Source organism: Psittacula echo, assembly GCF_963264785.1.
Source record: "Psittacula echo genome assembly, chromosome: 3".
Taxonomy (NCBI): Eukaryota; Metazoa; Chordata; class Aves; order Psittaciformes; family Psittacidae; genus Psittacula; species Psittacula echo.
Window position 1 is genome coordinate 108,110,362 of NC_137736.1, and position 288,358 is coordinate 108,398,719.

At 39.5% G+C, this 288,358-nt stretch overlaps 4 protein-coding genes across 5 annotated transcripts; 3 read left to right on the top strand and 1 right to left on the bottom strand.

The window, feature by feature from the left end:
• Positions 1-72,351: 72,351 nt before the first annotated feature.
• On the top strand, positions 72,352-89,383 carry SPATA13 (spermatogenesis associated 13; the record flags this gene model as incomplete). 2 transcript variants are annotated; one of them, XM_080612636.1, is made up of 10 exons in its annotated part: positions 72,352-72,406; positions 74,802-74,938; positions 75,331-75,510; positions 76,375-76,560; positions 79,215-79,394; positions 80,027-80,259; positions 82,695-82,824; positions 83,365-83,737; positions 87,896-87,970; positions 89,202-89,383. In XM_080612636.1, the coding sequence occupies 10 exons, from the start codon at positions 72,352-72,354 to the stop codon at positions 89,381-89,383; spliced, it is 1,731 nt and encodes a 576-aa protein (XP_080468762.1). The 2 variants fall into 2 exon arrangements, with proteins under 2 accessions (XP_080468762.1, XP_080468763.1); XM_080612637.1 differs by lacking the exon at positions 76,375-76,560.
• Positions 89,384-99,219: 9,836 nt separating this feature from the next.
• On the top strand, positions 99,220-102,189 carry LOC308219023 (uncharacterized protein; the record flags this gene model as incomplete). The annotated part of the gene is made up of 3 exons (XM_080613561.1): positions 99,220-99,385; positions 100,705-100,767; positions 101,384-102,189. 3 exons carry the CDS (start codon positions 99,220-99,222, stop codon positions 102,187-102,189), a joined length of 1,035 nt encoding a protein of 344 aa, XP_080469687.1.
• Positions 102,190-104,234: 2,045 nt separating this feature from the next.
• Positions 104,235-178,491, top strand: MIPEP (mitochondrial intermediate peptidase; the record flags this gene model as incomplete). The annotated part of the gene is made up of 19 exons (XM_080614072.1): positions 104,235-104,402; positions 107,188-107,361; positions 109,028-109,116; positions 111,220-111,306; positions 112,203-112,266; positions 114,068-114,250; positions 116,831-116,987; positions 117,389-117,437; positions 118,091-118,151; positions 118,782-118,834; positions 135,233-135,386; positions 136,351-136,428; positions 137,404-137,608; positions 140,316-140,425; positions 148,474-148,548; positions 153,943-154,062; positions 169,279-169,400; positions 170,166-170,239; positions 178,397-178,491. The coding sequence occupies 19 exons, from the start codon at positions 104,235-104,237 to the stop codon at positions 178,489-178,491; spliced, it is 2,118 nt and encodes a 705-aa protein (XP_080470198.1).
• Positions 178,492-206,702: 28,211 nt separating this feature from the next.
• Positions 206,703-251,389, bottom strand: TNFRSF19 (TNF receptor superfamily member 19; the record flags this gene model as incomplete). The annotated part of the gene is made up of 8 exons (XM_080613640.1): positions 250,179-251,389; positions 248,700-248,810; positions 238,192-238,370; positions 235,605-235,690; positions 211,701-211,865; positions 210,330-210,455; positions 209,062-209,164; positions 206,703-207,099 (listed from the first exon to the last, which is right to left on the bottom strand). Exons 1-8 carry the CDS (start codon positions 250,242-250,244, stop codon positions 206,703-206,705), a joined length of 1,233 nt encoding a protein of 410 aa, XP_080469766.1. The 5' UTR covers positions 250,245-251,389.
• Between the last annotated feature and the right edge of the window lie 36,969 nt (positions 251,390-288,358).

Consider the following 288,358-nt stretch of genomic DNA (forward strand, 5'->3'; position numbering starts at 1 on the left):
CACCAAGTACTCTTCTAAGTTGTATCACACAAATTTGAAACAGCACCTTCTATTTGGACCTCAAGAAGCTTAAACCTCCAGCCTGGGGTTAGAGTAGTCATCAAGGAAAGGAGGCCCAGGGCAGAATGAAGGTATTCAAAGCCACACCTCAACATCCTAGCACATGGCCTGAGATCAGATAGGAATTACTCTTCAGAACTTCTGCCCAGTCTTGAAGCCATTGTGTAGCAAAGACTGAAAACTTCAAAACCCCACAGAAATGGAAAGAACAGTGGGGAGCCTGTCGCTGTGACTCTTTTCCATTCTGTTTCTTGCAGCAGGAACAAATTATGAATTTTGCATAGAAAAATCATGGTGTAAAATGTATTAGTGGTACTAAGAGCAAAGACTTGTAAGCTGTAGGGTCATTAAGAGGTACAGCCAGGCTCCTTCCTTTGCTCTCTCTCTGTGGCCGCGTGAATCTTTTCATCAATTCACCTCAGTACAACGGCCAAGCTAGGGAGAAAGGTAGCAAAACACCATAAGGGTTAGTCGGTTAGTGTTTGCAAAAAGGCTTTGGAAAAAGAGGAGGTCTAGTTAATGTCTTACTCACTGCTGTGTACCAGAAATGTGTTATTAGTCATGTCTATTGTGAGATTGATGAAACTGTAAACTTGAAGGATTGTTGTTGTTCTAGGCACTGTACAAATTAAGAATGGCAGACAGCCCTGCTTAGCCTCATGGATTTAGAAGAGAAATAGACATTAAAGATAGGATTCATCTGGCCAAAGGCAGATAGATGTCTGCTAGACATCATAAAAATTAATTCCATCCTAGAAATATCTTTTCTCACTGGTGACAGGGGACATATTGACGTATGAAATTAAGCTCATGCCATGAGAAAAAGAGGCAATACTAAAGGGTAGAGCTCACAATGATTTTGCAGCAAAAACCATCCACGTTGCGTCACTTAGAGCGGGTGAAACAAATAGAGAGGTTAAGTGAAAGAAGGAATAACATGGAGGGGGACAGTACAGAGGAAAGAGAAGCTCTAGGAGGTGTAAAAAGAGGAAAGTTGTGGTGGTGGGTTGAGAGAGGAGAGGCAGAAAGGGTCAATGAAAGACATACAGATCTCCTGGGTGTCCAAAGATTGCTGCTTTGGGATCTTCGGAGGCTGTCACTTCTGCCTTTCAGCTTCAAAGGCAAAGCTTCCCAGCAGGGTGTGATCTTGGCCAGAGGGCATTGCTCCAGCTCCCAGTGCAGCCCAGTGGGCCCCTCTATGTGCATAGTTCTTGGACATGTGACAGTATCTTTGGCTGGGTCCATTCCTTTTCTCTGTTGCCTTGGCTGGTCCTACAGCTGCCTCTGCCAGCTGCTACGTTATGCTTCTGTTTAGCACCTGTGGCTCCATCAGATACCTGCTGTCAAGTTTTTTCCTTCCACTGTGTTTTGATAACAGCCAGCCTTCTGTGAGAAAAGGACAGGGGCATCTCTTTAGGTTTAGATGTTGCTCTCACATCTAGGTGATGTAGTGCTGGCAGCATGTGGGATTTCTCCCCTTACATCTATTATATCTCCAGCCAGGTAGACTTCAGACAGGGATATCTAGTTTGCCCAGTACTGAAGTATCATTAAATGACTCCTTGTTCAATGCACACATGACTTAAGGTGATAGGATGTTTTGCTTCAAGACAAAACAGCAATTGCTTTGAGCTGCCTGAAGGTGCACTCTGTTTCTAAACTAACATTTAAATCTTACCCAAGGAGGGAATCTAAAATCACATGTCAGTACAGTGCATTTTAAATGAATCCCTGTGGAAGAAACACTTTAAGCACAGAGCTCAGTATTTAACCCCTGATATGTCAGGCTTACAATGCCTCAATAAGCCAGAAAAATTTTCTAAAGACACAAAGATTCACACAATTCTGACTAAATGTAGTTTGTAGGAAAGGAGCAGGAGGCTAAATGGCTATGCTGCAGATGCAATGGGGCATCACTGCAGATGATGGAGAACTGAGGTTCACCAGGGCTGAAGTAGCCCCTGGTTAGCCCTGGATCAAGAGGACATCATGGTTACTTTAGAGCTCCTTGGCTTTCTGAGCTCTTCAGATATCCCAGGGGTAAAGCTAGCGCAGCTGTGTATCACACAATCACAAAGAGGGATCTGGGCTACCTGTTCATCAGTGTCTACTCCCTAGAGGATCTCTCCAGGGTCTCAAAAAAGATCATAAGTACGTTAAAGTTAGCCTGGAGAATTCCTACAGTATGAATGTACATACTGTCTGAAAAGAACAAATTGAATGTTTCTTATGGCCAAATATGCACTTGGTGTCATGGTTTTTTTTAGAAAGGTGAATTTGAGAATGCTGGATTTTATGGTTTTTTTCTCTGAGAATCTGACAGTTCACTGTAAGCTTTAAAGTCTGCTTCACACAACCATGCCATGACTCCACAAATGCCAGCTAATTTAACGTTTAACACTTTCTTCTTGACTTTTGTGCCATGGTTTGTGTTTCTTACAGATGGCCAGACTGCACTTACTCTGCATTGGTGTTCAGAAGGGTGGGTTTCCCTTCCACATCCATGTTATTCCAGTTCTGCTCAAGCATGCGATTTCAGAGTTGCAGTCCTGGTCTCTTGGTATGTTTTTTGTCAGTCAATTTGCATAACACGTTTTACCATCACTTTTTTTCTATTGTGCCACTTACTATGGACTTACAGGACTATAAACCACCTCGGAGGATTTGCTGAATCTAATGTGCTTAGTGTGAGGCTCATGTAGTTTTCTCTGGTTTCCTACTGTGCTGCATCCATGCATTTGTAGCTACACCACAGACTCTCCTGTCCCATGGTCCTGCAGGTTCATGCCAGATGCAGATGATATGTGGTCCAGCAACCTGCAACCTGCTGCCTCTTGCCACACTTTGGGATCTGGTCCTGAGTAAGGTGCCATAGTTAATGGACAGCAGGTTGGAGACCCAGCCTGCAGGCTCTGTGCTGCTGTCGTGCTTCCACCTTCACAGCTGTAGCAGGGACCTAATGTTGATGTGTTCTGGCTCTCTTAGGAATCACTTGAGAAAAAGACAAATAACTTTGGTGAAGCTGAGCAACAGTAGGCTACAAGCTTTACAGGATTTATTTGCCACTTTGTTTTCTTTTGTAATTGTAGTAATTACATTGTCCATGGCACTTTGTCGTCTCAGAGACAATTCAGAAGACCTGAACTGCAGAGCTGTCTGCATTTGAAATACTGCTGGAACAGATTGCCTCCTGAAACGCACTTCCAACCATAGAGCTATTTATACATAGTCCATAAGGGGAAGATGTTTGCAGGATGCTAATCTCTTCTCCCTCCCAGCTTGTTCTGAGCAGGGCTAGAGCACAGGGGTGGAAAGCACTTGTTATTGTTTATTACCTGATGTTCAGCATGCAAGTGGGAAATCTGCTCCTCTGTAATCAAGATCAAATGAAAAGCTGCCTGACCTGCAGATGTCTGAAAGAGCAGTTTGTTCTCATTCCTCATTGTACCTTGCAGGCAGCTGTAATGATTTGCCCAGAAGTGTACTGCTGCACTGTGTATAATCAGGTAACTTCACCGAGCTTGAAATTAGACATTTAGAATATCATCCTCCCTGAGCAGAGGCAGGATCTCTATTACTTTTAATAGCTGGGTTACTGTGTCTAACCAAAGTATCTTTAATTGATTATTTGATTTAAGTCATCTTCAATTCAGGGAATGAAAGCCAGGTCTCCATGTTAGCTTTTCACAATCCCTGCAGGACTTCGATGTGTTTCTTTGTAGCCACTTCCCCTCTGGAAACATGGGATGTAACATAAAGTGTTTTAACAAGAAGGTGTATTTGTAGTTTCTCATATACCTTCACATCTCACAGGTTCAGCAGTTCTGAAGCAGTTACTGAGAGCCAAAGTGGTTATGGAGAGTCAAAACCAGCTGGGGGACATTATCATTAGGTGTCAATATTATATCAGATCATGGTTTGCCAGTAGATACGAGGAATGCAAGTATTTGGCTACTGTGGAGATGCTTGGTTTGTATCTATCCGTGCCCTGGAAAGGCTGTTCCTCCTATGGTTGCTTTCTGCCTGGTTTGACATGATGCTGGTCTGTTCAGCTGGAGCTTTCAGTCTCCTCTGGCAGCACTTAGCTCAATTCTAGAGCCAGAGTGCAGCTTGCTCTGCCTGAGACACTGCGGGTGTTCCCCAAAGTTTGCAGCTCCAGGGGCTGAGAATCAGACAGACTGTATTACAGAGCCATGTACCCTTTCCTCAGCATTTCCTACATCAGTGGGAGTAATAAGAACATAAAATCTAAACCAATCCACAAAGAGCTGGATAATTAAAATAATCCACTGCTGCAGGACTGGCTGGCTCAAGCCACTGTTCTGAACAAAAGCCAGCACTCCAAGTGACAACCCTTCTCACTATTTTGCCTGGCTCCAGGGCAAAGGAAAAGACAAGGGAATACCTTTCAGCCCTTTAATTTTTTTCCAGTTGCTACTGGGTTTTGTGTGGGTTTCTTGGAGCATTTTCTTGAGATGATTTACAACAAAAATCGCATCCGTGGGATGTAGGCCTGCTGTATGCAATGACCGACTGCACTTCAGCAGATGAAGCGGAAGTGTCATTGGTCACTGCAGAAAGATGTCCACTCATCAGAGTGACAGGCAAGTGACTGTATCAGTGCATCACCTCAGTGTCACTGAGCACAGAGATGGCCTTTCCAAGCCTGGGAGCAGGGGTGTATTCGAGCTGCCACTACTGATATTATCTTTGCTTTCTAGATAAGATGAGAATTTGATTCTCTGACACAGTTAAGTCTGATACTTCTCTCAAGCGCTAAATTCATTCATTATTTATTGTTGTTCCTTATTATTTGTGAAAAGCTGGCTTCATGCTCAGTATTTTAATGAATTTGGACTCCTGTTTCCATTCAGTCTATCAGAAATATCACAAAATGGAAAGCAGTTTTTTCTGTTAGTGAGAATTAAAAGATGCTGTGGAGCAAAGACGAAAGGACTGTTGTCACCCACCTTTTCCATTTAAAACATGAGCTGTTTGGATTTATAATGTGATGCCAAAGAAGCGTTCCATTATTATGCATAATCATGTGGGGGCAGTACCAACTGTGCTACTTGGCAAGAAGGACCCAGTGAGCCAGTCACAGGTGTTTTGGAAATTTCTGATCACCTGACTCAGGGCAGGCAGATGAATTTCGAGGGACAAATACCATGCAGCCCATTGCTCAAGTTGCCAGTCAGGTTCTGTTTCCCACTTATCTTACCGCCTACTTTCCATTTCTTGATTGTCAAAGATGGCCAGGTCAATGAAGAGCGTCTTTCTGTGAATGTAGTGTCAGCATCACTTAAATTCCTCAGCAGCCATGTTGCATCTTCTGCCTTTCTTGGCTTATGGCATCTGGTTTTGCCATTTTATGAAAACATAAACATTTCCCCAACAGAGTACCTTAACTATATGAAGAGAGAAGATTCCATAGTGTATGTTTCCTTCAGCTATATTAATGTCTTGTGGTATAGAAAATAATACGGAAATTGCCAATGAGACTGTAATTAATTATATACTCATTTTACTAATGCTGAGACTAGTTTCTGCCTCACTTCAGACTCTGGAGAAAGTAGCAAGGTGACTGTTGATTTTGATTCTGATCTCCCAGAAGTCTTCAAGCTCAAAGCCCTCTTTTGAGTCAGCTATGGTCTTTTGGCACATCACCATTTAGATGCAGGGTTTGCATCTTTAATCCCTGTAAGCATAATTAAGCAGGCCTGGATTTACCAGCAATGCTGAGGGCATGTTAATCCCTACCCACTTGACCCTGCTCTTTCTGACTCCCTTCCCAGAGCCTGTGCTGAGGGCAAGAATGACAACCAGGTGGGAAAGGGTGGGATCTAAATGCTCCTGAGAAAGCCCAAAGCCTCCCCTCATGGCTAAGGCAGTCTTGAGCAGCTCTTCTATCGCCAGGACTGTAGCACAAACTAGAAACCACAGACTCAAAGACAAGTGAGGTGTTTCTCCTGGCCCTGTGCTTGAAGTGGCTCAGTGCCCTGTGGTTTGGGATTTTGCTGGATTGCAAAGGAAAACCGGGATTCAGCTAATGGAGTCCCTGTCACATCTGGATCTTGTATGTGCTTTGTCACCATCCTAGTATCTAGCAGATTCAGGCCTACATCTGATGCTGCCCATTGACCTGGCTGCTTTTCCTTTGTCTTCAGTAGATTCTCAGGTTCTGCCTCATTACACATTAAAAGATCTATATCCTCCTTTCACTGACCCAGGCTTGACCTCATTTGTGAAGGGGCCCTTTCCCAGAGTTTGGAGAAGGAAACCTGTGCTTGGGAGCTGATGTCTCCCTGTGGCTGAGGGTGGCATTGGCATATGTGTCTGTCTGTGGTATAAGCCTTGTTTATCTTTCATATCACTTTCTTTCTCTCCAGCTTAGTTAGCGCAATTTTGAGGATACTTTTTACCTAAATGTGACTATATGCATGCACATAAAACAAAGTGAAAGAGAGCAGAGCTGTCCTGTGAACTTCAACAGCTCCCTTGCTCAACACGCAAATGGTGTCTGCAGCACTGGTGGATGGTCCCCCTCCATCTGCTTGTGGCACTACGGAGGGAATACACTAAGGATATCATGGGACAGGTTAGGGTAGGTAGAAAGAACAAGGTTTCAGTGTTTTGGCTGTTATATCTTAGAGAACTGCTGCTGAAGCCTAGTTTCCAGAGAGGTGGCTGTGTTTGCAAAAGTGTATTCCAAGGTCTGTCACTGTTGCTGTCATTTGGATGACTGTATTGTTAGTGTACATAAACAGAGCTGAAGCATATATCTATGCACTGATACAAAAAAGTGGGGAAGAGTCCTAAACTAAATAATTTGCAAAAGGAAATAGCTCCATGACTGTTCTTCCTTTGGGTTGCTGTGTTTCCCCTGTTTTCACAAAGTACACTGACCTGCAGGGTAGGTGGGGAAGAACATTTCAAGAATAGGTTACTCTGTGCCCGAGAAATGTTTGCATGGATCTGAAATGGTGGTGGTGTCAGAAATCCTTCATCCCATGGAAAGGCCTAGAGGTTGAGCCCAGCTCAGAGGCCTGGGTTTTGTACAAACAAGAAAGAGGTTAGCTGGCGAACCCCACGTCCTTTCTTGTTCATGTAGAACCAAGTGTCATTTTATCTGAAATCAGCAAATATCAGCAAGAAATTCAGACTATTTGTGTCCAAAGTAATAAAATTTTGTTTTGAAATGTGCCATTTGGCCTAGTTCAAAAGAAGCAGAGGTATTTCTATTTTAAAAATGAATATATTATCTATACTGTAGTTATTTAAGTTGGAAACTATGGTATCTCAGAGGATGATAATTTAGTCCTCAAAAACTGGCCTTTTTAGAGGAATCCTAAGCATATATAATGTTTTCTATATATAACAGATCTGTGTACTTTTACCTGAGTCATCATCCTCCTACTTGTATTGCTATTTGTTTGCTTAAAAGCAAAACACAAGTCTCTGGGGAAACCATTGCCGCAAGCAAACCACCGGTGTTTTGATCTACATCGCGGTCACTTCTCTGAGGGGCCTGAGCAGTTTAAGTTCTCATCCCTGCTGGTAAACACCCCGGGGTGTGCTGAGAAAGCCAAAGTAAATGGCACTAAGTTTAGGGGTTTAAAAAAATCTTTTAAAACAAAGATGCTTTTTCTCCCTCTGTCAGTAACATGGTTCCCTACAAAAACACTGTTTTCTCTGCAGTTTTCTGTGAATTCATAAAAAACATGTGTTGAGCTGTTTGTTCAGGAGACCTGTCCCCTGCAAATCAAGAAAATGATATTTTTAGAAGGCCGAAATCAATTGAAATTTGTAGGTGCTGGATTTAACACCAGCTTGATTATAATCTGACAGCCACTGTACTTGACTCACCAGCAACTAAACGTGCAGCCTGATGAGACAAACTGCAGCAGCTGTCACCTAGTGAAACAGGGTGAAAATGTCACTGAGGTGCCTGTGGCTCAGAATGATCCCAGCAAAAATCAGGAGTGAACTTTGTGAAGGCTGAGCTGAGCCATGGTTATTGTGAGCAGGGATAAGCAGGCAGTGTCAGCCACTCGCAGAAGCGCAGAAGGTAAAACCCTGATGGGATACGCTCCACAGATCACAAGTGGGAGGATGCACTGTGTTTGCTGACCTTACAGAGCTACAGAGGGAGAGTTTCCAGGGGACCAACAGGACAGCAGCACTGTTTTCACACTGGTGATGTTATCGAGCTCTGCAGGGGTCATCCCCTTTACTAAACTTTTATGATCTGTAAATGGTTCCGCTTCACCTTCCTTAACAGAGTAACATTTCCACAGGACTCATCAGCAGAGTAATCAAGTACCTTCATGTAGGAGTAAATGTCTTCTAAATAACAGAGTTGATTAAATTTGATTTTAGACTTGCTGAGTGCACTCACACAGCAGGATGCCAGTACAGGTATGAATGGTAAATACAACACCCACAGCATTTCACCAGTGTCAAAGTAAACAGGTTTCTGTTCTGAACTAGAGACCACTTTGTTCCCCCTGTCCTCAAGTGCCAGTGGATACAACAGCTCTGCTCTGGGTTGTTGTCTGACCTGACGTTGCCAGGGTCCAGTGGCAGACTGTTTGAAAGGCCAGCTCCTCACCCCCAAATGACAGCAGTAAACTCCAAAATAGTCATCAGCAAGCAAGATAGGTTCATAATAATATGCTCCCGGCAATCCAGACAAAAAATCTGTCCTGATTTTCTTGGCATCCTGGCAGCGTTGTGGATGGAGTGGATGGCTGCAGTTCACTGCTGTTGTACTGAAGTTTTCCTGAAGCCCTGAGTTTCAGAGACTTCTCAGGTTAGGTCTAAACCACTCTTCTTTGGTCCTAATAGGCCTCCAACCATCTGGGCTGCAGATCAGTGTATGAAGTACCATGCCAAAAGCTCTGTGTTTCCTGCACTGGTGAATAGATAATAGCAAAGGTCGACAAACTGAAAGCTGAAGCAAGGAAGAGAGAATTCCAGTGTCAAGGACTCTCCACTTGGTGTCTTGGCTCCAGCTGCCAGGCATTTAAACCTACAGGCTGCGAGCAAGAGATGGCATGTAAAATATGAGAAGTGGCCAAGTTTATTTAATATGTTGGCTTTTCCACTGCTCTCAGCACTGTTATCAGAACACTTAATTTAGTTACATGGCGCAACATGGAAAAACACTGGTGAGCATAAAATGAAAAAGCTACTTCTAAGTAGCTTCCAGATTAACTATTAGTCTCTTTGCATTGCCGGAAATCTAATAAGACACTGATTACATATAGGACTGATGAGTTTTAAAATACGCTCAACTTCAGCTTTTATATACATATTACTCAAAAAAGCCTTGGGGCAAGAAAATACAAAGTCATCTTGTCAGGGCCTGAGTGCAGATACCTCTAGGTCTTTTGAGCTGGCTGCTCTAAGGCTTTCTTTCTGTTCCTACATGGCAGCCAAGAAATGGCCAATCTGGGGAGTTGCTTTTCTCAGTCATTCTTTTGGGATGGGACCACTGTAGCTGGAAGACGAGCTCATCAGCTCTCCAGTATGGGATAACCCAGGTAATGGGAAATCCCAAACAAGGCAGGTCATGTGGAAACCCTGGGGTCATAGAGCTCACCAGAGGCTGCAGGCTCTGAGAGGGTCTGCTCTCCTGACCAGTGTTCCCAGGGGCCTGGGGAGCCGTTCTTGTCCATGTATAGGGGACAGAGCTTATTTAATAGGTACTTAAATGAACAAACTAGATGTGCTTCTCACAGCTACACACTACCTCTTCCTCCTGTGGTTGCTTGAATAGTCAGTGCAGCATGACTGGAAAGTGCTGGGGATCTGTTGCTAAGACAAAACTACTTAGAACATGAGCATTACATTCTTTGCTCCCATCTTGGCTTGATCTTACATATAACTAGGGTGGTAAAACAGGTACTCATTGATAGCACCTCAGACTGTAGCCGTCCGTACAGATACAGACACAGCATGATTTGCTACCTTCAGTGTATCTATAGCTTTTAGACCCTTTTTGCCCTGCTCTGCATTCTAGCTCACAGTTAGTCTGCAGTTTTGCATTCATGTTTGAACATTGGCAAAAGAGTGAAATCCAGCTTCTTCATCTATTCTTCCTCCCACTTTTCTCCACCATGCAACCTTGCTGCCTGCCTTGCTGCCAGGTCTGGCACTGCTCCAATCACAGAATAAGCTGATGCAACTCACTAGAACAGCAGAAAATGAAGTTAGGAAAACAAGTGAATTGGGAGAGGGAGGAACACGCAGCTGGAAATGGAGGTGGGAGGGAAGGAGAATTGGGGAAGGAGGATAGCAAAGACCTTCTTTCTGTGGCAGCCATATTTTAACTTGATTCAGCAGTCACGTGAAATCACAGCTTCCCCCTGAAGAGCAGCAGTGGTTATCATGTTAGTCTTTTCAGGAGGACTGTCCAGCAAGAGTAAACTTAGCAGATGCTGTCACAATGCTTTCCAGAGGCTACAGGTGGAGTTGGTATCACAGCTTGGGCTATATGCAGATATATCCCATGTTTAAAGAACAATGTTCTGGGTCTGATCGATTAATTGATTAACCGATTGACTGATGCTATGCCACAAGAAGGCCGTGCTTGGGAGCATCCAGCTTGCAAATGCTACCTCTCTCAGTACTTTTCATCCAGAAGATTCATAGCTAGGGGAGGAAATTAAAAACAGGCAAGGCAGGAGGCAAACTGGTCTTTCAACTTGCTGGGCCAGCTGAGCAAGAGACATGAACAATGATATTAGGAGACCTTTGAATGGATTTTCCTTTTCAGAAAGCAAACTATCTGTTTAAAATATTATGTCTTCCTGCAAGCAGGGCATTTAGAGAGTAATTTGAAATCACCCCCACAAGCGTTCATTCCTCTTTGAAGCATGACTGGCTACAGCAACCTGTGCAGCACAAAAAACAGCAAAGGAGGAGGCACAATGTCAGCCTACAAGTATTTGCTATAAAATATGACACGGAGAGAAGAGACATTCCCCAAATCCTTCTGAAGCAAAGCCAGGGGTGACTGCACCAGCCTGCTATGGTACGCTGGCACTCAGACTGCTATTTGATGCGCCCTGAGTCTCCTTCCTCCTCTGTGCAGGTGTACTTCATCCACAGTGAGTGCCACCCTGGAGGAGGAAGATGATGTCAGCATACCAGGGTAGGGGTGGGAGCTGGTGCAGGCTTGCAGGAAGAGCAGTCAGGAATCACAAGGTCACTTGGTAAATCAGGAGGCAGACCAGAGTCCTCCAACAGTGCGCCCAGGTACAAATATTGCATCATCTGAATGGACTCATTGGTGGCTCAGAGCTGTCAGGGCCCTGAAGGGCAAAGGAGCTGCACAGTAGCTTTAAACAAATTAACACTTTCATGGTATTTGCTCCTGTCTATGTCAAGAAATAGCTTTTCCTTGAAAGCAAATGAAAATTCTCCAGACCTGTGCAAACCATCCATCTGTACTCACCATGGCTTGTAAAGTATGTGCTGGGACAGATCTGAGGCTCAACTAGTAAACAGCAGTAACAGCTATTGCTAATGTGATGCTGTGGCTAACCCATGTTGAGATGTTTTTGTACACTGAGCACTTCCCCTTTTTTCCCATCAGGATGCATTCCAATCCAAGCATAGTCCTGGCTCACGACTGCATGTTGTGAACGCTCTGGCATGTGTGTGTGAGCTGGTTCATCTCACTGGCTGTAGTAAAAATAGAAAAGAAAAAGAAATGACCAATTTTCCGTCAGTTGAGTGAACTAAATTTACTTAGCAAATCAGCAGAGGGACAACAGAGCTGGCATTAGGTGCAGGTGAAGACCATTGGCCAGATGGGAAAGAGGAAACTCACTCAAGTGGTAGCAAGCCATTAACTAAGGCGTGCACCTTGTGAAACCTTACCCACTGATGTAATTGCTCCTTTTGTCTCTTCCTGGCACAGTTTTGTGAAAATGATCTATGCAAGTCTCAGTGGTTTTTACTGATTTTTTTTCCTGACCATTCTGAGACTGAGAAGAGGAGGGACAAAATGTGCCACCATGTTGGCAGTTATGAGGAGACAGTAATCCTCAGGGAAGTGTTCATCAGTGGCCTGAACAACATCTCTGGCTGTGGCCTAAGGGTACAGCCAGACAGTATATTTAAACAGGGCTAAAAGATAACTACTGTCAAAAAGTGCCTGGCAGCCCCCCTCACTTCCCACTTGGGTGCACTCCTGCCCTTTCCCTTGGAGCAGCACTGATGCTTATCTTGATTCTGTGGTCAGAGAGTTAATACAGGGAAAACAATCCAACAGGAAGCAAATGAAGACTTTTCTGCTCACTAAGATAAATCAGCTAAAGAAAAGAGTCAGACAAATGTCAGCTCCAGCATAAAGAGCTGAGCAGAGGACAACCCTCTCAGCTGCTGTTAAATGGCACAGTTTCATCATCAAGAGCTATAGGCAGCAAAAACATTGCACTTGCACTCTAGTTTGAATAAAGAGCACCTGCCTCTTCAGGCATGGTGCATCTATTTGCTGTAGCTGACATATCTGCCACTGTGTTCTTTAGGACTCAGATTCAGTAAATTTCAATAAGTTGATGCTAAGGTACCTCCCAAAACACCACACTGAACAGGGGTACATGTACAAAGTTTGGAAAGCTTGATCGACTGAAACAGCTTGGATTCTTGATCTGCTTTGGGTAAGGGGCATCCCTTCAAGGTGAACGGGACTTTCACCTTTAGCTTTTGAAAGAGTGGCTCATAAAGCTTCTTGTTTTGTTTGCTGTGTGCTTTTATCCTGGGGTTTGCCTTCTAAGTTTGCCTCAGTTTTTTGTGGTCTTTTATGGACTGCATCCTGCTGGACTGAGTAGGATCCTAAGGAAATGATTCTGTAAAACTCAAGTTACAGTCAGAAAGTCAAGGAGATAAGCCCTGAAATGGAAAGGAGTTCTCAGTCCCAGCTCTAACAATCTGCTAATCCCTCCAGGCAGTTTCGAAATGATATTGAGACTCCTATTGAAAGATGTAAATCAATATTATATTCCATAAGCTAGTTCAAGGATGCCTATAGAAATTTCATGACTTGCATAAAGAGCTCTGTAGGTTCCTAGGAGTGTTCTCCCTGCTTTGTTTTGCTCCCTATGGCTAAGACCGTACTCAGACTTCCCCACCCCATTGTGCTGCCGTCAGCAAATAGGTCCTTGGTGCCCATAGCAATGTAAATAGATGCTGAATACTGGCCTGAATAATTAAGCTTTAAAAATGTAACTGAAAATCCATTGTCACACAAAAAGGAGCACACAGATAAGAAGCAGGTAATTGACAACAGTCTTTTATAGTCTGTACTTAAACCATAAATGCTGGCCAGAATTCAGGAAGGATTAAGTGTTTCTACAGGAACCAGAACATTTGAAAACATAGCACTAAGCAGCTGCTAATGCTTCGTGCTTGCAGCTGTGGGCCAGAGCCCATTTCTTGTGTTCCTTCACTCCTTTGCTTTCTAAAACACCATTACAAAAGGTTACAGGACTCTTCTGCTATATCATCAGTACAGTGGTTCATCTTCACTTGCAGGCCTAGTAAGTGTGCTTGTGCAACTTTCTGTTATCTCTTGAAATCCTGTGGCTGATGTTGTCAAATTGCTACAATTCTAAGTTATCTATGTATGATAAACCAGTCTAATTATGATGCAAGTTCTAAGTAATTAGTGCAAGCAGGGTATCTTCACAATTTGATCTAAAACAGATTTAGGAAAACAAAGCTAAGCAATCTTAGCACCAACTGTGCTGTGTATATTTTCCAGCAAAGGTGTTTCTAGAGTCCTGCTAAAAATAAGTTATAGAACATATAATACTCTGGCTTTGTGTTGTGTTTGGCTCTTGTTTGCTTGATTGGGTTTTTTCCAGTTACTAGCTTATTATTTCATGGAAACTGGGCTCCCTTTACAAAAAGCAAAGTCACTTTAGTACTTATATTCTTGTTAACAGCAGAGTATTCATTTGGTATTCACAGTGCAACGAAATACAACTGATTTACTTCTTATCTATTTTATAATTTTTGAGAGATGATAATACATTATTCAAAGTTGAGGGTTTGAGTTTGTGAACATTCTGATTTTATGTACCGTGTGTGGAAAATCTCAGGTACTGTACCTCGGTCACCTGAAACACTTTCTGAGCTCAGCCAGCTGATATTCCTCAAGTACCTGCATGGCTGCAGTGCAATAGCATTTCAGCGGCTTACAGTCTGTATTTGACTCAGAAAACACAGACACAAAAAAGCTCAGATGGGAATTTGGTATTACGTATAATCTAGTGTAAGTGGGGCTGCTATTGTGCATTCCCACTGCACTGCCACCCACCTGCCTGCACCGCCTGACTCTGCATCTGGCAATTGAACAACTGGAGCTACGTCAGCTTAACCAGCTGATGAAATGGAAGATTATGACTTTTGTGTGGGTTGGTTTTCAAGCGGATCAGTTGCTGAAACCACTGCCCCAGTGGCCCCAGCACTGGTGAGGCACAAGACAAACACAGATTGTGGCAGGGGATGCAAGGAAAGGATGAGAGTGACATTCCCCTTGAGCCAGCAGTTCATGGTTACCAGCTCATCAGGTGCAGTGTCAAACTGACCTCAGTAGCAAGTCCAAAGAAGACCTGTCCAGAAGTGTAGCTCCTGTGCCCTGCCCCAGTGCCACCAGAGCTACAAATGCATTTTTCCTTGGTCTCACTTGGAGGCAGGGCAGAGGCCCAGCAGTGCACCCTTTGGAGTTACTTTAAAATATTCTAAAAACTTAACCAAACCTTGTCTGCTGAGAAGGCTTTGTCTTCACATACCCAGCAAGTGTAAATTGCACAGCAGAGCATTTTTGTGCTATAGCTTTACAAGCTTTATTTCCTCCAAACATTTACAACATTTAAAAGAATACTTGTATTTTTGCTATTGGGTCAGGATAGTGGCTGATGATAGTCTGAGAAATACGTACTGATGCTGGACCTGTATTTCAGAATCTGTCCTTGAAAAAGTTCAATGAAACCTTCCCAAAGGGTAAGACTTCCAAAATCATGAGTTGTGAATGTACATTTAGACCTCATTTCTTTCTATCTTCTCAAGAAGATTTTAAGGTCTTCTCCAACCCTAACCGTTCCATGATTCTATGATTCTATGAATTTTCCCACTTAAATGACTGTTCAGGAAGTAACAAATGATTCTCAGCTAAACTCCTGGAAAAACATATGGATGAAGGACTGATCTGTTTTGGTTTGGGGGTGTTTCTGTGGACAAGGGTGAAGAAGCAGGACTATAGTGCGAAGGAGATGATGATGCCTGGGTGTTGAGGGAAGGTTATGATCACTTGTGATGAATCTCAAGGTTCGAGAAAAAGAGGTTATAGCTTCCAAAATGCTAGATCTCTCACTGTTTATGCTGCTCTGTTGTTTCCAAGCTTAAGCACATATTTAACCTGGCTCAAAGGCAAGTTTTCCATAGAAAATAATGCACAATTAAGCCCTTAAAGGCATTCATAAATAAGGCAGTTTTTATAGGGCAACATTGAGTTAAACCACTGAAATGTTTCTTGGAAAACTCTTTTCAACTCCAAGTACCTAGGTTTGGGTTTTATTACTTTTCCCTCCACCCTCATCCTTTTGCAGCTGGGGTCAAAAAAGCCCTGCAAGGCAGCATGGTTGTGCCCCTGCTGCCGGGCTGCTTCCACAGCCTGAATTACCAGTAAAAGGGTTAGAATCTGAATGCAGATCTGTGTAGGGTGGCAGCAGTTTGGACAAGGGGATGCCTTAAAACCCATTAAACCCCACGTGATCCCTGCAGCACAATTCTCTTTTCTCTCTCTCCCCTCAACCTCCCGGAGACTAAAGAGCTCATCTCCATAAGGCTCATCTCCATAGGACTGGGGAAGCAAAGCCTTACTCAGGCTTAACTTGTTTTTGACCCCCTGCTATTTCTTCTGGCTTTATAAACTTTATTGGGAACTTTGAAGATGTTTCAACCGTCTTTGGAGGAATACAATACACATATGTGAAGAAATTAGAGAAAAGTATAAAATTTCGGAACCTCCTTAAAAGTTCTGAATGCTTTACTTCACTTAGAAATGAGCCACGTATCTGACTAATGGATTTTTCCCTTTTACTTGGTAATACACTTCCTTCAAAGAGTTGTGGAAGCCCTTAATATTAACCACTGTAATGAAACAACCCCTTAGTCTGGGTGTGAATTCTCTAGTGTATAAACATTCACTCTCTTTATTTCTTCCTTAGACAAATAAAACCACATAAATCAGCCTGCTGCAGGCTGGATAAATCTTTCTCATAATGACTTGCTTTATGCAGATGGCTTCTTAGGGGGTCAAAAACTCAAATGTGGTTACTATGTCAACAAAGGACAGGATTTAGGCATTTTTCTCAAAGACTTACGTCTGCAGAAGGCTGAGGGGAAATTTATGGAGCGTGTTGTGCTGACACTCTTCCAGCTGTTCCTCCCCCTGAGCGCAGAGGAGGCACAGGAACGGCTCCAGGGTGCAGCGGCTGCTCCAGAGGCCCCCCAGCACTCAGAGGAGCTGTGGAAGGCTGGGGCTTCTCACGGAGGGTGATCTGGGCTGCTCAGAGGGGGCTTGGGACATTGCAGGGGAGAAAAAGAGCACCCCTGCTTTTCTGTGTGCTGAGATCCTTACCTGGGGTTGGGGAAGGATTTGTACATGAGGACGTCTGCTGTGCGTGTTGAGGAGTTGGCAGAGAGGTAAGACAGATCTTTTCTCTAACAAGTTTCCTTTCCTGCTCTTTTCCCCTTCCCACCCTAACTTACAAGCATCCCAGTCCTGTTACATCCAGAAGCCTCTGAGCGTAGCTATGTGACTGCTGCTGCTGTGTTCTAAGGGTGGCTGTGCTTCTGCGGCTTAAGAGACATCCTGGCCAGGGAGATGATGGCTCTACAGGCAGGCAGAGTCCCCTTTCTAAACCTGAACTTTGGTTGTAGAGACAGCAGTGTTCAGCTCTGGAGTCCTGGATGCCTATGGCCCTCAGAAAACTGAGAAACATAATCCACAGTCAAGCAATGCTATCCCTAGTTCGGGGTTATTTTGGGGTCATGAGTGCTTGTGTGTTTTGTTATTGCATGAGACAGGTTTTTTATCTACATGAGGTCATTCCTGTTCATGTCTGATCTGGCAAAATTAGTTAGGATGGGTGAGGAATGGTAGAAATTGCTGAGGGGAATTCAGTGCTGGCTGGGACATGGACATAAGGAGATGTGCTGAGGGCTGAATGTGCCCAGTGTAGCTGGAGTTGTTCTGTGCAGATGCTCTGCTGCCCTTCTGTGCAACTGCCCATGTCTCAGCCCTCCTTTTCCAGCACAGATCTCTCTCAATTCCATCCCCCCATCTTTATGTATCACAGCTAGTTTGGGCTAGTTTGCTCATGGGATTTTGGAATTCATCACACAAGCACATTTTTACAGTGAAAGTGAAGCCAGTGTGTAGCATTTTCTGCTTCCTTTACACCCACAAACTCTGAGTCTTAAAAAGCTGCTGCCTCGTCAAGTCCTGTTACTACATCAGCAGACCCACTTTAACAGAGATGCACGGGGCCTCACGTATCAGACCACAGAAAATCCATTCCAGTGCTCCTTCAGGAAAAGAACAGCTGTGTGGAAAGATCAATAAACATGACCAGTTGCTCCAAGAGTCATAAAATGGAAAGACTCCACAAAACAAAACGTGTGGCAGGGGACCCTAGCTCCAGACACTGCAGGACAAGTCCTGGGAAACACAGTAATTAATGGGAAGACTCAAATTTGTTTTCTTTGGGTGGTTCCACACACAAAAATATTTGGTTTAGGAGATGAAATCACAGAGGTAGGAAGAAATACTTACCTATGCAAAAAGAAGCCTTGTTTATGCTTAATGCATTGGAGAAATTGTTCATGAATGGTTTAGCTATATGAAAATAAAACACAGTGCTACCAAGGACAGAGAGACCTCAGGTGAGCTGCATATTTGCTAGCTCACCCTGTGAGCTTAAAGTGTCTGGTGCTGCTTTGCTTGGTTTTATTATTTCTAAAAAAAACCCGTGATAAACTGCATGAAAACTGTCTCATTTCAGTGACATTTCTATCTTCCTACCTGGATTTTCCATGTTACTCTAGCTCTTTGCTCCCTTGTTGGATCTCTGTTTTTGCCAAGTTTTCCTTCAGCGCTGAAGAGAGAGGAATGCCTTGGGAACACATGGTTTCCCCTTTCTGGCTTGCTGCCTCCTCTCCATCATGACCCAGAGGCCCCTTTGCCCTCTTTGCAGCTCTCTCATCCCATCCCTTGCTCTCCCCAACCTCTCTGGTGTGAAAGTCCTTCTCCATTGCTCTCACATCTCCCCCAGCCTGGTCTACTCCTGCTCTCCCACCTGTATCCCTCTGCTGCTTTCATGCCTGCTCATGCTCACCAGCCTGCATCACCACCCTCCTTGCTCTGCCACCACTCTGAGAACCTGTGAGCACTCAGTCATGACAAGTTTCCCGAGGAATGCTGCAGGCTCCACAGTGATGTCATGTGAAGGAAAAAGAGCAAAGAGCTGCCCGGGGTTGTATCTTTGCTTCAGGGAAGGGTATCAGGACTTATGCAGAGCTCTGAGTCCATCTCTTCCATGCAAGCAGCTGCAGTGGTTCCCCTGCCTGTATAAAGCTTAACATCAGGAGGCTTGCTTTTTTCCCCTTTCCTTTGACATTTCTTCTTGAAGCATTTGACAGCTGTGTGCGCATGAACTCAGATCTTAAGGTGTGATTGATGGGCAAATTAAGATTGCTAAATGGTTTCAATTCTAAATCCTAAAATTAGAATAATTTGTGTTGCATAGGGTTTTGTATCCATGTGAAAAACTATTGGTAAAACTATGGCAGTAACTTATACCTCTTCAACTCCAGTAGGGGTTTGGAAGAGGGTTGGAGGCAGTGGGTGAGAGCCTGTGGCCCCTTTTATGCTTGTGCCAGGGTCATTAGCCCTTCCTGCCATTTCCTTTCCCAGCTGAGTGTTTGTGTTCAGGCCTCTAATTCATCACATGGAAACCTGCAGTTCAATAAAGACGTTCAAGTAGTGCTTTGTGTTACTACAACTGTATTAGCAATAGAATGATCCTGTCTAACTTTCCTATACAGGCAAAGGCCAGTGGTCTGCTTTGAGTCTCCTTCTGCTGCCTTTAGATCATATGGGATAGAATTCAAAGCCCACTGAATTCCCACTCCTCTTGATGGGCTTCCACTCTGCCTCATTGCGGCTAATCTCACAGATAGGTGCTCCAGGAGCAGGTTCTTTGATTCTACCTCAAATGAGTATTAAATTTGCCTAAGGTAAACCTTACCTAGGTATTTATCTAGGCAGTATCTTCACTATTGGATTCACTTTGGGGCTGAGTCAATCTTGGATATACACCTTCATGATTAGATTCTTCCACTTCTGCAGTAAGACTGTCCCCCACCACAATGGGGGTGTTGCAATGACACACTTCAGGGCACCGTATCAGGTATATGGGCTTGACTGAATCCAAGGCTCTTTTATACCTGTGTGCTGCAAACTGTTTTTCTATAGAGTGGTCAAAAGGGAAAGGTTATCTGAGCCCCATGTGCTTTGATCCCCAAATGTCTCTTTCCAGCAACACTTTGCACTGTACTCACATGTGGTTTCCTAAGAGACTGGTCGGTTAGGACCAGCATTTCTGTTCCCTGTTTGTACTAGTTTTACCCTGAGAGAGCCTAGAAGCAGAGGAATCACATGGAGTTGTTGATTAAGAATTGCTGCCACTGATGTCATTCATGGGTGAAGACTCTGGTTTTCTTTTTAATCAAATGTGGTTACAAACAATGCAGAAATGGTCACTTTCAGTTGCAAATTGTTTTAAATTTTCTAAAGGGATTAGAGAAACCATGTTGCTGTTCAACTGGGATTTGCAGCTCCTGCACAAGGCCTCCTACTCTGAACAGGGGTGTGACAGTCTGTGAATCTGGGGTTAAGCAGAAGTTAATTGAGTACACAAATTAATCTGGAGGTCCTCAAACTCCAAAACCCCTGCTGCATCTGGGAATGGTTCTGAAACTACTCAGGATCAGTTCTGTAAAGCCCATGGATAGACCCCAAACCAGACTCGAGAGCCAAAATTCTCTCTCTGATTGAAAGAAGCAAAGTATTGTCAATAAAAGTCCCATTTTTTGACATGGGACTATCATGATCACTTATCAGAAAGCCACAGACAGAAAGCCCTTGCCTCCATTCCATGGACAGCCAAGTTACACCCGTCTCTTTTGGTATGTAGACAAGACTCTTCTGATGTCAGACATAAAGGAGACAAACATTCCCCAGGCTAGGGTATCTGACATTGAGACAACTTTTAGATCACAGATGAGAGTAGTTCATGTGTAGCCATGATTAGAATTTTACAGTGGTCTTCCTGGACCCAACCTTAAAAAAGATGTAAAGATGAAGGTACTGATTTTTAGATGGAGGCACAACTGTATTTTAATTCATTGACTGTAATTACAAAGCACCACACTGCCATTTCATAGGAACAGGAACATGTCTGTCCAGCACATGTAACTAAATGTGGCAGTCTGGGATACTGTCCTCTAGACCACTGTTAGAACCCAGATCAGTGATGGAGACATCCAGACCTAACTGGAAAGATCACAGAACCATAGAATCAGGAGATTCTATGTTTCTCCAAGAGAACGCTGTCATAGACATAAAACCATGGTTGCACTGTGTGGTGTGGACACTTTACCTAATTTTCTGATTGGAGATATAGGAATCCAGGGAAGCTGTAGGAGAGCCATGTGATTCTGCCCACAGACAGGGATTTTGTCTCATGCATATGATGGGCTACACTCCCTAAAACTTGGGACTTGCTGTGTGTCTATGCTGTATCTCATGTGCAGGATGTGCACATGCATGGCAGCAGCATGTCTGAGGGTCTTGTTGGCTCATTGCAGCCTCTGATGGGCTCAGTCACCTGTCATCTAGAAATTCTTGGCAAATTAACTAATTCCTTCTTTTCCAATCAGACTACATTTCTGGATGGAAGAATGTACTCTTTGAACAGGTAAGGCTAATAAGGGAACTTAAAATCAAGTTAGTTTTTCCTTACTAGCATAGATTAAGCAAATTAGTGGGCATAATTCCTGAAGACACAGTGCATCAGTGAGATGCACTTCTCAGGGAGAGCTGGAAATTAAGATTTCCTTGTAGACTTCGTAAATCCTTTCCAAAACCCTCTGTCTTTTGGTGGATTAGTACAATCAGCAAGCAAATCTCAAATGAATTAAGAGCAATGAAACATGCTGAAGTCGTGCATGACTAATTTGTACTTGTTGCCTTTCTTCCAATTTGCAGTATCACTCCTGCTAATGGCATTAAGTGTCATCTGTTCTCTGAGGGGCCACAAATCTTTTTGGAGAATCTCACATTTAATTACATAATTTTGTTTCTCCTCTTATGAGAATGCTAACATGTTGTCCTATGAGGTTTGAAAAGAACATTGCTTGTTTACTGTATCTGTTAGCAGTTCCAGGTTTTTCTGCATTTTTGTCATCTAGATATAACTGTCTTTTAGATTCCAACACACAAAGAACAGTGTGGTTTGCCAGTCCTTGATGCCACTCTCTGCATATTCCATTTCCAGAACCCTGGAAGGACATAAGCAGAATTAATTTCCAAGAGTTTATGAAGGAGCTCTGATAAACCGTCAGTTATTCAGATACAAAGCTGGTGGCACTTAATGGCATGAATACTTAAAGGGAAGGGAATAAGGAGAAATGATTTATGCTTATTAGAACCATTTGTGATTCTTTTAAGATTGTTATTGTAAACAAATGGGGACGCATGATTTTTATTTTTTCTCTGTTCAGTTAATTGCAATCTTGGAATTTCTACTTTTTTAAAACACCAGTGATGCAATTCTGGCTCAGCAGATAGGTGATCTGGAAGTTTTTTATTTCATGAAATAGTGTCATTGTAGTCTATTTATATGAATCAAAAATAAGCATCAAAGACATAAGTATTTGTGGCAAGAGGAAGGCTCTAGAAGATGACTGCTGTGATACGGAAGACAGCCACATCCACATGTGTCCCAGCTGAGGGGAAAAGGTCAAGGGCTGTGAGATGGGCTTGAATAAGGCCATAGAGGTTTTTAATTAGAAGTTTTAACAAGCTTACCAACTAGATGAGAATTACAGCTATGAGTGAGCTCCTGTGGCAGTGTAGGGGAGCAGCAGTTATCTTCATATGCTTCATATGCTCCGCGGAGCATGGACAGCTTTTGAATGCAGCTGTGTAATGAATTGATTTAGCAGGTGCAGGCTCAAGACCTTTTTTTGCAACTTGCAAAAGCAACCTCATCTTTAAGGAAATCAGTCTGTAGTTTGCAGTGTTGAGGCAGCAGACAGTCTCCTCATAGAGAGATCTCTAGGCCAATACAGTCAAAGCTTAGCCAAGACAACGTGAATCTCCACCCTGTAAAACTAGTAGCCCAAACTCAACTATACAAATGTTATTTTCTGTCTTCTTGGTCTGATTTAGATTTAAGCAAAATGCCTGGCAAAACCAACCAATTAATAAAGTGAAGCAAAAAGAAAAATCACCGCAGTTTGAATCTGCTTATTCAGATATCTTATTTCTAGACGTGACAGGTTTGTGGCTCTGTAGAACTTAAGTAACTAGCACCACTTATTAAGACAATATAGATTTTTTTTTTTGCTGAAGAAAATTGAAACAGTTCTCACCTAGAATACTGTTGAATTGCAAAATACTGATATAAGCTTGGAGTCACTGAGTGAACCTGGCTCATGTTATGCATGTTTAGGTCTTACACTGTAATAGTCTCAGAATGCTGTGATGGATAATTATACACACACAAGAGCAAGCATACATATATGATTTTAATGATGAACACCGGGTAGATGTACTAGGGAGGTAACAAGAATGTGAAGGGTGTTGTGGTGTATTGGTTGTAAGTCTTGCTTATATGAATTTCCCAAAGGCAGAGTTTTAATAACTCCTACATGTTAAGCCCTGTAAGTGTAGGAGAGATGTTACTATAGAACTCCGGCACTAGGAGTGCACAGTTGAGTGGCTCTGTGCAGAACAAGGCAGAGGCTGGAACAGCAGAAGCTTTTCTGCCCTTCCTATTACATTCATAAAAACTGTCACATCATGTTTTCCCTGATTGATCCCTGAAATTGCATAACCTTCTTCTTGTCACTGCGCACAAGGTACCACTCCTGTCTCATGTCATATACTTCTTTATGGTACAAGATTCTTCTCTATTTGAGGCAAAGCTCCCCATCTTTCTCTCAACCAATCTTGCCTTCAGATTTGACTGTAAAATCTTACCAAGTTCAGAATCAGACTGAAGAGTCAGTTAATTTCCCTAGCAACCCTCCTCCTCTTTTTTAAATAGAAGCATCACATTTTCTATTCTTCAGTCACACAGTATTTGAAACAGTCGTTAAACATCCTTGCACATGAAATGTCTTTTGGTTAATACTGGGGTGTGAGAGAGAGACAGTCCCTTGTATTATTTGCTCTTTTTTGAAACTTTGGGTTTACTGGTGTTCTCAAGGTATTAACACTATATGTAGGTATGTGGTCCTGGAGGAGTTGTTCCACTCATGCTAATTGCATTATTTTAAAGAGAAGGAAAATAGTTTACAGGACTGAACCCCAATTCATATCAGTCAAATACAACGGTGGTTCACTAGGAACACAAAACATGGCTTACTTTTCCTCCCAAAATTTTCATTACATGAAGCCATGCTTACAGATAATAATGTGTTATTGTGATACAAAGAGTTACTTAGCACAATTTTGATCTAGCTCCAAGCAATACTGAAATGCAGTTTCACCAGCCAGACTGTTGAACAAAGTCTCCTAAATCTGTATATACTTATACTGCTGGCACACTTTGCCAAATTAACAAGGAAAACACCTACATCATTAAAAAGAATTATATGTCTGAGAGATTATATCATTTAACATTCTCCTGTCTCTTTCCCTTCTTTGTCTCCTTGGTATGAAACTGGAAGGGAAGGAGAATGTCGTAACTTTTGCTGACGTAAAACAGAAAAAAATTCTGAAAATTCAGCTTGTCTTGTATTTCCACCCAGGACACTTAACATTTGAACCAGTAAAGTTTCTCAGCATTGATCTCACCACAGATTCCACAGCAATCTTTGATTTTGAATTGCAATAAATTTTGAGTATGTTTTATGAGAATATTTTTAATCTGAGTGGTGTGACCATAAATGGAGACACAACCGTACTGAAAAGTTTGGTTTGATTAGTCATTGGGTCTAGCAGTCTTACATTTGAAGGCAATGAAAAGTTATTTCCATTGACTGTTGTGATGGGACAAGGGGTAACAGGTTCAAACTCAAACAGGGGAAGTTTAGATTGGATATAAGGAAGAAATTCTTTACTGTAAGGGTGGTGAGGCACTGGATTGGGTTGCCCAGGGAAGTTGTGAATGCTCCTTCCCTGGCAGTGTTCAAGGTCAGGTTGGACAGAGCCTTGGCTGACACTGTTTAGTGTGAAGTGTCCCTGTCCATGGCAGGGGGGTTGAAACTAGATGATCTGAAGGTCCTTTCCGACTCTAATTGTTCTATGATTCTCTGATTCTATATACAGGAAGTAGGAATCCAGAGTATGCTTTGTTTTCTGTGCAGACCACGATGCGCCATTATGAAAATGGCAGCAAGAGACAACTTTCTATCAGAGTGGGATATGTGAAGGTCAAGTTTGGCAAGATAAATGAATAGTTGTAGAAGACAACGAAATCCCAGGAAGGGCAAAGACATGACTATTGAGAGCTAAATGGATAGGCTGCAAATGGAAACTGTCCAAAAACCACAAGTGATATAGAATCATAGAATATGACAGGGAACAGCTGAGCTTTTAACCTTTCCTGGAAGCTATTGCCACATTTTCAAGTTCTCCAAACTGTTTTATCAATGCCCTGTGACATAGTGTATTTAATGCTCTCTATAATTTACAGAGAAATAATTATTATTTATGATGCAATAATTATTAGGTCATTAGTTAAATTAGACCCAGAATGTAAAGAGTTACTAATAAAAAAGAGATTAAAGTTTTTTTTTTCTTTCTCCTGGAGACACATCCCTGTCAAAGTATCATTAAACAGAGAACCATTTTTTGCACATTTGCACAGCATTAAGGAAGTCACCAGAGAACTGGAGACTATCCCACTCTCATAAGCATGCACAGAAATGTGCATTTGGGAAGTAGAAAGTGAATTGAACAGTGAAAATGCACAAATTCACTCACGTGCTTGACAGATATTTGGTATATTATGGCATTGACCTTGCAAGAGGTTAGCCCTTATGCACAGTATCTTGCACATATATATTCTAATGGCTCTAACATCTGCATAGATTCTATAGTAAAATTTGCTGAAGCAATTGAGTCTGGGTTTCAGAAGTAGAGACAAGGGGCACACAGCACAAAAGAACTCCAGGAAAAGGCTGGTATCTACTGTGCCAGTGGCTCATTTATCCTGGATCCAACCAGGATAAGTGCAAATTCAGAACCTTTTAATACGTACAGCCTGTTCATTCTGAGCAGGAGGAGATGAGAGAGATTAACACTCAGAGAGTATCACTTGTGTCTGAGATGTCTGTGCTACATCTTTGCTGCCTATCTGAGAGTCAGCTGGAAAGTGTGCAACCTGCAGTTGTAATGGAGTCTGTGGTACTTAAGCCACTGCCTTCAAGGCAAGACTCATCCTTGATCTCATACAGGATTTTTCATAGACAATCAGAATGTCATATTTCACATTTCTGTATTTTTTTCACATTCATTTCTGTTGTGCAAATCCTTTATGCTTCCTGAAAACATATCAGATTTCATTAATTATGTTAAACATATCAAGACCACTTTAATTACACTTAACCTAGCTTTGCTTTTACACAGGGCTGCCCTTACACACGTTGCCGGCAACAACCGTTGCTTTTTGGAGACCAGCTTTCCCGCTGCTGTATGCACAGGTAGCATCAAGTAAGAGTTACTTTGGTGTGCAAGAACCAGCAGTCTCATAAATCCAACTCATTTCTTTCATTCACCCAAACCATCCTACTGGAGTAGGGCATTGAGCTCCAGCTAAAATGACCTTGATTTGCCTACTAGGCACCAGCTGCATCCTGCTAGATTTAATAAGTAAGTAATTAATTCTTTATCTTGGTCAGCTTTCTTCATTTGTTTTCCTGATTAAATTATAGAGTAGAGATTTTCATAAATTTATCATCCTTGTGGTTTCTATTTCACTTGTATTTTACACACCTAGATTAAACTTCCCAGCACTGCTTACATATTCAGAAGTTCTTTTCTTTCATGTGTCCTCCATTCCCTAGGATGAGAAAATAAAGGAGGCTTTTATGCAGTTGGGCCAGTAGAAAATAAAAGTCTGTTGTAATATTCAAAGTTCAGATGTTCAACAGCTCACCCAGCTACCCACCCGAGACAGGACAGGTACACTTCAGCAGCTACTGAGCTTAAGCCACATATTTTGTTGGATGTTTCCTTATTTCTAATAAAGGAAACTTCTTTACAAAAGCTCCTGAATTAATTTTTACTATGCTTAGCATTTCTATGATGAGGAGTGTACTTCCTTATTCTCTTGTATTTTTTGTCTAGCTCTTAATTATGGTAATCTCATGTTCTACTTGCATATGGAAGAACTGAAGCTAAGAACTTCAGATGAAGCCAGAATCTGTCCCTGTCCTTGTTGCAGAGACTGAATTGCAACCAGAATGTTTTTTCTAAGAAGCAGATAGCACTGTCTCTGGGCAAACCACATGAGTATAATGGTTCAGCCAGTTAACAGACTAAATAACCTTAATAATGATAATGATGATGATGATTATGAGAATACTAACAATAATAATTATGACAATAATAGTAATAATGATATATTAGGTTGCACCAACCAGAAAAATAAAGTAAATGCAAAAGTTTTAAAGACAAATCTTGTAGCAAAACCTTGTTTAAAATTAAGTTGCTGAATGATACCAGCAATTTGGGAAGTGGATGACTATTAGGAAGAGTTTGGCTGCTTATGATACTATAAAATAAATGTCTGAAAGTTGGCTAGTCTAGATTACTGGGTTCCTGCAAAGTCCTGTCTTAGGACTTCAAAATCACCCAGAGCTGAAGCAATTTTCTTTTCGTCTTTGTCACTTGCCTATGACAAAGGTCAGCATTTTTAAGTAAAGTGATTTGGAACTGTTTGAAGTAAGCTGTTGCCTTGTTCCAGTGTGTTAATCAGGACCTTGTAATTAAAAGTAACCTCCCAGCAATGGACTAAGGGCTCCATGGCTCTTCGGTATGCTTGGTGGCTTGTGTCTGTGTCGTTGAAACACTTTTATGTTTCTGATAGAACAGCTTAGCTATCCAGGAAGAAAATAGCCAAGTTGGCTAAATACCTCACAGTTATATGCTTGTGTAACACACTAGAGAAAAGGTTAACATGGAACATGATACTTCCTGATGCACTGGCTGCTGAGAGAGGAACGATGGATTTCGGGAAACTGGTGGCATTCATCAGCAGGGCTCTGAATTTCCAGCTTGTAAAAAAGTTGAATGAGTTAAATATGTTACTTAAAATCTGAATGACAACATAAAACATGAGTAGCATGTGGAGAAGCTAGATCAAGAGCAGCATGCTTTTAAGGAATTATTTATTATGTATTACAGTCATTGGGATTGTTAAAAAAACAAGAATCCCCTCTTAGTGGTAAAGTAGCAAGTATGACCATCATTAAAATACTTGGGCAATAGTCCAGAAACCTAATTTGCAAACCTGCCTATATATCTTCCTGCCAAATGCCCTCCCCTTTCTTATTGTCTCCTGGAAACCCATCCTTCCTGTTTGTTACTTCACCTCTTTCATCACCTATGTCTGAGAGGCTGGAAGCACCCAGCTCTCAGCACCCTCCGGCAGGACTGGCTTTTCAAACCTAGACACAGCATCACCTGGGCAGGAGATTAAAATCAAACCAAAGGGAATACACTTCAGCCAAGGTACAGATTAATAATGGGAATTCAGTGAAATACAAGGATGTATGATTTGGAAACAAAAGAATTAGTGAAAATAGAAAGGAACCAGGAAAATTCATGGAAAAGTGCCTTAACAGAACCACAAAATAGTGTATACTACATGCAGCCTCTAAGAAGGCTAAATTTTAGATTACCAGAAGAAGAGAAAGTAAAATAGAGGGGGAAATTTTATGTATTTGTCTTGTTCCTTGTTCCTCCTAAAGCCACTTGAAGACGAGAGTTGCTTAGATGGCTTTTTGGTTCAATCTAAATGAAGTAGGTCCTACCTAACAACTTTCTTTTGAAAATGATATTCAGAAATCTAGCTCAAAATCTTGTCCTGGATTTTGCACTGTTCATCTCCAGTGTATCTGGTTATAATTTAAATATTGACATCTCATCTGGTAACTTTTAAAATAGATACATTTCTTGTATTTTATCAGCTGTACTTTAACATCAGTGTTAGAAACTCCCTTACCACTGATAGTACTGAAGAGATACTGTCCTTGATGAAAGTTTTACAGTCTTCCTTATGAAACAGGGTCGTACTGTTGAAGAATACACATAAGCAGGTTTTGCTTTTATGGATGTAATCTGTTGCATGTTTTCTGTGTGATAGTATGAGAAAGAGAGAGAGAGAAAATTTTAGGAACCTTTTCACCTTGTTGCAAAGAAATCAGACTTTCAGGGCAAAGGACAGTGGTGCTTTTGTGTACTGACAACAGCAGTATCAAATCAGTGTTACTCCCAAGTCCTACAGAGAATGCTCCTGTGCTGAGGACCCAGTACATTGGTTTACCTTAGCAGCAGTGAGGTACTCAGCTCTTGGGCTGAGGAATTAATCTTCTCAAAGGCTTTAAAATATTGTTAAAAATAAACCAGGATCGCTGAAAACATCTTTTCAGGTGGCAGCTGTTAATCTGCTCGCCTCTGCATCGCGTGTCCGGGCCTGATTGCCTTGTATGACCTGGTGATGAAGTGGTCTTATGAATGGTGCTGTGCCTGGATTACTTTGCAGTTGCTAACCGAAATAGTTGCAGGGAGGATTGCCCTTCTTACAGGGCCTGTTTTGTATTGTGTGAAGTTGTTAAGACTGAGAAGCCTTAATGTAACTGATACAGCAGCATGCAGATGTGCTTACTTTTTTCCTTTTCTGTTCAGTTTCTTTCTTTGTTGTTTTTCTGTGTTCTGACTATAGTAAAAGTTTTGACATGAAATGGTGGCAAGTGAACTGTTACTCTATTTTTCTGTATTTTCAAATGAATTTTGAGCTAATTAAAAGTAGTCTGAACATTCTTGAAAGCCACATCTTTTATTTACAGAACATAGACAGCATGGGAAACATGCTTTGTTTTATTAACGTGCTTAAACTCAGGTTACCAGTGTGGACATATTACTCCTAGCAGTGTGTTTAGTGTCCAAGCCCTCTTAAGCCTTCTTTGTATTGGTTGAGACTGCTGGTAGTGGTTGTAAAAAGCAATAGTAGTTTCCAGAGAGACAGTGGTCCTCTGGAAATGTAACAGATTTCCAACTAGTAGTAATCAAGGGCAGAAATTCTGCAGCTGCCATGGATTTTACCAGATACAAAACCATCACAGGACTGAAAGCCTGCTTGTCAAAGGGGACTTGAACCATTTCTGTATCTGCCAGAGGGACAGCACAGCAGGGCACAAGCAATCCAGGAAGTTTCCGGAGTGCATAGAGGATAACTTGCTAACACTGGTGACCGAGAAGGCAATGAGGAGTGACACTCTGCTGGACCTCCTTATGCTTCCAGAAAAGATCTGGTTGGGGATATGAAGGCTGGGAGAAGCTTTGGCTGCAGTGACAAATAATGACGGAGTACAAGATGCTGAGAGGAGGAAAGCAGACAAGTAGCAGGATCACAGCCGTCAAAAGAGCAGACTCTCTGCAAGACAGCAGACTTAGGCCTCTTCAGAAATCTGCTTGGAAGAATCCCATGGGAGAACATCCTGGAGAGAAGAGAGCGGATTGACTTTCAAGAATCACCTCTTTCTCCAAGCTCAAGAATGGTCCAGTCCAACAAGCAGGAAATCAAGCAAAGATGGCAGGAGGCCTGCATGCATGAACAAGGAGCTCCTGATGAGCTCAAATATCAAATGGAAGCACACAAGACTGTATTCGGTTTACATTGCAGGGTTTTGGCACTGGAGCAGGTATCCACACTGCCATGTGGAAAGGACCATCCTGGAGCGAGTGGGTATTTCCTGAAGTAGCTGCAGTCCTTTGAGAGCCCACACAGGAGCAGATTCTGCTAAGAGGAGCTGCAGCCCATGGAGGAACCATGCAGGAGCATGCTGATTCTGGAGAAATGAAGCCTATGAAGATGACCCATGCTAGAACAGTTCTCAAAGGACTGCAGCCCATGGAAAAGACCCACGCTGGAGCAGGGGAAAAGCGTGAGGAGGAAGGAGCAGCAGAGACCAGCTACAACGGACTGTACAGAACTAACCACAGTCCCCCATTCACCTGCATTACTGGGGTAGGGTCTGGCAGAAAAGTGTGGAATGAAGCTGAGCCCGGGAAAACGGGATGGGTGGTGGAAAGGTGTTGTTTTAATTTGTCTTTGTTTCTCACTATCCAAACCTATTTTAATTGGAGCAAATTAAATTAATTTTCCCCAAGTAGAGTCTGTTTTGCTCATGAAAGGAATTGGTAAGTGATATCCCTGTTTTTATCTTGACCTATGAGCTTTTCTATCTTGTTTTCTCCTTTTGTCCTTTTAAGGAGAGGTAGTGAGAGAGTGGCTGGATGGGCATCCAGCCGCCAGCCAAGGTCAACCCATCGCCAAGAGGTTGAAGCAGGGGCAGGTGACCTGGCAGGAATGCAGAGACACTGTCCAAGCATGCAGAAATGGGGTTAGAAAAAGCAAAACCCACAGGGAATTGAGATCGGTGAGGGACCAAAAGGACAACAAACAAGGCTTCAACAGGTGTATCAGTGGTAAAAGGAAGACAGGAGAAAATGTGGGCCTACTGCTGAATGTGGCAGGCAACCTGAAGGCAAAGGCTATGGAGAAGGCTGAGGAACGTTTTCTTCAGTTTGGTCTTTGGTAATACCAACCTTCAGGAATCCCAAGCTCTGAGTGGGAACACATGGAGAAAGGAAGACTTTTTTTTAATAAGGATCAGCTCAGGGAAGATTTAAATGACTCTGAATGTACAAGTCCATGGGACTTGATAGGATGCACCCATGAGGGCTGAGGGAGCTGGCTGATGCCATCGCAAGACAAGTCATGATGATCTTTGAGAAGTTGTAGTAACATGGGGAGGTTTCTGAGGACTGGAAGAGAGTAGTCACTCCTGTCTTCAAGAAGGGCAACAAGAAGGATCTGGAGAAGTACAGGCTAATCATCCTCAGCCTGGTCCACAGGAAGGAGGTGGAGCACATCTTCCTGAACTAGATGGTATCCAGAGGTACCTTACAACCTCAACACAACCTGCTATTCTGTGAATAGGTACTCAAATCTAACATAATTTTGCTAGGCTCTATGCAATTGGACATTTGTTCAGTTTCTGTGGTAAGCCATATATTTGTATGTCTCAGTAGTGATTTAAAACCTCTTAGTCACAATTTCAGACAGTAAAAATTATTTTGGGACAAGGAAGTTATTTTCCATTGAGATGTATTTGCCCTATTTCTGCTTTGACTTGTGTAGGTAGCATAACATAAGCCCCTAAATCTCACTGAATTTGGAAAAATACCCTTTCACACTTTATAGTAAAAACCTGGATAAATCAGCATAGAATGGAGGTGGTACTGTGCAGTATTCCACTTCTAAAAATGAGGTCATTAGGCCTGGATAGTTCTGATTTCCTGGTAATTTTGAAGCAGATTATTCTGCAGTTTATTCTGGCCTTCTGTAGGTTTCTCTTGCGGTTTTGGCTGCTTCTGCCCTGATCAACTCTTAAGATTTGCATTGCATAATTTTTTTTTTTTATAAAAGTTTGCTCTGCTGATTGTTCTGGGTTCTGGAGATTGCTCTCCATAACATTTTTCACCAAAACCTGAACATTGCTTTTACATTTTGACTACTTCACACCTTGGATGCCAACATTTCAGCTCATCAGATCAAAATCTGAAATGCTCAAAATGTAAGGAAAAGTCTGAAAAAAATTTGAAAATATTGTAACAGGCTTCATACACAGGAAAAGTTTAACTCACTCCAGTTTGTAAAGTACTCGGAGATTCTGAGATTGCAGCTACAATTCAGGTACAAATATAATGGTCTATTGTCCTCCAAGCAGGAACCTCATCAAGATATTTCAGTTACTGAGTTGCCAAAACTGGACTGGACTGTGCTGCTACTCTTGCCAGGAAGCTAAGGGTCATAAAGCTCTCCAAACTTAGGTCTGTCTTCTACAACAGCATCTGATATACTAAGCATAAGCACAGTTTCATGGGCAGGAATCCCAGAAACTGCGAGAAAAGGCATTTATCACATTTGTGTCTTTGTTGCTATTTTTCCTTTGCGATCTGAATCCTGAGCCTTCTCTTTGCACTTGTGAAGTGTCTGGAGATTGTCTCATGCCAAGTAGTATTATTTGATTTTCAGTTTCTTCTAAAATTTAAAGGCACCAAGCAAGATGGGGTATTTCTTCACTTCCTCCCTCTCAGGACCATGGTCAAATTCGACATTCACATGGCAGCATCCTAGGTGAGCATCCGTGGTAAGTGACTTGAGACCAAGAAAATTACTTGGATTTAGCCTTTAAGATAATCTTTACTTAAAGATTTATAGAAGCGGAGGAAAGTCCCCTTAGCTTTACTGGACTTTGTATCTGACTCAGAAGGCTCAAAACGTTAAAAGCCCAGCCTTGCATGAGAAGAGTATGGCTGTGAGGATCTTGCTTCTTCCTTTTCACTGAAGACTTTGAGAGTAAATCAAACATTGTGGAGTTGTGATTCTCTCTTTATACTCTCATATAGTTAATTTTCTTGGTACTGAGATTCCAGCAGAGCTTTCAGCTAAAATGAATGTAATTAATAATTGGGAATTCAATAGTATCTGAATTTCAAATTATTGCATGAGACATATGAAGCCTTGTACTTCTTTATAAATGATTAATTAGGTTTTGAAAATTATCTTGGCTATGTAAATCTATTATTAAGGAAACTGGTTGGCATTTCTACTTTTCAGAAATGAATGTAATATTGCCATTAAAAATTCTCCTTGTGATTATTCACAGAATAACTCCAAGAAATGTAAGACAGAAATTAATTTCTCTTTGAACTAGTGTTCTCTTGCATTCACAACTGCAGTTATTCTCCACATCTTGCTACTCTCATTCAGAAAAAAATACAATTGGAAGTTGCTATTTCTTCTGGGGAGGAAAAGAGTTATTCAAATCATATTCTAGCAGATCTTCAGTACATATTACATTGTCTTCTGTCTAGGGATATATAGAAGGGAGCTGCACAGGTCCTTTTGACTGGAGAGCACAAAGCCAGGGGCATTCTACATTTCTGTATGTGATGCCAAGCTCTCAGTATAAATGTGAGTCTCCAGTTGAATGTGTTTCTCCTCCTGTACACCACGCAGCAAAACCAAGGGAGCTTAGGTCCCATTTTTCTGGCAGGCATGTACCTGGTTTTCTGCACTGTGTTCTGCCACTGGGATAACTCAGCTCCCCAACTGCAGCGCCTTCTGCTCACCCGATTACTTTCCTATGGCACTTTGCAGCTCTCAAAGACATAATTATACCTTTGACTTCTTCCTCTTTCATCTGTTACAGTAAATGACCAGGTATGGCCAGGTATGATTTTGACATTTAGTTCTGCTGCTGCCACCTGCAAATACTAGAGCTGGCTGGTAGAGTTTTAAGGTTTGTTGTTGTTTTCATTTTTGTGGATATGCATTTAGCATGTGCCATTCTGGATCACCCATTTTGTCCAGGTGCAGCTTGCTCAGGGTAGATTCCAGCTGATAATAACCAACTCACGGTTTGCACAATATTTATCTAGAAGTCTTTGATAACAACTTTACGTTATTTCTTCCTTGACTGCTTAATTATACTTTCACCAGACGCTCCAAATCTTTTCTTTCATATGGTAAATATATAGGAATGCTGCATATGAGACTATTCAGCACAAAGATTTTAATAAAACACTCCTGTAAACATGCTTGCTTTTCTGTTACAGTTATTCTAAGTGTATGTTTAACTTGCTGATTTCACACACCACTGTGCAGCCATTTGTTATATATTAACTTAAGACTCAATCCCGCAAGATACTGACTGCTTCTGGATCATGCCGAGTCCCTTTTCCTCCCATCAGCATTAAAGGGTTTACAGGGCACTCACCACCTCGCAGGACTGAGCCCTGAATCTGAGCAACAACAGCCTCTTTTAAAAGCCAAGCAGATTTTCTGGAACCAGGTTCGTATGGTAACTGGCAATATTTTGTGCAACGGATTTTTATACGTTTAGATTAAATCTTATCCAGAACACCAGATCTTGTAGTTAATGGCTGCTGGAAGACATAACCATATAGATATATAAGATGGTAGTTAATTACATTTTACAATTATGGCTTTATTAGTTGTTTCAGTTAAGTGCAATACCATACTAATCTTTTGTGTGCTGGCAGCAGTGTGCTTTGCCCCTCTGTTGAAGTGTGTCTGGTTTTTAGAGTTGCAGATAATTTGTTTGGTTCATGTAGCAAAGCCATTTGGGCAGTATTTGTCGCTGAGCTTATGCACTGGACAATGGGTGCTTTGTGTACTGCTACTTCAAGGGGATCCCACTGGCAGTGGCATTGGGGGGCAGATTCCCTAGCATTATCCCAGATTTCTGGAACCCCCTTGGGCTTACATTTTGGAAAACCAGGCGAAATATTTAGTGGCCAAATGTATCTTAATAAGACCAAGACATGGTGTAGCCTGTGTATACTACAGTATTAATTACTTCTCTTTCTCTGGAACTTGGTTTGGGAGAAGACTGTGGTGTTAGTCTGCATTGTAAATTTAGATGCATTTGGCACAGGAAAAGTGTTGTAACATACTGTTTCTAAAAAGTTATTCTCACTGGTGTGTATGCAGATGAAGAGCATAACCTTCCATTGTTTGCAATGAAAAAGTAATGGGGTTTAATTCCATCCACAAGCAAGGAAAATTACTTCCAAAAAGGCAGCCCCTACCTTTCCTGTTCAGCACCCTGCCATGCTACGCAAGCAAGGAGGTGCTCTTTGATTTTGATCCTGGTATCACCTGCAAATGGTAGTAATTAGGAACTGAAAACTAAACCTGAATTTTGCTTTCAGACTTACACTTCAGGTTGGGCAAAGACCAAGACACAGTTCTGCTCTAGGGACTGATGGAGGAATCTCTCTTTAATTCAAATACACATGTGGGTTAATAACTGTAGCTTTTCAAAACAAGCAATGACACTGTTGGCCTTTGCCCTCACTCCCACAACTTAATTATCAGTTGTGCACATAATTATGTGTGGATTATCTCTTGAGATTGGTGTTATTTTAAATATGCAATAGTAGAGGATCACATACTTGAATTGTCTGCAAGATCACGGCTCTGGCGATATGCTCTAACTGAAATCAGGTTATGAAATTGGTATGCAAATAGACTCAGGATTAAGCAACTTGCTGACTGTCAAGTTGGCTGCTGTGTTTTTCTGGACAATAAGCAAAAAACCCAAACAAAACTGAGCTTTTAGGAGTCTTTAGTAAATTAGACAGTTTTCTGTGTAACTCTAAGCACAATTAGCTAAGCTAGCAATACTAAGAAGTTAAGAGTTTTTTACCCATTAAAAGAGAGTCAGGAAGTAGGTAAAAGTTTATGGGAACAAAAGTGGACTGCTGATGCCAGTGAAGCATTTTCCAAAACTTTCAGCACAGGATGAAGGCACCACATGATCCCATATAAGAATATTGCAGCAGAAAGTAGTCACAAGTACTCAATATTCTCGCTGGGAAAGCAGCTCCTGGTTTAGGGGAAATGAGCCTCGGGCTGGTTGTATGCTAATTGCTTTTCATTGCTGTGTGTTAACAAAGCTGTTTAATACTTGCTGTAAAGCCTGGATTTCACTCTCCTCTTACTTAATACCAGGTTAAATCTGGACTAATAAGCTCTCAAAAGCTTAGAGGTTCCAGTAAAATGAGATTTGGTTAAAAATTACAAGTTGGTTTCTACTAGTAAATGTTGTAGCTTTAGTGCTGTAAGCAATGAGAGAGGTAATACTGGTGAGAAAAGAGAATATGGGTCATTGGGATATTGAATGATTTAATAGAAGGTGTTGTGTCTTACTGCAAACCTTAGGACAGGTTTCTTTCTCCAGAGAGCCTGAACTCCCTTTGTCCCTCTTTTCTTAGACTTCAGTACAATGAAAAATGTAATGGTCAATTTTGAATCATTTCCAAGTGTTTGTAGGATGTATCGTGGCCTGTGTCAGAATAGTGTGTCCAGCAGGGCCAGGGCAGTGATCATCCCCCTGTATTTGGCACTGGTGAGGCTGCACCTCAAATCCTGTGTTCAGTTCTGGGACCCTCACTACAAGAGAGACACTGAGTTGCTGGAGTGGGTCCAGAGAAGGGCAACGAAGCTGGTGACGGGTATGGAGCACAATTGTGATGAAGGAGCGGCTGAGGGACCAGGGCGTGTTTAGTCTGCAGAAGAGAAGGGTCAGGGGGACCTTATCAGTCTCTACAGCGACTTGGAAGGAGGATGGAGTGAAGAGGTGGCTGGTCTCTTCTCCCAAGTAACAAGTGATAGAACAAGAGCTAACGGCTTCAAGCTGTGACAGGGGAGGTTTAGACTGGATAGTAGGAAAAATTTCTTCACCGAGAGGGTGCTCAGGCATTGGAACAGGCTGCCCAGGACAATGGTGGAATCACGGTCCCTGGACATGTTCAAAAACCATGTAGATGAGATGCCTAGTGACATAGTTCAGTAATGGTCTTGGCAGTCCTGCAGTAAAGGTTGGACTTGATGATCTTACAGGTCTTTTCCAACTCGGCTGATTCTATGGCTCTCTGATTTTGCTTAAGTGTTGAAAAATCGAGATGTAGAACATTGTGCAAGGAGCAGGATGGCTGTTATTTCAGTGTTTCCCAGGCAGCAATATCCGTGGCTCTGAGGGCTCAACACTGAACAGGAGCTGTTTGTCAGCAGAATGATAGCAGGATTTCTGATAAGTTAAGCATCTTCTCTTGACCTGGCACATTGAAGTATAAAGCTGATCCTGCAGTCAGCTGGAATTGGCTTGTTATAAAGGTACACCCATGGCTCTGGTTAAAACAATTATTCTGGAATGTATTTGTCTGTGGCTCTTCAGGACTTTCAGAGTTAAAGCTTCCATGTAAACCTTGTCACTGCTAGGAAAATTACCAGATTTTGACAGGGGGTGTCACCAGTGGCTCAGCTGAACATATGCCGCTTATGGCTTGGCTACAAGCGCTGGACAGGGAGGTTCCCTGCTGCTGCTGAGACTGCTGAAAACAGGTTTTAAACCAACTGATTTCAGCACAACACTAAACGTCAGCCTCTATGCAGTGTCCATCCTACCAGTGAGACTGAACAAGTGTAGATTGGCCTGCCAAAATTTTGCTGCATCAAAAAAGTGTTAGGTGGCATCTTTACTATTACACAAATGGTAGTTTTTAAGTACTTAGCAATCCCAATATTCTTGCATTGAGATTACATTTGTACTATTTTGTGGTGAGGCTGGAATAGAAACTGAATCAGAGATTGAATGCAATTCACCTAATGATTGATTTTGATCTCTGAATTTGACACAACAGCCCTCCCTGAAAAATTCAATTAATGAATTTCTGGAGAAAGTATTTTCTTGCTTTTCCAGAGAATACACTTTAAAGTATTTGCTGCCTGGGATGTTGCCACAGAATTTGGGGTTTCTTTTTGTGCCTTTTGCAAACCCGCTACAGGCACCCATCTCATACTCACCTCACACCCACACATCCTGGCACCCTACAGGTTTGAAACACAACACATGGAATAGGCTGAGGGCAAGTGCATGTTCCTTTAGCCCTTTCCAATTCACAGCCCTCCTGGGCAGCTCCTGAGACAAATTTCAAGTCTGGAACCATTTCAGGAGTCCCATTGCTTGCGGAAGGAATTTCCATTCGCCTCCCAGCACTTGGATACTTACTTCCACCTTCTGCTCTGCAACAGCTTGGGTGCAGACGGGGGAGCTGGTTCAACTCACAGCCTGGCAGGAAAAAGCAGAAGGCATGTCCAGCATCTCTCACTTTAGGTGGTGGAAGCTCTTAGATTGGCTGGAGCCACCAGTTCTACTTTCGTCCATATAGACCAGGTAGATCAAAGGAAATGACGTGAAGAGGAGCAAGTGATCTCTGGGGCATCTCTGGGTCAGTGTGGGTAACAGGAGACAGCAAAGCAGCCATTCTTCTCCTGGAACAGAAGGAGAAAGTTTGCTGAATTACATCATGAAAAGTCAGATATGGGAAGAGATCTGACTGAGGTATTTTAGTATTGCTTAGACAAAAGACAACCCTGTTGAAATTGGTGCAAACTGCCTCACTTTCGTATTGGAGCAGGAAACATGGCTCACATCTCCAGCTTAGTATTTTAAGTATGTACCCCAGCATGTTGAGGGAATGGCTTGTAAGGTCTTTCTTGTTATATCTTCTTAACCTGAAGTTTAATATGGTCTTTTTAAAAAGGCCGGTGTCACTGACAGGAACTGAAATGTCCATTTTGCTGTTTACATTGTGTAGGCAAAGACAGCCCACCATTGTAAATTAACTTTCATAGTAAAGAAATGTGTAATCTTTCCTGTTCAGAGCCATCCTGTGCTCTTACAAGACATAAATTATTAGGCAGATCTGCAAATATGCAAGATTTAGAAGATTAATGGACCATCATCAAAATAGGCAACTGAGTCTTGAAATTGGCACTTTAATCTGAACTCCTTTCAAAAGACTGGAATGTAGGGTTTGTCCTCTGCATGGGTAGGTAATGGATTGTTTTCACCATGTGTACACTTTTTATAGCTCTCATCACTGTATTCATCAAAGTGCCAGAGGAGCATTGATGGATTTGTCCTTGCAGGCCCATAGGTTATAAGGTACTACTCCTATCATCACTTATTTTACACATATGGCACTTAAGCTGAGAAAAGTATGCTGAACTGCCAAGGTCCGAGAGAAACAAACTCCAGAATATCTCTTCCCTGCCTCAGTCATGAAGGCATCTTTGCTGCCTGAGATGGGGGTTTCATTTGTTCAGATAATTTACTATTACCTGGGCGTCTGGTAGAATCCAGAGTTGTTTAACCTCTGCTCTTTGGAATATGGGTGTCTGAGGCAATGGCCACAAAGGACTCTTGGGGCACTGGTTCCAGCCCCCTCTGTTTCAGACCATTTGGTAACTTAGGTATACATAACTAACTCACCTCAGGCTACTAAAGTTAGGTTTTCTTCCACACCATTCTAATAGGAAGACTGTTGCACAATTCTGATGTTCTGACCTTAAAGAAATTTGATTTCCCGCCAAATCTGACTTGTGCAGCTGCAATATCTTACAGAGGCAGTCTGTAGGTATTATTTGTATTGATTCCTAGAAACAATTACTATATTACAAATAACATCAGGTTGTAAGAGATTTCCTTGACTATACTACTGATAAAAGATCTAATTGAATACGTATGGTTGTTTCTAACAGGACCAGTAAGCTAGCACAAAACTTATAAACGTGCATGTGTCTGATTCCATGTGCAGACAAATAAGTTTTTGAATGAGCAGCACTGTGTGTTCTTTTTGTCTTTAAAATCAGGCAATTTCCTTTCCTGACAAAGTAAATAGACAGTTTACTTAAGTTTCATCATCCATGTTTAAAAAAAACCCTCTTGATTTTAGTATTAATAAAGAAGAAGATAATTAGTTACTACAACACTGGAGAAACAGAGGGATGACTACTAACGGAAGGCTTATTCTTGCTTTAAAGTTTTCAGCAGGCTAAATGTAGAGCACAAATTTTATTGAAAAGGCCTAGCATGTAAATGTTGTTGTAGCACTTCATTGTTCAAATTGGGTTTTTCTAGTTTTTCCATTCCATGGGATTCTTGATAAGAGTATATTAAAACAAAAAAGTAGAAGCTATTGACAAACTAGAGGTAGAATTAGTGAGAAAGAGAAACATGGTGGAGATGGTAATTCAACCTTCTGGCACAAGAAACATGACCATGAATGTTAATGTACTTCAGAGTGTTTGTCCTTGTTAAAAGAGACTAGACAAAGGGAAGTATTGGTACTAATTGAACCCACTCCCTCCCCCGCCATCCTGTAGCTCTTAAAGCGCATGCATCAGGACTGCCTAGAAGCCTACACCAAGCCTCAGTGCTTTCCCCTCAAATGCTGCCTGTTTCTCCTTTTCTTAAACTTACTGAGATACTCTTCTGACCCCATGAACATACCAAAAGCTGTGATTGTTCAGGGCTTTTTGACCTGGCCAGCACCGAGTTAACGAAGGTGTACGGCTGCACTCTAACCAGTTGGGTATTTCTGTTGCATCACACTGGGCCAATTATTCTACTGAGACCTATTATTTTATTGTAATAAGCATCAGAAGTAAGATGATCTTATATAACTTTGCATAATCTCTACTGATGCGGCATCTTCCTAATGAAGTCCACTACCTGCTTCTCTTGTAAAGTATTTCCATCTTTTCTAACATCTGATGGTCACTGTACCTCTGCAGTGTTGCTGCATCCCTGCTCCCTTCAGCACAACCGAACGATTTAAATGACGGTTGGGTGCTGCCTGTGCTTCCTCGCTGACCCCAGGGAGAAGCACCATTGCTCAGAAATCAAATAAACCCACATACAACCCCTCGCTATGGCTCATACACAAAAATGCATGAAATGAACCGTCTCCTCCCTGTCACCCCAGCCCCTGGTCTGAGCGGTGCAAATATCCGCTGCAGGTGGCCCTCAGCCCTCAAACTCCTCAAGATCCTTTACGTATATATCCTTCCACTGATATATTTTGGCCTCCTGGTTGTATAACAGGGCACCTTCATGTCCTCAGGTGATTTTGGAAGGGCAGTTTTGAATAGAGAGGACGGAATGGCAGGCTAATTAAGTGGGTGGGGAAGAAAGTTAATAAAGAGCTCCTAATAGTAGTCACTTTTACATGTTATTATTTCGAGCAAGGAAAATAAATACAGAATGGCTGTAGGGCCATCAGACGCCACAGTGAGAGGTATGACACTGGTAAGAATGGCAGGTGGAGCAGAGAAAGAAGAGAAAGCAAATGGCTGCAGAGTGGGACAATTCCAACTCTTTGAAATCTTACCCTTTCCTCCCAAGTAGTCCATATCACTTTAATGTACATCCATCTAACAGAAAATCTGGTAACTTTTTTCAAGACAATTAAAAAAAAAAAAGTATGGTGTAGAAAAAAGATTTAAAAATCCCATTTTTGACTAATTTCTTCTTCCTATTTCTGTCTACTTTACATCTCCATCGTCCTTTTCCTTCCTACATCTTACACTTTGTAAGGCACAAAATAAAGGTGGAATTCAGCCTTCCTAATTGGTAGTTGGAAGTCTTCTTTATGTTTAAACACAATGATCTGTTTATTGGAAACTGTTCTTCTGTAGTACCAGCCATCTCTTCATGTCATGCTGTCTGAATAATGCCTCTTGAGGATGGGGAGAAATAATAGCATCACAGTCAGACCCCTTGGGGTTATAAATAGCATTCTAGCAGCCTGAAAGGCTGAAGCCATCATTAAGTTGCATGCAGCTGTAGTGGTGTAGGTGGGTGAGTAAGAGCAACTCGGAGATGGGATAATGGTAACCTGGTACACAAGGGTCATTTTTCATTGGTGGCGTCACTCCATTGGGCTATTGTGTTCTCCCTAAATTAGGTCTCTGTTTAACAGAGCTGAGCAAGCTCAGCAGAACAACCTTGGCAAAGTACATTTAAAAGAAGATTACAGGGAAAGAGAGATTGTTGTGTGTTGTGTTTTAGACAAATTGTGACAAACTTTCCTCACTGTGGTCATTAATTGCCTTTATCAGCAGCAAAGTAAATGCAAGAGGAAGGGGCATTTTGGAAGTGGCATACCGTCTTCCTGCATGGGGCAATGATGACTTTCACCAGGCAAATTAAGAAGTTAATATAGCAATTTAACCTTTGAGAGTTTTCCTTAGCAACCTGATTCATTTTCTGGAATGTTTTTTTTCAGTGCCAAGATGACAAAGGTCTTGAATTTGGAAAATCCCTTTCAATCTATTATTACTAGTTTTGTTGCAGATAAATGGAAATGGAAAAATCCTACATAAATTTCACACAGTTTATATATAAAACAGATGAAAATAATTAGCAGCCTATGTTAGTTTGATCTTGAATACACAAACATATTACTCTTGCCTCATCTCTGAACTGAACAGATCAAGATCTTGATCCTGCTCCCAATCAAGTCAGTGGGGGAGCTGCTTTTAATGTCAATAGATATATGACTCAGCTTAATTCCCCCTGTGGGACCTGTCAGTGTGTAAAGATTCCTTGGAGGTTAATTGCTTGCAGGAGAGTCTCTGCCTGCAATGTGAAAGGAAGGTGCAAATTGCAGAACTGAAGCATTAGCCATGTATTGCAGCCTGGAGAAGACACTGTCATTTAGAGCAAAGGGATCCCTTATTTCAGTGATTCTGCATTCTAATAGTTAAATCTGGTCACTCATGAATTTATACTATGTCTTAGAGAGTCACTTCCTTTGCCATCTTGCCCAATAGCTATTAAAGTAGAACAAATGTTTTTATGTTTTCCTGAAATTATTCCTTTTGGCTCTTTTGTATTCTCTTTACAGTACTTTAAAACAAAAACAACAACAACAACAAAAAAACCAAAAAAAACAGAAAAAAAAAAAATCACTACTTTAAAATAGACTTCTGAAAAGTATTTGTACAGAACCATGAAAGAAATAATAGAGCTGTTGGAGTGGAATTTCTAAATTACATAGAAAGAATAATTCTCATTTAGACTTTTCAGATTTAAGTGAGTGATTTTATTACGTAAATGTGTCCTTCACTATTCTGAGAAAGCAAAGAGATGTACCACTACCCATTAAAAGTTGAGAGAAATGTTTTCCTTCATCATTAAAACTCTATATTCCTTCTTTCATGTCACATTTTTTGTAATCCTTTCTTACCTCTATTACACTTGGAATAATCCTTCTCATTCCTTGTCACATGTGCATTAAACCTCCTCTAAATTACAGACTTAGAGCTTCTAGAACAAGCATTCCATTTTTGTTGCAGTAAGTGTGATAACCATTGTCATACCATTTGTCGTGGTTTAAGCCAGTCGGCAAGTCAGCCATGCAGTTTCTGCTCCCCCCACCCCACCCCCTGGAGGGAGAATCAAAAGAATGTAACTCCCACGGGTTGAGATAAGAACAGTCCAGTAACTCAGGTATAACACAAATCACTACTGCTGCCACCAATAATAATAATGATAAAGGAAATAACAAGGGAAGAGAATACGATACCGCCCGCCAAAAATGAGCCCGACAGAGCAGAGAGCGTGCCCTTCTGGGTAACTCCCAGTTACATCCCCGGGCATGACGTGCTGTGGTATGGAATACCTCTTTGGCTAGTTTGGGTCAGGCATCCTGTCCCTGCTTGCTCCCGGCTTCCCCTCCTCCCTGGCAGAGCATGAGACTCACAAAGTCCTTGGTCAGGGTAAACATTCTGACCAGCAACTGAAAACATTGGTTTTATCAGTACTGTCCCCTGGCCGAAAGTCAAAACCACAGCACTGCACCAGCTACTAAGAAGGAGAAAAAGTGACTGCTGCTGCTGCTGAACCCAGGACACCATTATTAAAAATTCCATGCATGTACCAATCTGAAATTTATTCTTGGGGCTTTTTTCATCACATATTACTGTATTGGGTCAACCATAACACGAAATGGTGGCACTGCCTCCAAGTTCACTGCAGCCTTTGTTACTCACCTAGAGTCAAACTACTAGCCTGTAAGTAATAGAGAAACATACGAAAGTGCTATGAATTTGTTCTTATTACACTTTTTCAATCATTCTCAGTGGCAAATAACCTTAATCCTCTCAAGAAACTAAAAAGCTGAAGAAACTGCCAGTTCAAAAGTGCCTTTTTAAAATCATAAATGACATTTTGCTTTTTTAAGATTGTAGAAAAACCTTCATATAGGCAGGACTAATCTACTGAAAGTTTGTTTTGTAACTTTAAAGAATCACTGTGGCTCATTTTTCTTCAAATATTGTAAAAAATTGGAAAGTGTTCAAGTTGATAGTGAGAAGAGTGATTTGCCTTCTGTCTTATGGCAGTGCTGTTGATAAATTTTGTTTTGCATCATTTTACTAAACCTTGGTGTAACAGCACTTGAATACCATATACACTACCTAGCCACTAAAAGCATAATATTCAGATTAAGAAAATAATTCGGGTAATTATGGGTCTCCAGAAGAGAAAGTGAATCCTGTTCTCAGGCACACTCTTTGGTGTGCTGCATCTGTGCTTTGCTAAATAGTATGTGGAAGGACAGTCTCTGACTCAACAAAGCTGCAAGAGTTAGAAGAGGGGTTTAGCATACTACCAGTGTGCTAACAAGTCTGGAAGATTAAAACTGTAATATTTACTTTTAGAAACTTGACAAATGTCTAATTGACTGAATACTGTTATCTCTAATTGCAATTTTCTGGGTATTTCCTTTATTAAATGACATTTAAAGAATAAAACATACAATACATTTTACCTAACTATCTAAAGTGAGGTTTTTAGCAGGGCTTTCCATGGCAGTGGGGTTGGAGCTAGATGATCTTAAGGTCCTTTCCAACCCTAACTATTCTATGATTCCATGATTCCATGAAATTAAGTTCTTGCGAGCATATTTTTAGCCTGTTGGTACCTTCTTTCATAATTTCTATCTCTTTAAGACATTTTTAACCTGCTGATGAGCTTCAAATACATTTAAAAGAAAGGTTCAGATCTCAAAGTTACCAGAATTTCTGAAGTTTCAGCAACACTGTTGGCTGGATAAAGGAGACACCCAAATTAGTGCTTCAGTTCAGCTCAATAGTTTTTGACACAGGAGGATCTGGGGGTTCCCTTCTCTGGGGGCTTGTGGATTTAAAAGGATGCGCAATGGATGAGTGCAATGTATCTGGATATATCTGGGATATTGATGGAAAGGAACGTACAGGAACATAGAAACACAAATTCATTGAAATTCAGGTTTGAATAGTGCTGTCAGAAGTTTAAAGTGACCAGCACAAACCCCTAGAGATACCAGGAAGCCTGTGAAACAGGTTTACAAGACCCATTACACGTGTTTTTAAAGTTAACTTCTGATACATTTCTTGTCTCTTATAAATGAAATAATATTTTCTTTGGCCATTTTAGTGCCTTCACTGAGGCCCCCTTCCGAGACTCCCCTTTCTCAAAGTCTGAAACAGATATTTCTCGTGATGAGGCACTGGAATGGGTTGCCCAGGGAGGTTGTGAATGCTCCATCCCTGGTGGTGTTCAAGGCCAGGTTGGACGAAGCCTTGGGTGACATGGTTTAGTGTGGGGTGTCCCTGCCCATGGCAGGGGGGTTGGAACTGGATGATCTTAAGGTCCTTTCCAACCCTAACTATTCTATGATTCTATGCACTGACTTGAGAACTTCCCCTCAAGCTAACACAGGCATGGTCCGTAATGGACCCTCTCCACACAGTATCAGTGTTTCCCATTTTAATCTCTGTTTATTTCTCCTCTGCTTCCCATGCTCAGCACCATAAAGCAACCACTTTGCCTGCTCATTTGACTCATTCTTTGAGACTTACTGCTTCCATGGGGTGTACCATAAAGCTGATGCCAGCAGGACCTGGGCTGGTGGCAGACTGTGCCTGTTGCTGCTGACAGCAGGAGCAGCCTGAGGTCACTTGCATAGTTATTTGCTACCTCATTTGACCTACATCTCTTAAGCCCATTTGTTTGCCTCATCACCTAACTACACCTGGCCTTCCAGAGCAGGCCTACACTGCTCTCCAGAGAAGTAATTACAGCATGTACAGTCACACTGGTCTCACAGGAGAGGCAGTGGGGCTGATGGCCTTTGTTACTTCTTCAGCGTGTCTGTGCCGTGCACTCTGTGTTGCTCATTTTAATTTTGCCTCTTACCTGAGCTACATTGAAACAGTTCTAATTCTGTCTATAGCTCCAGTCCGCTTGTAGAACTATTCTTCGACAATAAACTATTTCAGCAAGGGTTAGCAGTTGTTATGGGTCATGACATGGGGCTGTAAGACCTTGTCTCAAAAAATTTGCCTCATAATATATGAACACTGTTCAGATTGTGCATAAAATGTTGTTCTGAATATACTTTGCTGCGGTGAAAAAAGAATGACACATGGTCAGAGGCTTTTTTTCAAATACCTTAGGTTTACTAGGAGGAGTAGTTATAGTGAGTAAGGAAATGGACTATTTAACCTGCAGTTTATAGTTGGGAAAATAAACTCACAAAATCATAGAATAGGTTGGAAAAGACCTTTAAGATTATCAAGTCTAGCCATTACCGCAGAGCTGCCAAGTCCACCACTAAACCATGTCACTTAAGGGCCGTATCTATGCATTTTCTGAACGTTTCAAGGGATGGTGATTCTGCCATTTTCCTGGGCAGCCTGTTCCAATGCCTGACCCCCATTTCGGTGAGATGCAGCCTAATCATCCGCTGGTGCATGCTTGAGCGCGGGTAAGAACGAGCTGATGTGTTGGCCAGTGCTACATGGCAGGACTACAGTGTGAAGCCTGTGCCATGACAAAAAGAAGAGTGAGCGGAGCCCGCGTCCTTAGCAATGCACGGTGAGAGGTGAGGTGGCAGCACCCATGAAACTGTGAAGGTTCTAAACGCGATGACCCTTGGGTGGCCGGATGCCTTCAGCTGGGGCACCGCCGCCGCACACAGGGCTGACTCTCCTTCCCGCAGCCCTGGCTGCGGCACGGCGGGAATCCCTTCGGAGCGGGAGGAGCGGAGCGGACCCTGATCGGGGTACCCGGGGGTTCCCGCCCCGCCTCTCCCCGCCCCGCCGGGCAGGCGCTGCCCGCCCTCCGCTGCCATAGCGATGCGGGAGGCGGCGGGGACGGGCTGCGGCGGCGGCGTGCGCCAGCTCCCCCCAGGTAAGGCGCTGCTCCGGCAGCGGCAGCACCGCGGGGAAGTTGCTGTAGGCTCCGCGCTGCGAGCCGAGTCCTTCATTTCGCTGGATTGTACTGCCTCTCCCGCTCCCTTTCTCCCAAAGCCGCTTCTTCTGAGAACTTCTCTGCCGAGAGCAGTGTCTCGCTCTCATTATTGCTATTTACTCTTTTATATTTTTCCGCGTGGAAATTCGCCAGCGGTCCAAGAGCACAAGGATAGGCTCTTGCAGTTTCCGTGCCCTGCTGGCTTTTGTCCGGCCCCGGTGCCGAGGTGGCGGAGACAGGCTTTTCGCGGCTCGGCTCTGTTCCGCCTTGCAGCCCCGTGGACTCCCGCCGCGAACCCGTGAATAAGGGAGATTAAAAACAGCACAGAGGGAGACTGCAGGCGTCTCGCTGGAACACAAGAAAATCCTTTTATCCCAGAGGGACGGAGGCTCGCAAAACTTGCTGAAGTGCACTCAGGAGGAGCAGCTTTAAAATCAGCGGGTTCCGAACTCAGCGTTTCACGTGGTGGTCGGGGTTTGCTGTGCGGGGTCTGCTGCACCCCGGCCCGCTTGATACAGCCCGGCCGCGGTGGAAGCCCCGGCAGGTTAACGCACCTCATTTGGGGGCTCTGCCGTCGCCCCCACGCTTTCCGAGGGCCACCCACCACCCCCCGCTGTACCTCGCAGCCCCTGTGGCCACTTGGGTGAAAAGAGACAAAGAAGGGCCAGGGCTGCCTCTCTTCGTCAAGCAGAGCTGTGCGTTTTCCTCGTTTCGGGGTGAGGAGACATCCCTCGCCTCCTTCCCCCGGCGGTGGCAGGTTTGTGAGGATCCCACTGGCACTTGCAGAGATAACCTTCATTTTTAACATGGTGCCAGCTTTGGACTGAGCATCCCTGTGTGTTGGACTGAGTGGTTTCTGTGCGCTGGGCAGCATGGGGATGAAAGCACCTGCCTGCCTGGCAGAGACTCTTGGCCAGGGCAGGAGTCACATGGCTGGTGGTCCCCACACACCGGAGTGTGGTTTGGGCTGCTGGATCTCCCAGGCTCAGCCTCAGGGGGAGGGAGATCCCTTATGCAGCATGTCCCAGTCACAGAGACTGGTCAATTCCAAATTTGTTTTCATTGTGCTATCATGACAGCATAGCCCGGCTTCTGGCTTAATGTACTTCTGAATCTTGTTTTCTTTGGCTGGGAGAAACACTTTCTGTGCACTTGATGTAACTTTTAGGTTTACCTGCTAGGGCACAGACAAGACAGTTGAGCATCACACAGCCTTCTGACAGCAGCAAGTGTAGGAAAAAAATACTTAGGTTTTCCTCTTTGCCTGCTCTTTGAGGATTAAGTGGCACTTGATGGTCATGCTCAGTTCTTTGGGTGAAAACTCGTCTTAGGGCGCAGTGCTGAGCGCAATGAGGAGGGAGACTGGATTGCTGTCGTTGTGGGTTTCTCTGTCTTAAGTGTGTCTGTGAATTGTATTTAGTGCTGTAAGGTAGGTGTGGTAGTCATACTGAATTTATTAGCTTATTAAGCATTATTGAGGACAAGTACATATTGAAATTATTCTGGTCTCTTAAATTGCTAATGAATGCAATAATACTTTGAGGGCGTTATGAATGCCTTCTCTCCACTGCAACACACCTTTGTTCAGTAAGAAAGAACTCCTTTATTTCCTGTTTGCCTTTATTTCCTACAATAGGGCTCAAACTGCTTTTAGTTGGGGACTCTGTAAGGAGATTTCTCTAACGGTTGCTTTTGTTTTCCTGGTGCAGGCAGTGCAGCCTGAGGGGCTCAGCTCACCCAGCCGATGGGCAAGCAAGACAAACCAAGGTGCAGCAGATGAAGGAGAGGCAGCAAGGTCAACTGGTGGAGATGACAGTGTCATTGCTTTGAGCTACCCCAGCCCCCATCTCCACGCATACAGCGTCGAGAGCATGACAACTTTTCCAAATGGCTGTGGAAATGGCACCACCGTTACCTGTATAGTTATGGAGAATAAAGAGCCCCACAACCAAACTACCTGTGTCAGTCATAATGGGCGGTACAGCACCAGCAACAGTCATGAGGAGGAAATTCAAGAGGATAAACTCAGTCCTTCCAAAATCATGCGCTTTTTCACCACCCCTCGGAAACGGGCGAACTCCAGTTCTGACAGGCCTCGCTCTCTGGTTTTGATGGGCAACACAGCCACATGGAATGCTTTGTCTTCCATCAGAAAAATGGGATCTTTCAAGAAGCTGAAATCTTCAGTTTTCCAAGGAATTCAAACAAGGGAATGCTCAGACATTTTAAATGAGAATGGCATTGGCAAACAGGGTTCAAATGGGGCAGTGGTGCGAGTTCAGACTAACAGGTATTCCTATTCGGGGCCTCTACAGGATTTCCAGAACGAGGTGGACGGTTTAGGCTCTGACTGCTCTGATGCAGAGGAGTGTGATGAGTCTTTCCTAAGGAACACTCACCGCTCACGCAGCATTCGGCGGGCTTATGGTGCTGGCCGCATAAACTTGCTAGACACGGATAAAGTTCAGAGTCATCACAACTGTATAAGGCCAATGTCACCTGTCATTGCAGAGCCAAAGATCTGTGAAATCTTGGTGAAAGACTCTGAAAACAACAGGGTCATTTATCGGAGAAGCAAAAGTTCGGATAACTTGAACTTCCTGAAAAAAAGCTCATTCAAGCAGAAGTCCACCTCAAACCTTACCGACCTCAAGGTACCAAATGACAAACAGATGCCAACCAGGACTGTGAGTGATACTTCTGCTGACTTGGACAAAACCGGTGGGAACCCCGAGAGGAGATCCAAGCGGTGGAAGAGCCCTATCAGGGCAAAGGATTTTGACCGAGTTTTGAAACTGGTCAGTAACGTTACAGATGTTGCATGGAAGAAAGATGGCCCTAGGAGCACAGCTCCTTCTCCCACCGAGCAGTCCCAGAGAACAAGGTCAAACAGCAGACTGCATGATGACTACTCCCGCAGGGTTTCCAGCAGCACGGATCATGACAGAAAGAGATGCACCTCCCCGGTATCTAGTCCAGACACTTCCTTGCCAGGAACACCTTGTCTGCAAAGCCCTGCAGTTGCTCAGGATAAAAAGGTTGAAATGAATGTAGCTGTTTCTGAAGACAAAAGCCTCGGGACGTCATCAGGTATCCCAGACTCCGACAGCTTATCACCCACGCTGAATGACATTAGTCCATTTCCCAATGAAGTGTTCTATTCAGACTCAGATGAACCAAAAGCTACCCAGCAGTTTACATACGAAGCGGAAAACACTCATGTTCCGGTCAGGCCGACTACTCCAAAGCCTCAAAGTCCTACTGCAGAGAAGGTCAAGTGCAATATGAATTTACAGTGCCCAAACCATCACAGCACGTTGTCACTGAGCTCATCTGAGAGCGAGGAGAGAGTTGAAGTACCTGGGCTGAAGCTGAGCAGGAACCCTGTTTGCTTCCAGGACTCGGTGCAAACTGTGTACTATGATGATGGAAATGAAGACAGTGGTATAAGCAGCCACTCTCAGCTAAGCCTCAATTTAACCTCTGGTGCTGAAGAGAAAAAGGAAGAGGTAAGAAAGAATGCAAAATCCTTTAGAAGCTGTATATGTATCTATCAGGTTTTGTCTTTATTAATGCAAAACAATGCAAACAATGCAATATAACCTGACTACTAATACCTATTGCAGGTTGTTATTGCTAAAATATGCTGACAGCAATTATTTCCTTTAATATATTCTTTTTGGATGCTAACGTCAAATTATTTTTTCTTTGTGCATTAATATCAAAGAAAGTTTTGGCAGCAAAGCCATTCCTGTTTGTTTTCAAGGGCAGCTTATTGCACCCTGCAGATACACCACCTTGTCATGTGGTCTTGTTGGATTTTACCAGCCTGAGCAGGGGCTGGCTGTGTTTCCTTCCAAGCTGAAAGGTCTCTGAAGTGTCTGAATGTTTTGAAGTAGCATTGATTCAGTGCAAATAATTGGCTATGGAAGTCTTGAAGAACATGGTAATATTTGTAGAGCAGTGCGGCATGAAACATACAGTAGAAAGGTTTAAGCATGGAGGTGTATCCAGTGTTTTTATTGGGCAGTGATGGCTATGCTGAGGGTGAGCTGTTTGGTTATTTATTTGCCTGTAAGTTTCAAATGGCAATTAGATGCTGGGCAGAGTGTGTTGCTGCTATGTTTTGGTGAAGATACCAGCATTTCATTGCACCTAATGCATCATTTTATAGTCTCAGTAGATGGGTAGGAAGAGGTTGCAGCACCTCTGAGGTAAGGGCATGTAATAACCTTACCTAAAGCACAGTGTGAGCTGGCGCTAGAAGAGGTTGCAGCACCTCTGAGGTAAGGGCATGTAATAACCTTACCTAAAGCACAGTGTGAGCTGGCGCTAGAGCAGTTGCAATGGTTTGGCAGTGTAGGTAACGAGCTGTCAGATGTATCCTGCGCCCATCCGAAACAGTGCAGTTACTGAGCCCCAGCGATGTGCAGTAATGTGGGTTTTGGGATGAGGCAGCAGAGAAATGTTTGCTACTCACTGGGAAAAATGCACTGGGGCAAAAATCCCTCTGGATCTGTATGAGTATGGAAACCATTCATAGAATAAAGCTGGCATCTTTTAGGTCACCTCAGTTTGACTGAAAGTATCTGACACCTTAGGAATGGGGTAGACAAAGGCAATTGTTGCAGCTGTACAAACTTCACCATTTCATGCTGTAAAGTCTTACAATGTCTGTGAAACTGTCTAACTTTTAAAAGCTTCTCATGTTTTTTGCAGTCCAACTGTAAATGGTTACAGAGCTTATAAATATTGCCCTACTGGAGAAAAGCGAGTTTGTTTACTGTAGTGCTTGCAGCTATGGTAAGATCGGAAAAATAAACCCAGTGTGTATAAATGTTGAGGCTTTTAGGTTATTCCTCTTCTGGAGTCCCAGAATTGCCCCAGCCATCCATCTGTTTCAAAACTCACTTAAGAGTGTGTGCAAGGACATGCTTTCACACTGCTGGAAGATGTGAGAGCACCAGTGTGGACGTGTATCAGTTGTATTTCTCAGGAACAAAATGGGAGGTAAGAATTAATGCTACTCATCTACCATCTAGTGGTGATCTGCGATCATGACTCAAGGGGAATTCAGCTCGTCCCTCCCCTTGGCTTCAACAAACCAGTACAGTTTTTAAATGAATGTGTACAGTGGGTGGATAAAAGTTACTGCAGTTCAGTTTTAACACCACATTGTGTTATTATCTAACATGCAATTTAAACATCTCTTTATATTATAAAGTATTTTAGGTTAATTGTGAGTGCCTTCTAGTGCTCACTTCTGTTGTCTAAAACATGGAGTGTGCACTGGTGGCAGTCTGCGTGGTGAGCAGGAGCTGGTGTGGGATGGAGCCCTGCAGGAAGTGAAGGAAATGGTGGCCAGGTGATGGACCCCTTGGCTGTTGGGGCAGCAGTGAGGGACCGGTAGCCCCATCCCTCTGCTGTGAGCAGTGCATGGAGCCCCTGTGTATGGAAAAACAACTGCAGTCACCCAAGTGGTGCAGCTGCATTCAGATGTCTCTTCAGATCCAAAACTCTGAAGTTTTGGAGGTGTTAGCTGTGGATTGGAAGCAGGAGCTGTGCAGGACAAGCTTTACTTCTGTCTTATTATGCAAGAGATGTGAATTCTGTCCTCTGTTTTTCCACTCCTGCTTCTCATCCTATATGCAACCCTAAAGCTGTGGAACTCAAGAGTGACTACGAAACAGGAAGAATGTTTCTCCCTGCCATTTCTTTGTGAGGTTGCTTGTTTCCTCCTCCTTTACAGCATGCTTCCTCCAGTGTGGAGGTAGCTTGGTATCAAAGATACTTATGCCAGGTTATTTTTTATGTGGAGCTTATGCAGCCCGCAGGCACTTTATGAACGCCACATACTCACACAATGAGGTCACTGGGGTTTGAACTTTTGACTACAATTCATTTTCAACTCTACCTTATACCTCCACATTACAGAACTGTACCCACCCAGCAAGTTGTTCCTTTGACAGTCAAGTGCTTGGTTCATTTTCAACAAGCATTTGAGATGCCATGCTGAGTCATTTGTATCACAGATTTTAAAGACTTTGTCTGCACCTTAAATACACCATGTCGACAGACAAATCTGCACTGTTTCCATGCTTCATGCATCTTTTTTTCTGTATGGTTTTCCTGTAAAAGCCAGTACATATTCTTGTACAGCCACTAAAATCTCTGTGGCTTGCAGACATGTCTCAGTACAAAGCTTACAATGTGCTAAGTGGTCAGGCTCAAATGTATTCTCCTTTCAGGACTGGCTGCTGTAGCTGGAAGCAAATCTAGTTTATTCCCTTGCCCACTCATCTAGTAGACTAGTCGGCAAATGAAGCCTGTGGAACTTGGCCCACCTCTATACTTTCCCAAATGTGGAAACTAAACATTTCTATCGTGTGTTCCCCCGATGCTGTAGCGATGACTTTGCAGTATGCACACACGGGTGTCTATCACTTTACCTGAGTCAATATTTTGGAGATTTTTTTCCCTATGTGATTCAGTCTGGAGATCCTGTCACTTTGTCACTTTGTGGGTTTCACCAGAAGGCAAGATTTGGACTGGAGCAGGGGTGGTGTTTGACCTTCTCTGTTGTTGGTCCTGCGAGAGGTGGCTTCCAGGGAAGAGCTAATGAAGTTTAGCCTGGATCCATGCCTCAGCACTTCTTAAGCTGCAGAGGTGTGAGTCACCAAAGCTCGTCTGTAACAGCCCATGCTTTTCCAGTCTCTATGCTACTGTCACATTCAATATGTTGCTTTTAAATACATCAGGAAATGATTAAGTACAAGTTTGTATTTGGCCTGTTTCACATGGTCTTTACTTCCTTGAAGAGCCTCATGTCACTGTAAATAATGAAAGCTTGAACTCTTTGCTTTGGACTGGCATGTGTCAGCCACTAAGGCTGCCTGAACAAAACACTGCTGAATTTGCTGTAAAAAAGACAAGTCAAGCTGTTTGACATTTCACCTAGTCTTTCACAAGCTCTTGGAGCAGCTGCTGTTTAAGTTGCCTTGCTGGCATCTGGCTTTCCAGTACACCAGACTTGTTGTTACTTAAATACCTTATCTGCATGACTATAAGTGAATGATAAGTTATGGTGTAATGAATAAGCCAGTTTATGGAAAAGAGGAATAAGAGCTGTACGGGTGGGAATATGAAGAGGATTCAGCTCTGTCCTCACTGTTCGTCCTCCCTATTTCTTGCTTCAGAAAGTGTCCTTACAGTGAAGGAACAGAGGGTGGCGGCTGCATGTGGTCATGCTCAATACCCACAGGAAGCATGCAGCAGCCAGGAGCTGAGAATGAGCATCCTTGGTACCCTACCACAAGCTCCCAAGTGCTGTGGGGCTGGGCATGAGCACACCTGCTGGGAGCAAGCTGGTTTCAGCTCTCCAATACTTCTCTTTAGATTTATTCTCCTCTGGTTCATCCACATGCAATTTGGAGCGTGGCTTAATCTGTATAACTGAAAATGTGCTAAACGGCGAAGGATAATTAGGTAAAGTAAATAAGAAGAGAGCTTCTTAAACTGGGTTCACTCCTATGCGGCTTATAATTTGGAACAAGGGCTCAGCACCCTGGTTCTACTGGAACAGAGCAGCAGAGCGCTGTAACAGGCTCTCAACAGCATCTCTGACAGTAAACTGGGGTTTCATTTAACCAGAGTGACACTGGATTTACACTGAAACTCTCTGAGCTGCTCTGCACAAGTCAGGATACATTTACAGAAGGTCTCCACAGTTGCTCAAAAACAAACTTCCAGGAGCACTTGCCCAGAGCTAAACCAGAAACCACTGCGCAGTGCTGCAAACCCAAGCTGTGGAACTTATCACTGAAATAATGCAGAAGGGAGCCCCCAAAGGACACAAATATTTTCCTGTCTCAGCAAAAAACTCTTCCAACTCACTGCAGCAGAGCCTTCTGCTGTTCAGTACATCCTGTAAGCATTTGTTGCTGTATCCTCTATTAGGAAGAAGAAAAAACAAGGCAGTAGTGGCAGTAATCTGAATTTTGCATCAGGTTAAGTAGTTGACCAAGTAATTCTGCAGTGCTGAATAAAATTGGCCATTCCTGAAAACCATAGAATAAAAGAGGAGTTACCGTCGTCCATGCAAAAGGATCTGTGGATGCTAGAAGGCGGAGCTCAGATGGACTCCCGCTGCAGTTAGCCTGGGGCAAGCTGCTCCCTTTCCTTACTGCATTTGTGCTCCTCTGCCTTTCCAGAGTGACTGATACTTGACTCTGCTGTAGCTTTCCTCTGACACTTCAGTAATACCCAGGTGTTGCTTACCCTGGGATCAGGATAATAGTACCCAAGAGAGTGGAATGGTACTTCTGGCCATGTAATTTGTTTTTTACATTGAGCACGGTGTTGAGATGTTAGCACTGAAAATCCATCTCAATGATAGGAGGTTGCAATATCCAAATTGAGCAGAGGCAGCTGCAGTTTCCTCTGAGCCGCCTGTGTTTCCCCTTTCTGGCATCCGGAGGCAGCTGTGTTGCTTCTGGTACTAGGATGCTGAGCAGGATGCTATGGGAGGCTGGAAGACCAGCTGGGTGCTGGAGGAGACCAAGCACAGCAGTCTTGACTCTTCCTACTCCAAGATCAACCACAGCAGCCTCACCCTTACTCCATGTTCTAGGAAGTAATAGTTTATAGAAGTACAGCTGCCTGAGGCAGTTCCAACCCACACAAGCTGCAGTTTGTGACTGCTGCTAGGGCATGACAGTGGCTGGGCTTGGGCAGAGACAATGAGGTTTCGCTCTGGAAGGGTGGAGAGAGAGGGGAACCAGAGTACCTCTGCCTGCAGAGACATTGAAGAGATGTAAAGGCCTATGCCTTTTTATGTTTTGCTTTGTTAGCATAAAGTTCCACTTTCAACCTGTGGTTATCATCTGGCTTTTGAGGTCTGCCAGCGGATATTACAAAGATAGCCTGGAAAAAGTTGCTTGTTTTGCCAAATAAAAGGAAACAGGATTCTTTTTTTAGACCTGTTACTTGATCTGGGGTGTTCTGAGTCAATTTAGAAATTCCTCACAGGTTTTAATGCATATACATTTCCTAAAAAGAGGTGAGGGCATGCACACTCCTTTACTATATGCTAAAGGCTTGCTGTTCTAGTTCAATACTGAAGTGAACAGGGACAGCACCAGAGCATCACCCGGCCATCCCCAAGTATCAGTCATGGGAAAACTAGTGGAAACAGTCTCCTGGTTTTAGCAGGCTTGCATTTTTATATGACTGATGAGATTATTTCTGCAAAGCAAATACATTTCCCTGCAAACTCCCATATGTCAGTCGGAAATATGTTAACTGATTTGGTTTTAGAAATGAGTTAGAGGAGAGGATGGAGGAAATACTTGAGGCTGAAGAACAGATTTGATAGTCAGGAGATCCGCTTGTCATTTCCAGTTCAGCCTTATGCTTCCTCTGTGACTTAACGTGACTTAACTGCTTTGTGTCTGCTCCTTATCTGTGCACTGTGGATATCATGAAGGTGAACTGGCTAATCATGGTAAAAACATTATGCTTGTCGATTATGATAAGCAGGCTTTCAAGGATCAGGTTAAATGAAGCAAACCTGCATTAAAAACGCCTTAGAAAAAGTATGGCTAAATTTTGGTTAGGTTTGTTATCTATATAGCCTGATCTTTTAATGTGGTTTTATAGGTACAATCTGTTAGAATACCACAATTACTTTGGTGTCAACAAATCCCAAGAGTAGAATTATATAAATCTTTTTCCAATTTCTAAAACTTTCAAAATGAGTGTGTGTTACCACAGTAGTTTGTGTTGTTAATGGGGATTGATTTTACCCTGTTACAAGGCACAGTAATGTAATTTTACTTTATTACAATGTGTAGCAATTCCCACATCATTTCTAGGAGCACTAGTATAGTGCAGGGGTATTCCTTTGGGAGTCCCCCTTTGAAGCAGTGCTCTGCAAATGTTTAAACTGTAGGTCTGCCCAATTTTGGGTGAGGAGAAGAAAAGGCAGATTGTCCTGCCATAAATGTTTATAACTTCCAAGCAACTAAAACATATGTTGTATTACTTTGATTTCTTCTGCTTTGCTTGTTTGTATGGGTGTAACTGTGTATGTTCTTAAACAGGTTTTTATTTGCAGTTGTTTCACAGATCATATTCTGTCTTGCAGTCCACTGATTGAATAGCACTGTGTATTCTAGGGATAGATAATGCATTTATTTCAGGTCTTCTCAAAGGCTAATTAAAAAGAAAAGATGCTAATGGCAGAGGGGGCAGAAGGATGTAAAATAGGAAAGAAGTTAGTGCAATCTGCATTTAATTAAAAAGGAATAGGCAAGTGAATTGGACTGCTTTAATAATTCTGGTTATTATTCTGACAGGATGAATGCTTTCTTCTACAGTAAAAGCAATCACTTCCAGGGTAACTATTGCTGTGATAGTACTGCTGGAAATTGTCAGCCTGTTGGATCAACAGTGAATCACCAGGCTCTCATGATACTGTAGGACCTTTATATAAAATCTGGAAAGAAAGCAGTAAATGTATTTTCTCTGGGAGGCTGTATTGTCTTTGGAGTCCCCTAATCTCTGTGTCTGTCATAACAGTTTGCAAATAAAAATATTGATCATGTCCATGAAACATAAGCCAAGCTTTTGACCTCAGTTAGTAGTGATGATAAATGAGCTTCAACTAATGCTTCCCCACGGCTATTTAGCAACAAGAAAAAGTGCAAAGGTTGCCTTCTATCATGTACCTGGGTGGAGACATGTTGTCTGGACTTTTACTCTGTTAAGTGAAGGTGATAAAATAATTTATAACCACTAGGTCATGATCACTTAGTCCTTTACATTTTTGGTTGCTTGTATGAACTGAAAAGTCAATCCTAACATTACTTATTGAGTTCCTAGCATTTGGCAATTACTGTATCCTACGATTTAGCTATTTAGTAGTCACCAATTATAATATTGGCATATAGCTAACATTCTTAGCATAAGAAATTTCTACATATTTATATAGGCCCCTAAATGTACACACACATCTGTACTCGTGATCAAAATACAGAGATACTTATATGACATAGCACAAATATTGTGAAGCTTTTAAGCCTTGTCATTTGAAGAAGAACACAACTGATTACCCATCACATCTTTTCACTGAGAATTGTAGTAATTGGGTTCTGAAACTTCTCAGCCTTGTAATTTATTCTCAGCCAGAATTATCATCTGTTTAATTTCTCACACCTTTTTATAAATTGCATCTGGAAATTAATATTAATCTCTCGTAAAAACATTACTAGATTTTTATTATCGCCTTTCTCTGCATTAGAGAAAGGCAGCTGTAGTGAGCAAGGCAGAATTTCAGCCAGGCAGCTGTTATGAAGCATTAATTGTCTCAGTACATTTAGAACATAAAAATAAAATATAAAAAAATCCGAATGGGTAATGGTAGGGGTTGAAATGCAGATTAGTGGGCAGGGAGCCTCAGCAATGTACGCAGGCATCAACCCATTTATGGAGTGTTGATTTCATTTTCATTAGGGCATCTGTTGTCATAAACACATTAAAAAATCACGCAGGGATTGTTTTTCCTTTGCTGTTGTGGTGGCAGCAGTATGTCAGTCCTCACAAGCATGACAACTGCAAGTTGACAACCAATAAGCTGTGTTGGGTCATACTTGTAGTTTGGGTATTTTTGCTACAGTGAAGAGCATGGTCAGGTATATGGTGAAGTTATTCATGTTGGAGTAACTGTGCCAGCAGAAGTCCTGCTGTGCAGTTTCAGGTACTGATAATTTTCTGTCGTTTCACTGGTAAAAGTTGCAGCCATATAAGAAAGACTTTATCAGCACTCAACAGGTCAGATCTCAGGCTCCTTGGGCAGCAGTCTCTCTGAGGACGATTTTGGGTGCTGAATTTATTAAATACGCACTGTAGTCTGAGTAGTAGTTGCAGAACCTGGCTCTCATCTCAAAGGCTAAGCTAAGTCTCCAAAGGCTAAGCTAAGATTTCAATGGTTAAACACCTGATGCTTATGTTGCTTGCCTTGGTAATAAATAACAGGGAATGCCAGCAGCAGTCATGTGCCATTAAATGCAACAGGGTTGTACTAGTGCCAGATCCTGTTGAGTGAGGTCATGATAAAGACCTTGAAGCTGCTGTGCCAGGGTTGGGAAATCAGCCTGTACCTGGGCAAAGAAGTGATTTGGTCTGGCTGGGCTCAGACTCCATGGTGTAGTTATCTACCTGGGAGCAGCCTAGGAAAGTTCCTGCCATAGCCTGGTTGGTGTGGTCAGGGGGCCCTGGGGAGCACACCCTAAACAACACACCTGAAAGTGGCACCTAGAGCTGAGCTGAGTTACCCAAAAGTAGTGGTCAAGTGCAATGAGGAGCAGGTATCCAAGACAGCTGCGCACAGCTGTAAAGAACCTCGTGGGGAAGCTGCACCTTGCTGGAGCAGGAGATGGGAACCAAGCAGGGCTCCCACAGTGTTGAGGAACATGGTTGTAATGCTACATCTGCCTGCAAAAATCTGCGGCTGAACTCAATTATCTGAACATGAGCTGCTGGAGGTGCCCTGACTGGTTCCCCTTTGTCTCCAGGGGCTGCTTCTGGATGGCACTGGCCTTTGTAAGTCTGGTGTCATACTTGCATGATGTGTGGTACATGGAGATATTTTAGATTCCTTTGTACATTTGAGATGGCCCTGAGTGCCTATGTTCAGGCAACAAAATTTCACCCCAGATTTTTGCAGATAATGATGGCAGCTTTAATGCCTGGCTCGCATACAGACACCTCCATTGCAGACATCAAAGTTCGGGTGTGGGAATCTGGAGCTGAATCCTGCCCTAAGAGTGACATATTGCATGAGAACAATAGCAAATAAAAGCATAGCCTGGATTGAAGTAAATGTTTAGTTTAAATGGTTGGATTTGTAGATATGCAGCTGTTGAAAATCAAAATACAGAGTTTTAACTGATACTCTGTTGTAGGAATTTAGCTGTCCAGATGAAATGGATTCATTTGCATCAGTATAAGTAAGTAGAGCCGTTTGTGCTTGTAGTTTCAGAGGAAACCTGAGGACGAAGCCTAAAAGACACAATGACTAATCTTGATTGCTAGCATTGGTGATCCTCTGTGTGAATTTCAGAAAATCCAGTGTGGATACAGCTTAGAGCTTTACTTCTCAGAAATCTTTAAATTCCTTGAGATTTCTGACCAACGCTTACAATGCATGAGTCAGTGCATGACATTTTCAGTTTCATCCTATATGAAGTGCCATGTATAACTCTACTCCTGTCTGTAGATGTTACCAGTAATAAACCTGATTTCATTTATAAAGAATTAATCAAGGGAAGGTCATTTGAGGTCAGTGGTGCTGCACCAGTATAAAGCCAGTGATGGGTGGTACAAAATTGTTTCCTCAGAATTTTGTCATTGATGTCAAGAATCATACTTATGCTCAAGTGACTGCAATACTGGCGCCTGTGGGTTGTGTGCTTGATATTTTACTCCTACTAGTAAGTAGTCACTTGATCAGGTCCTGCCTGAGTAGGTCACTTAGTGGAGTGTGAGGTTATCAACCTGGTTTCCTCTGATTTTTGCTAAGAGAGGATTATTAGTTTTCTAATAGAGGTTTATTAGTTAGTTTTGCTAAGAGAGGTTTATTAGTATTCTTCAGTGCAGTTTGTAGACCTAAGCCTAAAAGTACATGTCCTTCAGTATTGTTTATTGCACAGCAGAGATTAATCCAGCTGTCATGTAGATCACTACAGTAGGTGGAGTGCTGCAGAAGGAAAGCAGTCCTCTCTTTGCAAATGTTATTGCTCAAGATAAGCATGTAAAAAGCAGATTAGGAGATGACACGTGACGTGTTCTTTCCTCAGTCTAAAAGTACAGGATCATGAGATGAACTTTGCCTGACTGGTTATGCAGAGAGTGTGCTCACATTTGTAGCTCTTATGGACAAGACTTTGTGCAACAAAAGCGTAAAATGACTCTCATGAGCTCCTTTCTCAGTCACTGCATATGTGGAGACCCTTTACCTGTGTCCGATTCTGAGGTAAGCACCTTGTTTAACCTGTAGTTTCGCTGCTCTGACCTCAGAGGAGCTGTGTTTAAGGGACAGCTTTGCTGAAGCTTCATCAGTACCAGCCAGGGAGTCTCTTTCTTTACTGAATTGCTTATACTACTAAAATTGATCCTGAGCTAAAATCTGCAGAGAAGCTGAAGCATGTCTGAGTGACAGGTGTGACACCATAGAAATTGGAATTTACACAAGTGCTCTATTTAGAACAGATTTCATGCTGTAAGTGAAATAAGTGAATGTAGAGCAATATATGACATTGCTCATTTTTCATACCTTAATTGCAGTAATCATCTGTTAAAATGCTGACGGTTTAATAACTACCTACTAGCTAAAGTGCTTTCAAACAGTGAAATTTATCTTCAGCTGTCTTTCAAACAAAAAGTGAAATCTGCTCACTCCATCAGGTGAGCTTCTAAAGAAGGGTTATCAGAGTTGTACTGGCCTGGTTGAAAATGGTAGGTGGAGAAGAAGGTGACAGAACTTAAGTCGTGTTTCACAGGCATCACTGTTAAATGCAGATTCTGGGATGCATGCTTTCTTTGAATATGAAACACCTGAAATGCCTTCATCTGGTTTGAAACAGATGAACAAAGTATAGCCAGAAACAGACAAAATTATGCTTCTCTTTTTTGGAATACTTATTAGCTTTGAACATCATCAAAAATGTACTTCGGTAGTCTAAAGATATCCTAATAAAGAAGTAGGCTGGCTTTTTTTTTTAATCAACCAAACCAACAAAACCCCAACAGAAAACCAAGCTCAGAATTAGTTCATAATTTGTATGGGAACTTGGGGCAGGGTTCACTTGCTCAGCAATGCTTTGGAGTTTTCATTCATTCCATCAGGCATTTGTGCAAGCTGACACCCAACCCAGAAACACCCATCTTCCTTTCTCAGTTTCTTTTCTGTTCTTTATAGAGGAGCGAGGGAAAGCCAAGGAAACACTGGGAACTGGAAATTTAAGGAAAATGTGTATAAAAATTTTTATGTGCGGTATGTTGTTCTCAAAAACCGCAGAGGTTTTGCTATAGAGGTTTACAGCCAAATGCATTGAAAACCCTAAAAATGTTCCCTGTAACAAGTATTTCAGTTGAGGCTATTTTATTTCCAAACCTGTTGGACCAGTGCAATTATGATACCTGTGGGCACTAACCTATGTGAGCCAGATGTGCTGTTACATAGGAAAGACATGATAATTTTCCAAGCTTCCTCTCTAAAACATAGTTTTTTTCCTGTATTTGTGTCAATGTATCTCTAGTCCCAGTTCGTATGAGTGTAACCTGCCACAGCATAATGAGCTGTCCCTTTCCAAGTGGATGAGCTCTCTTGGCCAATTGGCATATGGCTGCTCAATCTCTACGCCTGACCCAAGTGAGTGTGGGAGTGCGCGGTAGGAGGGAGCATGACTGCCTGTTTGGTATCGGCTTACAGCTATGTGGGATCAGCAAGCAGTCACACTGCAGCCGTTCTGTTTGTTTTCATCACTGAGTAGAGGTTAAGCAGAGGAAGAGCACAAAATGGTTTGGGTTGGAAGGGTCCTTAAAGCTTATCCAGTTCCAACTCCCTGCCATGGGCAGGGACACCTTCCACTAGATCAGATTGCTCTAAACCCTGTCCAACCTGGCCTTGAACACTGCCAGGGATGGGGTAGCCACAGCTTTTCTGAGGAAATCTACTGCCTCATCACCTTCATAATGAGGAATTTTTTCTAATATCTGATGTAAATCTACCCTCTTTCAATTTAAAATTGTTGCCCCATGTCCTGTCACTACAGGTGCTGGTAAAAAGTCCAGAAACAAAGTGTGCTGGTTGAATTATTTTTGTTGATGTTATGTGTAATATCACAGTTGTGCGCAGGAACAAGTCCTTTAACACCAGAGCTGTCTTTCCAAGACACCATTTGCGAATTCAGTGTTTATGTTAGGGCCTGTACGTGCTGCTGAGGTAACAGGTGAGTTTTTAGTCCTACTAGTCACGTTTGCCTAAGAGGTGATGCTGGTTAAGTGTTAACTTTACTCAGCAGAAGCATCACGATGTCTTCCCTTTGGAAAGTTACTCTCTTTCTGCATTTGTTGTGTTTAAGGTAACTGTTTCTTTTTAGCAATGTTAAGTTGATCTGCCATATGAGAAACTCAGAAATTATTAACTGTCAATGATTAGCTTATTTGACTTGTTCACATTTAAAAAGGTTGTTTCTGATGAACCCTGGAAGAGGTCCCCATCCCAGGATGAAGAAAAGGCAGACACACAAAAGGTCACACCCAGGAGATGGGGCTCTGGAAAAAGATCTCGGCCCAGGCCTCTCTCGGACTACGGCCAAATGTCGATCAGAAGTTTCTCTATACCAGAAGATGCAGTTGCAGTGGAGTCTCAGATGACAGACTGTACAGATGGAGAAAATCAGCCAGGACTGGCTCCCATCGGGTCTGCGATCCAAAGCAATACAGTAGGCTACCACAGAGGGAGAAAAAGAAGACCCATCTCTGTAATAGGTGGGGTCAATTTCTATGGAAGCGATCCGGCAGAAGAGATAGAAGGTCTGCTGACACAAGTAAGATAAGAGATGTGCTCTCTGCAAACTGCAGAAGATCCTTTCACTTCCTTGTCTCTATCTTCAGCCTAGAAAATAGAACGGATGCTTCCTCTCTTCCTTCCCTTTTGTCAAGCTGACATCATGTACTTACTGTTTTCCTGGTCACTAATTACTTTGTCTTGTTGTTAAACAACAAGCCAGCATGGAATAAAACTGATACTGACTTTGGGATAATCTTTTCTGTATTGTAAATTAACCTTATTCCTTTCTTGGAATGGTCATTCTGTCTCATAGTGGTATATAAGAGCTCATTTGTATATAATACAGCTGTGTATTTAGTCTCCTTACAGGATGTAGGGCACAAGGAATAGAGGAGTATAAACTGATATGATAATAATACACTGTTTATTGATCATTTCAGATTTTCCAAAATAAGGCCTGCTCAAAACCTGTGGCCTTAGCTGTTGTGTTCAAAATCTTGGTAGCGGCATAGCAATAAGGACATTGCTTAGGAAAACTGGTGATAAATGAGAAATTAATGAAATAAAGAATCTTAAGAAAACTGGCAATATGAATAAAATGTCTGTTTATGTACTACTAAATTGACCTGATGGAATGAATGGAAGCCTGTAAGAAAATAGCATGTGGTGGAGTTAGCACTTGAGCAGTTCCTATATATTAACCTTCTATCTCTTTTGGCTTAGGTGAGAGAGTGATTTTTTTCCCCCCCCAAATCTTTGAAAACTCATGGGAATATTTGAAAAGTGTAATGCTAATTCCTTCTTTGTTGTGTTTTGTTTTGGTCGGATAGCTTAGGTGTGAGGGAAACATTTTCAAACAATATGAAATCACTGGTTTTATAATATAGTGTCGAGACATAGTTCATGAAAGAACCATCCCTGATGTTTCTGATTACTTAATAGAAGGCCTATGAACAGCAACAACTGAAAGATAAGGTTCTCTGCCATTCATGTGCTGAGGTCTGCTGTTTAATGTTGAATGTTTATGCGAGGTCATTCAGCCTGGCTAATGTGGAGTTGTTCAGGGTTGACATAAAATTGAACTCAATTTGCAAATAAAGCAGGGATAGGTTCTCTGATCATAATTAAGCAAATGAATCTAAAGAAAATGTCTTCTAGATAAAGTTACAAGTAAACTTAATATTACCTCTTCTTATTGAGGTTCTTGAGAACTCGGGAGCAGAGGATCATTTAGACAATTATTTTTGTCTTGTAAAATTATGTTTATTTTACTTAAAAGCAATACATTTATTTTAAGTCAGCAAGTGTCCCAGGAAATGAACACAACTTCCAACCATAGTGTTTCTGGCTGTTCTTTCACCTGAGACATGTGTTTACAATGCCAGCAGGCATTACACAGGCTGTTCTCAAAGCAGTTAGAATCCAGAGTGTTTGGTCACAGAGTATTTTCACCTTGTAATAAAAATTATAGAGCATGTCTGATCATAACAGAAGTCTAAGGAGTTTTAATACAACAGACCTGTAATGTAATAAAATATTTTCTGTGATGTTGGTAGATACTGTATGCAGTGTTTAAGCAATGTCACTTCAAAGTAGGGGACTTGGCTGCCCCTGTAATTACCTGGACTATCTGAAGAAACCTTACTTCATACCTGAGTTTTCCTCGGTTGAAGTTCCTGGTAGCTTTACTAATACTGGCTTTTCCTGTGTTCTCTGTAGCCTGTAACACGGCCACCCGTTCCAGCGCACCAGGTACCCCCTTACAAAGCTGTTTCAGCAAGGTTCCGGCCGCTCACCTTTTCACAAAGTACCCCAATTGGCCTGGACCGGGTTGGGCGGAGGCGGCAGATGAGAACATCTAATGGTAAGATGGGCAAGTCTTTTTAACTTTCTAGATCTCAACTTCATGCCCCAGCTTGGTCAGGAAGTGCATTAGAGTGTGGAACACAAAAGGGTGCAAACCAAATTGGTGACAAAGTAGCACCCAGCTAAGTTTTGTGAATTTCTCATTAGAAGCTGCTATGTTCATGTAAAACCTGTTTTTCGCACCTGTTTGACATTACTGTGGTTTATTCTTCTGTGCCACTTATACGCTCATATTTTCCACTCTCTATTCACATACTTGCCTGAACATAATATAATATGAAGGAAGGAAGGTCTAATATGCTTGAGTTCATACCCACAGTCACACCACACATGTATTTCTAATTTTCTGTTTGCCATGCGTTCAGCTTAACTACCTTGATAGTCAAGCCTTCAGTAATTAAGCAACTTGTTTCAGAGAACTCTATGCAGGGAGTCCAGCCAGTGTTCTGGTACATGACAGACAGGTTCTTGGAAATCACTGCTTTTTTTAGAAGCACTACCCTTTATCAGACTCTCTGAGGTGCACTGTGTATTTTTGCTCCAATTGTTTACCATTGGAGTACAAGGCTATCTTCAGTTAATAGAAAGTGTTATGTAGTGTTAGTGGAATGTTTCTTGGACCAGAAGAACCTAGGTTAATACCATTTGTGTTTTTTCATACTGCTGTAAACATAACCTGGCAAGGGTTGGAAATAAAAGCAAAATTTTCACTTTATATACTTCACTGTTAATAGTAAATAAAACAATACTGGGAATCTTCACTCTGCCTCTCTGTGGAAAGAATAAGTAAAGGTGTCTGGATTGGGGCTTGCCATGACTGAAGTAGGAAACAACAAATAGCATTTTCAACGTTTTGTTATTAAAACTATACATATGGTTGTCCATATACATATACCAATATACACACAAGTCAGTATTGGCTTTTATAGTTGTAAGCTAAGTTTAAGCTGCAATGATATCCGACTTCTGCTCAAAAAAATCCCTCAACTACAAATTACTTTATGTAAGAACGTGTTAAAACTGCATTTTCCAATCTTCAGTACAGCATGAAAGTTTTCTTCAGAAGATGCTCTGCAAGGAACAGACTTGAGAACTTTGAACTACAGCAGTGAGATATATATACTATATTAGTATTTTCCTTTAATTTATATTGTAGTAAAATATTGGGAACTACTTTGAAAACCATGGCTAGAGTGTGTCCTTGCTGTACGTATCTCAGTATGCTTAATGATCCAGACTAGACATCAAGGTAAATTAACATCTAATGCTGTGACCCTGAGATGTAATGACTGAGATTACATACTACCTCAGTCCCTGATTCCAGAAGAGAATAACACTCAAAGAATAACAGGTATGTCATGAGCTAGTTTTGGAAAAAAGAGACTCTTTAAGTATCACAGAGAAGGATGTATTTTTCTATATTTAGTTCTCCTTTCCATTTCATGTTTGGAAACCACATGAAATACTACTAGTTACCTAGACAACTGCCTGAGAGCATTCCAGGCATTTAGCTTTCGAATAATCGGCCTTCTAAACATAAGCATCAGGATGACAAATACAAAAAGCAAGATTCTGGCCACTTTTGAAGACAATGAAGCCAAAGCAATATTGGTTATTCTAGATGTCACTTTTATGACTCATTGCAATAAATATAAAAGTTGAGCAGAAAAAGCTTCTGAAATCAAAGCCTTGAGGACAAGTGGGGAATAGCATCGACTTCGCAGTTTGAAAGCAGTTGCAAATATCTGTTAGGTAGCTCCAGCAAAAAATAATGACGTATTACTGTCACACATTCTGATTGCTTTCCTTTTTCTCTTAAATTCACAAGGCATCTCCTTGTCTTTGAACATGTGAGAGTTTTTTGTTTGCTCATGTACAGTGAAATTTGATAGCACAAAAGCCCTTTATTATAGAAAGAAATTCTAAACACAAGCACTGCAAACCAGTGATGTCTTTTTTTAGTTGCTTGCTAAAGCCTAATACGTAGCATGTCTACTTTTTTTCCTACTATTTTTAGAAAAACAACAGTTACAGGACAGTAAATTGTCATACTGTAGGAGACAGCGTAACAACCAGCCAAAATGTAAGGGAAGCTGCCCTTGGGACTTACGTTGCTACTCTTCTTCTACAACAATTTTTATAATATCTTAAAAACAAACCCATTTTTTTGCATATTGTGGTGTGCAACTTGAATTTGGCTAATTTAATTGAGCTCCTTTAGATGGGCTCAGGTCTGAGTAGATGGGGTGGGATTCAGCTCAAGTCTAAGTCACCTAAATTTAGTCTAAGTGTAGGTATCTACATAAGAGCTAAACATTAGAACACCCATTAGAGGCACTAGAGGACTAGGGCTTGATTAAGTTACCCACCCCAGGGTCCAGTGCTGTGTGGGGTACCTCAGCATCTGCCTGCAGCTGGCAGAAATGACAGAGGACCTATGGGAGAACTATTCCTTTCTTCAGTGGCAGCTGGAGGCAAGCAGGATATCCAAAATACTTTAAATGGCACTAAACATCTACATTTAAACAACTGATCTGGGGCTCCAGCCATTGCAGTCAATGAAAGAGTAGGAACTGCCTTTGGATGCAGCGTATTGCTCTCTAAGCTGGAGCATAAACAGTATATAACCATTGCGCAAGCTGTATAGAAATAAGAGAAAATATTGTACCAGTAAAAGAGGGTATCTAATGTATTAAAGAAAAGAAAATAAGAACCAAATCAGATAAGCAAATTGATTGTATCATCAAGTGTCACAGGATCCATGAACTGGAACGCCATGCCTAAACGAGAAACGATATAGTGACAATTACATTATGAACCACTTGAGATCACCAGGACAGTGACAGCAAATGTGACAAACCAAGGAACCAGAGAAGTTTCAAAGGCAGCAAGCACAGTCATAATAGAAGATTTAAATTGCTGCGGTGTGCGTTAAGCATTGTTCTTGAATCGTTCCTGAGCTGTGTGCAGGATCACACATAAGAGCTACTCTTACAGAGTGGTATGTGTCTCTATGGATTTCCCAGCTAATCTAGGTGACCTTGGCTGGAAGAAACAGATAATTTAGGGTGCTGCTCATTGACCAAATACAGACAGATAATGAATCTTAGCTGCTGTGTTCATAATGCACTCTGAGCAAATATCCTGCAGGAGTGAGAACAGTAAAAAAAACTTAAATGGTGTGTGTTTTAATTTAAAAAAGGGAAAGTGAATAAAAGTGAGAAGTCATTTATGTAACAAAGGAGTTTAAAGGAGCAGAAAAAGGTGTTGAATGCTTGCAGGCAGCATGCAGAGTATTCAAGGACAGCACAGGAGATGCTTAGAGCAAATTCATGTCACCTGTCAAAACAGAATTTGGAAACACCAGGAAAGGGTTCTGTCATTAAACACATGGAAAAGGAATCTATCAGAAGAAAAAAAGGCATCCTTCAGATTGTTGAATTGCATCCAAATAGAAAAAAAAAACCAAACCTGTAGAAATTTTGATGCAAAGCTACAGGAATGTAGAAACAGTTTGCTAAAGATATAAGAAAGAAGATCCTCCCATGCTTTAAGAAGTGAGTAGGTACTAAGCAAAGGAAAGGACAAAAGTGGTTGCTTTCCGTAAGAAGAGAGCTCAAGAGTGGGGTCAGATGTTCACTGTCTTCACAAATAATGCAGGAAGGGAGGTACAGAATGAAATTATAATTCTTGCTTGTGTGTAAATTATTCATAGTAGTAGAAGCACAAGCTGCTTGAACAGAGTTGCAGGAGGATTTCACAATGCCGAAGCACAATGCACTGCACTGGCAGCATGTGAATTCAGTGTTGATAAAGGCAAGGTAGTGCACATGGAGGAACATGAACCTGGTATGCTTGCAGAGGAATGGACTTTGAGCTGGATATTGTCATTCACAAAGAGATCTTGCAATCCTAACAGATAATTAAAGTGTCAGTTCGGTGCATAGTAACAGTCAAAACAGTAAATAAAAGGGCAAGAATTTGTAGGAAGGGAATAGAGAACAAAACAGGAAGCCCAATTGTGCCACTGGTGTGGCATGTGGGGGCCATCTCTCTGTTGTTCCTTTCCACCTCAAAAGGCATCTTTTACAGGGAACAATGTAGAGAAAGACAAAAGGACAAGAAAACCTACTCAGTGTCTCTGTGTGAGGAATGATTATGCAGCTAGGGCTCTACAGCTTGGCAAAAAGGGCAGTAGGGGAATAAAAGTCTGATTGACATTGGAAAAGTGAACAGATAATAGTTACTGTTTTCAATAATGTAATAACTGAAGGGCATCAAATGAAATAATGAGATAGCAAGTTCAAAATAAAAAGCAGTTTTCACACTCTAAAAAATGAAACAATGAAAGTAATTGCTACACATGATATTTCACATCCCAAAAGTTTACAGAAATTCCAAAAGGGGTTTGAAAAATTTGGTTCATTAAACACAAGGATATCACTTCTGTCCCAGGAGGGATGTGACTCTGATCTGCAGATAGCTGAAGCATAGGGAAGTACATCAGAGAAAGGCCATTACATGCCTCATCTATTTTTATGTTCTTCCCTGGACATCTCCTACTGGCTGCTGTCAGAGCAGTGGGTGGGGGCACCTTTGGTTGCGCCAGGGTGGAGGGTCCTGTGGTGCCAGAGGGGTATCTAGACCTGGATGTTCTTGAGGTGGGTAAACTAGCTGTTAGTGTTAGTATGTGCTACCCATAGCCTTTTCAGAGTGCCCTGGGCAGTGGGCAAGTGAGCTCAGCATGCACTTGGACAGGGTCTCTGTGGGCTGCCACTACAAAGGACAGCCTGCGCCGCCTCCTATCCCTGCCTGATCCCTTGAGGAAACGAAGCCGCCACCAGCTCAGCCCAAACGAATACTTTTGTGGTGGTTCAGTTGGTGGCTGCACAGTTGGTAGATGAACAGCAGCATCCCACGGTGGCACTGGGTTAGTCACCACGCAAAAGCACACAGGCCGTTATGTTCTGCAGAATTCAAACCAAATGACTGTTCTTCAAAGATCATTTTTAATGCATCTTCAAGAACAGCTGTGTGGGATTTGAGCTCATTTTCCTTTGGCAGTTCAGCTGGTTTTCCCTTGTGGGTAGGGGTTTGACATGGCTTGTGCTCTGGCTCATTAAAAGTGTGAAGCCTTCACTTGCAGGTCCCATGATCATAGAATCATGGTTTGAGTTGGAAGGGACCTTAAAGATCATCAGCACTTCAATGTTACTTCTGTTTGCTGTGTTGTTCGGGTGTTTTTTTTTTTACTGATTTGTGCTCAGAAAACTGTGTATAAACATAATATGTAGTAGCTTCTTTTTACTGTGCTATCCAACAAGTGCTCTTGCAGCAAGAAAAAATAGGGGTAATCAGAAGAGGATTCCTATCAGCCTCCTGTAGTGCAGCCCAGCCTGGACTTTTGTAGGAAGATGGCATTAACATTGCAGGGCGATGTTTGGCCTTTCCTTCTCGGTCGAGGCAGCGCTAGGGGAACCCATGTGATTTCAGTGGGTGTTGAGAGGTCACTGTGTGCAGAAATGCCTCCAGGGTTTTGTGAACACATCCCTGGGGAGGCAGTCCCCTGTTACAGGGCAGGCTCAGCTGAGCGATGCAGTTTGCAGGTAAAGAGTGAGCCATAAAGATTATGGAGCTTTCCAAGACGTAAATGCAGTGCTGTGTACAAGCACAGATTGCAGCAGGCTTTGTACTCTGCTGATAGGAGCAGCTCCTGTCTTTGCTTCCAGTGCATGAACTGATCCAGCTTCACTGCAGAGCACCACAGGCGTGAGGGTGGTAAATGCTGGCCCATGGTGAATGAATGAGGTTGTGCTCTGGCTGGGTCAGTCCCAGTGAAAGCTGGACTATTTGAGTGCTTTCCTGCTTCATTCCCTGTTTTCTGGAGCAGCTGAATTAAGTTTGTAGTTTCAGGAAGAAAATGTCTCTGTCCGCCCCTCTGTTTCTGGGAGCAGCCTGCTGCAGCCTTAACACTTTAGCTGCTTGTGCCCTAAATAATGGTACAGCGTTTGCCTGTGAAGCAAGAGAAGTTTTAATAACTACGCAAAAAGTACCTTCATTGTTTACTTCTGCTGGAATTTTAACCGGTATAACATAACACAGAGAGACCGATACTCCTAACAGTGTTGTAACACAAGGAACTCCCAGCTCCCATCCAAATAGTCCTTCCCTTTGAATTGCAGTCATTTGAATATAGATTGAAATCACATTAAGCTGCTGTAATGAAAAACAAATGCACTCCTTGGCTGGCTGCATTCGAGACGCTGGGGCTCTCTGGGAGCGGCAGAGGCGGCTGCAGGCACAGCGCCGGGGCCCAGCAACCAGGTTTTTGTTTCTTTTCTGGAACTTCCTCCCTACGGGCACCCCATGATTTCAGAGTGCTCGCGGCCAGCCCGAGCGCGCCGCTGGCAGTTCCCGGCTGGGCTCGGCCGCGCAGGCAGGTCCGCCGCACCGCACTGTGCCTGCCCGCTGCGGGTAGCTGCGAGCCTTTTGTCATCCTCCGCCAGCCCTCCAGGACCCAGCATCACCTGTTAGAGGTCAGACCCTTGCCTGGGGTTCAGCCTGACTGCAGCATGGTAGCGCGGGGGGGAATGGCCCGGTTTTGGAGTCTGGAGAGCCTTCAGATGGGTACGTATGAGGATAACATGCTCTCTCGCGTGCTGATTTTTCAGTGTTTTTAGAATGAACTGGCAAACTGTGGCGGGCAGGGGGCCTGATTCTGATCGTGCTTGTGCCGTGTCACCCGCAGGAGCCTGCAGCCTTACGGTGGTGACAAAGCCGCTGGGAGATCAGAATCAGTCCCAGGCTGTTAAGTTTTTGCATCCTGTTGGTGTGATCAGAAAGCCCACCCCTACCTCTGATATTTCTGACTGTAAACAATAGAGGACTAGATGCAAAATGCAAGCGACTGATTTTTACTGGAGTCTAACTATGAAGACAGTGTAAGCTTGTTGGTTTGGTACAGAATAATGAACAGTTATCAGTCCCTGGATTGCACTCATTTTTCACCTGGAGCCAAGTGAATTAGGTTATTTTGGTGTGCTCTTGTTACTGGAACAAACCATCAGGCAGTACTGATAGTACAGCAGAGATGTATAAATGATCACTGGGATTAATTTTTTGGTGTTGCTTTATAGGCTGAAAATTGATGTAATGAATTATTTATTTGCAGGTTGTTTTTTTTTTATAAAGCAGTTTCAGAAGATGTATTTTAAAAGTTTGTCAGCACTCACATTTACAAGTCTGTAGGGAAAAAAAAATCTTATTTTTTAAATAGAGATCCTGCATCCTTTCTTGTTAGGCAGATTATACCATTAGTATGAGTTTATATTTAAAATGCTAGGGAGTAGAACAGAACAGTCAAATAGATATGTTCTGTTACATTGAGGCTATGCTGTATTTTTCCACTTTTAAAGGAAAGAAAAATCTTACAAGTCTTTTACTTGAATCTGTGCAGTAATCAGTTTTGATGTCTCTTATGGATTAATACCCGAATGACCAAAGATGGTAATGATGGTATAAGTGCCCGTAAGGAGGGGGTTAAGGTGTTTCTCCCTGTAAGGTAAATAATGGATAGGCAGTGGTGTGCCTGTTCATTATGTAGGTGTGTGGAGTAAAGCCAGGAGACATCTCTCTGACTCACCCACCCGAAGCCCAGAGCTCAGCAGGCAGGTGGTACTCAGTCTTGAAGCAGGGCAGAGAAGAGGCAGATCAGGGCACTGCTGCTCAGCCTTGCTGCTAGGTGCGGGTGACAGATTTGATAACTCCACTTAAAGGCCCCTTACCGCGCACTGTGTAGCAAGAAAGATGCTCTGCAGGCTATGTGGCAACCTACCTGGGACACGCTAACAATTAGAAAAGGAGCTCAGTGCTACCAGCCCACTCTGATATTATTATTATTATTATTATTATTACTTTTTTAATCTGTTTTTTGAGCATAGTATGATTTTCAGCCCTTCTAGTTATTCACTGCTTGAGACTGCCTTAGAAATAAATCCTTAGGGATAAATGAACAAGGGCCAGAGGGTGCACTCAAGCATTGGACCACTGGTCATGAACACTTCTTGGTTACCAGCTCATCCCCTGCTCTGTTTGACATTACAGCTGGCTTTGAAAGGCAAACCTACTCTGAAAGAGCCTAGCACTGAGCAGTGTGGGCATGAGTCAGTCAGTATTACTTGGTCCTGAGGTCAAACCCCAGTCCTCTTCATCTGCCAGAACAGAGATGGTCACCAAAAGGATCTACCACCCAGTGATGTACCCCAAACGGGTTTTACAGTTTTATATAGTAACTGCAGATTTACACGTGCATAGTGACAGTCACATGACATTTCTCTTGGTTTATGTGGCTGTATAATAAGATGAAGCCCATCTTAGTTCTGGCCTCTGTTTCCTTACAAAGCTGCCTCTTTGGTCAGAAGATGCACCACTGTCGAACCAAGACTGTCTTTGTGATTTGAGGCAATTAGAACAAGTGTTTTCTCAGGCAGTCCAGGCTCTTTGTTCCGCTGGGGATACCCTGCAGATACCTTGGTGCTGCCAGAGCCTCCCCCAGCATGTGAGAGAGGTGGTGGCAGCCAGCTTAGAGGAGCATAGAGATTTTGGGTTCTTGCAGGGATGTGATGATGTGACAGAACCCAGCCTGAGACTGACAGTAGCCCCCTCTGCCTGCCCACTGGAGCTCTCTCATATGCCACATGAGAAATGGCATTGAGACCTCTCAGCTGATTCATGTCATTTGAGATTTCCTCTGGGTAAAAAAATTAACAAATAATGGTTGTAGTTCTGGTTTTTGCACACAAAAAGATGAATTTCTAAGTTTCATCAGAGAAAATTCCAAAGAAGAGTGAAAAGTATTCAGTGGTGGAAAAGTGTTTTTCCTGAGAGCTCTGTTGTCCTTTGCTTGTGCTGTTATTGTTATATTATGACAACAAAAGCAACCTCTCAGCGATTCCTCCTGCATTGTTTTTTTGGAGGAATCATAAAAATGATGGAGCAAACAGCTGTTGCATCTTTGTTTTAGTTGCTGCAGATGGTGGGACTGAATCTTCAGCCTTAGTGGATGACAATGGCAGTGAGGAAGATTACAGTTATGAGGAGCTCTGCCAAGCCACTCCCAGGTACCTGCAGCCCGGAGGGGAACAGCTAGCAATTAATGAGGTAACATCCTGGGCTTTGCATTGCTGTAATGATGGGGCTGGGGGTGTTTTCCAAAGATCTGATGTTTCATATTAATAAAAACTGGAATGGCAATAGCCAGTGTAGCGAAGAATGCAGCAGCCATGGTGTCCCATCTCTGCCAGGGGAGGAGCACAGTGACTAGTACTTCACTGGGAGCGTAACTTGTTAGCCTATGTACCTGCTCTGGATTAGGACTCTTAATTGTTCCCCCTAATAAATATATGCCTGGATTTCTGAAAATCCAGAAATTTAGTTTTATCCTGTAGCAGGAGTAACCATGGGCACTCTATGGAAGTGGTTTCATCTTTTAGTAGTTCACAAACAGTTGTTTATCACTTGTCCTTCACAACCTTATTTTCTTCCCATCTCAGCTGATAAGCGATGGCAGCATTGTCTATGCAGAAGCTCTCTGGGACCATGTGACTATGGATGATCAAGAGCTGGGCTTCAAAGCTGGAGATGTCATTAGAGTTCTAGAAGCTTCCAACAAAGACTGGTGGTGGGGAAGAAATGAGGATAAGGAAGCCTGGTTTCCAGCGAGCTTTGTCAGGGTGAGTAATTGTCTTACACAAGTGATTCTCTGCATCTTTGTATCTGAACATCAGTGGTGTAACTTCTAATGACTTCACAAGGAAAAAAGCCATAGAGAATCACACCCCAAGATTCCTTAGCTCCTTTCACACCTTTTAATCTGGCTTCTTCCTTTGTGTGGTCCTTTTGTAACCAAAGGGATTTCTCAAGCAGAAATGAGGGCAGCAGGAAGCTCAACCGGGAGCAATCAGTCTATACAAGAAAGGGCACATCATCTTTCACATGCGAGTGGCGAAAGCTATGCTGCAGGGATTTCTTGGTAAAATAGGGCTTAATTTATTATCACAACATTGTGTAGGAATCTGGTTCACGGTCTGAACTCCCCAGTTAGAACTCAGCCAGATTAATGACAGTGTAACTCTTGAGTTTCATAAAATTGAACCATGTTTTAGAGATTAATGTAAAATACTTTTTGAGAGCCTGTAATGAAGCTTGAGCCACGCTGGATAAAGTTCTACATAAAGCACAAGAGATGTTTCCTGCCTTTGCTTTTCCTTGCTCTCCAGCCAACATGGGCAATCAGACAAAGTCGAAAAAGGAGGTGCTGTTATCCATACCATGTAGGTGGGGAATTGGGGCAGAGAGAGACTAGTTAAGAGTGTTTGAGTTGCCTACTTTTGTAATTTTTACTCGCATGCTGGCTTGGCTAAAATAACACATAAACTATGAATAAGGGTCAGAAATAAGGTCAAGTCTGAAAAATAGCAGGCAACACATTTCCAAAGCAGGTCCTCTCTTGACTGTAAGAAGCTTGTAACTGTTTTATCACCTTTTGTAAAAGTTTGCTGCTTTACTGTAGTTCGCTTTGTTTGTTTTGGCCACAGCTGCGAGTTAATCAGGAAGAAGTGCCAGAAAATGGTAGTAGTATCCAGGATGAAGAACAAGATGCAGATACTAGCAAGCATCGCCAGAAAGCAGCTGAAAACAAGGATCAGATGAGAACCAATGTTATACAGGAAATTATGAACACAGAACGAGTCTATATCAAGCATCTCAAGGACATCTGTGAGGTACATGGTTTTACCTAAGGGCATTCTGCCCTAGTGTGAATAAAACATTCCACATAAGTTGAGAACCGGAGTGGTTTCTTATATGAGAATATTCCCAGTTGCTCTTCTGAGGCTGTCAGTCAGACCCTTCTTGTGCCCTCTTACAGATTTCCTCCTTGCTGACTGCCAAAAGGCACCGCTTCCTTTAAAAAACCCCAAACATTCCACTTTTGGCATGGAAAAAGTGCTTTGCTTGCCTGACCACTATTTCCAGAATAATGAGAGAAGGAAGTCGAGTTTATTTAGAACTTTTTGCCACTTGGTTTAGGTAGAAAATTTTCAGTAACTTTAATAAAATCAATTACAGTTCAACTTTTTGAAAGTAACTTTTTGTTGGAGGCCCACACTTGGACAAAAAGCTACTTGATACTTTTCACTGAAGTTTGCCTCTTCTTGTGTGGACTGTGATGTATTTGACCTGTATTTGACTTATATTTGTGGTTAGCATCTGGAAGGGTGCTAAGCAACCTACCAAAATATTCTTTGTACCCTTAGTTTGTGAAGTCTCTCTGCATTTGACCTGTAGTCATCCTTTAGTCCATCACTCACTGTTAGATTCTTTCACAGACAACAAAACCAACAAGACAGCAGTGGGTTTTGGTTTTGTTTTGGTGTTAGATCAGGCTTTTTTCACGTATTTTGAAGAAAGAAAAAAGGGAAAACAAAAAGACAAAAATTGGTTGCCAATGGGCTAATTTTAAAATATTAAATACAGGTTTTGTCATTTAGATCTGCTGTTTACCTAAGCTAGTGAGCTTGACTGTGTACCTGAAAGATCAGGGAGAAATTTTTACATGCAGCTGTGTTGCTGCCATATTTCTTTGACATGGTTCATTGACAGCATGAGTTCTAGGACATGACTTTTCATATTTTACTGACCTATTAATTCTTATACTGATATTATTAATTATCTTTTTCTAATACACACATTCCATACCTCTTTTTTAAAATCTGGCATGCCTCTGAGTTTAGTCCAAGAGAGAAAACACGCATTTTCCAAGTAGGAAAGTGATGCTCCATGTTCAACAGCTGGAGTAGAGATGGTCTGCTTTCCTCAGAGTGAATCTGTAAGGTGATGTAAGTAGGACATAAAGCTGAAAATAAGTAAGACTAAGCTAGAAAAGCTACTACAGATGGTAATCCAAATTTGCAAACTTCACTACAATGAGTCACTATGGCTGGTGTAGTCAGGGTCATTTAGCTGGAGCATACCCAGAAAAGTATATTACATACAGTAAGTGTCTGCAGTCCACATTACAAGAGCTGCACAGGGATTAGGTTTCCTTGTTGGAGTTATCCTCCTAACAGTAGTAAATGTAGTAGCTGGCTTGCAACGTAGCCACTGCACACGTCTCAGAGCAGATGGCTGTGGGGGAGACAGGAATATTCGTAACAGTGCCAGCAGTATTCAGGGTTGTTTCCTGGTAAACCTCACCGGAGCAATTGCAAGGCTTTTTACAGCTGTCTGCTCCCAAAGCGATTCTGGGGAAACCTCCCTGAAAGCCACCAAACATAGGACCCTGTCAGATAACCCGCATTACACCAGTTACCCTTCACACTCATCTGCACCCTGGCGCCATAGCTGATATGAAAGTATGAGCAAAGCAGCTAATCCTGGATATTCCTGGTCTAGAGAAAGGTGTCCCTGCCCATGGCAGGGGGTTGGAGCTATATAATCTTTAAGGTCCCTTCCAGCACAAACTGGTCTATGATATTCAGCCGCTGCACTGTATTCTCCTTGCCAGGCTAAGCTTTGTGGAACAGGTACCTAAGGATGTGCTGGCTGTGTGTGGCAGCTGCTGCTGAATATTTAAGTCCTGAGAGGCCTCTGATCTATATTTGTTTCTTAGTTATGCAAATGCCAATGTGATCTAATGTCCATTACTGATGGCAGAGGACTCAGTTGTGTATCTACTTAACACTGCATACAAACCAGGTGAACTGGACCCCTGAGATGTTCTTACAAGTAAAGGAAAAAGAGCTACAAAATCAGCTGCATTTTTATGTGCAGTCTTGCCAGTACCTCTTGCCAATTGCCTCCTGCCAGTACCACGCAGATTTTACCAAACAGCAGCATTCTGAATGCCTCATAGTATGTTCTTCATTTTGTTTCTCTGGCAAAACTTAGACTGTGCCCTACTTAACTAGTGGTTAAGGAACTAGTACTTTAACCCTGGTAGAAACCGTCTTTTAATGAACTATTTTAGGGTTTGTTCTCACCTGCATAGAGAAGAATTGTTATGGCACAAGAGAAATTGCTACCAAAAAGCACAGCAGCTGAAGTAGGAGCATGCATGGAGCCTTACACCGGGCTTGCCTTCAGCTTGGCAGGTGGTCATAACAAGGAGATGCAAATGGGCGTTACACACTCTGCAGGTTTCTGGTTCTCTGATTCATTTATGGCACTGTGGGACAGAAGCTGGACTGCAAGAGTCAATGTGTAAGCATTTCAGATGCAGATGGGAAATTGCATGGCTGTGTGTGTGTGTTTAGGGCTGGGAAACCACTCACCTGCATGTTGATCACAGGGGTTTTGCCAGCTCAAATGGGCTTGTTCAGGGTAGAACCTGTTTTCGTATCTTCAAACTGAAGAGTGTTTTTAATTTCATTTGCAGGGTTATATTCGTCAGTGTCGCAAACATACAGGAATGTTCACCACAGCTCAGCTAAGCACCATTTTTGGAAATATTGAAGATATTTACAAGTTCCAAAGGAAGTTTCTGAAGGATCTTGAGAAACAGTACAACAAAGAGGAACCTCATCTAAGCAGAATAGGGTCATGTTTTCTTCAACATGTAAGTTGCAAAAGTCAATTTTATTTATGAAATTAGCAAAATATGATAAGAAAATGCTAAGTTACCATGTTAGGAAGGGATCTTAGTAACAAGTGCTTATCAAATATGAAATTGTGTGTATTATTTTAGAATGTAAAATAATTTGCAATTAAAGAATTATTTAAATGTTTTAGATTTCTCCTTATCTTTAGCAAGCATGTAACTTTGTGTACAATTCTGTTTCCTTATCAAAACTGTAATGATCACAGATGAGCTGTACTATTTGCAGTGATCTTACACGGGGCATGCAAAAACTTCCTAAAGAAAATAAGGAAAGAAGGTGGTGGGGAAAGAGGCTGTGAGTTCACGATAGGCACTTGCTAAGCCTATAGCTGTCTTCCCCAAAGTACTTAAAGTGGGTTTGGTTATCCTCAGTCAATGGGGGCATCTATTTCTGTGTTCTGACAAAGAAGATACATAGTTTTGACAGTTACAAAGTAGATTTCTGCCTAGTTCAAAGGTTGATCAGCCTGGGAACAATATAAGGAATGGGTTAATTAATCAGATATAATCGATGTTACAAAAATATCTTTCCCCTTTATAGACAAATACTTTAGTTAAAGCTTTGATGTTTATTTTTTTTTTTTTAATAGCAAGAAGGCTTTGCAATTTATTCGGAGTACTGTAACAATCATCCCAGTGCCTGCATTGAACTTTCCAACCTAATGAAACAAGGCAAATACCGTCACTTCTTTGAGGCTTGTCGCTTGCTTCAGCAGATGATTGACATTGCCATTGACGGTTTTCTTCTCACGCCTGTTCAGAAAATATGCAAATACCCCCTGCAGCTTGCAGAATTGCTCAAATACACCACACAGGAGCACAGGTGAGAGAATGAATACAAGTAAATATTATAAGATTTGTATAACGGTAATAACACCTAATTACTCAAGCCTTCTGGGTGACACAATACAGAAGATTTTGAGATCAGGGACAAAGCTCCCATTGACTGCTACAGACATGAGCTTAGTACTAAAACGGGCATCTTGAGACCATCACAAATATTAACAAAAACAGTACCTGGAAATGCAGCACAGGGAACTGGCAGGATTCAGGACAAAATGAGGAATAAGTGAAAGAGGGAAAAGGAAAAGAAGAAGGTGCTAAAATAGTATTCAGAGAGGGATGTGTAAATCAGAGTGGAAGAAAAAGCACCAATGTGTCAAAGAAATGAAGGAGAAGGAAACCCACAGAAGAAAGGAGGAGGCTGCATAAATATTGTGGACACAAGAAAAGGTAAAGAAGGCCTTAGAAAAAAAACAAACACAATCTAAGCAAGCTTGGAGGTAATATTTTAGGAAATTATTAGTAACAAACATTGCCTTCATTTGCAATAACATCCAGATATTAGAGTTCCAGCTGGGGTAGATAAGAATTGAAGTTGCAGATTATTACCCTCCCTAGTATATCCCTGGCCTGATTAAATATTTGACTAAATTAAGATTTTATCTTTAAATGTCTGCCTTTTTACCTTGTACACTGCAAGAAAATTGTTCCATTGTGATCCTTGTGCTCAAAGTCCAAGTGCAGCCTGAGGCAATGCTTCCTTGGCCAAAGTCTGCACTTCTTTAACCTTGAAAAAACTCCCCTTGGAGACCAGGTTGGTCTTTTTTTGTCAGGGGCAAAATGTGAAGTATTGTATTGAAAAATGTATTGGAAAATGTGAAGTATTGCATTGAAGGGGATGTGAAATACTGATGTTCAGGTGTGAAATGTCCCCATTCAATTCAGTGGCTACCCGGGAAGTCCTGCAATAACAATTACTAACATGGGTATTTCTTTCACTACTACTGATCTAGATACATTATCCTGTGAGCTATTAAACCTACAGATGAAGTGACAGCAAGGCCTTGCCACCTTCCACCCATAGTACCTGTTTTCCTCATCTGTGGCACAGCATCCAGAGATGCCTGCAAGCAGACAGGCACCTGGTGTACAGAGATGCTCACAAATAGGCAGACCTACACCCACATGGAGCCTTGATAAAGCTCCAGCCAACTGGGTTTTTTTGGCAGCTTTTTGGTTTGTTTTCATAAGAAGTTGGAAGATCCAGTGTGCGCAGCCTGCCATGAAGGCCATGGGTTATGCAGCAAGTGTGGAATAACGTATTCGCCAACAGAGAAAGAAGGAACTGAGATAAGGAAGGGCAAGAGTAGCAGTGTGGATATCATGCAGTCACCCTGTGGGCCACCTCCCTGATGTTAGTAGGATCCTGTTATTGTTAATCTCACTTTTTGTATACAGTGTGGCAGAAAAGAGTTTCTATGGATATAAATAGAGGACAGTAATACACAGATGTAAAAGAGAAGCTCATCCATCAGCAGCAGCTGATGGAAATAGGAACTGAGACAGAAACAGATAAAAAGGACAGTGAGGCCAACCTCTTTGCAGGATTATTTCTGGCTCATGCTGTTTTCTACTTCTGGCTTCCTTTTCTGCAAAAGGCATTCTGATAAAGGAGGGAAGGCAGCTGCTTTGCTGAGACTCTAAGGCAAGATATATATGTCTCTTTCCTTCTCTCATCTCAGAGACTCCATTTGAGGAAGGTAAAGGAGTGATGGAGGCTATTCATGGGGGAACGAAAACCTGGGGAGATTCATAAGCGAGGGGAGCAGAGCAATGAAAGGACAGGAGGCTTGCATTTGAACTGGAACAGGAAGGGGAAGGTGGCTGTCTTGGCTCTCATGCACTTGTTCCATGAAAACAGGTCATTTTGTGAGCATTGTCTCCTTTAATTCCTCTCTCTGGTGCCCATGTCCTTGAGTCCCTCACTCACCCCATTTGAGGTTGCTTTCAGTATTTTATTTGCTCATATAGCATTCTTCATTTGTATTCATTGACCCAGTGGGAACATGAAGGAGAAAATACTGTTGTTAAACACAATTAAAGGAATGCCCTTCCCAATAAAATCCCACTAAAATCATGCTTAAAAAAAAATTCCTTTAGTGAAATGTGGATATCACTGAGATCAGTGGGAGTTCTATCACTGTTTTCAGTAGAGACAGTATTGAATCATTAATCTACCTCCTCTGCTTCCTGCCACAAGTTTAATAATTTGCTTAGCAATACAGCAGCACAGAATTGTATATACCACGATGTGAGGTTCAGGGTAGCTGAAAATCACGTTTCTCTTCTTTAAGTACTCTGAGTTAGAGGTATACATGGGCAATGTGGGCTAATAATTCAAGCACCGTGTCACATTTTGTGATTGCATCATATCCATTGCATAAGTGATCTTTGAAACGTGCTTACATTTCACAGTGATTATAACAACATAAAAGCTGCATATGAGGCTATGAAGAATGTAGCGTGCCTGATCAATGAGCGAAAACGCAGACTAGAAAGCATAGACAAGATTGCATGTTGGCAGGTCTCTATCGTAGGCTGGGAGGTAAGTGTCAGCCTGTCCCTTTCCTGAGCAAAGGTACTGTGTACAGTACTTCATGTCCTCTGCAGGATATATTTTTCTGCATAGTAGGTTGTTTATGGTCACTGCTCAGTTAAAAGTCCAGTTGCTTCATTTGCACTGGTTCTGCTACTGATTACCTGTTTATAAATCAGGAAGGCCAGCTTGTATTAACATAGACACTTGTCTTTGAGATGACACTGGACTGAGATGACAAAACAGATTTTTTAGAAGTGCTAGACCTATTGAATCTCCTTTGGATTTTTGGTGGTTCTGTCAGAACTTGAACCTGCTTTACTGACTGCCATGAGTTTCCTCCTGATTGATGCAGAAAAACAGTAGAGCAGAACCACATTCATTGAGTTTGCCTGCATGAGATTAACTACATCCTATGACATTTTCAAATCTACTAATAAAAATGCAAGAAAAATTAATGAACTTAAGACCTGATTATAAGATAAGACCGGTTAGGCACACAGTAAGATCTTAATGTACTATTTACTTCATGCATATATATCTTCTCAGGGACCAGATGTGTTAGCCAGAAGCTCAGAACTGATCCACTCGGGAGAACTGACCAAAATATCAAAGCAAGGCAAAAGCCAGCAGAGGACTTTCTTCCTTTTTGACCATCAGCTTGTGTTCTGTAAGAAGGACTTACTGAGAAGGGACATCTTGTATTATAAGGATCGTATTGACATGGACGAGATGGAAATTGTGGACACTGAAGATGGCAGAGACAAAGACTTTAACGTTAATGTCAAGAATGCTTTTAAGATAATAAACAGAGCAACAGAAGAAATCCATTTGTTCTGTGCGAAAAAACAGGAGGATAAAAAGAAATGGATGGAGGCCTGCAAGAATGAAAGGAGAAGGGTTCAGGAAGACAAGGAAATGGGTGAGTGGAAGGATTTCCTCTCTAAAAGGTGGTAAAACCAAAGGGGAATGTTCTTGCTTTTACACTTCATGCATTGTGCAGATGTGTACTCTGCCTTCTGGAACTGGTGTCTCTTTCTTAACCAACATGACCTTTAGCTGTGTAAGTGAAGCCTCTTCAGGTGTGTTTGATGTGCCATTGTGGGCCGGAGACCCAGAGCAGTTAGCTATGACATCCGTATCACAGTGTCATTCTGGTGCATTAGGGAGCAGAATGAGATATGAGATATGACAAGATGCAATTCACCAAGACCAATCAATAATAAAAATCCATCCAAAATCCTGGCACTTTTGTATGAATCATTAGCCCAAAACATCTGTTTATAAAGGACACTTTGTTATAAAGCCACGCAGCAATAATTGTAGATTTATACTGTCCATGTTATAAAATCGCACCTCCTGTATCCAGGAGATCTGTGTAGTTGCATGGTATCATTAGTTACAAACCCAACAATAGCGCCACTGGGCAGTTTATAGAGAAATGAAGCCTAACTTTCAGTGAGAAGGAGCAAAGGTAGAAATTCCTAGGATCAGCTCTAGACGGTGCCTGTGGGACACTAAAGACAGTGTCTTCCATGTGAATATATATTTAGGATTGGATTTTTTTGGTGGTCTTTTTTTTTGAGAGGGGAGGCCAGAAGGGGCTGGTGAGGGAGCGTGTGTCATATTTTCATGCTTCCTTTAAGATCAGTGACACTAGCTCCAGCAAAATTTCATTGGCAAAACACATACAAAGAAGAAAGCAATGCTAATAAGGGAACTAATTCTCTCTCTAATATTCCTAAAGAAGTAAGAAAAATGTTAATGCATCTGTGTGTTGATTGCAGGAGAGCTAACCCTTTTTATAACACTCTTCAGGCTTAGGCTGTGGATGACAGCAGGTTAGAACTGGAAGTGGAGTGTAGTGGATGATGTAACTCAAAAATTATTAAAATATAAACAAGATGCCAAATCTCATATTGCATGTTCACTGAAAACACCTGGTCAGAAGAAGAGAAAGACAAAAATAACCCGTGGATTACAAATTTAAACCTTTTGATCTTAGTGGCTTTTTCGTTTGGTACTGTTTTAAATACAACAAAATAAGACCTCCTCCATGTGTTGTAGATAGCCTGTAAGCTGAAGAAAATACTTTCAAGTTTACCAATTCATACTCTAAAATCAGTTTTAACTCTTCTCCATGGCACCAACTGTTGCAATTAAACCAAATTATCTCCAGTCTAGAGCAAAATGAAGCAGCCACAGCTAAACTTTCATGAAAGTTTTCCAAACCCAGCTCTTCTGTGCTGAACATCATGGTGTGACATTATGATCCTGTTGGGCACATCACTGATGGCTTTCACAAGTTGCTCTATGTGGAGTTTGTTCTGTCACCTTTTGCTCATGGGGATGGCTCGTGGCTGCCTTTCCTAATTCACCTAAACAGAACTGTAAACCAAAGTGGATATTGCAAAAGAGTGAAGGTGATCAGCAAGTAATAAAGCAGTGCAGACGCTCTGATGATGAGCATCCCAACAATCCCTCTTACAACAAAGTTACTGAAAGCCTCCATTCCAGCGTATGAGAAGAGTATTACAGTCATGTGGAAGGACGATATGGAATAAGTCACAGCTCCTGCGCTTCTGTGAGCAGGACTGAGCAAAAGAAGATAAAATGTGAGCATTTTAGGTTCCAATCCTTTCTGAGGAGCATTCCTGAGCTCTTCAAATCTGTATCTACACCTCTCCTGCAGTGGGTGCTTTATGGAGCACCAGAAGAGTGTGTTGAGTGGGCTAAATGCTGTATGTCAGGATGCTTCTGAGGCTCACACTAGGGCTTGCCTTGGGCAGCAGCAGGTCTGTCTTTTGCAGGCAGTGGAGTGTTACCATTCCTCCTAAGTGACACTGCAGCAGAAATCCTCAAGCATGAGGAAACTGCAAAGCAGTAGCAGCTGTAGCCCTAAATGTCATTATTTATTCTAGCAGGACCTCATGAAAACCAACATAGAATCATAGAATAGATAGGGTTGGAAAGGACCTTAAGATCACCTAGCTCCCACACCCCTGCCGTGAACACCACACACTAAGCCATGTCGCCCAAGGCTCTGTCCAACCCAGCCTTGAACACCGCCAGGGATGGAGCATTGACAACTTCCTTGGGCAACCCATTCCAGTGCCTCACCACCCTTACAGTAAAGAACTTCTTCCTTACATCTAACCTGAACTTCCCCTGTTTAACATACGATATTCAAAAGGGTACTCATTCAACAGCAGTGGCAGTGGCACTGGTTAACAATGAGATTTGTAATAATGGCACTAACCCTTAGGGCTGGGTCACAGATTCCTATCGTGCTGAGCGTGAGGATTGCAAGGGAGGGTCCATTGTGCTTGCTGCTCCTCTGGCACTGTGCAATTGAAGAAAATTCAGTATAAAGAGAAACTGTATTTTTCATAATGTCACATAGGCACGCGCAGTCTTTTTTGCCCATGTAATGTCCAGCCTTCTGGAAATTTTCTTTTCAAATGTCGCAACTCATTCTTCTGATGTACCTGTTTTGGGACATGTATCACGCTTCAGAGGAAAGAAAGCTGAGTTGTAATAGCTGATGTCCATCTGGTCTTGTGAGTCACAGTGGCTTGTTTTCTTCATTGCTTAGAAGACTGCTTCTTTTCTAAAATTTCTTCTTTTTCTTTCCTCTACATAATTGAACATTTCCTTTAGCCAAAACCAGTGGAAAGGCGCCAGTATTCTCAACCTCAGGTTTAAATTTATCGTTGATTTTGTAAGCTATCTTGTTGGTCTTCACACAAAGCCTCTGATCTAACCACTCAGAGAACAAATGCATACTCTTCCAATTCAGAACTGCAAATGGCATTTTACTTCTATTTCCAAAGACACTTTGGTGCTAGTCACTGTCTCCCAAACCATATCTAGCTTTTCTTAGCTTTATGAATATATGGGAAGAGAAGGCCACAGCCAGAAAATCCTTCTCCAAACCACTAATAGTAACCCTAAGAAAGCGGTCTGATCTCTTTTGATGAAATTGCTTTCTTTTTTTCAAATGTTTCCATGTTTCTATAAAGGGAAAAAAACCCTCCAGGATAAAATAAACTTCTGCTAGCCCGAAATTGTGGCTCACTGCTGTTTTATTGTTAGTTAATAGGCTGATTCGTAATAACTTAGTCATAAGTTGAAGCTAGAAAAAGTAGAGGAATTTTAAAAGTGTAGGGAAGTATGGGAAGATGGAAAACAGAACCAAACCAGATGCTTCTGACTTTGAATCACAACTGCTGTGCTCTTTATGTGCATTTGAATGAAATGAATGACAGTGTGTGCACCCTGTTGTCTCTTTGTGCAAACGTAACATATCCATGTGTCTCAGCTGTCTTGTACACAGGGAAACTGGAGTGCCTGTACACGGGCTCAGATGGCACCAGTCACTGGTGTCACTTTTCATAGCAGATGTCTGGCATCCCTGTACTCAGCACAGATTAGTCATACACCTATCACATGATAGCATAGGGTTGGCCACATACTATAGCATCATGTAAGATATACAAGTATGCAAACAAGTACATGAGAAACCAGAGTGAGACATCCAGCTCCAGTCTGATGCAGCCACAACCACATCACAACCTGCTTTGGTGTCTGTAAGATTATGTGATGCTTTCTCCTCTGGGTGGAGGCAAAGATGCCCACATTTGTACTACTATAATACCAGTGACTTCAATTTGTTACCCCAAGTTAGCTCGGAGTGGGTGAAAAAAGAAACAGATTCTGCATTTGTGATCTACTACTTGGTGCCTTGTAGAAGTGTTAATTTACACTTTCATTTTTAAATCTCTTGTTATCTGGACTTGGCTATAAAAAGAACTTTTTAATGTGGTGAGTTCCCTAGTGATTGCCATTTGCAGGAACTAGAAAGCAGCTTTTCCCAGTAATTAGCAGCCACATGAATGTTCTTATTGTTACCCCAGTGAAAAAACTAAATTTATATGACGTACTTCTAAAAATTTCATGTATATTACTATTGAGATTTAGTAAAAATTATTTAAAATATAGTTTACTTATTTGTTTTAAATTAATCAAGTATTAGATATAGCCTTTTTATACCAGTGCCTTAATTTACACTCTGACATAGGAATGGAAATCTCAGAAAACCAGAAGGTACAAGCTATGCAGAACGCCCGTAAGTCAAGACATGGAAAGATTAAAGGTGGGTTTTCAGAGTTCATTTACATACTTACTCAGTTTTCTTCATGTTAGGAAATAGCTCAGCCTGGCTATGGTAGAGTTCTTCAATCTTTTAAAAAATGTTCATGGTTTATATGGAATTACATTGTTATTAAATAATTTCCATTAAGCTGTATTTTAATATCAAATTCCAATGCCTGTGTAAACTGTCTACTAGGTATTCCTCAGACAGGCAAGTCGGTATTCTCTTTACTAGAGAAGAACTCAAGAGGTAACGAAAGCAGTTTATTGAAGCATGTAAGAAAGCAGATGCAGAAATTAAATAAGAAATGGGGGTTACTTATTCCTTCCTTTGCTTTTACTCAAACAGCTTGTTCTTCTTTGGCAATTGTGTGCTTTGTTAGAAATTTCTTCTGCACTCCACGCGTTGCTGTATTTGTGATAACACACTCAAAAGGGTTTCCTTGTCTCCTAGACTAGGATGAACTAGAAATGTGTTACTTTGGAAACAGCTTTTTTATTTCTTTTCTCTCTCAGAAAGAAATATGTTGTGATTTTGTCCTTTTCCATCTTAAAGTCAAATATGGGTAAATCTTTAGTGTGTTGAGAAAATAAATTGAGGAATTTGGACCAGATTAAGCCTGAATTTAAGAGTGATGGAGTTGATGTTAAGCGGTCCTCTGCTCCCTGGCAGTAATATTATTAAAGAATTTTCTCTTTATCAATCACTAGATACCTATCAAACCTGACTATATTTTCAGGAAGTGGCTGAAAATCATGATCAGGAGATTCTGTTCAGAATGTACAAAGGTCAAAGTCTGAGAATATTGCCATGGAAAAACATTCTCAAAATGGAATAAATAACAATATTTTTGGTAGCAATATTTTACCCACCCGTATTCTGATAGTTGACTGAAATACAAGTATCTACTGTGTTAAGTTATTCCTTTTAAAAAAACAGAATTTACTTGTATAAACAATACAGCCAAGCTACGTGAAGATGCAGCTTATTTTTGGTAGTTCTGTAATGTTATTTTTAGTGGTGTTATTCTCTTCTTCAGCCAATCAATGCAGCAGTTAAAAAGTCTAACATCAGAAAAAGTTAACCATTACTAGTGCTTCCATTCAAGATCACGGCAAAATTTATACTGGCTTTATTGACCACTGAATTTGTCCCATGGTCCTGTGCAATTTTCCCAGTATTGGAAGCTCTGCTAGCTGTCTCATGCTTTCTGAAACTGTTCCTTTTGCAGGTGTAAGCTATAATGGCTGTCCTGTGCCTCCTCCACACCAAAGCCTGCATCCTATTCATCAGCGTCACATCACTGTGCCTACCAGCATCCCGCAACAGCAGGTTTTTGCCCTGGCGGAACCCAAGCGGAAGCCGTCCCTCTTCTGGCATACCTTCAACAAACTCACCCCCTTTAAAAAGTGAGAGGCCAAGGATGTGGAAAGGACATCAGCATGGTGGGAGACTTACTCCAGAGAAGGACCTTGGAGACATGGTGGAGCTTATTTGAGCTCAGTGAATCTCCACATATTATGGAGCAAAACCTTGACCTCCCTTGAGCCAGAAATGCAGCCTTTGGCTAGAAGAAGAATGAAGTTTCTTAAGATAGCTCTGAAGTCAATGTTGCCAAGTGCCAGCATTGCTGATGAAGAGCAGTCTCCCTTCTGACAGAGACAACTTGCTGTCACTCTGAAGCAGCAGCATTTGACCTTTGTTTCTTAGTTATGTTGAAGTAGCAATGGAATCATTCAGGTCTTTGTAACATTTCATTTTTCTTAACCTTGTATTGATGGCCAAGTTTAGGACAGGGAGGAATTTTTCCTTAGTGATGTATAAACGAGGAATCTTAGGAGAGTTTTCTCCTTTCTTTTGGAGCACTGAGGTGAGATTACCTATTAAAATCAGGTGGAGACATCCCATGCAATTAACCAACTGTTGCAGAATTCAGTGCACCCTAATCTTTGCTGTCTTTTTCTATTAAATTGCCAGATGGCAGGAGAACATCCCACAAGGCCTTACCATATTCCAGATTGGAACAGGGAAATTTTATTCTGTCATATAGAAACATGAACAGAGTGTGAAATGAACTATAAGAATATGTGCATTTATTGAACAGATTGTGAAATGAACTATAAAGATATGTGCATTTATTGCACAGAAGTGGAAACAAGAGGAGCCCAGGGCATCTCAGAATGATTAATTTCAGTCACAGCAATATACTACATGCATGTAAGCTCTTCAGAATGGAGCTTTTATATCACTTTTTGTGCACTTCTTTGCCTGGGAGATGCTTCTTTATATTTCCAACACACTTATTTCTCTGTGTAAAAAGTATTTTTTTATTTTCTAACAAAGATAATGTGAATGTACAAAGTCAAGACTTGAGACAGTATGTGCTGACTGCTGGCTATGTTACATGGTTCTCACACTTTATATTCGTATAGCTTGACTTAGAAAGTGGATAAGTAGTAATGTAAATATATTGAAGCAGTCTGGATTCATGCTGTTTATACACAGTCAGTTGGCAATGGGTTTTGACCAATTCTCTTCACAAAGAAAGAGAAATCCTTACTGGAGGAGACAGAGAAACTCTGTGGACCAGACACAGATTTTTGTCTCAGAGTCTCTATTGGAAGGGGAGAACCTGACTAAGGTTGATTAAGGTCAGCTCTGGCCAACATATGCAATACATGATTTGCATGGCTATGATTTGCCTATGACAGGAAGTTGATTTGGGAGAAGAACGTCTAAAAAGCCACCAGGAAGAAACAGGATCTTGGTATTTGCAGCACTGCTCATTTCTGCTTTGATAGCTCTCATTAAGAATGACAAGACTGCTGCTGATATGGAAGGAAAGAAAGGCTTTGTATGTTTCAGAACTGATTTGCTATGAATGCTTTACAATGCTTTATCCTATGCTGCTGATTAAGGGCATTATGTGATGATAAGGATAGATCCAAGGGTATTCTTTGACAATGGACACAATCAGCTTTGTCATGAATCTGTAATATATGAAGAACAAACAAGGGGCTAGAGGCCAGGCATCTTAACAGCAATGTAAAAAGGCCTTATTTTAAACATGTATTTGTTCCTACTACTATTGTTACCTCTATTTCTTTTTTTATTGTCAGTGTTGTGAAGCCCACTAGTCGTTAGATTTTGTGATTTAATAACTTTGTGGCAACTTCTGCAAAGCCTAGGTTTGTGGTTTTGATTTTAAAATACATCTTTTGACAACTGTACATTTCAAATGCCTTGTGTACATAGGTCAGCAATAATGCAAAGTCTGGATTGCTCAGCCGGATTGTTCACTGCATAATGAACTTCCTTGCTTGTGCTTTCCCATAGCGATGAAAGATGACCTGAAACAGTTAAGAACAAGCTATTTCTGTTCAGACATTTTGTTTTTTTAAGATAATTCGAAAAGTTCAATTTAAACATACGGAGCAGACTCCAAATGCAGGCATGGATGCATGCCCTTTCCCTTAAATGAGTGACCCTTTTGTGTTTCTTGCATAGCCATTTTTGTGGCTGTTTACCACATTCAGGCCTGCAAACCAAAGTGATGCATGTATTGTGGAAGTGGAGATTATGTTTTTCATAACCACACTTCAAAAGACTTTTTCTAGATGCAAAAAATAAGTGTCTGAAGTTGGATTGCAGTGCTCACCCAGAAACTTTCCTAGCCGGACATGAAGATGTTAGGAGATCCACACTTACTTACATGTGTCCTTGCTAAAACCTACTTCCTTCCACGCTGTGGGTCTGTGGAGTGCTGGAGAAAAAAGGAGGTATTGGGATGTATCTTCTGACACGTCAGTGCCCACTGAGGCTCTTCCCACGTACTAGTGCTGGTGCCTTAGCCCGAAAAATGAACAGAAATGTTTGCATATGGTTTTGGATGCAGCAGTTTCTTTATCAAGAATCAAACGTCAGAAATATAAAAAGCAAATGTTTCATGGTGCAGATTACTCAGGAAAGTTTTACATATAGTGCCCCACGTAAAGGCATGGTGGTTTTATAATACTCTGTATCTGTCTTTGCAATCTGACCTTGCAACAGATTAAGATAAAATATAACAAGACAGACTGAATTCAGACCACAGCATAATCTTTTAAACAAATTATAGTTACAGGAAAAAACACAATTACATTATCCAACAATTAAGACAAACATTTACTTGGGGTTCAGTCTCACTTTAGAGTCTGCGGGAAAAAGAGCTGCAACGACTAAAATGTAAAAGTTCGTATTCTGGCAGCTCTTGTCCTGATTCTCCTTCTAATGACAAAACTTATATATGATCAGAAAGGTATGACAGCAACTTCTGCTCTTTTGCTCGCTCTTTTGCATGCTTTAAGTTACCATAAAGAGTTCTAGGGCAACTACTAAGCATATTTGTGCCTCATTTAGACAAAGCACGGCCAGAGCCTTCCTGACGGCCTGCTGAGCAGATAACCTCAGACTTTGTGCATAAGATGCAGTAAAATGTAATTGTCCTCAAATGTGTTCCCACTGAGTTAGGAAAATGCCAAACCATAATTGCACCTAACTCAGAGCATTTGATGTATAAAATAATAAGATTGTTTTACAAGTGGCTCTTGCCATGCTAAATTTCACATTGAGTTTTAGTGGTCAGTGTAATAATGGAGTTCAAAGACTACTGAAATGTTCCACAGTTTAGTTGTCTTTTGAAAATAATTATAACAGAGTTTTGGAGCCAAAGGTCCTCATCCATAGCTAACACAGTACCTTTCTTTGACTGCCTTTCTGCTTTCTTTTCTATACTTCTGTCATTTGTATGCAGGAGATGCCTTCTGAATGACCTCTAATTTAAAATTGTTTGTTGTAAATACTAGGGATGACATTCACATATATTTTATTTTTGACAAGTGTTTTGTAACATTTTATCTTGCATACATTGCTTTGTGCATCTTACCATCTGTGTGCTGTTACGCATGTTGTAAGTGAATTGTCCTGGCTACAGAGCAGATGAATTGGCTGTTGACAGCTGAAGTACAATGTGTAGGACTCCAGTAGTTTGATGTACATTTGTTTAGAAGTAATTGCATTACAAGGTTTATTTACTCTTGGAATTTGTCAAATGAATCTATTTTCTGGAAATAAGTACAAACTTACATTCCCATTATTTTTCTCTTGTTGTACATGTTTGAATTAAATAATGTACAAGGCTGAAATTCCTCAGCTGTGTCTTATAAAACTTTATTGTCCAGTTTTAAAATGGTTGTGGAGTTTTTCTATTGTCTACAAAATATTCCCTGTGATGCAAAAATGTATCAACTGTTGTATTTATTATTTTAAAGCAAAAAACCAGTTAGTTTTCCAGTAACAGCTACAGTACTTCCCAGCACAAGTTCATTTTAACAACTACTAAACCTGATTCTGGGGTTGAATCATTGTTCAGACAAAAGCCATCCTTGTTATTGCCCAGCCGTGTGCATCCAAGATCACTCTGCTTTACCTTGTCCTGTCAGACAGCTCCCACAGCATCCCTTGAAAGTAAATGCAAATGCAGCTTCTGTATTAATAAAGCTCCTGCTGATGGAGCACGGTGACAAGTACTGTAGTTCAGGTGGGGAAGGATAAATGCTCATTTTCTTTGAAACAAAAGCAAAACCTTTTGAAAGCGTTCACCCAAAAGATACGTTCTATAACTGTGTGTGAAGAGGCTTACCTGCCTGCTTGTTAGACCAATGGGCAACACTGCTGGAGATTCAGCTTACTGCTCTGATTCCGGGAAGTTATTCCTTTCTCACTATTCTGACAGAGCAAGGGACAACATCTGAAAGGCACACGTGTGTCGTTCCTGCTCAAGGCTGTGTCAAAAACTGTTTCATGGAGACACACTTTGCTGAAATCTTCTCATCAAAAATGCTTTGGCGAGATCAAATGCTGGTAGAATAGTTGGGTTTACCAGTTCTCTCCTCCTCCTTCCGCTGTCCAAGCTCTTATCTCTGTTTCTTGGTTTGCCTCAAAGCTGAGAGTTTCCCAGGCCTCCTGAGTGCTGCTGCTGCAGCGGGATGTGTGCTGGGTGCTCCCAGATCAAAGTGAAAGGCACAGTCAAGCACTTAGGTAGGTTGGATGACTGAAAAACATACTTTGAGCAAACACTTGTGCAGGACATTGTGCTCAATAGGCTTTCTAAGGAACCTGCAATTCATCTGGCCATGGTGAGCTCATTTTACTTTATGCTTTTGTAGTCAGGCTGAATCCTGAAAACTGCACATCATGTAAGGGAAGCATGCAAACATTTAGTGTGTTTCTAAATGTTTTTCAAAATTCACTTGTTCTAACTAGCTAGAGAACATGTAATCGTGAGAATATGTCAAAACTGTATAAACCATCAGCATATGGGGGATTTTTAATCTTAGGTCTGTGTTAGGTTCAGTTCACTGCAGTCAGAACTGACTTCTGGTTTCCAGGTGAGTACTGAGGGCTGAAACTATTAGGTATTTAGGCTCTGGTTTCAAAAAAAGAAAGACTTGTGTGTGTATGTGTGTTTATATATATATACATGTATGTATTTAAACCCCCTTTATAGACTCCATATGGCACCCCCAGACAACGTCTCTGCTGGCACCTACAGCAGGTTGCACCAGACAAGTGATCCACACCCATTGCACTCTCCCTCTGTTTATGTTACATCTTGCATTTCTGTTGTGCATCTTGCTGTGGGGCAGAGGGGATGGGACAGGGGACAATGGGGTGATGATACCTGGCAAAGTTTTACCCAAGGAATTTTAATGTTTTAAACATTCAGGGTGGGCCACCAGCAGTGACAGACAAACCACTCCAAACAGGTGAAGGCTGAAAGCTGTCCACACCCCTGGGGTCTGGTGTCAGCCAAATGCAGAAGGGCAAATCTGAGAGGGCAGAGGTTAGCAGAGCAAGGACTGCCACTGCCCTTCCAGGGCTCAGTTTTGCTCAGGTGAGAAACACAAGATGATGTAGGATTTATCGACTGTTTGATTTTTGGAAAGCTGAAAACTGCTTCAGGGAAAAGGAGGATCGCGATGTGCTCCTGAGGGACTTTGCTGGCAGAACAAGGTACACACCAAATTCCTCCTTGCTTCTTGCACATTGGAAATAAGAAGGCAGATGGCCCAGTACATGCACTGAAGTGAACTGTCAGTAGTCATATTGGCTAAGTACAGTTAACCTTGGCCTTTAACTATAAGCATACCCAGACTTTGAGATAGCGACTCATGAAGGACTGAAAAGGTATCTAGAAGGTGCTCTGTTAATAAGGTTGGGTATATCTTCTTTAAATAACCATCTATCTCATGGGCATTACCACCATATTCAGCTCGTAACAAAGGCAATTAGCACAGCAGTCAACCTAAAAATCCCTGTATCTTCTGCCATTCAGATGCAATGTTTTTTTAAGAGCAAATAGTGAACTTTTGCTACTATGAAACTATCTCTAAGGCATTATTCTGTGATGATACAAGGCACACAAGAAAGCACCTGATATTAATGTTTGCCTTTAAGGACATTCTTACAACAGTTTTCTTGGTTCTCTGCTAAGAAAGCATCAAACCAGACTAATTGCAGAGTACATCAGGGTAGATGTAACTAATGAACTATGTCATTCCACCTCAGGATTGGGACAGACAGACTGTGACTGTTGTCACTGTAAAATTCACAGCCTCTTCTGGGCCAGTGTGAGGACCCTGCCACCCCAGGACTGCTGCTGCGCATGCCATGTCCCCAGAGGCCCCCAGTGCTATCCCCCCAGAGCCACCAGCTCTCCCATCATGGCTTTCATTTCTTCTTCTCAATTAGCACAGCAGCGAGGCTAATTTGGCTACAGAAGTTCATTCAAGTAGAGCAGCTAATTGCTGCACATTGTCCTTCCTCTTCCTCAGAGCACGGTAGAGGCAATGTCCCAGATACAAAATAGGGCACTATAACGCTTGCAGTATTTCCTTACTACCACAGGGTGGTGGTGAAGACCTTAGTAAACACAATTCATTGCTGAGCGGTGCAGCAACGCATCCTCACATTTGATACTTGACCACACACGTCATATCTTTGCAGCGTGGGAACCCCTTCAGACAGTTTTCAGTCACTTGTACCAACAGGGGTGAATTGAGGCCACTTTCTGTAACACATTAACTCCCGTTACTATTGGTTTTATCCTTCACTGTTCACAAGCATCATTTAAGGAGTTGATACACTCAGTTGCTCCACTTCAGCAGTCTTTAGACAGCAGAAGTTGCAGTAGTTTCAAGAAGACATTGTTAAGTATCAATTTATGGCTTCTTCAAATTTAGTTACCAATAGTAGATAACTTAGTAGCACAATAGCTTTGACTGATGCTTGAATGGCTAGATGGGGAGCCTGCTAATTGCACATGAAAAGCTTTCTTTGGCATTCAGTTCATTTAATTCAACTTGGTTACTTCTTTTTCATAATCACCTAACATTTGCAATGATATGTTCACAGCATTGTTATTTTTAATTTCTAAAGTCTTTTTGTCAGTAATTCTGTTGTAAATTGCTTGATACCTAAAATTTATTACATGTTTTTGCAGCACAGTAATAATAAAAGACATGCCTTCCATCCTACAAACCAGCCAAGCTAACATTTGTGTAATGTATATGTATAATGGAACAGGCAAATCAAAGCCTGACTAATCCACTTAAACAATATTCTTTCACGTAACAGTGACAAAAGCCAAAGTACAGCGCACTTCAGCTTAATATTGGAATAAATAGGAAGATTCCACTTTAAACCTCTGTTTTAATTATTGAACAGCTCTCAAAATTGAATCACTGACCTTTGAGAATTTAGTGACCAAACAAACGCTTGTTGTCAAGGCATGTATTTGGAGCGCACCTTCCTTTACATGAAGCTTTTATGTTCTGCTTAAAGATGCCCAAGAACACTGAAAGTACAAAGTGAATGAGGTAAGACCAAAGATCCTATATATGTGATGCGGTAGAGATGATAATGTTGATGTTGTCAGCTTGAGGAGAGGAGTGCATGTGTGGGGGTCAAACTATCTATTCCTTAGGCAAGAAACACTCCCTTCTTGGACAACTGGGAATGGCGTTTTTTGTCAGTGGACGAGGACTGTCAGGCTTCTCCATGGGGTGCGCATCATATCCTAACATCATATGTAGCACTTTTTCCTTTTACACTCCTCTGGAATCCTCTGACTGAGTCAATAAATGAACTCAGAAGTAGCAAACATTTATTCTATTTTCAAGTTTACTTAGTTCTAGTCAGCAGCAGCAGACAAAGTGGGATTTTGCTGGTGGGTGATCAGCATCTCTTTCTTTAGATCACTGGCAAACACACCGTAATCACATTTCCAACAATGGTGGCAAAATAGGGAACTTTTCTAAAGACAGAATAAAAAGATTAAGAAATGTGTACCAAAATTAAGGTCTTCCTCTATAAATTAAGTTCAAAGAATATTTAGATCAAATATTACTAACAGGGTGTCATTATTCTTATTGACAACATACTAGTCTCTCTCTACATGGTATTTTGCTGAAAATGGTGGTGAAGAGATTAAACAAAAGACATTATTTTTTTGAGTCAATACTAGTTCATATTTCAAAAAGAATACTGATCTTAGTATAAAGTTCTCATTAATGATAGAACCAATTCAAAAGCAAATTAGGTAAAATCTACTCATTCTATCACTTTAATGTGTATAAGTACTTAACCTGTATAGCTAAAGCTTCTGTGCATTAGGGTTTTATGAATATTAATTCAAATAAAATGTGGCTATTTGATTTTTTGTTCCTTAGTCTAATCTCTTCCCATTAATTGCTCTTACACTCACTTAAATCAGTTGTGTCCAGAATTAAGTACTAATTTGCTTTGGTGGGCCTACATTAAAAGACATTATATAGGAGAGACACTAATGAAAAGACAAGTATAAGATAGACTTTAAGTAGCATAGTTACATGAAGGGGGAGAACCAGATTAAAAACTTGTTCTTGCCAAAAACTCTCTTACTTGATCCCTCACATCTTTGCCCTCATCTCACCCTGCTCCAGCTCTGACCCCCTCTAAGATCATTCAACCTATTAACCCAGTAGATGACTAACTCCAACTTAAAAAAAAAAACAGAGAGGAAAAAGATGATTTCTTTGTGCTGAATTAGGAGGTTGAACTGCCCTAGCTACTCCTCCAGCACCTAGGAGATAAGAGGTACAACTCTGCAGTCACAAAGAGGTACAGGGAAAAGTGTGGATGGAGAAGTGAGCACTAAGACCTCTGCTGTTTCTTGGTTATGTTCAACTAGCTCAATTATTATTCCTTTAAGAAGCTGTTAGACAGATACTGGTTCTAACTGGCTAACAGATAAAAGTTTGGAGCTCAGAGAGAAGGGTTTCCTTACAGACTCCAAATGCATAAGGTGCCATTTGATAGGAAGTCTTTGAAATAGGAAAGAGGAAGCTGGGAGATGTAGACAGGCTTCTGTATGGTTCTGAAAGTCAGCAATGGCCATGAAATAGCTCCTCTCTGGGCACTGCTCCGGCTATAGGAATGTACAAAGAGATTTATGCCTATATATTATGTAAGCAAACCTACAGCTCAGAGAAACAGCGCATTGTATGAATCCTTGTGTATGAATGTGGGATTGCTGATCCTACCAATTCACACCCCAAGACTTGATATTTTGACTGTCAATTTGGGCTTAGGACAGCAACAACATTAATATTAGTATACTTCCTTGTAGACTTGCCAGGCATTGGGGGTCTTAGAGCGTTGGTTGGAGTAAGACAGGTCAATGGAAGCTCTTTAGCAAATAGCCGCTGCAATTGTATATTCTTTGCTGTAATTGCTGGGGATGGGGGTAGGTGGGGACAGATGATCACTTTTGCCCAAGCTGCCTTTTTATTATGACCTTGAGATTTGGGTTAAATTCAGCCAAATCCATGAAATCTAGTCTTTATCAAGGCACTTATGTTTTAAATATAACAAGAATAAGGAATATTTTAAATTGTGTAAAGCTGAGTTAATATTTCAAATGAATAATGATGCCATGGCTGACATTCCCATTAAATTATTATTTGAAATAATACTCAGAAATCTCCAGGACTGTACTTAATGCTATATAGAGACCTATAAATAATCCAAAACAAAACAACAGACATAGTGAAAAGCCATTTCCTTTTGTTCCTCCCTCCACCACGCTGCACCTCTTTATATGGTAGACTTAGGCAGATGTACTTTTCTCTCTTAAATTTTCAGCCAAAATCATATAGCCCATCTAAAGAATGAAAAGCTGGATTATACTGCTGGCTGTTGTAGTCAGCACAGCAGAAACACAAAAACAGGACGTCTGCACCCAAGGGTATCCTGGCATCCCTGGCAATCCTGGGCACAATGGCATACCTGGTCGTGATGGACGTGATGGTTCAAAAGGCGACAAGGGAGATAGAGGTACTGTCTTCAGAATAAATGATTTCATGTATCAAATGCAATGTCATTCATTTCTGAAGCTTTTGGTAGTCGCTCTGCATTAATGGGATTATTCTGCCTAGGCTTCACAAAACATTTCAGACATTTGTCTTTCACTTGTTTGAAGAAGGAAATATAAAGAAAGACCTAATAGTGAAAGCAAGAGGGCTAATACTATGGAAAGGCCAGGTCAATTGGATAAAAACAAAAGAAAAAAGACTTTACCTTCCACTTTGGGAAAATTTTAAAGCCTGTAAACCTACTCCTACATCTCTCATAGCAATTATATTTCTGTGAAGAGCTTCAAGCCCAGTAAAAAAAACCTCAACAACTGATACCTTATTCAGCGTAATAAGAAGTATGTAGTGGTAAGAAGATTTCTCTTTCTTATCTATATTTTACATTTGTAGGACTTGCTTCTGAGTGTGCCTACTTGATGTAACTCAAGAGCCACTACAGGAAGTTCAGGGATAGAGACTATCAAGAAGCAGTATAGGATTCATGTCTACTCTAACAGGCTTTAATAAAGATTTGTGTGTGATACTGAAGGCAGAGTTAATCTTCTCAGCATCCTAAAGCTAATAATTTCCATAGTACTTTAAGCCTTAGCTTAATAATGGCCCTTGCATTCATGCTGAAATATCAAGACCAGGATTGCACGAAGCGGTAAATCTGTGGGCATGTGGAGATGTAACACTTCATCTGAAGTGTCACAACTCCAGAAAAACACACGACAAAACAAAACACACGACAACTGCAAATCTGCTGCTTCAAATCTGTTCACAAAATTTTGGGGGAGAACTTTTCCTCAACAAGCTTTATGTTAGGTCAGCTATTGTATGGCATCATAGAGGTGGCATTCTGGCTTAATGCATAAACCAGACACTGTCATCATGGGCCTGGTTAACTCAGCTGCACAAATCAATCTGGATTACACTTGTCCTTATCTGATAAACCCTTCCACCTTTTCCTGCTGGTATCTTCCATGGATCACAGCAACAACAGGACAAGAGGTTTTTATATTGGTGGTCTGACCAGGGTGTAGCTCCTCTCCATACTTCAATAACCTTAGGATTTCCTCTGTCTCAAAAAAGCACTATCCTCAAGCAGAGTTTCTGTGCTGTCAATCTCTCCATATGATAGAAGTACCAACAGTGGCACCCACTAAAAATCAGGAACAAGACTAATCTTTACGTTACTGCTTAGCCAGGCTTGAAGAGGAAGTATTAGAGAAGGATTTATGCAAAGTTTTCTAGTAATGTAATTGTTTAATGGAAATCTGTTTTTCTCTTTTGTACTAGGTGAAGCAGGTCTTTCTGGCAGTCCAGGAAAAGATGGTGCAAATGGCGAGAAAGGCGAACGAGGTCAGAGCAGAAGTGTTTCAATTTATTACTTGTCTACCACCTGCTGCCCTTGTGCTTGTGAGCACTATACATTCTAGCTGTAGTGAAAGTACCATAAAGGTTAAAAAACCTTTTCCCGGGAGTAACAGAGGCTGCACAGAGATGTTGACAATACAAGAGGAATTTGCCACCACTAATTATCCTGCTGCCTCTGATGCCCTACAGCTTGCTCACTCAGGCTGTTATCCTGCCTTCCTCATCTCTGATCCTCTTGCCAGCTGCTGAGGAAGACACTGCATCTGCAGTTACCTCAAGAAAGTGGGGATCCTGCAGCTAAGTATTCAGCTTCAGGGAAATGGACTTTAAAGAGAAACTGTAGAAGTTGAAATTATGCATCTAAGTTAAAATTATGCACCTAAAAATAGATGCTGTATATATACTTCACCTGTTTAGCCAAACTATGTGTATGCAGCACATCTCCTTGTCAGATGGATATATATGAGCAGAGCAATTTGTGCATAAATGCAGGGAGTCAGTCATTGAGCAAGTGGCATCACATCATTTCTGCACAAATTCAGTCACCTGGGTGATGGACTTGCACATCTTTAGAGTAATTCTCTCTTTTTTTTCCATTTAGGAGCAAATGGGACTGTTGAAGAGAAGGGGAACAAAGGAGATAAAGGAGAAAGAGGACGACCTGGGAAACTGGGCCCAAAAGGAATTATGGGGTCAGTGGGTTACAAAGGTCAGAAGGGAGAGCTGGGACTGCAAGGGCAAAAGGGATTAAAAGGAGACATTGGGCCCATAGGTCCAAAAGGGACAAAGGGTGACATTGGCCATCCTGGAAGAGTTGGCTTCCCAGGGCCAATTGGCCCAACTGGTAATCCAGGTCCTAAAGGTAATACCGGAGATCTGGGGCCACAGGGTAATCCAGGAGTTCAGGGGGAAAGAGGCTTGAAAGGAGACAGAGGAGATAAGGGGAATGTAGGTGCCCCAGCAGTCCTGCCAAGAAGTGCTTTTAGTGTTGGCCTTACAATAACCACCAAATTTCCCCCTCCAAATCGCCCGATCAAGTTTGACAAGGTACTGTATAATAGCCTAAATGACTACAACTCAGCTACTGGCAAATTCACCTGCAAATACCCTGGTGTTTACTATTTCACCTACCACATCACTGTCTACTCAAGGAACGTCCGAGTAGCTCTAGTTAAAAATGGCATCAAGATGCTGAACACCATGGACAGGTACCAGAGTGGAGAGGACCAGGCTTCAGGAGCTGCCATCCTTGAGCTACAGGGAGGAGACGAGGTATGGCTGCAGGCTCACCAAGGAGAGACTTTCAATGGGCTGTTTGCAGATGCTGATGATGATACCACCTTCTCTGGGTTCCTCCTGTTCAGCACCTCTGACCCGCTGGAGCCGCTGCCATCGCCCGCCACATAACTCTATGTTACTTGGGAATACCATGGGTCTGTGTCTTTCAGCCCTCCCTAATAAAGTTATCTGCTGGCCAATTGGCAGCAGGATAATTAGTGGTGGCAAATTCCTCTTGTATTGTTGTGCTGGCCAATTTCTGCTGGATTCCGCAGAAAACAGAAATCAGTACGCTGAGAGCCGAAACGGAGACATAGGAGTGTGGGACAGGTTGGGACCAGCTAGACATCTCCCTAAAAGTCCTAAAAGTTGATTATTTTTTGTTTGGTTTTGTTTTCTTTTGTTTTCCTTTTTTACTGAAGTCATCACATTGGGAGGGTATAGGATCACACTACTTGTATCTGTAGGAATCCAGGCACACGACTGCTCATTGCATAATTTACTGTGCTGAAGTTCTCATGACCAGCTGCTGAAACAAAGCTTAGGGCTCAAAACTCAGAGGAGTTTGAGATAAACACTTTCTTGTCCCAGTCATAAGGTACCAGGTGTTTATTTATTAAACTCTCCTAATCTGCTGTTGTTAGCTTTGTTGTTTAAAACTAAAACAAACAAACAAAAAGTCCTAATGTGCATAAATTGTTTCTATCGCTACAGTTCCAGGACAGCTGTTTCCAGGAACAGCTTCTGTGCAAGAGAGCACAACTCTTAAGAATCTACAGTGCTGGGCTTGACACATGACTGGTTTGGTGACTTGCTGTAGTTATACAGGGTGCATACATCAGTTCTGAAGGACTACTGTTTTAAAAGAAAGGGGGCCTAAACAGAAGATAAAATTTCAAGTTCTGGAATTATGAGGTGTGGGTCCCTAGTATCTTGTATATACATTAGGCAGCAGTTACCTCCAAGCCAGTTGATATCTTTCTAGGTGGCATGTGTAGATGGACTTGAAACTTGACTGGTTTAGATCCAAGCATTTCAAAATGATTTCTAAACTTGGGTTAGTGCAGTTGGAGATCTTCATAGGGGCTGCTTGCTCTGTTTCACAGTTTGATACCACCACAGGGGCTGCTTGTTCTGTGGCACAGGTGAGTTTTGTTGCAGCTGGGTGGATTTTACAGCTTTTAAACGTGGTTCTTTGCCCTCTGTGTAACAAAAGGTCTGAAATCAAGCAAAACGGAGTGACAGAAGGAACTGCCATGTGAATTCTCTGACATGGGCAGATATTCAATGCTGGCGCAAAAATACAGCATAATGCTGTCATACTTCAGTTAGCCAGTGCAAAACAAATTCTTCCAAATGAAAGATAACCTTTAATCAACACGTAGGCAGACATACTGGCGAACTCATCGAGACATATGTCATGTGCCATGAAACCTTAATTTTTGTGAATTTTGTTGGAATCCTTTTTTTCCCTTTTCCCCTAAAACAAACAAACAAATTATAAAAATCCCAAAAGATGCTGGTAAGTCTCACTCCCTCCCTTAAAAGAGAGTAAAGCAGAGATTCCAACTGACACAGGTCAGCATCGTGAACTTCAGCACGAATGCAATGTAGGAGCATGAGGTCAAGGTTCCTGTCACCCCTGGTGCTGCTGGGGAAGCAAGGGAACATGGACACATCCTCCCAGCTGTCAAACCGCGAGTGTGGACCATAAACCCAAAACGGTCATGGTGGGATGGGTTTCCTTCATGAAAAGCAGCTGCACTTCCCATGTCGGCTGGGTTACAGGGAGGGAGATACTAGACACTAAGACGGAAAAAAGGGGTTTGTGCTTTTTCAGTAAGACGAGATGTCTTCCCTGTAAAACAAGGCTGTACATGAAGCATCTTGACCACGAAACACTATAAAACGTATTTAACTGGAAAGCACGTAGGAGAAGCTTCCGCCGGCAGAGGTCCCTCCCCTTCCTTGCAACACCGGGACAAGCCTGTGGCAGAGGGCGCCTCCTCGCCGGAACGGCCGGGGAAAGAGCGCGGCCGCCGGGCGGGCGGGCTGAGAGGAGGCGGGGGCAGCGAGCTCCTCCTCCTCTGGGCCCGGACGCGCGGAGGTCGTGGTTGAGCGCGGAGCTGGGTGCGCCTGGGTCTTTCCCCGGGCCCGAGCCGTGCCGCTCAGCCATGCTGGCCGGCTGCCGGCGGGCGCTGCCCGCGGCGCTGAGCCGCGCGCTGCAGGGCCGGGCCGCGGGGCCGGGCCGCCGGACCGTCAGCACCAGTTGGTGCCCGGTGGGCGCCGCCTTCGATGCGAAGCAGCAGCAGCTGCGCGGCAGCTCGGCGGGCAGGGAGACGGTGAGAGGCGGGAGGGGAAGGGCAGGGTCTGTTGCGAGCAGAAGGCGGCCTGGCTGCCGGCAGCCTTGCGCTTTGCATTCCTTGTGTGTAATTCTGGCTTCTAAAGCTAAACTCGTGGTGGCAGGGACAGCCGGGCTGTTACCAGAGACCCTTACAGCCTCGTGAGGGTTTGTTTTGGTGCTAATGAACCGAAACATTCTCTCTTCTGGACACATCAGCATTTGAAAATCACGGCCTTGTTTATTGAAACATTTGCTTAGAGTCTCAATAGAGACTACACATACATTATCCCTTCCACGTCCAGCGCTTACCTTTCTGTGTCTTTAATCTGTCAGTGTCGTGTCTGTGCACTTGCACAATGGCAGTGCTTTAAAGTCACTTCGGCTGCTGACAGCCTGTTGTGTGGGTGTCATTCTTGACATCCAGTTGCGTGTGGCAAAAAAAGCAGTTACTTGCTGGGTTGGTGAAAACCCTCGGGCTTTTTGGTTTATTTCTTTTGGGGTGAGTTGCATATATTTGTTAATGAGAGTGCCGGGAATCTAAACCAGTTCCTGCACAACGTAGGATGGGTCCTTTCAATGGCAGAGTGTGTGTGGAATACTTACACCTGTAAAATCCCAGTGTTAGGATGCTGACTCAACTATGGTGCCCGAGCTGGTGAAGCTGTTGCACTCTGGCACTAAGGGGTTTAGTGAGGACAAATTTCGCCGCTGTTTACAATCCAGTACTTGTTTAGGAAACTTTTCTTCAGGCTGTCCTGCCTCTGCAAACCCAGTGGTGTAAGTTTTTCTCCAGGGAAATGATTCATTTAAATATTGTGCATATACTGGTCTAGGAATGAGTTCTGGATTTGCTTGGTGTGCGGAGAGGATATTCAGTTCTTTGGGAATAGAGATACATATTTTAGGCTTGCAAAGAGGCTAGGACAAGTAGGGTGTAAAGGCTGATGCCAAGCAAAGAGAATAATGCTGCAGCCATGCAGCCACAGTGTTAAAGATACAGAAATCTGCACCAGGCTTAATTTTTTTTTTTTTTTTTGTAATTTTTAAATTTTCATGTCAAGCTTGGTGTCATATGGAAGAGTTGCTCTGTGGCTAATTAATCTCTGAGAGAAGATACCTCCTGTACACAGAAGACTACATGTGCAGGAGGAGCTCACCTGGGAGGGTGTGTGGTGATACAGGGCAGCAGGAAGGCCAGGACCTCACTGGGAAATTGCAGGACCCTGCGTCAGCTGACTGGGGAGCTTAGTGAAAGAGTAGTCTTGAGACTCTTATACAGCAAGCACTATTGAAGAGTGATGTGTGTATTTATGTTTACATTTGAGTGCACTTGTTTATATACATGTATATATATATAAACAAACGTCTTTTTCAATGTTCCTTTTGCTTGCAGAGATGCTGTTTTAAGTTTTTTTTTTTTTTTTTTACTATTGTAGGTGTATATCGTGGAACTTCTTTAGCAGGTGTGTTAGCAATTTTGTTTGATTTGCGGCAGGACCTCTTTAATTCCCTTCCACAAATGAAGAAAATAACTGTTGTGTGTGTCTACCCTGCACAAGTCAGTGTGTTTACCTTGCCCTGTTGGACAGAGGCAGGCTTTGTAAGAACTTCAGGAATAAAACTGTTCATATCATAACATTTTTGAGTTGTTGCTGATCATTCCTTTGAAATCGGTTTCCAGTATTTAGGCTTATTTAATGACCCTGAGACTACTAACTGTCCTATTGCTTGATATCTAGGGCAGCTGGCCAGCACATTAATTGTTCTGACACTCCTGATTAGTCCTCACATTCATTGATAAGTCTCTTTTGCTTCAGAGGGATGACTTTACTTCATTTCAGAATGTAGATGGGCTTTCTAGAATTTTTCTCGTGCCCATGCTTTTGAAGCAAGATAAAAAATGCACTGGGAAACGAGGCAGATTTGTGAGGGTTTGATGTTGAAGTCTTAAGGTTTGCCGAGAACAATCCTGAGAGCCTCAGGGAGGTCTTGCTCTGGGAAATGAAGATGTTTTCATGTGATACCAGTGTCTGTGATTTGTTTTGTGACTATTCTTTCTACAGAGACACTGATGTGGGAATATCTTAGTGAAGTGTCTCAATATGGTGGCTGGCGTTGTTTTGGTGAAATTCTGTGGTGTCATGGTTTATGCCCATCCGGCAGCCCAGAACCACACAGCCGCTTGCTCACTCCCCCCCTTCCTCCCTGCGCTCCCGGAGGGATGGGGAGGAGAATCGAAAGAATGTAACTCCCATGGGTTGAGATAAGAGCAGTCCAGTAACTAAGGTATAACACAAATCACTACTGCTGCTACCAATAATAATAATGATAAGGGAAATAACAAGGGAAGAGAATACAACCGCTCATCATCTACTGACTGATACCCAGCCCAGCCGAGCAGTGATCTAGCCCTTCTGGGTAACTGCCCCCAGTTTATATACTGGGCATGATGTGCTGTGGTATGTAATACCTCTTTGGCTAGTTTAGGTCAGGTGCCCTGTTTGTGCTTCCTCCTGGCTTCCTCTCCTCCCTGGCAGAGCATGAGACTCAGGAAGGCCTTGGTCAGACTAAACACTACTGAGCAGCAACTAAAAACATCAGTGTTATCAGCGTTGTTCCCAGGCTGAAAATCAAAACTGCAGCACTGCACCAGCTACTAAGAAGTAGAAGAATGATTGCTGCTGCTGAACCCAGGACACATGATGATAATTACATCCTGAAGCAAAGGGGTGGAAATGGAAGATGGTAATATTCAGGTTTTTTCATTGTGTTTTGCATTGCAGGGTCTGTTTGGTGTTCCAGAACTGAGCTGTCCAGAAGGGTTTCAAGAAGCACAGGACAAAGCATTGCAAGAATCGGAACAGCTAGTGCAGAAGGCATGTTCAACACCACCTGGGCCAGAGACCATAATGATCTTTGATCAGCTTTCAGATAGCTTGTGCAGAGTAGCAGACCTGGTAAGTTACTTTTTTTTTATTATTACCTGAAGCAGTTTCTTTTAAATTCTTTTAGTAAGCTTACACCATGTTACTCCATTTCATCATTTTTCTGCACTACAGTAAATAGAAGGTCAGCTCTGTGAAATCTTGTACTAAGACAGAAAATTACATTGATTGAAAGTTAATTACAAAGGCTTTTACTGAATGATAGGTAACTACAAATCCTGTCAGGCTGTCTGGTTAATTTTTATACAGAAGTAAAAATAATGTAAAGGCCACAAGAAAAATACCAGTGAAATCAGAATTGTGTTTCTGATGTAATATCACTAGGTAAGCTTTCCAGTGTAACTTACATTAGGTAAAGCAGGAGATTGCTTTCAAAGCTGCAATACACGTTTTAAATTATGAAAGTTTATAGGTCAGGGTCTATAAAGAACTTGCAGATTAAAAGCAGCAGATGAAACTGAACAGACCTGCCTTTTATTAACACAAGAAAAAATGCAGGTATTTCCTAGATTGCAGTTTCTGTTGTCCAAACAATTAGAGTACTTGTTCTGACATTCTATATCAGAAAATGTTAAGTTTAACAAAACACTTTGGGCAAACAGTTTCTAGAGAGCAATACAAAGTATATCTTTTATTGTATCATCACTCTTCCCTTGAAGGAAGCAGATCCAACCTTCATACTGAAATCAGTTCAGCACCTCCCGTATGGAGACGGGCTGAGAAAGTTGGGGCTGTTCAGCCTGGAGAAGAGAAGGCTGCATGGAGACCTCATAGCAGCCTTCTAGTATCTGAAAGGGGCCTGAAAGGGTGTTGGAGAGGGAGTCTTCATTAGGGACTATAGTGATAGGACAAGGGGTAATGGGTTGAAACTTAAACAGGGGAAGTTTAGATTGGATATAAGGAAGAAATTCTTTACTGTGAGGGAACTAGAATGATCTTAAGTTGGAACTAGATTATCTTAAGGTCCTTTCCAACCCTAACTATTGTATGATTCTAAGTAAAAATCTCAAGTGTGTTAACATTTATAAGGTTGCCTGTTCAATCAAATTGCAATCATACTGTTAAACAAAGTCAAGCCAGCCCTTTTAGTATCTTTGTAGCCTTCTGAACTCCCTTAAGTATTTGAAGACTTACTTAAATTAGTAAGTCAAATGAAAACCCTGTTCTGAATCCAGAAGAACTTTGGGGTTTTCTCTTTGAATATATTTGTTCCCACTAGGTAATGATGTGAAAGCATAACTTGATGGTCCATTCATAAGAGTAAAAAGGGTTTGGAAAAAACCAAACCCTGGGCTTGTTTGGTGGTGTGCTTCTTACCTGTGATTTTTGATTAAAAAAAGCTGTTTTGTAATAACATTTAAATACATTGGAGTATCTCTATGTTGTAAAGACTCTTAAGATACCCAGCATACTAAAAATCTTCTTAAGAAGTGGATGGCTTAAATATACTCTTTGGAAAGACACATTCACTGTCTGGTGTAATAGTTGTCAGCACAGTTTTCCAATAAGGTTGATTTTTTTTTTTTTTTTTTAAAAAAGCAAATTCCGCGAATAGATTGCACAGAACTTTAGAAATAAATGTTAATGTCAGTAAAACTTCTTGAGTGCAACTTTGTTTAAAATAGAAGACTTTTTTAATTTGTCTTTTTGCCTCACTGTTTTTTTTTCCTTCTGTCAGGCGGATTTTGTGAAAATTGCCCATCCTGACTTTGCATTCAGAGAAGCTGCTGAAGAAGCTTGCAGGAATATTGGTACTATGGTAGAAAAGTAGGTTTTCTGCTTTTTTGTGTACTATTTCCATATGCGTCTTTAAAAATTCGTGAATGATCATCTATGACAGCAGCGATCAACAAAAAAGAAGGATTTACATATGAGAATAAAGCTGCAGTGTTGTTGTTACAGATACTTAAAGGATTTAGCTTTGTTACAGTATCTCATGAAAGTCTGTTCTATTTTAGTTTCAATTTATATTCTGAACAGTTTTTAAGTTATCATCTGCCTCCATGTCACTGAAACCCGTAAGACTCAAAGCCACATTTTTCTAGGACTTGTGACAGTTAACTGGCTGTTGTAAAATCTATGTACAAAACACTAATCTGTTTTTAAGATTTGAGCTTTTATATTTTACAGCCCTTTGTCTTCTGATTTGCTGGTCCCTTGACTTTCAGCCACTGAGTGGGATATGTGAAAGAGGACAGTTTCCCATTAAATAAGAGTTTGAGGATGTGTCTGTTTAGGGCTGTGGTATATGCCTGATCTACTCTGGCATGCCTATGCTTTATTTAAAACCCCGTTTCTTAGAACATGTTCCTAAAGACTTCTGTTTCTGAAGTTTGGCTCTTCTACAGGTCTTTTTTTTTTTTTTTTTTTTTAAATATTTTAAGACTTAAATCCTGAAAGTTACTTCTGTGGTCCTTGACCACACTGAATTGATTTGCTTCTCTTCTGCTCTTGCTGTGGAGAAAGTGAAAAGGGAAGATCTTTAATCTGCAAATAGTGTCGTTTCAGTATCTTCCCTTCCTGTGGCATTCAAGAGTAGCTTTCTTAAGTGAAAGTTTAATCAAGCAGTACTGTGAAAGTGACCCAGTCTGCTGCTTTGCTCTTGTAACAGTGGAGGCAGTGACTAGTGGACTTGCTGTCCCATGGTAAGTTGTAGAGGCAGTGAAGTCTTTTATACTTTGGGGAGTACAGCAGTGCATCAGTTCATTTAGTAAGCCTTGTGAGTAACATGGGTAGCTAAAAAGAGAAATATAAGATTAAATTTGGTCTTGCCAGTGTGCTTGGGAAGCCTTTCACTTGCAACTGGGTTTTTCAAAACTTTGAAATATATGATTTGATTGAGCACACCATAATCTGCAACTGCAGGACTTTAATACCTGAATGCCGCTTCAGATTTAAAATATGTAGAAAGAAGAAAATATTCACAAAATAACTCAGTAGGCTCATAAACTACTGTAAATGATCAAAACTATTGTTCAGTGTTCATTTTCATGAACAAAAGGTATCCCTCAGGAGCTACTACAATACATAGCTGCTTTTAGGCACTTTTTGACAGTGCTGGGCTTCTTATTTATCATCTGTGCAGAGCCTTTTCTGAAGTACAGGCATGATGCAACATTGTCTTCTGGCTCTGAATCAGTTATTGATAATTATTAAGTTCATTTTACCAATGGGGCTGCAGAGGCTTCCTGCATGTCAGCTGATTGAAGAAGTTAGTGCTTAGGACTATACAGGCTGAGGACTGCTGCCTACTGCAGTTCTGCCGATCTATGCATGTATGTATGTTTCATTCTGCACTGTGATTCCCACCTAGTGATCCAGGTCAACATACATGCCTGTAGTTAACATGACCCCAGGTCGGATAGACATGGCATTGTCGGGCCCAGGTACAGTGATGAGCATCAGGAAATGTTCTGAGGATATTAAGCTATTAGTCTACTTTAGTGGCAGCCAGCAGCATGTTTATCTGATGGCAAACTGGAGCACAGATTTTTCTTTAATGGAGTCCTTTCAAAATAAGAATGAGGAAACAATTCTCACACCCTTATGCTCTTGCCATGACTTTGTGCATAAGAAATAAACTGCCAGTCTTAGACTTGCTCATATTTGCCACAAAATGCCATCCAGAAGTATTTTCCTATTGGATGCACAAGACCTGTTTCCATGCCAGTTTTTTGGCACATCCTTTGTGTACAAATTTTGTAGATTTTAAGTGTGGTTGTGAACCAGAAAGCATTTTGAAAATACAGTCCTCGGTTTTTAATGTTATTTCAGTAAACTTTAAGCTCTGCCTTTGAATGACTAATACCAAGAGACTCAAATATTAGTGTTTGTTGTTAATGTGTGATTCTTTTATTCTGTTCTTTCCAGATTAAATACAGATGTTGAGTTGTGTCAGAGTTTGAGACGTCTGCTAGCTGATGAAGTTGTTATGAATTCCCTAGATCCAGAAACCAGGTACTTAGTAATGCTTATAAATTTTGATATTTAGATGGAATATATCATTCCTTAATGTTCTTATATTGTATTCCCTTAAATTAATTACTACAACTGGAAAACATACTACATCTCTGTTACTAACCTAATCATCACTGTTAAATTATCTGGAGAGGAGTTAGGAAGCCTGCAGTTGTGTATTCTTGGAGGATGTCTCTCTGACTGTACAGCATAAGATGAATAACTGAGATCTGTAAAAACAGAAAATGAGAACTTAAGATTTTCTTTGATAACACCATTTTGATTAAAATGAGGTGCTGCACTGTGGTGTATATATCAGTGTTTTAGCAGTAAAAACAGGGAACAGACTATATAACTTGATTTCAGTTTATAGTCTTACATCTTTTAAACCAGATTATCAGTATATTTATTTAAAGCTTACCTTATACTTGCTGTAAAATGTTTTATTAGCTGCTTATTCAGTTATAGCTTTGAATTGTTTCATCGCTGCCATGGTTAGATAAGCTTAATATTTGAGTAAGTTTGTTTCTTCTTTCCCCACTGTGAAGGATAGTGAATTTGAAGAGGTCTTTTCCTAACTTGTTAGAATAAATGGAGTGTCAGATTAAAATGGTAATTCGCTCAAATTGTTTTAACGTCTAGATTAATGTAATGAAATTATTTTGAAGTATATCTTCAATGCAGACAACTAAAATAACAACAATGGAAAAATCCTGCTTCACTGAGTAAACTGGACCTAAAACATAGGAAGTTTGTGTCCATAATAACAGTACTCATATGTTGTTACTCTCTGTAAAAGACATGAAACTTAAATAACTACTAAGGACAAAATCTGTTAAGAAATTATGCTTATTGTCAAATGAGGCTGTTTTAACAGGGATTTACTGTATTTTTAGGCGAGTGGCAGAACTTTTTATGTTTGATTTTGAAATCAGTGGCATTCATTTGGATGAAGAAAAGGTAACTTTTGACTACAATATATGAACAGAAATTTGTCTTGCTACCGAAGACCAGATAATAAAACATGTGAGACATGAATCATGTGATTCTAGGCCAGTTTGTCTTCCAAGATTCCCATTGTCCTCTGTGGAATTTTGTCTTCTCAGCAATGATTAATTTTGTCTATTTTAAATCACTTGTTTTTTAATGTGTTTTTTAATGGTCTTTTAGATATTAGCTGACTGTTCTTTCTAGTTTGTCTCTTATTGTTCCTTTGTTCTGAAGAGTTGTAAGCAAGACCTGGGGTTCTGCTTTCTTTGACTGGTGTCTGCATCAGATACTTAAAATAGTAGCTTAGCTGTCTGAACAACCTGTTTACACAGGAGGGAAACCAGCACCCCGTGCACTATGGTGACAGATTAATCAAGAATAGTGTTTTAGAAGGGATCAGGTATATGGCCAGGCTTTCCTTTAGTGCTCATGTAATCAGAAGTTGTAAATCTTGTTCAAAATTGAATGTCTGGGCATGGTCTGACTACTTCTCTTGGAGCTTTTATATGCTTTCATGGTAGCTGGAATCAGATTTGCCAGAACAGTGAGCTTTCACCATGCTTTGTGGTATGGATGCTCTGTTGTTTATAGCTCATGTCCCTGTATAAAGTTAATACCTTGTTTGTTTGAGTCATCCCCTCCAAAAAGATCTCTACGAAGGCTTTTTTACCAGATTTATGTGACAAAGTTACCCTGGAGATCATGGTTGTGGTTGTGTTTTGTTACCTGGAAAGTGCTTCTAGAATATATTTTTAGAATTTTCTTCGTGCGAAGAACAACTCTGAAACCTGGACTCTGGGTTTTGTTTCTTTCTGGTTTGACTGTTGGTTCTACAGTGCTTTGTTCCCTTTCAGTTAAAATTTTATTTGCACCTTATTTTTGCACATTTTCCTCTTCCTCCCCTACTTATTTCACTTTTTTTCTATCCTTGCTGCTCAGTGTTTCTTTTCAGTTCTCATTTCAGACTTCAGAAATCCTTCACTGTTGTTGAGATTTACTTCTGCTACAGAGAATTCCTGCTTTCTGAAATGAAACTCAAAAGATGTGTTTTTAAGAGTAAGGATGGAATGGGAGGACAGATCTTCAGGTTTTGTCAATTTTTTGGGCTTTACGAGCATGTTGTATCTATACCCTCCGCCTTTTCTTTTGAGCTGTGAACCCACAGGCAATAGAAAGCATACTCTACTAACATGAGCAAGTTCACTGAAGCAGATCTTACAGTAAGGTTAAACGTGTGAAATACTGTAATGTATGGTGATAACACCCTAAATCGCAAACTCCTCAGGGGAAGGTTTTAATACCACAAATGCTTTTTGGTCTACAGGAAGTAGTGCAATACAAGCAGTAACAAGTGAATTGTAATTCCACATGTATTTCAGGACACTAGTAAGATTTATCCATCTCAATGATCCTTCCTTTTTTTCTCCACTGTATTTTACATAGCAGTCATGCTAAGCATAATTTTATAAATGCTTGCCAAGCAGCTAGCAAAGCTTAGGTAAATTATTCTAAAACTCCACTGTACATTTTCTTACAGCAGAAACACAGGCATTTGCTTTCAAATTTCAATCCTGTATGAAATTATAGATCTGTATGAGCATCTGATCCTGTTGACTTTAGCCCTATGTTAGGATTTTGCTGATGCTGTAAGTCTAATCTTAAATGTTGTATTTTCTGCTTCATTTCTGGAAAAGTCCTTTAAGGTTTTAGAACCTTTGAGTTCTGCTTGTACTGAAGATGCTATGTGTTTTGTACTTTATTTTTCTTGCAGCGTAAAAAGGCAGTCAACCTCAACGTCAAAATACTGGATTTATGTAATGAATTCCTGACAGGAGCTCACCTTCCCAACAAGATTGACAAACATATTTTACCAGAGCATATTTGGTGTAATTTTTCAGCTGAAGGCAATTACTTACAAATTGCTGGTCTGCATGCTGATTGTCCTGATGATCTGGTGTGTATTCCCTGAGTTTGCTTTGGTGTACTCTATAACAAAATTTTATTATTTTACTTGTTACTGAGGCAAATGCATATGATTTATGATTATAACATTATGACAAACAAGGAAGAACTGATTTAGAACATAATAATAAATGTCAGCCTTGGCTGTAGCAGCTATGAAATAATGGAGGTGATGATCCTGAATGGATTGAGGAGGAAGAGGGGCAGAATACAGTCCCTGGAGTTCAGGGAAGCAGACTTCAGCTTATTCAATAGCACAGGGGTACTAAGATATTCAGTATAAGTGCATCATGATCTTTAGAAAGCCAAGCAGATATATTGGGAACCAGGCTTGGTAGGCAGGGAACTCCTGATAAAGCTTCATGTTCAAAAGGTAGCAGGCATGAGGTGGAAGCAGGTACAGATACAGGGCAGGAATTTAGAAATATTGCCTGTACATATAGGGATGTTGTCAGAAATGCCAAAGCTCAAGTGCAGTTGATACTCGCAATTGACATCAAAGGCAAGAAAAAGAGCAATTAGTACTAAAAGGCTGGACAACGACAAGGTGAGTGACTTAGTGGCAGCAGATGCAGATAAGGCCGAGATGCTGATTGCTTTCTTTGCCTCAGTGTTCGCCAGTGACTTCTCCCAGCTCACTGCGCTTAGGGAAGGGGTTCAAAGAGAAGTACAACCAGCAGTTGATCAAGGTATAGTTTAGAATTACTTGAGAGCACTCAACCTGTACAAGTCCTTGTGAGTAGATGGGATGCATCCAGGGGTCCAGAGAGAATTGGCTATTGTCCTTGAAAGGCTTGCAGTCTTTGGTAGGCAATGAAGATCAAGGAAGAACCACAATGACTGGTGTGAATAATGTATTCCATCCACCTTCAGAAAGGTCAGAAAAACCATATGGGGAACTACAGACAGCTTTACTTTGATTCCTAGGAAGGTTATGGAGCAATCCAAGGTAGGAGATTAGAGTCTGCAATGGTGGACAACCAGATAGGTGAAAAAAATCTCATTTAATGAATTACAGAATGCAGTCCTCTGAGCCAGATCTTTGGAGAAGCTCTTTGGAAATCATACAGTTTACTTTGGAAGTGACTTTTGGAGCTTGTCAGTTTGAGTCTGATCCTGTACAGAGTAGATCAGGTTTCTCAGTGACATGTCCAGTTGAGTTTTGAACACTTTCCATTCCATGGATGGACATTCCATTACTGCTCTGGGCAGCGTGTTTGCCCATCTTCACTTTTATTTTAATTTCCTGATATCAAATGGGAGTTTTTAATCTTCTAGTTTGTGTCCATTACGTCTCCTCCTTTTGCTCTCCAGCTCCAATAACAGTCTGGCTGCATGTTCACTGCTGTACTGCATGCTGTACTACTGTGTAGATGAGGATTAAGATCTTTGATCTTTTTCTCCTTTAGACTGAACAAACTCAGCACTTTCAGCCTCCATTCTGTTACATGCTTCAGGCCTTAAACATTTTGGTGGTCCTATTCTGGATTCCCTCCAGTATGTCAGTGTCTTCCTTGTCCTGCATAACCCAAATTTAGTCTGTACAAATGTAGTCTGGACAATACCAAATAGAGGGAAGCAATCACATCTATGAACCAGATGGCTCTTTGTAGAACAGCTTATTATGCTGTTGGCCTTTGCTGCAAAGGCACACTGCTGAAGTTTGTTCAAGGAAGCGGAATCACCTCCCTTACTTTATTTGCCTTTTTGAAAAAAATAAAAGCCAGCTGGAACAGAGCAGGTATGAAATGACTTGTGAATTATTATAGTCATGTTTTTTTATAAACCCAGGACCTGCATTCTTGTTGGAATATATTCTCCAAAGAGAGAAGCTTATTTCAAATGGAGAAAGCAGAAGTTGTTGCTGTATTTCTTCAGCCTATTTCATATTTACAAAATAAAGATCATCTGTAATTGGTTTGTGAAACATTAAAAGCATTCTACCAAACTTTCTGGGGCTTGAGGTGATTTTTTTTTTTTTTTTTTTTTTTTTTTTTTTTTTTTACATTTTATTTGAGACTTATAAATGTTACCAAACAAACCAGAAATAGGAGAAAGACTTGATTGTCCATGCTCAGATGGGCAGACTAATAGCTTGCTACTTCAAAAGAAATAAGGCTTTTCTCTTCTTCTTTTTTATCTCTCCCCTGACCCTCTCTGGTTCTTATCAGATCTTTCCATAAGCCAGCTTAAGTGACGTGCAGAGAACAATTTGGCTTTCTTTTGAGTTTATTTTCAAAAGTTTTAGTGAGTTAAGAGCCCACAGAGTGGACTGAGAAGCACAGATGTTGGCAGAAGGAAGGAGGCAATGAATGGGACCCTTATTGGCAGTCCTGATCTGTTAAGTTGTCTTGCTGCATTTCCTCAGTCCATCTTTAATGGCTATTGAGAGTTGTAATTGTCAGGCAGTCAGAATTAATATTGTTAAAAGGCTTTAGGCCTTTTCCCAACAATATCGGTGAAATATAGCTGTAATGCCGAATCAGAGAATTGTAAAACTTCAATTTCATCACTTGTGTCCCTTAAAAATTGCAATGTAGTAATGTGACCTTTTAATTTCTTTCTTTATTAGGTGAGAGAAGCTGCTTACAAGATTTTTCTTCACCCAAATACTGAGCAGTTGAGCCGTTTAGAAGAATTGCTTGCTAGCCGGAACAGTCTGGCACAGTTGGTTGGGTACGACACCTTTGCCCACAGGGCTCTTCAGGGAACAATGGCCAAAAATCCAGGTATAAGGCATGTGTGGAAAGGCATGCTGGGAAATCAAGTGCACTGTGTTAGGTCTGAGATCAAAAGTTGTTAGTTTCTTTTGCTAAGTTTGCACATGGTACTTCAGTGCTGTTACTTTTTGCTGTATGCAATATGCCTTATGTAAAAGGCAGCACACACTGAGTAAGAACAAGTGTTTCTGTCAGAATCAGTGCTCACTCCTTCGATTATAAAATTGCGATTATCCCAGCATGTAACAAAGTAAATGTGGTACTAAATTCTTTTGAAATGATGGCACAGTGGTCAAAGGAGTAGTTTGTTCTAAGGGAGCTTGTTTTGCTTGGAATGTTTTGATGTAAACTTACCATCTTTTAAGGGAAGAAATCACATTCTTATTTTTTTTCCCCTGTTTTACTTCTAGAGACAGTAAGAGAGTTTCTAGAGAAGCTTTCTGACCAGTTGTCTAAAAGGTATGTCTTTGTCACTAAGGCATTTTTCTAACCATAATCTTTATTTCAAGAATAGAGGGACTTGTAAGCTAATAAGTCAGTGCTGCTTATTATAGGCTCTGATGAAGCACAAAGCAAGAAGCAAGACTTTCTCAGAGTTTTGAGGGGAGCTGTTGACTTAGAATAAATTTTGCATCTATGATGAGAGAACACCCAGCACTGAATGCAATGGATGATATGCTAGGTAATATAGGCAACAGCAAACAAGACAATCGAGTTTTAAGTGTTGAAGAATGTCTGTTCTGGTCTTCTCCCCATATGCGCCACCATATATTTTAAGCTATAAGGAAATTTCCCCCTTCGTCTTTCTTGCATCTTTTAGTTCTACACAGCACAAAACGGTTTCATCACTGTGTATAAATAAGGTGTATTTTAAGAAAGAAAATGCTTTGGAGGTGTACAACAGAGTAAGAGAAGTTTGATTTGAAGGTACTTGAATGACAGAAACAGAATGGAAAAGTTCTTTTACTGTAGTATATATGGGCCTGCCATTCTATAGAGTACTATCAATATCCGATGATGGGCATTTTCGTAAGACAGAGTATTATTATGTACTGTATTCAATTGCCCAAAAAAATCTTCTATTAACACTTTCTCATAAAAATATTTTTCAGAACTCAGAAAGATTTTGAAATTATGACGAAGATGAAAATGAAGCTCAACTCCCAGAATTCAGTAAGTTAAATTTTATGTGTTGTTTTCTGTTTTATTTCTTTTTAAAAATATACTATAAGCTAACCTTGTTCTACAAGAAACAATAACTATTTCAGTGAAGTGCACCCAGTGTAGTTAGAAGCTTCTGTCTTCCAATGCTTTTTGACTGCTTAGCTGCTGTTTGTATTAAAACCAAGCACTGGATGCAAGATAGCTATTGGTTTATGCAAAATGATACTGAGATACCAAAACATAAACTGGTGAAAGTGAATATTACTTTATTTTGAATTAATTGACTTATTTGAAAAATAAAGGCTGTAATTCAGGTTTGATGCACGTCCAGTTTGCATACTGTATTGTATGTATTCATATTCTGCACATAGCTAGTTTTATCTTTCTATTTGAATTAAGTGTGTTTCTTGAAATCTAGTATGAAGTCCCATTATATATTGGAACAAGTACCATCTTCAAGCAAATGTGAAAAAAAAATTATGGTGCTATTTCTGATTAGGTTTTTAGCACTGAATGTTTCCCATTATGTTTTAAAGTTTTGTGACTTGCTGAAACTGCAGAAATATTCAGTGGAAGCAAAACTATTACTTTGGGTTCACTTGTCCATTATTGCACTTATAAGCTGGAATTCTCTTTCAGAAGCTGATGCCGTGGGATCACCCTTACTACAGTGGCCTCCTTCGTGCTGAGAGGTAAGCTCCTTATGTTCGTGATTCTAATGTAAATGAGTGTCTTTATTTCGTTCCTTGCAGTAAGGATAAAGAAAGTCCTCAATGTAAATGGGATTTCCTTCTTTGAAGATGTACTTCAGTTTGAAAAAATAAAGGATATCTGGTGGGGCAGTTGTTTGTGGTATTTCTCAGTTACCGCTGGAATGCCTTTAGAAGGTTTTGGCTCCTTTGTTGTTTTACAGTGGAGTATGGGCCCTCTTTGAAGATGTAAGAGGATCAAATGGTTTCAAAACAGCTAGCAAATCCTTATACTTGTTTTGCTTTTACCTCTTAGCTGAGATGAAGTAATGTTTAAAAATAAATTTTGATCACTAAACACAATCCACCTCTTCATATTTTAACCATAACGTACTTATTACTGAACATGTAACTGTCATCCCCTTCTACAGACTTGAAATAGCAACTTCTTGAGTAGATCTTCACTGTTTATGGATAGCATTCATTCTCATCTCTTCTGGAAAGACTGGGAAATAAATCCTCTACACAGACTTAAACAGTGCACAAGACCTTTGCACATAATGAGGTGCCAGCTCTGAAAGATATGAGCCCTGCATGTTGCCTTTATTAGATCAGCAGCAGTGACCTTTTAGGTTTGTGTTGGAAAGGATCGTTTAAAGTTGTGCTTTCTCACAAGAGGGGGAGGAAAAATCTTCCTTCGCTGCAGAGTTGTAGGCTTTTGTGTTTGTTTGCTTTTTTGTTTTTTTTTTTTAAACAAAGTTAGACTGGATGTATCTGGTGAAAGTGGTAGTTTCTGTCAGAAAGCTATGGCAGTATAGACACAGCGTGGAAGGCCTGCCAGCAGTTGGCCTGGCTGTTCTGATGCTTTCTTGTACTTTGTTGCTGAGGCAGTAGTTTTATGAGCAGTAGATCTAATATTGGCCTCATCTTAAGCTACTGTGTGCTCAGGTGGAAACTGACCTATGTATGTGCAGCAGTGTTTGTGTCCTGGGTGCACAGAAGTTGCCGTGCAGGGGAGGGAGAGCGATGTCCAGCTGCTGGGTCTGCTTCTGGTAGCCAGTGCCGGAACATGCAACAGTCAGTGTATGTATGGATTGCTTGTTTGTGGCATGGCCTGGGAGTGGCTGCTTTCGTTTCAAACTGAATAGGTAGCAGGCACCCTTCTGTGAAAGTGGGAGCAAAGTAGTGGCTATACTGGAGGAAAGTCAAGGTCCATCTAGCTCCAAATTCCATCCTAAAAGTGGTCACTAGCAGTCTGTGGAAGAGCACTGTCATACTCATTCAAGATAATAATCTTGTAGTTTACAGATTTCCTATACTTTGCCTGTATAGTGTCTTCAGAACAGCAATAATTAAACTCTGATACATTGTACTTAATTACTGTAAAATGATGAAATTTATTGTCTATGTATCCTATTTACTTTCCGTAATTCCTGTGATGTCTACTTTCCCTGTTTTCAGAATTAATGTGTCCCTTAAGGGTTAGAGCATTAGGTGTAGAAGGGTCTGTGTTTGTTTCTTTCTCCTACTGGAGGAGTATCTTCTGATACTGTCTTACTGTCCTTAGACCATCTCATGAAGCTAACCATATTGTAATTGAGTTGCTGGTGATCACATATAGATTATTCTGCTCATCTTGGCATTAGGAAGAAAAATATTTCCTTTTCTTGTGGAGCTTTGTGAAAGATGCAGTTCAGTTACTTTAGAAATTGAAAGGCAGCTTTATGAAGGAAGAGCTACAGGTAAAACAAACCAAGGCATTGGCAATGTATCTTTGCTATTTTTTGTTTATTCAGGCATCAGGTCTGGCAGCTGGATCAGTGTGAAGAATGTCCTGAACTTACATAGGACCACCCTGACTACAGTGCAGGATTGGGGCCCAACCTTTTTCTCAATCCAGTTTGGGCAGGGTATTTTTTTATTGACAGGTATACAACATCTACAAGACAGGGAAGGCAAAGCAGTTTTTCTCTCCTTCATGTGCAGCAGTGTTCTGCTAAAACCCAAGGGCTTAGGTGTTTCAGTGTCCTGTGTTCTGTATAGTGGTCTCTCTTTCAGAAAAGTTCTTCATCTGCAGTGACTTAACAGTGCTTTACGTTATTCTGTCTGTATAGTAGGTATTTAACTCATGCTGGTTTTACTGTTACCTGTGTAAATGTGAATCTACTATCCTTTATCTTGTGTTTGTTTTTACCGCTGTATGATCACATCCTTTCTTGAGTGCCCCTTGGATGCTATGAACACTTTTGTAACTGGAATATGAGAAACATACCTGTCACAAAGCTTCTGGTGGGAGTTTTGACTTTTAGCTGTTTGTTGTTACTCTCTTCTTGAGCCAGTTATCTTGTAGTATTATGTCTCTAAATAAAAGTGGTGTTGTCTGGGTTTTTTGTGGGTTTGTTTTTGTTTTGGTTTTGTGCGTTTTTTTTTTTTTAATTGTATGGTGCTTCTTTTTATTTATAAAAGAAATAAAATATTTAATTTATACTTATTGTATCCTATTTTATTTTACATTTTTACATCATGGTATTAAAAAAATATGTTTTCAAACAAGATATATTTACCTATTATGCATTTCTCTCATTCTCAGTATTCTTTGTTTAGTAGATGAATTATTTTGTTCTTCAAGTGTTTCTCTTTTTTGGAAGAAAAAAGCTTTGTCTTTTACAGAAAGTCCTACTATGCTGTGAGCAGAGCATGACTTACATTTTTGTCTGTCATGTTTTGAGACTCAGTAGTAGTTTCTGTGGTGGATTTCTGTATTGTTAGGAATTTCTTTTTCTTTTTTTTTTTTTTTTTTCGCTTAGTGAAAGTTTTTGTTGAAAGGGAAGCAAATGATGCTTTTGGGTTTTTCTTTGGACTACCGTTATTACTGTTGCTCCAGCTGAACTACAGAACCATAGTTTCCTAGATATAGTCAGGTGCATGAGATGCAGATTATTTTCACAAATCTAGGTATAAAGAAAGACTACAGTGGTTTAAGTTTTTGATTCAGTAATTTAGAAATGCTCTAATATGTTGCACATGCACCACTAAAGGGTCAAGAAATACTAGATGGCATGATGTATGTATCTATTGTAAAAGATTTACTGTTTCCTGCAAACAGAAATGTGAGAACAAACGTTAGACAATGTGATCCTGATACGATATTTTACTTCCTCTTTAGTTCTTCACATTTTGACCAGCTACATCAGTTTGTCCCAGATGATACCGAAACTCGTGACATTTTTGATGCATCTGTTTTATATCGATTTATACCTGTTGGATATTTTAAATGTATTTATGTATTTTGTATTCTGAATATGTTTATTCTGTATTAGAAGATGATTAGGGAGACAAATTCTTCATTAGATTCCTCATAATTTGTTTTAAGAGCTGGATATTTCAGAAGAATGTAGGATATTCACATGCATTTGGACTATTGAATTTTAATGACATTTGCTGTCATACCAGGTTGCTTTTATTTGCTCTGCTTCTACAGTCATTACTGATAATTTCTGTTGTTTTGTAAGTTGAACAGCAGGAGGAGCTCCAGACTTAATTCACAGCATCCGATTTTCTTTCTGTAAACAGCCACAGTAATTTTGTTTCTGTCAGCTTTCAGCAAGTCATTTCCGTGGAAATTTGATCCTATTTCAAAAGTCTAAGTTTCTCATTGATGGTAACAGGATAGTTTACTTTCCTCCCCCTCTAAGTTATGTTAAGTAGCCTCTCTGGCTTTAAACCCACACTTAGGACAGTTTAATGCTTTTGTAGCTATAGTTGAAGTGGCAGAGAAAATAGTTGCCTCTATAAAAGTACATCTAAGAGAAACTGAAGACAGAAGTCTGAAATTCATAGTTGTAGTACCTTAAAAGAAGATAGAGTAATTAGGAGAACCTCAAGAATTTTGGCAGGCTAAGGGTAATAAAACAGTGAATGCTAGAACATGCTTCAGCCTCTAACAAGTAAGAAGATGTCTAACATGTATATTACAAGAATAATACTGTTGAATTTTAGTGCAGGCAAGTACCATAGTATTAATTAAATCCCATTACTTCTCAGTGAGTGCAGCTGCAGTTATAAATAATTCTCAAGGCCCTGATCTTGCAAAGATGTAGCCTTTCTGACTTCTTCCTTAAAAAAACCCAACAAACAAAACAGAATGCTAGAGGCCTTTTGAGGTCGACTATTTGCCTTGAAGGTGGGATTGTGTTTAATCCCCTTTTGACAGAGGCACAGAATTGTTCTTGAGAACTGTCAGTGGTGAGCTGAGCATATTTGGTGTTGACTCTTGTTTGCCTAACCTTTGGCTCTTACCAGGCTGGGCTGACTTTGCTGGCTATAATTCACTTAGGGATTTTTGCCAGAATCTCGTAGATTTTATTCAACTTGCAACTGGGATGTGCTTGCAGGGTATTGCACTCTGTGCTGGTCTTTTTCTTTGAGACTGCAGAAATGAATAAGAGTGGCCTTGGGAGTGAACAAATCAATGCCAAAATAAGCTGTTTTCCAGCTGTGTAGCAAAGAAGCTACCACAGCAACTGTAGGCATTTTGGATCTTGGGGTGACCAGCTGAGCAGGAATTAAGAATAACTCATCCATGTTCTTGTAGGGACTGTACATAGGCAGCCAGCTTCAGGGGAGAGTGGGTAGCCCTTTTGTTCTTTCAGAGGGGTAGATTCAATACCAAGATACCTAAACATGACTGGATGTTTCTCAAGTTGCTAAAAGCTGCAACGAATGTTGAGGCTTGCAAGTTACTTGTAAACAAACTTGTTTGTGGCTGCTTTTTGTTAAATTATTTTTAGTTTTGTGGAAGAGTGTTTTCTGTTGGGAACCACATGGAAAAATAGCCCAAACCCTTTGTGGAATATGTGAGAAAACTGTCACTCTGTTCAAATTGAAATTTGAAGTGGAAAAATAATGCAGAATTTAAAAAGAACCAGGAAATCTTTCAACCTAAATGCTCATAAAGAAGGAAAACTTTCTATAATACCTGTTTATAAGCAAGGGAAGGCATCCTTTTATTAAATCAACTAATGTTGATTTAACTTAAGGTGCAAAAAGTCCATTTAACTTGCCAGTCACTAAGCTAATGAACTAAATGTTTTGGAGGAAAATCTGAAAGTTATTGAAAGGCTATTACTTTTTATTTTTATTCTTCAAAACATAGTGAAAGGACAAAGAAGTTGTTGTTGATATGAAAGCAATTAAAATCCAAAAGTTGTGTACAGTGTTGATACCAAACCAATGTTCCAAATTACCCCGACCTCCTCTAAAATATTATATGAGGTACAATTAACAGAAAGAAAAGAGGAATATGAAATACAGGTGCTAGTTTATGGTTGATGAGAGTACAAAGGCTTTCTATTACTATCATTATTATTATTATTATTATATTTAAGAAATCCAGAGTTCTCTATAAACCATGGTTAAGAGTCTCCCTTCAGGTAAAGAATTAAATTTTGTAGTCTGGCATGTAATGAAAATTGGAAGGGGTTTTCCATGTCTTGATCTCTCTAAGTTAACCTGAGGGGTTCATCTCACTTTTATCTTCCACTAACAAAACTTTTTTTCAAGTTTCTTTGAAATTTTTGACAGAATCTGTTTTATTAAGCGGTACTTACCCTGGTGTGCTGTATTTTCGTGGACTTCAACAAGATAACATAAGGATATGTGGGGGACTTACAGCCACTGATTAAAAATTCTTGCCAACCACCTAATTTGCAATTGTTGAGTCTGAACACTCATGTTCTGAAGAACAGTGATCCTTACTCAAATATCCCTGATGTCCAAGTTTATAAAAAGCATTCTTAATAGATGAAAGTCATACTGCACAAAACATTCTTAGTTTCCTTCCAAATAATACAGCTTAAGTGCAAGTGATTTTTAGAAGTCTGCATATTCTTTAGACCCAGTGAAGTCATACAAGCTTAGAAATAATTATTTTTAATCACATACTACATCTTTGTTCTTCCCAGAGACACAACCTTTTTGTTTGAAGCCTGCTGCTCTTGAAGAATAATCAAACCTCATTGTGTCAGTTAGCTTGTTTTTAAAATTGGTTTTTAAATTGGTTTGGCTACATTACTTCTTTTAAAAATAGCGCTGGACTGCATACTGTAAAAGTAAGGTGTCTGGATTTTTTAACTTAGTTTATCCTTTAATATAAAGCAGGAATTTACATCAAAGAAACTACTGTTTTCTTTGATATTTCTGCTCGCTTTAGGATAGTACTAAGATTTCTGCGTGTAAAATTTCTGAGCTCATAAAAAAAATTTTCATTCTTTCCTGGGCTTTGTTATAAATACAGATGCTTTGGTGTTCGAAATCGGATGTTCAGTGTGAATTAAGATTGGAATACATTGTAGGCAAAGTGAAAGCAGAACAAACTTCTTTTGTTCTTGTGCTTCTCAGTCTTTCACAGTTTTGGACATTTAAGTGTAGGAGTTATGCAATCCTACAGGAACACAGTAATTTAAGGTTCATTATTACAATCAAAGGGACTTCTAGTATTTTTTGAAAGTTTAGCACAGAGAAAAATATTCTTTTCCACTGTAGATAGTTCGCGTATGTATTTCTTGCTGCTGTTTCTGATTTGTTCAGTGAGATTTATATACTGGTGTCCTTTATTTTTTTTTTCCTTTACATAAATGTAAAATGATATTTCCTACATCTAAACTAAAAGTTTGTTTTGTTTTTTAATATCTAGTAATGTAAAAATGCCTTCTTGACTTCAGGAAGTCATCTTTTCTATTAATAATTGTGTTTTTTGGTGTGCATGTCTGTAACGGATAGAAATTTCGATATTTCCTTTTCCTGCTTTTCCAGAAGTACATTCAGATCCTTTGAGTTTCATGTAATGGCTTAAGAAAATTTACGTGCTCAAGTTCAAGGGTAGTTTTGTAGCACTGCATGTATCAAAAATCAATTCATATCAGTTTTCTTGACCTCAGGTACCCTAAAAGAAAGGTTCTATGGTAAGAAATCTTTTTGATTGGAGTACACAGTGCTCTGCAAAGTTCTTGTGATTTATCAGACCACCATTCTTCCATCTCCTTTGCCTGCATTATCAAAGGCATCTTCCCATAGGAAAGGCTGTGCTGTTCGTCCTCTTGGGACTCAGATATAAAACATGCAGTCCAGTCAGGGAAGCCTAAGTTCCAGAGAGGAGACAGAGCTCATAGTTAAGTTTAAGACTTCTGCTACTTAGGTCTAGTTGGTAACTTACTAAACCTGAGAGTGGAATATATTTATGTCTGCCCTTTTCTGGTGACAGGCATCATAGATGAAGCTCTCCGAATCACCTTGCTGAGGCCTAGAACTCATATTTAAAGTGAAAGGGTACCCAGACAGGATGTTCTGATTCTTGCCCTGGCATGCTTAGCTGACCCGAATCCCTTTTTTTCCTTAGAAGTGCTGTAATTGTGTTGTCATGTATTTGCCAGCTTTGGAGACAGCAGTACTGTGTTCTGCTAGTCACATTAGTAATGCCATGTGCATTGAATTCTGCTTGTCTGCTCAGCTGGGGCAGCAAACAAACTGCAAATTACAGCACGCAAGAAAAGCTGTCTTCCGGCACCTCTCTGCAGTTGTTACCACCAAATGGAGCCTCAGTTGGTTTCCAACTCGGATTAGCTGTCTGTCTCCAGAACATTAACCTTTCTTGCCAGTAGCAGTAACCCTTAGCAGAAATTTTACTGGTAGCAGGATTCCTGTTAATGTAGTTCAGTATGGTTTGTAATAACTTCCTTTCTGATTTCTTTTCCCAAAAATACTTGAATGTGTTTCCTGTTGGAGATAAAAATTGTAACTTAGCTGAATAAATGTAGAGGCAGCTTGCCAAATAATGACCTGGAAGAGTGTGCTCATGCTAAAGCAGCTGCTTCTTGCAGTTTTATTTGAAATTTTTACTATTTGTTTTAAATAGAAGGAACAAAGCTAGAGAACTGTGCAAGCCAACAGTTGATAACGGCTTGAAAATCATGCATACAGTGAGTCTTAGAATGGCTGCTACCTTTGACATGTACTATAATAAAAATAATTACATGCACAGTAGACTCATCAACAGCTATTAACATGTAGACTGTGAAAATTGCTTTGCTCTGACCAGTGAGCACTTCAGGGGCAGGCTAAGCTGTAGTACTATGGAAACTCTGCTCCTTTGTTGTTTGTTTTTTGGTTTTTTTTTTTTATTTTTATAGAATCAGTCATTGTCTGTTAATCCATTAAATAAGTTTTTGCCTTTCATTCTATCGATAGAGAGATAATATGCAGTAGAATTGCATTGTTTTGTTAGGGTTTTGTTGGGAAGCTTTTGTGTGCATTTTCAAATACACTTGGTTTCACATTTGAAAAAAAAAAAAAAAGAGAGATCAAAGAAAAACCATACACGTGGATAGAAGATGGTGAACTTCGACTTTTCCCTTTAGCTTCAGGAGGAACTAATTTTGCACTCTTGGATCAGCCCTCAAAAAGGCTGGCTCTGCATCCTACACATGCATGTTCTATCTTTGTTACAGGGCAGTTTAAAGTGCTAAGGGAGTGTATTGGTAGAAGTTTTCAGCTTGGAGTTTTATGTGGTCTTTTAGATAATCTGGCCCAGGTCAAAGAGTGTTTTGAAGATACAACCAGAGACCCTTGAACAGCATTAGAAATTTCATTCAAAGGGCTGAGGGAAGAGAAGTTTGGCTTGCTGTCACAATTGCAGTCCCCATTGCTGCCAAGAAGTGCCATGGTGGTTTAGCTTAGCATGAATTTGAACACTGAAATACTGTGCCTGGGAAATGTGTTCTTGCAGTTTCAGTAAGGTGTTGAAGCTGTGAATAACTGAGTTTGGGTAATCATTTGCTAGCAAACAGATGCTTTTTTTTTCCTGCCATCTGGAAACAATGAAGTTGCTAATAGCTGCTACCAATAGCTGCTACCAATAGCTGCTACCAATAGCTGCTACCAATAGCTGCTACCAATAGCTGCTACCAATAGCTGCTACCAATAGCTGCTACCAATAGCTGCTACCAATAGCTGCTACCAATAGCTGCTACCAATAGCTGCTACCAATAGCTGCTACCAATAGCTGCTACCAATAGCTGCTACCAATAGCTGCTACCAATAGCTGCTACCAATAGCTGCTACCAATAGCTGCTACCGTGCCTGTAATCAAGCAAGAATCTTCAATAAGGGAGCATGTAGTTTGTGTGTAAACTCTTCCAAATACTTTCCACCCACACCCTCCAACCAGACTTCAGTTTTACAGATCTGGTAGAGCCTGTAGGATTTCCTGTTCTGCTCACTGAGGGTTGGTGGGGGTTTTTTTTTGGCTTTTTTTTTTTTTTTTTGGGGTAAGATTCAAGTCTTTTTAAATTAGTTTCTTCCCTTGTCCTCATTGTCCTCTAATATCATCTAGTGTTACACACCTTTCATTCTGCAGTGAGTAGCATTAATTTTTGAAGGTGGGGGTGCAGAAAAGGGTGAGTTGTATATGCTTTCTTTTGTCACTGAAAGGCAAGATCATCTATTAATAATAATTTCAGGGGTTGAGTTTTTTGTTAGAGGACATCAACTTCAGATAGCTGAGGGTTTGGCTAATTTCTGTTCCTAAATAAGCTCAAAGAAAGTTTTCCTGGAATCAGTGCAATTTTTAGGTTAGGTTTTCTTCGATGATTTTTGGTCTTACTTGGTTTGTGTAAAAACAGCTCATGTATGAGGTAGGACCAAATCCAAAACTTGTGAATTAAGTCTGTGGTTTGGTGCCTGGAATGATTACTGCTTAGTGGGCATAGACTGGTATTAGAGAAAGATTTTTGAAGATGTACTGTTCACTTCCTGGAGCAGTAGGGTTTTTTTCAGTATCTATTTCAGTACTCATTTTGAAGTGTGTTATTGGTTATCATAATTGATTTTGAAAACTGCTTTGTATTATGGTATTTTAACCACTTTTTCCATAGCTTACATGATATTGCAGTGGCTAGCAAACAAACAAACTGGATGCCATATAAGGTATAATAATCACCACTGATTGATGTCAGGTTAGTCAAAAAGTAATTTAAGTATCAGTCTTGTGTCATAAGACATGAGTGCTATTTAAGGATTTTTTCATTATCTTTGTCTTCAATCTTTGTACACTGGTGTAATAGGTAAGGCAAAAATAGAGAAATAAGTGAGGTGTGAACTAGAAACTTTTGTGTGTGTGTGTGTGTGTGTTCTGCGTAAAAAGTTTGGTTTCAAAACTTTTTTGTGATTTTTTTTTTTTTTTTTTTTCTGCTGGCGAGAGGAGTATTAACACGCATTGTTCATTAAATGTGGGAGAGGCTTGATCCTGACAGTATTCTACCAGAAGTGGCCAACATTAACTTTCTGTAGTTATTAAAATGGTTGTTTAATCAGGACCTCATTGTACTCAGAATGTCAAAGATTGTGACATCTTCAGCCAGGCTGGGGGACTAGTTCCCCTGGGGAGACTGTCATGAAGCCAGTATGGTCTGTTACTGCTATTTTCATGTGTGGGTGGATAAGTATCATGTTTTTCCAAAAGATAAAGCTATTACCGACTGTTTGGTTTTGGTTTTTTTTTTTTTCCCCTCTGACTTTGGACAGTGTGACAGTGTATTGCAAAATACCTATCAGAAATCCTTGTCCCCATCCTCTTCATCGTGGGGTAGGTTCATGGAGGCAATGCACATGTTCACAGAGTGCTGAGAATGAGGAAGAAATAGGTACTTATGTTCTCTCTGTAATACATAATGTCAGCTCTTCTACCCGTGAAGAAATATCACCACTTTCGCTTGCTTGTATGTATCTGTTTTTGACAGAAAGGAAATGAATCATGAAGTAGTTTCAGAGTTCTTCCCCTCCCCCCCCCCCCCCAGCAAACATGTTAATCCAGTATTTCAACTGAGTGTGGTAATCTTTTGCAGTTAGAATGAAATGTTGTCCTCTGATAAAACTGGAATATGTCTTAATGCAGCATCTGTGTGGTGTTAGTCCTTGGCTCTGTATGATATCCTCACAGGTCACAGGGTAGTTGAGCCTGGGAGGATCTCTTTAGATTGTCTAAGTCCAAGCCCTCTGCTCAAGCACAGCCACCTTGACCTGGGTGCCAGGACCATGTCCAGATGACTTTTGAGGATCTCCAGGGATGGAGACTCTACAACCTCTCTGGGCTGTCTCTGCCAGTACTCGATCACCATCACAGGGAAAAAGTGTTTCCTGATGTTCAGAGGGAGCTTCTTGTGTTTCAGTTTGTGCCCACTGCCTCTGATCCTGTCTCTGGGAACCACTAACAAGAGCCTGGTCCATGCTCTTTGCACTCAGGACTGGTCCCCTGGAGTACACTGCTAGTCACTGGCCTCCAAATATATTTTGTGGCACTGGTCACCTCTTTCCAGGCCTGGCCATTCAGGCAGACTTCAGTGCACCTCCCTGTCTGCTCATCCAGCCCATACATCAACAGCTTCTCTCTGAGTATCTTGCGAAAGACGGTGTTGAAGGCCTTACTGAAGTACAGGTAGATGATGTGCACTGCTTTGCCCTTATCTACCAGGCCATCATAGAGGTTTTATCAAGTTGGTTAAGCATGACTTGTTCTTTGTGAATCCATGCTGACTATTCCTGATGACTTTCTTGTCTTTCATGTGCCTGGAAAAGGTTTCCAGGAATATCTGAAAAAAGGTCTATCAGAAAAATATTCTGCTCTGCAGAAAATTTTGAGCTGTCTGATCTCTCTTGATACCACACTTCTTTTTAGTTTTCTTGCTTCCTGTGTAAGTGTGACTTAATTCCTTGAAGTGTTTTCAAGGGTGCTGTTTTTGACTTTCTTACAATTTTCATATTTTCCTCACTGTAGGAGTTGCATGTTTGCATCTGATGGGTTGCTGTGGTTGGTGGAGTTAAATTTTCATTTACTGAAGTGTGTGTTTATAGTATTGTATCATATAGATTCTTTCTCAAAATGTCTCATACAATCAGCTCTCTTCTCATAGTTGATAGGGAGCAAATAGCAAAGAAACTCTGGATGATATTGAATGTCTAGGGGGAGGAAGATGTGAAGGTACTAGATGAGCTTTGCACATGGTCAGCATAGCATTGGCAGGGCTAATTGAAATGAGGTTTCAAAAAATCCTGCAAAGAGCTCTGATGCAACTACCATATGAAACCACTTGAGCATGGCTGTATTACTCCACTTGTTCTGAGATAGTGTTGTAGGTGGGCTTCATGCTGCACCTGGATTAAGAAATCATTCACAGTATCACACAGTATCACAGTATGTTAGAGATTGGAAGTGATCTCAAAAGATCATCTAGTCCAATCCCCCTGCCGGAGCAGGAACACCTAGATGAGGTTACACAGGAATGTTTCCAGGCGGGTTTTGAATGTCTCCAGAGAAGGAGACTCCACAACCCCCCTGGGCAGCCTGTTCCAGCGTTCCGTCACCCTCACTGAGAAGAAGTTTCTTCTCAAGTTTAAGTGGAACCTCTTGTGTTCCAGTTTGTGCGCATTACCCCTTGTCCTATCATTGTTTGCCACTGAGAAGAGCCTGGCTCCATCCTCGTGACACTCCCCCTTTATATATTTATATACACTAATAAGGTCACCCCTCAGTCTCCTCTTCTCCAAACTATAGAGACCCAGCTCCCTCAGCCTTTCCTCATAAGGGAGATGCTCCACTCCCTTAATCATCTTAGTTGCCCTGCGCTGGACTCCCTCCAGCAGGTCCCTGTCCTTCTTGAACTGAGGGGCCCAGAACTGGACACAATATTCCAGATGCGGTCTCACCAGGGCAGAGTAGAGGGAAAGGAGGACCTCCCTCGACCTACTGACCACCCCGCTTCTAATACACCCCAGGATGCCATTGGCCTTCTTGGCCACAAGAGCACAGTGTTGGCTCATGGTCATCCTGCCGTCCACTAGGACCCCCCGGTCCCTCTCCCCTACACTACTCTCTAACAGGTCGTTCCCCAACCTATATTGGAACCTGGGGTTGTTCCTGCCCAGATGCAGGACTCTTCACTTTCCCTTGTTATATTTCATCAAGTTATTCCCTGCCCAACTCTCCAGCCAGTCCAGGTCTTGCTGGATGGCAGCACAGCCTTCTGGTGTGTCAGCCACTCCTCCCAGCTTAGTGTCATCAGCAAACTTGCTGACAGTACACTCAATTCCCTCATCTAAATCATTGATGAATATATTAAATAATACTGGTCCCAGTACTGACCCTTGAGGCACTCCACTAGATACAGGCCTCCAACTAGACTCTGCCCCATAGACTACAACTCTCTGGCTTCTCTCCTTCAGCCAGTTTGCAGTCCACCTCACTACCTGATCATCCAGACCACACTTCCTCAATTTAGCTATGAGGATGCTGTGGGAGACTGTGTCAAATGCTTTGCTGAAGTCAAGGTAGACCACATCTACCGCTCTGCCATCATCCATCCACAATGTTATTTCCTCATAAAAGGCTATGAGGTTGGTCAAGCATGACTTCCCCTTGGTAAAGCCATGTTGACTGCCCCTCATAACCCTCTTATCCTTGATATGCCTTAAGATGGCACCAAGGATAAGGTGCTCCATCACTTTCCCAGGGGTGGAGGTGAGGCTGACCGGTCTATAGTTACCCGAGTCCTCCTTCTTGCCCTTTTTGAAGACTGGAGTGACATTTGCTTTCCTTCAGTCCAAGGTATGGTAAATTTGAGTGGCTCTGCAAAGACCAGTGTGAGACAAGCAGGATTGGGGCAGAGCCAGAACTAATAAATGCTGCTCATCTGAACTGGCTCAGAGGAAACCTAGCTCTAGGTTACTACTCAGCTCAATGCTCAATTTAGACTAAAAGTGCTGTATAATTTTGGGGTTTTTTCCATGTGATTTTTTACTATTTCATCCTTAATGTGTTTTGAAATAAGTGTTGTAATTTTAAAAACAAAGAAAATTATGTCTTCCAGCTTGGAGGGGTGTATATAGAGAAATCTTGCTTTACATGGCCTTTTTAGTCATCAGTGCGCTCGTAGTAAGCATGGGTAAAGCCCTTCCCAAATCTTCGTTCGTGAGGTCAAGCCATCATCATCATTGGGACACTACTTTTATAGTGGGCATTTACAGTCAGGCCTTAGTTAAAGAAACGATTGTTTGAATTAGAAATGAGAAACTCAGCCTAGTGTTTATGGTAGTATGTAGGATAATGGTGTAAAATTTTAGTGATGTGTCAAAAAACAGTCCTAAACTATTACAGAGGTCGCTATGACTAAAAGGTGTTATTTTTCCTTTTAATAAAAAGGTCATTTTAGCAGGTCTTGTAGTCTGCATGCGGGGAAAGCTTCAGAGCAGAATCAGGGCTGAAGCACTTAGTGGTGGGTTTAAGTTTTTATGGTAACAATTCCAGCAGAAGGTGATCACCGGTTGGTACTGGAAAAGTCTGGAGACATCTGAGATTCACCTGCTATAGCTTTTCAAAAAGTGCCACTTTTTGAAGGAGTTGCAGTTCCTGGGAGTTACTCGCTTAAAACTCTCAGGATATTCAACACATATGCTGTAATTCTGTATTTCTGGGAGGGTTCTAGGGGTAAAGCAGTGTCTATCATACTCCAAATTTCTGTAACTGATTATATGAAAACTAACTCATCTCTTCTTCCTTTCTTCTTCCTTCCATCTCTTCTCTTCTCTTGCCTCCAGTCTTTTTATCTAACTCGACCTGAAGTGATTTGTATCATGCCTATTTTTGTTCTTTTGGTGCGAAGACTCTTTTTGAGTGAGAAGGAAAATGCGTGTATTGCAGACTACAGTGAATTTAAGTGTTGCTACACATCTTGAAGCAATTGTGTCAGTATGGTAGAGGCAGTATCTGCTTTATTGCTGTGTTCTAGTAGAATTAAAAATGGAATACATTGTCTAGCGTCTTGCGTTTGTAGTGTGAAAATAAGCAAATTCTTATAACTTAGCATACCTCTATTTTTCACAGATGTTGCTGTGGTAGTTGCAAAATGTTGCTAGAATATGTGATAAAGGTAATATAAAATATACTAGAAAAATAGAACAAAATACAGTAGCATACTCAAGAACAGGTAACACCATCCTGCTGTGCATCGCAGTGCAGCAGAGCTGGATAGTGAATTGTAGCTGCAGTTGTAAACAGCATATTGGTAAATGCAGTATACCCAGTGGACTTTGGTTTTAGGAAGAGTAGGTAAGTGGATAGGAACTAGCTTGCTCTTTCACAGTTGGTCCCTCTGAGCCTTTTGATCATAGGCTTAAAAATAGCATAGTTCTCATCCTTGCTGTTCAGGTATTGTAGTGTAACTGATGAGTATTTAAATTTCAGTGACTAGTTTCTGTTTCATAAAGGAGCAAAAGCACAAGAGCATGAAAGAAGATAGAAGGCAGGGACTGTGATTCTTTAGAGTTGGACAGTCTTTACTCGGAGACCTGAGAAAATGGTATAAAGAACACTTGGACTTTGTATGTGAAATGAAGGGGGCAAGAACATTTTTGTCATTTGGGGTGCATGCACAACTACAAGCACATTCCAGTTCTGATTTTGCTGTTGTCTCCAAGGAGTTGTGTGGTCCTAAGGAGCTTGTTGAAGGTGTAAGTTTGCTTGATGCCTTTTTAGGGTTGGATTCTCAGGAAGTTTGAGCCCAAGTATAGGCTGCATAAATCACTAAACTACTTTTATAATTGCTTTTTGTTCATTCTCAGTTTATGTGTGTGCATGCAGATGCATGATGTCTTCCTCACCATGTATCTCTTCTGTGCTGCAGTGTCTTGAACATACTTAGCTGTTTGGTGTCAGGCTCAGGAAATCATGTTTGAAATCCACACTGCATACTAAAATCTTCACATGGCTCAAAGCTTTAAGGTACTTTCTACACGTTTCAGAGAGTCCCCAGAGCTTGAGGTGTAATTCACGTGTGGGATGTGATTGTGTCTCCTTGATGTTTCTGTTGCTCCAGTGACAGACAAGACTACAGCGTCAGCAGTGATTACTGATTGGCTTCCTGCCCTAGCTGAGGATTTGGCTTACACCACAGCCAAAGGCAGCTCCATTTCCTCATTAGTCATGCGGCACAACCTTGGCATGGGAATGGCACTTGAGTGCCAGTGGCTTCTTGTGGATCAAAAGCCGCAATATGGCCACCCATGGTGTCGTCATGTTCTGTTTCAGCTATGTGTTCACCACATCTCTGAAAATCATAGTCAACATCTGATGAATTTGGTATCCAAATTTGAATGTGAGAAAAAATGAGTTACTGTGAAGCACTCCACCATAACTAGTCTTTGACTTAGTTTCATAATTTGAAAAACAAAGCCAAACATGCTCAATAAGGGTCTTAAGGCTTACGTGGCGTATTTTGTCACATCCTGTAACTTGGAGGTGAAGGCTGTAGTTTATGTAGCTCGACTGATTCATTTGGAATTTTTGTATTTCCTTAGGTACAATATTGATCCTGGCTTGTACTGTCCATTTTTCTCACTTGGGGCATGCATGGAAGGTTTGAACTCTTTGTTCAGTCAGCTCCTAGGAATTTCCCTTTACGCTGAACAAACACAGAGAGGAGAGGTTTGGTTTGAAGATGTTCGAAAGTTGGTAAGTATTCTTGTTCCCAGCATCTGAACCAACAAAGGAAGTTTGGGCAAGATGGTGTGTTCCTCTAAGCTTTGAATCAGGTTTTGGTTTTAAATTACTTGAGTACCTACCAAAAGCACAGACTACTTATCTAATTTCAGATGAAGTTAGACTGCAAGGGCTTTATACTCTCTTAAGTGCCGTTTGTATGCTGCTACTTTATGGCCTTTATAATGTGTGTTTGTGTGAAGAGTTACTGAATCAGAAGCAGTTTCTCTATTTGGAGATGATTGCTTAGCATTCAAGCTGTCATGAATCAGCTTTGCTAGTTTTTTTAGTTTTAATTTGTAGATGACTGTAGACAACCAAAATGCTCTAGGTACCTATTCTAGCAGTCATATCTGCCTTATTTCTTTTTTTCTTCTGTATGTCATTTTCACTTTGAGAACTGTTTTTATGTCTTTATTTTTTTTGCCCTCTTCTTAAAGGAGGGGGGGAAGTGAAAACTTGAGCAATAATTTACTCATCATGTTCCCAGGTTCCTCAGTTGTCTTTCTTCTATGTATTCATTTCCAGATCTTCTTCACTGCTCTTCCACCTCCAGCAAGAACTGCTGTTCTTTATATCCTGTCAGTCAATTTATAAACATTCCTTACTCTATTTTATTTCTATGGTAAATCAGCTTCTGATGATGTTAGCTTCTCTAAAGTCATTTAGGAGCTACAGATAGTGTTACTTTTAAGACTAATCTGTGACTAATTAGTTCTGAATGAAATGCAGAGATGGCTGTAGTTTGAGGGACAAGTTGTGGATCTTGTATATAATTTTTTTCTTCCCAACTATAATTACCAACAGATTTCACATTAATTATTCTTAGTTTTATTTGTCATTTATGTATTATATAGATTTGGATTAGAATACTGTGTTTTCAATTTACACATCGTATACGTGTGTTCACTGTGGAAATAATGCTTTATTTCTTCAGGCTGTTGTTCATGAAACGGAAGGTTTGCTAGGATACATCTATTGTGACTTCTTTCAGCGACCTGATAAACCACATCAGGTAACATTTATGATCTGAGTCCAGAGTGGGTGTTATTTGAGTAATGACTGTAGTATTAGGGCCATTTGTAATCTAAGCTTAGTAGAAGGTACCTTGATTTAAAAGCAATCAAATTTAAACAATGAAAGCCTGTAACTTCAAATGTAGTTTTAGGTAACTTTTTTTGTGAGTAACCTTCCATTTTAGAGAAACCTCACCTGATAGACTGAACTCAGAGTCTTTGTTCTACAGAACACTGTGAAATGTCATAGAAATCTGTTTAGAGAAATTGTAGATTCTAAACTTGTCTTTTCTGGCCAACTACTTGCAAGTAAAAACAGTCTGAAATTTTAATACTGTCTAAAGGTGAAAGCTGATAACGACAACTAATTTTTTTATTCAAAACTTAACATAAAACTGTAGATGGCTCCAACTCTTGTGGCTCACTGACTCATGCTGTCTAGTGCTGGTATACAGACATTTCACTCTGTATAAAACATTTGCAAATTAACACCTTTACTGAGGTGATAAGTAGACAAACCTTAAATTTTTATTAGTTTAACATGTAACTCTGTTTAACTAATATTTCACAATATACTAGGAGTGCTGTGCAGTATATTTTTGTAAAGAAGTTACTGCTGAAAAATGAGAGAACAATCTAAAAATTATGGTTTTTATACATCAGTAAATTTTTTTTAGCGAGTCATATTTTTTAGGAAAAAAAAGAGGTTTTGGTAATTCTAAACCAAAATATGTTTTATTTTCTAAAAGCAATACAACACAGTCCTTTATGGAATAAGGTATTTTTCAACGGAATATGAAGCACATAATAAAGATGGAGAAACAGCATACTGCTATTGAACAACACTGTTAATGATCATTGAATTTTGCTTGTGTAACTCAATGTGTTTAGGTTTAATAGTTTAATAATTTCATTACTGCTTTAATATCATTGATGTAATGACATTGGCTGCTGTTTGCTTTCATCTTGAAAAGGATTGTCACTTTACAGTCCGTGGAGGCAGGTTAAAGGAAAATGGGGAGTACCAGTTGCCTGTAGTTGTTCTTATGCTTAGCCTGCCCCATTCAGCAAGGGGTGCACCAACGCTACTAAGTCCTGGCATGATGGAGAATCTCTTCCATGAAATGGGACATGCTATGCATTCTATGCTGGGAAGAACTCGGTACCAACATGTTACTGGTAAGAGTTAGAATAGTGGTTTTTTGTTTGTCTTTTGTTTCAGTTAAATGTATAATTTCTAGAAGAAAGGAGTAAACTAAAAAAAAAAGGGGGGGGTGAAAAACAAAACAAGAAAAAACAGTGTGAATGAAAAATGATTGAGTCATGTTGATACTTATACATCTTTGATGACTTGAAAGTACAGTATCAGATCCCCAGATTTTATCTAAACCCCAAGTAGATAACACTTGAATATTCTTCATCTTCTAATATGAATTAGACATTTGTATCTCTCCTTTCTATACTGCTGATCTTTGTTCTAGTGGTGGTATCCACTCTTGCAAGCTTGCTTTATGTGGAGTTATAATAATGGAATAATTGAAGTATTTAAAATAAATTCAGCTAAACTTTTACCTATTGTAAAAGCACAATGAATCATGGGTTGGAAATTACTTAGGAAATTGAATTAAGAAGATCAGCAAATAATTTCTTGCAAAGAGCATATACTGACAGTATGGAAAATCTGTAAAGCCAGGGTTTTTCTAGCTAATTCTGATTAAAGCAAAGTTGATAAAATCATGTTGTAATTGCAAGCATGATTAACTGGAGACCTTTTTATATTACGTAAATGAACTGGAATGAATCTGCAATCACAGCTTAGTGGGTGCACAGGAAAGGAATATTGTCTTTTTTCGTTTGGTTTCTGTTCTCAAGCAGTGGCAGCGAGTGTATTGGCTGACAGCTTGCATACTGCTGTGGCAAATGGGTCAAAGATGTGTTCAGCTAAAGCTGCTTGGCATGCTACTTTTCTTACCTGCAGACAGCTTGCTATATCATCATCTGTAATAGTGTGCTGGAAATCATAGAATCATAGACTGCTTTGGGTTAGGAGGGACCTTAAAGAGCATCAAGTTCCAACCCCCCTGCCATGGGCAGGGACACCTTTCACTAAACCAGGATGCTCAAAGCCCCATCCAGCCTGGCCTTGAATGCTTCCAGGTAGGGGGCATCCACATATCCACAAATCCCATTTGCAGTAGATACTTATTAAAAAAAAAAAACACAACCAAATAGATGAAATTGTAGCTTCTTTCTCTGAAGGTTTATTTTTTTTTTTAACATTTTACCATTTTTATATTATGCTTTTGATAGAAAGGGTAAAATGAAAATGGTAGAGTTATGTGTTATCAACAGATACTTCTCACCCAGTGTTAAGATATTCTTTCTCAAGGCTTCCCCTTAAAATTAAAATAGACTGAGCTGATTTTAAGTGTGTCACTACTGGACATTGTTAAAACAAATTAACACTGTATATACTTTTTCAGTATAAGCTCTGTATATTCCTTGAGACTGTTAAGTGCTCTCTTCCACCCCTTTCACTGGTATGGCTTTGCTCATATTGACCGCCAGACGTACTTATATGTTTGGTAGAGTTCTCTTGCGATGAATCTTATAGGTCTGCATGTCAAAGTCTTGAAGGGGCAGGAAATGGCTAATTTTGAGGCTCAGACTTTCCATGAGTCCCTGGGTATGCTTTCAGTGTTGCCTTAGCTCCAGGCAGTCCTGAGTCCCAGGGGATTTCACTCCAGATCTAGCATTGCAAAAGCAGCATTGGAGGTCGTTGGATTGTTTCTGCAGAAAACCTTTTTTGTTTTCAGGATTTGGAATGTGTGACAGTCAGATGGCTTGCCCCAGGGACGTCTGTTAGGGACCATCTGTTCTCATAAGAACAAAAAATTTGATCTTCTAGTTGAGGTGCACTGAGTGTTTCAAGTCTCTTCTACTCTTCACTGCCTCTCTTCTCTGATTAACATTCCCGAATATTCAAGTACCCATTCTGCTGCTAGTGGGGCCTGAAGAACGGTGTTGGTCTGAAAACAGAGTGTAAACAGGTTATGAATTCAGGTTAGAAATAAGAGAAAGATTTGTAAAGCTCAAAAGAGGGATTAAAAAAGTAGTCTTAAAGAAAGAATAGTAGGAACAAAAACCATACTTACATTTAAGACTAGTTTTGAATGTTGACGTTGTCTCTAGCAGACAATGGTGATCAGAGGTGATCCATGGTCAGTGTTATTAAAGCAACAGCTTTATACCTTCCTAACTTTAATATAGAAATTGAAATGCAGCTTTGATTTGGTGATGTTCTACTTCTTAATAACTTCCAGGGGTTTTGGGAAAGTCCTTTCTGAAACTACTGTTAAGATACTATTATTGCACTTAGAACATCTTCAATCTGCAAGAGTGTTCCTTGGATGAATGACTTGGTATTATATAGTGAGGTTAATATAAAGCAAAAGTAAGCTCAGCAAACAGATGGAAGCTGAAAATTGTAACTGTGAATGGGATTAAGGCAGAGTTTTATTTACACTGTAGTTTGATTTAGGTTTAAGACACTTAAATATATTTGGCGTTTCACGTAGGGCCAGTTTGGCTACAGTCTGGTTTAGTTTAAAAAGGGTGTGATCCAGAGCTTTATAAGGTGCCTCACCCAGCTGTTCAAATATTTTGTTTTACTTTGTGATTTATAGTAAAATGTGTAGGATTATAATGAAGCTTTTCTGGCAATATGTACAATTGCTATAGAAATAAAATATTGACTTAATAAACAAAAGAACATTAAAGTTCACCAAAAGTCCAAACTGAAAGTTGGAAAATCTTTCAGAAAGAGTTAACTATTTGTGCTAATGAAAATGGCAAATGCTAATGTGTACAATTATTCTACCTCTAGGAACCAGATGTGCTACTGATTTTGCCGAAGTTCCCTCAATTCTAATGGAGTACTTTGCGAATGACTGTCGAGTGGTTAACCAATTTGCAAGGCATTATAAAACGGGACAGGTAAGGAAAGTTAATATGTAAAATATTGAAAATAGGAATTAATGTATTCAGGGAAAGAATCATATTTTCGTGTGTTATTTGTTAATAATGTTTAAAGGAGAAATAAACAATGAATCTTAATACTATAACTTCAGTTATTCAGAAAAAAAGTTGATATTCTTACTGCAGAAGAGATAAACCTAATCTGTAAAAGAATAGAAGATCCTTATATCCAAGGTTCCAATTACATATTTAAAATTTTCAACCTTTTTTTCCTACAAAGGTTGTTGTGTAGTTTCTATACTACACAAACTTAGTGTAGCAGGTGAACAGCTTCTGTGTGAATCAAGTTATGCAGAGTGGTTTAATTACAGGTAAGTTTTGACAAAAACAGTGATTCATCATTGAACTGTATAAAGGTCTGTCTTTAAATAAAGCTTGGGTACAAAATCACGGAAATAAATTAAAATCCTCTGCAGTGTTTAAAACCTCCCATTTTTAGCACAGTGTAGGGTAGTGATTGAAGTATTTTCTGATGAAAAGTGTACTGCTTTATTTAGAATGAGATTAAGATTAGTTAGATTCTGGCAGTCGTGAATCTCTGTGTTAAAATTCTGATCCCTTTTTTACATAAAGCTATTCTATGCCATTCTAGTGCAAGGATCTACTTTCTGTGGGAAAACCAGTGCTCTTTGGAACAAGGTGACTTTCAGTGGTCGCTTTAACACATGTCAGCAATACATGATTCATATTTGTACAGCCATTTAAAAAATACAAACCAGTAAATAATAACCAAAGATTTTTTTTCCAAGTGCTTTTGACTGAGGCAGGTTTCAGCGTACTTAAATGTAATGACTGAAGAGTAGACTACCTATCAATGTAAAATCAAGAAAACCTGTTAAGTTGTGTAGTATTATACTTCGTTGAAGCATTTTATCCAATACTAAGCACTCAGTATATTTAAGTATTATAGAAGTGGAATTAAGTTTGCTTCCATTGAACAATTAAAAAAATACCTTGCTCAACTTTTATTTTAATAGATATTGTCTGAGAAATTTACTCTGTAAGTCAGCTTTGTTGTTTTTTTGTTGGTTTGGTTTTTGTTTTTTTACATGACAATAATTTCTGCAGAGCTGGTTGCACACAGAAAGTCTCCTCCAAACCTATGAGTTGAAAGTACTGGGTTTAGGAGTGTTCCTCATTTATGTTTGAGTCCACATACCGAAATACTGCTTTCTAGTGTTCCCTGTAAAGTTTATGTTAGTGTTTAAACATTGTGGAGTTAATCTGATTGCACAGGAGTTCAGAGAATGGGCTTGACTAAAACATTTGAAAGAACATATTTATGGCACTGTATTTTCAAAATGACTTAACCATGTTTAGTTGGAAAAGCTGAGAAGCAGACTCTTGTGTTCCATTTGGCATTTCCATAAACTTCTTCTGTTTATTGGTGGTAAAATTTGCCCTTTCAGAGAGTAATTGAGATAGGTTTAATGTAGAAATTCAGTCTTGAAGGGTTCTTTTAGAGTGGATTATGTGGAAGATGAGAAGAAGAGCCTGAAAAGGCTCTGTGGCTTTTGAGGGCTTTAGATGGCTTCATTTTAATTGCTTTTAAAAAAAATTTAGAATGTATTTTAAAGCCATTATCCAACGTGTATAAATCTGCTTTTGCTTATATTGGTTTGTTTAAGCTAGTTGTAAGTATCTGATATCAGATTTCTGTGTCTGTCATTTAAATACAAATAGATTGAAGTAATCTTTTTTGTTCTTGAAATTTAGTGATTGTTAGAGCAATTACTTTTATCTGTTGTATATATGTTACAAAGTACTTTGAATAGAAAATCCCCAATCTCTTACAACTTCACAAAAATCCTTTTGGGGCTTATCTTTTCTGTGCTTGTTCCCTGGCTAATTTTTTTGGTGTGCAAATAGAAATTTGAATCAACATTATCTTCTCTATTTTTTTAGTTATTTGAAAGAAAAGTGAGTCCACTTCACTCTCTTTTCAAGGGGAAGCAAGGAGGGTGGGTAAAATGGTTAAAATGTGAAATTTGTAAAACCATTTCATCCAAATATTTTTCTATATGAGAACTTCCATAAAGTTTCTTCTTATGAGTAAAGAGACTGAGCTCTTCTGTGTGAGAAGGATCTTTCCTGCAACAGCTACACAGTCATAGCTCTGCTGGATGTTGACAAAAGGGGGTTTTTTTACTGATACAGCTTGGTAAGAAGGCAGTGCAGATAATTTGAAGCAGCATCCTTCTTTTGGCATTGCTGCATTTATGCGGCACTTTTTGCAAGTAAATTTTAGATGGTGTCATTTTTTAACACTCTCACTGAGCATAATTACATCAGGAAAAACTGGGTAGCATAGTCTCAGTTTATGGTTGCTCTTGCTATAAAATCCAATTATAGAAGGACCCTCAGGATCCTCGCTTAGGATCAGTGCTTATGGTTATGGGAAGAGGAGAGGAAAGAGGTATTGTTTTCATTATTAAAAACATAAGAACTGTTGCAAACGGTTTTAGTAGCATTGCAAACAAAAGATTTGGTGGGCAAGGCTTCAAAGCTGAAAATGCAATATGCATATAGACATGGATCATGAGGATCTGGTGCAAAATACCTTGAAGTTTATAGAAAGCTTGTTCCTGCTTTCTGTGCATTTTGGATGGTTGTGCTGTGAGTACTGAGCAGTGAAAAAGCTTGCAAGCTTTTCTGGCAAAAGGGCCAACTCTTGTGAATTTAGTTCAAAAAGCTGGCCAGCACAAAAATAGTTGTTCCAAGAAAGTAGCAAGCCTAGTTTTTCTTTCGTCTTAAAGATAACTCAAACCAGAAAATCCTTTTGGGGAGGAGGGGGGAGGGGAAGGAATAGAGAGGACTGTGTTAATTAGGAAGTTGAATCACTTGGGTAAGCTCATGAAGATGACCCATACCAAAATGAGGTTGTAGCAGTGCTTAAGCAGACAATCTGGTGCATGTGTACCATTCTGCATCACTGTGTTTGTTTGATTTTGTTAAGTGCCCAGATATGTGGTAGATCTGTTGAGCTAAATTATTTTAAGTTTGTGTGTCTTTGGAGGCTCTCTTTGACAAAGGCCAGTATTTCAGCTGTTCAAATTTGAACTGACTTCATTTTTCACAGAGATGGAATTACAAAGGCAGTATTGTATTAGCATGATTGTAAGAATAAGCCCTCAGATAGTAAACAGTTGTAATGTCGTGGTTACTACACAGCAATAAGGAGTTAAGTGTGCTTTGGGACACAGGGAATTCTGTTCTTTTAGTCACCATGGCAAACATGCTGAAAAATTTATGCCAAGATCTTAAAGTTAATATAAAAGGATGGAAAAGTGGAACCCAAAGTGTAGCATGTAGGGTTTAAATTTTTAAAATGGTATGATTATTCAATTAACATAGTTTTAGCCAAAGCTCTGCAAAATCTTTCTTGGAGGAGGATGACAGTTTGATTCTGGTTTTATCAGAGAGCTCATCTTTCAGGATGAGTAAAATTGCCATGCTGATGCGTTTTTTTTTTTCCTTTACTTGGCTGCTTATTAAGGGGCTGTATGAGATTCTAATGGAGCAAGGAGAAATAGTTTCTATTTCCTGAAACAGTACATCTTCCTCAGTACATGCAAGACCTCAGTGCATATCTGTATGGCTGATACTCACAGAAACAAACTTTGGGGAGGAGTGGTGATCTTTGAAAAATGCTCTGGAATCCAATTTTAGTTCCGTGAAATCTTAAGTTTTACAATCCCAGAGGTGCTTTCGGAAAAATAAGTGATGTCTTTTTTTATCATTCTTTCAACTTAATCTAATTTTGTCAATGTTTTTTCCTGGTGACAAATTCTGCTTGGCTTGTGAATGATAACAACACAGTGTTTGAGGCAGATCATTAGCACTGATAGATTTAAACAAAGGCACATTTATGTCTCTCCTGTCAATAGGGTTTGTCATAAGAATTATTTGTAATTTCCTGTTGACCTTAGTCTGCTGAAAGAGTACAGCTTGCTCTTTAAAGCAGAGTAAATCTATATTGTTTGATATTTATATGGCTGCAAAAAAGCTAAAAGTATTTTCTTGGAGGCTGTTGGTATTAAAAAAATCATGGCAGTCAGGTGAAGTTCCTGACAACTGGAAAAAGGGAAATATAACCCCCATTTTCAAGAAGGGGAAAATGGATGACCCGGGGCATTACAGACCAGTCAGTCGCACCTCTGTGCCTGGCAAACTCTTGGAGCAGATTCTCCTGGAAGGCATGCTAAGGCACATGAAAAACAACAAGGGGCTTGGTGACAGCCAGCATGGCTTCACTAAGGGGAAATCCTGGCTGACCAATTTAGTGGCCTTCTATGATGGGACCATGGAACTGATGGACAGGGACAGAGCAGCTGACATCATCTACCTGGACTTGTGCAAAGCATTCGACACTGTCCCACATGACATCCTTGTCTCTAAATTGGAGAGACATCAATTTGATGGGTGGACCACTCGGTGGATAAAGAACTGGCTGGATGGCCCACGCAAAGAGTTGTGGTCAATGGCTTGATGTCCGGCTGGAGACCAGTAACGAGTGGTGTCCCTCAGGGATCGGTGTTGGGACCGGTCTTGTTCAACATCTTTGGTGACATGGACAGTGGGATTGAGTGCGCCCTCAGCAAGTTTGCCGATGACACCAAGCTGTGTGGTTCGGTTGATACGCTGGAGGGAAGGGATGCCATCCAGAGGGACCTCGACACACTTGTGAGGTGGGCTGATGCCAACCTTATGAAGTTTAACCATGCCAAGTGCAAGGTCCTGCACCTTGGTCAGGGCAATCCCAGGCACAGCTACAGACTGGGCAGAGAAGAGATTCAGAGCAGCCCTGTGAAGAAGGACTTGGGGGTATTGGTTGATGAGAAGCTTAACATGGGCCGGCAGTGTGTACTTGCAGCCCAGAAAGCCAACCATATTCTGGTCTGCATCAAGAGGAGCGTGACCAGCAGGTTGAAGGAGGTGATCCTGCCCCTCTACTCTGCTGTCATGAGACCTCACTTGGAGTATTGTGTGCAGTTCTGGTGTCCTCAACATGAAAAGGGCATGGAACAGCCTGGAGAAGAGAAGGCTGTGTAGAGACCTCATAGCAGCCTTCCAGTATCTGAAGGGGGCCTATAAGGATGCTGGGGATGGACTCTTCATCAGGGACTGTAGTGATACAAGGGGTAACGGGTTCAAACTTAAACAGGGTAAGTTTAGATAGTATATAAGGAGGAAGTTCTTTACTGTTAGGGTGGTGAGGCACTGGAATGGGTTGCCTAGGGAGGTTGTGAATGCTCCATCCTTGGTGGTGTTCAAGGCCAGGTTGGATGAGGCCTTGGGTGACATGGTTTAGTGTGAGGTGTCCCTGCCCATGGCAGGGCGGTTGGAACTAAATGATCTAAAGGTCCTTTCCAAACCTAACTATTCTATGATTCTGTTACCTACATCTTAGTCTCTAGAAGGTGGTGTTAAGCCCTCTACTCTGCAGAGATATTTTAGTCCATTATTAATGATCAGTTTGTACCTCCTCTTAGGAGTATGATTCAGAATAAGATAGATGTTTGTAGAAGAATATAGGGAAGAAACGGGTGAATGCAGAGACTGCCCTTTCACCATTCTTCTCTGGCTTGAAATCAGCTACTTGCAGTGCAGTCAAAAGACGGCAAGACTATCTTGGGTGAGTCTTTAAGAACTGCTTAGCTCTGAAGTGAGAATTAGGCCTGCTTCAGTTGTTTCTTGAGCAGGGCTGGATGTGACCAGCTCTCTTAGGGAGCATGTAAAACCTTGCTGCTCTGTGTCCCAGGGAACTGCAAACTTGGATTTCCCAATTCAGTTGAGGATCTGTGGGACTGTGGTTCACTAAAATGCCATTTAGAAAAGTCTAGTGCCTTTTGTTCTATTTATTTTGTGTACCAGCTGAAAGTCTGTGCTCTTAACATCCTCTTATACCATCATTTAATATAGCTGAAAACCAAAAATGAGAATCCATTATGTTGAAAGAGGTGGTTTGACCTTACTGGAAGGAGTGGTCTTGGCTTTAACACTCTTCAATTATAACTGTGTGAAATATACATATTTGCTGTTGCCAAGCTTTTGTATGTTCAGCTTTTGTAACACTGGCAAGTTACAATTCAAGAATTCCCATCCAGTTTTCTCACACTTTACTGTATCCAAAATATGGGTGCCCAGAGAAGAAATCAGTTTTATGTGCTTGCATACTTCACTATCTCACTAGGAAATGAAAGACTCCAAAAAGCTGCTGAAACTTGCTGATAGGTTTGGTGCTTAATAACAAAATTTATTCAAAATTCTATAGGTTTTCTTACACACCGTTTTCTTGCATGACAGCTGAAACTGTGTTATTGCCAACCCACATGTGCTTTATTTCCAGGATAAAAAGTCACCGAAGTCCATGCCTTATTCTATATAAGAGGATGAGACAAGAGATATGCATAAAGCCAGGATAAAAATTGTCCAACCAAAATACTTTTTACCATTTGTAATTTTTTTTCCTACTTTGCTTCTTGTGTTAATAACTGTTCTACATAATGAAGTAGTATTGTGAACAACACTAAATCCAGTATGGAGCCTCAAGGTAGTCAGCTACTAACATCTTTATTATGATGGATAACTGCTCATTTACTGTTACTCTAGTTATCCAAAATCATCATGTAATTTGAAACAGAACTTTTATATTTAGGAAGGGTAAATACTGTCCTAACAAGGATATACTGTAGGACAGACTTCATTGGTGTATTTGTCTGTGCTGAAATTGAACAGCTGTACACATTTATGACAGGCAAAATAGTGGGTGTTGTTCTGTCCCATTCTTGACCCAGCTAACATTTGTCTTGGAGAAGATACTACAAGCTTTGGCAAGCTACTGCATAAAACAGCTGTGCAGCTTGAGAGTTTGTCTAATCTGCTTTAACTTCCAGATTCCACAGTGTTAATTGATAACATTTTCCTCACTTATGAGTAACTTCTCTGCAGTTCGGTTTTTGTTCTGTGAACATTAACATTGCTTGTCTTGAAGTCATATTATTTGCACAGAATCTAAACATACAGCTCAGCCATCAGGATTTATAGGCTTTCATGTGTTATTTCTTAAACACTTCAACACACTGTAAAAGTTTAGGTGTGCTTTTAGAGCTCAATGTAATACCAAACATCTGTATTACATTGTGTAAGATGTAGTAACTTTCTTAATATTTTACCAAGAACCCAGTTATGTTAGCCATATTTAATATGCTTGGTTAATAAAACTGCTACTAAAGAAAAAATAATATGCTTGCTAGGAAAAACATCTATTGAGAAGCTTCAGGAAGCAATGGAAGAAGTAAGGAAAAAGTGTGAAGCATTTATATACAGATACTCTTAAAAATGTGGCATGAAAAAATCTTTGGAAGTACTCATGGATGTCTGGACAGAATGTCAAAAAGGGTTTACTTTAATGACTTGAAAAATTTCAAGTCTCTGAATTTCAGCCTATGGTGGCATGAGTAATTTTATTGCCATAGATATGGAATAAATTCAGCTTTGTTAAAAATTTCAAAGGTAGATACTTACTTTTCAGTATGACAAAACATTTTAATGTGGGTTAGGGTAGAAGCCCTGATGCTATCCCGGTTGAAGTTAGGAAAACTCTACCAGCTCAATGGAAGTAACATGGGCTCCGTGTAAATCTAAGCGAACTATGCTCAAAGACCAACAGGAGAAGCTATTATAATATCTGCTTTGAAGATTAGTGAGGATGACCTAGAAGGACTGTAGCTGCCCCTCTATTCATTATCTCTAAAGATAGTCGTATTATTTTTAACAGGCATATAAGGAAACATAGGATCAATTTACAGAAAAAACAAACAGTGAGACATACAATGATTTCTTACTTGCTATGTAAATTACTGCCAATACCTTAATTGTCCGTTTCATGGTTTGCTTAGCAAATGAGATTTTCTCCCTCAACGCAAAGCACTTCAAATATGTTTTTATCATCAACAGCACAATTCTAAATAAGTTCTTTTTTTTTTTTTTTTTTTTAATTCAAGCCACTACCAAAAAACATGGTGTCAAGACTGTGTGAGTCTAAAAAGGTGTGTGCTGCAGCTGATATGCAACTCCAGGTATGTTCTTTGCATTCTAGTCTCTACTGTCTATCTAGAGCTTACAGAACATATTTTGATTCTTATAATGTTATCAATTGTTTATTTTAATATAGACACTTTATTAACTATATGCAAATTAATGAAAAGTAATTCATGTTTATATTGATTTCCATGTTCGTTTTTGTGAATATATTCTGTGCTGTCTGCTTAAAGCTGAATGTCTAATTCTGTAGGAAAATATCATTAAAGCTGCAGCTTTTGAAAATGGTTGAATTGTCAGAATTCCCAAATGTGGCTTAAGATTGAGTTCTTAAATTAATGGAATCATTTAAGGAGAACTTGCTGTAGAGGAAGTATTACATACCTTTGTATTATTAAAGTGTAGCAGGACTGACAGTTCTAGGCCACTTTAGTGTCACCAAAATCCAGGAAATGAAATCTAACCAGAATGATAAAATCAAACCAGCTTATTTATTTATGAGAATGTTGATTGGAGCTCCCATAAACAAGCTGTGTTATTTTTCTTCAAAGGGAGTAAAGGAAACCAGGGCTCTATCTAAACTGGTTATTTAGGGTTTTTTCAGTCCTTCAACAGCAGTTCTTAGTTGTGAACAGTAGCATTAGCATCTTGCCAAGTTGGTTTTTTTTTAGAGAGTTTGGCTGTGTTTAGTATGCTACAAGCTTCTGCTGTGTGATTTCTGCGAGTTTGGTTTCTTCTTTGTTTTGCCTTAGGCCAGAAGCATGTAATTTTTCTTTTTACAGTTGGCCTAGTGTTTAGGAGAGATAACTCTGCTAGTACCTTAATAAAGGGTAGCCATTATTTCTGAGATGTGTAAAGAAACAAAGATCAGATCTCTGTAATTCTTCACTTTGAAAAGTGCCCAAATGATTACAACTCTATCTACAAACATGAGTTATGCTGGTTAACTGAAGTTGATTTAAAAGCAAAACTTAGTTAAATATTTGCAGTTTACTCTGTGCAGTTATTTATAGTGTTTAAAAACTAATCAGGATACTGGTGTATGGACTTGTGAATGTTTGTCTGTCAGTTACACTAATTAAAACCAGACTTAGTGCTGTTTTCAGTGTATACATTTTTTTTTTCATTGGTTAAACTTCACAGATCTTTGAGTTACGCTTTCAGTGCAGTGCTGGCTGTCAGTGGCCAGTGTTGGCTCTACAGGTGTGAACACAGAGAGTGCCACCTGAGGCTATACCTCTATGATATGAAAGTAACTGCATTCTCTCTGCAGATCTGATTTTGAAATGCACACCCCTGGGTCTGAAAGGTTCTCATATACAGATAGCTGAGAATCCAGACAGAACGAAGGCAAGAGCAAAATTAATTCATGTACGAGTTGGGTTTTTTTTCCTGAAAGAAACCAACAAACATACAATTCAGGATTGAAATAAAATTCATACTAAAAATGCTTAGTGGTGGACCTCTATTCATGAAGTCCACCAACACAGAATAATTTGTCAGTGTATGGGCTAGTAACCATAAAAGTGATGATCAAGTGCTTTCACATGCACCCATTCTTTTCTGGTGTGTCCATAACAGCTATATATAGGTCTGACTCTGATTTCGTTTCAACTTTTAATATGTGCTTACTATAATCTTGCCAAGGTTTGAGATCAAATTGTCACTGTGAGGGCTAAATGGTCTTGGATACCAAGAACACTTTTAAGTCACAGATATATTAAGAAGTGATATGGCCTCCCTGTCCTGTGGTGGGGAAGATAGTGTGTAAGTCAGTAATGAAGGGGTCATTGCATCAGTCCTGTGGGGTGGGCTGTGCGATCCTCCTGCTGCTGTTTGCCCTCAGCTCATCCTGGGGTCTCTGTACAGTCTATCCCAGAGGGGCTCCAGACCTCATAGCTTTAGAGCCAGGGAGAGAACACCCAGTTCTGGTGGGCTCAGATTCCTGTGGGCTCATAATGATTGACTGGTGCTGGCAGTGATGCAGAGATTAAGCAGGCTACTTGCACTCGAATTACTCTTGTGTAACAAATGTTCAACCAGTCTCAAGCTGCGCCAAATGACCACAGTACCACACTGAAAAATGTCACTGATTTCCTACTTTCAGCACCATGTTTTTGAAGATTACAGATGTAATAACTGTAGTATGCACTCATTTCAAGGAGACAGCCTGGCAGAGTCATTCTGTTTATTAATTCAAAAAAAATGTTCCAGAGAAGTTAACTGTAAGGCAAATACAAAGTTCATACATTTCTTTGTAGAAGTGTGTGCACTGTTATTCATGCAGATTTAAAAGTATAATAATTCATTGAACAAAAGCATATATTACCATCTGCAGATGCTGAAGTATATATGTGCTTCTAATGTATATACCTGAAAAAACTGTGAACAATGATGCAAATACTTTTCCTTCAGACTTTGCTAGTGGTATATTCTGTCTTGACAGCCAGATGGCATGTAAGCCGTATTTGACCTTTAGAAGAAATTAAAATGCCTACAAATTTTCCAATTGTTGGGAAAATACCTAAACGTTCTTCTGTGGTCTGTTCAGAAAATAAATATATTGGCATGTCAAAATACGAAATCATGCTGGTTTTTCATCATAGCTATAATACCTCTGCATTTTCTTCTGGCTCATGTAATCAGTTACTCCACAGAATAGATAGGAGAATCCATGAATCTTCCATAAGGCTTGTGCCATGCGGATTGAGTCCCAGAGTCTTTCAGTCAGTGCGTTCACTGAAAAATGCATAACTGTTTACATATGAATGCTATTAAGCAGACAACAAGCTAGAAAGAACTGTAATCAAGTGAAACTAATATTAATGTCTGTGCAAAATGTTCAGTATGAAGGTAACTGTTTGATGGCCTTTGTGTATTTTGGCAAATGTGTTTTACTGCAATTGGAAATCATCTTCTAGCTACTGCTTAAGTGTTAACATGCTCTCTAGCAGTATCACCTAAAATCCTGTGGTCTTGGGATATATCTCTCTTTGCCATTTCAAAGGCCTGTGTAAACACACAGAACGGTGCTTTGTAGATGGGAAGGTTTATGGTTGCAAAGTTCATCTGAGTTCATTTTCAGGGATGGATTTTTAGATTTTTTTTTTTTAACTTTTCTGTCCAGGTGGCCTGGCTCAAAGCTTTCTTCCCACGCTTTATATGTGCCAGAGTCAGGGGAAAGCTTATAGCTGTCTTCAGCAACTCATTTCCCTGGCACCATGTTGTTCTTTATTGAGTCTGTTTCACTGGCCTTGAGCTGATGATTCCCCACTGCCTAGCTGTGAGTTGTGATTTTGCTCCAGCTCCCTGACCACAAACTACCTGCCTCCAAATTTCACTTTCGCAAAGGTCCACAGCTTTGCAGTTTGCTCCATCTTGTGAGGTGCACACTGCAAACAGGTCTCAACAAAGTTGAGAGATAGGAAGAAAGAATCAAGGCTGGGCTGAAGCAGGATGCTGAAGTCTATTGTCAGATCATAGAATCATAAAATGGTTTGGGTTGGAAGGCATCTTAGAGATCATCTAGTTTCAGCTCCCCTGCCATGGGCAGGGACATCTTCCACTAAGCCAGGCTGCTCAAAGACCCATCCATGTTTGGTTTGGGTTTTTGGAGGGGAGGAAAAGGAAGTCAGTGTGAAATTATTTTGGCAGGGTCACAAAGGCCTAGGGAACAGGAGAAAGTGAGTTTTTTAGGACTCTAGCATCAGGTAGTTTTCAGATGTATTCATGGTAGAATAGATCTGTTGGTCATATTCTCAGTCACCCTTGCTACCATAAATGCTGTAGCTTTTGTTAAACTTTGTTAAAAAATGAACCAGAATTCTAGAGACCAGCTCTGAGGATGAAAAGTACAAAGGCCTTGCAAAGCCTCTTTCTCTTCTAAGATACGAGTAAGAAATACTGTTCTTACAACCTATTATAGGTTTCTCTTTAGTTTTTTAGTTTTTCATGTTATCAATATAATTATGGAAAATTAAAAATATCCCTGTGAAAATTGGTTTTAAAAAATACTCATTACTATTTGCTACTTGCTGCAGTGTCTTCATGGAGTTACCCTCTGAACAGATACTTGCTGCCTGTTCTGGGTTTGTAGATGGGCAATGTTAAGTGCTTGCATCTCTTGTTGCTATCTGGGTCACAAAACTTGCAATGTCATTAACGGCTGATTGTGCAAGCTTAGGTCTTGTTGACCTCTCTTCTCCTTATTAGCCGTGTAGGCAGCAAGCAAGGAAATCGGAAATACCTCTTACAAGTCCTGGCTTCTTCACCCCTCTTCTTATAATCCTCAGTTTTACTTGAAAAGAGTAATCAATTTTCACGTTTATCATTGGTCAAGAAACCCTGTCAAAGGATTTATCAGGATTCTGTATGTTAGAAGACAGCTTATTCAAGAAGAACAAATGTGGTTCTTCAGAAACATACTTTCACCTAAACTGTGTCTGTTGTATTCAGCCCAAATAAAATGGGTGCTGAATTCTCTTGCACAGCGGTGGGTGTCCTCTTCTTCAGCCTTCCCTGCACTTCACAGGATAGGAAATCTTCATATTAAAAATAAAATAAAATAAATGCTGAATTTAAATTTTTTTTCAGTGATAGCACACACTGAGCTTTGGCTCTGTTTTCTATCCATGCCTAGTTTATATTTGCTGTGAAAGTGCCAGATACTCTGCTTTGCTATATTTGCTTGAAAAGTTGTTTTATTTGTGCTGCTATCCTGATCACCACATACTTCACTAATTTAGTCATGCATATGTTCTGCTATAGTTCACATGCTTCTGTACAGAAATTGCCTATGAACCTCTGGCAAAGTACCCTCCTGGTGCAGTGTGATTGCTAAGTTTACACTGCCCGCAATTTATTGCTGTGATTGAGAGAGCTAAAATAAAGAAAGCACCTGTCTTAGTACTGCACTGTTTGAGTACTCTAGGAGCATCAGCAGCTCTGTCTGTAGCTTCTTGCTTTCACTGCCTGGGCCATAACTTGCCTCTGCAGATATGTTTTCTCGTGTCTTCATGCACATGTCTTGGAAAAAAGTGTTTTGCTATGTCCACTCAAATAAGTTTAAGCCTTTTTAATAAAATCATTTTAAAAATTAATCTACTTCAAAAATAGTTTTGAAAAAGCGAATTGCTGGACAGATTTAGGGACAGATCTTAATTTTATTTAAAAGTGCAGATTTATACTGCCAGTGTTCTCAGTAACCTAAACACAGATTTATGAGAGGTCAGGATGATTGTGGTTAGTGTACTTCAAAAACCTGTTTCTCTCGTTATGTGTTATACTAAAATTAGAAGGTTTACAAAACCATATGTAAATTATTTAGACACTCATTTTTCCCCTATTCTCTCTTTTCTTTTCTGTTTGTCTTTTTTGATTGTCAAATGCCAATGCCATGTGCCAAAGGCAAACATGTATTTTTATGTCTTCAGGTATTTTATGCTGCCTTGGACCAAATCTACCATGGGAAACATCCTCTGAAAAAGTCAACCACAGAAATTTTAAAGGAAACACAAGAGAAAGTTTATGGATTGCCATATGTACCTAATACAGTGAGTAGAAACATAATGATTGTATAAGCTACACCTTTTCTTTCCTACCTCTGCCTGCCCTTTGCCCTGCACACTCACGTGCTTATTGTTGTATTGTTATGTTGAGTTTTCTTTCTTTCAGCCACTTTATGTGAAGAGTAAGTTATTTGAAATTTTCAGCTGAAAATCAAAATTTAATTAATATACCTGTTTTTGTACGGGCCTAGTCTTATGCTGAATTTGAATTACGGTTTCTTTTTTTAATTATTAAGGAAGGCAGTGGAATCGATACATTGGAGAAAGGGTTTATTCTAGCTTTGTAAATGACTGTAAAAGGCAACAAAACACTTTGCTGCATTTTGCATTTTGTATACTGTCAGTGTTGGCATGTGAGAGCAAGTCAGTGTGAAACAGGACTTGGAAGTGAGTTTTTGTCACTGTACTACTGTGACCTTTGGCACATCACTTATCCTGTCATGTGCTATCTGAAAGCGTTAAAGCTTTGAGTTCTACTGGACTATGTAATTTTGATATTCATCATGACTAAGTGTGCATTTGTTCTGTACTTCATGGCATCCAAAGGTACAGTTTGCATAGATGATAGTCATGGGATTTCCTGGGCTGTTTGGAGCTGAATTCCCAGCTTGACCATGGCCCAAATCATTGTTTGACACTTTGGTCAGAACACCTAGATCCTTTTTGTGCTTTCTGCTTCTCAGGAAATGTACTCCTTAGCAAAAATAGTCTTTCTTTCCCTGAAAAGGGTATTATGAGGTCCATGCTTGAGCCCTTTACTCATCAAAACTGTACTGCCTCTGGCAGCAAGATGTCTTCAGAGTGTGATGTCTCACTTAGCATTTTTATAAGTATTGTTTTACACCATTCCTCTGCAGGGGTTAGATATCAAGTGAACGAAATGGTTCAACCTGCTTTGAAAGTTAGCCTGTGGTTTTTGTTCAGTTTAAAATATTTTTTTATTTAGCTGTTACCTTCAAAAGAGTGAAACATCTTGTAATGAGCATAGCCTAAATATGAAGGACAGCAAGTTTTGGCCTGGAGCTTTATCCCAGCAAGGTGTACTGTGAACTTTTGAATTGTCAGTCTATATTCTTCACATTTATTGAATGTAGAATTTATTGAATGTCAAGAACTGTAATACGATTTAAATTTTAGTAAAACTTAGTAAAACGTTACACTAGAAGAATGTTAGTGCTCTGTAGAGTATTTAATGACCATAATTTGGCTTGTTGTACTGTGCTGCAATTTCTTCTGAACTTAGGATATTGTAATTTAATTTGTAGTCCAGATAAAAAAAAGTAAATGTCTTGAAAGTGAAAGGTGTTTGCTTTATTTTTTAAGAGAAGAAAGTCTATTCCTTCCTTTCATTTAATTTCAGAGCTAGTAAGAGAGATCAGCTTTTATTTTCACCTGCATTAATGTGATTTTTCTGTAGTAGCTGTCTGGGCCATTATCTGTCAGGGCTGCAGAAACATCCATTGTTATCCTCTGATAAACCTTAATTCCTTCTTCCTGCTCCTGGCAGGCAAGTAAACTTAGCAAATATCCTCTGAATGTACTTGAGCTTCAATCTCATTGTGCAGACTCATTTTCTGAAGTAGTACCACAGCATACATCTTCAGCAGATGAATTTCTGTCTTTCTGAGGTGCTGCTCTGATAATAGGACAATTTTATGCATCTTTTTGTGATTGTACTTTCAAAATGAGGCATAAAAACTACACCTAATAATTAAATGCTGCTGTACTTATGTGATGATACCTATTTTAAGGTAAACCAAAGCATCATCCTCAGCAAATATCATGTCTTATGTACCAAGAGTAGGAGGGATAGTGGAAAGAAAACGCTGTTGAAGCATGATTTCAAATAGGTTTTACAGGCATGGGGCAGTTGGCACTTCACGCAGTAGTACATTGGCTGTGTTGACGCAGACAGTTACAGAAGCCAGTGCCACATGCAAGGCAGAAAGGAAAAATGGAGCAGACTGTAGACAGATGGAAGCACAAAGAAACAGCACTCCATGAGACTTTGTTTTCCTGAAGAATGCAAATCTCCATTTCTGGCTGGCTATTGTTTATCTGCTCAGAAGTACGCAGTTTGCTGCTGGCTCCTGCAGGATGAAATTCCAAGTGGGATTTCTTTGCTCTGTTACCAAATCCAGAGGCTAATGACTGCCAGGCAGGGGGAATGTATCTGCCTGTTTTTGTAGTGTCTGATGGATTTGTTGCCAGAGGAGATTTGTGTTACTGAGTTTGGAAAATGAATAGAGATTTTGCACATGCTGGATTCTTGAGTTCTTGTGATGCCTTTAAGAAGCAGTCAGCCTTCCTTTTGACTCTTCTAAGAAAGCAAGATAAACCAAGTATTAATGACCACACATTTTTCTGTCATTTCTTCCTGAATGTGCTTGGTGTCAAAATCTGTGCACTGCGGGGGATTCAGTGCTTTCCCTTTGCTCAAAATCATAGCTTATTTCTCATCTCTTTCAAAGCCAGTTTCCATTTACTATGTATGATCTGCCTTGCAATTGATAACACTGTCTGCTTTTAGAGTATCTCCCCTGGTTTCTTCCACCTTTGTCTCCAGGATTTCCAGAGAGACTTTTTAAAAAGTATCAGGTGACCCTTTGATTAACCCAACACATGATCAAAGTTCCTCCCCATGATCTGTTGCTTAGTCCCCTGCCTGTCCCCCAAGTTCAGACTTGAAAGCTACTTCCCTTTGAGACAGTCATCAAAACTTAATGATATGCCATTGTTAGTTCTGTGCCAAGCACAATAATTCCTATCTCCTGCTGTGGCTTTTGGTTCAATATCGTAACAAAAAATGAGACACAGGGTAAACAGGCTCTGCAGTGATAGTGGATATTGCAGCCTCCTGCAGTTAGAGGAAACCGTTCCCAATAATGAAGTGGTTTTACAATAAACAACAGCTGCCCAAATCATCATACCTGAATTTTCTTTGTGAAATATGGAATTCCACTGAACTACTAATTCTTATTCTCAATAAAATATTATGGACGCATATATTAATTTCCTGCCCATCGTTGTAAGATTTCTTCATTCTAATCTGGAAGTTTGCTGGTTTAACTTGTAAGTCTGAGGAAAAATGGTTTTGAAGAGTGAGGCACAGTGAATGTATGTTCTTTTTTAGACCACTGCTAAATAGTCCCTTTTGCATTTTTAAAAATCACATGGCCTTCTGGTAAGCTTTTGTTCCAGAAACAGAAGAATTTCTTCTGTGGTACTTGAATAGAGAGTGCAGCGTTGGAATTAACCCACAGACATCATAATAATTACATTTGATAGGAGGGAACACGTTGACATGTAGGGAACCTTTTGATATTTTTTTGAACATTAAATAATTTGCTATATACCTTTTTGCTCTAGCATGTTAAGTACGTATTAGTTCAGAAGGATCACCTGTAGTGGTGGCGTAAAATTTACATCAGTTTACAGCTGTAATTATGCTTATATACTTTTGTCTATAGTGCAGGTTTCTTTGGCAGCGTGAGAACTTCTTAATGGCTTGTGGTTGCTAGTGACTGGAGAGACCAAAACACCTGTGAGACCAAATAGGTTAGCCAGCCAAATTTGGCAAAAGAAAACAAGGCAGATATTCTTATAGATACCTTAGAGGGAAGAAGTACATGAAACATGGTGTATCACCAATGTGATTGCTAGTCTTTCTTCTTCCTGCAGCTGGGAGGACTCTGCCCAGACAGGGATCCTGACCTTGGAAGGCTCCAGCTAGGTCCTTGTCTTAACTTGCTGGGATTGTGTCTGTCATGTTCCTGACAAAGGAAATCAATGGAGGAGATGCAACATAACATTTGGAGTGCTTGCTCAGGGAGCCTCTCAGGCACCTCAGGAAAACGTAGCTTGCCATGGATTCTGAAAACACAAAAATTTCATTAAGAGGGCACATATAAAGGTATCTCAGACGTTGGTCAGCTGAAGAGGAGTTGATGTCACTAGACAAAGAAAACTAGGTTCTCTGAAGAGAGAAAATAGTTTCTGTATCACATGTCACAATATGTCCAAGCCCACTTCTTACATTGTTGAAGAACACCTCAGAGCAAAGGAGCAGCTCTGTGCCTCTTTTTCCTTCTTAGGAGCCTTTTCGTAGGAGTTTGAAGGTGTTAGATAAGCCAGAGGCCAACACTGGAGACAGTGTGGTTTCTGGAGTTCTGTATCACAATCTTGTACTGATAATGATTGCCATCAGTACTGGTGCTGGAGTGGAGAGTATTGTTTTTAACAGGCCTATTCCTCAGCCTACTGAGGGCTGGCTGGCAGTTTGAGTGAAGTATCTTGTTAGTGGATCTGTCATCTGTGTCATTGTGGCATTTGTTGTTTTAGGGTTTCTTTTTAGGCTTTTGGAGTGACTGCTAATGTATAGTTATAACTCCGGTCCTGTATAACATTTAATGTGAATATCAGTCACCCCATACAGAAAGAATAAATTGTCAGATGGGGCAAGCAATAAGGCAGCTGCCTTAAAATAAATAAGTGATAACCCTTAACCTTTGAAGGTAAAAGTGGGTTTGGATTCTGAAAACTTTACTCAAGTGGTGAACATAAATCTTGAAATTATTGGTAAGGAAGGCTAGTGGCTGCCTATTGAATTTTAAACTGTAATTTCACTTCATATTTATTCTATCTGAAATCTTCCCAAATTTGTCTTAGATTTATTAAGTTAAATTAATGTAACCTTAGAACCTAAGCAAAACTGAAAACTAGGTTAAAGGAAATTAAAAAGAACAGCTGAAAGGTAGACCTCTGTGATCTCTGGAACCAAGGTCAGCCTTCATAGGAACAGTACATACCTGTGCTTCATTTATGCAGGGAGAAGACGTGAAATGCTAAAGCTCAATTAGAGTTGAAACTGGCCAGTGTTGTTTCAGATAACAAGAAGGGATTCTTTAAGTGCATTAATAGCAAGAGGAAGTCTAAAGAAAAAATTGGGCTAATACATATTGAAGATGGTCATCTGACAAACAGGCATGAAGAAAAAGTGAAGGCATTCAATGCAGACTTTTTGCTTCAGTCTTTAATAATACTGATAGACCTTGGGCTGTCTGGTCCCCTGAGTTTGAGGGCCGCAAGTGCAGGAACAGTGACTTTTCATTTGTGGACACTGAAATTGTAAGGAGCCAGCGGTATCAGAAGTCCATGGGGCCTGATGAAATTCATCACAGTTCTGAAGGAGCTAGTGGGTGTTATGTTAGGACCCTTCTCTATCATCTACCAAAGGTCCTGGGAGTCTGGGGAGGTCCTTGTTGACTGGCAGCTAGACAGTGTTATTCCAGTTTACAAGAAGAGCATGATTGATACCCCAAGCCTGTCCATGTTCAAGGGGCATTTGGACAATGCCCTCAATAACATGCTTTAACTTTTGGTCAGCCCCAAAGTGGTCAGACAGTTGAACTGGATGATCATTGTAGGTCCCTTCCAACTGCAGTAGTCTACTTTGCATTAGGAAAGCAATTAAATATGTAAGTATTTAAAGAACAATAAATGCCATAAGATTGTGGTTTTATTTGTGGGATGCTGTTAAAGAAAATCATACCTCTTTTGTTGGTTTGTTAGGTTTTTTTTAAATATAATTCTGTATTTGAAGTTGGGGACTTAGCAGTGGGTAGTGTTGTGTCTTGTAGAAGGTGTGTCTACCTCTTAAAAAGATTGAGAAAATTGGAGGAAATACAGGTAAGTGGTTTGGGGAAGATGATAGGTTTGGAAACATGACCTGTGAGGAAAGTTGCGGAAATGGAGTTTGGCTAGCAAAGAGAAAGTCATGTGAGCACACATGAGTGTGTTCTGGTATTGAAAATATTTATGAAAAACAAATATAATCGAAATTGTGACTCTGATCATTTGTCTCTTATGAGTGAGCAGATAGTAGAAGAAAAAAATGGTTTAATTTACAGCAAATGTGATTATGGTTAGTATCTAATATTTTGAAGTCTTGTCAGTCTTTTCCCACATTTATTGAAGAAGGAAGCAGACAGCCGGTAGGTCTAGGAGCTCCCTTATAGGGAGTTTTAAAGAAACCACTGTTGTAGATCACAGAGACATAAATTTCATATTAAAGGCAGAGAGCCTTCATAAAAGATTGCTTTTCTACTTTTTCTCTCTCTTTAGTTACTTGAAGAGGCGCTGATGTTGCTCATTCCACTTTTTGGAGTGTTTTGAAGAGAAGTGAAGTCATATGTCATTACTCAACCCCTTAAAGTTTGTGTAACCCCTTCAAAGTAATTTTTTACCTTGCCATGTTGGAAACCAAAGTTGTTTACACAAAGTGCAAATCCCTGGATTAGTTTTCATGTAAGCCTTCTTAAAAGTATACTATAAAATCAAGTTGAAGAGTTTGGGTCTGAGGAAAAGATTACTAAAAGAGTGCTCAGTGAAGTCTGGGGAAATGATAGTTCTATAAATAATTAATAGGTAAAAGCCATTTCAGAAAGATTGGAGCCCTGCTGAGGTCAGTATTAAAGTAGATGCTGGGACTTTCAAAAGCTCTTAAAGTCACCCTTCAAGGTTTGTTTAGGTGTCTGTCTTTGTGGAGTTGAGTTCATTTTATGATAAAGAAAATGCTGAAAGCAAATACTGTGAAGATTTGTTTTCTGGTGGTAATATGACACTATTCACTGGGCAGCTATCTACAGCAGCGGAGTGTTTACAGATATCATAAGATATGAAGCACTTTTAAGGAAATTCTTTTTGCAAGTGTTAGCCCCATGAAACTCAAACATACTTTAGTGATAGCATCTACTATGTAGTAGAGTGTTTTAAGGAACACTACAGGAAGTAGTTGCATACATCTCCTAGTAACATTTTGAAATAGCTATATGTGCTTTTTATATATATATGTAAACACAGATTACTTTGTTTAGTTTTGTATAATTCTGTTCTCACAGCTCACATGTCCCTTTTTTTCCCCCAGGATTGCAGTACTGGAGCTGTATTCAATAGTGATAGATGTAACTGAATATATCTTTGCCATAAACACAGGCAACAGGGCCTGAAATTAAATGCACTTCAAGTAAAGTGGGAGATTGTCCTTTCTAGGAACAGCTTGCAGTCAAAAGAGAAAAGAACGAGAGATGAATTATTGTCACACTTGCTTAACAGGAAGGGGAGCTAGATTGAGAAAAGTTAAAAAAAAAGTAGTTTCTTCAAGTTCATATTGCAGTTTGTGACAGATTCAGAATTAGAATCATGATTCCTAAATCCCTGTCTGGAATGGCTCTGGCAAAAGATAGTAAATGATCATTCCAGTAATATAGTAGCTATGTCATCTTCCAGTGTAGGTACAGATAATTTATATTATTGAGTTTTATTGACAAATTATTATTGACAAATATATTTTGCATTTACAACATTGCTAAGATACTTCTTGGGTTTTGTAAGAGTTTACCTTAAGAAGTATTCGTGATGTCTGTTTCAAAGAATAGGTCAATACAAAAAATTAGGTTTAATTGGCAAAGTAGAATAAAAGCCTTGGGCTTCAGTGTGAGTCTGTACCCAAAGAACACAGTGGTGGTCTGATTCTAGTTTATCTCAGGCTTATGAATCTTTAAAACTTAGGCAGTAAAAGAAATTATTAATTGATAATAGGGTGGTGTGTGTGTTGTATGTGTATGTGTGTAGAGTTACATGTTAAAACGTGAAGGACTTGTTTGGAAATTGTCTGATTGCATATTTATTATATTTTACTTTAACGACCAGCTATTATGTTTACAAGTAACACTGTCTATCAACCTTTCCACATAAGATCAGTCAAAGGACACAATGTAGAATCAATTTTCATATCTCTGTGTTTAACCCAAGTTTTAAGGATTGTGGAAAATGCAGATCATACATACAGCTTTTTGATGTTGTTATTTTTTGTTACCTCCCATGTTCCCTTTCCTCCAGTCTCTCTGTGGGGAGGAGAGAAGAGGGAGAGGAGTAAATAATTTTAAATGATTTTCCTGTAAGCAGCTCAAATGCATTAATAGTTTATATATAAAAATGAAATATTTTTCTTTAAGTAATTCAAAGACCATATGGTACATATCAAGAATCACCTAAGTGGTTAATTGCATGTTAAATTCCTTTCCTCTTCCCCAGTGTAAACAACTGCAAAAATATTTACATTCCCTGCCTTGCTAGATTTATTTATCATTTTATAATAAAAACACAGAAGTGTTATAAATTAAAGTCTTAATCTCTCGCTTGATTTGCTTTCTAAAATGTCGACGGTGTCTTTGGGTTGGTTTACTTTGTGCACTCTCCCACTCCTAACACAGAAACACATGACACTGAAAAACTAGAGTATTAACGTTAAGCAAGTTAGGGGTGCAGCATATGATAAGGATTCTTGAAATTGGTTTTCTGTTATTCTAAACAAGATTAGAAACTGCAGCAAAGGAAGTGGCTTTAAAGCTCTTTATTGGATTTTTTTTATTGTTGTGAAACACCAGAATGATGATGTAATTCCATAAAACTTGGAGGGGCTCAGGCCAGATACACAGAAAGTAAGCTGCTGCTTACCTGTGGAAAGAGTTGTTCCTGCCAGGCAGTGAGTGCTCTAGCTTTTCCCCAGAGGTACCTACTGGCACAAACAGTTTGCAGGCTCTGCACTCCAAACCTCATTAAACTGTTTCTTCGAGTGAGAATGAATTGAGGCCATCTTCAAAGAACGCTATAAACTTATGTAACAAACTAATACAATAAGGAGAAAAAATCTGTGTTTTGTTTCAGAACAAAAGACTGAATTCTTTAAGCTGCATAGTGTATGTGGAGATCTTTTTCTTGTTTCATAAAGTTAGAGTAGTTTAAGCAGAAAAGTGTGAGAACAAATTCTGGTATGGCAATTTGGCCTCCCCAAAATAAGCACGCCCTACAGCAGAGCTTGAGCTTTGGAGCCTGGCAGCCACAGCCCAGGCTCTTGCTAGCAGTGCTGGGCTGCTCACTCATTTCTGTTTAGGAGCAAGAGAAAAAGAGGAGTCTTAGCAGGAATCTTCTCAGCTTGTCTAACTGCAAGCATAGTTATCTTGGGAAAGGGAGCATAGAAGAGGTTCAGAGAAGGGTGTTTAATTCAAGTAGATTAGCACACTAATTCTGGGAGTCACTGTAGTTTATGAATCAGACTGAAATTCTCTGTACATGATGACTGGATGCACCTGGGTCGAAGCAATCCCAGGCACAGCTACAGGTTGGGCAGAGAAGAGATTCAGAGCAGCCCTGCAGAGAAGGACTCGGGGGTGTTGGTCGATGAAAAAATGAACATGAGCCGGCTTCAGTGTGCGCTCGCAGCCCAGAAAGCCAACCGTATCCTGGGCTGCATCAAAAGGAGCGTGACCAGCAGGTCAAAGGAGGTGATCCTGCCCCCCTACTCTGCTCTTGTGAGACCTCACTTGGAGTATTGTGTGCAGTTCTGGTGTCCTCAACATAAAAAGGACATGGAACTGTTGGAACAAGTCCAGAGGAGGGCCACGAGGATGATCAGGGGACTGGAGCACCTCCCGTATGAAGACAGGCTGAGAAAGTTGGGGCTGTTCAGCCTGGAGAAGAGAAGGCTGCGTGGAGACCTCAGAGCAGCCTTCCAGTATCTGAAGGGGGCCTACAAGGATGCTGGGCAGGGACTATTCATCAGGGACTGTAGTGACAGAACAAGGGGTGTAACGGGTTCAAACTTAAACAGGGGAAATTTAGATTGGATCTAAGGAAGAAATTCTTTACTGTGAGGGTGGTGAGGCACTGGAATGGGTTGCCCAGGGAAGTTGTGAATGCTCCATCCGTGGCGGTGTTCAAGGCCAGGTTGGATGAGGCCTTGGGTAACATGGTTTAGTGTGAGGTGTCCCTGCCCATGGCAGGAGGGTTGGAACTAGATGATCTCAAGGTCCTTTCCAACCCTAACTGTTCTATGATTCTATAACAAAATATGGGTGTGAAGAGTATGAAAATGCAAAGTGGAGTCAAAGGAAAAAAGTAAGACCAGATCTCTTGGTCATTAGATAATACAGTTTTTTCTTATACTAAAAGCACTTCTTCCCTCTGATATTTTAAAATCATGCCTCGGCAGTTAAAATACCAGAATGGGAAACTTGCTAAGCTAAACGTGGAGCATCCCTCCTATCTGCACCATGCTACTCGCCATTCTTTTCTAGTTCACAGGGAGTTACCAGAGCCTGGAACTTCTTCATGACTCTCAGGAGTTTTCCACCCTTGCTGATAGCTAAATTCAAGGGCATGAAGAGCAATAATATCACGTTAGTGCCAGACCCAGAGGTTCTCCACCCAGTTGTCCCTGAAGGAGATAAGTTGGCTGCTCCTCCGTTGGATTTCCTGCCCGAGTAAGAGTTTAATTAAGAAGGGGGAGGGTGCCAAATATCATCTCCATCAAACGTTGTTCCTCATGGAAACTATTCAGCAACTTGTGCATTGATGTAATTACTGTAGCACACATTTTGTACTTTTCTTAATTTAGTGCTGGGTCTTTTCAGGTTCTCACTTGTGGTTTTTGTATTAAGATGCAAAAGCAAAATGGACTTAAATATACTTGGAAATAACTGTAGTCACAGCAGAAACTGTTGGAACAGCATTTTGAAAAGTTCAAGCACTTGTCGAGAATTTCTGTAGGGTTGTTTTTTTGTTGTTTTGGATTTTTTCTGTCCAAAAGATTTAATCGGGTTTTGTAGTACTGCTTCCATGTCATTAGTGGAGCTCCATGGAACAGTGATTACCCATGCTCAGAAACAAAAGCAAGGTTAGTATATATTAAGCTACCTGTAATTTTTTTTCTTTCAGTTTTGTCTTTTTATCTCAGATTATTTTTGTGATAATCTTCACAGTTCTGAATTTAGAATTCAGATAAATGAATCCTAAATTAATTTATATAGTCTTCGAAACAGAGTACTTTAACTGATCCTACCATCTTGTTCAAATGAGTGAGGTGGCTTAACTGTTAAATAGAAGATAGAAGCTGTAGTAAATTATTCAGATTCCTCCTAGAGTAGTAGTGCTATCCTTTCTAAAGGTAACAGGATAAATACTTCTTTCCTTTGACTACAAAGGAAGCCTACATGACTAGTTTGGGCAAGACACCTAGTTTAAGGTAGCCAAAGTAAAATGAACTGAATCTTAATCTAAGAATGCATCCTACAAGAACTTTTAAAAAACTTCCTGATAAGGTATAAGAATATAAAAGTACCAGTGGGGTATTTTTATTTGTTACATGACAGGATGGAAAGCCATTGCACATGGAATTTTGGAAGTATTTCAGACATGGCTATAAGGGAAGATTGGTAATGCTGGGGGGAAAAAGGCCCCTATAATAACTGCAGTGGATCAGTCATACACCTTTATTTCAGTCTGTTGTGCTAGATAAAAAGCAGGTATGAACATGACCTGTGGATGGCATATTATCATAACCCATGGGCTATGCTGTAAAATGCACTGTTTTATAAACTTTTGGAATGGGTTCATGGAACTTTTTGAAGTGTTTACTCAGAGTCTTCATTAACTTTCTAGCTGCTTAACAAGAATACAACTTTTAATAAAGGAGATGGCCCTAGTTCTACATGTCTGGCCTTTACCCTTCCCAAAAGGGAAATTGATATGCCTTTTTCAATGTGGAGAAATTACCCAGCATTCGAAATAACACAAGAAATCTAGTCATTTTGCATCTATAGCTAATTTTATTAAAATAAAGTTTTATGCTGAAAGGGGAATCATTTAGTTTTAAACACATTCACAGTGATGTGTTTACTTTTCATTCTCAGAAATTTTTAAAGGAGTATTTGCCTATGTATTCTTGGGGTTTTTGAATGTTTTACTGCCTAGATCCTAATCTCATCTGTCTGAAGTAGGAAGATTTGTTTTAATGCAGGCAGGTAGCTCCTTATGAATGAGGGTAGAGGATGTGCTTAATGTTTAAACACTTATTTGCAGGTAGCTAAGTCCAGTTTTGGAAAGTTAATTGCTAGAAGAGCATGGAATCAGAAAATGTTCTTAAGTTATGTAATAGGTACTGGGTAATGGTGAAATATTGAAGACTGGGAATTTATAATCCAAAACTTTGTGTGAGAACTGAGAGAAAACTAGTGACAGGGAATGATGACGTGCTAGAGTTATTGATGCTCTAGAGTGGGGAAAATCTGTACTGTCTGAAAAAAAAACCCCACACTTCACTATGAAATGGGAGTTTGTAATCAGATTTCCTTTACTGCTGTTTGCAATAAGAAAACAATCTTAACTGCATTTAAGGATGGTAGTCATCTTACATAACTTGAGCTATCCAAAAGTATGTTCCTTATGTATTCCCATGAAGGAAGAGAGAATGATCTATACCTTATCTGTATTAGACATCTGTCTTAAGATGGATTGAGTTTCCTCTACTTTTATTTCTTTTTTTGGATACTGTTCTGTTGCTAGTGAATATTTGAATTCTTAACTTCATCATATTTGAAAGCCTTCCCAAATGCAGGGAGAGATGAGCAGTGTCTTTCCTTGCTCCTTCTATATTCCTATCTTTTCTCTTTGGAAAGGAAGCAATGTGAAGTTTCTTACTTAATTTTATTAGCAAAGGTCAAACAAAATGTCTTACATTTGAACAGAGGGTACTGAGGGCTGTTTTAGGTACCAACTCAGAAAACCTTTTGGTCTTAATAGGTTTTAAGATGTTCTTTTTTCCTGGCTTACTTATGACAGAGTTGCAGCAAACTTGATGTATGGAATAGCTGATCATCCTGGAACTGCAGACAAGCTGGCTTTTAGGTGCAGACCATTAAATGCAAGAGCATTTGATGTGCACAATGTAATCTGAGCTGTTAAAGAAGACATATTGTCCTAGTTGCAGTTTATATGATGGATTAAAATATTTTCTTTCTGAAATTTTTTGGTTTTAGCAGAAAAAGTGACTTGGATTTTTCACTGAAATAATGTGTTTGGAAATTATTTAGATTTCCAAGTATGTGAAAGCAGTTCATCAATGAAGTATTCCACATTCCTGAGAGAGTTTCAAGTTGAAACTTTTAATCCTAACTTTGAAAATTTGCGATACAATAAACCCAAACCTGTCATTTTCCTGCTCATTCTTCTAAAAATGTAGGCTCGCTTATGTGTTTCAGAACGTGCTTTTAGTTTAGTGATTATGGTTATAATTAAGGGACTACTTAGAAAAACTGTACTTTTAAAGTATAAACACGGCAACCACTGGAGAATCCGTATCCTAGCTGAATGTTTGTACATACTTGCATTACATGAGATATGGTACAGTTGGTGTTTACTTTAAAGAAAAAAATTAATAATTCTTAAGAATGTGCATTATGCATCAAGACCCACAGGAAAATTGAAGGCTGGAGACGTTTCTTCATCTCCTCTAGCTTTGCTGCTCCTGCTTTCAACTAGTTATGTAGGCTACCAGTAGAGGCTAGATTGCTCACCCATGGCAAATTCCATCTGTTTCGGATACGTGTCTTTAGGGTGGAGATAACCAGCTTGTTAAAAGTAGCTTTTTAATGGCTGAATTACAGCTAACTTTGAGAAGTTTATTTGTAGGTGTTGCTTGGAAAAGGCAGATAACAACTTTGTTTTTCATCAGCTGTTCGCAATGTTCTAGATTATAGGCCACTGTCTACTATGGTTTTTAAGGTAAAAAGACTGACTAAAATACAAATTCTTTCTTTTTCCACAGTCTTGGTTTTTGGTTGGTTTGGATTATGTTTGTTTTGTTTTGTTTTGTTTTGTTTTTTAATAATCTTTGACATGTCTAATGGAGAATAAGCTGATGATCAGCACTTTTCTTGAATTAAGAAATAGTTTATTTCAGCTGTTGAAAATCAGGAGATTGTTACTTACAGTGTGATAAAGAATTGCAAAGATAAATAATTCTGGAAGATTGCTAATGCCCCTTCACTTTTATATTTGGCTGCCTTAAAAGTTTAGCTGTTGACTTTAGGATAAGAACAAGCATCTGGCAGTCCATAGATTTAAATTTAAACATCTGTAATGGTACTTTATTGTTTATCTTCTAGTTCCTCTTTAAAATTGTTTACTGTAGTATCCACAAAACCTTGACAACAGTCATATCACAAGGATGTTAGGAGCTTTTACTTTGGATAGGAGGACAAATAAGAGGTGGGACTTGTCTCCTCTTTGATTTCCACACAGAGCTGACAGACAAGAGTTTCTCATTCCTTCATCTAACCACTCATCCATCTTCAGTTCAAAAAATGTGTCCAAATCTGTTGGAAAACAAGTTCTTTTAAAGCTTGGACCTGCTTGCCTTTCCACATTGTACCAGAAAGGTGGTGTACCAGTACCTTCCTGGAGGTACTGAGGCTTTAGACAGAGCCCTTAGAAATCTCATCAAAATAGGCTCTCCTTTGAGCAAGGGTTGGACCAGATTTGGAGATCTCTTCCATTTTAAATGACTCTGTTACAGTCAGGGAGGGGGGAAGGTATTTTTATTTCTGTGAAAGCAAGACTGATACTTCTGACTTTCTTTGCTAAGAAAATATTAAGTCAACATTCAACACCAATCAGCATTTAAAAAGGAGTCCACTGTCACTGAAATGAGTCATAAAGCCAAGTAATATTACATAAATGAGTAACAATATAATTATGGATGATAATCTGCTATATATATGCGTTTAAAACTGTGCAAACAAATCTCTGAACAATGACATTGCATGTTAATGTAATTTGTCTGCCCTGAGTTTTTTTGACATATGGGAAACTGTATTTTTTTATAGTATTAAATGCAAGTCCCTGTTGTCATTTTGTTTGTGGCAAAAGCTTATAAATTTTATTTTTTCAAATTTGATATTTCACTTACCCACATGGAAAATTATAAAACGTGCTGTTACTTGTAATAAGGTAATTGTGGTTTTCTTTCAAGACTAGTAGAACAACAAAGCTATTATCAAATATGAATGCATTTTTTACTGCTTGGTTTTCTTTCCTTCTGACCCTATTTATGTATAATTTCAATTGTGATAATAGGTATATTGGATACACAGTATTTAGGTTGAAAAGTGCTCTTTAGAATACATGATGTATTCATTCTGGGATTTATAGTGGTGGCTGATTTTTTTTCTTTTTTCTTTTTTTTTTTTTCTTTTTTTAACTGTTTGTCATAAATAGATCTCTTCCATCATACTTCAGAAAATGCTGAACAATTTAAAGAATTTTAAAGATTACTTCTGGTTTGTGTTTGTTTTCTCCTTACAGGCCTGGCAGCTGCGATTCAGTCATCTTGTGGGCTACGGTGCAAAATATTACTCCTACCTCATGTCTAGAGCTGTTGCCTCCATGGTGTGGAAACAGTGTTTTGCTCAGGACCCATTCGATCGGTAAAAATAGAGAAATTACTAAGTAGAATGCAGCGTTATGCTACTTAATTCTGGAAGGCATGAAACAGCAGGGGCCACATAGGTTGATGAGCTTTTTAAATGTAAATTTTTAGCCTTTGTCTTGATTTTAAGAGGATTACAAAACAGGAAATAACCACAAGTATAAAGTGTACTCTGGGACATGTTTACTGGTGAAAAAAATTTGCATCGATGTTCTAAAATATGCCATTTGGGAGGCACTGAAATCCATATTTACTGTAACTAGAGAGCTTGATTTTCATAGATGCCTGTTTGCTTGCAGTTTTCTATTAAAATCAAAGCAACTGCTGGTATTAAACAAGCTTTGTATCACCAACTTCAGAGCTAAGTAGAGCTGTCCTACTCATTCTGCTTTGTGAAATTAAAAGGTAAATTTTGAGATCATAAATTATGAGTGCTCTTATACCTTAGCTGAATGTTCAGAGGATTGTAACAGAGTGACTTTTCCCCTTGGAGTAACGAAGGCTCCATTTGTTGTTCACAAATTCACTTCTATAGACACCAACACATATTCATATGTATAAAATTTGTCTAATTCAGTTACTCATAATTTTGCATGTAATTGGAATTTCAGCAGTCAAAATGGAATCAAGGCAATCATTGTTTCCGGGTGGGAAATTTCATCTGACTTCTGTCTCTGTGTTCTGTAGAGAACCTAAAAGCAAATGTGACTGAAAGCTGAGCAGGTTTTGTTTGCAGATGGCTCTAACATCTATGTTTCTCCAGGGCAATGGGTGAGCGTTACCGTAGAGAGATGCTGGCGCACGGCGGTGGAAAAGAGCCCATACTTATGGTTCAAGGTACAAAAAACCCAAAGCCTTTCATTCCGTTGCTCAAGGAAGAAATAATTTCCCAATTTGGTACTTTTTGTTTAATTATAATCTTCATTGGATTTATGAAAGAAAACTTGTTCATTTATTTAGTGAAGTGGACTAGTATCATGATCAGTAGAACTTGTGATACACAGGAAAAACCCACACATAGATAGTTGGGGTGAAGTGTTGAAAGAGGTTGTTTTACAAGACTGTCTAAAGAATTCAGAATAAGAGTATCACATACTTAAAGATAGATGAGATTTTTTTGGATACAGAAATTGAATAACACATACATGAAATTCATAACAGATGTGGTTATTTTGTATGCAAGAATTTGAACTTGTTTTGAGCATATCATTTTATTCTCAAAATAGCTTTGACTTTATCAGTACTTTGAGTATACATTCTCATGAAATGCAAGTCTGAAATTCATAATGAACGTACTTCATTATTCCTCTTAATACAATGTGTGCCTTTTGAACCTGGAAAATAACTTTTAAAATCATTCATTGTGCTAGCAAAAGTCCTATATTATTACACTTTAAGTATTAAACAAGTCAAGAGAATAAAACAAGTTTCTTAAACTGCTGACTTTATCTCAATTCTGTCAGTGAGACCAGGATAAAGATTTTCCTCTGTAATGTTGCAATATTAAAACCAAACATTTTTGCATTATTGTCGGTGTTCCTGATATGAGCAGATGGTAAGGCCTAAATGCTCTTAAGAGGCATCTTTCAATTCAATCTGAAATTCTTAATGGTAAGAACAAATATTAATTTGTTGGCCTCTGTTCACTCCAGTTTGGTAAACTGGAAGTTGTGGATGGTTTTTATTCAGATAAGGGAGAGAGTGGTAATGTGTCTGTGTTTCATCATGCGATCAGCACAGTTTTCGTAACTAGAACATTTCAGTTCTTTCACCCATCTGTTTATATTTGAGGCCATAACCTCTGCTCTCCTTAGACTCATCATGTATTAAGCAATTATATATTTTCTAGATTAGTCTATTTATATTTCTGATCTAAAGAGTTGCTTTTCATTCAGCATGACTTTGCAAACTTGCCTTTCTTTACTGTTCTTGAAGAGGCTGTGTTTGTAACCTCAAAAAACTATAGTCCAAAATTGTGGATTAAGTAGTTTCAAGACAGGAACATAGAATCATAGAATAGTTAGGGTTGGAAAGGACCTTAAGATCATCTAGTTCCAACTGCCCTGCCATGGGCAGGGACACCTCACACTAAACCATGTCACCCAAGGCTCTGTCCAACCTGGCCTTGAGCAACACCAGGGATTCACAAATTCCCTGGGCAACCCATTCCAGTGCCTCACCACCCTCACAGTAAAGAATTTCTTCCTTAGATCCAATCTAAACTTCCCCTGTTTAAGTTTGAACCCGTTACCCCTTGTCCTGTCACTACAGTCCCTGATGAAGAGTCCCTGCCCAGCATCCTTGTAGGCCCCCTTCGGATACTGGAAGGCTGCTCTGAGGTCTCCACGCAGCCTTCTCTTCTCCAGGCTGAACAGCCCCAACTTTCTCAGCCTGTCTCCATATGGGAGGTGCTCCAGTCCCCTGATCATCCTCGTGGCCCTCCCCTGGACTTGTTCCAACAGTTCCATGTCCTTTTTATGTGGAGGACACCAGAACTGCACACAATACTGCAAGTGAGATCTCACGAGAGCAGAGTAGAGGGGCAGGATCACCTCCTTCAACCTGCTGGTCACACTCCTTTTGATGCAGCCCAGGATACGGTTGGCTTTCTGGGCTGCGAGCACACACTGAAGCCGGCTCATGTTCATTTTCTCATCAACCAACACCGCCAAGTCCTTCTCCGCAGGCTGCTCTGAATGTATGTAAACATACATCTTTACAAAGAAATCCAATTATTTTATTGTAACTTGTATGGGAGATAACTGGTATTTAAAAACGTATTTTCTTTATGCTTATAATCTCTTCTGTTTCTGGGATGTATTTTTAATTTTACTGAGCATGGAATCTTCCTGAAGTGTCCTAGAGGATATGGTGAAGTTGCTAGCAGTGTGCTCCCTTGAATCAAATATTTGAATGAAGTTCGCAAAATTCATCTGTGGAAGTGCAAGTGGCTTTACCACAGTGGAACATGGTACAATCGGTTTGCAGGATCTTACAGGAAACAGTGTCAAAGACCTTACTGAAGTGCAGGTAGAAAATATCTGCATCTCTCTCCACTTGTACCAGGCCAGTTGCTTCATCAAATAGGGTTATCAAGGTGATTGAGCATGACCTGCCCTTGGTGAATGCGTGGTGACTATTCCTCATTACTATTTTCTGTTGTTCATGAGCCTGGAAATGGTTTCCAGGATCTGCTGCTCTACCATCTTCCTCGGGATTGAGGTGAGACTGACCAACCTCTAGTTCCCTGGGTTTGCCTTCTTGCTTTTCTTGAAGGTAGGAGTGACATTTGCTTTTTTTTTTCCAGTCTTTTGGCACTTCGTCCAGTTGCTATGATTGATTAAAGATTACTGAGAGTAGCCTTGCAGTGCCATCTGCCAGCTCCTTCAGTACTCATGGGTGCATCATACAACAGTCTGTGGATTTATGTGTATCCAGTTTACTTAAGTATTCCATGATCTGATCGTTTTCCATCAAGTGTACATCTTCCTTTCTTCATGATATCTCCCTGCCCAACTTTGTAATCTGAATATTACTTTTATACTCTGTATTTCCTTAAAATTATTTTAAAGATTAATTTTTAAAAGATACTGAAAATAATAAAAATAACCAGAATCCATCAGCAGGTTCCTTGCCTGTGCATATTGTGATGTTCATTTGTAGACTATGCAAAACTTAAGCATGGTTGAATGGCTTCCTGAAAAATGAAACTGAGGTGACTCAGGTGTTTTGACAATTAATAATTTGATTGCTTGCTTGGGATTATTTGAGGTTAAATCATATAACACACATGATAGGAAAAGCTCATAAGTTTATGTTTAATTGCTCTGAATTTATTATGAAAATTGAGAATTAAAGGAGAAAAGTAAGAGCAGTTACTTGTTCTTTAATTTGTTTAGGTTCAGTCAGCTTCTGACTCTCTTTACTGTTTGTTTTCATTATGGATGTTCCAGAATACTTGATTTTCATCTTTTGTTGGTTTTCATCAGTTGCAAAACTGCAGTCCTGTAGCAGGTGACCAAACTGATTCCTGATTAAAGACACATTCCATCAGACTTAAAAGTTTGTTGATTTTACTCTTCTTCAGGGAAACAGTCCAGATTCTGTGCTCATTAGAGCCATGTTTCAAAAACCTTAAGTTCCCTAGGCTGGAACTTCAGGCATTTTATTTATTTATTTTTTTATAAAAAGAAATGTGCTTGTACAAGTCTGATTTTTGGATGCCCCTTGAAGTGCTTCCATATCTCATTGTGAAGTTAGCAATAATCATTGACTGTTTGCTAATAGATAACTTCACAAGTGAATTTTATTTATACAGTTTCTTTGTTATGATTTTTCCTCAGAAGGTTTCTATTGTCTTTCTTTTGTGTTTGGATATGACCCTGGCTTTTCATCTTTCTCCCACATGATTCCATAGATGTACTGATTAGGGAAGATAAAGGATCTGACCTGCCACCCAGTGGAGTTACTGTCAAGATTCCTGTTTGGACTAGTCTTTAATTCAAAAACACAATATACTTTTTTTTTTGTTTTTGGATTTGGTTCTCTTGGCATTTGTTTCCACTTAAAAAGAACCGAAATGACAACACAGAGGCTTTATGAAACCTTTTTTAACATTTTCTGAAGGTGACCCCTTTTATCTTAATCCTTTGGTAATCTGCGAAATAAAGAAAGAGTTACAAATATAGATAGCAGGAGCAATTAAATCATGAGTGAACAATGCTCTATCCATGAAGCTTTATTTATTTATTTATTTATTTTCTTAGAGGAGAAATGCAGTTTGAGAAGAGCTTGGTCCTTCTCTCATTTTGGGTTGGCCACGTGGTTCTTGCAGACCCTCTGCTTCCCAGGACTATATGGCATTAGGGATTTCAAATTCCTTTAAAGATATGTAACCCAGGTGTCCCTTCCAGGTCCAGTTGTGTGCTGGTTGCAGGTCTGAACAAGATTCAGGTGTGCACCATCCCTCCCTGTCTCTCTTGGCACTCCCTAACTGGAAAGAAACCCAGGTGCATAGGCAGAAAATGTATTGCAGTGTGAAAAGTACTGGGTTGGATGATGTGGGAACATATCCTGGAGTGTGCTTCTCCTGCAGGCTTGATGCAGTCACATTGCCCTCTGGGTGTCTGAAGAAGTCCCTGTGCAAAATACAAGTGAAGTCGTGTTCTTGACTTGGTAACACTGTGTCATACTACAGACATACTCAGCTGTGTGTATACATGGTAATCAATGTGTAAATAAAAGCACATTTGCTCCAATGCAGTTTTAAACTTTGTTTTTCAGTGCCTCAGATTGTACTTTGTGGAATAATTGGGATTTGAAGAGGCTGTAAAAATCTTTCAGGTCTCTTTGAAAGTATAAGAAATATGCATAAATCTTAAAAGGTGATGTGACTGGCAACATACATTAACTCAAACTACATGGACCCAAAATAATTAGTGTTCCAAAGGAGTAGAGGCCAAATTTTGCCACAGGCTTTATTCTTCTCCCAGTTTTCAGTGATTGTAGGTTATAGCTAACCATCTTTCCAAAGGGTGTGGTTAACCACGGTGCTGTAATGTGAAAGAAAACTTCAAAGCAGAGAAGATAAGCTATGCAGTTGCCTTAGGCTTGGGAGAGACTGAGCTGAAATAGGAGTTGGGCTGAACGTATGAAGTACACTCACAGATTTTAAACTGCAGCCATCAGACCTTGTGGACACCGTACTAAATCATTTAAACTGAAGTGCTGAGTACTTACAATATATCAAAGCTGATCTTGCTTTGATATAGTTTATGGAGTTTAAAGGGGGACGTGACCATTCTTAACACATCTGTGTGGAGTAAGAGGTTAAAACACAGAAATACCATCAGTGTCTGTTTCTTTTGGCGTTGTCTGCTCTAAAATCTGTAGTTATTTATTTCATAAGGGCATGATCATTTTACTGCAGTAGGAGTTCAGCAATGACCTCAGTTACTCTTCATCCTTCCCTTGCAAAAGCAAGTTCTGTTAAGGCCTGCTTTTGATGTCAGTGGTGGGAAAACAGCAATGCAGTAGACCACTAATGTAAGAAATCTGAAATCTGTTTGTACTATCAAAAGTTGGAACTACTGGATAGGAAGTCATTTGACATCACTACTGCCAGAACGATTTTGAATTCTCCTACATATTTAAGACAAACCATGTGGAGTCCAAATGAATGCAATTTGTAACAAGCTTTGGGTAAGAGTTGATAAGACTGTATTCGGCTGCACTAAAACAAATCCAAGTGTACTGTAGTTAATTATGTCTCTTTCTTTCATTTTGTAATATCCAGGGTTGGAATGTTTTTGTTATGCTTTGCCATTTTTATGTAAGAGGGAAATTAAATCTACTTGAAGGTAATCCCATCATCAGTCTCTGTTCTTCCCCCTAATCATTATATTGTTAGCTTTTCTTCTTTTTCAATGTACTAATAATCGTAGTTTTAAGAATTGTCAACAGCAGAATAAATTTTAGTATGCCAAAAGAATTGGCTAGCCATCATCCAGGCTGTCTGCTTCCTATAATGTCAGATTTGGAAGGGGATTTTTTTTATTTATATTTTGGGGCTTGGGCAGTGGTGGTTATGTCTGTTATGGCTATCTTTATATACTGTCTATGCAGCATTAAAGTCATCCCTCCATATTGATGTCTGATAGAAGTAGGCACATTGGATAGAGAAAAATAGTTCTTTTATAGAGCCACACCTTAAAAATTGGAGTCTTGAGATTTTTATACCTGAGCTAGTCATCCAGGTTTCTTTTCTGGGATAAAGGGAAAAGTAGGTTCTTCATAGGCTCAACTCATCATAAAGTAGACCTCTGAAAAAGGTCAGATGAGTGGCACCCATGAAGCTTTTCCTACTGTTCAGTACCTAGAAATAAAGCCAGTTAGTTCAGACGTAAATGTCTGAGGCGAAATGAGACAAAAAAAAAAAAGGCAGAACCAATTGCAGTGTTGGGACTGGACTGCTTCAACTGAGTTTAAGATGAAGCTCCAGAAGTCGTGCCTGACAGTACGTGTTCCAGTGGGCTGCCATCCATGTCACCTTCTTAAGTCATTCTCTAAACTTCAGGGAAAACATGCAGGAAAATAGTACAAGTTTAAACCGGAGTTTTTCCAAGGCCGTTAGGAAGCGAATACGCATGTCACCCAGTCAGCCCACTCAGGAACCTGAGAGAAGGAGTCTGCAAGAGGCCATGGTTCTCTGAGGGGGTTAGATTAATAGCTGGTGTCTGGACACATCTGTTTCTCAGCCCAGTACATAGCAAGGCATTTTTCATCGTGGACTAGAAGTAATTCCACAGCAATTTAACTGTGATGATGACAAGTTTACCAAGTATTTGGAAATACTAATTGTGTTCTCTTTCATTTTGAAAATAGTGTGGTGCAAATTTCTTTTAACAGCATTTGAAGTTAACCTTTATATAAGTACAAGATTTGTTCTACTTTTAGTGTTCAGTATTAAATCTACTGGGTTATGGCAGTGTGTGTTGACATTTGCAACATGTGTTTAAATCAGATTGAAATGGGATTCTGTGAAGTCTTAGCAAGAACATTCTTTTTGGTTACTCACACAAAATTACCTTGAGGTGTTCTGTTTCCTGGTGGGTTTTGAATCATTGTGTTCTAGTGAAAGATTCTGGCTTTTAGCAGCATGCAATTATAATTTTGACTGAAAGCAAATATTGTGGAGGATGTGAAAGAGTATAAAATTATGTTCAGTAGGTATGCCGATCAGAAAGGGTAGAAGGAGGTTATATTTACATTGGCATTTGTCAGAAAGAACAGATCACTTCAAAGAAGTACGAAGATTAAATTTTACATTATTTGGCAGCTCTACTGTTTGTATTTATTTTTTTTCAGGTGCAAGTAATGCAGTAGATTTCCATATATAATATTGAAAATGTTCATAACACTGAAAAGACCAACATTGCAGTAATGTTAAGTACAAAGAAACATCTGAAAATAATTTAATCATAGGATCATAGACTGATTTGTGTTAGAAGGGACCTTAAAGCTCACCTAGTTCCAACCCCCTACCGTGTGCAGGGGCACCTACCACTAGACCAGGTTGCACAAAGCTCCATCCTACCTGGCCTTGAACACTGCCAGGGATGAGGCAGCCGCAGCTTCTGTCAGCAACCTGTGCCAGTGTCTCACTCCCTCACAGGGGAGAATTTCTTCCTTATATGTAATCTAAAGCTATCCTCCTTCAGTTTAAAGCCATTACCCCTTATTCTATCAATTTACAGGGTACATTCTCATGCTTTCTAAAAACCGGGATTCTGGAGGAAGGTGTGGGATTTTTAGCTGCTCTGTTTGTTATAGTTACCAGACAAAGTACTTGAGTACAAATTCTTCATTATGCTGATTTCCCTGTCTGTTATTGTGTAGCTATGCTAGAGCTACAGCTGCACTAATTAAAATCCTTAATAAAAGTCCTGATACTGTAAAAAAAAAAAAAGGGGCAAAATTAAACCCACAGTGCACTGAAAATGCTTTTGTCTGTTTCATACCTTCTGAAAAAATCAGATATTTTTGTACTTTAAATACTAAATTAAATGCTATGAAAGTGTGTAACACTTTGAGAAAATATGTTGCTTTTTCTGGCCCTGTCAGACCTGAGGGTTAGCAGATAAGGATTTAGATATCCACTCAATCACTGATTTATTCCAGTCACTTGGAAATGACTGAATCTATAGCTAGATTGCTTTAAAATGGAAATAATTCCCTGCTTAAGCAAGATTGTAATGATAAAAATCAGTTAACAATCTTGAAACCTGTCAATTCTGTGGTAACATGTAAAAGGTAGCTTGAAGAAAACAAATAATCTTTATACACTATAATTGCAGTTATTTCTTGACAAAGAAATGTGATAGCTGTTTCTGTCATATTGTGACATTCGAAGTTAGATAGCAGTAAGTAGTAGTATTGACAAAGCTTTCAAGGCCATAATATTCTTGCTAAGAGTCTGTTGTCTTGGTTTTGTAGGTATGCTTCAGAAATCACCTTCAGTTGAAGACTTGGTGGATGCCCTTGTTTCAGACCTCGACCAAGACTTCGAAACATTTATCATGGACTCATAAAAATATTCAACAGAACTGAATTATTTCATGGAAGATTGCATATGTCTTCATAATTGTGGGTAAAATATTGTTGTGATTGGGTTTGCTTCTTGGTGAACACTTGTGAAAGTTTGAATATCCGTGTTGGTGGAACATTAATAAATAATCTTATTGGATCACCTGGTTTCGTTTATGAAAGTGGTGTCTTTCTATTGCATAGGAGCTCAAGCATGGAATTTGAGAGAACAAATCCTCTAGCATGTACTGTTAGAAAACTTGATCTTGTTGGAACAGGTGTTTAAATAGGAATTTAGCTTATCCTCAGTGCTAGTGGAGTGGTATGAATGGTCTTTTGGTACACACATTGCATTCAGTATTAGAACATACCTGTTGAGTGTCAGGACCCAGAACTGTTAGCATGTTTCAGTGTTCAGGGATCAGCAGTTGTTTTCTGGGGAGTATTTTCTTATTTAACCGGGTCCTGTAGTCCTTTATCTGTTACCTGGGTGTATTTTCTTGTGTAGTGGTGGTTTAGTTTTGGCCACAATACTTTAGGGGCTTTACTGGATGAAGTCTATCATGTTTTGGTGAATATGGATTTGTAGGCATTTTAATGTTTCCTTTGCAGAGGGCAGTTGCTACTGAAATATGTTGGCAAAGTTGCTGTGTAGGAACAGCCTGAATCTCATCTCTGCGTATTTTTTTCATATGGAGTTTCCTTTTAATGATGGTGAGTGGATGAGTGTTGGGAAACTGCTTAACATACAAGAGAGCAGGTTTTTGGGGGGACAAAATCAGTCAAAACAAAGACTTTTTTCCAAGATAGGCTGGAGCAGTTTAAGGTTGCACAGTCTATAGTGGGTAATGAACAAAGGAGTATTACCAGTGGGGGTTTCTTCTTCTCTTGAAGTAAACTGTGAAATGGTATTTGAGTGCCTAATAAAAAAAAAAAAAAAAGGTGACTTTTTCTCTAGAAATGGCCTTGCCTTTGAGAAGTCCTTTGCAGGTTGTTACAAAAGGGATCAAAATTATACGAAAGTGTCCTTCTCAGCGGAAATGCAGTGAAAGAAGCAAGAAAGGAAGAGAACTGAGGCTGAGGGATGAGCAAATAGTTGGGAGAGAAGCAAGTGAAGAATAAAGATCAACCAGAAAAAGTAGATGTTTGTGAAGGGATGAATTAGAGTGACAGCTGATTGGGATCATTTGCCCTCTGTTTTTTAGGAGACTTCGTGATATTGGTTATCATTTGATATTTTACCCTGGTTTTTTGTCTGGTTTTGCCAGGTGGAAATTTGTCTTGTATAAATAGCACTGCCATTACCCATAGAGCTGGGTTTAGACATTTTTAGATATGAAATGTTTTGGTTAAACAATAGCAGGCATATTTTTAGACATGTACTAGAACAAGGCTTCTGTGTTGTACGTCTGAGTGACTGCATTCTGTATGTACAGATACAGAATTGGTTGCTGCCTACTACCAGGAAAGATGAATGGTTTTGCTTAACAAACTAGGTGGGTATTTTGCTGTAAATTAAGTGATTAAAAAACCCACAAAAACTAAACACATGTAAATTTAGGTGTGAGTAAAAGCACACTGTGAAGATGGAAAGTTCTCAAAAGGATACAATAGCTCATGAATGTAAATTTAACAACCCCTTGTAGAGTATTAAATGGAAGTATGTTATAAAGGGAATTTAGGGATGTTGCTAAGGGAGGCTTGTGTTGCTTGTTGCCTTGGTTTTTGAACTGGAGCAAAATGCCAGTAAACTTCATCTGGAATTGGCACATGTTGAAAGATCCACTGTGACAAAAAGAACATAGTAAAAGGAAATCCTAGTGCTGACACAGCCCTGGGAGCATTTTGGTAAAGAAAATAAAGCATCATGATTAGTGGAATAAGCAGAGCATTTCAAATTAAGAGATTGCCCCATGATTTTAATTTGAAAGAAATTCAAGTGCTGATGTTCTAGAGGGTAGATACTTTATCAAAGTACATGTAATAGTCACACTGTTTTATGCCCATGGCTGCTATTACTTCTTTATTTCACTGTCTCATTTGATCTTTCTGTAAACAACAGCGTTTTCAAGGTTTTATCAGAGTGGCATCAAACAACATCTTCCTAGTATTGAAATCAGGTACAGACAAAGAAAGAAAGAAAATCTTGTATTTTGCCAAAGCACAGTGGACTGTACCTATTGTTGGAGATTTGTAGCTCTTGGGACATTGGACAAAGATGGGAGCTGGTAGAAAAGTAAATACAACTCAGAGTGACAGCTTCAGTTTCTTTCTGAAGAATCTCTGTTGACTCCAGTAATTTTTGTTTTAGAATCATAGAATAGTTAGGGTTGGAAAGGACCTTAAGATCATCTAGTTCCAACTGCCCTGCCATGGGCAGGGACACCTCACACTAAACCATGTTACCCAAGGCCTCATCCAATCTGGCCTTGAGCACTGCAAAGGATGAAGCATTCACAACCTCCCTGGGCAACCCATTCCAGTGCCTCACCACCCTAACAGTAAAGAATTTCTTCCGTTTATCCAATCTAAACTTCCCCTGTTTAAGTTTGAACCCGTTACCCCTTGTCCTGTCACTACAGTCCCTGATGAATAGTCCCTGCCCAGCATCCTTGTAGGCCCCATTCGGATACTGGAAGGCTGCTCTGAGGTCTCCATGCAGCCTTCTCTTCTCCAGGCTGAACAGCCTCAACTTTCTCAGCCTGTCTCCATACGGGAGGTGCTCCAGTCCCCTGATCATCCTCGTGGCCCTCCTCTGGACTTGTTCCAACAGTTCCATGTCCTTTTTATGATGAGGACACCAGAACTGCACACAATACTGCAAGTGAGATCTCATGAGAGCAGAGTAGAGGGGCAGGATCACCTCCTTTGACCTGCTGGTCACGCTCCTTTTGATGCAGCCCAGGATACGGTTGGCTTTCTGGGCTGCGAGCACACACTGAAGCCGGCTCATGTTCATATTCTCATCGACCAACACCCCCAAGTCCTTCTCTGCAGGGCTGCTCTGAATCTCTTCTTTGCCCAACCTGTAGCTGTGCCTGGGATTGCCCTGACCCAGGTGTAGGACCTCGCACTTGGCATGGTTAAACTTCATCAGGTTGGCATCAGCCCACCTCACAAGCGTGTCAAGGTCCCTCTGGATGGCATCCCTTCCCTCCAGCGTATCAACTGAACCACACAGCTTGGTGTCATCAGCAAACTTGCTGAGGGCGCACTCAATCCCACTGTCCATGTCACCAACAAAGATGTTGAACAAGACTGGTTCCAACACCGATTCCTGAGGGACACCACTCGTTACTGGTCTCCAGCCAAACATTGGGCCATTGACCACAACTCTTTACGTGCCAGTTCTTTATCCACCGAAGACTGGTTCTTTATCCACTGATCTTATGAAATAACTTTTGAGGACTGAACAGTAGATGTGATTAAGCCTCTTGAGAACACATTATATCACCACTATGATGATTACTACAGAAAGGGAAATATTATTCTAATTTTTTTTGTCTTCTTTTTTGGTAGTTTCTAAAAATGCTTCCAGCTGTTCAAATGTCTGATGCTTTTTCTTTTCTTTTCTTCTTTTTGAGAGACTTCTATTTTCCAGCAAATATGTGTTCTTTCAGTAATGTGAGACCTCTCTTGTGACCAGCAGCGTAACTCTTCATAAATGTAAAAACCACTGTAATCCCTTTCCAGCATTCCCTGTTTTCCCACTGGGGCTGCTGAACCAGCTAGCAAAAAGTTGGTTTTATAACACTCTAACTCAGCATCATGCTTTTAATCTGAAGTTGTACTATGATTTGGATTTTAGCTGCTGCAGAAAGTAAGTAGTGAACATCTTCAGAAGAAATTACACCCTTATGCAATCCTGAAATAATAACACATAATTACGACACATCAAAGAAACACACATGGATTACCTTTGATAGTCTGAGGTGTCAAGCTCTGCTTTATTTTTTTCATGTTTGATGTGATTAGTTTTCTGATTCACTTAAGACAGACTGAAATATTGCTTAATAACTGCTTTCTGGTGACATAAATGCAGCTGGTGCTGCATGTAGTTTTCTAAACTCCTTACCAACAAAGAGAACAGGAGGGCAGTAGTTCAGTGCAGAAGGGAAATGGGGCAAGGAAGAATTGAACATAGATTAGAAACCAGGCATGAAAAAGGGTTGATACTGAACCAAAATTACCTCTGAGTCGAAAACTAGGGGGAAGTAAATGAGAGTTTTCTTTCCAAAGCAGTAGTTTAAAGTGGAAATTGCAGCCCTGTCAGTAATGGAAAAGGCAGAGGTGCTCAGGAAAATTTCTGCTTTGTCTTCTGTGGAAAGCCAGATAGAAGAATTCATATCATATGTTGATAAAATACTTTCTACAGATGTTAAATAGCAATTTAATAGCAGTGGGTCACACTTTACATCACTGTGCAACAGTTAAAATGAATATCACAGTAATGGAGCTTAGTTTCATAGGTAACACTAGGATGGAGATACAGAGATAACACAGCAATGTTGATGGCTCAAAATATGCATTTCAGTTTATCAGAAAATTAAAATATCTTAATTATAATCAGAAGCAGAAATTTGAAAGGTTAATAGCTGGTCTGAAAACAAGTGTTCAGCAAGCGCCAGTAGCTGAAAGTTGAAATGAAACAAATCTGCCTCTAATTTTTATGACAGCAAGGACAGCTGAGCACTGGAACATGGGTGAAGGATGGTGCTGGGATTGACTAATCAGCATGAGAAATGTATATTAAAACTGAACTATTTTTTCAAAACCCTGCCACATTAGTTCAGATTAATTCAGAGAAACCCTGTAGCCTCAGTTGTGCTAGGGGACAGCCATCTTGTGATCTGTGATATGAATGGAGTGTCTTTGGAAGGAGATTTTGCCATGTGGGTAGCAAGTCCATGCTTGCTGGGTAACTGTTCTGCTGATGGCTTCATGGTAAGTGGAGAGCTGAAGAAGCAGAGTGAGCCAAAGAGCCTCCTCTGCTTGTTTAGTGGGAGGCACTGTGCATCTGCCATCACAGATTCCTTCTGGGCAAAGTATTGGAGATTGCTGTTCCCAGAGCCAGAGATTTATTTACTTGCTGTTGGGAACGAGCTCTGGTGAGTGCTTTACCCTGGCAGGTTTGCAGTATACCTAAAGGGGAGCACTACATTAAAATTTGAAGACCTCAAGAACTTGAGAATTGGAAATGCGTGATTGCAGAAAACCAGCACACGAATTTCCTGGGAGACGGACTGTGGGAGAACAGCTTGTGTGCTTGGGGCGGAGAGGGAAAGAGAGAGAAGATAAGGAAGTGTAAATCAGCACCAGCGGGACTGTCTGTCGGCCCTTCTGATCTTCCCCAGGCTGAGATTTGTTTACCTTTTAAGTCCTCTGTGGCTGCTCTTCAACAAATGGCTCTTTAAACGGAGCACCATGGAATGCCGGAGCCACGCAGTTGTAGGAAATCAGTGTGGCTGCTTGTTTAGAGGAAGTGTCCCAGAAATCCGTTGAAGACAAGATACTTAAACCAGAAGCAAAGTGCCGATAAAGATCTGACAGAATGACTGTCTGTGCTCTACTGGTGTATGGATTTAAAAACACAAAGAGAAGGCAGTGGGATGCCTCTTGTCAAGCAGTTGCCTGTGAGCCTGTAGCCTCTAGGGCAACTTGTAGATGGCTAAAGCTTGCTGTTACAACTGCCTTTGTGCTTGAGGAGAAGAAACAAGTACCTTTTTAAATGGGGTATGTCCTACCTCTCTTAGGATGGGATGAACCAGCTCTTGCACATGCCTTTCACTGAGAGAGCACCGATGGCTGGGATAGAAGTGGGGGAATCCTGTTTAAATTTGGAACACCTCAAAGTGCCAAATTTAGCCTCTTTTTTGACATCACCTTTTTTCAATCACCAAATGCAACTGTTGCTTGCTTTTACTGTCATACATTATAGAATCACTGAATGGTTTGGGTTGAAAGGGACCTTAAAGCTCATCCAGTTCTAACCCTGTTACCATGGGCAGGGACACCTTGCACTAGACCAGGTTGTTCAAAACCAATATAGTGACTGAGTTTATGCATTAATGACAGTATCACGTAGTACAATATTAAAATAGTTACAGAAGGTGCTTTTATATTCAGGACATCTTGGGGTTTATGAAGTGCTTTAGGCAGCTGACCCTCCAACTCCTTACATCCCCCTCACTTTACTCCTTAGGCACCTCCAAAAGTCTCCCTTTTCCCTCTGCATTTTCAGCTGCAGTGGGGCATGGCCCAAGTTGGTAGGAGGAGGCAAGGGGAGATTTGGGCTGTGGCTGTGACCTGGTGATTGTGATCATGTCAGAGGAAAAGAAAAATGGCAGCATGGTTAGGTTCTGCCCACCCTATACCAGCAGCCCAAGGCTGCTACTGGCATGTGCCCATATAGCCTGAAGGGTACCTTGTGCTTGAACAGCATTTCTCACCTGCCTTCCCAGCACAGTGAGAGGTGAGTGTTGGAAAAGCTGAGCCCTGGGGAAATGTCCCAGATGTGACCCTCTGAGAAGGCAACACATTGCCAAGCCAGGGCAAGTCGGGATGGATGAGCCCCCTTAGGTTGGATGCTGTGGGACAGCAGCTCTCAATACACTGCAGGCAGCTGCACTTCGTGAGTAACAGTAATTTATCAAATAGGTGTTTCAATATTGACTTGTCCCTGAAACAGGGTCAGAAGCCTGTGTTTGGCTGATATTTACAGCAGCCCTTAATGTAAGGGTTGGGCAAGCTCATGGAGCACCTCTAGCAGACTCCCAACAGATTAGCAGGGCAGTTGCTAAAAATAAAGTCTGCTTATTAATACATATAAAAGAAAAAATGTTTATGAAGTCAGAAGTTGCTGGAGTCACATAGTGCACACTTCTACCAATCCCACATTTCTTCATCATGAAGAATTTTGTTAACTTGCTTTGCTGCCATCTTTACCGAGCCAAATCCTCATCCATGGTAAACTTCTGTATCTCCAATGAAGTTATTAAAGACCTACTTTATTTGTACATGTTAAGCATTTTCCCCCAGGGTCATTTGACAGGAATCCCATCTCCTGGTTGCTGAGCACCAGCATCTGCTCTGGGCAGCCATGAGCTGTATGGAGGCAACTTATTGATGGCCTGGGAGAAAATGAGTATCTCCAGCTTTGAACAGCTGATAGCGCTGGAGTCCAGGAGTGACAGCATTTCTACACAAGGTTTTTAGAAACGAAAAAGGGCAGCAATATTGTCTTGAATATCATGGCTTACAATGCTTCTCTTGATGTGCTCAGTTGTCTGCACTTCAGCTCCAAGAAGAATACAGTTGTAACTGAATCATTTTATAAGAGAGCCCTGGGGGAATACAAGTGATACAGCAGCTTTTATAACACCCTAAAAGGTCTATAAAACTAATTATATATGTTATCAAAATGATTCATGCTAGCCATAGTAAACCCAGTCATATACAAATGAGAGTTGAAATTGCAGTTCACTGTCTCTTAACATTTGCACAAATAGCACACATTGTCGTGATGAGGTAGAAAAAGGACTTCCCTAAGAGTTGGAGGTGTAACTGCATGCTGCAAGAGAGAGAGAGTGCGACTGGGATCTGTAACCCAGCGCAGCTGTCAGAGACCAGGTAAGTTCAGACCAAACCTGATTCTTCACCATCCTGGCAAATTCTCTTTTTATTTCCCTGTAAGTTTAATTTGTTGCTGTGTGCTGAGCCTGTCCAACAAATGCGTCCTTCATGCACTGGAACTGCGTGTCTGTAGGTATTGCGCTTGCTGGAACTATTTAACAGCAAGGGCCTTTTGCAAAACAGTGCTGAATTGCTGGCAGTGTTTTCCATAGGGATTTAGATAACTTGTTCTACTTAATCAAATTAGTTATCTTCAATTCAATCTGGTGTCTAAGCCAAATTCCCAAGACAAGGTGGTTTAGTAGTTTGTTCAGTTTGTAATCTCTGAAAAGAAAACCTGCTTTTTTTTCTTTCTTTGGTTTCTGACAGTCCCAGTCGTGTGTGAAAAACTGGCTGAGTGCAGGGAAATAGCTCATTCAACATTCAGTTTCTACTCTGTGAGCTGTTCTGGTTTCCATGCCTTTCCTTAGGCCTGTCAGAAGTATCTGTTTAGCTGGTCTGAAGCCTGTGCCTTGCTGGCTTTGGGCAGATTTTTTTTTTTATCTTCCCTGCTTCATATTTCCCACCCCATCTCCAGCTTTATCTCTTTCATTTGGCCAAAAAGATATTTCACAAACTGAAATTGCCAGTAAGAGCTAAACTGTCTTCATAACTTGTTTTCTGTGTGTTGGGACCCTTTGTGCCAACTGGAAACACTTCAGATCCCAGTCATCCCACCCTAGGCAAGAGGTGCAACCTTGTCAGAAATGCAGGACGTCTTTAGATAAGCCAGACCTGTGAGCTTTTTTCTCTTACTTTTTCATTATTCCATTCTTCACCTTGGTTTTTAGGCTGGAGAAGTGAGACTGCGTGCCTTGTATTGATGCAGGGACCAGTGAATTTGAAAGTCTGAGCGCACATTATCCTTGATCAGACCCCACTTTGATGCTCCAGGTGTAGGCAGAACATCCATCAGTGCTCTCAGTCAACCAAGGCACACAGACATGTATGCTTTTTTAGCTCTGGTCCTCCGAAAATGTGTTTAAGGGCCAAGGTTGGTGTGTGCCTTCTATGATTTCTTGAGAGGCTTTGTTAAAAGTGAGAGCTCCTTGGATAGCTTATTTATCAAGACCTGAAACAACAGTTGCAGTATATACGTGGAAGAAGAGACATGCGAAGCTGGAGGTCATGCTTTGGCTGATGTCCTAGAATTTCATCTCCCTCTAAATGCTGGGGCAAAGGATGGAGTAGGTGAAAAGTTTTTGTTTTCTGCATACTAGAGAAAAGCCCTCATTGTGCTAAATAATCTGAGCCAGCTTTGGGCCCTCCCTTTTGCGCTGCCGCTGCTGCTCCTCACCACCCTTCACTGACCTGAAACCTGCATTGTATTGATCTTCTGGGTTAATTTGAATGCGTTTTCTTTCAGAACCCATTCAGAAAAGGCATACCCTGGCTGTAGGAAATCCCCCAGATAAATTAACCCCATATATACTGACTTACCTTACAGATGAATCCCATCTGGGTTCATGGTGCTGCTGCTCTCCACCCTTGCCAACCTGTTGGTGAGGCTTATGCTGGAAGAGACAAAACCTGTCCCTGCAGGCAACTCATTCTCCTGCCTCTTACTTGTTTTTTTTTTCACCTGTACCACAAATACGGCATCCTCCTGTGCATCGCCATTTGTACAAATACGAACGGAAAGGATAGCAAGCCTCTGGCAGGGCCAACATGCATCTGTCTGTAACCCGTCTTCGCTAGTACTGCTCTAATGTTGTAAATGCTGGTAAAAAAAGTAACCAGACAATGCAAGGAGTATCAAAGACATTTTAACTGCTAATCTGATTTCCAGAAATGCTGGGACCGTTCAGTTCAGGAGCGCAGAAAACCAGGAGACTGGTGTCCTAAGTGTTGTAATGGGAATTCAGAGAGCCCTACTTTTCCACTTGAAAATGTTTGGATCTAATGGTGAGGATATAGTATTGATGTTTGATTGTGAGGATATTGTGGATGCTGTTACATGACAATCCTTTGGTTTGTACTGAGGTTAGTACTTGACGGAGCCAGACTTTGCTTTTTGCTTTGTAGTCTTGCCTCACCTTGGCTTGCTTCATGTCTCCTCTCTTGCCTCTCCTCTTCTCCTTTTCCTCTTTTTGTCTTCTCAAAGTGTGTGCATGTGCATTAAAATGTCATTTCAGCGGATGTAAGATTGCATTGCCCAGAGAGGTGGCTGTTGCGCCACCCCTGGAGACATTCAAGGCCAGGCTGGATGCTGTTCTGGGCAACCTGATATTGGGAGCCTGAAGAGCTGCTAATGTCCAAGTCATTTCGGGGGTTGGGACTTTTAAAATACTATGCAAGGCAATGAGCTTGAGTATGTCTTCAGAAGTCAAGTATATAACCATTTGCTCCTTGGGACAGAAGCATTGTAGATACTGCTGCCAACACACCCTCATTACTTTAGCTGCTCTTGTACCACCTCCCTGTGACTTGTTGGCAGTCCCAAGGGATTTGTGAACTCAAAACTCATCTTGATGTTTGCTTGCCCTTCTCTGGTTGTTGTGTACATGTGAATCTCCTAAATATAGAAGAGAATGTAAAGGATAAGGAGTTGCAGACACACTTTGCGGAGGCATCCTGGGTGAGCAGCTCAGCTGGCTGCAGTACTCTGCAAGCATGCTGTGGTTGATATCAAACCATTCCAGACTGGATGAGAGTAGGACATGTCCCATCTATTAGACAATGCACACAGCAGATGAGCACGAATGTGTCTAGGTGTAGCATTTCTACAGTGGCAGCTAACTCAGGCAATGAAATGAGGTGGCTGATTCAAGTTTCTCCTTCCCGAGTCCCCAAGAAGACAGCATTTTGCTGCAGACCTACATTGCTTCTCCAAGGGCTGGCTGCCTGCATGCTGCCAATAGGCTGCTGGCACCTGCCAGTGGGATTAAGGAGATGTGGTTTCAGCTGTGGAGGCAGCCAACAAATTGCTGTCCATAGATGAATCTCTAAGCAAATTAAATGTGAATAAACCAGCTTGCAGTGGAAAGAGGTACTGGATCCAGCAGTGACCACTGTTTGGAAAAGAGTAGGTGTTAATATGCCCTGAGGTCATTTGGGGCAATTAGTAGTCCCGTAACATCCCTCGGCAGGGCACGAGGCAGACAAACTGGTATTTTCTTACTGTTGAGGAGGGCTGAGGTGTTTGGCAGCAGCTGCGGACTCTACATTTTGGTCCCTCTTCAGGGTCATCAACAGTGGGGCGGCTGAAATGCCATCCCTCCTGCAGGGAAGGTGTTCATAAGAAGCTGGGCATTGGCAACATGGAGGGGTTGAAAACACCAGTAATCAGTGGCTTTTCTAGGAGAGGGCTCTACCTGGCGGGGTTGGTTTGGCTCCTGCACAGCCAAGGCTGGACCTGCTCTTATTGCTTAGCCACAGCCATAGTGTTAATGCCCGAAGTACATTTTCCATGGCTTTTCCTGTTGGCCTAAGTCTGGTCTGCCGCTTCTCTGTCTCCCAAAACCCACACACAAGTCCCAAGGGAGGGACTTCCAGTGTGGGGCCCCCTGACCTTCTGTGTCCTGAGCTGGAGCATCAGGTGGTCCTCCAAACCAGCTCTTCCCTGATCGCATCTTGCGGTCTGCACAGATGCTTTTGATGGTTGTGTTGCTTGTCAATCCAACATAGGATTGATTGCTTGTCAATCCAGCATAAGATTTCCCACAGAAACCCAGGGGATGAAACGGTGAAAGTCAGGTGTAGAAAGCCAGCCTCTGGGGAGGTGGAGGGAGAGCAGCTGGAACAATGCTGTGCTGAAAGCCCTGGTCATGGCAGGGTAAGGGAAGAGGAGAACTAAAACACAAGAATGTTTTAGGACAAAATGGGCTAAATCAGGGTGAGCGGTTGGCTTTGCAGATGGCGGGTTCAAAAGGTTTCAAGCCAGTGTGCCAGGGATGGAGGCTGTGGGTTGGAGTAAGGACAGAAAAAGGAGAAGGGTGCATGAAATGCTTGTGTCATGCCATGACCTTGAAATGAGAGCTGGAAAAGCGGGGTGAGTTCTGGAAACAAAATAAAGGAAAGAGGGCAGATCTGCAGGAGTTCCCAGGATAAGTAAGGACTTCCAGGAAGTGCCCTTGCAGAAGGAAATCAGTCACAGTCCTGTGCCACTGCTCCCCATTGCTGACAACTCTCCATCTTTTTATGTTTTAATGTTGCATGTGAAATCTGTGCAGGACAGTATCCAACAAGATGTACACATTTGAAGATAGCTTCTTTTCTTCTGGAGAAAGCACAGTTTAGTTTGCTCAAGGACTGAAGAACAGCTGTCCAGGGTCAGGTAAGATCCACGTAGGAAACTCTCCATGCCAGCTTTTTCTATGAATTAGCCACATCACAGCTTTGCTATCTTCAAGGTAAATCTGCAAAATACTTCTGTGAAGCCCCATGCAAAGTCCATGTGTATCTTTCATTGATATGGCCATGGCTGGCTGTTGGAAACCTGGGCTAATTCACCAAGAAGAGTGTACCTTTGCTAGGGTTTCCTACTCTCTGCATATGCTCTCGAGCTGATCGAAGGTGTAGGGGATGTGTCTTAATGTTTCTAGTAGGAGAGGTAATAAATGAAATCGATTTATAAATTTATTATAATGTCAAAAAATTTATCTGCTTAGTGCAAAAAAGCATAATGAAGGTGGTGCAAGTTTCTGAAGTGAGCATCCTTCTCACAGTAACTACAACATGTCAAATTATAAATGTTGTTGACTTGCTCACTTGGAAGTTCACAGTATCTGAATTGTACTTACATGTCTGAACTGTTCGCTGCAGACTGTTGCAGTGGGATCAGCCAGAAAAGGAGTAGGTAACTAAAGTTCTGTTATAGCAAACTAGTCCTGATGAAGACACAGGGGTCCCAATGAACATGTTTGCTGCAGGCAGGCACTCGGGGCACTCACTCAGCTGCCTTTCTGAATTCAGGGACTCTGAAGTGTGTTCTTACAAGCCAGTTTGAACTAACGTGTGTACGGCACTGCTGTGTTGATTCAAACAGCAAAAGTGTCTTAAGCTCTAAAGAGGGAATTAGACCTTGCTGAGGCCAGCCAAGAAAATGTTGAGATCTTTTATTTTGACTGGAAATGGGCATCACCTGCATACCTGAGTCAGTTACTAAAAAACTGCTTCCAGAAGTGGTTTTTACAGAGAGAGCCCTCTGTCACTGTCCCCATGCATTCCTAGCGGCCACGATACACTTTCCACTCCATTCTAGGATCTCTTTACCTTCTTTAGCTGACCTTTGGGCAGTTTTGTACTTTCTGCGTTGCATCTTGTCCTCTCTTCCCCTTTGGCCTTGCTAACACATCTGTTTCACCTTCTCATGGCTTCCCCCCCTCAGTGCTGCGCTGAGTTGGCTGCCAGCTCTCAGACTGGACAGTCCGAGCTTCCTCTGCTCTGCTGGGAATACCCTCCCCTCGTTCTGATTTGCTTTTGCTTAATTAAAATGGAAGAGTAGCATTAGTGGAACACGCTGGTGTCAAGGGACCAACTCCCTTCCCCAGTACCTGCTTTTCTGCGCCACTATGGCCCTTGGTGGGGCTGTGCTAATCAGCCTTCCCAATGCAGAGCAGTATCTCCTGCCACAAGCTGCCTCTGGTGCCCAAAGCTGCCAGGCTGAGCCGTGGTGAAGTCCCAGTGGGTAAATCCAGCCTGTGGGTAAATGCCATAGAGCTGTGTGGGGAAAAGGGGGTCAGTTTCATGACAGCAGAAAGCAGCCTGTTTTGCTGCCTGTTCTGCTACCATATGTCTCCCTGTAGCCCCCATTAATTGTGGCATCAATCAGTAACGGGCTGCACTTTTCTCTGGAGGATGAAATTAATGATACTGTCTTCCATCTCCAGCAGTGGCTGTACCCAGTGTGCCTTACCTTACACTGCGTGTACCCCATGAGAACTGCCATGTACACAGCAAGGCCACCAGCACTGACAAACACAGAGAAAAGGAGTCATCTCTAACCAGACGTGCTGTGCTGAAGGCTGCTTCTCACAGGGCACCAGCTTTGCTGCTGAAGCCGAGTCTGCAACTGAGCAGAAGAGGAGGAAGCTTTTGGACCAGGGTTTCCTGCACAGCGATGCTCGCAGCCGGCTGCCATGCCTGTGCAGGGTGCAGGTAAGGCTGTGTTAAAGGCTGTGTTTTAAGGCTGTGTTTTGCACTCTGACCTGCATGCAGGAACAGATATAGAGGACTGAGGCATGCAGATCTCTCCTCTCCTGCTGCCTGCAGGGCCTGTTTCCTGTTTCAACTCAAATTGGACTTTTGTTTCACCTCTTTCATCTTGTTCGTTTTCAGATTTAAAGTGTTTTAAAACAACATAAGTGTTAAATAATTTCTGCTGAATCAAATAACTGCTACATGATTTGAGCTAATTTATATCAGCAGCAGGAAACAAAGTCCAATTGTGTCATCCTTTCTGCAGTAACTCCTTTGCTCTGTTGATGCTGTTTTCTACCAACTTACTAGTGCACAGCAGGGAATGCCCGCCTGTCCCTCAACTTACGGGCCGGCCCAACCTGCTTTGGCTCACCCATTCAGTAAATTGGGTTGAGCACTGGTCAGGATATGAATAATTATTTACTTTGCTATACTACTCTGTGGTAAGATGACCTCAGGGAAGACAGAATGACTGCTCCAGACAAAAGAAGAAGGTAGGGGTTTGTTTCCAGTCAGTTTAAACCACCATAATTCACAGCTGTCCTGCCTTTTCAATAGATACATTTTTTGCAGCACTTTAGGATTAAGTCCCGTTATCGTCAGTTTTTACACCATGTCATGGATAGCTCTGTCTCACTTGCAGCTGTGACCAGCCCCTTGTCTCTAGTTTTCACGGAGGGTTCTTTCAGAAAAATCCTGATCAGGGCATGTCCTTAAAAATCATTTTAAGCACTCAGCCTGTATCTTCCATTTTAGAAGCAGCTGTCCACAGATAGGAATCCAACCAAATAAATTCCTGGGTAGGCAGGCCTTGAATGTGAGCTTGCTGCCTTTCTGAAAGTAAGCTTTGCCCAGTGTCGCACAGGCCAGCATTCACACACTGTGATTGGGTACCTTTGTTTTCCTCTTTTATTTCCTTTGCATGTATACAAGAACAGAGCAAAGCTTTACAGATGCTCGTGTAAGCTGTGATGCATCTTCCAGGCTCATGAAATTAAATCCACTGTTCTTCTTTCATATGGCAATGGGGAAGCAGACCAGGTAGTGGAAGGAGGAGAATGGGAAGCATGTTCTGGGAGGAAAGAAGGGAAAGAAATCCCTGAAAATTGCAGCAGTGATAAATAAGGCAGACAGAATGGTAGGGAAGAGCCGTAAACAGGAGAGGAGGTAGGAGATAGAGACATTCCTTTCCTGATTAGAAAGAACCTTCAGTGCCAACCGTGTGTTACTATTTCTGGCACTGGGCAGGGGATGGAGAGGGCAAACACTTCTCCATCAAGAATGTGGGGAAAGTGCTGCATGGATACTTCCCAAAATCAAACTTTTATGAAGACTAAGCAGATAAAATGCCTGGTATGCTGGAGGGGCAGGGCAACTGTAAAGATCAGAGGAGTTTTCCAGCCTACTCATCTTCCTGTGCAGCCCAAGGTTATTTAGCTGAGCTTTTAATACACAAATGGGAATTCTGCGGAATGACTCTTCAGTGTTATTCTTTATGCAGCTTTTTTCTCCTGTCTCTCTTTTGTATTTGCTGTTGTTTGAACTACCCATAAGCTATGATTTAATAACAGGTTTATAAAGCATGGGTTGCTGGTGTGGGTTGGGGTTGCTCTGGTCAGAGGAGTTTTGATCTGTTCTGAGCTGGGGGACAGAGTGGTAGCGAGACATGGCCACAGCATGAATCAGCATCTGATTCCTGGGCCATCTTCTGGGTGGCTTTAGGGTAACTGCATTTCTTTTCCATGAGAAACTGGAATTAGAATCTTACTATGGGTAGCTTGTGAGCAATGCGACTTAAACAAAATTTGAATAGTCTTTTTCTTTCATGTGTCAAAAAATGAGGTAATTGAAAAAAAAAAAGAACAGAGGTTATCAGGTATTTAAACCCCCTGGCTCTTGCACGATGAAGTATTAACAAAACCTAACTGAAAGGTAACTTCTGCTCCCTAAAATCAGGTACAAGTTGCAGGAGCATCCTCAGAGCTGCAGCTGCTGTAGACCTTGACTTAGACCTTTACCTTGCAAAGTGTGCAAGCAAACCTTAGCAAGCAGATCCAAGAAGGCCTGGAGCCCAAAACCTTTAGTTAGTTTTGGTCCCCCTCCCACAACTCCAGATAATATTTATTTCTTTTTACTTATAGCTTTCAGCTACCACAGTTACCACACTGATACATCTGCAGATGGTGCAGTGTTGCATCTTTGGGGATTTTTAGGCTTCCAAACACATTTACAGCTACTCTCTGCACTTGCAGAGAGGAATCAGCTGTAACAGTCTGGGTGTACCTAGGCTGAACCCTGCTCTGCTATGGCTTGTGAAGATGTTGTTTCTTTCCGCACTACCCCGAGTCCACCTACTGCAGGAAGGCAATAAAAAGACTTCTCTAGTTAAAGAAAGCATCTGGCTCTGAAAGCAACAAGACCTCCTCAGTGAAATTCTGTGCATTCGGAAATGTCATCTGGCAGACAGATATTTTGAGGAATCCATATTACAGCACTTGCCAGCACCTCAAGTAAACTCCAGTGCTATCTGTTGTTGAAAGCCACAGGAGATGTAATTTATGGCATTCTTGGGTTCTTCCCTACAGATCCCATAGCCTGTTCAAACTAATTAGAGAGAGGGCTGAACCCACAGGGCTTGCTTCTTTTAACCCAGCAATAAAACAGGTATTTTATTATCTAAAGGATTTAGAGTTTCTTCTGCCTGAATCCATCTGTCCTGCTAGCTAAACCCAGTATGAGAATAACACTGAGATATTTGTCCATACAAATGAACTAGTCATCCTTGTGACATTTCACAGCATTTTGCCATGGCATGACAATTTTTCCAAGCAAGGAATTTTTTCTATTTGTAGTCTCAAAATAGCAAAAAGGGTGGTGAAGTTTGACAAAATGTACTGTCGATGTTATTGGTGGAATATTATGGGTCTGTTTGGGGATCTGAAAGTTCTTTTCCAACCTAATAGATTTTGTGATTCTGTATGTCCTCACCCTTGCACAGGTGTTGAACTTTTATTGTTGAACATCGTTAGGAGTAAGATTTAGTAAAGCTGAAGCTATGATAAAGGAACGCAGCTATTGTTCTGTCTAACAACATAAAATGACACCAAGTTGGTCAACAACTTTCTTTTTTCTCTTGGAAAAGAGTAAACCAAATTGCCAAACTGGTAATTGCTGCCGAATGTCCCCAGGTTAAACTCAGCTATGGTATGTTGCAGGAGTCAACACAAATACACAATGGTATTGCACATTTGCAATGAATGGGCAAAACTGGTTCAGTAAATGTAGTATTCTGCTGATTCCAGAGCTTCCTCATTTTGCTTTGGCCAGGTGCAGAGGTTATGTGAGTTTAAGTGAACATGAAGTTAGAGAAGTAAGGTGGCTGTAGATTAGATATTTACTTTGGTTTTTCAAATATGATTACTTTGCAATATAATGGCCAGTTGTGCTCTTTTTTGATGCTAGTTTTCCTTTTCTCATGGTCTAGGGTGAGGTGTTCCTGCCCATGGCAGGGGGGTTGGAACTAGATTATCTTAAGGTCATTTCCAACCCAAACCATTCTATGATTCAATGATTCTTATTTTCATAACAAGTAACATCTACTGTTTCTGTTCTGTTCAACAGTGTTCTTTCCCTTAAATGGCCATTATAAGGAAATGCACACATATGTATGCACAGAGCATCCCCATTACAAGACATCCTCCTGTGATCCCCACCAGCTGAAAAACATTAGAGCTCCTCTGGTGGGGCCAGCCAGGGCCTTCAGATGCTACTGACCCCAGCAGAGACACTGCATTCACTCAGCAACTATTCCAGGATGTTGCTATTGAAGAGCCAGAACTTGTAGCTTTAAAAATCCTGGAAGAGAGCCATAGACTCCTGGCTGTAGGTCCTAAATATTTCGTTTTGTTGCTTATAGTAATTTTTCTTTTCTAAGGCTCCCATATTGACCTATGGAATGTTTAGGGCACTTGGATTTTTGTGCTCAGTTATTAAAAAAATAAAAAAAGAGCCTTTCCTATTTTTTTAAGAAGTAAGTAAGTTCTCAATTCATTTTTTAACCTCTGCCACATACAGAATAAATACTTGTATAGGGTAAAGGTCTCATGTGAATTGGTCCTTACTGTTCTGTAATTTCTTCATATTTAAGGATTTAAAAATGAAATTGCTGACTGGTCTGGACAATGCTTTGCCTCAGATCACATGCAACATGATCACTGCTCTTAAATTTGGTTATTATGCTGTCCTACTGTAGAATATATCTTCACATGCACATCTATATTCTGATTTTATATATATATATATGTACTGACTGATATAGAGTCTGGGCAAATCAAGGTGATTTCTTGAATTCCAATTGTTTGTTTTCTCCCCAAGCTTTAAATCAGTCTTATTCCTTAAACTGTTGGTTACAGACTACATATTGGTATACTATGTCCCTTACTTAGGAGAATTTTTACATGCTAAATAGCATTTGAATTGCCCAGCCACAAACTGAAACTGTGCAGAAGAAAGGGAAAACTCCACAAAGACTCAGGCTCAGAAAAAGCACTTTCTAAATGCTGCCTTCTTTTTTGTGTGCTTTTCCATCAATTCTATAAAAATGTAATTTATAGTTTGAAAAAGCCAAATCTCCCTTTATCGGATCAATGAAAAAAGAAAAATTAAATCCAGTTGCACTAAGGAAGGATTTAGAAAATCAAATGATGGGGAAAACCCCTTGGTCTTACTCAACTGACCCTGCTGTTGAAGCTGTGGTGCTTGCTAGAAGCCTTAGTGTGCCCTTTGTGTGCTATTAGAAAAGATTTCTTCTAATGCCATCCTTCACTGCTGCTATGGAAGCTAGCAGGCTCACTAGCAAATCCACCCACTATTATTTTTACCCTATTGAAAGCTCTACCTTATCAGCCATAATCAAAATTGCTCATGTGCAATGTGAAGAGCAAGTGGGTTTTACCATCACTCATGCCAAAACTTAAGTATGGATTAAATTGCACTCTGCCAGCACAAAGTGTGCATTGTGTAGCTTTGTGCTGCATCACCCTATCTCAGCTTGCTCCGTGCTTGATAAAACACTATGTGCTCCCTTCAATACCTCCTTTCCTAACAGGGCAAAACAAAGCAGCAGTGTCTGCACTGGAATGTGCTGCAGGTAGCGATCTAAGCCTCCATCACTAAAGTCAGTGAGAGGATTAGTTTAATGCATGAAGGTTGTTGCTTGGAGGGACTTCACAGGAATGCAAACTGAAGGCCCTCAAAGAGCCCACAACAAAGGGAAAAGCCATAAGATCTCAGCCTCCTGGTAGGATGAGGAGCATTGCATTAACAGCTTGTCTACCTTGTAGAAAAGGCATGAAGCACTGCTGTACGGATGAGCAGTGCAAGCAGGGAAAACATTTTGGGGTGTTGTTTTTTTCTGTAGACCTCTTCTAGAAAGACAGTTGGCTAGAAAATTGCAGCCTTGCTAATGACATTTATATAGTATCTGGTATGATCAAGTGTCTATTCAAGTTTTATGGTCACACACGTAATGTTTTTTTAGTTGCATTTTGTTTCCAGATAAAGCAGAATAAATACCTGGTTTTCAATTCCTGGTTTTTTTCTTATTTTAATTTTTATTTTTGGCAGGGGCACACCATTGTGATCCTAGCAGTGCTGAGAATCACCAAGCTGCCTGTATTGGCACAAAGTGGACTACCAAATATGCCATGTGCTGGTTTGCAAACTTGCAAGTGTTTAAGTGCTCCAGAAGGATGATCAGGTGGGATGGGGATGTGGACTGCTGTGATTTTTGACAGCCTCAGCAGAAGAGAAGACTACTCGGGAGTGCAGCACACGAGCACAGTTGTATAAAGAGTTGCTATCTTGGGAAGGTGGTCTGTGGGTAAGCTCTGAACTATGTACTTTAAAGACTGGAGAAATAACAGCAATACACAGATGAGAACCAACATGAAATTTGTTAGACTAAACTAACAACAGGGACAGAGCTGCTTTCAATTTCTCTCAAATTTTCCCATAAAACCCCATAGTGCTACAAATTCTCCACCACAAATAACCTGGCTTTATGTTACCTACCATCCTCATCTGGTTTCAGTTTCCAGTCACTGCTTCTTACGTCTTTTCCATAAGAAGTCATGTAATTATATACAATTATCAAATTACTCTTTTGTCTCAGTCCTCTACTCTCGTCAGTCAAACCATGCATCCCTTTCTTAATCACTAAATTGTACAGCATCCTATCTGAGTAACATTTTCCTGAATCTTTTCAACATATAGAACTTCTGGACAATGTTTGTAAAATGTCCTGGAATCACAGGTAATCAGGCTTCTTTATCCGTATTCTCTAATTCCATCTTTCTTTAACTGAGGTTTGAAACCACTCCTGGCTGCTGCAGTGCAACTGCAGTTGCTCTGTTGGTAATAATCAGAGGCCATGATTAAGGCATCTTTTTCTGTTTCAGAAATACAGCTACTCTGATTATTTACACATCTGTCTTGTCTGAAACAGTCTACTGCATGGAGTACTTTGATTTCTTTAAAGGCATTATACAGACAGCAATGGGTGGTGCTTTCCAGCTGTTTTTTTTTTCCTTTCTTGAGAAGCAAAGTTTTGAAAAGATTTAGAAGCTTTCTGATTTTAGAGGCTGATGCTAACTTACTGCTTCTTCAAGGCCTTCCAGCTTGAAGAATGATACAGCTGTTAAACAGCAAGCATCTCCAGACAAAGATGTACCAAATGATGCTGTGATTTTAATGCAATTAATCCATTATGGAATTCTAAAAATAATAAAAGAATTTATCACTAAGTTTGTATAGAACAGTATTGTTAACTTTAAATCAACAGACCAAGACTGGTTCACATAACATTTTATTCACAAGTAGAAAAAGTATTACAAAATGATTTATACAAGATTTTAATTTACATTCCTTAAAGGAGCATTTAAAACAGCACTGTAAGTTCCTAGACACGGTATGTGGGCAGTCAAAATGAAATGGTACTGTATGTTTTCTATTGGCATGTACAACATCGCTTGCCACAAGCAATATAAAAAAGACCAATTTGGTTAAATTAAAGAAAAAAAAGTATATACACAATATACATATATATTTAAAGCACTCTCTTCATGGTCCTCTCTCAATTTGCTCTCAGGCTATCTGTCACTCATTTGGAGAAATGAGTGTTTTTCTCTGGAGTTGCCAGACAAAAAAAACTTATACAAAGTGTAAATTCCAATGGGAAAATATACTTACTGTGGCAGATGCTGGCAAAACTTTTGAAAATAGCATTTTAAAGAACTGTTGTTATTAGTGAAAAGTTAAATCTCCTCATGTTCTAAAAATACCTCTCCGTATACTGAAATGCACATTGGATTTTTTCTATTTACAAAGTATATACAAAGAAGCACACATCTCTTCATGCACATGTAGTGAAAAATACTATTTGTCATATCTTAAATGTATGAAAGTATCCAGAGAAATAATTCAAAACTACTCTTATTTGAATATATATGTTCCAGTATTTAGCTGACTAATTGTACTCCCTTTATAACTGTATATTATTCTGCCAAATTGTGCTATTTACTACTTAAAAAAAGAAATCACTTACATAATTTCTTCACTACCTTTGATTTGAATTTGTTAACTGTATGCATGATTTCTGCACACATGAATATTCTCACTGGTGAAGAGCTGAAGCATTTTACTGCCTTGGCTGCCTACACTGGCTTCAGCTATTCTTGTGCAGGTTCAACCTTCTATTGCATGCTTCAAAGCAAAAGTGTTTTTCCATTATGGAATATGAATACTGTCTCAACATTTCCATTGCCACACAAACCAAGTGTGGAAAGATGAGTAATATTTATTGCAAATTTGCATTTGTTTTGCTGATTACTTTGCTTTTGTCAAGGCACATTTGGTACTTAAAAGAATAATTGCTAGAGTTCATCACTGACAAGTTGGAGCCTGTTGAATGTAATGAATCAAGTAGAGGTTATTGGGATTACTCACAGAACTGAGAACTATTTTAGGGATAAAATGGCTTCAGGAAAAATGGTATTATGGGATAGGGTGCAACAAATTGCATTTAAAAAAATCTAAACAGCAATGAAGACGGAGAGCTGACACTTTGCTAGGCATGCACACAACTTTGAGGATTCAATTGGGAGGGTTTTTTTGTAAATGTTATGAAGCAGTTTTTGTATTTTGTGTGCCAAAATGAATCTACACAATACTACAGTCAGAAGGTAGAGTAATATGGATGAATAGGTATGCTAAATGAAAGAATTAGGTCAACATGAAGCTTGATCCTTAAAAATAATGCATTACTAAAAAATATTAGTAATAGTCTCCTTGTGTGAATACTTTCATGGCACCTCCTATAGACTAGCATTTTGATGTGACAGTTGACTACATTTATTTCAACATCTCAAAATTACATGCTATAACAACAAGCGCTGTATTCCAATACTGAGACTACCAATTAGACATAACAACCCTATCTATACGGCTGACTTTCATTAAACTAAATCTAATTTAAAGCTAATCTCCTGCTATATTTAACAAAACAATGCTCCTCCACAAATGTAATAATTGGGTGGAGGGGACTTCAACCATACATATTGTAACATGCAAATTCTTTAACTCCCCAAACTAGCTTATTGACTATAATGTAATATATAAAAGTTTACCAATAGATGATCCTTGCATAAATAGAAATGTTTGTTTTCAGAAGTCAAGTCCTTCAACAGCAGGAAACTGATTTAAAAGTAGAACCAGCCAAAAAAAATCCTAACGCATGCATAAATCTGCAAGCAGAATAACTGGCAGCGTCCTGTCCCACGCCTTCTGACATCTGTAGTCATATTTAAGATACTCACCTAAACACACTGAAGCATTTATATTTCTTGCTGTATTTACATATACTTGCAAGCTCACCCCATTAGACTTTTTGAGAATCTGAGGGAATAGAAGGTTCTTTTTTAAAAGCGATGCAAAAGGTCATACGTCAATTTCCAGGGTTCTCCTAGGATGCTCCTTGAAGTTTCACTTTACAGCTGTTGCAGCTCAGGTGCAACTGCTCAGAAGGTGTGAAATGATGCCATATTTTTACCCATCTTATTTTAAAACCATGCAACATTGAAGACTGGACTAAGTTTGATGAGAATCAGCAGAGGAGCATAAGGGATGCGTTCATCTTTAGTGCTGAGAGGAATAGCTTGATTTCCTAAAAGAAAGTGATAGAACAGTGGTTACATAAGCTCATAAAACACCTTTATGTACTTCTGCAGTTACGTAAGCACTAAACAATTCAGCTTGCTTAATGTTTGCTGTAAAAGTTTACCTAAACCTAAAGCTGAAACCTGTAGCAAATTGTTTCTTACTTTGCAATATAATAAAATAAGAAAGTATGGACCTACGCAAGACTGCAATGCATCTACATGTGCTAAGATAAAGGGCAAAAAAAACCCCAAATTAAAAGGGGCAAACTGAGATGAAAGAATTTTCTTGAAGTTCTACAGGTGGACAGAGTTCAGCCTGAAAATACATCTCAGGCAAGTCTAGTCCCAGTCCTCAAATACTACTTAGATTTTTCCAATAAAGATGATACATAATGATGCACAGCAGAGTCCAAATACAGCGAAATTGTACAAAACAAGTTAGTGAAGTCTATTAAAGAAAAAAGCATGAAGAAAAACCTAACCCTCCCAAACCATCTTGCTTATTCAGAATGATACATAAATCTCAGTACAGCCACCACGCAGCCTTCTCTTCTCCAGGCTGAACAGCCCCAACTTTCTCAGCCTGTCCCCATACGGGAGGTGCCCAAGCCCCCTGTGGTCCTCCTCTGGATTGCTCCAGCAGCAACATGTCCTTCTTTATGCTGAGGACACCAGAACTGCACACAATACTCCAAGTGAGGTCTCACGAGAGCAGAGTAGAGGGGCAGGATCACCTCCTTTGACCTGCTGGTCACGCTCCTCTTGATGCAGCCCAGGATATGGTTGGCTTTCTGGGCTGCGAGCGCACACTGAAGCCGGCTCATGTTCAGTTTTTTCATCGACCAACACCCCCAAGTCCTTCTCCGCAGGGCTGCTCTGAATCTCTTCTCTGCCCAACCTGTAGCTGTGCCTGGGATTGCTCCGACCCAGGTGTAGGACCTTGCACTTGGCATGGTTAAACTTCATCAGGTTGGCATCAGCCCACCTCACAAGCGTGTCGAGGTCCCTCTGGATGGCATCCCTTCCCTCCAGCGTATCAACCGAACCACACAGCTTGGTGTCATCGGCAAACTTGCTGAGGGCGCACTCAATCCCACTGTCCATGTCACCGACAAAGATGTTGAACAAGACCGGTCCCAACACCGATTCCTGAGGGACACCACTCGTTACTGATCTCCAGCCGGACATTGAACCATTGACCACAACTCTTTGCGTGCGGCCATCCAGCCATTTCTTTATCCACCGAGTGGTCCACCCATCTAATTGATGTCTCTCCAATTTACAGACAAGGATGTCATGTAGGACAGTGTCGAACGCTTTGCACAATCCAGGTAGATGACGTCAACTGCTCTGCCCCTATCTATCAGTTCTGTGGCCCAACACTGAAGGCCAACCTCTATTATGTATCAACCTCTGAAGCTGATACATGGTTTAGTGGGAAAAAAAACATAAGCTTTTGAATTTCTAATCTTGTTAATATGGAAATATATTCCCTTAAAACATCAGGAGAGCATTTAAGTTCCATTGATAACTGCTGAAAAACTGGGAACTCACAGCATTAAGATTTTCAGTCATAGCCATGTCATTGTCCCTTTCTATATGTATCTAGAGAATACAGCTACCACCTAATGGCATTTGGTATATTCCAAAATGAAACTATGACAATTGCTACCTGACACATGGTTGGTTAGTACCAGACATTGTTAGAGGCAAAACTATGTATTGTAAATAACCTTTTGAGAAAGATATGTGTGACTAGAGAGCAGACTTTGGCCTCTTCAGGAGCCTGCTTAGTAAGGTTCCATGGGATATAGCCCTAGAGGGCGGGGGGGCCCAGGACTGTTGGTTGATATTCAAGGATCAGCTGATACAAGCTCAGGAGTGTTGCATCCCAACTAGAAGGAAGTGCAGCAGGAGGGCCAGGAGACCTCCATGGATGGATAAGGAGCTGCTCAGGAATATTAAAAGGAAGAAAGAGGCTTATAGAAGGTGGAAGCAAGGACAGACAGTCTAGAAAGAATACAGGGATGTTGTCCAGGAAGCTAGGGACCAGGTGAGGAAAGCTAAGGCCCAGTTAGAATTAAACTTGGCTAAGGATGGTAAAGATAACAGGAAGGGATTCTATAGGTACGTAGCGAATAAAAGACAGACTAGGGACAACGTGGGCCCTCTCCGGAAACTATCAGGAGAACTGGCTACCTTGGATTTGGAGAAGGCTGAGGTTCTTAATGACTTCTTTGCCTCGGTCTTCACTGGCAAAGTCTCTGACCGCACCACCCAAGTCTTGGAAAGCAAATGCAGGGGCTGTGAGAATGAAGACCTTGGGCCCACTGTAGGAGAGGATCTGGTTTGAGACCATCTTAAAAACCTGAATGTACACAAGTCCATGGGACCTGACGAAATCCATCCGCGGGTCCTGAAGGAGCTGGTGAATGAAGTTGCTAAGACACTGGCCATCATATTTGAAAAATCATGGCAGTCAGGTGAAGTTCCCGACAACTGGAAAACGGGAAATATAACCCCCATTTTCAAGAAGGGGAAAATGGATGACCCGGGGAATTACAGACCAGTCTCACCTCTGTGCCTGGCAAACTCTTGGAGCAGATTCTCCTGGAAGGCATGCTAAGGCACATGAAAAACAACAAGGGGCTTGGTGACAGCCAGCATGGCTTCACTAAGGGGAAATCCTGGCTGACCAATTTAGTGGCCTTCTATGATGGGACCATGGAACTGATGGACAGGGGCAGTGCAGTTGACATCATCTACCTGGACTTGTGAAAAGCATTCAACACTGTCCCACACGACATCCTTGTCTCTAAATTGGAGAGACATCAATTAGATGGGTGGACCACTCGGTGGATAAAGAAATGGCTGGATGGCCACACGCAAAGAGTTGTGGTCAATGGTTCAATGTCCGGCTGGAGACCGGTAACGAGTGGTGTCCCTCAGGGATCGGTGTTGGGACCGGTCTTGTTCAACGTCTTTGTTGGCGACGTGGACAGTGGGATTGAGTGTGCCCTCAGCAAGTTTGCCGATGACACCAAGCTGTGTGGTTCGGTTGATACGCCGGAGGGAAGGGATGCCATCCAGAGGGACCTCGACACGCTTGTGAGGTGGGCTGATGCCAACCTGATGAAGTTTAACCATGCCAAGTGCAAGGTCCTACACCTGGGTCGGAGCAATCCCAGGCACAGCTACAGACTGGGCAGAGAAGAGATTCAGAGCAGCCCTGCGGAGAAGGACTTGGGGGTGTTGGTCGATGAGAAAATGAACATGAGCCGGCTTCAGTGTGCGCTCGCAGCCCAGAAAGCCAACCGTATCCTGGGCTGCATCAAAAGGAGCGTGACCAGCAGGTCAAAGGAGGTGATCCTGCCCCTCTACTCTGCTCTCGTGAGACCTCACTTGGAGTATTGTGTGCAGTTCTGGTGTCCTCAACATAAAGAAGGACATGTTGCTGCTGGAGCAATCCAGAGGAGGACCACAAGGATGATCAGGGGACTGGAGCACTTCCCGTATGGAGACAGGCTGAGAAAGTTGGGGCTGTTCAGCCTGGAGAAGAGAAGGCTGCATGGAGACCTCAGAGCAGCCTTCCAGTATCCGAATGGGGCCTACAAGGATGCTGGGCAGGGACTCTTCATTAGGGATTGTAGTGATAGGACAATGGGTAACGGGTTCAAACTTAAACACAGGAAGTTTAGATTGGATATAAGGAAGAAATTCTTTACTGAGAGGGTGGTGAGGCACTGGAATGGGTTGCCCAGGGAAGTTGTGAATGCTCCATCCTTGGCAGTGTTCAAGGCCAGGCTGGACAGAGCCGTGGGTGACATGGTTTAGTGTGGGGTGTCCGTGCCCATGGCAGGGAGGTTGGAACTAGATGATCTTAAGGTCCTTTCCAACCCTAGCTATTCTATGATTCTATGACTTAGATAAGGCTGATATTTTCAGTGATAGAAGTAAATTTTCAGGGTGATATACTAGTTCCACTGAAGTCAATGGCAAAAAACCTCTTGACTTAGCAGTCTGTTTACTTCCCTTTCCTCCTCTTGAAAACATCACCTAAAGAATTAAGGCTTTATTTACAAAGAATTAACTAACAACTATTGCACTTACTTCCATGTTTTCAGAACATGCTTTTTTTTCTTTTTTTGTTAAATACTAATTACTTTCTACTTCTGTAAGAGCAATATGAAAGTGGTATGCAAACCAAATGGAAGAGGATCAAAGGAAGGCAGTTTTATTTCTGCAGAAGACTCAAAATGTTCATAATTACAGATAGTGTAATTTTCTTAATTAAGTTTGGTGGATTATTAATATTAGTGGCAACTGCTTCTGTTCCTGCCTCTGTGTATATGCACAGGAGACTCTTTCAGCTTTCCAGCCACAGCCTGCATAAACCTTGAGTAACAACACCAGTACATGCCACGATTTAGCATCTTTTTACAGATTAGTTTTTTGTTCTGTTACTTCCAATAGTAGAAAATGCCATTTAAAAAATACAGAGCACAGCTAATATTCAAAAAGATATAATGATGAAGCAGTAGCAGTCACTGTTATATGCTAGAAAGGATTGTTTATAACTTCTTTTCATTCTGACCTTGGACCTGCATTTTCTCTGAGCTTTTATAGATTAAATTATATTTTATGGACAAGCTTCTAGAATGTTTTTTCTGATGACATGGGAATACTAATGGCATTAAAATTAAAGGTTCTCTCTTCTGTTTATGTTACTGCTGTAGTAACTTCACACAGAGGATAAATATTTTTTGATGAACACCTGCATGTCTCTTATGCTTTGTTTACAATGAACAAAGACAAGTCTTCAGTTCTTCCCTCATAAACAACAACTAGCCTCATATAATAGCTCAGTCATAAGGCTATTAAGCTAATTTTTCCCCCTGAATTTCAATGAAAAAAGCCCTCAACCTGATAAAAGCTGACTGGTGTAACTTGCCTCTGTATTCTAGTTACTATTCATATAGTTTGAGTAATTACACCTTAAAATTCAATCAATGATTCAAAACATGAAACTGTTGAATCTCTTGTAGAGTTTTAATTTATTTCAGCAATAGCTAGGTGTAACCTATAGAGAAACATAACCCTACAATGTTTTACCATTCTATTTTTATCTAGCAGTCCGAGTCTGAAGTACTCATTCTCACTCCTTTGTAGTCACAGATTTTACCTCTTTATCAGTCTGTAGAGTCGTTTTCTGTTCCATTATGCTTTGTCTTTGGCAGGGTTTCAGCAGCCTCTGCGTTCTGAAGTGATGAAACTTCTGTGCATGTTCTATGTTTAGAGATTTCAAAGGACTTCGCAACATTTCCATCAAGAGACTTAGCTGAAATAAGTACTTCACTTAGTTCCTGGTCATTATCCAGCTCAACAGTGGCTGCATTTTCAGTCTCAGTACTGCAGGATTTTGCAGATCCTCCAGCCAGTTCTGAATATGATTCACAGAAAGAAATGCTGTCACAACAAGCTGAGTTTTGCATAAGAGGCCAAGCATCTGGAATGTCTCCGCAAGTAGAGTGTGAAAGAGATCCAAGGAAGGTAGGAATCATTTCTCCAGTAACAGAATCAGAAGCCCTGCAAAAGGATATAAGACACATGGTTTCAAAAGCATTCCAGAAAATATTATCAGTATTGTAATTATTGCCATAAGTAAATATAGGTATTTCACAAAAAGTTTATCAGGGTCATATTATGTTAATGCTCTAGAGGCATCCTGTACAAACAAATTCTTTTGAGAAAATAGTTTGTTCCTTGTCCGTAAATGAAGAAAGCTCTAGAGAACACTACCTGAGGTAAGGAGGATGCCTAGAGACCTTCATACTATGAATTCAGGGTTCTAGAACACATGAACTGCAGTTGGGGTTGTCAGAACAGAAATAAGATGAAAAAATATTATAGCAGTGTTTAGATACAAAGACTGTTGCAAAAAGGTATTTATTTGTTCTCAATGCATGGTGGAGTGTTAAGACAAGATATAACAGGCTTAAATTGCAGCAAAAAAGATGTTTGGGAAGACTGTGGAATCTCCAACACCAGGGTTTTTCTCAAAAAAAACCCCAAAGCCCTTCAGGCTAAACAAATATCTAATGGAGTAAAAGAAGTAAAGGGGGTTCAGACTGGAAGCAGGCAATAGACAAGAAGACTGCTTGAAACTTCTGTCTGTGATTTCACACTGAACATGCCTTCACTTTAGACTTTTCAGTTTGTTCTGTCTAGCCTTCAAAATGTAAAAAGTTTTTTTCTACTCTCTTTCATGTGGAAAGGACATAATATTAAAGAAGGGCAAGGATTTTTAATTCTCATGAGAGTTATTTTTAGTTCACTTGGAAGAAAGTGGAAGTAGAAATTAGTATTATCTATCTCAAGAATATTTAAAGTGCAGGATGACGCTGACATGTCTGAGTGCTCTATACATGCCTATCTGTTGAAAGCCCATTAATGTTTTTTACTGTAGTATACTAAAATAAATATTAACAAAACCAAAGCAATATACTAATATGTTTTACTTCCAAAACCTGCCTACAGATTTATAAAACTGTAAAGGCTACATGAAGTCTGATATACAGTAATAATTTGTGTGACATAACTTATCCCACATTAACAATGCCTGTAACTGATCTTAAGTCACCTTAGTAATTTCCAAAACAGAATACTTTAATAGCTTTGATATACACAAAGCATTTTCATAGATGAGGCCAAAAGTCACAACATCACACCACAATTGAAGGAAATACATTATTCTGGCAAAGGAAATTGGAGCACATTCTATTTCTACTGGGAGGAATCATGGGATCTTTGATGTCCACATACCATGAATATAACATTTATTTTTAAAGCCTTAACCAAAAGATCCCTCACAAAGTACACAACTCTCAATTTGTCAGCCTCAGTGGTATAAAAGGATGACTCAAGCTTGCTGGTATTTAAACAAGTTTTTATAGAAAATTTAAGTATTTTGTATCTTTTACTTAGGTCACCGAGTCACCTCGCATAAACAATACCTATGAAGAAGCTGCCTCTACATTTTTAGTTACATTTGGCCATAAGAACAAAACAGCTGGAGACCAATTTAAACCTTATATGGAAAACTGTTCTAGCTAAAAGAAATAAATACATCCTGTGTTAAAATCTGTACTCAGGAAACTCTGGATGACACCGTAAATTTTATGTATTTAGCTCATGGCACTGCTGTAGAAATAACTACTCTACTACTCTATTTATATTCAGCTGATCAGGAGAAAATAATGGTTACAGTCTGGTAGAAATTCAGAAATACTAGATATTTCAAATCCCACAGTCAGTAGGAGTTACTATAAAAAGAAAATCTTCATGACACTTCTAAACTGCACCTTAATCCTCCCAGATTCACAAGTTTATGCAGCACCTTGCCAACCCGTAGCAGAAGAGAGGGTCACCAAAGCCTCTAAGGTACCACACAGTAATTCCACTCCAAACAGCCACTGTATCTGTATAAATATTAATCTGACTGCATAAAAAATTCTTAATGTTTTATAGACATTTATAAAGCTAAGTTACCTTTCATTAAGCGTAGTCTGTGAGTGGAAAGCACAACTGTGACTGCTGTGCTCCATGCTACAGGTTTCATCACAGCACAGCGATGGAATCAAGTGAACTGGTCCTAAGGAATGAAAATTATTTAACAATGTTGAAAGTGTTACAGCTCTGTATACTTTTAGTCTCTGTCCTCCCTCAAACTTGATTATTAGTTTACCAGTTACATTAGAATATAGGGGTTGAAGAATGAGATTTCTTATTGTAAAAAATGAGTTAATTTATTACTTTAAAATCAAATTACTTATAAAAGTCAAGCCCTTCCTCCAGCTGTAATACAGATGTCAGTCATGAGTACCTACTTCTTAATTTGTATTTCAATTGGATACACATGAGAGGAACTACCACATAGAGAAGGCTGCGTGGAGACCTCATAGCAGCCTTCCAGTATCTGAAGGGGGCCTACAAGGATGCTGGGCAGGGACTCTTCATCAGGGACTGTAGTGACAGAACAAGGGGTAATGGGTTCAAACTTAAACAGGGGAAGTTTAGATTGGATATAAGGAAGAAATTCTTTACTGTGAGGGTGGTGAGGCACTGGAATGGGTTGCCCAGGGAAGTTGTGAATGCTCCATCCTTGGCAGTGTTCAAGGCCAGGTTGGCTGAGGCCTTGGGTGACATGGTTTAGTGTGGGGTGTCCCTGCCCATGGCAGGGGGGTTGGAGCTAGATGATCTCAAGGTCCTTTCCAACCCTAACTATTCTATGATTCTATGATCTCTGAGTTAACGTATTAAAATTGTATTTGTGTTAAATTATGTAGTTGTTAATGTAATAAATGCATCTTTTCTGATACAACTTCATAAAATCTCAATGATTTGAATTCTTGTTAATGTTAAAAAGGTTGTTAATGTCCTTCAGCATTCGTATCATGTTCTTAGATACTGCCTGGCAAATCTTTGAGACTAATTTAAGCCTCAAAGCCAGATGCAGTGCTATTTTTATCTGAAAGAAATGAGATAGACATGTAAAGCTTGGGATGTTTTTTGTTTTGTTTTTGATTTTTTTTTTTTTTTGTTAAGTGAAGGGTCATTGGAATGAAAACAAGAAAAAAACATAACCAAATAGCTACTTAGAAATTCTATCTGCTTACTGAGAAATTAGCTTAGGACAAAGGGTAGTTTGACTATATTAGCTGTGTATTTGAAAGTCAGTGTCACAGCTCTAGCGTTACCTATATGTTAAATATATGTTCATCATGCCATAAAGTCACCTTTCAGTAGACATAACATACCACATGTCTGTGATGTGTTTCTCTGGCACTGACAACACGTTCTGTGGTCATATTCATTTAGCCGTGGTCTATCAAAACATGACAATTCAGAGCCATTGTAGTGAATGTCTTGTGATCTCAGAGACCCTTTGGACAAAATGAATAAAAACATATACTAGTAGATGATACCCTTTTCCCTGTTCAGAGCCTCTTATCTTCATAGAATGCCTAAATGTCACACTAAACAGTATTTCTATACATCCTTCAACTGAAAGATCCACAGCGATCATGTGGTTTCATATAAGGCAAACCACAGATTTTATAACAAACCCTAGAATAGCTGGTTCAACTACAGCCACTTCTAGCAAGATATCTGCTCTTATTTTGATGATTTAAGAGTATATCTGTTACATTTTCTCAGTGTTTAACAATTCTCAGTGATTGCCATCTGAAATTTTCCCCATTCAGCTTTCAGCCACTGGGATTTTGTTTATGTTATCTTAAAGAGCTATATATTAACAGCAGACTTCCTTTAATCTGTATAATTGTAGGCTAAAGCAAACGAGTTACTGAACTTCACTAACTGAAGTTTGAATACACTATGTCTGAATTTCTCAAAACTTGCATTGTAAAACCTCTTCTAAGTTAGGAACAAGTCTTGCAATACCTCTCTCAATCTCTTTTTATTGTGCTGTAAACAGTGATATAAATCTTGTTTGATATCCACAGTTCATTAGGTGCTATAAACATTTTAAGAGAAGATTTAAAACAATGATAAATGGGAACTAGAGTGCTTTTTCTTATTTTAAATTAATGAGCAGAAAAATGTTCATTATAAACAAACTGAATCACATTGATGAGCTCTTACGGATTTATTTTTTTTTTTTTTTTTTTTTAATTTACAAATCTAACTGGCTTAGGCATTTAAGTCATCTTGAATATGCCCATAAAAAGCAAAACTGTTAATGACAAATCTGCTATCTAGACCAGCCACATTCAGTATCTTGATGAACTAATCTGTTTCACAACAGCTTGTGATGCACAGATCCTCCAAGCTGCTATTTCCACATTGGCATTGCAACTCTATAATGATTTACCAGCTTGCACCCCAAATGGTCCAAATATATCTGTGCAGCATCTAACAAAGTGTGGCAAGGAATTAATGCAATTGGACTATTTCTGGACATCTGCACAGCATTTTCTCAGCAGAAGCTGGAACATCCACGCTCAGTTGGCAAACTTGTATGGAGTCTTGGGCTTCGGCCAGCTTGTTCATCTCATTGTTAACCTTGTTTTAATGCTGTAGACTTTTATTTACCTACAGAGAGTTCTGACCAACTAATACCAGTATATATAAACATTACAAAGAAACAGTAATAACTGGAAACTCACAGCTTGGTTTCTTCTCCATAAACTGCCTCTTACAATAGATAACACAAAGAATAAGGAGAGCTAAAAGCACGGTTGCAAGGGCACTGCATATAACAGCTGCTAATGCAGTGTCTCGAGGACTGGAAGCAGTCGAAGGGATCTTCACTAGATTTACTTTGGTGGTACCTGAAACACAATTAAATAATATTTAAGATGAACTGTAAACATTTCAGGAATATAGTTATGTAAATGAAAGTCTGGGAAACAGAAGAGGTTTGTATCACAAAAAAAAAAGGACATTCCATGTGCTAATGTTGCACATACAAGCAGATATGAATATCAGCAACCAAAAACAGATTTTAAAAATTATGTTGCAAAATGAATTATGATGAGGGCAGACACACACAAACATATTCTGACTGTCCATAAGAATGGAATCAGATCTTCTCCATGAAAACCAAGACCTCTCAATTTTTAATGTCAGACGATTTTAATATGGAGAACATTTCTTAGTGTATATCTGAGAAAGCTGTCCACTAGAGGGAGTCAAAAATACATGAACTTCTCTTAAAAAGGGAAGCTTCCTGAGACCCGAGACCCCCACAGAAATCCGAATGCTATGAAAGTTATTATTTTGCTTGGTTGCGTACACCATAACACCATGGTAATTTCTAAGATCAAATTTAGTATTTCAATTATGTTATCCTTTTTTATCCGGTGATAGTTTGTTAATACAAATAATACCTCTAGTAAAAATTCAAAAAGATTGACTTTATATCCATAATAGTAAAGACTTAAGTGATTTTTCTAGCTTTGACAAACATTTTGTGGAAAACAAAAAATCTTTTTAAAGGATCAAAGCTTAAACTACAGCTATTGAAACTATCTTAAATTACAGATGGTCTTTTAAAACAAATTCTTTTTCAACAGCTTATGAATTTTGATAGCTCATCTATTTCCATCTACTTTGAAGTCCACATTAATTCAATGTTGTATGGGAAAAAGGAACCAAAAAAATGGAGTATTTCTGTGACAGCAAATTTTTTAAAACCCACAAACCATATTTTATTAACCTATAAAAAGAAGATAAATTGACTATTTATGCCAGAAAATCTTTGGTTAAAACCTAAAGACTATAATTTCCTAAAAAATGCTCTACGTAGTCAGAAATTTAAATTAAGAGATGAATGCCTGACAGGGTATATTCAAATCACTAATTAAATTGTACACACACATAATTGATATCAACTGCAATACAGTAACAGCAGGAGAGAACTTTCCAGATTAGTGCAATCAATGGAATTGTATTACTCAGGAATAATTTTCTGAAACAATTATGGTATTTCCTCTACACACACCAAACGTGGGCACCAAAGAGTTTACAATGTCACATTGCTTTGTTATAATGGCCAGATTGCCAAAAAGCTAGATATTTTGAAAATAATTCCATCCAATTCTGAGTCTTCAGACCATTTAGCACCAAAGAAAATATTAACTTCTAGGAAATAAAAAATCCAAATTCTTTAAAAAAGACATCCGACATGTTAAAGAAAAGCAGTTTCTGTGGATTATAGTATCATGTAGCTGCTGGTAAGTGGGGGAAGATGAAATAACAGAGAGGTCTGCTCATGACTGTTATTCAGAAGAAAGAATATTTAGTTGTAAATTTCCCAATTTCAATGTGAAAAGAAACAAGTGTTACTGCATTTACATCTGCTCAAATACTTCTATTTATCTTTGACTTGTATTATGAATTTCCAGTGTCACATCAAAATTGTGAAAAACAAATTATAGCCGATCCTTTTTATGCCCTTTTAACTTGCCAAATTGGACAACGTGGAGCTACTGTAAAGTCCAAAGAACTGCCACAAAAATGGTTGAGGAACTGGAGCCTCTCTCCTATGATGTATGTCTGAGAGAGCTAGGATTGCTCAGCCTAGAGTAGAGAAGGCTCAGGAGGGCTTTCAATGTATATAAATCCTTGAAGGGAGGATGCATAGTGGACAGAGGCAGGCTCTTTTCAGTGGACCAGAGGCAATGGGGCACAAACTGAAACACAGAATGTTCCCTCTGAACATCAGAAAACACTTATTTAAACTGTGAAGTTAACCAAGCACCAGTACTGATTGACCAGAGTGGTTGTGAGTCTTTCTCCTTAGAGATGCTTAGAAGCCATCTGGACATGGACCTGAGCAACCAGCTCTATGTGAACCTGCTTGAGCAGAGGGGGTGAACCAGATGGTCTCCATAGGTCCTTTCTTACCCCAACTGTTCAGCAATTCTGAGTTATTAAAATAAAACAGATCTCAAAACTGAAGTCAATGAAGAGGCTGATGTCTACATGAACTAGACATATATTTTGAAACTGTGTCCTTGTATTGAAATGTTACCATTTTCATTATCATAGCAGATAGTCCATTAGTTGTGTTCCAGATAACAGACTAAAATTCCAGTTCAGGATCTTGGGTACTTTTCCTCTTAAATAATTATTACCTGTCTTTTTCATTATGTTTTTCTATAATTCCTGTTACAGACAGAGCTAAGTTTTATGACCTCTTTTCCAGATCTTCATTGTTATTTAAAAGAAAAAGCAACCAGTGTCATAATCTTTTTGTCATAGCTTGAATGCTTTTGGCAGGAGCATCGCAATCTTCCACAGAGAAAACTTTTCACTTAGTTCTAGGATTCTTGCAGCTGTAGTTTTAAGTTCATAGTTTTAACAGACTGCAGAAATTTCTGCATGGTATGCAAAGTTCCAGGACATAATTCTGTGAGAAGCAGTAAAACTATATGAAAAAAAGCTGTCTATACAGCAATGTATGGTGGCTTTGGCGTGAAAATCAAGGACTGTGCTTTGATATTGGGTTTTGAATTTTAGTCAACTGCCTGATCTAGTCTTTAGAAGGTTAAAACCAGCCTAGACAAGTATTTACAAACAAGACAATAAAAAAAATGATCTGAACATCTTCAAATATTTTTATTGAATATAAAGATATATTAATCTTCATATCAATAGACCTACTTGTATCAATGTACCTTCCTAAAAGCACTTAACAGTTCTTAGTAATTAGGCCTTCCTAATTAGGAGAAAAAAGATTTGTAAATTTTTAAAGCAAAAATAGAACAATAGTTCTGGAGGTGAAACTGCTATATTTTTGTCATTAATTTGCTCACAAAACATACCTATTTACAACTACAGTTACATATGCTGGGAAATTATAAGTGATATATATTTCTTTAGTGCCCATCAGCAATATCCAAACTAGAAATACAGGATTTTATTTTAAACAGGTATGGCAAAAGTTTAAATTTATTTTAGCCTTTTAGATATTTAATATTTCTTTTATTTGGTTGACTTTTTTTTTTTTTTTCTTAAGAAAGCAATTATCTATTCCTGAGAATGGCTACCACTCATCTTCACCTTCAAAGAACTTTTTGGAATAGCTACTATGAGCAGTCCATTGTAGCATAGCTCTAATTATAATGATAGTGATCTTCCCTGCAGAGACCAACATTTCAGAAGTGGATTGCTATTGTAGAAGTGGCCCGTTGGGCATTGCTGAACTGCTTTCAGTGTCACTCAGATATGTATGCATATTCATAAACAATGTCTTTCTTTTCAGGCTCACAGACTTAATGGTCCCCTTTCAGAAAACCAAGGAGGTACATTTTAAACTCACACTTAAATCTATTAAATGATTACATGATTAAATTTAAATATGTAGTTAAGCAGTTTGTGAATTGGACACGATACATTCAGGAAGGAGGGAGGTGGTGCACATTGGTTTATGATTCTGGAAAGCATGTGCATATTATGCATCACAAAAAATATATGTTATTAAAGAAATAGATTTCCTTTTCTAAGTTCTAACACATTCTGGAAATGTGCTAGTTAGCACTAAAGAAGAATTACCCAAAATACCAAGCTATCATCGCCTGCATAATTCTGAGCAGCATGCCTGGATATACATTCTTAATTAACCAATAGTACATTGTAATGTCAGTATATGCAAAGGTGTGATTCTTAAAAGCAAGTAAAGTTTCTGTTAATCCAAGATGGTTAAATAGCAGTAACTCAGTTAATACAGAACATATGAATCCCATCTGTATCACTGTAACTTCTGCCAATAAACAGAATAGTTGAATTTTCAGCCCATTATACTAAACAACTAGAGACAGGACAAAATGGAGTAAGACTTCCTTTATCACTTATTTCATGTTTATTTCCTCAGATTATTATTTTTTTTAGAACCATGATTAGTCACAGTCACTACTGGAATCAGCATGCCTAAAAGAAAGCTTTCTGTGTTGATAAACCCTGTGAAAACAGAACTTGTTACATTTTAAAGTGACTTCCATGGATTTATTAAATAATTAAAGAATAATATAATAATTACAAAAACTATATGTTTGGAATGTTATATTTGGGGTTTCTTTCTTACCATGTCAAATCAATGCTAACCTAAAGAGGGTTTATTCTATAAAACAAAACTAACCAAAACTGCACTTACATAACAATAACATGGTAACATTGGACAGAGTGCCACCTTTTGCAATCAGGATTGAAAAATAAAAATACAGAAGTAAATTAAAATGCTGTTAGTTCCTGGAATATGGATATTTCTGGTGAAGAGGGGGGGAAGGAGCATTTGCTTATTGTAAAACATCCTTGCCCATTACCTTTACATTGATTGATCCAAGCCAGTGGTATCAACCTTAATTTGACAGGAATTAAAGGCTTAGACATACCCTCAAGTTACCATAATTTAACAAGTTACTGCCTGTCAGCTGAACTGCAGTGGCTATCTGTATGTGTGCTCTTGAAAATACAACGCCTTGTGACTTATCTTGAAACTCCTTCATATTGAAAGAAGTTTAAAAGATATTTATGTTCACTTAAAAGTAAAAAGGCAGCACCTCTACCTAGTCCCCAGTAAGCAAAATAATGTATTATGTTTAAACATGATGTGTGTATATAATTCAGAAAGTCAGCAGACTGCCTCCCTTCTCCTGATCTTTCAAGTAGGAGGTAAGAAACTTTATTAAACATTACTGTTGGAGACTGTGGTAAAAACTGGAGAAAGAGTCTCCCAACATCTGTAACAGGACAGCCATTTGCGTGCATGGCCTACACCCAAAAGTTCATCATGTCAAACCACATTTTTCAAATGTGCTCCAAGTGCTGACTTTAAAGTCTTTAGTCTCTAAGCTAGTGCCCTACAACTTTTTTGTTTCATTTTACTGGATTTGTTATTTTTTTAATAAATAAAACCCTAGGGAAGAAAATGACTGTTCAAGTATTTATCCATTGTTTGGAAATGCTGCAAAATGTGCTTATAAATTAAAATGTCTGGAATCTGATTTATTCATTTCCAAGACCATTTCTCTTGCACTGCATATTTTCACAAACTCCAACTGCCGAATGCCTTTTATGTTTAAAATGTTAGAACAATTACACTGTATATATGAGTTTAAAATATATATAAACTCCACAGTACTGGATGCACACCACTATGTAAGTCATAGTCAGCCTCTGCAACACATTTTTTCTTTTAGTAATTAAAAGACGTAAATTCTTGATACTACCATGGTCATCTAATTTGAACTGATTCACGGGCACGAAAGTTACACTGTTTTATACATAAAACTTTCACATTTGAGAACTGTCTGGATATTTAAAAATACTACTACATGAGAATAAAGCCTCAGGTCACTGGTACCCACAAACAACCTGCAAAAAACCCCACCAGAATAAACAAAAAGTCAGAGGAAGTGGGATAAAATCTGTGTCACTGCTGAACTACATATACCCCCTTTGCTTCTAACATAAAATAACTGGTTATTAATATGAAAAGACAGTATGTCTCTCCTCCATAAATCTGAAATACTCAGCATGATCTGGTGGCACAAACTATATACCCCTGTTAATATGACTTCACTAGTGCCAGCAATTACCCTTCTGACCTTTGCTTCTAGCAGCTTGCTTTACACCCCTGACAGTTGCAGGTGTCTAATATCTGTTTTGCACAAAATGCAATTTGTTTCTCAGGTGTTTTCATGTATTAAATCAGTATCACAATTTGTGTCAGAACATGTGAGATTGCTAGATGGAGCAGAAAACCTACTTCCTCCTTTGCTTCTAATTCACACTTTCAACTGAACTATTTACAAACATGTTTTGTGAAAAAGAACATAGTATTTTAGGATAGTCTCTTGTTCAAATCCAACCATAGAAAGTATCTATCCCACCCAGGCTATGAAAGTTGCTGTGTTGTTTCAACAGAAGATGAAAATAGAAAGTATCTGTTCTGTATTGTGTACATTCAGTCCCACCATATCTTTGCAGAATAAAAACAACCCGGTGCAATATTTGAGTCAATTAAGACTGTTTATGACAGTTATCGCTTGCATACACACACTATCACTCCCAGTTCCAAAACACTTATACAAGGCATTACCCACATAAGCCGGAAGAGTTTGTGTTGCCTAAATGCATACCATTTTCAAGTGGGTAACTACTGACATTAACTGTTTTCTAAAAGCAGAGAGGAAAACCATATACCCTTTAGAATCTAATTGCATATTCATTAGTTAAATGACAATGGCATGTATGTAAATATAAGAACAAGCATGCCTGAAAGTTGCTTCTTTAGCCAACAGAGTAACCCACATTCATGAATCAAAAGCGTTAACTGTAGAATTGTGAAATCCTTGCATAGTGGGTACAAATCTGCTCTAAAAAGTTCAAACAAGATCCTATAGTTGCTGTCTGATGAGCTTGTAGATTGGCCCACGGATTGGATTTACGAATGGATTGAAACACGATAGTGTGGAAACCTCCATCCTGTAACCATGACTGAGTGGCAGAGTATCTATGACACCTTATGCCCTCACCTGAGCAGGGAACACAGATGCAAGTTCACATTGCTGGCAAAAAAACGCACCTGTCACATACACACAAAATCACTTCTAACACTTTACTTTCTATCCCAATTATGTCCCTTTGTCCTGGTTCAGCTGTGGTAAAACCCAGGGAGGAGAGCAAAAGCTTGCATGATGACTGCAAGCCTGTATCCTATATTTGTTAATACAAACTTTGATAAACATCACTAACAGTCTGTGCTGCATGTTTTCAAGAGTGGCAGTTTTCTCTTGCTTTAAAAATGTTTTGTGAAGATAATAATCGTACTTAGCTACCTCATTTTTGTCTGCAAACTGGATACTTGTTTTCTCATCAGAATCACAGGGTATCTTGTCTCAATTTTCAGTCACAGAATTCTTATAACTTTAGACAATAGAGGTTGTATGTTCAAATATAAAAATACATGAGTGATGCATTACAAAACCTACTACATTTGAATTGCAAATTATGTGCAGGGTCATTTGCCTATCCTGCTTAAGAAGGAAGTTTCTGAATTAGCCCAAGCAACCTATCTAGTCCAGAAAACTACATGTTACAGCAGCCATAAAGATCCTGATAAAATTTTAGCACCTCTCTGTTGTTACTTTCTGGGCTACAATTAAAATACAAAATAACTGGATAAGGAAATTAAATCCTGATGGTTAGAGACATCTCCTCTCCTTACATTTTTTGTTACTAAATATGAAAAAAAGGAAAAAAAAAAAAAAAAAAAGGCTAAGGAAGTTCTTCCAGCTATTAGAAATCCCATGCAGAAAAAGCCTACTTCTAAGATGAGCCTCATAAAAAATCAGTACTGAAAAAGATCTGGGAATACATGTGTGTTTTCACATGCATTCTGACACCAACAGAATTTATCAAACTAAATTTTAAAGATATTTTTTCTGAATTGAGGAAATAAATATAGGAGAAATAAAATAAAGAAGTCCCACAACTTTCAGATAAGTTTTTGAATCTATTCATATACTTGTAAAATTGATGGCACTATATTTTAGTATCCATTTTAAAGAGTGACGAAGGATTTCGTCATTTGGCACAGGTCTTAAGTACGTGAAGTTAAGCCCTAAAAATCTGTAATCATAAATCCAAGGTCTCTATCTGGGAAACTAGGGGCCCATATTAGATCATGTAATTCCTATACAGTGTGAAGGAAAAGCTAAACAAAGACTAGAATCTGAAATATCTCACACTGTGCCTCACCATGCTCACTCTGCAGAGATGCAGAAACCTGGAAAATGATACTAAACTTGTTCTTCCCATAAATTACTCAGAGTGGCAGAGAGGAGCTTCCATCTTCTCCTAAAAATCTCCTGAGAACAAAAAACTATGATCCTGTTTTAAAATTGAGAGCGGAGAAATCATGAGCATGGCTTGTAACACCTTCCAGATGCAACTCTTGAAAAAGGAAGTAACGATGGAATTTCTGCCTTTTGCGTAAGAGGCCTTGCCAAAAAGCATGAGACAGAGGTTCAACTGGCTCCTCTGCCACCTCCATGGAGACTGTTTCAGCCACTAGGCTATCAGGTGAACTTGGTAAATCTTATTTCTTCTCTCCAGTTAAATTTGTCCATTGGCAAAGCTTCAGCAAAAGTATTAAGGACCCCTCTTTGCATAGCCAACAGTCACATGAAATGCAGAATGCAACAAAATCAAACAAATCATACTCAGGCTTGCCCACCACTGTTTTCCTGCTTACGATTACGTTAAAATATCACTAATTTAGATTAAATTCTCCAGGCAACTACTTCTGAATGTGCAGTGGTGGCTGGGTTTTTTGTGGGGTTTGGGTGTTTTTTTGTTTCTGATTTTGGGTTTGGTTTTTTTTTTGGGGGGGGGGGGTGGAGGAAGGGCAGTGGTTGGCAGGGGTTGGTGGGGTTTATTGCCTTTGTTTTTTGGGTTTTTTTTGTTGTTGTTGTTGTTTAAACGTAATTGTTAGCCTTTCCACATATTACAGGGAAAATATGTCTATACTGTAGAAAACACAGTGTGTTTATGTAATTAATACTATTTCATAATATCTACACACAACTGGGCTGAATTACCATTCCAAATTGAGGTGGAAGTTAAGAGTTGCATAACCAACCCTGCTAGTATTTTCTAACTTTTTAATGTTCAACTTCGCAACCTCAGCATCTTTTAAAAATGCTTTTTTTGGGGTAAGTAATCTGAAATCATGGGATTAAATACAAATTTTCATAGTTTTCTAACATATAGCCTTAACACCTTTAGAAGCTGGACATTTACCACCAGCTTACATTAATACTGCAAACATTGAAGTAAATGTCATGATTTATTGCAAAGAAAATTACCTACTGTGCAATAGTGAGCATGCACATGCAAACTGTAGTACAGATGAAAAAGCTGTAGCTTTGAAGTCAGAAATAATGATAGCTTATAAAACCCAGGTTTTAATTCCCCACTTAAAGCTCTGGGGATAAAGTCAAGTCATACAGAACAAAAGGCTGCTGCATACAAGATCTTTGATTTGTTATATTACTTAATCTGAAACATAAAGTCTCCCCTCTTGTCACCAGGAATTAGTCATAGAAAATGACTATTAGTCATTTTCTCATATTATTCATATCATATATCATATTCATATCATCATATTATCATTAGTCACTTTGAAAGGTTATCATTGAGAAGTCAAGCTCTATTGGTGAGATTCATCTGACGAAAGCAAACATCTGCTTCTAAGGGAGTCACCTGAACTTTCTCTACCACAGTTGAGAGGAGAAAGGATCTTTTAGGGTGCAATTAATCCGATTTGTTGTAAACACCTCCCTTGATCATTCCACTCCACTAAATACAGAATGAGCCCTAAAGTCACCAGCTTATAGATGTAGCCATTATAGAGAGCCACAATCAAGAAGGAGGAATCCTAGTCTGGGTTTATCAAATAAGGACATAGGGGTTTAGACACTTTTGACAATTTGGACTTTCTCTGTTTCAGTTCATTAAGTGTGTAACAGACACAATAAATTTTACATCACTTCTGCTGTAAAGATAAAAGTCACTAAAAACTGCAAAATTTGTAACAGCTGCTTCAGAGTGGCAGAACCACTGAAAAACTCAGTGGTAAGTAGTAACTCACATTCTGCAGGGAATATAAAATAGCATTTAGCAAATAATGCTAGACATAGAATTATAGGTTTTGCCTATCCCAACCTGTAAATGAAAAAAGGCCCAGTGGGAAATAACATATGCAACAATGTAAATAAAACGTACATCAGAGTGACTACATGTGAAAGAATCTAATTATGGCTTCAGACCTCAGTTCTGGCACATTTGAACTATGGCAAGTTTTCTTAGAATGGGGGCTTCCACCTGTAAGAAATATTTCATCAAATAATCAGAAAAGGTTTTTTTAATTTATTTGGTTTTATTTATTTAATAGGAGTGTAAAAAAAAATAAAATCTACACTCTGATTTTCCTCCTTAAAGTTAATAAATAAATAAAAAGAAAAAAAAAAAAGACAGAGGAAGATCAGGCTTTAGGAAGACAGACAGGCATTCAATGTTGAATTTACAGTTTTCATCTAACCTGATACCGGTATGTAGATGAAACTAACTTCAGAAGTCTGAAGGTCTAATGACGAAGTCGGAGCTACTCACCTTAGGCTCTCTTTCTAAAACAGAACTAGAAATAGAAAGCTCCAGAGAAGTGATTAAACCAAAAAAGCTTGAAAGACTGCTTAGTGTTAGTCATTTGAAGCTTACCTTATCTGGCTTGCCTAAATTCTTGAGGTTCCTAATTCCCTCCACTGATTATCAGTGGGTGTTTGGGCTGACAACTTCAGTGTTAAGCATTAACTTTTATATGCCTAAATTAGGGTGCATTAATTCCATCCTAGATTTCTACATGCAGATACAGTAACTGTGAATTATGTTCAGTAGTACGCACATACAATTATACCACTGCACATAAATGAAACTTTATTAAAACTGGTGGATACAACCCTTTATTTAAGAAAGCTGCTACAAAGGATAATCTTTTCAAGAAGCAGTCCCAGTCTCAAAGGCGCATGTCACTGCCCAAAATAACACGTGAGATTCCTCTCTGATCTTTCTTGAAGAGGAGGTCAGCAGCGCACTGCTTTAGCACTAGTGAACCAGTCAGAGTTAGAATGCTGAAGCCTGACACCTAAACAATTAAAGGTGAACAAAGTAAAAGACAACAACTGTAAGGATACAAGTGATCAGTAGGAACATTATGTCATTTTTCTATTAGGTTGTTTCCAGCTCATGAGGTGTTAGTTTATAATGAATCTTTACTGCTAAGGCCCTTAGTGCACAACTCCTGTTTCTAAGTTCTATTGCATCTTATCACATTTCTGATACATTCTGATCCTCCAGGTAATTCCAGTTTTCTGGAGAGATATTTCAGTTTTCTTTTGCTTGACAATGATTTTCTTAATATAGATTTGGCAATATGGAAATTTTCAACCCTAGATGGACTCCCTGTGTTCTACTATATTTCTTTAAAACAAGAAATTTAACAGAAACACAACTGAAGTGTTTTGGATTTGTTTAGCAGTATTTTATACTCATATGGCAGTCACAACTTGTACTCTCTATACCCAAAAGCCATAGCAGCCAGCATGTATTTAAACCAAAGGCACCAAAACTCAGTGCTGTTGATGCGGTGCTAATGCAACCATTCCCAGAATTAGCTGGGTGATTATGAGAGATAAATTTAAGTAGTATTTTCAGTCTATATGTTCATATATTTAAATAGTGTAATGCTTTTGTAATTAGAAAATGTCTAAATCTAAGAAAAAATACTCAAAAGCTGTACGTATTATTTTTTTCAGATTACTCCTAAACAGAGTAAAGTAAAAATTAAATGAAGAAAAAAGATGTTTTGCAGCTTTACTGCAAAGTATGCAATATTGGAATAATTTTGATCAACCTAATGGCTGAGTAAAATAAGAACCTTACAAACCCACTCCATACAACAAACAGATAATTGCTTATAGCCACTGCAAGACTGGGCTAAAGGACTAGCCACATTAGTAAGTACACATAAGAAAAAAACCATAGGAAGTAGTACTTATTCAGTACAGGTCAATGATTAGCCCCTTCTCTGTAACTCAGGAATTTTGAGTTCACTTTAATCTAGTGTAATTGAGCTAACCAGCTCTTACATTAAAAAGTAATGATTAAGTTAAATTTCTTGCAGACATTCTGTACCTAAAACAAACATGCATTACGCCTCTGGCAAAGAAGGATACTAATTATAGGATTGACTCATAAGATGAAAGGTTGTACAAGTTACTACTAGAAACAAAAGTATTGTAAACTGGTTTGAAAAACCATATTGAAATTCCCATATGCTGCATTTAAGATGAGAATTTCATTTTCTAACTGTACTTAACAGCATGAACAAACAAAACTAAAATGTGCTTCCAAACTGCCTGCTCACATTTTAGATGAATAAACCAAAAGTGAACACTGCAATTGCAAACTTCATCATTCTATACACTAAGGAATTTTTTAAGCTAATAGACATGAGATCTCTACAGTGAATGTTTACTACACAAAACCATGCAAAAGTAAGTACTTCGGTCACACTCAGGTTTCTTTTGTTATATAAAACGTGCTCTAAAAACGGATATTTAAGGATTTATTACATTGTCAGGCAATGAACCCCTAATTTCACTCTTGCAACAATTCATTCCCTGATTTAAGAGGAATCATAAAAGAAACACATCACTAAGGCTCCAGACATCTGTGGAGAAGGATATGCAAGTTCAAAAGTAGTTTTGTATTTCAAACCGAAGCTTTCATTGGGATTAGCAAATAGGGTTGCCAGAAGTGAGTTAGAACAATCTGCCCTATATGTTACTGTGTACTGATTCAATATAACCTACCTTCTAAATGCCAGATGGGCACCACTTATGTAAACTCCTATTAACAGTTGCATGAACTTGTGATGTGAATTCATGAAATAAATGACTTTTTCTTTTTCTAAAACCACAAATTGAATTTCCATTTTAATCTCAAGCTGTGTATTTTCCATCACATGGTAGCAAGCAACAAATCATCTATTTTCAAAAAGATTTACATTGGAATACTGTTTTCTTTCCAAAATACATTAGTACATACTTTTGTGGATAAAGACAGATTACAAATAATTAATGTGATTCTCATGCTGAAACTAGAAAGGCCAAAGACTTTCAGTGCAATTCAGCTTGGTCAAATATCACCTCAACCTCAAGCCACCTACTAAAATCTTTACTGGATTATGATCATACGTATTTTATATATTAATATTTCAGATATTATAATCAAAGTCTTGAAAAAAAACACCACCATTCTTACTTTGTGTGATGGAAGCCATTTAAATTACATCTGCTCACTCTGAAAAATAATTTAATATTTCCATTGCTAACAGCTGTCTAAGTAGTGACTAAGTAGCTAATACTAATTTTCTAGATGTTATATTAGATGATTTTTATTTAAAATTGAAAGCTTCTTGTATTCAAATTTTCCTTCCCCCCCCAAAAAAAAAAATAAACAAGGACTTTCAAGAGGTCCAGATATTACCATTTGTTTTACATTATTTTCTTTTCTGTAGATTTTCTGCTGTTGACACGTGTGTAGACACTTATGCTACAACCTTTTCAGGAAGTAGACTAATGTAGTTCCTTGTTCACTACTAGATCACTTGTTTTTGCAATATCAGCAAACTCCTTGTCTGAGGTCTCTGTTACCCTGTCAGCATAGATTGAAATTAGTCATCAGGATCAAAAGGATTTTTTTAAAAGGGATAATAAGTGACATCAGCATTGCATATACTGTGCTCTCTTAGGAAAGCAAACTGAAGACAAAACAATTCTAATCTTGTCATGTATCTTAAGAGGCTTGCAATAACACCTGCATTTACAATTCTGAAATTATTTTTAGCAGACACAAATGACAACTGTCATACCTATGGGCCACTGGCAACATTTAGCAAGCTTCAAATATGCAATACTTAGTTAAAAACAATTGAAGTCAAATTCTCTGTTCTCAGAAACCTGACCTTCAGCTGCCAGGAAGGAAAAAGGAGTTTCTCCCCCAGAGAATGCTAAAATGTCATGAAGGAAAATTCTTCCACAGATCCAGAGACTAGTATGATGCAGGCGTTAAAGAAATAAGCCACATGCTCAATTATAACCACCAAACCCTCTGATATGTATTCTATCAACAAGCCCAATTCAGCTCAATGCAGATAAATCTATCACTTAAGTGATAGTGATGTGGAATTACAGGAAATGTTTGACTTTCAGCAAGAAAGCACTTCCTATTGATAGCTTCTTACAATCTCAGGAATGTCTGTGAGGGTCAGCCAACAGAAAGGTGGGACACAAACCCACCAATTCTGGAAAAGGAAACCTTATGGCAACATCCCATCTGTGTTACATCACAAGCTTGCACAAAGTAACAGCAGGAAAGAACTAGAGAGGATTATTCTGGTTTGGTATTTTTGCTGTGTTGGCACCTTCATTCGTCAGCTAGCAACTGAAGTAGTAATCTTCATGAGTCAGAATACATCAGAGAGACCATAAACTATGAATCCTTAAAAAGTACAAATGCCTTAATTGGCATGTTAAGATAAAATGGGTATTCTACCTCCTTATTTATCACTTAGCACCACCAGCATTTTGCATAAAATGTAAATAAAGGAAAGAGTATTATTTTCAGACCCACATAAAACCCCTAACCTTTACTTTTGCCAGGACAAAGTGAGGTTACAATATGGATGTCTTTTGCTATCAGTGTATCAGTTTGGGCTTCCTTCTTCCATTAGGCATCACCTCAATCAGATTTCACATGCAAAGAACTCTTCACTATGGAACTTTCCATTTATATTTTGATTCAGAAGAAAGTTTCACAATCCATCTCACACAGCCTTAATTATGACAACGTGTAAAATCAACCTAAGAAACCACATTTTGCCAAAAGAAAAACTGCATACTATAATTACCATATGTAATAAAGGGAAAGATTTAACAATTTCCTTGAAAAATGACACATAGAAAGAGGGGATTCAAAACACATCCTTCTGTAGAGCTTCCAGAAAGAAATATTACCAAGAAATATGTATTAAATCCAAATTTTGTTCGGCTTTGCACTGTTACTACAAAGTCTGTGTTAATGAACCATACATTGGATCTTGCATATGCCACAGAAATATTTATTAGTATCTCAGGGACATTTTGTGTTTTCACAGCTACTCAGAAAATCTTTTCATTTAAGAAGTACAAACACAATTACAATCAAGGAAACTAAAAAAGACAATATTTCTTCTGAATGAAAAGATAAAACTCCCACACCAGTTAATACAGCAGAAAAGCTTTTTTAATGATTCATTCGTGCAGGTTCATTCCCTGATTTAGAGGATTACTCATTGTGGTGCATGAAGGAGTGCATTAAGCTTTTTCAGTTCAGGAAATATTATTTTAGAATGTATTCCTTATGCTGTATTTGAATTTACAGCTACCAAGTTTCATCCTCTTGCTTATAAACCAGTTTCTGGAAAACTGTGGTTGCTTTCCTTCCTGTTGATCATACTTTTTATTGGAGGAGGATGGGGAGATGGTAGAAAGAAAAAAAACCAAACAAAACAAAACACAGAGGTAAACTTTTTGTCTATTTATGTTTTTCTTCCTTTTTTGGTATGCACTGATTTTTGCTAAACTTTGCAGAGCCTTCACAGAGCCATATTTATCTTTTTAAATTTCAATTGGATGCTATCAGCAGACCTCCTCTAGGATTTGCTGGTCAGCTTCAATGCATCTAATAATGTGAAGGCTGTGAGAAGCAAAACAGAGGTCTGCCCATTACTTGAGATTAAGGAGCAAAATAACTGAAATAGAAAGTCTGACCCAGTCACCTGTACTTCACACAAACACAAAGCAGGAAGTAAGGAGGAAAGTTTGGTTGATTAATCACATAACAATTCAAACGGAAATTTGCTAATTGCTTAAGCTTTACTTCAAAAATACAACTCAAATTCATAGAATGGTTTGGGTTGGAAGAGACCTTAAACTCTTAATTATTTGAAAAAAAAATTCTACTAAATTAGAGAATAGTCTATTGTTATATTTTCATCAGCGTATTGAAACAACATAGACAGCAGATATGCTTTTTCCCTCTTTTTCAAAAGCTCCAAGTATTAAAATTGGAATTTATTATTTAAACATCACCATGGTTGCAGTCAGAATGGGAGAATTGTGAACAATGTAATTATCTTGAGATACCTAGAACAATTAAGCTATATTCAGACTTCTTAACCTGATAAGGCATGAAACTACGATTACAACTAGGTACAGACCCTGCAGTGCTAAGCTTTGTACCATGTGGGCTGCATATACAGCGCTGGAAACCTACCTGTGATGGGAACATACTTGTGATGTAAGAATCAAAGAGTAAAGACAAGAAGCCAACACGCTGTTAGCTGTTAGTCAACATGACAAGGAAAAAGAAGTTATCAAGAAAAATTTGTGCACTTCAGTGTCCAAAGAACTTCATAGGTGACTCCTTAAATTCCAATTCCATTACCTCTTGTATTGACTGTGATAATGAGGACTGTAATCTCCAATTAGGAACCTATTGAGAGCATCCTGCCCAGTCCATGCATATGCATTTGCTTCCAGGGGCAGTCAGGGGAAAATCATTTTGGCCTAATCTAAAACTGCAATGTGTCCAAGCCACCTGGGCCCACAATCAGTGGAATAGCCCAGGACACCACAGTCTGAATGGTTGTAGGTTCCTTGGGCTTTTAAGTGTTTACAGTTAGGTAGTTGTCAAGCAAGACAATTGGTGATGCAGTACTGGAGCCAGGATTCTGGGCCTATTTGGATATTTAAGGCCTAAGTACTTCTAAATACTTGACAAGGCTAACACTACCTATACTAAGCATACTTCTAAATCATTCATTACTAGCCAAGTTCTTTCAGCTCGTAGCTTGAACTGAATTACTAGAAACTCACTTTGTGAAATGAAATTTCACTGTGTAAAGAAATCTGTTAGATTTGAGGTAGCAGGCACAAAATAAGTGACCCTATTCACTGTCACTATAAAAGCTTCAATGAAGATCAGGAAATATCAGTCATTACAATTGCTGAAGTTGTTCAGGTTGCTATCTTTTTACTATGGACTCAAATGAGAAATCTTTCATAATACAGCAGACATGCCACACTGAGTACTTCTGTTCTACAGAAGTCAATAGTAAATGAATCAATTCATTAGAACTGCTTTCACACCTATAGTTTTGCAGCACTAAGCTGTATTACACATTATTGGAAATTTTTCTGATAAAACATTTTCCTCTCCAAAAACAAAACTGCATGGAAAAAAATATTTAAAGATAGCACAAGAAAGTTGACAGAAGTCTGACAGTTTAGAATGACTGGAAGTCCCAAGTGCTTTGGCTTCCAAACCTTGGTTCCTTCGGCTTACCATATCCTTAGTAAAGTATCTTTCTGCCTACACAGAAATTCAGTTGGGTTTGTAATTAGGACCTCCTTGCAATATCATTTCAACAATTTTAAGCTAAACTTTCTAATTTTCTTCTATTGAAAATCTCTCCCCTCCCCCCCCCCCCCCTCCATCATATTTTAGTGGATTCTGTGCCTTTTTTTTTTTTTATAGGAGAAAGAGCAGCAGCAATATATATTTAGTGATAACAAGCTACATAATGAAGTACTTCTACAGATACAGGCACAGAAATGAGGCATAAACAACAGGAGCCAGTGAAAGTAAGCTGGGAATGCATATGTAAAAAAAACTCTCTGAGCTAGGCAAGCAGAAGGTTATGGAATATAATTGAACTATGCAATGAATTTAAATTTCCTCTCCATTAAGTAATGTTTCAGAACTATCATAACTAATTTTAGTGGCAACATCTCTGTTATGAAAAGAAAGAAAATCTGCTCCCTTTGCAACTTTTTGTTTTAGGAGGGGAGCCCAGCATGTGATGAAAATTCAGAATAGGAAGAAACGGAACTGTTTGACTCTAAGTTATACATTCCCACTTTCTGACCCACTTTCCCCAGTGGGTCAGAAAGTGTTTACTTTCCCCAGTGGGTCAGAAGCATCAAAATTACAAAGAACAAGAAAGTGAAAACATTTAGGTTTTCTAGGTTAACTCTATGATCTACGATGAGTGAAAGAAGTAAAATTGTAATAAACTTTATACGACATGAATAGCAATTCTCATCTCTCTGAAACACCTAGTCAAATTTGTTTCAGACTTCCTGAAGATAAGTTACTTTACTATCAGGTCACATATGGAAAATATCAGACTAACTTACTACATTTCAGTTATAAGATAATGGAAAACTAATGTCTCTATAATAAAGCAGTACTGATATTTATAAGCTATCAATGCTATTAGCTGTACTTAAATTAGTTGTCACTCCTCATGACTGTGAAATGAAAGGTTTATACAGTATTCCAGATGCTTTCTATCAGTGTCCAGCATGGCAAAGAGGATTATGAGAGATGTTATGCCCAAATCAGGCAAAATACTGAAAGAAGATGGACATACATGTTGGAAGAGAACCAAATAATTAAAAATGTTTTCACATGCTATATACTTTCAGTGGCCAGTTGCTACATATGCAGCCTACTTTCAAACACCGGTTTGCTTTAGTAATACAAAGTTTACTGTATAAAGCAACCGAATAAAAATTACAGAAACACTCAATAGCTGGAAAAACAGTAACTGGAGTCAGACAGCTTTCAAATCACAAAATTCTGTAAACAGAAGAAAGAAAGTGATACAAGTAAATAAAAATTCCACTATATAAACAGAGGAACTAATATGGAATTGAATGTCATCCAAAAATTACTCTCAAGTTTAAAAGGCTATATTTATGTTTAATGAAATAATGTATAAAACTCCAGCAAAGCTGAGACAGTGGGAGACTTTTTCTTTTACTACTAGCAAAAGTATTTTACAGAATACATATGTAGCCAACAAGCCCCAGACCCCCTTTACTTTCAATCATGTATTTTGTTACCCTACAATGTTCTTCTGTAGACTGTAATTTGTAGATTTTTATCTTTTGTTCTGAAGTACAGTCCTTGCATACCCCAAATACCCATTACACTCACATGAAAGTTTACAAAAAATCACACATCCTAATCTTGTAAATGTAAATAGGTACATTTATACCAAATCTCACTGTTCCTCTACTAGCTACTTTTAACACCAGGAAGAAGGAAATATCACCAGATTTCATCCCTTAAATAGCATAACATTAGGGAAATGACATACCTTGTAGATTTAAAGCCTGAGACACTCAACTGCAGTTTAGAACAATTACATTTGATACTCAGAAAAACAATTCTCTAAACATACAGAAGCAAACTAGTAATAATAATAATAAAAAGTAATCTACAGAAGAAAACTGTCTGGGGAGCTTTGCAACAATCTCATTGGAGGTAGTCAAAGTTCTGTAGAAAGAAATTCCTTAAAGCAGGTAAGATACGGATACCTCTCATGAAAATGTAATGTTTCCACTATGATCTGTTACACGTATTTTCTCTCAACAAGCTGAAGTCTTTACTCTTACTTCTCATCTCTGTAAAAGTTCTTTATTTTCTAGTTTCAGATATTTGAAACCACTACCACTGAAATCAGTATCTCAAAACACGGTTCATGGCAAAAAAAGTAGCAATTTTAGACTCAAGTGCAAGTTTATTTCAAAGACATATGATGTTAAAATGAAACCATAGATATTTCCACTGCTGTGACTTATTCCACAAACATTTCTGCTTCAGTGAAGCAAAAAATCTGTTTATTTCCTGGAACATGTAAAGGCTTGTTTCCCAAGCTCCACGCAGAATGGTATCCTGCCCCTATCCTGTCTTCACTCAGCTTCCCATGCTTCTTTCTTTATGTCATGAAGACAAGCTGGAGAAGGAAGAATGAGTTTGTCTGGATGTACTGTCCAAAATATTATTATTTTAGAGTGCAGATAATGAAAAAAAAAGGTAAAAAAGTAAAAAAAAAAAAAAAAAAAGGCAAAGTTGTTCTTTTGGAGGTAATTTGGCTGTAAAATGCTCCTGGCACATGGGCATTCCTTTCCTCTCTTCCTTGACTTCTACAATTTAACTGTTTGTACAGCCAAATTCTAGACTGAATTTGCACATAACAGGGGAACACCATGGACTGTAGATTGGTCCAGACTGGACCAGTAATGCTAGACGGATAGGAACTATTTTTTTAATGCAGCTTGAAAAAGTTCAATGTCACAAGTTCTGCTTAGTAAAAGCCTGTTCAGAGGCTAAAGGATTCTGATGATTCTGATACTGTTCTTGTATTTTGAGTTGAAAAATACAACAGGAAAAACCTGAGGGAATAGATGACATAGCCAAGCTGACAAAATAATTCTATTGCTTTAATTTTAAACTGCCATCTTCTCATGACCAAAAGAAGATAAGGACTATGGTTTCTAATTTCTGATTATTTGCTAAGACAGACTAGCTGAAAGGATAATGCTTGCTCAAAGAAAGCAATGATATCTTTGGAGCATCTTCTGCTTCTTACCCTAGCCTTTCCCACATCTATTCTTCACTTGTGCCATCACAAGTCTTTTGGGGTTAACAAACTCATTAGGTCTAAAAATGACCTTAGAAGGAAAAGTTATTTTAATTCTTTTTACATCATGTATAGATTCACAATCTATTTTACTGAGGAGTTTCATTAGCAATTTAAACATAACCATTAGGGCAGCTCAACAGTGGCCTGAGCAGACAAGTGGGTGAGCTTTACAAGCCTAAATTTGTGCTGAGAAAACAGAATCATTGAACTGTACCTACGTCACTGTTCCTTTGCTGAACAGATACCAGTTTAGGACAGTCTATTCAGAAATCACACCTTTGATTGATAGAGTTTTCACTCTAGTTCCTAATTCAAAGGTCTCCTTTTCTATAATTCAGTTTAGGGAAAAAAAAAAATAAAAAAAAGTCTTCAGGTGAGAAAAAATATCTTCAGTTTACAAAGCGAACATAAATAGTAACTTTAAAACTATGCTTTCATTTCTGATCTGATATTTAGACGCTGATGCTATATATAGGATTAGTATTGACAGTTTATTTACTTGAACTAAGCAAATTAAAAGATAACTATATCATTGTGTATTTAATTTTCTGACATCCTAAAAACACACATAAGTCATTGTGTCCCCTTTAAAGTTTACACAAAGGTGATAGCAATTCTCCTTGCCTCTAATACTCTCTTTACTTGTTCATTATAGAATCCTTTCAACTTTGCCTCTAGCAATTCACAAACTCATTTTTTCATGAGTAAATATTTAAACCAGATCTGTTTTAAAATGTCTACAGAAAAGAAGAAGATAAAAGCAAGTATTTAGATTTATAGCTAACTGGGTAATAATCAACTGCTACTAGTGCTGAAAGAACTTGATCCATGTCTCAGCTTTTACATGAACCTTGAGTCCAGGTAGGGGGCTGTGAGCCTTTGTGCCTTTATAGTAATGCTCTTAAGCAAACAAAAGATTGCCACACACCTCACAGGACAATTAATTCATTGAAACAGTACATTTAAACTTTTCCTTTTCATCTATAATGTAAGAGCTGCACTAATATTTGACTTTCTGTTTCACAGTGAAAAGAAAGAAGGATAAGAAAGGCAGAGAATTAAAACAGTCGTCTGATCACTGAGAATTTGCCCCATGCACCTAACGATCTGTCTCCATTTAACTTCAAGTCTTAAACATTTTAACAATCAAAATATATTGATCACTGAAATAAACAGCAAACATTTTCAGCATAAGGTGCAAAAAGCTTGCTTTCACACATCATTTATAATTCCTTATAGAATCATGTTTTGACTTCATCTTAAAACTGCAGTATTTCCTCTGGTTTGATTTGAAACCTCAAACAGAACCAATACATAAATTCCAAACACAAGCCTTCTAAAAACTACAGGGACATATGGTAATTGCACCTCATGGGAGTATTTCCATTATTTAAGATTGTAACAGTTGGTGCCACACAAAATAGTCTTCTCCATGGGGTTGTCTGTTGCCCACTTAAAATTAGTGGCAGCTTCTGAAGGGTTCAAGTTAGGATTCAAGCTTAGGCTCAATTACAAAAGCCAAATTATTATGAACTAAGCAATTCTGAGATATTTCAGAAGATTTATAAACAATTTTTTCTCCATCTTTAAAACAAACAAACAAACAAAACCCCCCAAAACCCCCCAAATTGGCAATTTTTGAAAAGATGGAAACAAACAAAGCAAAAAACTAAGGGAGGTAATTTCTTCCTCCCTGTCTTCAGTTGTGCCAGAAAGACAAATTAATGTTTGAATACCATGTTTTCTTAGAAGGAAACAAACAAAAGGAAAAACTGCATAAAATGAATTTATGAGATCAGAATAACACTCTTACACTTCCCATCTCACTAACTTTATTGTAAATAAAAAGAGAGTAAAAACAAATGAAGGGGATAACAATTTGATCAATTACAGAGACTAAAAAAAAGTGTGTATTAAATTGTTTGTCTGGGTTCAAATTCTGTCTAGAAATACCTTCTGCAACTTATTGAATTTGAAGTGATTTGCTCAAGTATGTCAAAATCAGCTGTTCATTCTTGGCATCAGATGCCACAGTATCTGCTATGAAGAACATAATATCTTGAAAATGTTTAGAGAAAGTATGTTTCCTCAGTACAAAAATAGTTGAAAAATTTTTAATTGACTTTCTAGGTTTATGTTATACATGGGCAGATGTTACGGCTGCAAGCATTTTAAGTTATTCTTTTTACAGTAATCTATGCTGCAATCTTTAATAAAAATTAAATTATTCAGATTCAGATATATATAATGAAATCTTTTCCAACCATAAGAGAAATGGACAGGAAGCCACATTTATAAAAACTTTTGACGATTAAAGACACTGTCTGAAAATCCGTGTTTATAAGTTTATTCACCAAAAGACACTAAAACTAGAATGGAAGAAAAAAAAGGAAGTTTGAAAAATTACTATCTAAGCAATATATGAAATGCTGAAAAATTCTTAATACAATATATAGACTGATTTAGAAGTATGATTCTAAATCTCAATAGCGTATACTTGGTCATACTTTACTTCAGCATAGTTCAAAAAAGAAAATTTGTTTATAAGAAACTGTATCTTTAAAAAAGTAGCATGAAGTATTTCAGGAACTTGACAATTCATTCTTTCTATAAAAGAATTGTTTCTTTTTGGAATAGGGGAAAAAACCCCTCCCAAAACATAACTTCCCAGTTACAGAAACAAACAAGTAAACCCAAGGTTTTCCACAAGAGAATGTTGTATCAGTTTTATTTTTTATATTCTAAACTAGAGAGCAATATATGCAACAAGAATAATTCACTCCTTTTATTGATTAAAATCTTGATGGGATGTAGATGGTCAACAGTCTTGGAAGGAGTAGTAAAAGGCTTATGCTGCAGAATGAAGAGATTCTAATCCTCTCATTGGCCAAAATCAGAGACACTGATTACTGATTTCCTTCTTAATGTATATAGCACTATAAAGATATTTATCTACACTGTTCTCTCTCGCTGTAACCTTGGTACTAAAGTTATTTCTAAAGGTATCAACAGATCACCTGTTTTGGGTTTCAGGAAAGAATTCTTACTCACTGAGGCCTATCTGATAATAGGCACAGGGTTTAGGAAGACTGCCTCTCTTTTGGCATTAAAACAAACCAGAAACTAAAATTAATATGACAACATCAGAAGTGGAGTCAAGACTCCCTAAACATATGGTATGACAGGAATGTCTATCCTCAAGTGAGTGGTTATATGATGGAACTTTGCCATGATAGTGCTGCACTTGCTGAAATGTGTTAACAAAATTATTTCCTTACAAAATAATAAGCCTCTAAAAGAATTCTTCGTAGCTATGGCTGTCATTTTTTGCCAAGCTTTTGAGTTAAACCAGAAAACATTCGAAAGCATAAAAGTCCCATTCCAACAGCAGGAAAACAGCACTTACAGTGAGGCTCATAGGGAGGAGGAGGATCACCACAAGGAACACACTCCATATCTTGAAAGCCTCCAAGCTTAGTCTTCCTATAAAATCTAGAAGATAAATGAATGAGAAAAAAAGCTAATCAAAACCAGTTATTTTTCTTCACAAAATTAATCAGGTGTTTTAACAAGATCGTCCGTAACTGCAAACTTTTGTCAATGTGTGTCCCAGAGCAAAAGATCAGGAAATAGAAGAAAATAAAAGTAAACAAAACTACAGTAGATATTAATAATACAGCAGTAGATCTAAAGACAATTGAGGAAAAATTGTAAATCTATTAAATTAGATTCACATAAGAAATAAACAGTTCTGGAGACTTCAGACTGAAATCAATATTCCATTTTCTGCATACTTCACAACAGACAAGACAAGTATAATGCAGGCTTATTTACACTTTAAAAAATAAAAGTGAACTGATTAATCTATATAACGCTCCTAAGAGAAACAAGATTTTGTAAGGTAATCATCACCACTAACAGTATATTATGGATCAGATGCCAGTGCTTTCCAGCTAAAATCTCCAAGATACTTCTTTCCTTCTCTGAGTTAGAGAAAAATTCATAAATTGCTTCACTTATGTACTTGCACAGAAAGGCATCACCTCCCCAATAAAGTTTAATATGCTGTGTGACAAAATCTTCAGAAAATAAGATTATTCTGTTTGTTTTGTAGAACAGTAAATATGGCTTTTCAGAACTATGTTTCAATAAACCAGTAATCCCTCTTCGACCCTTCCTGCTCCTCTAGGAAGATCTTCACCACCAACCAAAATCACAATGTGCATGGACTATGAATGCAAATTAACAAAGTGACCACATGGGTCCCAATCTACATTATCCAATTCTCCACTTTGTTTCTATGTTCTCACTGAAATGCAGACTTCAAAAATCCTAGATAGCAGCATTTCAAGGTAAGAAAAAATTGATATTGTGAACAGAAGTATCAGTCAGATGGTTCAGGTAGCAATGGGAGGCTACAAGCAGTAACAGGTGAACAATAAAATGAAACTGTAAAGCAAACAAACTAGCCAGCTACTCATTTCTAAAGAAATTAACACAAAAACATAACCAAAAAGGAAAAAAAGGCTGTCATACCCAAGGAGACATTTTATTGTAAAGACCCTGCAAGAACTTTATGTTTGAGTTTATGCTTGAAGAGCTTATTGACTACAGTGATGCTTAGGCAGCATTTAAACTGATGGACAGGTGTGAGTAGTGGTATGTTCTCCAGTTCTGTTCCCCAGAACATCCAGACCAGGTAACATGACTCCTAGCCATGACTCCCTCCCTCCTCATGTTTCCAACTTTGCTGCCAGTAAAAGCAGGTTGTGGAACTGGCTCTCATTTTAACACATACTCAACACACATATCTAGAATACGTTCTAGACCAGAATAGTGAGAAAAATTCTCAGGTGCCTCCTAAATGCATGTTTTATTCTAGCTTTTTTTTTTTTCATTCCTTTCTTGTCTTTCCAAAATTTAGCCTATATTATTTACACCGCAAGAAAAATCTCCCTGCTGACAGCCAAATAAACCCTACAACACATACCTATTAATATGCAATAACAGCATAAATCAATCCACCGTGTGGCTTCAGGTAGTATCAAAAGTGGTTGTGAATAATGTCTAACACCTGGGGTTGCACCTTCTTATACCATAACTTAGAGCAACATGTCACCAAAGCTTTACTAAGTGTTTTTAAATGAAAAGACCTTACTTCTGGCTTGAGGGGAATAACCATAGGAGTGTCAACAGTGCTCAGGCATTTGATAGCTGGTATTAAAAAAAAAGTATCTAAAAATAAACACAATCAAATAGCTGAGATTTATATAGGAAACAAATGTATGAACTTCAAAGCATCTCTGAAATATATATCCTGAGATACAAAGGCTGTCACAGTTCCAAATCAGTTCTCATTACCTACTCCTACAAATTAAACCAATCCATAGTTCAAAACTATCCGAAACGCTTTTAACAAATTCATGGCAGGTATTTATAGCAGTGGAGCTGATCTGAATTCTTTCAGGTGCATTTATGATTCTGAGGCAGGATCATGCTCTACGAATTTACCAACATGCTGAAGGAAATTCAGCAGCATAAACCACAGCCACTGCTTTTGACCTAAAAAAATATATAGGCATGAGAATTATTAGGCATTTTCCTAAGGAGGGGTAAAAAAGGCAAGCAAATAATGTGAACAGTCTTCAAGAAGATAACTGCATGTTTCCAAACAGTTCTTTATAACAATGAAGTATGTCACCAGCAACACTCAATATTTTCAAGTATTTTGCTCATGCACTGTATAGACAGTACTCTTATAGATCAAGTAGGTAATTATCAAACCATTTTTAAAGATGAGATAATTAAAACTGCAATTCTGAAATTATGTGCTTAGATCGTACAGTAAATTGTTGGCAAGGCCAAGATTAGAACCTAGGACCTTCATAAATACATGAAAGATACAGACATTTATCTTGAAAACATGAACAAGTAAATGTTAATGCAAATTAGTTTTGAATTTATTCGAGTCTCATCTTCAGAAACAGACTTACCCTGGTAAACAGTCTCCACATAGTGCATTGCTGGTGGCAGAACAGTTGGACTTCTGAAACCGGTTAACTAATGCACAATCCAGACAAGGCTTGCACTTCTGAAAGCCCCAGTCTTCCTTGAATCTGTTTGGCCTGCATGTCATGCACTGTGCATCCTCCCCATATCCAAAGCCGCATTCCTGTAGGGATTAACAAGCAGTAGCAAGCTATTCAGTCACTGAAAGCGTGAACAACAAGAGAATGCTGGAATAAAATGAAGACCTAGTGTAATTATTACTGAGAGTAGGTCTTTCTAGAGACAAAAGCCATCCTTTCAGCAAGTTCAAATGTGTCTTCCACTGCTAATAATCTCCCTTACTTCTATAAGTAATACTTAGTCATCCACTTTATTCATGAAACCACTGTGTATTTGAATGATAAAGGGCTTCAAGGACTCCCACAGTTTCATTATAACTAGCTTATGGTAGAATTATTGAGCTGTCTGTTTTTTAATTAGGTCAGTCATGTGAAAGTGCAGAAACTGGGACAAGTGAAGTATAAAGGCACTTACTCAGTTACAAAAACAGCAAAGGAGCACTTTGATATTAAGGTTCATAGCTAAGGTGAACAAAGTTAATTGCTGAAGAGAGTGCACTGATCTTCAAAGGCTTAGCATTTCTGTTACCAAATAAAACAGAGCTGGTTAATGACCATAAGCGAGGCATGAAACGTTGCTTAGCCACTAAGAATTTCAGAAACTCAGTCCACTCCAGTTCTAACAGTTCTCAAACTGTTGGAAGCAAGTTTAATAGTTCTGGGAATCACAGGGAGGCATAATATTTTACTATACAAGGAATATAATTACAGTTGGTTATTAATCCCAAATTTAGCTGTTTAAAGAAATTATTTCCATTCATTTGCAAAAGGACACCTAATACAACTGACAGGCTGCAAAGAGAAAAACTTCACCCAACAATATGTAACAGTGTGGAGATTGAATTCCAGAACCTGATAATCAAGAATTTTCAATCTATTTGATTTTTATGTCACTATTTCTTAGAGTTACCAAGTTACTAAGAGTTGCTATTCACTTTTCTCATCTCAATTTCCCTTTTTTTTTTTTTGTTTTTTCAGTACTTTGGAGTTAGTTTTAATGCATTAGGGACCCATTGCAAAACAGCAAGAGGAGCACAACAAATTGCTGGAAAGGATTTTTTAAGAAGGGATTAGGTGGGAAAGGTACTGTGGGGACCTTCTTCTCCAGTATGTGGTCTCAGTGGAAGAACAGGGCATCTTCCCAGTGGGAAAACTGCAGGAAATCTTCAATTGGGCAACTTAAGAGAAAGTTTCTACCAGTTTCCTCCACATGTCCATGATTGATGTATATAAGCAACTTTTTCCCAAGTCAACCACCAAAGTCATTCGCTATCCACTAAAAAACTCTTGCAGCAAAAAAGTTTTGAACTATTAGAAATGAAATCAGGGTTCTCCAAGGTTTTGCACTGAGAAAGCATCTATGGGACAAGCTCTGCAATGGCCAATATGTATTTTATAGTGCTTCTAATTTGCAATGGTAGAGTAACAATAAACACCTTCAGATGCATTTTACTGGACATTCTAAGAAATTTTTCTTTTCTGTTAAGAATATCTTTACTGTCCTCTGAAGAACAACAAGCACTCAAGTGCTCAGAAAATGAACAATTCTAAGAAAGCAGCTACAAACAGACAATAAAAATAGTTTTCTTCCATGTCTCTAGACCTAGAAATTAAAAAAAGAGGCAGACAGACAAATCATTGGAGTTAGGAACACCCAAAAAAAGCATACATATGAAACTGTACAGTTTCATACACTGTACAGCACAGTCCTCCTGCTAGATATGGACCCTAATAAAGCTGGTAGGCAAAAGGTATAAAATATTTTCTTTTATTTTTTTTTCTAATTTACCTCCAACATAGAACATTTTCTGGCATTTTATTTCAAACCTACCAGTTAGAATCATATCAGATTTCTGTAACCCCCCCAAACAATGGGGGTTCTAGCAGTTCGATTTTATGTGACCTAAAAGTATCTCACTGTGTTTAGTTTTACACTCAATTTCATTTATGCAATTGTAAGACTGTATACAAAGCTACATGATTACCACTGGGGATTGGAATCAGACTAACTTCTACTAGGAGATTTTGCTCTTCATAAGACTATTTAGACTTTTTCATTGAATCTCATTATTCCTTAACACATTCTTTCTAAATACCTACTCTTTACTCTTTCTATTTAGATAATCTGAATAGTAGTGTTATAGGATATATTATATAACTCAGACAAATCATGTATATTTGGATCTCTTGATAAATCATTTGAAATCAGTCCTTCCCAAGTCCTAGTAAACTTTCAAATATAAAGCTTAAATTAACTTAATTATAAGTTTTCATTTCCAGACTACCTTTGAAGTTTCTGATCAAGACCAAGCAAACACCAGGAAAAAAAGTTAGAATTAAATGTCTCCAACTTGCTGGCCCCAAATACCAAAGCTTGAGTAAGTTGTTTCTAGCTGTATCAGATCTTCTTTGCTATAGCTCGATGGATGGACAAATATTAGTGGTCCTCTGTAAAGTGGAATAGTTTGCTTTAAAGCCTTAAAAATGGTGGATGCAACATAAAGAAGTCTTCTGCCCAAAGAATTTACAGTCTCCAGTCTTTTCAAATACAGCTTCTAAATCCTTGCCAGGAATTCTGCAGATATAATCCACAACAACTACAACTTTATGTATGTGTTTTTTATGTTCACATAATATTTGAGGTAGTTAACTGCCTGGCAGGTGCAAATAAATATTTAAGCTTGTAAACCAGGCAGAACTTCAAACAGATGTGTACTCATAATTAACCACATTCCCAAACTGAAGGATATGATTAAGACGATGGATCCAAATCCTTTGAAATCTTGGCCTTTATAATTTAGCAGTCCAGCAAAGATACAAAAAAATTGACTGTTCATCTTTTATCAGCACATGTGCAAAACTGATGTGCACCACCTTTCTTAGTGCTCTGTTTATGAAGCTGTCAAGTTATATAGCTGATGAGATCTGAATAGTTCCCAACTCCCCTCACCACTTCTATCCTCCCACTCATATTTCTAAAAGACGTCTTGTCTCCTATGGCAGTTCACCTCAGGACTGCAGAGAAGAGAAATGAAACTTGTAACCTTAATTAGATAGATTTCAATAACCCATTTTTTATTTTTGTGCCAGGAAAAAAGAAAAAAAAAAGTTAATATATGCTATATTTATTCCTTCTATTGTGAAGTATACTGTGAAGAACACTTAGCCCACTCTTGCCTTTCCACTTCCCCTTTTCAATGCTACCATCAATGGTACCAGCTAACATCAGTGAAATAACTCTCTCAAATGATGAAACAGTACAATCCATGAAAACCCCAACACTTATTTAGAAAACTGCATTAAAACTAATAAAAAAAATCCTCAGAATTTAAATGCACTTCTATTTTCCTTACATTTATACTGCTTTCACTATCACAGTATTGTGATATCTCTTTATCTTTAACGCATGTATTCCCAGAACAATCTTTTGCAGAAGTGGGCTTCACTAAGGTATCAAGTGAGACGACTGGCCAAGGCCAGCTAGGAATGTGGAGTGACCTAGTTAACTAAACTCATAACTTAGTTTCAAGCTAAAAATACTAAAAGCATACAATAATACAGACACCTCTTGAAGTACTGCCTTGGCAGTGTTAACATTTTCTTTTAGTGTATACTACCCAAAACCTGATTCAGACAGAACAACCAAAAGTTTAGCTGACTACAAAGAGTAATGGAGTTAAGTGGTACAGTTTTTCCCTAGAAGTTGAACGCAACACAGAAAGTAAATGAACAGTAAATTAGATTTTAAACATTCTTTCAATTAAAATAGCCTCAAATTTCATTAAAAAATGCTTTCAGGCATCATTAAGATCATAATCTGCAAGTACATTTTAGAATTTGTTTCTAGTTCCACTGATTAACCACAACCTACGTAAGTCCCTAGACAGTACAACACAGAGAATTTCCATTTAGGCCATGATGATTACAAGAATATTTGGGTATTCTCAACAAAGTCTTCCAGCTATTAAGACACTTTTAACTGATGTCAGGTCATATAACAGGTTGCAGCACTACACTGGTGCTGGGAAACAAAGCTTTTAGTAATACCTTTGAGTCTATGGCCATATTAAACAGCACACAGTTTTAACTTCCAAAAGTATCTTAGGGTGTGGATCAGCCTCATCTAGTAATAATCAGTTGTATCTATCAGCAGAACTGTCTGAGCAGGACAGGCTTCAACAGTGTGCTGTAAACATGTCAGATTTAGCTTCTGTGGCTAAGTGCAAAGTTAGTATTAGAAGTTTCATTCTCAGTAATTTGACAAGCTTACACACAGCTGCTCCAGCTTCCAGAAAACTCATCCAGAAACACATTAGCCTCTCCTGAACTGAAGATATGGTAGGTTTCCTCTCAAGCAGCTCTTTTGCTTTGGAAAGTTACAGAGTGACTGCTAAACATGTTACCAGCTGCTCTCATAACTTCACTAGGACATGTCAGACATGGCACACCACCTTTGGTGTTCTATATGAGGACTGTTACATTCAGGAGTAGCTTTAAACAGTACCTTCCTGTTTAATTCACCATTCCTTTTCCAAGCTAGCATGTAGGTCTCCATTTCCTTTATCATATACCTAGTGCAAGGAAGCAACCAATAAAACATAGCCTGCCTTAGCAACCACCAAGCTCCTCTTTCCCAGAGGCTCTCTGTACAGCAGCAGTCTCTTGATGACAGTATTGTATCTTGTATTTGGTGGCAATGCTTTTTTAAGGCATTTCTCTCCCTTTCATCTCTACTTTTTTATTTTCCCCTCATCATACATTTTCCTCATGTACACTGATAGAACTGATTATGAGGCTGAGCTGAAAGTCTGTTTATGAGATGGATGCAGGTTAAAAATGACCAGTTCGGTAATCTGTTCCACACTACAGCCTAAAAACCTACTGTGTCAGCAGGTAAGGCACTGTGGAAAGAACTTACTGGTGCCAAAACTATTATTTCTGTGTTACTGAACTACAGCCTCAGATGTGGTCTGTTGACAAAACAATCTACAATTGCAGTTAAAGTTCTGAGTTGCAATGTAAGCTTGATGAGGCTGAGTTTTTCATATATATAAAAAAATAAAATACATAGAAGCTAAAGACAATTATGGATGTTTTTATTTTATTTTTTAAAAAAGCAAGTGTTACTTGTGATTTGTATGAATTTGAATCATACAGAAGGTATATTTACACAGAAACGCATTACTGGTGAGATAAGACAAAAAAGGCTCTTATTATCAAGCCACACTTTCTACACACTGACTATTCAGGCACTATTGACTTCTAGTAATTTAAAGAATGGAAGGTATTAAACTGCTTAACTTCATGAAGCTCTGCTTTCTAATAAATGATTCAGAAATGAAATAATGCTGAGCCACATGAAGCAAAACTTACTTCTGAAATGATACAATCTTTCAACCCAGAGAAAGCACTGCTTTTAAAAACAAAACACACAAAAACAAAACACCAAAAAAAAAAGCCAACCCCCAAGCAAAATCCCCATACACTCAAAATCAAACTATTTCAGTAGTTCAACGGCTTTGTAAACATTGCCAAGGACACATATTTATGTGAAAAAAAGGCTATAGAGTTCATTAAAAACAAAACAAAACAAAACAACCCAAATCAAAACAAAAAATAAATAGAAGCAAACAAACAGGGGAAGCAGCTTTCACTCCCTTACTCATCAATGCTAAACTGGTGATACAATAACAAAGCTGGCCCTCATATAATGGCAATACGTTAAGAGTACTTTATAAAAAATATAATCAACAAGTAATTGATGGATTTCAATTTTAAGCTACTGCAACATTGAAAGTGCTGCTGTTACTGCAATTGATAGGGAATCAGAAAGGAAAAGTGAGAGGGTTTACTGTTTTTTCTTATTTTAAGGAAAAAATACATTAAAAACCTTCTTGGAAAAGACAGCCCCACTAAACCATGACAGCAAAGGCTGAAAACGATAGTCTAGATTTGGAACTAGTTACATGAAATAAGGCTGGGTTGTTACGGGGGTTTTGTTTGTTTTTGTTTGTTTGTTTGTTGGGGTTTTTTTGTTTTATGCTATAAAGGGTGTCTGAAGTTGCTAATCTATGCAGACAGGAAGGTCAATCTAATAGATTGAGCACTAATTTGCAACTCAAATGAAATTCTCCTTATGGAATCATAGAACAGCCCAGGTCAGAAGAAACCTTGAAAAGACATCTGGTCCAACCTTTCATGGGACAGGGAGCTGAGATGAGATGGTCTAGCACCCTGTTCAATTGCATTCTGAAAACTTCCAGTTATGGAGACTCTGCTATGTTCCTGGGAACGTTGTTCCAGGAAATGATTGTTCTCTTTGCAAATAATTTCTTTCTTATATAGAGATCAAATCTCTTTCCTGGTAGAACTCCCACCTATTGCCCCTTATCTTGTTCATGTGGCACCTTGTGAAGAGAAAGACTCCATTCTCTCATTCCACTCTGTGGCCTCCATCTACTCTGTTTCACCAAAAACTTTCAGCATTACCATAGGCAAGTTGATTTCTGTGCTAGTGTCCCATATATAAATTGAGAAAAGGCAACAGCATTTCCCTAACTTAGAAAGGTTCTATGGAAGGCTAACACAGTACAGCAACAAAGGTTATATAAGGAACTCATGTTAATAGTTGTAAAAATAAATATATACACAAGATACCCACTCTGTACAGGTGGTGTTTTGTTCTGCACATTTATTCATTCTGTTGATGCGAGTCACATATTACATCTGAGTGTATCTGGCAACATGGGAACTGACTGGACTGTCACACAGGACCTAATTTGATTAGGCTTTAACCATGCATTAAGGCACCTGTGCAGCCTGTGTTAAATTCTTAAGTCTGAACTTCAGATGTCACTGTGTCTTCCCTTAAGTGTAGGGACAACTAATGACTACTTACTTAACTGAGTTTTATAAATCCACAATAAAAATCCCACTGAAGTTTAAATAAAACCCACAGATACCACAATTAGGTAACAATGTATTAGATTCGATTTCTGTAACACCAAGTATTCAGTTTAAATAAAGGCAAAAGGAAGAAAATACATGCACAAGCTGGTTGCTGATCAATTCAGTGGCAAGGTATTTAATCATAGTACTCATCTGTACCACAATATTTATCTTAATTTTTGTCTTGAGAACTCCAGTTTTCCTTTCATAGTGTTTAGCCTACTAACTCTACTTGGCTTTTGAGAGGAACACAGTTCCTATTTTTCTAAGTCACTAATAACAAGAAAGAAATCTACAAACTTAAATTGTAACTAAGATGAAGTAGTTTTTCATAAAAAAGAGCAAAGAAAGAGTCCTTGACATTGGACCTGTCAGCTTCAGCTTATTCAGCAGTATAAGTTCTACCTGAACTGAGAATTGAGGAAAGGAAATAGGAATGTATGTTTACACCAGCCTTTCACACAGTCCACGGCTGCATGACTCAATAGCTTGCCTTTTATAGTCAACAACGTAAGTTGAGGGGTTTTGTTACTAACATAAGAGAAACCTGTCAGTCAATTGCTTAAAACACTTTGAGGGGGAACTCGAACCAAAAACCCCACCGCTAACATTTTGTATTTTACTATATACTTAGACATACAGTCATGCTCCCACATCCAACAATGTATCAAGTTTAATCCATGAGCACTAAATGTTTGATCAGAAAACAGACACATTGTTATTAAGAAACTGTTACTAAACTACACCATAATTACATCATTGCTTTCTCACATGTAAAAAACCCCAAGCAAACAAAACTCCTCCTGTGCTGCAAATTACTTCAAGTATATAATTAAATCCCTTTTCCCTTTGTGTTCTGACCTTTGACTTCCATACTTTGTTGCTTCAAGCTGTAGTTCAGCCAGATTACTTTCAATTGCATTTTAGTAACAGCCACAGCATCACATCCTTTGCTATGATTCACAGAAAATTTTATCTATATTTATGAAGGAAATTATGCTTCAACTCACATTTAGGTTTGAGCAAAAACCATTTAGTTCTTTCAGTTCTAGTGTAGTAGCAAAAAATTGTATTTGAAAGCCTATTTGTGTCACAGGGAAGTAATTGTTTACACACTGACGTGTATTAAACATTCATGTTTTTCAGAAAAACTAGTCTTATGAATCTGAACTATCAGATTGTAAACAAAAATAGTTACAGTATAACCATAACTTGAATAGTGTACTGTTGCAAACTATAACCTTCTTATTTTGGTTTAGCGTTTATTACATTGAAAGTATAATTACTGAGTGCATTAGTTTTCATGCTCTTGTTTTCTATTTGCCACCTAGACAAGTATGCTGTATCAATGCGTATAATACTGCTTTAGGACCACTCATAAAATGCCTTTATAAATTAAAGTCCTCGGAAGCTTTCAGTCCACAAATTTAAGGCCAGTCTGGGAAAAAAACCCAAAACTTCCAAACAAAATCACAGCCATATTGTTAGTCATCTTCAAATCTCTACTTCAACATTACTATTTGTATGGCTAAACCTTAACTAACACTGCCCAAGATAGAAAGCAACCCTCACTAAAGCATGAAACTGAATGTTTCAGTTAACACACCAAACACTAGCTACAGGGGGTGGAGAGACAGGGAAAATGTGTCACTCAATTTCAGTAAATCTCTTCAAACCACACACAAACCACAATACTTAACTTGTGCTTTTTTTTCAGAGCTGAATATAGTAAGAAATACAAAGCCACAAACTGAAAACTTCTTTTCCCCCATTGTTTAAATACACATACACACCAGACTTAGCAATGTTTCATGTTACAAAATTTTCAAAAATAACATTGCAAATCCCCCCTTGGATCTATGCAACATACTTGTCTACAAAAGCAACCCTGAAAATTAAATTTCACTCCTAAATAACACTCTAAATTCTACCTTTATCATTCTTTTTATGATATCAGCAAGAGTATCAGAGTTTGCCATTCTATATGCAAAGAGCACGGCAGCTACTTGTCTCTTGCTTTATGGCCCCATCTATCAGGTATCAATTACACTGCACAGTTATGTCTGGGCCACAGTTCTACACTCTAGCAATGGGCAAGATGTAGATATTGGAGCTGGACACTGAAGAAAGAGTCTTAAGTTTACGCATAAGACTTCACAAGTCAGCTCACCATTCATAATAACAGCCTGCACTCTTTTTGCCTGACCATTTTCACACCTCTAGCATAACACTCCTGCTCCCCCAAAACATCCAGTCTCTCCATGATGCGTAACTCATCCTGCCATCTCTCCTCCACTGATTGCGTTAGCAAATCCCACCATATGCCTCCCTCCTGTTTCAACACCTGCTCATACACAGCACTTCCTCTCTCTGTGCTGAAAGCAAGTAAGATCCCCCTCATGTCTTGCAGACTTGCAGTTTTGCTGAAAATTTAGCCAAGTTAACTTTCTAGTTCTACTGAAACACAGTCCATAACTTCAGTCACCATTCATCTCCATTTATTAATTTCTGCACTCCTAAAAGACTTTGCCAATTCCAAAACTTTTGGGAGATTTTCTTTTGGATGAGATGCAGTTGTTCTAAAAGAAGAAAACCCATTTACATAGGACTCACAATAGCAAATATTCCTTCTCCACGATTCTAACAAAGACTTCTTATGCGCTTTCCACATTTTACCATGAATTTTTCTGGCTCAACTTTCTCAATTACTTCAAATGCACAAAGATACGGATTGCATTTATAGCATTTTTAATAAGTTGCAAAACAAAGAAATGAGCCTCACTTGCATCTATCTTCTGAAAGTGCTCCAACCACTGAGCTAGTGAAAACTGATCATCTATCTCCCAGCCTTTCTAAGAAGTATCTCAGTTCTCAAGAGAATCCTACTCTGTATTTTTGTGCTTATGCCCTTATTTTTCTCATAAACCATTCTGTTAAGACAGATTGCTGTATAGAAAGGTATTTAAACATTGTCTATAGCAGCAATTAAACCTAAAATACAGAACTGATTCTGAAAGTCAGCACCAAGCCTTCACCCCCATTTCAGTGGTCTGTACCAGTCACTAATTTGAAATACATTTTTCAGGCACTCCTCTACCCAGTGAGATTACTCAGTCTTAATTCCCTGTAGTTCCCACCCCTTCTTTGTAGCACTAACTCACTTTCAAAGAAAATTAAAAAAATAACATTCTGATAGCCCATACCCAGATCCTCTAATGGTACAGCCTACTTTATTAATGGCATCAACATTTTCTGAAATGAGCCTTTCATATAAAGAGAACTAGAAAACATGTTTCTTGAAAAACTGTAAAATGTTCAAACACCAAAATACTAAAAAGCATTTCCATATAAGTACAGACATCTATTATTTTAACCACATATGTTAATGCAATAATTATAAATTCAAGAACGCATGATTTGCTTACCTTTGAGAGTTCCATTCCAGGTCCACACTGTTTGCAAAGGATACAGTTTCCAGTGTGGTCCCTAAATTCTTGCTCTCTACAATCTCCAGTCTCACAGATTACTCTACTTAGCTTAAAAAAATAAAAGAAAAAAATAGTAAACTCACCAAAACATAACTGATCTGTTATTTATGAACTCTATAGCAGAAAAATAAATTCATTTTTCTATCATAAAAAGAAGACAGTGGCCTGAATTTTAAAGGGTCTTAGTACTCAGTGACTTGTAATGATTTTACAATTTTTAGAAGACTTGATTGATATTTGATACCTGTGGAATGCTAAAACACTAAATTGTTTGAACATGAGTTTAAATTCCTCACCTTAATCAGCATTACAAAAAATTCACACGACCATTTACTAAAGCTAAAATTTTCATGACAGTAAGCTACATCACATTACACTGCTGCGTTTCATTAATTTGTGATTTTTTAATTTTTCAATGATATTATTACAATTGCATAAATTGCTAAAATCTAGTCCTTTAAATGTAAATATTTACAGATTTTAAAAGGTCACTCAAACCTTTTGGAAATTAAAAAAAAAACAACAACAAAACAATCAAAAATAGAAAACCCACAAAACCCCTGTATGAATACTATTTATTCTAAATTTCACCATCACTTTGCATTTGATGGGCTGAACAAGACAGCATTCAATTTCTGCCTTCAAAGACATTTAAGTACATTACCTGACCAAACCAGAAACTAAGGTTATGAGAAATAACATAAGCAGTAACATCAGCCATGCAAACTCTCATTATAATCACTGGAATCCCACATTAGCAAACATTATCAAACCCTGTGAGCTCCCTCAGTAGTATTATAAATTAGATGTCTACATACAGGCTTCCATCAGTGAAAGTGCTCTCCACAATTGCTACTAAATTCTTATTCTGTGTATTTTCTGAAAGACCAAAGCCTTTCTGATAGCTATGAAACATTAATTAACTTTAGTTCCAGAGCTTGTATCTGCAAGCCAGAGTTGAAGCATGCTTAGTAGGTAATGCAGTTGTGTACTATGCTATGTTCTGCTATTCCAACTTCAGAATACTTCAAAGTGCTAAACTGCGTGTTTAGCATACTGTATTAAGAGATGGCCACTGAAAATTGGCTAGAATTCCTGCTATCTCTCTGAAGTGAAGCAGTATCACCTTCATATTGACCCATATTTTCTGTCCTAGTCCAGTCCTTCTTCCATTAAAGAGGCTTACAAGGCAAATTTTTTTTTTTTAATTGCATGGGAGGAGCAGCAAGGAATGATATAAATCAGTTGAGCAAGCTCACTTTTAAATAGATAAAATGTGTACGCCATCATCTGCATATATCAGTTTAAGAATTCTAGTGTTAGCATTAATGTATAAAATAAAACACAATTCCTGTGTCCTATATAATTTTTTCAACATTCATCCTAGGGAAAAATAAATACAAATTTTTAACTTACCAAATATGTTAGTAAAATTATAAGCATCTTCAATTTATCTTCTCCTTGTAATCCTTTAGCGTCCATTTCTTACAACTAAACTTGTCTCCCTAGAAAAAAAAAAAAAATTCATTATATTTCACAATGTTAAAATTGAGAAAGTTGTATGATCCACAGTACTTTATGTCATTCAGCATGTCAAAATATGTAACTGTTAATGCATTAAAATATTTCAGATGGATTACTGGAAGCTAAACAACAAATACATGCTTTAAAGATCATGTTCTCTTTTAGAAGACAAGGAAATATTCACAAAGTTTCTATACCCTTAATTCTCAAAAGAAGAAAAGACTACTATCAGTCTAGATTAGAGAATGTCAATATTTGTAAACCTAACATCTAACATCCTTAACATATTTATCTTGCTTGTTAGATATCCAACTAATCACATGATCAACAGACAAAGATCAATTTTCTCAAATATGCCACATATCAGCCAAGACATAGCTGATTATGAGAATGTTCCTTCTGTGTTGCAATGTGGAGCAGAATGGGTTTGCCTAGTGGCAAAGATAACCTCTTCTACTTCATCCTACAAGGAACTGGAGGCAAACACAGAATCTGTTTCTATCAGTTACCTAAGGGATATTAACTTCTAAAGATGTGTTAACATGATTGTTTATGATCTGGTAGGCAAAGACCATTTTAGAAGACATTTCAAAGAGCTTAACCAAATCACATCATACCTCAGATTATTTTTAATCATAATCTCAGAAGAAGACAACAGAACAGTCCATAAAGCCTTGCTTAGTTATTTTTTTTTTTTTTTTAAGAAGTGGTAACAAACAAATGATTTTTTTGTTTTTTTGTTTTTTTTTTTTAAAGAAGGAACTATTTGAAACTGGTATGGAAAGGAAGTTCTATTTTGGGATTGCACTTCTTGGATTATTAAATCAATGAATTGCAATCCCACAATTATTAAAAATACTGTCTTGGGCCAACAAAACCTTTTTTCTCTGTTTAATTTCCTTTTGTTTATTTATTTGAGTCTTTGTGTTAATTTCCAGTTTCTACTTTTTGGTTTCGTCAGTTACCTAGAAATGCAAGTGTAACTTCTAGTTCAGAAATCCAAACTATATAAAAACAATAACAAGAATAAATAAATTCATCTCACATGACATGCTATTTGAATTTGATCCTAATTTGCATACCTTGTATGGCAGTAATATGATGTCATTGCTTTCAGCTAGATATGAAAAATAATACTTAAAATATTTCTGGCCTACTTCAGAGCTTAAGGATTGATATTTAAATCCAGTTTTAAAAGACAAAATATGTAATTGTTATCGTTTAAGAGTATCATTTAGATGTTATCATTTGGAGAAGAGACTAACAAGTCCAAGGATGGAACCCAGAATAGAAATAGAATAGAAAAATATTAAGAACAATCACAAAATGCTTTACAATATGAAGCTATAACAAGCATAATATACTTCAAAAAGTATACAACCAGAATGAGCATGAACTATAATAACACACAGTTTCACATTTTAATCCATGAATATCCCACTTAACAAATTGCAGTGAGAAGAAAGTATACTTCAGTGGCACTATTGATATTTTGAGGTAAATTGTATTTGGAAGTGTAGAAGGGGCTGCTAGCAAGAACAGAACAGGCAAAGAGGTGTGTCAGGCAGCACTCCACAGGAAAACCAAGATTAAATTTTTTATGGTTATTTCTCACTTCGTGATGGTAATGGTCTATGGGCCAACGACAATTACCAGGTTATATGGATGTCAACATGGGTAAAAAAGAAGACATACCATCAAGTAATATAAATACATACAGATAGATTATTCAACATAGGGGTTTTTTTCAGTAGGGGGCGGGGGAGGAGGGGGTATGGGAGGAGGGAAAATGGGAAATCTCAGAAAGAATACTGGATGACCCAAATACAATGATGTAAAAAATACTGTAGAACAAATGGGAGAGAAGAGTCAACAGATTAAAAAGTTATTAGGTACACAAGGTTGACATGAGATGACAGTGCTAAAGCTGCCAAAAAAAAAATAAATTAACTATATAAGAACATAAATGTGTAAGAACTAAACTATTTCTAGTAACAGCAAAGAAAAAAAAGTGGACAGAGATTGTAAAAATGCTGTTAAGGGAACTCAGAAGTCCCAAGAAATGTTTCTCATCTGTGTTTGGAAAGAAAAAAGATGCATAAAACCACACATCATATAACATATCTTCAGTCAGAATAGTAACTGAAGATCTGCTAAGTAAAAACAGATTACATACAAGACAAATCAGGAGACTTTGCACCTCAGTGACCTTGAAAAAAGTATCAAGAAAGACTTAAGCTTGCTGCTGTTTAATTTTTATACAGTTTGGAAAGCTAGAGAAATTCAAAAATGTTAATGTTATGAGAAAATTAAAATAGAACTAAGAGTAGTAATACAATAAACAACTCTACACAGTATTACAGAGAAGCTGTCCTGCAAAAAGACAGACTAGGGACAACATAGGCCCCATCTGGAAGATATCGGGAGAACTGACAACCCAGGATTTGGAGAAGGCTGAGATTCTTAATGACTTCATTGCCTTGGTCTTCACTGGCAAACGCTCTGACCACACCACCCAAGTCGTGGAAGACGGACGCAGAGACTGTTAGAATGAAGACCTTAGGCCCACTGTAGAAGAGGATCTGGTTTGAGACCATCTTAAAAACCTGAACGTACACAAGTCCATGGGACCTGATGAAATCCATCAGCAGGTTCTGAAGCAGCTGGCGAATGAAGTTGCTAAGCCACTGGCCATCATATTTCAAAAATCATGGCAGTCAGGTGAAGTTCCCAATGACTGGAAAAAGGGAAATATAACCCCCATTTTCAAGAAGGGGAAAATGGATGACCCAGGGAATTACAGACCAGTCAGTCTCACCTCTGTGCCTGGCAAAATCTTGGAGCAGATTCTCCTGGAAGGCATGCTAAGGCACATGCAAAACAACAAGGGGCTTGGTGACAGCCAGCATGGCTTCACTAAGGGGAAATCCTGCCTGACCAGTTTGGTGGCCTTCTATGATGGGGCTACGAAACTGATGGACAGGGGCAGAGCAGTTGACATCATCTACCTGGACTTGTGCAAAGCATTCAACACTGTCCCACACGACATCCTTGTCTCTAAATTGGAGAGACATCAATTAGATGGGTGGACCACTCGGTGGGTAAAGAACTGGCTGGATGGCTGCACGCAAAGAGTTGTGGTCAATGGCTCGATGTCCGGCTGGAGACCGGTAACGAGTGGTGTCCCTCAGGGATCGGTGTTGGGACCAGTCTTGTTCAACATCTTTGTTGGTGACATGGACAGTGGGATTGAGTGCGCCCTCAGCAAGTTTGCCGATGACACCAAGCTGTGTGGTTCGGTTGATACGCCGGAGGGAAGGGATGCCATCCAGAGGGACCTCGACACGCTTGTGAGGTGGGCTGATGCCAACCTTATGAAGTTTAACCATGCCAAGTGCAAGGTCCTACACCTGGGCACAGCTGCAGATTGGGCAAAGAAGAGATTCAGAGCAGCCCTGCTGAGAAGGACTTGGGGGTATTGGTCGATGAGAAAATGAACATGAGCTGGCTTCAGTGTGCACTCGCAGCCCAGAAAGCCAACCGTATCCTGGGCTGCATCAAAAGAAGCGTGACCAGCAGGTCAAAGGAGGTGATCCTGCCCCTCTACTCTGCTCTCGTGAGATCTCACTTGGAGTATTGTGTGCAGTTCTGGTGTCCTCATCATAAAAAGGACATGGAACTGTTGGAACAAGTCCAGAGGAGGCCACGAGGATGATCAGGGGACTGGAGCACCTCCCGTATGGAGACAGGCTGAGAGAGTTGGGGCTGTTCAGCCTGGAGAAGAGAAGGCTGCGTGGAGACCTCAGAGCAGCCTTCCAGTATCTGAATGGGGCCTACAAGGATGCTGGGCACGGACTCTTCATTAGGGACTGTAGTGACAGGACAAGGGGTAACGGGTTCAAATTTAAACAGGGGAAGTTTAGGTTGGATATAAGGAAGAAATTCTTTACTGTTAGGGTGGTGAGGCACTGGAATGGGTTGCCGAAAGAAGCTGCGAATGCTCCATCCTTGGAGGCGTTTAAGGCCAGGTTGGATGAGGCCTTGGGTGACATGGTTTAGTGTGAGGTGTCCCTGCCCATGGCAGGGGGGTTGGAACTAGATGATCTTAAGGTCCTTTCCAACCCTAACTATTCTATGATTCTATGATTCTAAAACAAGCTTGACTCACTTGATTCAGAGAAGACAAGACAATAATGTAAAAAGTCTAAAAGCTAAACTTATACAGAATTATTAAATATCAATTCAAATGAAATGGAGTTGAGAGAAAACCCCCCACTGACTTCTTGATTTCATATAATGGTACTCAGTTTAAAAATATAAATACTTATATGCTTTCTTAATAGCTACTGGAGGCAAAACTCTGCATAACTGTGCCAGTGAAATAAACTGTAAATATAACTGAATTGCTTAGAACTGCACGTCAAATCATTATTCCAAGTCATCTGAATTTAGTCACCATATTCCTTAATAATATTATTGTTAAAGAAATAAAACATAGCACATTTCTAATGTAATTATGACCATCTATATAGTACTACCAAAATTTTAGAAATAGGATTATTTATAAGGTTAAAAGTATGGCTTATTTTAAAATTTAAGATTTAATTTTGCATCCAAAACCAGATGTGACAGATATCAAAAATGTAATGCAATATTGTAATAATAATATATTTTTATGCCACGTTCCATGTAGAATTATCAATGCAAACAATATTGGCAAGCTGTATTAAGCCTAATGATCTAAAACATGGAGCTGTGGCGTAATCTAAACAGTCTGTATTTTACTGAGCAGATCACCTGAAGTACTAAAAAAACCCAAAGAAAATTAAGAACAGCCTGAATAACTGCCCAGGAGATTTTATTAAAAATCAATATTGAAACAAAGCTAATGATGTATTTTTTGTGTTTGTAATATTCTGGAGTTACAATTGAGTTAAATAAATAAATAAAGCCAGATCTTAACAAGAAGGAAGTACAAAATAACAAGCATGTTCCTGGCCATGCTGGCAGCTCATATTTCAGTTTTGGAGTGGCCATATCCGTTATACAATGATCTTCTTATAGCATGTACCTCAAAGACTTTTAGACTATAGAAAGCATATGGAGACGCATGCTGTGCTAAAAACACATTTTGTTGACTTAGGTGTGCAAATTTTATTGCACCTGTGAAATATTTCATATTTAAAAGAAAATCTACAGTCTTTATGAAACTCTTGCCAAATTCAACACCTTCAAACATCAGGAGTTCCAAATCCCAGAGTAAATTTCCAAAATCAAGTCTTTTAGAACTGGTATTAAACGATCACAGACTTTTCCAACTCATCTACACATTCTACTGAGCTTCAAATTTTTTTGACTGATCATTAAGTGTATGATGAAATCTCATAGCTTTAGGTCTATAATACGAGGTATCGCCTAGATAATTTGTCTTTTATAATCAACAGATCTTCCAAAATATGCTTGCAGGTCTACGGGCCTTAAACTTCAGTGCACTTCAGTAGGTTTAGTAGCACCAAAACACATGCAAATCATTTCAGTAGATGTGCATGAATGCCTGTGGTATTGGACCATGCAATCATTGTGCATATTGTCCCTGTTCCTACCAAAAAAACCCCTGAAGAATATAAAGTGGCTATAACATGTAAGGAAGAAATTAAGTGGTGTACAATAAAAAAATACTGTTAAAAGCATAAAAAATTAAAATGTTTATTTTCATGACAACATTTTGATATAATAATGCAAATGGTTAAGACACAGCATTCAGAACTCATTGCATTGAAAGCAAGTCCTGAAGAAGACATAACCATACCAGCTGCTTGTTTTCTGTTTCTACCTCTAATTTGGTTAAAAGCTCTGCTTAAAAAGCATACACTGCAGCACTTAATATTAGGTTGCCATTGGGCAAATTTGTTCTTTCTTGATATCAAATGGCATTACACTGGTGTTTGTTGGACATGAGGCATTCACCTCATACGCATTTAAGTAGTAACTAGAAGAGGTTTTTGCCTCTAAAATACATGTAACCAAATAGAAATTCTATGCATCTGTAGATTATTTGTTCTTGTCCAGCTACTGACATTTCCAACGTTGAGTTTGGTTATCCTCAATTATATTAAATGAAAGAAAAGTTTAATTAAATGAAAGACACAGTTTTTTGAGGTCAGTAAATTGTTCCAAATGCATCTTTTTTTGAGGTTAACAGTGATATGCTTGCCTGAAATAGTCAAGCACAAGCAATCATCACTGACAATGTACTGAGCTCCAGATACAGAACTTCCATTAGGAAATGTGGCTGCATACTTTTAAGGTTGTGTGGGACCTACTATGCATATGTATATAGAGGGCAATATCAAACAGTAAATTGCAAAGGCACAGTAAATATATTGTGGAAGTAAGAATTTCCCATCTTCCAGAGTCCTAGAATCCACTGTCCTCCAAAATTCACTTCTACATTTACTTGTCACCTGAGCAATAGTCATTGTTCTATTTCAAAGTCAATCTGTCAGAAAAGTACTTCTTCCTTCTCTCCAAAGAAACCAAAGTTTCACCATGAAAAATACATCACCTCAAGACTGAAAGTGATGTGATTAAATTATGGCCTACTAGCAGGTTTCTCATACATGTAAGCATCAAAACTTTGAAGTCAACATCATCCACTTTCTAAGGGAAACTTCAGAAGGGCTGAAAGGTCTCAACTTCAAATTCACTTAACTTTCCTAGATCTTACAAGTTTCCCATATTTGACTTGACATTCATACTTGATGACCACTTTTCATGCTGTCTGTAATAGACGCAAACAGTACTCTGAGAAGTTCTGGATGAGGCAGAGATGAAAACATAATCACCATGTCTTGCCAACAGAGGTCTCTGGCATCCAACGAATGGGATCTCTGCTCCCTTCTAACTATCCTGTTTCCCACCTGCAGCTGTCAACTGCATGCAATAAAATGACAAGGAGTGGCAGATGGCTTTAGGAGAGACAGTGCCCCACGGGCAAAAAACAAGAGAAAGGAAAGTACTTATGCTGCTGCAATGATAAAGACAAAAGGAACAAGTTACAGACAAGAACTTCCACTATAGAGCTACACATTGTTATTCTGTTTCATACTTCTAGAACATCTTCCATTTACACACTGACCACAACCCTTGTACACTTCCCCTTTGTGAAATAAACGAGATCTTGTCTGACCACATTTGTTCCAACTGCTCTGAGAAGGCCCATGAAGGAAAAGAAAAAGAAAAAAAAAATTACAGACAGCTAGGTAGCATTCATCACATTTAATACTGTGTTGAATAAATCTGTATTTTTCAGAGGCTGCCATACGTGAAGTTGTAAAAAATTAGGCAGGTATGAATTTATTTCTAGTTTTGTAAAGACAGTGAGAGCAGATGCAAGCTGGAACGTCACTGGTGATAGAAAACATACATATCTGTTTTAAGGGCTGAGGGAGGAGTGAAATGGGATTTACACATAGCCAGGAAATATTTGTGCTCTTTCCGAGCACCATATGCTTTGAGTTATGTTAGCTAAATACCTGACTTTACAGGAATAATGGCAATAATAATTTAGTGCCCCAAAGAAGCATCTCTACAATGTCTTCACTCTCATATACGGCATTTATATCACAGTATCTCAAAAAGGGAATAACCAGCAAAAGCTGAGAATGAACAAGCATAATTCACCTCTGGTTTTGCTGCTTTCAAACAATGTTCCAAATTGTGCTGGTAAAATTGTATAAAACAATTTATCATCCATGCTCTTGAACACATCCAGACTACCATTAATTAGAAAATAGTGAAATATATTGTTAACTAAGGTGCATCTAAACTTTAACAAAGCTTTTCAGAGGATCAGAACCTGTGATTCACACTGGGACTCTTTATCTCATTGAAGCTGATGAGACTACTCATACAAATATGTACAATTCCATGCTTCAACAACAAAACTGTGGTGAAAAATGTTGCTCCTTCTGTTTAATCTCACTCATCTCAAGTTCTAGGAGACACTAGTTTGCTAGATGAAACCTCAGCATAAAGGTGCATTTGTAAGTATTTATACTTAGATATGTGAATAAGTAATACAACTAAATGAGAATGCAAATATTATATTCATATTTCATTTAAGTAAAGTACACTAATAGTTCTTTTTCAAAGTATTTTTTAAGAATCAGAAATCCTAAAGCATTGGGCTGGTTAATACAGTAGCTATTGCAATGCTACAATGCCAATGGGTTACATTTACCCAGTCACCCTTTAGTGGTTTTGGATAGCATGCAATGTCTTCAAAAGCACAGACATGGGTAACTTTGGTTCTTAGCATCCCTTTTCATTATGATTGCAATTGCAAGCAGTGGAAACTGAAAAACCATTTAAGCATCTTACTTCTAAACTAATACACAAATTAACTTCTAAAAAACAATAACAACAAAAAAACAATAAATCCTTTTGCTTGTACAGTAAAAGGCTTCCAGGTAAAATACCTAACTTGTCTTACATGTGATGCTGAAGATGTGCTTGAATGAGATTATGCAGCAGTTAAGAAACTACATACACACTGAATCAATTTGCCACTTGCTCGTATTAAATGCTACTAGACCACTTTGTTAATTTGATAAAAAGCATTCGTTTAAAGTACTTGTAAGTATAAAGGTGGTAAATGGGTTTTAGTATCAAGATTTTTCATGAGTATCAGGTAAAGCTTTCAGTCCAAGGTCAGATTAATGCAGACACACATGAGCAAAAGAAATAAAACTATCAGAGTTTCCAACAGAACTGTAGTTGGGGCACTTTAAACTCTTACCAGCCAAGAGAAAAAGTTACTATCTCCTCTTCCTTCAGCTTCAAAACTCTTTGAAGCAAACCGCAACTTAATTTATGCAGCAGACACGAGAAAATCTTGTGAACAAGAAAGCTTTCAAGAGCTTTTTGTTCGCCGCACTCCGTAGCGTGGAGGAGTTACTCTAGGGCTGTCGAGATCTGCAAACCCCAACATCACCAGCTGCCACCCTTTCGCAGCGCTGTGCCCTTCAATGTCCACTGTGGGATGTCTCGCGGCGGAGGGGCCGCTTATAAAACGGCAGGGTTGGACCCAGCGGAGCCCTCCCACCGCCTCTCCGCAGCCCGCGTCTTCCGCGGAGCGTCATTCTATCACGCCCCCACCGCTCTCTACGCGCAACGGGGAGGCAGAGGGAACCGGTGCAGGGCGCACGGTGGAGCTGCTGGCTCCCTCCACTGTTGGGTCAGTGTCGGTACCCCGGGGAGGTGCGCTGAGCCCCTGGAAGCGGCCGTGCCGTTTCTTACCTCCCTCCTGCCCGCTCAGAGCCAGAGGGGATCGGACCCGCCTGGGCCCCCCACCTACCCTCCTGCCCCGCCGCTGGCCGCCCGGTGCCCGCCTCCCTCCATCCCTCTTTCCTTCCCTCCCTCGCTCACGCCGACTCACCTCGTCGCCACGGCAACGCCGCGCCGCTCCCCTCCCTCCGTCGCTGGTGGGGCCGGGCTCAGGTGACCGCAGGCAGCCAATCAGCAGCCCCGGGACCCACGTGCCGCGTGCAGAGAAGGCGCGCGACAGCGGGAGGGAGTAGCCGTGCGGCCGAGGCGGCGAGCGGCCGTTGACGGGCTCTGGGGGCGAGAGGGCTTGTGGTGAGCGCCCGCTCCCCGCCGGAGCGGTGAGCCTGGGGCTGAGGGGGCTGGTGTCCTGCTGGCCTCCCCTTGGTGGTGCTAGGCCAGGATGAACCCCACTTGAGGTGCTCGGGTCCCTTTTATCCTTCCACGAGAAGAGACGAGGCTCGCTGTGTGCAGCCAGGTGGTTCTTTGCAGGCCCTCCTGTCACCCAGAGGCAACCTGGACTTTGGGGGCTGTAGCCTTGGTGTTGCTGGTCTCTGTCAGTAGGAGCCCTGCCTTAGGGCTGCTTAGCCCTGGACTGTTGGGACGTTGTTAAACGGACTGAGCAAAATCCTTTGCTGCCATTGAGTGGAGAGAGGGAGGCCTTGTAACTTGGAAGGGTCTTTTCTGCCTGTCCCACCTAAAAATCACGATGGAGGCTCTCTGGCAATGCACTGCAAAATCCTCTCCTTTTCAAAGTACTTGAGTAGCTTGCTCAAAATCTGAAGTATTTTTCTATTCTGCAGGAAACAAGTCACCTAGCTGTAAGCACAGTGTCAATACCAAATGGGAGTGCAGAAATCCAGCCCTTCACAGAGAATAAATTGTTCACAGTCAGTAAAAGGGGATACTTTGCTGCTACTTACTGTGATGTAATTTGGGAGCTTTCCTGAAGTTAGTGATGCTCCAACATTGGTGATACCAACCTCAAGACCTTGGTGAAAGAACTGCTATTGTAGGGATTAGTTTTATTTTTTAATGGAAAGGCTAATCATACCAGTACAGTCTAGACAGTTGTATGGATACACCAGAAACTGGGTTAGGTTCTGAAAAGAATGAGCCAATGAATATATTTGGCAGTAAAGCTTTTTCATACAAACAGAATTTTTGGGAACTTCTCACAGAGATAAAACTTTGGAGTTTGCCAGCCACATGGACTTTTATAAAAACAAATAGTTCTTATTGAAATACAGCAAGATGGCTGTGAAGAGGTACATGGTTGCTGCAAAATCAGTTGTTTTCAATAAAAAAAAAAAACAACAGCCAACCATAACTCAGAATTTACAGTGGTTTCCATGTAATTATCTTATAAAAGGCCTTCAAAGAAGAGTTTTTCTTCAGGACCTTTGCCAGAAGGAGCTCTGCAAAAGGCTGGAATTTCAGTAAGGAATGGTGTGCTGCAGCACAACGGCAGCGCATCTGTTGTGAATGGCAGCTGCTGCACAGCACTGAGCATGCTACATCCTTTCACTACTTACAGACAACTGCTTTGCATATTATATGTTTTCTGTACACACAAGTGAAATGTGTTGTGTTTTTCTTAGTAAAGTCATGTGTGTTTCAGATACTAGTTTTAAAGTATTATAGTTACACAAGTGTATTAAAACATCGCAGAGTTCTTAAAGTGTTGACTAAACACTGATGATTACCATACAAAGAAACATTAAGACTTTCTTATCAGGCAGGGGGGTTCTATGCTAATGAATTAAGAGCAATGTGTAGTGTGTAGCACTGAAACCAAAACATTTAAATCCCTGTTGTAGCATGCAGAATATTTCCTCTAAACATAAAATGGATGAGTGAATTTAATTCATCATTTAACAACGTTAAAAATTACAGGGTTTCTTTCGTTTCAAATCATGATGCTGTTTCTAAGGAAATGGAAGAAATGAACTGTTAGGGCAACTAGCATAAATGCAAGTATAGAGATTCTCACTACAGTAAAGAAAGCAGAAAATAAGTATTTGGGAAGTAGCTTCAGCTGACCTCTTTGAGAAGACTAAGTTGCATGACATATCTGATGTGGAAGCAGGAATTGTACAGCAATAGGAAATTGTTATCTCCATATCTCAAATGCTAGCACAGTTCCCCCAGTCAACTGAGATAGATCTACTCTTGTTATGACAGCTGTTGGAAACTGATGTCAGTATAACTGTGCAATGTCTTTTGATAGTCTTAACTATTACAAACCTTAAAATATGTTTATGATGTTATCTAAGACACACTGTTTGGAAATGTCTATTTATAATCAGAAATTGCTCAAGCTGTTTTAATAAATAAATTATATACTTGTGAGTTTCCTAGTCAGATTTGCTTGAAAAAGCATTGTGAACTTTTTGTTTCTGAAGACTTAAGCCTGAGGATTAATTAATGTTTATACAGCACTTTGTAAAAGCAAAGTCACAAGTGCCAAGAATTGTTACTATTTAATCTTTAAAAGTCAGATCAATGACAGACTAAACTGTCAGAGAACTGCTGTTTAAAATAACAAAAATGCTGAAAATCCTCTCCTCCCCTTACTTAAATGTATCCAACTGTGCTTTCTTTTCAGTCTCACTTAAATACAGACAAGCAAAGATATTTTTCAGTTTAAATGGGTTAACACCCATCTATGTTTAAATATGTGGGAAGATTACGTAAAATCCTAGGGACTTTTTACAAATTGAAAAAAAAAAAAATCTTTATTTCTGAAATGCATTTCTAGGGCCTAAATATTGCAGGTGCTTATATATGCAAGTCCTACTCATCAGTGTAATCCATCTGATTAACCAGTGTCACTTCTGTGTGCTAATTTACCCATTTGTGTGATGGGTCAGATCCTTGTAGTGATAGTTTAATTGTATTAGGCTCACACAGCTATTTTAAACTTGCTAGGAGAAGGAATCCTTGAATTAATTTCTACTTTATAGCAAATAAAGGTATGGATAGAAACAGTTTTCCTCAGAAAATTAGAACACTAGCAGCAAGCAAGAGAAGATTGGAAGGGTAGAGAAGTATGGAATTAATAATTTTTTTCAGGATTACATAAACATGTTTTAATACATAATTGTCATTTAAGGAAAAATACTAAATTTTGCTTTGGCTATTCCTTAAGCAATATTCTCTCTTGACAGCTATACACACATTATTCATGCAGCGCTAATTACTTTCCTTATAATGTAATTGACTTGTTAAGTCAGAATATGAATTAATTAGTGGTATAGAAAACTAAATGATACCAAGTCAGGCTTAGTTAATCTGTGTCTGGCATATTATCTCTTGATATTCAGTAAATTTAAAATTTATATATACAAATATATTTTTAATTGGAAGAAACAAAGTTGCAGACTGACTAATGCAAGCTGACAACATTTATCTGGAAGTGTTGATAACTTATGCAGATGCAGGCAGGCTATTAACATTTGGGTTTGCATGTTACTGTGGTGCATACTGAAATATGAACGTCTTGAGGGTCCTATGGGCTGATAAACCTCTTAAAGAATAATTTTGAAACAGTGCTTAACAGCTATCAGTTATGCTGACTTTTAGTTGCAATTTGTTCATAAACAGATGGACTTAAGATTTATATACACTTAAATTTAGATTTAAGAATATGCAACTAAAGTCAGTATTTTGAAAGAACTCACTATCCATCATTAAGACTAGATTTTCAAAGAGGTCAGTCTCTGGAATGCTGAACTTCTTTGCAAGTCTGTCCCCAATTATGGGTTCTAAGTTCTTCTGAAAATCTCAATTATATTTAAATACCTACAGAAGAGGCTTGAGTTTTATTTTAACAGACTGGCTCCAGCTGCTGGCACAGAACACTCATGGATTTGACCAAACTCACCCCAGAATCTGGCCCTTTAAAACTGCAGATGTATAGTGGAAAATCTTCCAATGACTGTTCCTTTGTAATGAGTTTCTGGAGTAGGTATCTTAAATTTTCTTAAACACAGTACATACTCATAAATATGAATTTGAGGAACAGAATATAGAATACTGTGAATGGAAATTGCTTCACTGAGATAGGAACAAAACTTCCATGAAGTTCAGCAAAATTAGGTGTTTGCTGTAGATAAGCTTAAAATTTCTTTAATTTCTTTGTTAAAATGCCTTAAAGGAAACTTCTATCATCAGGTTAAAAAGTTACTTTTGTTATCAAGATCTCTTTTCATAAGGTATAGTTGAACTATCATATCTTCAATCTTGAAATAAAATCAGTTCCCTTTTTAATATAAGGGTGTTGTCTTTATACATTTAGTTCTAATAACTTGTGGAAGAGGAGACTTTTTCGTCTGAAGTATAGCACTATTAGGTTAAAAGTGTTGCTTGAAGAAATCACAGTTTCATAAGCACACTGAGAATAAATGAAGTATACACAGTGTATCGGAAATAGAAAATAAATACTCCCTTAAGATATGTAATACTTGTATTCAAATGTAACATTACAAAACTATGGACAGTAGAAACAATTAGTGCACACCAAAATCTTGTAATTCTTACATCTTATAACACACCAAAATATATAAAAAGTTGATTTTGATTCAGTTTTCAGTCATCTATACATTCCAGATAGTCTGTTCTCATATAATCCTCCTTAAAAGTTGAAAATAAAATGCTGCATAAATGATATGTAATCTTTCGAACTTTGTACACACAATGATGTGCCCTATTGTTGTTGCTGTGAACTCTACCATTTCTTAAAACCTTGCAACACAAAACTGTAAAAAAAGACTACAAAATCCGGTACCTGTAATGTGATGAAGTTTTCCAGTGCCCGGGCTTTCTGCAGCTTAATTTCACAGTGCCAGAGCTTCTGAGTTAAATGCTTCCACCTTCTTTTAAAAAAAAAAAAAAAGTATGTCAGCACAAGCCCAGACGAAACTCCAAATCCGGGAAAATAAAATTAACCATGCAGATCAAAGGCAGACGAGCACTGAGACCAAATGCCTGTAATCTGATCAGTGATCAGTTGCCGTACATCAAAGGCAGAGCTTTGGAGAGGAAAAAGAGCTCCTTTTCCAGCAGGTAGTCGTGCTTCTCAAACTCTGCCTTTCAGTGCTCGCGTTCTTTTGTTAGAAATCGATCACCAGCTCTCCCCCCCCGTTCTCCTCTTGTGCTGAGAGAATGCACACGGTTCTGAAATGCTCGGAGTTGAGTGGCTGGATCTGTAGCTTTTGAGTTCCCAAGCTGTGTTGTGGATTGTGTGCTGGAAGCTTTCCCCAGTGCCAGCGGGTTCCGCTTTATCCCTTTCATCTCGCTGAGCTGCAGATCCCATGACATCATTCAGTGCTGTGGGACTGGTTGGAGAGCTGTAACACAGCCTGGGGGGGAATGCAGCTACAGAGCAACAGGAGTTGGCATGATTTCTAATCAGGTTAGGCCATTGTAACAAACCCGAGGTGCACTTCAAAGTTTTCATTACATTAAAGTTTTCTCCTGAGGAGGGAGAATAGAGTAACTATAAGGTTTTCTTAAAAAGATGCTTTAGAATTTTGCCTGCATTGGGAAGTTACAATTTTCCATAAAGTTCTGGAAGTCAGACATGCAGGTCTGGAGGTTTGCTAGGCAGCTGCAATGTATGACAGAAAACTACTTTTGCTTGTCCCTTTATTGAGGTTTGGAGAGGGGGAAATGATGTATTTTGTGCACTGGAATTGTTTTTTTGTGCTGGTGAAAACAAGCACTATAGAGCTTGCTCTTAGTCCCTGCTGCTTACTGTGTGGCCTTTTGTAAATCATTTTATTTGAGCCTGATTCATCTGTGGCTCATGATTCCTTTACGTAAATGAGCTGTAAAGCTTCCATAAGTAACTCACAGAAGCTTTTTAGTGTATTGGCATTTTTCAGCTGGGGCAGATTTGAAGCAGTCACCACTGTGCTGTAGGAAGAGGCTTTGGGAGGAATCAAAGCAAATTGCCAGATATTCCCTGTGCTGCTGCAGTTCACAGACCCCAGAATTGCTGGAGGGTCCTGTGCTGCCCTAGGAAGCAGGGGAATTCTCTGGGCTGCTCTGACTTGCACTGTTTTGGTGCAGAGGAAATACAAAAGAAATGTACAACTGCATTTCATTTTCTGTGATCTGAGGCAAACTTAGCTTTTGGTGCAGAGATTAATCTAGCCTGTTGTACTTCAGCTGTTAATAAACAGAAATATCAAGGAGGATGGCTTTCACAACCATCAGCCATATTGGATATGTCACTGAAGTTCTTACAAAGCAGATGCAGACTCCTTTTTTTTACAAGGAGTCACATGGAAAAGACAATGGTGACAGGCACAAGTTACCCCTGTGGAGATTCCGACTGAACACAAAAGGAAATTTTTTTCACAATGAGAACAATCAGCCACTGGAATAATCTCCCCAGAGAAGCGGTGGATTCCCAAACATTGGACATTTTCAAGATCTGGCTGAACAGGGTGTTGGGACATCCAATCTAGGTCATGCTTTGCCAAGAAAGGTTGGACCAGATGATCCCTGAGATCCCTTCCAACCTGGTATTCTAGGGTTCTGTGATTCTTGTAAATATATACACCATACTTTGGGCATACCACATGTGCAGATGAAAGGGATACAAGCCTGTCAACTGGTAAACTCCTACAAATATTTGCACACTGAGTAAGAATTCATTTAAAAGGCAAAAGCAAAAAGAGGAAATATGCTTGTCACGGTTGCCTTGAGCATTAAAAACAGAAGCAGTCAATCAGCAGATCATGGGTACTGGGTAGTAGAGTGCCAGAGCAATCAAGTAAGTGTCTTGGTGAGATTCCTGATTCTGTGCCCTGTTTGCAGGCTGCAGCCTTCTCCCTCTGCCCGCCGCCCCCACCTGGCAGCCCCCGCTGCTGCCCGCCACCTCCCCGCTGCCTCCGCCGGGCTGCGCGGTGTGCGCTGCTGCGGGGCTGCTCCAGCGCACTAGGTAGATTAGGGAGCCGTCTGCCGGCAAGACGAGGTACTGTAGGCAGCATCAGACCGGCAGCGAACGCTGTGCTTCGTGTAGATCGTAGTTAACACTTCCAGAAAGCTTTGGCATCTTGTAAGGGTGCCATGTAATGAAACTTTGTTGCTGCTTGGACACAGTTTAAATACTGTTTTGGATCCTCTATGCGGGCGAGCCTTTGGGAGATGTTCTGGTAGTTGAGCTGGAGGAGAGATGTTACAGGTATAAAGCAGTATCGTGCAGGTAATGAACGCAATTTTCAGGAATTCACTGCTGGAAAAACAAGCCATAAATTTCTCTCTTTCTCTAATTTCCACTTCAATATATTATAAATAAAAGGAAATTATCTAGGCTGCTTACTTCTATTTTAACATTTGTTTGTGCTCTTCTGACATATAACTTCCCCCTGCTCACTGGAAGATTTTTTGATAACAGTTCATTTGCTGCTTTCATGGTGGAACTGGAAATGCTTAGGTTGAAATAAAATTCATGGGTGAGCTGTACAGAACTGCAATAACCCTCTTCTGTCCATTTCAAAGGTGCTTTTATTTAAGAACAATACTGTTCACAGAAAGCGCCTTTTAGTTCTCTGGATTTTAAGCAGAAGCAAGTCTTGATGGTCTTTTAAGAGGTCTTTGATCTTTCTTTTGTACATCAGAAAAAGAGAAGTGAATTGTTAACATTTTAGCTTTCTAAAGCTTAAGCATTGCATTTTGCATTTATGACACTATTTTTTGCTGTGAAACCCGGCAGCCTGAACAATACACTATTTCCTATTCTATGGCTTCCTCAAAATTTGATCAGACGTGTGTAACAGTAACAGTTGTCTATATAATTCAATGGTTTCCCAAAGGTTGATAAGAGTATTTTATGCTTACCTAAAATGAGGATAATACGTATATATTGTAATTTGTATAGGGTACAGCACATAGTACCAGAGCCAGAAGTAAACCTATGTAACATGTAACTTGACTTTTACACCTCCTGATCATCAGCTCACGCTTCGTGTTGTAGTCACTAACCCAGCAAAGCATTCAAGCACAAGTGTTCAGATTAAAATCCATTAGACTACTCACTAGAAGTTTGATTCCAATCACTGAAATTACTGGGGCAGGATATGATCTGAAATTACAGAAATGGGGTATCCAGTTTGTAGTCATTGTTCAGGCATCTAAAAAGCTCTTCTAGAAGTAATGCTTGGGATTCTTGTGTGAAACTAGGCAGAGGGCTGGCTCTGAAGTCCTACAGAAGGAGATGCTGTCTTCCTAATTAATTCCTTAAACTTTCCTGTACTTTAGACAGAATCTTCCTTGAGAAACATCTAGTGGGTTTACCATTCTCTTTTTGCCAGGTGAGGATTCCAAACTCTTAAGGAGGTCATTTAATTTTTCTCCTACAGGTTAGGCAAGAATCAGACAAGGCTCTTAATTTAGGCATGTTAGAGACCATTTTACGAATTTTTAGGGAAACAGAACAAAACCCAGGGCTGCTATTCATGCCTGAAGTGCTTCATTGGGTGAAAGCCATAGAAGTTAGTCAGCTGACAGAAATTATAACTTTCTGAAGATGTTTCTTAAATGTAACTAAATCTGAAGAAAAATTATTGGTGGAAGAAACAATCAAACCTATTAAGCAATTGACAGTGGTTAATACAACCCTCTACCCATGTTTAACAAGGCTGTTCTAGTATTCATGCTGTGCCTAACATACTTGTGTTCATACACATCAAATTATTTACCCTTTTGCTTTATATACATGTTATCTGCACTGCTTCACTGTACCTCTTCTGTCACTTTTGCTGTGCTTTGGTCCAGAGGAGCTCCAACAGAGGTTCAGAGAAGAGGTCAAGAATCATCACAGGAAATGCAGTGCCACCATTATATGACTGGCCATGCAACCATCTTTTGTGCCAACCACAGCCATTCCAAGTGTGGCATTGATACTGGATATCCTATTACAAATGTCACACCAGCAGCATCACTGCAGTTTCAAATTTTTATCATGTACGTCCACTGGGGCAGCTTTTCTCTGATGATCAGTAATGAGCTGCTGATTTATAGAGGTGGAAGGCCATTTTCAGAGCCTTCAGACCATCTTAGCCTCTGAAGCAGGAGTTGTCAATACAGACCCCAGCTGTAGTCAGAAGTGCTGGTCATCACCCTCCTAAAGTGTTAGTGGGATATTGTTCCATGGGGCTTGTCAGTCTTGTGGTCAGGGAAAATGCTTTAGAATACAAATCCATCCTTCTGCATGATCTGCATTGTCATCCTGTTAAAAGCTAACAACTTGTTTCTGCTTCATCATATGCATGTTGTTAGTCCAGGTTGTTGATACCTACTCCCACACTCTGCTAGAGTGCTCACAATCTCCTTGATAGTCATAAGGTTCGTAAGAACATCAACTGCAGCACCTTTAGGCAGAAAAATCGAGACCCTTTGGCATTTCCTGAAAGACTGGCTCACTGTTATCATCAAACTTGACATAATCTGCCACGATCTGCAGAGTCATTTCAGAGCAGCTTGTTCTAGTTAACACTAGGTCTGAATGTAGCCCCAGCAGTTTTTGACTTTCAGGGAAAAAGCCCTGTCTGCCATTTATATGTTGTACAATGGCAGGTCCTTGACCTCATGACTTAGGAGGAGAAAACAGGTTTGGTTTGCCTGTCTTTGGTCCTGAATTTTTGTTGCTGTTGCCTATGTTTTTTCCCCATGGCTTTTCGTAGGACTCAGCTTTGACTGGCTCCCTTATGAGTATCCTAGGATATAAACAAAATGGAGATTTTCGGTTCATGTCTCACCATGCAAATCACTCTAAGGGAAACCTCAAGGGCATTCCCACATCTAGATAAAGTGGAAGGTTGGGAATTTGGCTTTCAGGTTGTCCTCAAGGATAATGTAGATGCACCCTGTAGGAAGTATTAGTTATTCACCTGTGATTGGGAGTCATAAGTTGTGGTTTTATTCTGGTTTTATCACATGGGTATGACTGGAGGCAAGTTACTTTTTCTCACTGGGTTAGATCATGGGTTATGTAACAAATAGCTAAAATTAAATCAAAGGAGCAATGGCAGTTTATGCCATATGGCCATCCAGTCATCTCCCCTGCCTTCCTCCCCACCTCAGTATATTTTCCTATCTCTTTAAAAATAATGTGAAGATAATTGTTTGTAATAATGTACCCAAGATAATACAAAACAATTCTGTATGAATTCCAAACCAAAATAATATGAGTCTGGAACTTCAAAAGTTTATTTAGAATGTTCTTGAAGAATAATAAGCATCCCTAGGGCAATACTGTTCTTCTCACTTTACTGTTACTGGAGTTTCACAGCCCCTAACTGTCCTCACACACATCTGCGAAGTTAATCAACAGTGTAAGAGTTGTGTCTTTGTAGCTGTTCTTTATTGTCTCATTAAATGAAAACATAAAGTTTTTTCCCTCTTCTATATTGAGTTTTTCACTTGTACTAAAGTGGTCCACTGTGATTTTCTACCTGTTGGGGTCGATGAAGCTTTGCATCAGCATGAAAACTTTAATAACTTAGCATTCTTTCCAGTGGTGCTGGTGGAGTTGTGTCAGTGAGCTGACTTCCCTCAAGGCTGTTGGAGCTTGATCAGCAATGTTGTTCATGTAGCTCAAATGGGAGATTTGATAGACCCATGATTTTGTAATTTGTATTTCAGAAACCAATGGATGTTTCTGAGACACTGTATTTTCAACCTACTTTAGGAAAAAAATATGTACATGGTAGCACACCCTTCTGTTCAGAACATTTTATTATCCAGCTGAGGTCTCAGCTAGGTTATGCCACATTTTGCTAGATGTTTCAAAAAACAGTATAAAACCCCTCAACAATCCAAATCTAAATATAACTGCTCTATAGAAGAAATAAAGAAAACAGGCTGAATGGGAAGGGAATGGAGAAACAAATCTGATATGTGAAATTAACAGATCACGAGTAGAGATCATAGCTGGCTAATTGCCTAGTTGTTATCAAAACACATGTTTAGAAGTATTCCCTTAAGGCAACTCCAGCAAAACAATTTCTAAAAGATTATGAAGCTAGTTTCAACTAAAAAGAATGGTTTTATTTTATACAAAAATATGTTTATAAATACTTCTGTCTGATCATAGAGAGACTGCAATCCCATGACCACACTTCTATCTTCAAACATTTGCCCAGTTTTGCCCTTTATTTTCACTTTGTAGTTCAGAATTTTTCTTATTTGAATAAAACACCCTCAATCTATCTCATAGATCTTATACCACTTCTCCCTTCCCCTTCTCTTCTGTTTCTGTCAATCTTAACCAGAAATGGCCCTCTTTTCCAATCTTTTTTTTTCCCCTGCATGAAATCAAGAACAAGCTAAGAACAAGTTTACTTTTTTATAATTTCAGATGCAAAATCTCATACTGCCTATATCAAATCCTATACTCCAAAGTACACATACTGCAAACAGAAATCCAAGTTTCTATGCTGAGCAATTTCAGTTCCTTATGGAATGACTGCAAACTGTGGGTACTTATTTCTGCAGCAGTGAGAGCCCTTGTGATTTTAGTAGCTGACTGTAGAGCAACATTAGTGTAGGTTCTGGATAAACTTCACCTCATAGAGAAAAGCAAGTTTATTCAAAGAAAATAAAACCAAGAAGATAGACAGATTGTCAGCACTCTGAAATAGGCAGCTTTGATAAACAGCGTTATCATTAGGAAGACATCTGAACAGAATCAGTGTCTCAGAAGAAACAGTAACTAGATCTAATCCCTAAGCAATTGTCTGCAGCCCCAGTTGCAATACATCATTTTTTCACATACTCTGAAAGAGTTGACAGATTTGATTATTTTTCTTTCTTTTTTAAATTTTTTTTCCTGGTTATAGATGATAAACTATACTTTCCCCATATGATGTGAGTTTTATCCTACTGTCTATAAGAAATCTTCCATATTAGCTACAGTCATAAAAATGCCAAAAGAATAAGGAAAAATATAAACAAAAGAGGATAAGTTATAAAAAGGTTCAGGCTCAGCTGATGCTTGCTGCCAGCTTTTTAAAAGCAGATCTTCTTCTTCTGACATTCATCTGGTTTTAGTCTGGAGTTCTGTATTTAGTTTGACACACATTTCCTAGCTCATGATTTGTAAAGCTTTCACGTATTTTCCCTAGATACATTATTGCACTTTTTCTCACCTTAAAACTCTAAAAGCTCTTCTAAAAAACCAAAGAGCTACAAAAAAAATAGTTTAAAACAATGTAAAACCAAGACACTATAAAGACTAAGTGAAGATGACTCAGGAAAAACAATCATGGGTTCTATATCTTTATAGATAAATAAGATATAGATAAAATATATATATCTTATAGGATATATATTATAAAGATATATATATCATATATATATCATATATATATCTTTATAGATAAAATATCTTTAAAGTAACAATATAAATGATGAGAGGACAGCTTTAAGATTTGGTTGGAAAGGGTTATGAAGGTATAGCAGATTATTTTAATCAGGAAAATATTGTAACAACAGTTTATCTTAGGAAAGGTAACCAAAAAATCATAGTCAAATTGGTAACTATCAACTAATACACATTAATTCATTACTGAAATTCTACAAAAGAATCTTAGAAGACAGTTTTTTCTGTGGAACATGACCTTGCATGACAAAGTGTTTTATTTCTTGACTTATTTTTGTGTGATGTGCTTGTTCTCTCTCAAAATGTTGAGCTACAGGAATGTGTCTGCATTATTTATATGATATATTCCAGCTTTTGACCTATCTGATGTACTTTGGTGTTCAAGACATACTTTTATCAAGGAATGAACTGAACTTTATAAAATGGCCAAAACCATCAGAAACATAATAATGCCCCTATTGTTCTAAAACTTAGCATTATGCTGTATGAAGCAATTCCTGCTTTTGTTTATTCTGGACCTGGTGGACCTGGTGGACCTGGTGACTTGTTTCATTTGATACCCACAAGTTCTTGTAATAAAATAAACAGGGAATATTTGTTCTATACCAACATTCTGTATTTTAAGTTTTCAATAAACTTTGCTTTTGTACCCTAGAAAACACTGTTATGAAACTACTGTCTTATTTAACACTTAGTATTAATACCTAGCAATTGGAAGGCTCCATGATCTACGAGACACTGGATCCCTAGTATGTTCCACAAGATCACAGCAAATGCCTGGACCAAGCCTTATGCCCCATTGGACTACTGCCCAATTGCGTGTTCATGAAGCAATGTTGATCTTTGGGATCAGATTCAGAAGGATCAGAGTCCCGTATGGGAAGTGCCAGTAGGTGGAAGATAGCAGCCTGGCAGCCTGCTGCAAAGGGAAAATCAGGTATTTGGGAGGCTGGAGATTTTGTAAGCAGGAAGTGTGTGGACATGCAGGCTACAAGAGGCCACAGAATGGGAATGGATCTACAGGGTAATAATGGGTTATTTACTGAGATCACCATAATACCTCAGTAGCAAGTGTTTTCAACAAATTTTAGGTGCCACTGCTATGACTGTGTAACAGTTTGCAGCAACCACAATACAGATCTTGTGTTCAGCTCTTCCTAAACCTGCAGCATCTTGCCCCACACTGCCACTGCCTCTCTCCTCCAACTCAGAACTGAATGTTCCTTGCACAGCCGTCCTTCTTCTGCAGAAGATGGAACAGAGGCTGGAAACTCTCTGTGTTCTCACATACTTTTCTCTGGCCTTTGAAACACCTACTTCTTTTTGGAGCATACTGAGGCATTCAGCAGAGAATCTGTATGTTCTAGGAGAGAGGATGATGAAATGTGGTGCTGTGAGACAGGAAAGCCAAAGGAGGTGAATGTAGGGAAGATCTCAATGCTCTGAGAACCAGTCTTCTTTGTAGCTTCTTAGTTTTCAATCAATCAGTCCCCAGAATACCAGGTCGGAAGGGACAGCAAGGGTCATCTGATTCAACTTTTGTTGGCAAAAGCATGTCCTAGACTGAATGTGCCAGCACCCTGCCCAGCCAAGCCTTAAAAGTGTCCAATGTTTTGGAATCCACCATTTCCCTGGGGAGATTATTCCAGTGGCTGATTGCTCTCATTGTGAAAAATTTCCTCTTGTGTCCAATCAGAATATCCCCAGGAGTAATTTATACCCACTACCCCTCATATTTTCCATGTAAAAAGGGAGTCTCCATCTTTGTAGCCACCCTTTAAATACTGGGACATGGTGACGAGGTCTTCCCTGAGCCTTCTTTCCTCAAGGCTGAACAAACTCTTCTCTCAGCTTTTCCTCACACAGCAGGCTTCCCAGTCCTTGGATCATCTTTGTCGTCCTTCTCTGGACCCTCTCCAGCCTGTCCACATCTTTTTTGTATAGTGGGGACCAAAACTGAACACAGTATTCTGAAAGAAGAGGAGACAAAAGTGGCTGCTCTGGAATGCACTGAACATTACTGCAAGGGATTTATTAAGACTGAAAGACTTATGACTCCATGATACTTACTTGATACCGGTATCACTGGAAGATTCAAAAGGTATCACTCATCACTACTACAGGAAAGACGTGTATAAAAGGATCTCTGTCAATGGTTTGCTCTTATTTCCTACTGATCTTTGCCATATTGAAGTGAAGAAAGCCTGCTATTTCATCGGCTTCTGTATGTCTGTCCCCAGTATAGTGCTTGTTCAGATAAGGAAAACTAAATCAAACCAGCTCTAAGTACCTGCTCTGCACAGCTATGCTGTACTCATATTCTAGTAAACTGCAGCTACACTGACTTCTTCAGCCCTGGTTAGGCACTAGGCTTCTTACAGCTGTATCTTTTGGTCAGAGGTGCCAAACAGAATTGTGCCACTATTCAAGTTTCTTCACAGACTGTTATGGAAGAGCCTGTTTGACCTTCCCTTTCACATGCAGGAAAGTGTTTGTAACATGCAACATCTTAAATAAAGCTCATAAGGCTATGCCCAATCTTACTTCACTCTTTGACCTGAGTTACAGCCATTGCCCAAGAGTAGCACTTTCTTGCAATGTCTTCAGTAGGAGGCAGGCAGGCCAGGAACAATGGGAAGAGCTTTGGCTTCCCCTCTGGAAGATGCAGTGAGTAGCTGATGGGAGAACATGCAGATTCTGGTGAACTTGGCATTACATTGACAGCAGGTGCTGATTTTAATATCTATGTAATCTCCTGTGCTAACCAGTAATCGGAAGCATGTTTGCTGATACCAAGTTGTCAGACTTCTTGCAAGCTGCTGTCAGTTCTGTCATGCTGAACAGAGCTGTCAAGTACCACCTAGAGATATTCTGTTTGTAGAAAGAAAATCTGTGTTGCTGGGCATTTGTGAGGCAATTTTTCCTGTGATTTATCCAGTCTGCATGAGCACTGCTGGTGAGCAGGTACCTGACTGGGAGAAAGTAACAACTAGAACAGCCAATTTATATATGTGCTTTTTTTTTTTTTTTTTTTCCATTCCTAGCTTTACTTGTTAAATATAAGTAAATAATTTAAAAGAGAGAATGGTTATTCTCATTTCATGCCTCTTCATCAGCACAGAAAAGAATGAACAAACACTGGTAAGGATTCAATAACAGGATATCTGATACCTCTGAGACTCGTATATCTGAGGGAAAAGGGGGGATCTTACTACCTCCAGATAAATGTACAGGACAACTGTTCATTGTTAATTCAGAGAGCCCAACCTATTTTCTAGTGCACTGCCTCACAAAGCTGTATGCTGTACCTGGCAGAAGATCTAATTACTCAAAGACTAGTTGCTTGATGGTGTTAGAATTTTGGCTGACTGAAAACAAAAAAGTTTTGTTCCGTAAACCCACCTGAATGACGTTGTGTCCAGTGCTGCTCATGCTGTTTGTGCTGTTGGGGAAGAGCTTCAGCCAGCAGTGGGTTTAAGATATTACTTGATGACAGGTGTGGCTTCAAGAACTCTCAGGACTCTACTTCTACCTGTAGGAGTGGAAGGTGCTTTCTGTGAAGAAGTAGAGGTGGAAATGGGATGGAGGTATCAAATACTCATAATTTGAAACATTTTTACATGATTTCAAATAAGCTCTTATTTCTTAGACATGTTGATCAGAGTGTGCAGACACAGGCCAAAAGCCATTCCATAGAAACTTTAATTTCATGAAAGCTATATTTTCCTGATGATAGCCCTAAAATTAGTTTAAGAACGAATGTCAGTGGAAGATGCTAAATAGCTGGAGAAGAACTCTAGCACAGAGGAAGTGAGTGGGCAGAATGAGAGGTGAACATAAATGAGCACATGTTGAAACCTGCACAAAGATGATAATAACCTGCTGTTAAGGGCTATACTGCTGCATTTATGTAAATGCACAGAGGTTTACAGGTTAGTGCTACATTTTCATGCAAGATTTGCAGCAGGTAACCTTGAAAAATATCTATAAGGCCTTACTCAGTCTTACAGTTATTCAAAGAGAGGATTATGAATAGTAAGTGCTATACTAGAGACCCTATGTTTTGCAACATAAAATGAAAGATTCTGATGTTTTAATAATCTGTCAGGATTCTTAGAGCTGTAAATAGCAGTGTATGTTATTGGTAGTGTGATTTACTTCAGCATTTTCACAATGTTAAAAGTTTATCTTTTAAGCAACTATGGAAAAGTGACTTTGTTTTCTGCAGTCCAGGGCTGTACTGGTGCGACACGTAGTTTAGCGCTGCGCATCCTTCAGCATTGATAGTTCAGACCCAGTCAAACCTCCTTTGCCTGCATGTCCATGCTCAGCAAGAATGTCTTCATCCTTCCACCCCAAGCCACAACCTGTGCAGGGTCTCTGAGGTCCTGCCTAGTCCTGCCTAGATTGGCCAGTGTTGTCCCTGAGTTGTTGGGTCAGGGAGCATTGGGTGTCTTCGGTCTGGGCTGTTTAGTGGGGCAATGGTCCCCACTGAGTCAAGGAGCAGATGCTGCCTTTCATCCTGTAAAAAAGGCAATATGCAGTATAGTATGTGCTGCTTGGCTCTTTATGCCTAACAGATAGGGAGCAGCATGTTAGACCACTCTAAATTGGACTGAATCAGTTTAAATAATTGTAGTATTTACTGAGCCTTTAATTCTTCGAAAATCATGTTAACACTGTACATGTCTTGGTATTTTGATATGTACAGCTTCTATGTGCCTCTTCCTCAGCATACATGCTTTGAAAATAGAAATACATGTTGGAATAAGACTGTATAGAAGGCGGCAAGTATAAGCTTAACATTTTGGGAACTGGTAATCTCTCTGGTTTGAAAGGCTTTGATAGCTACCTTGTAATTAAGGATCTGCAAACAGCAATTTTCATCCCTGTTTCACAAGAAATATAGTTCTGTTCAAAGCTGTCCATTCATAGCATGATATGATGACCCCAACTACTCTTTAGAGCAAGGCTCTTTCTTTTGCTGAAACAAATACTTTGAAAGACAAGGTATTGTGGATATGATTCATATTTGTCTGTCGTTATGCATATTTCATCTTTGTCTTTTGTGACTAGTATTCTGTACTTCCAATAAGGGATTTAACTTAATCACTGCCTTCCACAGAAGCTCAGATTTAAACTCTAAAAGTCATTTACTTCCCTTTAATTATAAAGATACATCAGGTTAGTTTATAATTAAAGATAATGATAATGTTGTTTGATACCTTGTGGGAAGAAGTTTAAATATTGCATGACCGTGGAGCTATAGAAAGGAGGGTAGCAAAGGTGGCAGAAGTTTCATTATTTATTTCTCTCCTGGAGTGGAGAACAAAGATAATAAACCCTCAGCAAATCTGGTCTGTAAACCAAACACAGGAAGACGGTAGTTACTGTAGATTCACTGCATGCAAGAGAAGAGAGGGAACACAGAAAAGCACAGTAATGAGTTCACACAGGTTTAGCGGCCCACCTTCAGGAGGTCACCACTCCACCTAGATGTTTGTGTCTTTCCAATGGAGACAGCAGAAAAGGGACATCAGGGGGTTTGAGCTAGATCTAGCCCTTGATGTAAGATGCATATGAAAAATGGGTTATGAAGATGCTGGATTTGGCACAGAAGTGGCTGAAACTTTGTTGTAAGTCTCCTTCAAAGAATTCTTCTTTCAAAGAGGTGGAACAGACAATTGCAGCTCCTAATTCTGTTGAGTTGCCAGAGCAATATGCACAAGAAGTGCTTTGTCAGCACTCTTGAGTAGAAAGGGGCACTGCTGAATGACATCTTTGCATCCTCATGAGTGAAGTCAGTATCTACTCCAGACAAAAGTGTCTATGTGAGGAGGGCAGTTAATAAATTGGAGTTTTGTCAAGCTTGAATCTCTCTTGAAGAGATTGTTTTATGTCTTATATTCAAATATAATGAAATTTCCCTGTATCTTTGCTAATTATATCTTTACAGAAAGTAAGGAATAAAGAGAATAATGGCCACTATAGTACTACTAATTCACAGCTAATTATCACTATACTGAAAAATCAGTGTAACTCCCCTCCCATCTATGTGAAAAATGTACCACAGACATTCCTGTTGTTTCAAACCATACACGTAGCAATGTAGCTAGCTTGTATGTACCTCAGGAAGTTTTAAATTCCAACCCATAAAATACTGTGCATAGCGATAACTTCCCTTCCCTGCCTAGTTAGAGAAGGATAAACATGAATTGGCAGTTTGCTGCTATTTCATCTCTTTTCTACTTCATATGTGTATGTATAAGCAATAATCTCATTCAGAAGTTAATCCATCTTGATGTAGTTCTTTTTACACTAGAACTGCCATGACATATGTGGGAGACAACACAAGAATGAGAGAAAATAAAGTCTTTTACTCAGCTATAAAGAATGAATGAATATCAGTCTCTTCTAGATGTGTGGGTTAAATGTCATTTGCTGAACTTGTGGGATATACTGGAGACTGGATAACTGATTTTGAAAGACTTCATTATTCATTTTGTAAAAATACTGCTTCATGAGACATTGCAAATCTGTACAAAATCTGTTACAGTATTGTTTTATCTGCAGATGTTAGCTATATTAGAAGGTAATAAAGTTTACAGCTGATATCACACTGAAAATCATATTTGTAATATGCTCTGCCTTGCTTTTCAAACATTTTTGACAGAGATGTGGCTGGTCCTTTGTGAATGCTTTCAGATAGGGGAAGTGGGGCCATCAGTCATAATTACCTACATTCTTTAAGTTCCCTGAATACAGGAAACAAGGAAAATACAATTGCATGCTGTCTGGAGAGAGAATGGAGAGGGCAAGGGAGCTCAAATAACACCTTATCTGGAAAGGTCGGAGCTTCTTCCTTGATGTGGGTTTGCCCCCACTAAATCAGCAAGGGAAATGCTTTTGAGGATTCCTGTGAGGTTATGCAATAGCTCTGCCATCCTCAGTGCAGGAAAACTGCACCGTAAGTAATAACAGCCCATGGACAAACCCTTTACAAAGTAAAAAGGTCTCTAATAATATGACAAGTTATGTTTATGCATATACTGCCACTGGGAGGTGTGATTGCAGTATGTGTGGGCATCCTGAGATAAGTCGTCTAGCTAACAGTGAGTGCACGTAGCTGTATCAGTGAGTCTTTACCAGGACTGGCTTTTATGCCAGGCTATATGAAGATTCATGAGTACTTGGTTTTCTAGATTTTGCTAAAGTCAGTGCTGCCACTTCACTGGTGTTGCTTCTCAAACTGGAGAAATTAAAGCTATCAAGGCTTTTCTTATATAGGCTATAATTGCACCTTATTGCAGTGGAAGCACACTTAGCACTGAAAAAAGTAGTAAATTGAAGTTTTAAAAAGGGAGTAAGTAAATAGTTTTCACTTGTGTGTAGCATAGCTACAAAAATACTTTTTAATGTCTGTGTTGGCCTTAGACAATGCTATTATTCAGTATTATCTGGCATAGGACTTCAGCACAGGCCCACCTCTTCTCTTTTTGGCAGCTGCAAAGAACGTTATGCGCCTCTCAGTAAATTGCTGTAATGGACAGAAATGCCTTGAGAAATTCAGAGGACATAGTCCACAAATATTTCCAGCTGAACTACTTCAGCTGATAGAGTGCTGCAGGTATTGCATAGACCCAGCTTCTCTTTAAGGCATGTTGAGGGTAGAACCAGCTTTAATTGCCACCAGGTCTCCTGTGTAAAGTGCCAATATTTGTATTTAATGCTTGTGTTGTGTCCTCCAAAATCCTCTGTAACTGTTAATCACATTTAATGTGTCAGCTTGCTGCTGCTGCAGTTTTACTTAACAGCGACAGCTATAGTAACTGTGTTGGGTTAAGCCTAGTTGAAGCTAGTGGCTTGGACATTTTGGCTTATTATATTAACTGTTGAAACAGAGTAACTTTCCCTGTGCATGCTGCTAGATTATAACATTATATAATTGCATTATATTGTATTGTTGAAATTTGCATGTACAACAGACATGAACAGCTGCCACAGCTTAGCTGAGACACAGCAACTTCTCTCACCTCCCAACCCTTACTGTTAATGAAATCCTTCCCTCAAGATAAGCATAAGAGAAAAACAAATTGTTTGGGTCATCTGTCTGAAAGAATAGGAAGCATTTCACAGATGTTCCTTAGTATGAAGAGCACCGGGGATGTATGGGAGGGTGTATGTTTTGATGACTAGTACAACAGAAAGACTGAAGCAACTCTAAAACAAAACAGAATAAAGAACATTGTGGTACAACACTGCAGACAAAGATGTGACGAAAAGCTTTTAGGCTAAGGGCTGACTGGTGCAGTATTTGCAACTATACTTCCTTTTGCTTGGAAAATGTTGTGTCAGGGAACTGAAACCTTGCCCATTATTTGTATCAATGAAATACCCAGATCTACTTAATAAATTCTTTACCTGAAAGAAGTGGGCAACTGTCAAAACCAGCTCATAGCTACAGCAATATATAAACATTGTGTGTTGATGAAGATATTAAATGTTTTGATATCTGGGAATCATTTTCAGTGCAATAGAGAGAAATAGAACAAAAGAGTCTCCTCATATGACAATTTATTCTGTCTAATGTAGAATCTCTAGGTACTTTCATTAAATGCAGAGATCATGTCTGGGGATTTCTTTTGTAAAAATATACTTGCCCAAACAAAATAAAATATGTTGCAAATTCTGACTGAGTTTTGATTCCTCAATTTTATTTTGTCTTTCATTCTTTTTCCCACAAATTGTAATAAAAGTTATTACTTGGATTAAATGCTTTTCTTCATGAATGAGAGACAGTGAAGGACATTGAAAACAAAACAAAATGAAGATGCTTATGTTTATTACCCAGGTGACAAAATGTTAACACTAAACAAGCGAATGTTGGAAAATAAATATCTTAAGTGTTTTCAATTTAATGACTTTAGACATTTAGAAGTATTTAAATTCCAAAAGGTATAAAACAGACGGAATTTTTAACTTTTTTGTTGTTTTGTTTTTTGTTGCCACATATGCTTGTTGAAGGAAATGGAACTATTCACTTTACTGGAAAGGAACTTTTTATTTAACTGTTTTAAATTGTAGATTTTCCAATGTAAATTTTAACTTCGAAGTGTCATGTGCACTGTGTACTGAAGCACGTTTTCACTTGTTTCCCAGTAAGCAACTGCTCCTCTCCGTAGGAGGGCGAGATAGAAGATGCTGTGAGCAGAATTAGAGGGCTCTTCAATTAGTATGAGCAATCAGGTCTGTTCCCATATTTTAAGTCTTGTATTTCCTGACGGATTTCAAAGCTTATTTTGTTCTGCCCACCCATAGCGCAACTTGAGCTCTTACTAGTTAGAACTTTTGAATATTACAACTGGTTTGTGTGATTTATGTTCTCTAAGCACTGCAGCCTGTTAGCTGTCATTTGTCTGGCAGGAATCTGTAGCCACCTGTCATGGCGTAACCACAGTTTTCTACAGTATCTTATGCTATGCAGCCTTACCTAACCTGAAGATGTGTCATGGTTTCCATGTTTTATCTTCATATTTTAATTTGTCATTCCAAATCTTGTGCCAAAATAATTTCCTGAAACTTGTGTCTATCTTGATGCAGACAATTGTAGTTCCTCTTTTACATGTAGCCTCCCTCTTCTGCATACATATACGATTTGTAGAAGGTGGAATTGCATACAATCTGATGTAATTGCTCCATGCATACACCCACCTTTTAAGAATATTTTATATGCACGCACAGATGCCCTAAGCTCAGAAGCCTTAAGCAGGTTTTTCCAGGCTATCAAAAATGTCATAGGTTTCTCCTTCCCATGGTAATACTTATGTGAGATATTCTTGGTTAACAAATGTGTGTGAAAATCTCCTAAAAACTCTGTGAAGGTGATTAATACTTTGCCCTTTTGTTAGCTCTCAGACTCCTTCTCAAACTGGGCATATTTCCCGTATCCTCTCTGGTTCATTGGGAATCACTTCAGTCCCTACTATTTGTGCTTATTCCGGGGTCCAACCAAGTGCTGACCCTGAAGTACGTGCAGAAATATGCCAGCTAGCTCAAGTACTAGAAACAGCCTGAATGTGCAGTCTGGTGCACGAAGCAGGACAACACAGCCTGGACTGGTCACTGTGTTGTCATTCTATGTTGCTATTGGGGTCCAAAGAAGTAATCTACAAGTAAGATGGGTTCTCTTTATTTTACACAGCAGTCTGCAGTGCTGGGGTACCACTATCTGCTGAGACTGCATCTTTTGAGGGGGACACTTTTTGGCCTGTGGAGGATGCCCAGTGAGCTCCCTTAGTCCTGACTCTTGGTCTGTCAGCCCTGCCTTCTGTCACCTGCAACATGTTCTCCTGAGGGTGCCTGAGAGAGGGGTTAATGACAGAGATATCCTCAAATGTCTTTTTTCCGGAGAAGGCAGTGAATGCTTTGGGTGTGGAGGGATAAGGGCCACAGGTGAGGAGTTCCCTGAAGGCACTGAGGTGGGCCAATAGTTAAAGCATTGTAGATCATATTCATTTAATGAGATCTTGGCTACTTTGATATTCATTGTGGTTTCATTTCTCTTACTCTTTCCCATCCTACCAAGGAGTAGCAATTAAGAACTATTTTTTGGTTGATTGCTTTTTAATTTTACAGCTTCAGTTGGTGAAACTGGATAAGATATATGAAAGGCATTATACTGCTTGCACTTTATGGCTACTCAGCTCTCTGGAGTTGCACTTAAGCCAAAAGGATCAGGACCAAAAATGACATCTGCACTTTGAAGCCAGCTTTGCTTAAACACTTCCATGTATCTCATGGCCTGGGGTGAGAAAGCTTGTAGCCTTTCAGCTGTGACTTGCAAGCAATTCAGATGGAGTTCTCATGCCAAGACTATAGCACACAGCTGTGAGCAGTGCTGTCCTGGCATGGGACAGATGAATAATGTGGCCTCTGGCTGCAGGAGGAGGTGAAAGCAGGAGATGGGAAGACCCAACATCAGCAGCAAACATAACCGAGCTCTGTGCTTCCCCAAGTTACAGCAGGATTGATAAATTCCCATTGCCCTGTTATCACCTTCATCCTCTGAACTATCCCTGGAGCTTCCCCTGCTCTACAGATCTCAGGGTATGTAGCATGTGTCATATGGCCTTTGATCCTGTGAGGATTTTAAATGCTTACAGGAAAGAATAGCCACCGTGATGGCAAGTCCTTAATACACTTTTGCGTAAAGGAATAAAAAGCTATCTTGTTGTGTCTTCTCTAAATGCACTACCAACACTTCTTACTTTTGATGATATTTTAAGAACACCACATTTCACTTGTTTCTATGTACTAAGTCATCCCTATGCAAATGATTTTTATTTTGCCCAGTGGTTGATTGAAATATCAAGTCTGTTCAACAGAAAGTATTCTGGAGACATTCTGTACCTGCACAGCTTCCTTGAAACTAGCATTTGTGACTCTGGGATGGTAAAATGTCCAATTGCCAGTGTATGCACTAGCAAATGCACATGTGTTCATACAGACATGTGCACACTTGCAAATAAAAATACCATGTAGCAGAACATTACTCTCATTTATTTTGCTGCATGCTTGTCACATTATTCTGTTCATATGTTTATGCAAATTTCAGAAAGAAAAAAGCTGTGCCTGATTTCCTTTTTTTTAATTAATCTGCCAAAGAGGCTTAGAAGAACATCAAGGATGAGAGCAGAAATTACTGTTATGATAGGCAAGCACGCTGGGAGTGGAAGTTAACAGAATACAACTAAACTATTTCCAAAGTAATAGAAAAGCTGAAAAGTAAAATAATTGCTGCAGAACAAGAGCACACATCCCTATTGATGTGAAAATAGCAAAGAGAGCCAGTTTGTTCTTACTGGCATGCAAGCAGCAAATAGAACTTTCCAATTAAATAGAAGAGTAATTATGATAATAATGCTTTGAGTTGGTGAACCTTTTCAGGTGAGGATCCTCAGATAATTTCGCACAGAAATAGGTCAGAATTATTATCATAGAACAACAAAGAGGGACAAAACACCCTCATTTCAGAAATATCAATTCAAAATCTGTTGGCAGATACAAAAAAACCAAGACCAGATGTGTAGATGTAGAGGAATTGCTATATCCTTGCTGGGGTGGTAATTTATGGAGAGGATTTGTTGTGGAATTCACCCCTTGCTGCAGAATTGTCTCTGTTCTGAGGGTGTGTCTACACTTGTGAAGCTACTGGAATCTATTGAAATAATTATTCCTGAAAAATTTGGTAAATTTCCAGAGAAGCTCCCGGCCCCAGTTTTAAAATGTTTCTGGCCCAGATGTTTGAGAAAGTATGTGATTTTATTTGTATGGTTGTATGGATATAGAGTTGTCTTCCTGAGGTCACAGAGAAAGCCAGAAATAATGATGTTGAGAGATGGGATCTGCCCTGTACTAGGCTTGTTTAGACTTAAAAAGGCAAGTACACAGCATAGATGAAATGCTACATAGACAAAATGTAGGCTGAAAGATGAAGTAAAACCATTTAACTATCAGAAAGCACAGGAGCATTACTGAGTGTTTATACTTCGTCTTCACATTAAAAGAGTGACCTGAATTTGAAGGTTTCATGAAGTTGTAGATTTCCGGCTTTTTATACTCAGGTACTGTGAAATTTGAAGGCCTTCCTGAAAAAAATAATACCCAGATTTCTGCAGACCTCATGAAGGCTCCAGCAGAAGCAATACAATATGAGTTGCACGTCTTGGGGCCTCAGTAGGAAGATTATCTTACTGGGCAAAACTACATATGCTTTCAAACCCAAGCTGCTATAGCTCTGTGTAAGAACCTTATACATGCGGGTAACCCTTGATAAAGGTGACGTACTCAAACAGGGTCAGTTAGTTATGAAGAGAAACTGGTCAAATCTACATTCCTGGGTGCCTCAGGATGTAGAATTTATATTTTATTGGCATCACACGGTCTTCAGAAATATCAGTAATTTCTCTTCCACTGCAGTGAGCTGTTTGATTTTAAACATGTGCACATATGGGAGAAGTTATAAAGAAAAGCTTAGTGTGTTGAGGTAGGCAATAGTGATTTACTAGTAGAATCAGTTCTGATGTGTGGGATGAGGAATCTGCACTCTGTAAGAGGAATATCCATCTCCGCTTTCTCAGACCATGGTGTCTTTTATAAACTCTCTCATGTTAAGCCGCTTTATTTTTTTTAAATATTAATTTTTATAACATGCTTGATTAGATTTTTTAGAGCTGTCTCTAGATTCATTCTCTTCTTGACCTATATCTTTTTTCATGTAGATATATAAAATATATATGTATATAAAATAAAATACATCTCTCAAATACTACATGAACCATCTTTTCATCTAGGGATATTTTCTTTTTAATCAGTGCTAGAATCTCTTTATTTGTGTTAGATTTCTTTCATATATTGCACACAAATTGTTCTCAAATGTGTTCAACACTATCATGAACACCTTTTTGTGGAAAGTTGAAATAAAATTAACATCAAAACACATGAACATTCAAAAAGTGCTTTTTCTTTTTTTTTTGTTTTTCTCCAAAGGACATTCCCTTGTACTTACCTACAGGAATGCCATTTGTTTTCCTATTGCCAACTGTCTACTTTCAAATAGCTCCTTTTGAACTCTGGGCTAATCAGTTCTTGTTGGCAGGATTCATCTCACCTGACTCCAGACACCCAAGGTTGGAGGCTAAAACAGCTGTACTTTCTTTGTAGTTGAGGCGACAAATAGGGGTTTTCAGTGAGGGTTTCATTCTGGCTTCAACAAGATGCCCAAGACAGGTGGGGTGACTCAGCCTCAAATGGTATCGATCTTTGTCTACTGCCTGCATGTGGGGTATAGGGACGACGAGTGTAGACACCTAAGGCACCAGATAGCTTTGATTTGGTGAAATGAGTATGCCCTGACTGTGTAAACTAATGAACTGTGTGCCTGCAACACCCCAACAGCACAGGTCCTAGTGCAGAACAGTGGAATCCTGCCTACTGAAATTCATTTTCACTTTCCTTTTTTTTTTTCCATTTGTTTTAAGCAAATGTACATCGTACAGTACACTTGTATTTTTTAAAATTTATTTTAATGACAGCAATACCTACCTCAGACACCTTTCACCCCTTTGAAAGTACTGGTACCTGAAAATAAGTCCTAGAAAACCCCAAACCAATCTACTTTACATCAGAAATAGGGAGAAGGGAATCATGTGTCTCAAGGGTGTCACCAGGAAAAATACTCGCTCTGGAGTAAATTTTCCAAATACTGCTACTCTGCTTACCAAGAGCCTAGCTGTAAGCATACTGTACATATTTATCTATCTAGCCCCTTTTAATAACCTTTATGACAAATTTGAATGCTTCTGTCCTACTTGTTCTGTCCTAAATAGTTCAACGAGATCATAGGCTGTTATTTGTTCATTTACTTACTCATTTTCAGAGAAGCAGTTCTGATTCGATTATCCCAATTTAGTAAGAATTTTTAAATTCTTATGAATGAAATACTACTTTTTTTTGTATATGGCAGCCGCTAAGGAAAGATTTAGCCTCTATTCACCAAACTCAGCTGTTCAGGGTTTTTTTGTTTGGTTTTGTTTGGTCTTTAAAACTAACAACTTTTGATCATCAGACAGAACAGCTACTTTGTACAACAGTGAATTATTTTGTTCCCTCATTTTAAATTCTGTAAAAACCTGTGAATGAAACAATCCAGCCATAGGTTGGACTATGAAGTCATGGTTTGTCCCTTTGCTGGTTTTAGTAGACTTTTTTTAAGGACCTAAGTGATTATTTTGTTTTAGATTTCTCATGTCTGAAGTGCTTAAAATTTGTGGAAGTAGCAGAAAGTTACTGCTGGGGATATTTATGTTCTTGTTTCTAAATTTAAAATTGCTTTTATGTACAGATATAAAAGAATATAATCTAAAATATTCTACAGAGCACATTATGAACCAGTGATACTTTTTATTTGAAATAACCATGACAAACTATTTAAAGACAGTTTTGATATATTTCAAATGTCAAAGTTTTTAGTTCCAAGGAGTTGTATACAAATGTGATTTTTTTTTTAGGCCCATGATTGCTTTAATAGATGAAGATAAATTGAGATTAAACACCTGTAATAGACTCAGAAATACACAAAGCTCACTCCAACTTCCTTTGGGGGAAGGAAGAACATTTAAAATAAAAAAACCCTTATATCTTTAAGTACTGAAGCAATAGTATATTTTTCTATTCTGTTTCTAGGCATATTCAAATATCTAGCGTCAAGATGGTTTGTGTGAAAGATAACGTAAAACTGATTCTCAGCACTCCTACATGAAACTTCGTTCTAATATTGAGATGCCTGAGGAAGAAGTAAATGATGATAAGGACAGATTGTGAATGCAGGATCATCTGAATAATTTGGGAAATTTACTGCAAAGAAACGTTTGGGCACAATGAAATGTCCATATACTGAAAGGAGTATTCAGGTCATAATTACAGGTGAGGGCCTGGGAATGAGATATTCTGAAGAAGGCTTGAGCATCATGATGGGATGCCATGAACACTTTTCTGGATGACTTTGTGTGGATGGGCTCACTGGGGCCTCTGCATGTGGGTGCAGAAATAGTGACTTGAAGGCAGCAGGCTGAACAAAGAAAAATTCCATGCTGAAGCAGCATGTGAAAGTCTGTCAGCAGCTTACAAGCTCTGGACACTCCTGTTCCTGACGAATACGTAAGAACAAATAAACTCAGGCTACCAAGAGCCTGTGCAAGGCTATCAGTGCATGCTGATATCTACAAAGGCTATACAACTTGGACAATATTGAGGAAGGCAGTCCTTGTAGCATGCAGCCTGATGTAGCATAGAACTATGAGGGACTTGCTTAGCACCCACTTGAAGCTCCCTGAGCCTCAGCACAACCTTCTGCTTCTCAGCAAATGCCAGGATTGGCCTCCCAATGACTTCACCAGCCTGGCAGTGAGGGGTTATTGTAATGTGTCTGAATAATTAAATGTACTACCACTATCTGCTAATAGTCATAACAGCTTGATGCTACTACTGGTAACAGTTAAATTCATAAATGGTGTCCTAATAGGTGTTGGTTGTGATGTGTGTTTCCCTGTCTTGGTCCCCTGTACAGGAAGTTTTCTAGAGGATTATCATCTGAAAATGAAGGTTTTGTTGAAAAGACGATTTCCATCTTTGGATGTGTAAATATGAGAATATACGCTGAAAGTTTAGACTGAAATACTGACTGTGGCTCCAGATGGTTTTGGAACTCAGAGCAAAAAAGAAGTGCCAAGGTCTCATGTCTACACGTCAAAAAGGCAAAGAGCTATAGGAATGACCAGAGTTCTCAAAAACTTGC